The 231,183-nt window shown below is 33.9% G+C and overlaps 2 protein-coding genes across 3 annotated transcripts; one reads left to right on the top strand and one right to left on the bottom strand.

Moving 5' to 3' along the window:
• The first annotated feature begins 397 nt into the window (after positions 1 to 397).
• On the top strand, positions 398 to 57,879 carry pelo (pelota mRNA surveillance and ribosome rescue factor). Of its 2 annotated transcripts, XR_004757323.2 has the most exons (12): positions 398 to 513; positions 10,108 to 10,200; positions 21,925 to 22,075; positions 22,200 to 22,290; positions 23,434 to 23,597; positions 28,819 to 28,879; positions 29,189 to 29,229; positions 33,638 to 33,758; positions 39,970 to 40,162; positions 46,170 to 46,276; positions 56,471 to 56,613; positions 57,148 to 57,879. XR_004757323.2 is itself a non-coding variant. In XM_035353585.2 (11 exons), the coding sequence occupies exons 1-11, from the start codon at positions 473 to 475 to the stop codon at positions 56,557 to 56,559; spliced, it is 1,152 nt and encodes a 383-aa protein (XP_035209476.1). In that variant the 5' UTR covers positions 398 to 472; the 3' UTR covers positions 56,560 to 56,935. The 2 variants fall into 2 exon arrangements, 1 of the variants encoding a protein (XP_035209476.1); XM_035353585.2 differs by lacking the exon at positions 57,148 to 57,879 and having other exon boundaries at positions 56,471 to 56,935.
• Positions 57,880 to 59,437: 1,558 nt separating this feature from the next.
• On the bottom strand, positions 59,438 to 228,689 carry LOC118183967 (monocarboxylate transporter 9-like). Its single transcript, XM_085812616.1, has 5 exons — positions 228,514 to 228,689; positions 142,374 to 142,718; positions 97,300 to 97,443; positions 71,729 to 72,925; positions 59,438 to 59,922 (listed from the first exon to the last, which is right to left on the bottom strand). Exons 2-5 carry the CDS (start codon positions 142,564 to 142,566, stop codon positions 59,774 to 59,776), a joined length of 1,683 nt encoding a protein of 560 aa, XP_085668742.1. The 5' UTR covers positions 142,567 to 142,718; positions 228,514 to 228,689; the 3' UTR covers positions 59,438 to 59,773.
• Between the last annotated feature and the right edge of the window lie 2,494 nt (positions 228,690 to 231,183).

Here is a 231,183-nt window from a genome sequence, read left to right on the forward strand (position 1 = left end):
GGGTTCACTGAACTTTCGCTAGCTCTTTTCATCCGGACTGCTTGTTCTTAGGATTTTTATTTTATTGTTGATATCAAGAATCAAGGAAACATTTTGCCCCTTTTAATTCTATTCCAATTTTTATGAATGATGACTGCCCTCCAAATTGAATTCTGGCTTTTTTTAGACACGAAATTTAAATAAAAAGACCTTCTATGATTTTTTACCTTTTTTGTCTTGCAGAAGGCATTATCTGAAAAGCTTTTATTTTCATAAATTAGCCTTCTAAAATTTTCCCGTATTAGATAAACCCTCTTTAGATGTAATTATTTTATCTCTGATGATGTGAGTTAAAGGCCTAGCCTAACGCACTCCGTAAATTAACTTCCTTTTGATTTTTCGCCTTGCGGGCAGAAAGACTTAGTGGCTGCAAAAGTAAGACATCTGTGTACATTGTCTGTGTGTCTACATCTGCAAATGTAATAAATTCAAAATGAAGTTGTTGCATAAGTATGTAGAAAAAGATGGTAGTGGGTAAGTATTTTTCATAAACTTATTCAAATTAGTAACATAACGACGGTAAAATAAACATTACGCATTCCTGAGCACTTATTTGGATTTTTATAGCCTTTCGAGAGATGTATAAATACCGTGTACTTTACACACACACATACAGTGTCTCACAAAAGTGATGGGACACTTGTGCTTTACGAAAGGAAACTGTAGTAAAATAAATTAAGAAAACATGTAAAAAATTTTGTGGGTGTGTTTCATACTTAAATTTAGTAACAATTATTACATAACATACATCTTCTCAAAATATTGAAATAGTAATTTAATAAAAATACAATTGTTTAGAACGGAGCAAAAAATGGCTCACATAAGTGATGGGACACTTACTTTTCCATGAAATATTTATCCAAAAATTTTACTTCTTAAAATGTTTTAATATTTTGTTGTATTTCCTTTTACTTTTAAAACGTGATTTAATCTTCTTGGGATGGATTCGAGTAATTTTTTTGTGATTTCTAGAGTGATTTTACCCCATTCTTCTTGAAGCAATGATTTTAATTGTTGTTTTGAAGAAATAGTGTGTTTGCGAATTCATGATTCCAATTCTTGCCAAATATTCTCTATGGGATTTAAGTCTGGAGATTGTGGTGGTGTTTTTATTATTTCAGGACAGTTATACAGCAGCCAGAGTCTAATGTTTAAAGCAGTGTGCTTAGGGTCATTGTCCTGGTAGAATTTAAAATCGTTATGAAGGATCAATTTTCGTGCTAAAGATTTCAAATTTTGATTTAAAATGTCAATATACTTGTACTGATCCATTATACTGTCAATAAAAACAAGATTACCAACTCCAGCGGACAACATACACCTTCATACCATAACTCCTCCTCCACCATGTTTTACTGTTGGCACCAAGTTCTGTTTGCAAAATTCTTTCCCGGGTTTTCTCTACACCAAGATTCTACCGTCAGAACCAAATATATTAAATTTATGGCTGATCTTTGGAATATGGTAACTGGTAGTTTGGCGACATTTTGGAGGCGATAAAGGTTACTACCTAGGACTTTGGAAATAATGTGAGCAGTACTCACTTCCGATTACGCATTATTTTGTGTGAAGGAAATGAGAGATCATGAGATATGTCATGTGATATTAATGGACGAATTATAGTTCTTTAATCGGAAAAGCGGGGAAATTTGGAAAAATATCTGTGGCAGTATATTATTTTGTATTAAGCTTCATTGTGTTGTGTGCAGTAGTGTTGATTAATTTTCGGATTGTATGGCACTGTCTAAAGTGAATTCTAGATTTTTAATGCGTTTATGTGATAATTCAAAAGAATTGGTTGAATGGTGCATGAGTGTAGGTTTAATTGCAGATAAGTATGAATAACCAAAATGTGGGAATGAAATGAGATTGTGTGAAAGGAAGGATATTACTGATAAGTTTGAATGGTGGTGCAAGAAATCTGGTGAAAATGGACATTTTGTGAAATGGAGTGTAAGGAAGGGTACGTGGTTTGCTGAAAGTCGTTTGAGCATGGGTGAAATTTTATTGATTTCTTATTATTGGGTGAATAGATTGCCAGTTGACTATTGGATTTCGGATTTAGAATTTAGCAGTAGTACTGCAGCTGATTGGAATTCTTTTTGTAGGGAAGTGTGCATGGAATTTTGCGAAAATGATATGGGTATGCTCTGTGGTATGAATGTAATTGTGGAAATTGATGAGAGTAAGTTTGGGAAGCGGAAGTATCAGAGAGGTAGGAGAGTGGAAGAAAAATGGGTGTTTGGTGGGATTGAAAGGGGTAGTAATAAGTGTTTTTTTAAGGTTGTGCAAGATAGAAGTAAAGATTGTTTATTAAATTTTATTAAAGAATATATTCTACCGGGTACTATAATTATTTCTGATTGCTAGAAATCGTATGAATGTTTGGAAGATGAAGGTTTTAAACATCTTGCTGTGAACCATAAATATTATTTTAAAGATTCGGAAACAGGTGCACATACCAATACAATTTAGCCGGAATAAATATTTTTGTGCCAAGAAACAGTATACTAATGTTGTTTAGCTTTAGTAAATAATTTAAATGGGGCCTTTAATACTTTATTTTCCATTTTTAATAATTAAAATTTCACTTGCATAAATTTCAATAATAGTTATTTAATAAATTAGAAACTGAATTTATGTTGCTGTTCTAGTTTTCAACCCTTCAACTGTGTGACCTTTCACTCATGTCTCTCTTCAGGCTTCACCTTTGCAATCATAGTTATTTACACAATACTGTGTTTAATGAATGAAGAAAAGTGTCTTTCATATTAGTGCATCAATCAAGGGATTAAATTTTGAGTTTGCGTATTTTTAGTAAAATACTTTGGTTAGAGTAGAGATTGCCCCTTGAATACTACTCCTTGTATTATCCTGAATTTGTTGTTTCATTTATCTCCAAGAATGCGTAATGCCTAGCTTGTGCAATTCTCTGATGTGTTTTTAAGTAAAAATAGATGGATGTGTACATGGATAAAATGAAGAGAGTGGGTTAATCTTCGGATTATGGTAACTTGGCGATTTTTTGACAAAAAGTTGGTGACCAACACTGCTACAGCAACCTGCTAGTTTTTTTTTTTTTTTTGGACGCCATTTTGTTTTCATGAAGTAAAGGCATGTTTTTTTTTTAACTCAACATTTTTTTTCAACAATCTGCTAGCCGAATTACGCTTATGCTAGAACTTTTATGGAACAAAAGTACTTAATCATGATGAACATTAGGTGCGAAATTGGGAGAAAGTGCAGAATCGCCCACTGCTTGCCGCGTTTTCAAGAATTGCACATACACGGTATCCATGTACACGTCGACCTATTTTCACTTAAAAAAAATCCCAGATTTGCACAAAAAAATCGGAGTTTGTGCAATTCTCCGATTTTTTTAAGTGAAAATAGGTCGATGTGCACATGGATACCGAGTTTGTGCATTTCTTTGTCTTGTTATTTTGGCTTGGCTCAAGAATCACCGCTATACAAGCCAAAATAACAGGTCAAAGAATTGCACAAAAATTTTATCTATCTATTTTTAAGAAGTATATGTTAAGCTTACTTTCCTTATTAAGAAACATTCTTCACTTATGCAAATAAATCTTTATTTGTGCATCACTTACATATCACTGAGACGATACAACTAAAAATACAAAATTACTATGCGCACTTCATAAATATTACCGTTCAAACCGGCTTCCATCAAAATACTCTCACGTTGCCACTCGGGGAAAATATATTTAAAATAAAATCAATGCGTTGCATTTGCATTCAGGCATCCTGACTGAGTTATGACCTCGGAACATTAAGAACTTATACTGAAAATAATTAAATCTATAATATTAAAATGTGCAGTTCGAAAGCCTTTAACTGTCATATAGATTCACTGTCCTTTTCTATTCTTTTTCCATGTCCTTGTTTTAGGTATATGTGGTGTGTTGTTATCATTATCAGCAACACTAATATCATCACCAGCATCATCGTCCTCCTCTGATTCAGCTTGACCCTGCCATGATTTCAATTGGCTCACATGAGCTGTCATTATAAAGAAACATCTTTTCACCTTCTCTTCTAATTTTGTTACTTTATAGGTATCCCTTCGTTAAACTTCTGTAATTACCAAAGGTCCTCAATATTGTGATTGTGTTTTGGTTGATTTTTGCAGTTGATTTAGGTACTCTTCTCATAACTACTATTTCTCCTCCTTCAAATGTTAAAAAAATGCTTTTCTTCTTGTTATAATTTGCTTTAATTTTCATCTGCATATCTTCAGTTCTCTTTCTAGCTTCATTCTGTAAGAGTACTGGATTCTCCCATTCATTTGCGTCTTCATCTCTAATCATCCTCATAAATCCGTCGTTAAATTTTTGTGAATAACTGTGAAGCATTTCAAAAGGAGTTTTATTTGTAGTCTTATTTATCATATTGTTTAGATTTATTTTTCCTTCCTTAATCTTTTTGTCCCAGTCCCTACGTTTCGGATTTTCTATATTCATTTTAATCATAGCCAAAATTGTTCGATTTGCTCTTTCCACTATTCCATTACCACTTGCATGTTGAGTTGAATTGAGCATATGACTGATTCCATTATTTTCACAGTACTCTCAAAATTCCTTTGCTGTGAAACATGTTTCTCTATCGCTGATAATTTTTTCTGGTAACCCCAAATCATCTACAAAACTCTTCAATGCAACTAACACATACTTGATTGCAGTATGTTTCATAGGATATAAGTGTGTAAATCTTGTAAAATTATCAATTATTACAAATAATTCTGTATTTTGTCTTGAACTTTTTACAAAAGATCCTAAATGATCTATATGTATGATTGCAAAAGGTCTTCTCTTAGGTCTAATTGAATGCAGTACTCCTTGTTTCTTCCCACTAGGCACTTTATTTACTAGGCATTCGAAACACATCAAAATGTGGCACATAACATATCACTTCATTCATTAAACCAGTATGACTTCTTGATTTTGGCTACAGTTCTATCTACTGAAAAATGCCCTAAAAGAATGGGAAATTTTACTACAATACCTTTTCTCATCGACTTAGGTATGACATATAACAATTTCTCCTTTTCCCAATCTTTTACTTTATAAAACAATCGATTATTCTTCAAGGCATAATTTTCAGTTACATATTTCTTTGCATTCATACTATCATTTATCCTTTTCTTTAAAATGTCTATTAATTTCCGTAATTCTGGATTTGAATGCTGAATAATAAGAATCTGTTTATCTATCATTAGTGTTAAACAAACTTCCAAGTTATTCTCAGTTATAGAGTCTAAAATTTCTTCTGGTTGATCAACTGGTGATTAGCTCAAAGCATCTACGTGACTTTTTTTTAACCTCGTCTGTGCCATATTTCAAGACTGTGTTCCTGAATCAGATTACTCTACCTTGAGTTTTCTTCATGTTTAAATAAACTAAAGCTTGGCAGTCCGTAACCATCATAAATCGGATTATAATAAAAAATTGTTGAAGTTGGGTCAAAGTCCAAAGTATAGCCATTGGTTCATTAGTTAAATGGTCTTTTAAAGTACTGAATGCTTCTTGCTAATCCTCATTCCAATGAAATGTTTCATCCTTCCTTTCGTCAGTCTCATTAACGGCTCAGCTTTCTCTGCATATTTTGAAACAAACCTTCTAAAGAAACTTGTAAGACCTAAAAATTGTTTAACTTCATGTTCATTGGTTGGTTTAGAAAAGTTTAATATGACTCGTACTTTTCTTAGTCCAGGTTGCATACCATTCAATTTTATTAGAAATCCCAAATACTCAACTTCATCTTTTCCAAATTCGCATTTTGTTAGTTTCAATGTCAACTTTGCTTCTCTCAATCTATCAAACACTTTTCTAAGTTTTTCCACATTTCTTTCCAAGTTTTAGCCGGAATTAATATGTCGTCCAAACAGCATAATACTTCTAACCCAAGGCTTCTGAAACTTTTTCCAGTCACGACCCCTTTTTATCACTGAGATTTTTTCAGTGCAACCCCAGGACCCCATAATATTTATGAACATTTTGTGGGACCAAGCATTGCACAAATTTGGCACATGCGTGAGTGAAACTGTCACTTTTTTCACTTGTACTGTAATAAACTATTGCATTTTTAGGTCATTAATTTTAAGACACAGAATAATGTAAAAATTTTAAATAAGTAATAGACGAAATGACAGTATCATGTACAAAGCAAGTAAAATGAATGTTTATATTATAAAAAGAATGCGTTGAAATGTTTTCATTTATTTCTTTGCCTGTATTGTCTTATCTTTATCTATTTTCAGATACACATTTGGTAATTGTAAAATTATTGTAATAAGTTGAAGAAATAGCAAAACTGCAAGACTCAGAGTTTAAGAAACTCCGAGCTAACCCGAAGATCATACGTTCAAATTGACCAGTATCATCTGGAGTGATGAAATCTGTTTTCAGTTTTGCTTCTTCAGTTAAAGGAATCTGTAAATATCCATGAGCTAAGTCCAATGTAGTGAAAATTTTACACTCACTAAGACATTCAAGATCATCTACCCTAGGGAGTGTGAATTTATCTCTAATAGTTTGCAAATTCAACTTTCTATAATCTACCAATAATCATACTTCACCTGTCTTGTTATGTATTAGTAAAACTAGACTAGCATACAGAGATCTTGTTTCAGTAACAATTCCATATTTCTTCCATTCATTAATTATGTTCTTTATAGAAGCACACTCCTTGGCATTGGTTTTATACGACTTCATGCAAATAGGCTTACTCCCTTCAGTTTCTTTAATATCCATTTCTGTTAAGTTTGTACACCCAAATTCCTCCATATTTAATGTAAAACAATCTCGATACTCATTTATCAAATCCAAAACTTCCTGTTTTCTCTCTGGCATAATATTGTTATTGATTTTAATTTCTTCTAAAGTAATCAGTCTCTTCAACTTTTTAATTTAATTTATTATCATTATTTCCTTTTGATTTGAATTTTCAATTTTCTGATCTGGATTTGATTCAACTAATTCTGCTACTTCCGCTCTACAGATACACTGATTCTCTTTCAAAATTAATTTTCGATCGCTATAGTTAGTGACTAGTATCACTGTTTCTCCCTGTATTACTTCTAATAATGGCCCCAACTCATCTTCTGATCCACTTATTAAAACATAACCGTTATTTATTTCATCAGTTTTAACTTTCACAAAATAAACTGTATTACTTTCGATTTCAGTTTCCTGGCAAGCTTTCAGTTTAATTCGTAGAGTGTTGATGTAATTTTGCAACTGTGAAAATGGACAAACATTAGAATAGCATATGTGCAAGGTATTACGTATCTTGGCATATGCAATATGTAGTAAATAATTCCATGTTCGACCAACTAATAAGTCGCATGGTTGCTTTTCATCTCCTACAATTAAAACTGTAATGTTCTTTTCTTCCACATTATCAATCTCTTAACAGTTACTTTTCCCAGTGTTCTAGCAGCTGGTTTACTCTGGTTTCCAAAGCCAAACAATTCCTCCACATCAGGTTTTCTAATAAGATTCAGTTTCCTAGCCACAGAATGTTTCAGTAAACACGAACTAGAACCCATATCTATGATATCAGTAATTTGTTGTTCATTATTGATTCGAGCATATTTTAAATATATAGTTGGTGAAACACCTGAATTCTGGTTCATGGATAAATTATTTTTAACATTTGTTAAGTCTTAACTCTTAAACATACACTTTTTAAAAATATGACCTTTTTCATTATATTTCCTGCAAATAATTTCTTTTTTTTAGGTTGAGGACAATCCATTGCTGTATGTCTGTAATCATTACACTTGAAGCATTTCGGCTCGCCCTTTTATTGCAGATACCAGAATTATATTCCCTTTTCCTTTTGTCTATTTTGTAAAATTTATCTCTCAAACTGTATTTATTATCAAAATTGTTTTTAAAATCCACTTTGAAATTACTGTCTGCATAGAATCGTTAACACATCTTGGTCTTGAATACCGATTATAGGATCCCTCATAAAATTTAGAATGAAATTTAGGTTTAGGATTACACCTAAAAGTTTTTTTTTCTACTTGAAGTACTTTCATCCCTGCCTGAATATTTTCATATTCATCTAGTTTTTCAGCCAACTCTTCGGGATTAATGAATTTAGACAAGTCATCAATGAAATTATCTCGTAATAGTAGTGGGGACCCTTTTCTTTAATTGATCCTCAATAATAAGTTGTTTTAAAGAGTCAAAATCTGTTACATTTAATCCAACAAGCCACTTTTCAAAATAATTTTTTAATTCAAACGTGAAGTCCCTCCACGTATTATGCAACATATTAATATGATCAACAAACTTTTGCCAAAACTGTTCAGGGCTTAACTTAAATTTTCTCAATAGCAGTTGTTTAACATGCTTATAGTTGTTAGCTTTTTCTTCTGATTCATGGGTAATTAATTGAGTCATTTCATAAGGCAATAGACCCAACAGCTGAGAAACCCAATTTTGTTCTTCTAACTCAATAGGTCGTACCTTCTCTCAAATAAGACTAAATGAAAACTTATATCACCTGTATTCAAGTGATACTTATGCATTAATTTACTCATATCACAGAAATTACTTTTACTAACATTAGAAGGAACAGAATCATTTACATTACTACTTCTGATTTCCGCTTCTATTTTCAACTTTTCAAGTTCAAATGTTCTTTGATTATCTTTTTCTAAAATCTCTAACTTTTCCCTGTCTAAATGATCATTTATAATTCTATCTAGTATTTGTTTAGTAAATTCTTCGTTATCGTTCTTACTATACAAAATCATATCCCTTAAGCCTACAATTTTAATATCAGAAGAGATATCTACATTATGTTCCAAGGCAAGTTCTTTTAAATCATAGTTCTTGCCCTTTGCCAAATCAGCCATCTTAGACTTCAATTTTCAAATAATAATGCAATAATTTTACTTGGTTCTTTCCGTTTAATACTTAGACATAATATAAACAATTTATAAATGCCACTACCTTTCTACTTTCAGTTTTGGCGAGCTTCCACATTCAATTTAGGCCTAAGGTACATTAAGGCAATACATTGTTAAATCCTTGGTAATAATTCTTGTTAATCCCACTTCTGAATTGTTAGCTTACTTTCCTCATTAAGAAACATTCTTCAGGTATGCAAATAAACCTTTATTCGAACATTAATATATATCACCGAGACGATACAACTAAAAATACAAAATTACTATGAGCACTTCACAGATATTACCGTTCAAATCAACTTCCATCAAAATACTCTCTCGTTGCCACTTGGGGAAAATATATTTAAAATAAAATCAGTGTATTACGTTTACATATATTTTACAGATAATCCTTTCTTATTAGCAGGGACTGTAATAAATACTGGTGATTTTAATTTCTGTGCAGTATATAAATACATTTAAGAAAAAAGCATGATCATTTTTTTTTTTTTTTTTTTTCTATTATACAATGACACAGTGGGCAGCTTACTGATCAAAGTTCCAAGGAAAGCTGTTTTTATCTACTACTTATGGTTGTTCAGGTTCTTTAATTCTCTTCAAATTGCTGCCATAAATCTGTGGCTTAAGGTCATGTTTGTTGTTAGTTATATTCCATTGATGTTTAATCATTTTTGATATTTTAAGAATATGAAGGCTAGACTTGCAGAATAGAATTATTTTATGCAGTAGTTTTAGATGCAAGACATTTTAATATTAGATTAGTGTTAAGTGCAGTGTGCGTATTTAAAGTCATGAGGAAGCTTTTCTTAATATTAATGATCTTGCATTTTCACATAAATGGTGAATATCGTTCAGTCTGTGGTGATATTTTAAATATTCACACTATATTGAGGGAAACCAACGAGAATTACAGCTAGTCTGTAATTAAAAACTATAATGCTGGTTAATTTATCACGAAAGAACGACTTAAAAAATGGTTCTTTCTTTCACCATTTAAAAAAAAATGGTTCTAGCCTCATTTAAATTGAGTTTGATTAATAAGTCATGGGCAATAAAGATATCTTTTTAATTATATCATTTATTTTAATTATATTATTAAGTCTATGTAATTCTTTTTTAATTAGGTCTGTGACCCTTTTGCCAGAAGAGTCAGAAGATATGTGGCATGCATATAATCTCATTGCAGAAGGTGACACGTTAAAAAGTACTACTATTAGGTAAGTAGGTTTTCCAGATATTGTATTATTATAATAAACACTGTGGATAAGAACAATGGCCACATGCATATGTTCATGTGTATGCTAACATCTCTAATATGTTTTGGTAGCACACAGAGGATAAGAAACTCAGGAACTACTCTGATATGCGCCCTCAAGTCGCCAAATTTCTCGCCAAACATTTTTGGCAAGAAACTCCGCGCTGCCATATTACTATCTAAATTTTTTGTCTACATTTCGAACTTTCAGCTTAAAATGTCTCCAAAAACGTGGTTTTCGCACATGAAAAAAACCACATTTTAAACACACAATTTAAGCTAAAAATCCAAAACAAAAACAAAAAATTTAGATAGCAAAATCATAAAGTTTCTAACCAAAAATATTTGACAGGAATCCATGTACACAGCGATATGTTTTAACTTAAAAAAAAACATTCAAGAATGGCACAATCTAGGCAACGAACGAATCTATGAACTACGCACACCTTGCTTTAATAAATTAACATAACAACAGTAAATTTCGAAGACTACCATGTGCACAGCATCCTGTTTAAACTTAAAATAATCTACGAATTGCATAATCTAGACAACAAACGAATCTACGAACTATTCACACCTCTGTTTAATAAATCAACATAACAATAAATTTCAAAGAAAACCATGTACACAGCATTCAGTTTCAACTTTAAAACACATCTACGAATTGCACAGTCTAGATGCTACGCGCACTAATCAACAAAATAAACTAAAATAACATAAAATAAATTTCAAACAATTCAAGAAAACAACAATAACGACAGGAATTCATACTAAAAAAACGATGAACATAACATTCTACAAAATAAGAACAAGAATAATGCACTTACCATGCATTAATGCTTTTTCAAACAGCAGAAATACCAATCTCATACCGCTTTTAACATGCCGCCACGTAATCACTATCGTATTTATATGACAGCCAGACACACTATCCAGAAAATACATACTATGGTTCACAAATAAATAAAATCACAAATCCCTACTTCTATCATGTACAGCCACTAAAAATAATCTCCCAGATCCTCTTTCCACACCTCCAGATACCCACTGCCCCTCAACAGGACGGCCACGATGATATTTCCTTTTGCCGAACTTCAATTCAACAACTTCCACCATTTTATCTTCCCACCCCCTATCTTCTCACACACAGAGCATGGCGCGAACCAATAAGCTCCAGCGAAAGATTTTTCAACGTCAACAGGGTTGCATACAACACGCAATCGCGCCAAAATCCAGCGCAGAACACATATCATTGCATTTGGTGAAATTAGGGCGTATATCAGAGTTTTACCGAAACTCAATAACATACACTGCCTGACATAAAAAATGCAATGTATAGAATGTAATATTAATTGATACGCAGACAAAGCATGCATACGTTAATATATAAATGGTGTTATTTATAGAAAGATAAATTTGTGCAGTGCTGAAATATGCAGGGAATTGTTAAGATGTATGACCACCCGTTGTGGCAATGCAAGCTGCAAACTTGTGAGGTGCAGATTCATTTATCGTTTGGATAGTGTCCTGAGAAATGGAAGCCCATATGCTCTGAACCCTACCTCCAAAGTTTGTCCTCTGATAATAGCTGGGGCAGAGCAGACAAAAAACAAACAATCATGTCCCAGATATGCTCATTGGGGAAAGATTAGAGGCCATTGTAAGTTAGCTGTATTACATCTAGCTACACTAGAAGTAAACTGCAGCATTTTTTTAAGCCCGTATTTTCAAAAAAAACCAGTTCAGAAGATTCATTTCAAAGCATAAAATTTTACTTGAAGATCTAAATGTTTTCAAATCAAACTTGCTATGTACACTTGAAGATAACTAAAGTTTGTAAGCAAAATTATCAAAATGTTAAAAGTGACATGGTCTATAAAATGGTGATTTATAAAATTCTGAATCATCAAATATTTTGTATGAGTTTTCAATCTAATCTATAGAGCTATTACAAAACATCTCGATGAATCCCCTTGGGCTCTATTTTGAGTCCCATTCTGTTCTCTTTATTTCTGGAATTGAAAAATGCATTAACCCTTGCTAGATAGAACTATTTGAAGCTGATGTTGTAATATGGTGCAATAATTCTGATATCAGTGAAAGGTAATCCCAATTGAATAGATCCTTAGTTCAATAAAATGGAATCCCAGTTGAGTAGTTCGGGAGTTCGCAGATTATCAGAAAATTACCTTCAGTACTTCTAAATCTACAAGTTGCTTCTTCTAGCAATAAGCATCTCTGTAACTACTCAGGAGAGTAGTTATAGTGCTTGCATTGTTGTAAATATCCTACTTATCTTAACTTCTTTGGATCCTGAAGTGAATTATGTCAAACATATTAAAAAATTAGCTGATAAAGCAAGAAAAAGACTTAGGATTTAAAAATATATTTCAGGCAGAGATTGGAGTTCAGACACCTCCACTCTTAGAATTTGGTCTCTACTTGGTCTGCCCTGTCCTTGAATACTGTTTTTAAATTCTTCATGTAGCATCTCCTACTAACTTGAAAAAAGTGGAGAGAATGCTCCTCAGTGCTGCAAAAATCAGCAGGGAGCCTTAATGATGTAGTTCTTTACAAGGCAGATGCCCAGCTTCTGACTTTGAGATTTGAAGTCAGTTCATACAAGATAGAACTTGTGTTTTTATCTAAAAACTGGACAAGTAATCAATTTTAAAGGGAGACAGTCCACTTAATTATGTGTGGAAACAGTTTTATTGATTTTAACATTGAGATATCCATATCTTTTAGTTGTACTACCTCTATTAAAAATGTTGAATTCCATGAGGAATTGTTATCTGGTGTTGTCAAGCATAGCCCCATCCAGAATTACCGTATTTGACAGCATATAAGACGCACTTTTTTCTCTAAATTTGGTCTCAAAAAAGTAAGACCTGCGTCTTATACGTGAAGGACAGAGGTTAACCTTCAATACTGAATGCTATTTTTAGCCCGGGTAAAAGTCTAGATACTGTAATGTATTTTGCAGTAATTAAAAAAACAAATAATCTTCTTAGTAGAACATAAATTTTATTTTTAGTTTGCGGAGATAGATAATTTGTATACAATTCTTAAGTGGCAAAATTTTCATACATCTACTAGCTGGTCAAACTTCAAAATTCTAATCTTGAAATAATTTCTTACGTTGTTGAGCAATGATTACATAATACAATTATGGTGTTGCCACTTCAACAATAAGTGTAGTTATTTGATAAATAACAAATTATTACAACACACATAATTTTTTCTACATCTGCCATAATTATTTTGCGCATGCGTGAAATATCTGTCTCCAAAAAGCGCTAAAGCTCGAAGCTGATGTCGAAGTTCGAACAGGTTCGACGGTCACATTACGTCTATGGAGCCTTTTCTTTTTTACATAGACTTTGACTCAGCCGACACACGTGTCGGTATCGGTGCTACTCTGTATAAACGTGTTGGTATCGGTGCTTAAAACTATTTGTTTAAAAAAAATACCCTGAAAAATATGACTGCAGGAAACAAAAGATTAAGCTATACAATTCAGTATAAACTAGGAGTGTTAAACTATGCCAAAGTGCATGGAAACAGAGCGGCAGCAAGGTATTTTGGTCCACCACCTACCGAAAAAATGATACGTACTTAGCGACTGCAGAAAGATCAACTAAAGACTGCTAAAAAACAAAAATATAACCTTCGATGCCCAGCTCCATCTTGGCCTGAACTTGAAAATGCCGTAAAAATGTGGATGATAGATAAGAGGAAATCTGGGATAAGTATTTCAACCAAAATGATAATCAATGAGGCCAAAAGATTTGCAGAAAAACATGGGAATCAGAACTTTTCAGGGTCTGAGGGCTGGTGCTACAGGTTCATGAAAAGGCAAGGCTTATCAATGGGCAGAAAAACAACTATTACACAGAAAATGCCAGCAGGTTATGAAGAAAAAATACTAGCATTTCATAGGTTTGTTATAAATGCACGCAAGAAAACTTCTTTTGAGCTCAGTCAAATAGAAAATATGAATGAAATTCCACTCATATTTGATGTACCATCCAACAAGACTGTGAGTATTAAAGGGTCTAAATCAATAACCATAAAAACCACAGGTCATGAAAAAACCCGATATACGGTAGTTCTAACATCTTGTGCTGATGGCACAAAACTACCACCATTTTTCATATTCAAAAGAAAAACTCATCCGAAAGAAAAACTTCCAACGGGTGTAATTGTTCATGTTCATCCGAAAGGCTGGATGGACGAAGCTGGAATGAAACTGTGGTTACAGAAAGTATGGGCAAGACGACCTGGTGGACTCTTAAGAAAACCTTCTCTTTTGGTTTTGGATCAGTGTAGTGCCCATAGAACTGAAACCATAAAGAATTAAAAACCCAGATAGCTGTCATTTCTGGGGGACTGACTAGCCAATTGCAGCTTTTAGATGTATCGGTGTATAAGCCATTTAAGGAAAAAGTGCAAGAACGATGGAACAAGTGGATAGGAGAGCCACATCACGCCCTCACACCCTCAGGTAGAATGAAGCGGCCCTCTATTTCACGAGTGTGCGAGTAAGTAAAAAGATCTTAGGAGGATGTAAAGGCTGAAGTAATGCTCTTGACGGAACAGAAGACGACGCATTATTCAAAGAAGGTGATACTAGCGATGATGGAAACAGTAGTGATGACAATATTCTTGTTTTCAGACGATGATGATAGTGAAAAGGATTTTTATGGTTTTGAAAGTGATTAAAGTCTAATTTCATGATAGGCAACGTTTTCCTTGAATCTGTGTTTTTTGTTGTTTCTGCTTTATTTTGTATTATGTTTGATTGCTTGTTGTTCATTCATTTATTCATTATTGAAATTTACTTATGTTCAAAATAGTTTGCTGTTTATTAATTTTCCTTAATAAAAATATGTGTGATAATTGCATTCAATTATTGTTTATTTGGCTTTTACGAAACGTGAGAACTAAAAGAAACCACATTTAAGGTATTGTGGTACAGCGCTGTCGCACGGGCTATTGAAACTTTTTTTCCTTGTGTGTGGCCTTCTAAATAAGGGTACGTCTTATATGCCATCAGATACCTACTCAGGCAGTTGGCTTTGGAAGTCATTAATGATATAACTGGCCAAGCATTGGTAATCTATACAGTTGGAAGCAGATTGAATACGGGTAGAGGAGGGAGTGGCATTTTTAGTAGCATGTTCAAGAGTGATGTTAAATAATAATCGGTATTAGAAATGCTGACCACTGTTTATCTTTGATCGGAACTTATTGCTATTACTGGTGCTTGTGACCATGCTCTCAGCTCTACTACATCAGGATCCAGATACTAGAGACAGTATCTGGATCCTGATGGACAATTGGAGCTCCGTTCAGTATTTGAAGAACTGGCTAAAAGATCACGGAGAGTACTGGCCAAAATATTATTTCCAAGTTGGGTAGGCTTTGTCAAAGGAAACATGCGTTTCCCATGGATATCATTACTTTCGGATATGCCTGGAAACAAGACTGCTGATGAACTGGCTAGAGACGTTATGACCTCCCTGATCCCAGTACCACTCTCTTCTACCCTTCGGAATCCTGTACCCTGTTGGTATGCAGCAAAGAGTTCTGGCCTCTTTTTGCAGTGCAAAAGGTCCAGGACTCTTCAGACAGCCTTGGCATGATTTCTTAGCAGACACCTTTCATTGTACAACCTTTCGTGCAGGGAGGAATTATCTTTCGTGCTTGTATTTGTTCTATCCCTGTTCATCTCATGGAATGTATGGGAATTTGTGGCATGGTCATTTGGATTTGGTATTGGCTTTCCCACACTAAGAGGATTAAAACAGCAGCAACAAGATAGCATGAAATTGTGTAAAACTTCATGTATTTGAAATTATGTGTCATATTGTTAAAGATGATATAAAATTGTTGAATCTAATAACAGCTTAAGATACTAGATTGATTTAATTGGCAAAGCTGGCTTTGAGATCAGGCGACATGGGTAAGCTAACCTGAATGCTGATTAATGAAGGGGCAACACTTAATTGTTCTGATGAAAAGTGATGTCATTAAGCATGATAAGGAACGTATTTTTGAACATCCCATTTGGTTCGAAAAAGAAATGGGCCATATGTTTATTAAAAGAGTGCTTGTCCTCACAAAACCCAACATGTGTATGTTTGGTGTGAAATGCAGAATGAATTATATAAATGTTGTGAAGTGAATGCTGAAATTATAATTTTACCAATTCCATGTTAGCTTTAAGCTGTGTATGTTATTTCCTTGTAAAGAATAGTCTAATTTTTTAATTGAATTTTTATTTCCTCATTTAAAAGGTATGTATATGCTTTTAATTTTACTTACGTCTCAGCTTCTAAGTTATTGTTATGTAGTAATTAAATTAATTTAATCTTATTCTAAATTTCGGCTGCCCTCCCAACAGTAATGGTTTGATTAATTGACTAAGCATATTTAGATTAATTACAGCAAAGTAAGGCATAGATCTTCTCATAAGGCTCCCCTGATAAGATTGCCTGTGGCTAAGCATCCTATTGAGTGAATTGCTACAAATATACAATGCCTTCTGCTTATTAGAATGTTCCAAACTTATCTGAGTTTATATATGGCTCAATTAAATAGATTGGTGATTTATATATTGCAAACTGTGACACCAGGTCATTCTCCCATTGACCTTGAAACTGTTGCCAATTAGCATGATTTAGTACCAATTATGAATAAGCATAACATACTCATACCATCTCGCTTTTGCTTAATGTAACTTTGATTTATTCTCAATAAACCATGTTTTGTTTTTATGAATAAGGATGCAAATTAACTGTAATTGTTGTACTTTATTCTTGCATTTTGAAAAAAAGAAGTTTGAGGCCTATACAACCACAAAATTTGGGTTGATTTAAAAAAATTATTAAAATTTGGGATTTGTCTTCTATAGAACAGCAAGCAGTGGATTATTTTCAAAGTTATAGAATCTGACCATCAAAGAAGTGTATACTAATGGACACAATAAGGTTAGCTGGATATTGTCAACATTCTGTGGGAATTTTGTATTCACAGATGAACTTCCATGAAAATGAAACTTCCATGAAATCGAAAGGCCAATCAAAACTGTAGAAATCGAGAAAAAACTTATTACATGGTGTCAAAATTAAATGGGCTGGATACTGATTGTTTATCAAAAAAAGAGGCTTCAGTTCCTTCAGAATTCCACAGGACAGATTGGCTCAACTTTGCCAGGATCTGCTCCAGCTTTTATGGTTTGATCGTAGCCAACTTTCATAATATGTAAATACCATAAATAACTAATAGTTAATTCCAATAATTAAATCTAAAACTAATGCTAAAATTTAATTATTTATGCATTTCTGGAATTCATTTTTTATAAAAAATATTTTTATAATTACATACTTGCTGCAATCTTTTAACTTTTAAAAAACAGTAGTTCTATCCATGTTTGCTTCATGCTACTATTTATCAAGAGTTTGTTAATCATATTCATAATTATATTTACAAAACTCTTGGTACCTTGTCTGATTAGCACGTTTCAATTCAAGAGTTTTCCTTAGAATTTGCAGTGCTTTTCCAGATTCGATTGATACTGGCATGTCATCAGTTTTTTTCCTTGCATGCTCCACTTATCAAAAACATGAAGATTGTTCAACAATTTACCCTTTTCTCACAGGCTAAGTCTTTTTGGTTAGGCATTTTCAACATGTTGCAAGTTAAGCACATAACTAATTAAAAGAGTGCTTCTTCCAATCATTTATTCAGTTTCAAATAAATTTGGAGAATGATAAAATTAAACTCATTTTTAATATGAGAGAATAAACATTCTCTCTTCCCTTAAAATTGAAGTCTTAATTTTCGTGGAACCCTTTCAACAAGAACTCCCTGTGTGTGAACTAAAAGAACTTCCAGTCTTTTTTACGCAAGTAAGGCATTAACTTACTCAATAAAGTGAATCATTTTGTGAACGAATAGCGTATGTCTGTTTCTGTTGCACTTCCAAGAACTCTTGATGAATCAGTTCTGGAATGAATCTTCCTACTCTAGTTGGTAACATTAACTCATTTATAGTGCCTTTGTTTTTGTAAGTTAGGGCAATTCTGCCACTCTGAACTCTAGAGTGAACAAAGAGCCCCCAAAAGAGTGTCTTAACAGGTACAAGGGCCGAGGTATAGACAAAGTTCTAAATTCTTTTAAAATAATTCATGAGGTATTTGTGCTACTTTACTTTTGAGACTGACAATTGATCTTGTAACTGAATTAATAACCATCTGTAGTGTTTATCCTTTACTGGTCAACTCATTTATAATAATATTATTACCCCAAAATGGCAATACCTTATTTCAATATATACGTATAATTTTTTGGTTATTTCTGACTATCCATATCATCTCTTGAAAAGTAGCCAAACTTTGGCAATTAAGTTTTTGCTGAGCTTATATTTTCAAAAAGGGCAATGTGCTAAAACTTGCATAAAACAGAAACCAGTGAACAAATGGAAAATGTTAAGAAACATTAGTAATGGAATATTTACCTCCTTTCTCCCATCCTTCCTGGGGCTGTTCTTCCTATGTACACAGCAATCTGTTTTAATTTTTTTTTTTAAATTTGAGAATTGCATAAATTTAGTATTGCACACATTTTTTCCGTGTGGGCACAGTGATTTGTTTTCTCTTGAAGTGTCAGAGAATTGTACAAATTCATCATCAGTGTACAAAATAATAAAATTAAATAGTTTACAAAGTACACAACATGGGAATTTTTCATTCTATACTGTTATGCAAAATGCCATTTTTCTGAAGAATGCAACACTTTCTTTCTTATCAGCTGACAAACTCCATAGTCCCATTACACTTCCTTACCAGGAAGAAAAAAGTATTCAATACAACAAGGCAATAAAAATAATGACTGGCAGTTGTCTGCTGTATTTGTGTGTATACTTGAGTTGCTACATAAATCCGTTTTGGAGCGTAGCATATTAACTCTTGTTTGTTCTTTGGGGTGATGCAGATGATCAGGAAGTAATCTCTCCTTTTCCCTCCATTTAAGATACAAGTCTTTTCTAAAAAATTTTCTTATTATTCAGGGCAGGACTTGCTGTGTAGTAATTAAGGCTGCACATGCAACAGTACTGTTTGATTAATTAATTAAAGCTTGTTCTCTAAATTATTTTAAGAGCCAACTTGCTGAGTTAATTATATAATAGAATTAAAGTTTTAAATCATGTAAATTACTTAGTTTCTTATATTTTACATCAATAATCCCTTTAATCTTAAAAGCAGATGCGTGGTTCATAAACTTTAGCATCTTCCATTGAAAGAGACAAGTGTGTTAAGTAAGATTTGAGCATTATTCAAAATAAAAAGTACAAAAAGTTAATTTAAAATTTATACTTAATGTACATAAAAATTTCACTCTTCTGGTGAACTGGAAACTTTTAATCTAAGTCAATCTGGTGAATAGTTATGTGAACTTAAAAGTAATTTTTATTGATTGTGGTCTGAATTTCAGAGTCATTTTTCAACACACATTAAACCATTCATTACGAAGACAGTGTAAGTGTGAATGCAAACTCCTCCCACATATACTGAGAAGTACTTTGACAGGAAAGAATTGCTCTAAGCTTAGCATAAAAATAGAAAATACTGAACTTTGCAGGAGAAAAATAGAAAATTTTTGTGTAAATTAGTTACTGATATTGGATTTAAATCTTCTACTCCTTTTGCTGCACTACAAGGAATGTAACAATTTTAACCCTTTAAAAATCGGGTGCTCACTTAAGACAGGAGATTTTTGACTGTTATTTTGCAGCTAAACTAATCTTCACCTCTTTGAAGTGCTCCTCTCAAGTAGTTGCAGCTATGGCTGTTTTTTGTTTAGTTTGCTTGAACTTTACTGATGTTACTCTTGTAGTCAACCATCCTAGCCATCATGCGATCATATGGTTGTCCGCTGTATTTCTGTAACCAACAAGAAACTCCACAGATTTAGAGACTGACAAGTGACTTTTTGGTCAGTAATTGCTGAAAAACTTCTGTGTGCTCTTGCACCCACCCAAACCCCAGCAATCTGCAGTGAATTACCTATAGCTGACCTGTATTCTGCAGAATCATAACTGACCTGGTGAAGTTAAGATTCATTTGAGTTGCAGTCACTTCAGAGAGCATTTTCTATTTCACTAAAACGAAATTGGAAAATCGCAAGCAATTACACGGTGTCCATAAAAGAATGTCCCAGTTTCAATAGTATATTTTAACAGTTTAATTTAAACTATTTACAATGACTCAAATGTTAAATTGAAGGTAAACTAATCTAATTTTTCTTACAAATTTTCAGTATGTGCACTTTTAGTTATACGGCACATAATCCAACCAGTATAGTCTCCAATTCTGCCTACACTTTGTTAACAGGTCCAGAAAGCAAATAGCAAAATGAAAGCAATAGCCTCTTTACTTCTGCATCTCAATTCTGGTGAAACATTAGGTAGTGACAGAATGCAGACACAATCTCTTATAAAACCCCAAAGAGAAAGTTTGCATGGCTTTAAGTCAGGTGAACATGTAGGCCAGCAAAAAAGAGCTCTGTCATGTCTAGCATTATGAATAATCCAGTGGTCAGAGACTTTGACATTTAACCACTCCCTACAGAGAGATTCCAATAGGAAGTGGCTCCATCTTGTTGTCAAATAAAGTTTACAGGTTCACCACCTACTAATTGTGGAAAGAGACGTTCTTGTAACATATTCAGGTAAGTCAACCTTCTAACGGTAGTTTCAACAAAACAAAATGGTCTGTACACTTGAGGTGGAGACACAGTACAGAAAACATTTAATTTTGGGGAATCTCTTTTGGTATTCTTTTGGTTCATGAAGATGTTCTTAGCCATAGATATGAACATTATGAGTATTTATTTACCTTCTCATTCAGGTAAAGGGTTGACTCGTCACTGAACACCACATGATCAAGACAGTCATATTTCCACTCAAACATGCCGCTTGCAAAGTTAAAACATACGCCTTAGTCATCTGACTTTAAAGCATGTGTCAACTGTAATCAGTATGGATGCATGTGTAAATGTTTTTTTAAAACTTTTCAAACTGTCTGCCTTGGCAACTGCTGTTCAAGAATTGATTTTCAAACAGATTTCTTTGGACTGTGAAGGTAAGATGCTTTGACACTGTCCACATCTTGTACAGACACTTTTGGTCATCCCTCGCTTTTCTCATTACAAATATTTGGTCACATCTGGTCTTTCAGACTTGGCTATAGGATCGCTGGATATTTTTACCACATGAAGGAACACAATTAAATTTTAAACAAAACACACATTGAACTAAAATTACAGATTCACTCTAAGCAAATTGCAGAACACAAAGCACTTTACGCTCAGGAGTCGCCATTTTGTGTATGTGTGGCACTGCAAGCAAGAAAACAACGAAACAGTACTCGTGCATATGTGTATCTAAAACTGTTTGAAGTACTCTTTTTGACCTCGAACCAACACTGCAGCATTTACAGTTGATACTACTAAAATTTATAATTGGGACATTCTTTTATGGGTGTACTGCGTTGAATGTGGTTACTGTTTATTACTTCAATAATTTAAAAATAGTATTTAAAAGTATTATTCTAATTGTCCGAGGTGCTGTTTTAATGAATATCCTACTTTAAAATTATGTTTTCTTCCTTTTCTTTAGAAAAGTAACTACAGAATCTGCTACAGGTAGTACAGGCAGTAACAGAGTTCGCACAACCTTGACTATTAAAGTAGAAGATATAGATTTTGATACACAGGCATGCATGCTACGTGTGAAAGGAAGAAATATTCAAGAAAATATGTATGTAAAGGTGTGTATTGTATCACATTAGTTTTGTTTAACTTTTGACTCTTTCATATAACACGCTGGTAACATGTTATTTTCATTCTACTCTGTAAAGTGTCTTCATTTTTTTTTTTTTTTTTTCCTTCCAGATGGGAGCATATCACACATTAGATCTTGAACTTAATAGGAAATTCACTCTTTCAAAAGATTGTTGGGACAGTATAGCTTTAGAAAGAATAGGTAATTTTTCTGCAACAAATTACCATTTCTTTAAAATAATGGTATTCTATTACCATTGTAATAAGTTATTTGAATTATGCAATATTTAATATTTATATTGTAATTTTGTTTGTAATAAGTATTTCTACCATTGCAAAGAATTTGAAATTGTATCTTTATTGTTAAATCTACTGTTTCTAGCTTAGCAATTAGAATTTTTTTTATTTTCCTAATTTAACAATTGAGTAAAGAAAAATTCTTATTTAAGTAGAATGTAGTTTGGTGAAGAGAATGCATTTTCTATATCAGAATTTACTTCATTACTATCATTTATGTTAATAAAGTTAAGAATAGAAAATGTTACAGTATTTTTTAAAATTCCAGTAAAACCGCCATTTACCATAACCTCCATTTAGCGAAGATTTTTGCTAAATTCTGTGGTGTTTAAAGAGAAATCTGACTTTAAAGTTTTGTCCTCAAATAGATCAAACTGAAAGAACTACTGTAAGATAACAAAGTGCAGTTTGGTTGAAATATGTGAACAAGCCTAGTTATGTGAAAAGCAAGACTTAAAAACAATTTTTAATATATGGCCTTACTAACACAAGTTTTTTTTTTAATTATGCATTTTGCTATCAAGTATGAAATTGATAGCAAAATGCATCAATGCAAGTACAAGAATCTTGAGGTACTTCTCATAATGCTTTATGGATTAATTTAAAAATACTGTAGTTGTTGGATCTGAGTCTGTACTTATGTCTCTAGATGTTTAGTTAAGTTTAGACGTATTTGGTTAAAATTTGTAACATAATTTAATTTTAAATGATTCTTTGTTTAAAACGACCTCAATAGTATCAGGATTTAAAATAGTTCGATCTTCTTAAACAAATCTTTTATCCAAAATGTGATTTCTGTGTAATTTATGCCTGTTTGCTAAATCTGCAAAAGGCCATATTTTTGGGGTTTCGAAAACTGTTAATTGAAATCTGTAGGTTTTACCATAAATTAACAGATTCTCTGTCAGGATATTATTATCTTCATTTTCATTTCATTCACTTTGATTTAAATTTTTATTTTGAAATGAATAGAGTTGTTAAATTCTTATGTATAGGTTTCAGCTGCTTTTTGAATGTTTGTCTTATAAGAGTATTCTTTTACATTTAGATATGGCTTGTGATCCTGCACAACATGCTGATCTTGCAGCTATTGTAATGCAAGAAGGTCTTGCTCATGTCTGCCTAGTAACTTCTAGTATGACATTGGTACGTGCCAAAATTGATGTTAATATCCCACGCAAAAGAAAGGGAATGTGTGCACAGCACGAAAAGGTAAGTTTTCATGATATTATTTAAAAATTTTTCTTGTCATTTTAATTGTTGTATAAGAAAGTGTGAAATGAGCTGGCTATTTTTTAACTCTAGTGGGAATGATTTCTCTTATTTCTAGTAACATGAATTTGTATCAAGTTAAATAAAAATGACCTATTTTGATAGATGATTTATCTTTCATGTGTGTCAGAAGTGCATCATGTTCATCACACTGTCTAATATTTTCAGTTCTGTTAATTCTGATGCTGTTATCCTGATAAATGAAAAATATGTTTTTGAATTCTGCGAGCATTGTGGAAGAGCAATATGTATATCTAGCAATATGTATAGAGCATTTGATACATCTTGTAATTTAAAATTTCTGTGTAACTGTACAATTAATCTGTTTTACATAATTTACAGCTATTCATAATACACCAAATGAATAGGAGCCAATTGCATTTCAGCACTCTATGAATATTTTAAAATTGATGCTTCTTTAGACTTGCTGATGTGGCATCTATCATTTTGTTCAGTATATGCAAAATTAAGATTTGTCAGATTATATGACAATGTTCCCTTGATCAGTAAATTGGGCTTTGTCATTTTTAGTCCAGCCTAAGTAATTTTTTGTAAGCTGAACATTGAATTCTGTCTTGCATATTCATTTCAGTGAGTTCTGTGTGCAATATTTGTATAGCAATGAGATGGGAAGTGTAGACATGCATGCTCATTTGAGTTACATGAGTGCATGCACTGCATCCAAATGACCCAGCTCATCTTTTCTGAGGAAAAAATTATAAATGTTCTGAAAAAGTATTGTATATATGAGAGTCATAAATCTTATGATCAAACATAAAAAAGTATGCACATTAAAAATTCTTTCTCCAAATGTTTTTATGAAATAAAATTTCATAAAGGCATAGAAAAACATATTTTCGATTAGCATATGGAAAAAATATAGCATACCTTTTAACTTTGTATTGGTACTACCTTTACACTGTACTGATATTACCTTTATTAGCACTATAGGCACAAGGAAACAATGCAATAACAAATGTTAGTGGTACATTGAACAAAATATTGCTGTGTGTTCCAAACACAAATATTTTTCACATTCAGTGCAGCATGTTTTCATTTTTAAATGCTTTTTGACTGGGCAAACGCTGAATCATTTTTTTCTCTTGTTTCCAATATTTTTTTTCTCTTTTGAATAAAGCAACGTATGTCATTATCATTTTTGTTTTCAGAATCTGTAGTTTCTGAATCTGTCTCATGCAAACTAAAAACTTAGGATCACTTCCATCCCATTTTCTTTTAGTAGAATCTTCTCCATTTGATACATCTTGTAATTTTTGTAACTTCTTTGTGCAGTAAACTATGGGACATGTTTGCCACTTTCTATCCTCTCACAAATCAACTATGTAGCAGCAACATAAATAAGTATGCTGGGTCTAAAAGATCCGATTCAATCAAAAATAAGACTTCAAATCAAAGCCCTGGTGAAAAATTCGAAAACTGTACCAGACCTCAACAACTTTGGTGAAATAAGGGTGCTTTGAGAAAGGTTTGTTCAATTAGGACACAGTGCACGTGCGCATGAGTCAATAGATTAATTAAGTTGTTTCATTTGGAGTTTTATTTACATTTTATATATAGGTAGGACTATGATTCTAACTGTTCCCTAAAATTCTACCTTTATCATAATGCTTTATCTTTTCACCATGCAAAGGCATTTGCATTTCATTTTCCTCTTATTTATATTTTACTAAACATTTTAATCTAAAATGTTACCTATAGAATTTTATAGAACTTTTTGTATTATTATGTAATGCAGAAATTTTTTAATTAAATTCTACTCTCAGACACATATATAACATTAAAAATTTGTATCTAATATTGCCATGTCTTAATTTTTTTTATCACTTTTCGTAACTCATGTTGTCAATGTTAATACAGTGCTATGTCACTAGGGACAAATATATAAGACTCATAATCTAGAGCAGGGATGGGCAAACTACCCGCAGATAGAATTTTAATTTGCCGTTCCAAGGCAAATTAAAAGAAATATATATTTATATATTATATATCCATCTCCTTTTCTACTTTGTTCAAACATTATTTTTTCAATGGACTGATGATCTTTTTACTTTCTCTATTTTTGTTCTACGAAACATAAATCGACGGAAAACGCAAGCACAGACAGCTTTCAATCAGGAAAGTGTTAAACGTGGACGTCCTTTATTAGTTATAGCTGTAGATTGTCGCCAGCAAGCGTTATCTCTTTCTCGGGGAACAGACATATAGGAATCCAATATAGGTGAATTAGAACTTGTATGTGGCAGACCGTGCATTTTAAGCTCCAGCCAGTGGCTTTTTCCTTTGGTGCGAGTTTTAATATTGTTGATTGCGTATGGAAAGATTGTGGACATATCGCATCATTGTGAATAGTGGTGTAATTATTAAAAGTATAGCATAGCTAGTGCTTGTTGGGGTTATTCGTAAAATATTTCAACACCAAAATGGCTACTAAAAAACGTAAAGTTGATTCAGAGTGCCGTGCATTAAACGATAAATGGACCTGGAAATATTTTTTTTTTTTACAATTGTAAAAGATAAACCAGTGTGTTTCATCTGCAGTGAAGCTGTAGCAGTCTTCAAAGAAGCAACTGAAAGAGGACATTGTGTCGTTCTTCCCATGAGAAAAAGTGTTCTGCGGAGTGTGAAATGTGAGAAGATACATAGTAGCTTTCGGACATTCTTTGTCATATGAGCGACTTCAATGTCAAGATGCAATCGAACAGATCAATTTATTGACGATATCCTCGCCCATCTCAAAGCTTTTAAACTAAAACTTAAATCTGTTTGCTGAGCAGCTAGCTAAGAACGACTTGTCTTATTTCCCGAGGTTAAATTCAATACCTTCAGTAAATGAAGAGAAGCGTAAAAATTATGAAGATGGCTTGAAAAAACTGCATTTTTAGCTTGAATTCAAGATTTCAGTGTCATTCAAACAGAATTGGTTATTTTTACCATGCTTTTCAACATAAATTGTGAAGCAGTGAGGTCAGATTTGCGGCTTGAATTAATTGAGTTGCAATCTAACAACAATCATCTCAAACAGTTGTTTCTAAATATGCCAAAGTTAGAGTTTCACTAATCATTATCGAAAGTAAGTTTCCCAAATTTAATATCTCATGCCCAGAAAATCAGTGCTATATTTGCATCATGTGAACAATTATGAGCCTTAGAAAGAATTATTTCAGAAGTAGACTGACAGATGAGCATTTAGCCTCGTTCCTTAGAATCAGTACATTTCACTTCGAACCTCAATATAAGGAACTTTTAAAAATAAAGTTGCAATTTCATTCATCTCATTAACATATTTCAATTCTAATACTAGTATATTATTTAAAAAATTTTAGAAAAATTTATCTTGGTGCGCCAAACTTTCTTTTTTATGATTTTAAGACTGAAAGAGTTTGCCTATCCCTGATCTAGAGAGACTAAATTATAACGCAGAAAAATAAACAAACAAAAATTAAATACTTATAAATTAAAAGTATATTTTTTAATTGAATCTCTAGCAACATAGGATGTTTATCTTATTGGTTTTGAATAATACAGATAAATGTAATCATATTAATTGGTAAAATTATGAAATCAGATCAGTGCAACATAATGCTCCAGTATATAGTGAGCATGAGCTATGTATGCATGATAACTTCAGTTACGTGTACTGTATGTCAGATTTGCAGTTCTTGACTCATTTATGCATCCCTCACTTTGCCCCAAGAAAATAATAAATAAATAAATAAAAGAATAAGTTATGGAAAACTGGAATTTCATCAGATATTGATAAATTGAGCAGAGCATGCCAAATAAAAACACCATTAATAGATCAGTGTTAAAATAATGATTTGAACTTTGATACAAATGCGAGTAGGATTCAAAAGTTTCCAGACTGAGTTTATAACTTAAAAAATATGAATTAAATTGCAGAAACACATCCTCGTTCAAAATAAGACCCCTGTGCAAAAACAGACTTTTGCCAGTACCTGTAAAGTTTATGTAAGCATGTCTGGAATCCACTTTTGGCAATGTCCTTTTAGCCTGCGATGCACGTGTAACTTCATCTGAAGATTTAAATCGACAACACTGCAAGCGTCTTGCCAGTTCAGGAAATAGGAAGAAATCGCAGGGTGCGAGATGAGGTGAGTTAGGATGAGGCAAAATAGTTGTTTTTGTTTCGCAAGAAAGTCGTTGACGAGTGGGAATGGGTGAGCAGGATCGTTGTCATGCAACAGCACCCATGGCTGCTCAGCCCACATTTTTTTATCTCTGCTTCTGGATTGACTCATGCAAATGACGCAAGATTTTGACGTAGAGTTCTTTGTTCACAGTATGTCTTTCAGGGATAAAGTCCAGATGCACACATTTATCAATATCTGACATGTGGTCTCTGATATCCCAACTGATTCTGCTATTTGGCAAATTTTTTGCTGCCTGTTTGCACGTACTTCCTTAAACACCTTTTTGATGTTTTCGTCGGTGCATGAAGTCAGGGGATGGCCACAGCGTTCATCATCTTCGGCACTTTTTTTGCCTTCTCTGAAATGACGATGCAACTAAAAACTTGCATTCTTGGTAATGTTTCACTTTCGCACACATGCTTCAACATTTCGAAAGTCTCCGTAGCACTCTTTTCCAAGTGAACACAAAATTTGATATTGATTCTCTGCTGAACTGATGCCATTTCTTTCTTTGTAGGCAGGTACATTTAGTAATCTTCATCAATTACTAAATGCACCTGCCTACAAGAAATGCTGTCACCACGAGCTTTTAACCATGTGATTTGAGACAAACCACTTTTAAAATGTTCTCGTAGTTGCACTACTGCAAAACTTACTGTCGTAGTTACTGCAAAAAATTTTTATGTTATAGGCTCAGTCCGGGAACTTTTGAATCCTACAGCGTATAATGAATGCTCAGTTAAGTTGGTCATCATTGGAAAATTTTGGGAATTACTAGATCACTTTAAATAGATTTTAATAGCATAATCAAAATGATAGATTAAAATTTTTGTAGATTAAAATTTTTGAACATGTGTTTTATACAGCAGGGAATGTATTTTATTAGAATATTAATATAATGAGTATTATAGTTAAAAAAAGTTTTATTTTGTTTTGTTACTTATTTATTTAAATATGATTTATTTTGATGTGTATTCTAATGTTTCTAGGGCTTGGAAAAGTTTTTTGAAGCAGTGTATCAAGCACTTATAAGACATGTGAATTTTGACAGTGAGCATAAGATTTATTCATAATTTTTACTGTTTTAATTTGCAGTTTACCACATGTATATGTAATGATTTCAAATGTGCTGCAGTCTGTCCACTCTTTCTTTCTTACTGCAAATTTATCTAAAATGTAAAATCTCTTGGAATAGGCATTATTAATGTGCCAACTTGATTGTTGCTGCAACATGTTGCCGAAAATAAAAATGAAGATTTAATCTGCATTCGCCTTCCTGCTCTTGAAATTCTTATGTATATGTATGTTTTACCACATGTATATGCTTAGGTATAATCATGTATGTTTTCTCTATTTCAGTTGTAAAATGTGTTCTAATTGCAAGCCCTGGTTTCGTAAAGGTATGTTTGATATTTTTATGTTAAGTCAGAAATAGATGAGTTGAAAATTAGCGTATGTGTTTTCACTACTGTGATCCATATGCATTTTTATTTTTGTATGTAAACAAACAAAACTTTGATTCTCATAAAATTAAGTATTGCGGAAAATTTATTGGTAAATTTTGTTATACTCATGTACAAATGAATATTTAACAAATATATTCTCTTCTTGTCATTATTACACATAGATTGTGAATTTCTGCATGAATTTTGGAATTTTGTTTGAAATAAATATCTACTTTTGGGTGTATATTCTGCTCTAAAACTGATATTGAATTTAAATAATAAATATATATATATATATATATATATAGGTATTTTATTATATATATACATGATAAAATCAAACTTAGAAGTAATGACTAGCAGAAATTTTGATGGCGTAGAAGTGTTGATCCATATTAAAAAGGAAATTGGAGGCGATTAAATTAATTATTAAATCTTCTCCAGCAAATATGATGTGGACACAAACAAGTTGGCACATTAAATGTGCCTATTCCAAAAAGGTTTATATTTTTGATAACTGTGCAGCAAGAAAGAAGCAGCAGGCAAGACAGTAGTCCAGCTAGACCAAAGTGTGAAAGCAAGTGCGTTATGTTCAGGGTGAAATCTTATTCAGACAGAGTTGTTTTTGGTTTTCAATGCATTATGATTGGATTGTTAATATTGCTGTAAAATTACTATTGGCTGCTTGAGTCTTAGTTCCATTTACATCACCAGAATTATGTAAGTCATATGACATGGATTAATCTAGAAATGACGTAGTGCACAGACAGGTTACTATATTTAGAATTGAGAAGGAGAATTTACATTGATAATTTAATCTTTTACATAGTCTTTATTTCTCTTACATATATTATTTCAGATATTCATATCATCATTTCAAAGTTTGTTTATAATTTGCCTAAAGTAAATAGGAACAGAGGCTTAACATTTGTATACATTTTCCAGTTATGTGAAATGGAAAACATGGCAAAGAAAAAGCTATAAAATATAAAGTTTGTCTTAATAAATCCAAAATTTCAACTTTAGCACCTTCTATAATTGATAATAATACATATATTTGGAATATAATGGTAGTAATAATCAAAACATAAGAGCAATATACCAAAGTAAAATGTCAGATTTCTTTGCTTCTAATATAGAGAGACCTGTATCTGTTTGTCCTCAAAATCAATACAGTTCTTGACTAAATCTATGCCAAACAAAAGGATGTTCCTTTGCTAATTTTATAATGGTAGTAGCAGTGTAGGGATTTGATATTATTAGGGGAAAAAAAAACCTTATTGATGAGGTATTTGAAAGCAGCGTATTTATTTATTGATTTATTTTTACTTTAATTCAAGAGCACAAAAACTATTTCAAAAACAGTTTTGCTGCTATTGTGCAGTTTTGCCGATATCAATTATTTCCATGTGTTTTTACCCCCCTCCAAAAAAAAGGAAAAGAGATAATTTGTTCCTCAGTAAATTTCCTTATCATGCTACCCTTTCATCATAAAGATTATTTTGAAAAAAATTTTGCTGTTGGATGTGCAGTTAATATCAATTATGCCTCTGTGCTTTTACAAAAAAAAAAAAGGTCATTTGTTCTTCAGAAAATTTCCTTATCATTTTACCCTTTCATTCTGTTATGCTTTCACATTGTATGTGCACTTTTTTTATTCCAGATGTGAATTGCACCATCACAGCTCTTGTTTTATGTATAGTTAGATGTTATAAGTACTATTATTATCATAATGTACACTCTACTCTTGATTATCCAGGCTATTGCCAGGAATAGTCCAAACTGTAAATTTTCATACATGTTACATGTGTTCATTTCTTTAAAAAAAAAATCGGTAATTTTACTTTGTTTTTGAGAACTTTTAAACATTGTTGAATTTTCTGCATATTTTTCAAAGTGCTAGTTTAAAATTTTATCTGAATTCCCTTTAATTGATGAAGTTCAATAGATTATCAACAGAAGTCATTGTTGTCTCGAGCCTAATATAATAGTTAGTATCTTCTTTCCCTGTATTTTCAGTACCACTCTTGGCCTTTTTTCTGTTCTTGTGGCATTTGAAATGATATCCATATAACTCAAGCACTGAAAACCTTGGCCTAGTCGAATTTCCATCAAATCAGTTCTTGATGTTTTCATGAGGGACATTTTCGGAGAATTTTACATTTCCAATTTTTGGCATGTAGCTTCAGCTTTTTCATAATTAAATAAAACTTCAATTTCTATATTAGGAAGAATCATTTCTCATACTCGCGCTTGCGTGTAATTTTTTTTTTTTTTTGACACATTCCTGCGCATTGTGTTGAGTATGCTTACGTTGAGATCACCACATATGGATAATCCATATTCAAATAATTAAGAGTATTGTAAGGTGGGAATTCATGATAAATTTACAGGGAATAGTTTATGCCTTTGACAATTCATTTTGTATAATAGATTAATTGGATGCTCATTTTTTTATTATTCATGATATAAAATTGTTGATGAATTTTGTAAATAGAATTATTTAATCTCATGCTTCCATAAAACTGTATGACATATTATTTTTCTTGTTTTAATTCATTAGTTATTTTATTAGTTTTAAATAAAAGCTTATGTTATAAAAACTTTTTTTACCTAATTTAATTTTCATCCTTTTAGTCTCAATGACTAAGTGTCTGTAATCAAAATAATTTTTAATTAAATTTTTCAGTTGAAAAACTGTTTTAAGAATAAAAAATTATTCTTTTACTTCCAACAATTCCATTAAATTAAATGGTCATTAAAATCTTGCAATTTGTCAAAAAATTGGGTATTATGTTAGAACTGTCATATAAACTTAATTTAAAGATTTTTTCTTTTCTCTATCTCATGGTGCAAACATTAAAATTCCAAGAATTTTAGTTTGTCTGTGAAGTGAATATGCATGCAAAAAATCAATTCGGTATTTAAAAATAAATAAATAAATAAATTGAATTTTGGAAAAAAAAATCACTGCACCACGTATAGTGAGTTTATAAACATGCAACTGCTTTTTAAAATTCTAAAAAATCATCTAATTAGTAATTTTATTATTCATATCGTAAAAGATGGGGAAGAGTTTGTTTTACAACATATAACAGTTTCAAATCTTTATAATGAATACATCTTTAGATGGTGGAATTTTTAAGTCCTAATAAAAAGTACAATGTTGTGTACCATAAAATAAAAAAAAAAAAATTAATTTGAAATGCTGAGGAAAATGTGAATAAGGTTATTAAATGGAAAAATTAAAAAGCAACAGAGTAGATTTCGTTGTAAATAATTTTAAATGCTGGTTAGTCGATAAGCTGCATTATTTTTTAGATTGTAAATGCAAAATCTGTGTAGAAGTGATAAGACTCAGGTGATGTAATGTCATCATAACCTTGAAAGTAATAGGTCTCCAAGGCAGTGTGATGGCCGGAAGAACCAACTCCTCTAGCCCCCTTATGGCTTGAGATTGCAATAGACTTTTGAAATAAATTTAGAAAATTGGCCAGTTAGTATGTGGAGGGTGAAGTGCTTTGTTTTACAATTTGTCAAAATTTCAAATCTGATACATTTTCGTATATTGAAATTCTGAAATCATAAATGTCAAATAATTAAAATAAATAAACCCATTTTCGAAAATTCACCAAAATTCAGAAATTAAATTAAAATGTTCATACAAATTTCATTTAAAATGTTTCCCTCACCTCCCTGCTTTTTCGATGGTCGAACAGTTAAATTGATATTTTTATTTTCTGTAAACAAAAATGTGGGCAGAAAATCGTTTAAACACTAAATAAAAAAAAAAAAAAAAAACTAATTTAAAAAAATGTTTTACCACGTAGCATTGTCATTGATAAAGTGTGTATACAAAATTTAAACTGTAGCTTATTAGGAAGGGGGTTAAAAATCAATAACAAAATTCTGACCATAGTGAAACACCGTGAGTGAACTAAAGAAAGGCGTATAATAATGAAAGAGAATCAAGTCTTAAGTGTTAAAGCAGTAATAGAAATGATATTCTGAAAATATCAAAAACTAATTTATAACATTAACGTATAGATGTAATTATATGAAAATGGTTTTGTATTAAATAATTTTTACTTTATGAATATGGTTTAATTATATGGATGCAAGTAGTCCGAATGTAATGTAAAATTAGAAAGGGGGGAATGTTAAAAGTTCAAAAGGACGTAACCTATAATTGCACATTCACTAATGTATACAACTTTTGGTCTGAAAGTGTATGGATTATAGAAATTCTATAGTTTTTGAAAAGTTTTAGTATTGTGTCTTTATATATCTTTATTTAATTACAGATTTACTAAATTTATATATTATTGTTATAATTTTTATACATATATTTGTTTAATTTTAGGATCAGTTTTATGAATATATATTTCAACAAGCATCAAAAACGGATAACAAAACATTATTAGAAAATAAAAGCTCGTTTGTGTTAGTCCATTCCTCTTCAGGCTTCAAACACTCACTAAAAGGTAAGAGGATATTGGGGTATCCTGTCTTTCAACTAACGCAAACCAGTACTTTACCAATTATTAAGTGATGGACTGAGGGCAAGAATGATCATCGTTCTATTGAAAATCGGCTGTTTTAATATTCAAATTTTGCAGATTGCCATACAAACTACAATAAATGTTTAAAATGGAAATGTGGGAACAAAAATGAAAGTTATGTTACTGTCAGTCCATTATCTTGAGAGTTACTCATTTGCAACAAATTGCTGTAATAGATATGGTATTTGTCACAGACTATTTTAGACCTTGCAGTTTGTTATAGCTTTCTGGAGAAGAACGGACTATTTTTAATCACCATTTTAATACATTTAGAATTAGGTTTTATTAATTTTCATGAAGTCTGAAGTCTTCTAAGCATTAGGATATTTCATGTTAATTTTCTATCCTGTTCTTTTCTTTTAAATTGGAAATTTTAATCGGAAAACATTGCAGCAAGTAAAATGGACAAAAATTTTATCTTCTTTCCTAAACACATCCTGCTTGTACTGAAATACCATATTAGATTTTCTCTCTTTAAAAAAAAAAAAAAAAAAAAAAAAAAAAAAAAATCCTTTTTGTACTGTATTTAACTATGATTTCTTATTGGAAATATTAATTTTTCATTTTCTGATTAGCCTTACTTTCTGATATATAATTATGTTATGCCTTTAGAACTGTGTGTGCAATGTATTTAATTTTTCATTAGTACTTCCACATTAATATAAATCCTTTATACTCTCAGGACTGTACATTAGCCCAATGGTACATAGCACTATCTGCATGAAAACCTGCTCTCTTTTCAATGAGAAAACCAAAATGAATGGAATCCAAGGCCTGTCCCTTACCACCATCCACTCAAAAAGACTTTTAGAGCATAGAATATTAAGTGTCCTTCTTTCATAAAGACATTATAATAACAAACACCCAGTGTTCTAACCAAAACTTAATGGCAGTCTCAGCTTCACTAACCATCAGGTTTTCCTGTGTGGTTTTCTCAGTAAAATTTTCAGTTTAATTGCTTCTTGTGGCACTTGCAATGGACTGTTAATTTTTCTTCCAAGAACAGAGTTTTCTTTGCATATCTTTGAAGGGATTTTGATTATTTTTTCCTTTTAATCCATTTTTATTATTTATTCCACACTTTTTAGTCTGTCAAGTGGTTTTAGTTTTAAAAGGTGCAAAAGATAAATTTGATTATTCTTTCCCACAGCCCTTCAAATTATACAAAGTGTGGCAGAATTTAAAATGTTTTTTTAAATAATTTTTAATGACTATACTTTTTATTTCCCTAAGGTCTATATCTTGAATTAGTGATTTAGTTTTTAGTCTAGAGAGCCTGATTGTGTTGCTATAAATTTTGAAATTCCTTATTTATTTATTTATTTAGTTCTAGTATACTGAAAAGAAGACAATCTATAACAAAAAAATGAGCTTATTCTGTCTTTGCAAAATTATTTAAAACTGGTAGTAAGTAGAATTATTACTGAGAGACTGGAGAAAATGTGATGTCTATAAGCAATTTTTACATATATTTACAAATATACTTTATATATTTTGCTTCAGATAAACTAAAGTAGAAATCATCAGAAATATTTGGCTACTGAAAGCTGCAGACAGTTCATTTAGAAGAGGGGATTTATAGTGAATATTTTTATGCTTTTCACAGCTAAAGTTTATTTGAACTTTGATGTTATAATTTTTAAACTAGCACAAAACATAAGCACAGCTTTGATGTAAATTTTATGCAGCCTAGCTGTGCTTTTGTTGTATTTCAACTTCTGCTACTTGTTATTAAGAAACTGAAACTTATTAACTTGTTATTAGGAAACTAAAACTTTGATGTTTTTAATTAAAGTGAGGAGACAACTGAAAGTAAGAGCTTGGTCGTTATTGATTGAAATAAGATCAGGAGCCAAATGAATGTAAAAGCTTTGTTGTTATTTATTGAAATAAGGTCAGTAGCAGTCAACTGTGTTATATGCTGAAAATAAGGTTTTACATTGTGTAGTTGAATTTCAGATGTACAAGTAAAAGGGTATGGTGTCCATTGAAAAGTTAACTTGAAAAAAACCTATTGGATTTCCACTTGGTGACTTCTAATGCTAAAAAGGAACATTAAACGTAGTTGGTCTTGATACTTGTTTATGCATCTTGAATTTTACTCACCATTTGTCTGGCGCAAAATAACCCTCAAGGTTTTGTGCCATTTAAAAAATCAACCAACCTACCAACTAAACGTAGTTGGTAAGAAAGAAAGTGTTTCAAACAAACAAACAAACAAAGTGAAACAAAGTTCCTCAGTGAGCATCATAGCATCAGTGACCTATCTGTATGAAAAGACCATGGTTATTAGTGTAAAGGAAAAAGAAAATGGCACCCATCTTCCTTACATATGTTTTATCTAATAATAGGTAATCATAAAGGTGATTAAAAGTCTTTTCTTATTAAGTTTGTGTATTTAACAACCTTAGGATTCAAAGTAATTGCTTAGGTTTTCTAATTGATTTTTTGCTTAAAATGACAAATACTCGTTAGCTCTTATTATTTTGCTTGTTTAAAATAAAAATGAATGGAAATTCAGTTTTAAAACTTAAACCAAATGTTTCCATCACAGAAGGAAATTTGTACGTAGCGTATTCGGAAACTAAGTACCGTTTCATTCTAGCGCCGTCCCAGCGCTGTGGTAGGCGTCCCGCGCATGCGCACTAGTCTTTCTTGTTCACTGACTTTCAATTGTCACCATTTGGTTGCTCTATGTTGTGTTTTCAGTTTTCTGTGCACATTCAAAATGTTTAAGACAATTAGTTCTCCCACTGACTGTGAGATTCGTGCCGTGATTAAATTTTTGAACGCGAGGAATGTTAAACCGGCCGAAATTTATCATCAAGGGACAGAAGTTTACGGTGAATACGCGATAAATGATGGAATGGTGAGAAAGTGGGTAAGAATGTTTAATGCAGGTCGAACAAATGTCCATGCCGAGGCTAGGACTGGTCGGCCTTCTGTTGTCACCGATGATTTGTCACCGATGAAGCATTTCATGAGAACAGACACTTCACAATGACAACTCTTTCAGAGGCATTTCCACAAATTTCACGTACTGTTTTGTTCGAAATTGTGTCTGACCGCTTGAATTATCGTAAACTATGTTCCCGATGGGTTCCAAAAATGCTCACTGACGTTCACAAAACAAAGCGACTTGGTAGAGCCCTGACATTTCTCACGCGGTACAGTGATGAGGGAGAAGACTTTTTAAACCAAATTGTGGCAGGTGATGAAACTTGGGTGTGTCATTTCACACCAGAATCGAAACAACAATCGATGGAGTCGAGACACACTCATTCTCCGAAAAAACAAAAGTTCAAAGTGACAATGTCATCACAAAAAATCATGTGCACTGTCTTCTGGGATAGGAAAGGCGTTTTGCTTCCTGAATTTCTTCTCAGAGGTGAAACCATTAATACGGCACAATGTTGTGAGACTTTAACAAATCTAAGGCGTGCCATTCAAAACAAACGAAGAGGAATGCTCAGTAAAGGAATTGTGTTGCTCCATGACAATGCTCGGCCCCATACTGCTGGTGTCACTCAATCGTTAATTCGACAGTTTCATTGGGAGCAGTTCGATCACCCGCCGTACAGCCCGGACTTGGTGCCGTCCGACTATCATTTATTCCTGCACATGAAGCGCGAGCTTGGTGGCAAGCGCTTTGGATCTGACGATGACACGAAAAATGCTGTGGAGTCGTGGGTATCGAAACTGGCGGGAAGTTTCTTTGACGATGGTACACAAAAACTGGTCACCCGCTATGACAAGTGTTTGATCATTGGCGGAAACTATGTTGAAAAATAGCTTAAGACATGTATTTTCATGTAAAAATAAAATTGGATTCGAAAAAATTGTTTTTCTATTTTTTTTTTTTTTTTTTTCAAAACGGTACTTAGTTTCCGAATGCGCCTCGTATATACGACAAAGCTTCTTGCTTATGTATCTCCATCTTAGTCATTTTCATTTATTTAAGAATGGAATACATGAACATGCAGCATATCATATGCAATAAACAGACATCATTTTATTTATTGTAAATTCAAGAGGTCACCCCCAGAAAGTTGTGGCTACATTTAAAATTTGCAAATTACAGGCTGAGCAATTAAATTTGCCAATTTTACTATCTGAGCGCAATGGTTGGTTCAATAAAGAAATATCTTTTACTTTTAATATGATTATCTGAAGAATGTGAACCAGAGTTATCAGTTGTAATTTGCACACACTTTTACTAGGTTTCTAAACTGATTTTCTTAGGTGTTTTTCCAGGGATTAGAGCAAAGGTGATATGAAGAGAGAAGATTCGCGAACTATTATTTTTGTGCCATTGTACTTTAGGATCTCATCCTATTTTATTTACATAAAGTACATTACACTTATCAAAAGAAATTTATATATTCTTCTCAGTAGTTAAAATTATTATAAATGTTGATAGTGTTAAAGTTTTTTTTTTTTTTTTTTTTAATTATAGAAAATTTTAGGTACTTTTTAATTGATTATAATTTAGCTATGGAAAACTGTATTAGTGCTTGCATCTTACTTTTGATGGTCATAATACACTTACAGTGAAATTCTCAATTTCTTGTTGTGCTCTACTTGCTTTAATTGAAGAACTTTAAGATATTCATCCTGTGTGTTTCATCAATTTATATATGTTATTATTGTACTCAAAAATTTCAACATGTATTCATATATATCAGAAAATAGAGATCACAAAAATCAGATTTTCTGAAATAAAAGTGGTTTTCTATGCTTATATATTGAAAAATATAATACCAATTCAAATTATCACTCCTTTACAGTTACTTCCATTCAGAGAGGAAAATCAGGATTAGGCAAGAAAACTAACTTCTTCACTACCAATAAAAAAAACCATTTAACCCTTTGAGGGGTGGTATGTAAAACAATTTAAATTGTGGTAAAATTTTGCATGAACTGTAACTTATGAACCCTAAAGACACAAAATTGAACGTTCTCTTTGTGTGATCTTATCACACACACAAAGGGAAGAAGGCTTGACTCCCAAATGACAAAACAGTTGTCAATCACCTCCTTTCATTTTCGTTGGATTCTAGGATTTTGGAAAACAGGAAGCAAAGAGTGTCTTTTGGGGACTAAGATGCCACATTTAACTCCTTCAATTGCGTAAAATTTTGACCCCAGATGGCAATTTCGAAATTGATGAGTCTTTCTCTTGGGAAAGGGTGAAGTGCTGAAATTAAAATCTTAGCTAAATAGAGACGAATGAAACTCGCGCAGAGTAAAAAAGAGAATAAAAAGAACAAATATACTTGTTTTCAGTCCTAGTGCAGGGTCAGTAAACTCTCCATCCCTTCATGAACATAATAATCCTAAACAACTTGTAAATTAATCATAAACAAATTGTTACATCATAAACTATTATAATGTAAAAAAATGCTGTCATCTCTCACAGTAGAGAAGGAGAAGCCTGGTGCTGCCATCTGTTGGCAAGGTACCCTCAGTAGAGGCGCCGGTATATATTATATACCGGTATTAAAAACGTATACATAATCTTCTTTTAATTATCAGTTTTGATTGAAATGCAGTAAATATAAAAGGTTCAGCATGTGTACGTCATACATTTGCAGATTTTGAATTTTTTCTTTCCCTCCAATAGAATTTATCAATCTTCAAACATGATACCTTGGAACGAGGTATGTTAATTTCATAACTGCAAAATATTGAGCATTCATAGGGTGGTGCTGCCATTTAGAACTGAAAGGAAACACTAGAAACTTACGATTATAGCTTTTGGTGTAGAGAAATTATAATTTTTTCTGAAGTTAAAAAATTGACAAACAAATACCGGTGCCCTTCAAAGGGTTAAAGAGCAGTTAATCTTCTCATTCTGTCAAAATGAAATTCATTTTAGAAAAATTTATACAGAAATTCAGAAATTTTTCAAAAAAATTTACACAGTCATTTTCAAATCAATAAATGTGCAAATTTTAACTACTGTCAGTTAAAAAAAAAAAAAAAAAATGTTGACCTATTTTTTTAAAGAGAAATAGTGTTAAGTAGTTAATTCATCCAGTTTTATTTTATTAACTTTTTACTAAGTATTTTTCTTAAACTAATGAGCAGTAAAGGGTAAATAATAACTGAAATTGATTTATTTTCATTCCAGAAGTTTTATCCGATCCTTCAATTGCCAATAAGCTAGCTGACACAAAAGCTTCTAGTGAAGTAAAGTGCCTTGAACAGTTCTACACAATGTTGATGAATGAATCAAGCAAAGCATTTTATGGTTTGAAACATGTTCAGAAAGCTAATGAAGCTCAGGCAGTCGACACATTGCTCATCAGTGATAAGTTATTTCGGTAAATTTGTTTTAATTACCTAATTATGAAAGTGAAAATCATGTTTCTTTGGTATTGAAATTCTCATATTCTCTCAATAGGTGATTTAGTTATTTCATGGATCGATAGTTGGCGCCATTAAAATTGTTTTTACACATTTTTTTCTTCTGCCATTTTATTCAAATTTGTATGATCAGATTTATTATTATTTAATATAATTTTTTTTAAAGTTTTGCAAAATATTTATTTCTTTTGTTGTGTTGTATGCTGCATATAAGAAAACTTTCAATGTATGAATAAAAGGGTGAAATATCTTTTTTAAAATTAGATTAGCTGGTTTAAATGTTTCAGTGAATTAATATAACTACAAGTGATCCCCTAAATGTTGTGGATATATATTATATTAAGCATTTTCCACATATAGTGAAATGAAACAGATAAGAGATAAGGCGAAATACACCCGATTTTGTACTGTATATAATGGGTGGCCATAATTAAACTGACAGTGCTCACGGTGTTCTGTAGTGCTATCTATTTGCGAGAATGACGCCCCATTTTGTAGGAAGATTAAACAAGACGGAGGACGAAGGATTCCGCAAAAAAAAAAAAAAATTAGTTTCAAAAGTCACCGCTAGGGGAATATTTGGCACTGTGTTATAGAAAATAGAGTGTTAACAAATGCAAATCAATACGGAAATTACCTTTTATTTTGCATTCAAATAAGGTTCAGTGTGGCTGCCGTTGTTGTGGACCACATATTGCATTCTGTGCACAGTACTCACAACAGTAGAAAGTAACATGTCTTCAGGAATCTCCCGTACAGTCCGTGATATGTTATCCTTCAACATAGCCAGGTTTTGGACTACTCCTTGATAGACCTTGGACTTAAGGTAACCTCATAGCCAGAAGTTGCATGGGGTAAGATCGGGCAACCGAGGTGGCCATGCAGTTGGAAAGTAGTGGCTAATGACTCTTTCTGTTGTGAATTTCTGTCGTAGCATCTGTTGCACCTATACAGCAACGTGTGGAGGGGCTCCATGTTGCATGAAAATGATTTCCCCCAGGCATTGTCTTTGCTGAAGTGCCGGATTGACAAAGCTGTTCAACATGTGGCGATATTTCTCTCCGGTAACAGAACAGGTTTCCGGTCCTGTCGGGGTAATGTTCTCATAGAAGAATGGACCTACGATAAATTCCGCTGTGAACCCACACCAAACAATTACCTTTGTTGAATGTAAGGGAATTGCTGTGACTGCATGTGGTGATTTGTCATCCCAAATTTGGCAGTTCTGGGTATTCACAGTTCCATTCAAATAAAAGTGTGCCTCGTCTCCCCATGAGATCATCCATCACGGCCAAGCATCATCCGCCTCCATTCTGGCAAGAAAGGTGAGAGCAAAAGTCAATGGCTTATCATGGTCGGGGTACAGTAACTCCTGTACATGGCTGATCTTGTACGGATAGAAGTTGGTAATCTTTCATAAGATTTTCCATACCGTAATGTAAGGCATATCCATATTCTATAAAGCATATCCATAATAAAAGGTAATTTTATTCCGTATTAATTTGCATTTGTTAACACTCTATTTTCTATTACACAGCGCCAAATATTCCCCTAGCGGTGACTTTTGGAACTAATTTTTTTTTCGCGGAATCCTTCGTCCCCCGTCTTGTTTAATCTTCCTACAAAATGTGGCGTCATTCTCGCAAATAGATCGCGCTAGAGAACACTGTGAGCACTGTCAGTTTAATTATGGCCACCCGGTATATTGTTGTTTCAGAACCTACTTACTTACAATTTGTTGTTTGCAGATAATTAAAAAAAAGAGACATAATGAATTTAAGAGAGATAAATTAAACAATGTTTCCATTTAAGATAACATTTATTTCTTCTGTTTGTAATGTAAACATGAAAAAATTCATTTCTATTTGAAAGCAAATTGATAACAAAGATTCGAAGACGGCGTTTTAAAAACTCACAAAATTCAAAGGAAAAATTGCATGTGAAAGAAATAATAAGCATAGCATTGCTTTTATAGACAAAATAGTCTGAAAAAGAGGTGGTGCCATCTAGTATAAAACTGATTAACTAATTAACGAAAATAGGTGGATCGCCAGTTGGGAGAATAGTAGAAATTCTTTTAGAAATGAATGAAGTTTCATGTTTGCCAAAAATTGAGATATATAGTAATAATGATTTTTCAGCAATGATTTTATGAAAGGTCATTAATATTTTTGTAACCTAATTAAAAAGTCTATACAGTACAAAGTCTGTAATCCGGACTCGTCGGGACTTCGGCGATTCCGGATTATAAATCATCAATTTAAATCTTTTAAGATGGCATGCAGAAATTATACAGTTAAAAATATAAAACCGTAATTTATGAAATAAAGAGCAATTATGATCTAAAAGGGTATCAAATTTTACAAAAAAAAGCTTAATATTTATTTTTTTATTTTATTAAACATTTCTTTCAATGCATGCACATTCTTTATGCGCATGCGTAATATATATGCATTCTTTACGCATAAAGTTTGTGGCTTTGAGGTCCAGATTATAGATCATTCTGGATAATAGATATCCAGATTACAGACTTTGTACTGTATATATAATGGTTGGAACTTTGATAATGGCAAGTATTTGTTTGTAACTGAATCAAAAAAAAAAAAAAAAAAAAAAAAAAAGATTCTTCTCAGCAACAGAGTTTAAACTTTAACTGTATTTCTGTTGATGATTCAAAGGTAAAACCTTGGGGTGATTTTAAAAATTGGCACCAACACCAAAATAACTAATTTACTGCTCATCATAAACACCACATTCGCTGATCATCATCACACCAAATCCTGTGTATACTGTATACAGTCAAAAGTCTTTAATCCGGTCTCGTCGGGAGTTTGGCGATTCCGGATTATTGGTTTTTCCGGATTATAGATCATCAATTTAAATCTGGTAAGATGGCATCCAAAAATTATGAAATTAAAAAAATGAAACCGTAATTTATGAAATAAAGAGCAATTATGATCTAAAGAGTATCAAAATTTACCCAAAAAAAAAAATTATTTATTTGTTTAATTTATTAAACATTTCTTTCAATTTGCGCATGCATAAAGCATACATTACGCATAGTCGAAATTAGAAAATTGCAACCAGAAAACTATTTGATGTGTATTCGTGATATTTATAATGACGAGGAATTTGATTTAAATCATATCAAAGACGGAGTACATCGACATGAAATACTACATTTAGTAAGGAATTATAAGCGGAATAAAATAAAAACATCTACCCTGAAGATAAGGATAGTGCTGACAGATCAACTTCCAGTTCATTGCGTGCCGTGTCGTCCCCCCCTGCCAGAGCAGCCTGAAATTGATAAACATATTTCGGAATGACTAGAGAATGAAAGGATATGCCTTTATCCATTTTTTGCAGCAATTCCACTTTTTGTTTGATGGACATCGTAACATGCTTTCGCTTTGCAGATCCTTTGGTAGTTCCAAAATCGGAAATTCTTTTTGACATAATCGAAAGTTGAAGCTTACTTTCATAAAATTGCTCTAACAGTCTGCAAAAACTAATAAGCCGGATCCAATTAGAAGATTAAGAAACAACGCAATCTGCAACATTAACTGAAATAGATCATTTTAGCTTAGCTTATACCGTCCGTTATACATTAAACGTGCATGCGTAAACGTACTATGCGCATGCGTTAATGCATTATGCGTTGACGCATGTGTAGAAAGTTTGTAGCTTTGAGGTCCGGATTATAGATCATTTCGGATTATGGACGTCCGGATTAAAGACTTTTGACTGTACTGGAATTAAACCAATTGAAATGGAGCAGTCTATCACTGGAAATGAAGGCCATTTAGAAGTTGCTTTGTCTAATGAGTCAAATCATAGTCATAATGGCTTAGTTCTAGGAAGTATAATGGAATGGTAAAGCACTTCTGAATCCAACCAAGCAAACAAATCAGCCACATATTCTGCTATATGTACCCAAGAGTTCTTCTGGAAAGTGATGAGAAATTCTAGAGAGTTGTTACTTCTTTTCCAAAGCTAATCATAAGATGTGTTTAAAAAGTGAGTTCATGATCTGCTTTGGAGATGAGGTATGTGTTAGGATAACACCATCACAGCTACACATTAGAATCACCATATATTTCAAACTGCTGACATTCTTGATGAACTTTTGACTTTAGCTGTAATATGCAATGATGCTGTTTTAAATTGTCTTATTCTGTCTGATGATAATGTAAAAAAAGGCCTTTTCTTTTTACTCAAAGTATCAGCATCTAATTATAGGCGTTTTTCATTTCTATGTTTCCAACATCATTGCTATTCCTATTTTATGAATATCATGGCTGCACAACTTTAGTTGCCAGTTTACACAATATTTTATTCTTTTCATCATGACAGATGCATTGAAAGAGAGAAATATGTTTTATGAGGTAAGTTAGATATCAACTAAAGTATGTATAAGTGAAAAATATTACTTTCCCATTGGTGTTTGTGTAATATTTTGTAACGATAGTAGTGTGGGATCTATATGTGTAAAGGCATAGTTGCAGTCATTGCTGAATTTTGATATTTCTTCATTCTTGTTGACAAGCATTTTATTGCTAACACATAGTAGTCTATTAAGTGTCTGTTCTTGAAAAACTAATCAGTATTGTATAGAATTTTTTAAATACATTTGAAGTAGCAGCAGTGAATGAAAAGAATTAATGTGACATGTCCAAGATGAAAGTCATGTTATGATTGATGAGGCACAGAATGATTTGTTTCATTTCTTAATTTTTGAATTTGTTGTTAAAATTTCAGTATTGGCTATCAATAAAAAATTTTGGTTCCCAGATTGAAAACATTATAGTTCCTGTATCATTAGCATTATATAAGAATCATATGACATGGATTAATATTGTAGTAGTGAAGTTTGGAGTGTTTTATTATAAGCAGTTACTATTTTTAGGACAGACGGGGAATCTACCTAAATTAAAAGAGATTTAAAAGGACTTTTGCAAATTTAGATTAGAATTTTGATTTGAATATTTTTTATTTTTATTCTACACATACATATAGGCAGAATGGTTCTAAAATCCCTAGATTTAAAATTGCATAGACATCTTTGCTTGAAAAATTATTGAAAGTTTTTCATTGATGAATTACATGTCAGTAACAGTTGTTATTAGAGTAGCAATGAAAACTTTTTTTTTATATGCATAAAATTACAAGGTAATTTTTTAAGATGTTCACCAGCAGAAGAAATTGTTGCATATTGTTTTTAATTTTACTCTGACTCTGGTATCTACAGTCAGTATTATACAGTGCTCATTCATTATCAGTGAGAAACTAAACAATTTAATCCTTGCCACCAAATTTCAAAAAATAGAAAAAACAGAATTAAGGGCTTTTTATGATTTGTTTTCAATGAAAAAGAAGGAAGGAAGAAAGAAAAATAAAAAAATTGCTAAACAACAACAACAACAAAAAAAAAAAAAAAAAAAGAACTAAGAATTGTGGCTAGATGTAAGAGAAGTCTTCCAACCTGTAATTTTAAATTAATTTAATCCATATTTAATTTTGAAGTTAAAGCTCATTAGCATATATTATTAATGTACTTAAATGTGATGTTTGTTTATTAACATGTGTTTTTAAATATGAGTAAACACATATGCTAAAGCTTCATGTTATAATATTTCGAAGCTCTGGCTAGTAGTTTACTATTTTTACCCTAAGGCCCTTCTTTTCTTCTTTAGAAGAGATATTGATTATAGTCGATTGTCAGCATACATAGCTTTACTGACTGTTTCTGGAGTGTCCTAACCCAGTTACTGGATTGTCAAAGTTTTGTCTCAAACTAAAGTAGTACTGTGTTTAATATTGCCGAATATAAATTTTCTGTATATCTTTGTATCAATTTGACAAGTGCAATCACATTAATTTCACTAGCCTGTGTGTGTTCAATGTTTTCACTAATGTCTGCTTTATTTTTTATTAATTTATTAGTTTTTTTTTTAATCTCAGGTGCAATGATGTTGCTAAACGGAAGATGTATGTGGAATTGGTTGATAGTGTGCGAGATAGTGGTGGTGATGTCAAGATGTTTTCTAGTTTGCATCCATCTGGTGAACGTGAGTAATGCAATTATTTCTATAAAATTTGAATATGAATACTTTCTTATAAATAAAATAATAGTGTAACACAGTTTTTATTTCTAGTTTTTCTAAAATTTATTTTTTTCTAAGCTTAATACTGAATTTAAGGAATATTTATTCATCAGTTGAATAAAAGTTTGCCTTCAATCATGTCGATAGAATTAGTCTGTCAACACTAATAATGTTTTAAAATGTAAATGTAAGCCGAATAACCGTATCATACTTACTTTGAAATTACTTATACCATAGCTGAAATTTCTTTTTTCTTATTTTTATACCATGTTTCATCTAAGTCTGTATATAAAACAGGTAACTGGGTCTGCAGAATAAAAATTTAATACATAACCGTGTAATTTTAAATATATGTTGCTGAATTTTTTTTTTTTTTTTTTTTTTAAATAATTCTGAATGGCATGGGCACTTTGATTTGAATATTAAGTTTGTCTCCAGTCTACTTACTGCTGTAAGATAGTTTTCCATCCTGGAAACAAATATATCTTAGTACTTCATAATTTGATGTATTTGTGTTTAAATTTTAATATTAAAATCATTTTTGGAATAAATCTGTCAATATGTGCAATAAAACTGAGATCAAGGTTTCATAAATTGAAGTTAAAAACTATTAATTGCTTAAAATTTTGTAGATTTCTTAGATTTTTAAGGGAAAAGTGCAGAATCATCTACTGCTTCGTGTATTTCTTTAATTCGCTACCTTCTAAGTCAAAGAATTGCATAAACTTTGTATCCATGTACACATCGACCTGTTTTCACTTAAAATATCAGAGAATTGCACAAACTTGCCATTGCACAGTCCCTTGACTTTGTCCATGTACACATTGATGCATGCCATATAAGTGGGCAATTCTGCATCAACTTGAAACTAACAAGTTAAAGAATTGCGCAAACTCGGTATGCATGTACACACTGACCTATTTTCACTTAAAAAGAAATCAGAGAGTTGCACAAACTTGGCATTGCGCACTCCCTTGACTTTTGTGCATGTACACATGGATGTGCGCATGTAAGTGGCCGATTCTGCACTTTACCCGATTTTAAAATCATATTTTTTTAGATTGTAAAATCTAGAAATGTGTTTCTTAGATAATAAAATCTGGACATGAAATTTTCAGCAGTGTAAGAAAAATGCAAGTCTATTTTGTTATGTGTAATAATGTATAATTTAATAATATTTAATTTATGTATATACACTCACACTAGATGGTTATAAAATAAGTATCACTATTTGATGCTGTCTACCTTGAAGGAATAATCCGTATAAAACCAAAATCCGAACACTTACTTATCGAGAAGGGGGAAGAAAAATGCATTAATAAAAAAATTAGTTGCAACAAATCGTTGACAGATGGCATTACTAGTGCAAATGCTGATGATACATCAGTAAAATTAAAAAACGCTATTTTTACCAGTAATGTGTTATGAGATGCAGCTTAGTTTGTCAGTCATGCTATGGTTTTAAAACTATTCTATGTCAACAGCTGAAATGCTGCAGCTACTTTACGTGACTGTAAGCATGTGAAAAGAATGTGTAAAGAAAAAGGTCCTTAGCTGCTGTGTTCAGTGAGAAGAAAGGTTTAAAAAAAAAAAAAAAAAGGAAGTGGAGGAGGAAACAAATACCTTTTCCCTTATAAGAAATTGGCTGTGCAATTGTGGAATCATCAGGGACTCCAGAAGCTGGTCCTAGTACACGTGGAGTTGCTCGAGTGATGGATAGTCCATATGTTGCTGTTCAAAAAAATCCTGAGAAAGGTAATCCAGTTTTTATTGCTATAAAATTAGTTGTCATCAGTATTGTTAGAAGGTGGCACACGGCACAGATTGGATTTTGCTGTAGTATTTGTAGCACAAATGGATGTGGATGATGCCTTCGCATGAAATATTTTATGGGGAAATGGAGCCGTTTTATTTGAATAGGGACAGTCAGTATGTAGAACTGTAGGAAATGGACTTTGGAGCCACCAAATGTTATTCAAGAAAGACCCCTCCTTTCTCCAAACCTCAAGATGTGCTGTGGCCTTACAGCAGGTTTTATTCTTGGTCCTTTTATTTTTTTTAGAAGTTACAGCCATCAGGATCTGTAACATATTCAGTTAATGCACAGTGTTGCGCATGTTGTTTGGGTACCGCACATGTTGCTAACATTCGTAGTTCCTCAACTGCAGCAACGACAGTGTCTTACTGAAATGGTTTTTATGCAAGATGGAGCCCCTACCCCATATTGGGCGATCAGTACAGAAGTTCTTATTCCAACATTTCATAAACAGAGTAATAAGTCAGTATTTTCATATGGCATGGCTTCCTCTATCCCTTGATCTGATGTAATGTGATTTTTGGCTTTGGGCATACTTAAAATCTGATATGCACCATGGAGGTATTGCAAACCTCTATGACCTTAAAAGATCGCATAACACAACACGTGTAAAACATCGCTTCTGAGTCATTACATTTCGCAGTTGAGAAAGTCGTGAGCTGCCTGAATTGTGTACTCCAGCTCAATAAATAGCCATGTGGAACCTGAACATGTGTAAGCATAATCACGTTATCTGTAACATTTTTCAGTAAATTCTGTATGCCGTCTGATTTTACATTTTCATTCTTTGTTCTTGTATTACAGGTTATACATTCAAAAGTGCCATCTGTCAGCAATTTTTGCAATTATTTGTTTTAATATTTCATTCTTTTTCCCCTTTCTCAATTAATAAGTGTACTGATTTTGGTTTCATTCGGATTATTTCTTCAAGCTTCAGACAGCTCCAAATAGAGATACGTAGGTAAGTTGAAAAATAAGTTTCCCCTGTCGACTGTGGTCAGAGTTGTGTATGAAAGTCAAAAAATAGAATGAGACATTAAAGATATGACATACCTTTATTTTTCCACATAGGTACCAAGTACATTGAGACATTTGTCATATCGCTTGATAAGCTTCAAAAAGCCCTCCAGGAAAAAATCAGGGCTTTGCATATGGAAGAAGCGTTGAACGGCTTGTTTCACTTCAGTATTGCTTCCAAAGCGCCTTTCCCCGAGATTTATCCGCTATGAATGGGCACGTGGAATATCAGGAACAGAAATTCATAACTGCCTCGTGGAAGTCTATGGGCCAGGTGTGATGTCGAAGCAAATGGTGCGGAGATGGTGTCGCACATTCAGTGATGGACGTCAGCAAGTGGAGGACATACCGAGAGCTGGACGGACGCGCACGACCATTACAGATGCAAATGTCAGGAAGGTGGATGACATGATTAGAGCGAATCGGCGTATCACCATCGATGAAGTAGTGGAAGAACTTGGAATCTCACATGAGTGAGCTCAAAACATCATGCACGACGTTCTTCGATACAGAAAAGTGTCAGCACGATGGGTGCCCCGACAATTGACCTCTACTCGCATCTGGTGTTCTGCTGTTGGATGACAATGCCAGACCACATTCGGCGACGGCAACGCAAAACCACATTGCAACTCTTGGTCGGGAGCGCCTACACCATCCGCCATACAGTCCTGATCTCGCACCAAGCAACTTCCATCTGTTTCCCGCTTTGAAGAAAAATCTCAGGGGAAGGCGCTTTGGAAGCAATACTGAAGTGAAACAAGCCGTTCAACACTTCTTCCATATGCAAAGCCCTGATTTTTTCCTGGAGGGCTTTTTGAAGCTTATCAAGCGATATGACAAATGTCTCAATGTACTTGGTACCTATGTGGAAAAATAAAGGTATGTCATATCTTTAATGTCTCATTCTATTTTTTGACTTTCATACACAACTCTGATCACAGTCGACTGGAGAAACTTATTTTTCAACTTACCCTCGTACTTATTTTGTAACTACCTGGTATATTAATGCAATCAGTTTTAAATAACTGTGAATTGCAAGATGGAGGTACAAGATGCAGAAAATTAGTATATTGAAATATTAAATTATAATTTTACTTTCCCTAATAAATGAGGGGAATGCTTTTAGATATGGATTAATGAGTCATGTTATTGAAAGAATAACTGAGGTGATTCTATATCCATGGAATATTTTACAGATAGATGAAGCCCATTTATATCTGCAAGTTGCCATCAGTTATGCAAAATTGCAGAATAGGAATGAATGAGAATCTGTTATTAGTGTAACCATTGTCTATTCGTTCAACAAAGATCATTGTGTGGTGGGGCTTTATGGCAGCATTTATCATTGGTGCATACTTTTTTGAAGAGAAAGGTCCTGTTACATCTTCTACTACTGGCCAACTATCTATATAAACCTCTTTTTTACAACCACATCATTTCATCACTGCAACAACAGCAAGACAGTTGCTGAGCATACATTTCAGAAATGACATCATCATCAGCTGTCATTTTCCTACAGTTTAGCTATCACTTTCACCTGACTTTAAAAGTTTGCTTCTTTTGCCTCTGAAAGTGCCTGAAAATTTTTACATAAAGAAGTTGGGTAACTTAACGCATGTACTACGCATTACATGCACGGCATCACCACCAGTACACTCTGACCTGTTCTATGCTTTCAGACGTGCAGCAGAGTACGTTAACAGCACATTTCTTGCATGAGTTATAGGTGTTGGTTTCATGATTTCCTTTTTGCAATGTTTCGTTGAATTCTTGAAACATGTATTTTTAATAAAATTGTTATTTTGCGCTAGGCACACTGCACACACACGCAAAAAAGGACAGTTCTATATCTCCCATTCTACTGGCCCAATTGACAAAATTCAACTTGAGTTTTTCATGTCTCGAAAGTGCAACTTAGGATATGTATTAGATTTACATGTAGCAGTGTTTTAATATAGGTATGTATTTTGACACAAAATCAGACTTTTTTGAAATGACATGACAATTTTTTTCCATATTTTGATTCCACGACTCAAATTGTGCCAAAATGCGAAATTTTGTAAAAAATGACATAAGTAGTTTTTTTAAAAATTAGTGCTCAAAATTTTAGCTCCTCAGTGTTAATTGAAATTGATATATATTTGTTAATATCTTTTTTATTAAACTTACTTGATTCCTTCTTCCAGAATTTGAAATTTAAGCTTAATTTGAATATAATTCACATATTTTTATGATTTATTTTAAAAATTTATATTTTTAAATATTTCTTATAAATTTTTCAAAAATATTTTGAATTATAACCTATAAAACTTTTAACATTATTCTAAGCATATCAACATTTCCGAGATATACGTGAATTTACATTTTCACACTTTTTGAAATTTGGCATATTTAATATAAGTGATAATAACAAACATGTGGTTCACGCACTTTGTTAAAATTATCTGAAAGAATTAACGATGGACCTTTTTTTCCTCTCGTGCATCAATGTAAAATAAGGAAAGTAAGTAGGTTACTATAAATTAAGAATTCTGCTAAGTGAATTATTCTTGGCACAAACTGAAAAAAAGTATGCCAACGTAAATTTTTAAATTTCTCCATAAATGTGTTACCAAAAATTACAGAATTTAATATCTAGGCATAATTTGAGTCGTAGAATCGAAATATGTGAAAAAATTGATGTTATTTAAAAAAAGTCAGATTTTGTGTCAAAATACCTATGTTAGAACAACGCTATATATAAATTTAATACATATCCTAAGTTGTGCTTTCGAGACATGATAAATGCAATTTGAATTTTGTTAGTTGGCCCAGTAGAATGGCAGATACAGAACAGTCCCCCTCCCCCCTTTTTTTGCAGTGTACATATTATTTATTTTCCTTTGATTAACAGCATTAATCTCTTTGACGAGTGTAGCACCATCCACTGGTTCATATTGGAATTTTTTTTTCCCCTATGCCAAACAATATTCCATTTCCTCACATATATTCAGATCAAAGCTCAGGTTACTGTCATCAGTAATTCTCATTTTACATCATTTTGAAATTGCAGTTTTAATTATAAAAATTTGCATAAAATATGTTTACCATTTCTTGAAAATTCTAGGCTAGGTTTCGTTCCCATTTACCTCTTATAGTAAATTAAGACACAATAACACGCCGAACAAATACCAATTCCGAAGTCAAACAACAAAAATCAGCGTTATATTTTCAAATTTTCACAGGACTAGTTTGGATGGTTTTACCGAACCACCATCCTGAGCTGCAAAAGCACAAATGAAAAGCCTAGACAGAAAATAAGCTAGTAGCCTGAAACCAGAACTAAAACATGATTTCTTCAAAGGGCAAAGGCAAAGATGGATTGGAATAAGGTCATTAACTAGAACAGAAAGATTTTTTTGAATGTGAAATGCCTCTAGAAAATCCAGTTCTCCAATAGAAGATGTTTTTTGAATAATTTTGGCAGCAGAAAAATTGAAAGTGTGATTTTAGTTCTGTTTAGTTTTAGTTCTGGTTTCAGGCCACTAGCTTATTTTCTGTCCAGGCTTTATTATCTTATCTGATCATTATATCCTATCTCGTTCATTTGCACTTTTGCAGCTGAGGATGGTGGTTCGGTAAAACCATCAAAACTAGTCCTGTGAAAATTTGAAAATATAACGCCGATTTTTGTTGTTTGACTTCGGAATTAGTACTCTTATAGTTAATCGATTGTATTTATTTTTTTACAATTCTTGAAAATTTGCTAGAAATTTTTCGTAATAGCCAAAAGGAAAATATTTTGAGTTTTTCTTTGCTAAAACTTCTAGAAAGGCAATTTTAATCTTAAATCCCTTTATAGAAAAATATCCATTGGATTGTATAGAAATTACTTTTTGTTTTTCTATAAGGTAGCTTAGTAGCATATAGGCAGTTTTAACGTTATTTAAACTAGTTCTTTTAGAGCGCATTAGAGAAACTGACATATCAGCATAATAAAAAAATAAATCTTATCAAAATCATAAAATGTTTATGTTAAGAATGGTGGATAAAAGTCAGCATTTTAGTTACATTTAATTTTTGCAAGATTAAGAGTTGCAGATGCATGCAAAAGATTTCTGCTGTGTATGTAATAATGTAAAAGAATATGCATGCCAAAAATGGTTTTCATTTTGCTAATTGTTCAGTTCAAGTTGTATCATAGTATAGCAGACTAAATGGGATTAATGACAGCAAATTAAAAGCATTGATTGAAGCTGATCACATGTTTGTGAGTTTGCTGAGAACTTAAATTCATCCCAAACAACCTTTAATGACCATTTATACAGTTTCTTTAAGTATAAAAGAAATTTATTTAATGCAACACGTAGCATCTGTGATTTGTTTTCAAAACCAAAATGAATTTTATTTAAACCAGGTGGTAACTGGAAATGAAAAAGAAATTATCTAGATCACAGGTTCTCATCCGGTGGTATGCAAACAATCAAAGTATTTTTAACTATTAAATTCAAAAATTAAAACTCCAACATCCTGATTGAGTTTTTTTTCTCTAAACACCTCTAAATTTATGCTATCTGAGCTTTGTTCAAGAGTGCTAGTGATAGTAGTACTTTGTAGTGGTGGCACATGGTACTAAAGGTTTTCAATTTGTTTAGATGGTATGTGTTAATCAAAAGGTTGAGAACCGCTGATCTAGATCAACGTAGTGTAAAAACATAGTGGTGTAAACCTGATGAACTAGCTCAGAAATATCCAAAGCTGTTATTCATTTTTTTAAAATCAGTTTGTAGGAACTGTAAAGGAATTATTTTTCTAGCTTTTACTGAGGAACAAACTGATCATTCCTAATGTATATAACTCTGAACAGTTACCAGAGTTGAAAGATGTTTTTCAACAGTTCAGAATTAGTGAACTGTAAAGATATGTGTCATCATGACAGCATCCAGCTATAACTATACATCGTAAGTCCCTGCTCAGGAATAACTGGAGCTTAGTTGGGATGAATTACCATATGCATCGTGTATAGCCTTGATATTGCAACATTGTGTTATCAGTTGTTTCTTCTTCTGCTGCAAAATTTCTTCTTTAGTAAATCCTTCGAGTAACAATTCCCATTGGAAATTTTTTTTGGCAAGATCTGTTCAGCAGTTATTAATTGGAAGAATAAAATCGCTAATATTAAACAAAGAAAATATTCATATTCTTTGATTATTAATTACTACTCAGAAATCTGTAGTATTATTTTTTAAAAGCATAGCTGATAAAAGAAATACACTTTTATTTCTTAGACTTATTAGATTCTAAAGGAAAATGTATTCAAGCAGGGCATATATAATAATTATGAAGTGTTCTTCCACTGGAAACTAAGAAAATCTGGAAAAGTAAATGCTTTTGTAGTTTGGTTGAATATTAGGTGAAATAATTACAAATAAAATACTAAAATTACTATTTTGTAGTTATCACTTGTTTCTTTAAGAGAATTTTTGTTTTAATTAAATTGTTATGTTTTTCTTTTCTGACACCAGTTGTTACATTATTTTCTTCCTTCATGTGCGTATGGGTTTCGTGAGGATTTAGAGTGAATAATGACAGTACTTCTTGATGAAGTATCAAAACACACTTTATTAGCCAGTATTGTCAGGACAGCTCCAAAACACATTTTTACAGTCATTGATGAACACGCTGACACGATCAGCAACACAGCCTCCAGGTTATCAGGCTATCATGGTGGCAACAGCTTCACGGCAAAGCACTAGAGTACAGCTCCCGAATTTGCTTGGTCATTCTCGGAACTCCACATACTCTTGAGACTCTCTATGCTACAACTCGCGATGCACTTGACAACACACAGAGCACAGCTCCCGACTCTTCGGTTCATTCATTCCCGGAGTTCAACATGCTCTCTTGACAATACACTAACTGTGATACCCTAACTCTTCGATGCACTCGACGACCCACTTGGCACTGGCTGCCCGGCTGTCAACTCGATCGACTCCACACGGACTGACTCGTTAGACGAGACACCAACTTGATACCAACTATCTTGCAGTCCAGACGAGGCACACTCTCGATACTTACTAACTGGCACTCTGACTCGCCCTCTCGATGAAGCACACACTGACTGCGGACCAGCAAGGTTTATACAGCTTTCGGCTTGTGTTCGAGAACATTCTGGGCTAAACCAGTATGAATTCGTTCCAGAAGGTTCTCCATGTCTCCAAATGGGCGATTTCTCACCAAATGTGGCAACTCTAAAACTGCTTTGCGAGGAAGCCATCTGACCGCGCCTGTACATTTCATAACAATATATATATTTCATTTTCACTAATTCAGAAAGATATGCTTTACAACATGTTTCAGACTTCATTTCTGTGTCTCTTAGATTTTTTAATGATGAAGCTGAAAAATGATGTTTTTATATTTACTGTGATTTTTAACACATTGCATGCAGGAAACGTGATTTCCTTTTTCTTTTTTTTCTTTTTTTTCAGTCTATCATTAAAGCACGTCATTTACATGACCCGTGCTTTAATGATAGACTGCAAAAAACTCAGCCTTCTTATTCAGGGCTCCGGTGCACTCCGGCTAGAATTAGAATATATCCCAAAAACTAAGAAGTATCAGAGCCGGGCTCCAGCGCAATTTAAGCTCTGATCTCGGTATCTATTTGAATTGTCTACATTGCTTATAATCCATGATCATTCCAAACATCTACAATAAACTTTCTCATGGCAACTACCTCTTTAAGACAACCACCTTTGAAAATGATTTGTTTCTGAAAATATAAATATGCATTGGTACTGAACATACCTCTTGTATATTATTTGGAGAAGAATCGTTGTATATTCATCTTGTCTTTAAGTAAAACTAAAAATAGCTTAATATTGGTAATACATTAATTTTGACATGAGTGAATATATTTACAGTATTATGTTTTCTTTTCACCAATTCTTGCATGCTTTAAGTCCCTAAATTCTTAAAAGAAAAATAGAAACTATGTTTAATTTTGAAATCAGGATTGAAATATTTTGATTTAAGTAAAAGAGAGGTCTGGTACACTTTGAATGTTGAGTCATGAAATTGTTAGAAGATAACAAATATAGTGGTTATTGAACAAAATAGTCAGCACATCACTGAATAAAGCTATTTTCTTTACAGAAATTTTAAAATGCAATTCAAACAAATCATGGATTTTAAAATGCAATTCAAACAAATCATTTTATATTCTGCATACTACTGGCAGACCTTATTATGAAATAATTAAAAACTAAAGAATTTTAAAATTTCTTTTATGAGATTGCTTTTAGGCGCACATGTATTATATATGTACTGCATTATATTTTTAGAGTTGGATCAGCTGTCCGGAATAGCAGCTATACTTCGCTTTCCAATGGAGGAATTAGAAGATGAAAATGATTCCAGTGATGAAGATTAAGAAAAGGATAGAGAAGAGATGAGAATTGTTAAAGTTTCCTAGAAATGTCTATAAGTATACCTCTTAAAAACAAATTGCTGCATTTATTTATTGAAATTGTACATATTATGCAGTTACAAAATTTTTAAACGGGTGTATATACAAAAAGTGTTTATTTGCTATTAGGTGAAAAAGTAACTAAATTTTGTACTGTTGTCATAACTATCTCAGCAGATGCTATTTATTTATAATTTATTAGCCTGGAATTGTTATGACAGAGAGATGTAAATTTTTTTGGATCTAAATTATTTTGTAAAACTGGAAATTATTACTTTGACCAAAAGCTGCATAATTCAAATTTAATTATTTTAAATAAATGTTTTTGTTAGTTGTTGAATTTTTTAAAATATTAACGAGAAAATGTTTTTTTTTTTTTTTTTTTTGTGATTTTTATATATTAAAATTAGAAACTGTATATATAAAAGGAAATACAGGGTGTTTCATTACTTGTTTGATCTGATAAGTGAATCATTACTGAAATGTTATTTTTTATGGGAAGTTAAATGAAATTGTGGCAGAATGCTAAAAATGTGTACTTTTTTGTTTCAGATGCGGAAGGAAGTCTTTCCATACATGCCAAATAGTTTAGCAAATAAGTAGGTTAAATGAGGCTAGATTTGGTAGCTACACTGCACTTTTCATTCAATACACATTCAAGTATTTTTTTTTTTTTTTTTTTATCTACATCATCTATCTTACTACATCAGCATTCTCTAATAGTTTCTAAGTTAGACATTATGGTCTGCATACTGATTCCAGTTAAGTGCATACCGAGTTGAACAAGTTCATACACATACCAAATGGTTATTTAGAAACACATATGAGCTGTTAGCCCTAATTTAAGGTATCTAAAAGAATTCACATTTATTATCTTGGATCATAGAAATAAATTTTTTACTTAGTATTGAATGAGTTAAAATTAAACGACAGAAAATACTCTTCAAATTCTGGAATAGGAACAATTTTCTTAAAAGTTATTCGAATCACACAATTTTGTATGTTACCATCACTGACTGCTAAGAAGATTTGCATATGTTTGACTCCCATGAGCAGAACAGCTAAAATCAGAAATATTAATATTGGAAATATATTTGCATTTAAAATGGCAGCATGATGGGAAATTTTAGTTTCATTCATTCTCCTATTTCTTACGTATAAGGTTACCGTCGCTGAACAAACATGCTTGTATTCATCTTGCTTATAAGGGGTAAAAAAATCTGATGTGAATGCCACATTGACTTCCTTGTATGGCTTATGAAATTATACAATTATTTTGCTGCATTTCATTTAACCTTATTTCCTCAAATTTTATTGGAGATATATTTCTCATTTAATTAATTCATTTCTCACTTCACAGCAAGGTAAAAATGCATAAAAACTCAAAATATCTTCATTGAAAATTGTAAAATATAGAAATCGATAACATTAAATACAGTTAAGAATGGTATTTGCAATTAAAATTAGAATGTCTCTGCTAAAACAAGCAAATGGGAGGAAGACAAAATTTTTGGTTCACAAAATTTAAAGCTAATTTTTGATCCCACCTGGCAAAAAGACACTGAAGGTGGTACATCATTTGTAAAGAAATAGCGAACATGTTAGGCCTAGTATGATTTAAACTTTTAAAATGTTAAAAAATTCTAGAACTATTGTATACAGGTTAATTAAGGCATAAAAGCCTTGACTAGAACATAATTCAATCACTGTTAAAGGAAAATATACAATATTTACAACATAAAAGAATAAACAAACAGAGCTCACCAAGCCAGGTAAGAGGGTAGTAGATGTTATATCTGTCCCATATGCAAAACTTCAATATTCTGTAGCTAATTGTTTTTTAGTTATATGAAATACATACATACAGACATCAAGAAAAAAAGTCCTTTGTTCTGTCCGTACATACAGATGTTATGCAAAAAAAAAAAAAAAAAAAAAGCATTTAAATGAATTCGAGAATGGTCAAAATGGATATTTTCATTGAAATATGATACCCGAAATTTTTCGTCATTGCAATACTTCCTTTACTTTATACAAAGAAGAATACACATATTAAAAAAAACTAATAACTTTTGCTGTTAAAGGCCATATCTTTAACAGCAAAAGTTATTAGTTTTTTTAATATGTGTATTGATTTTAAAACAAACTTTTATGGGGGTTTTAAGTAAATTGTCTACAAAGTTTTAACTTCTTAAATATGCTTCCCAAAGATGTACAAATTACAAACTTTTCTCGAATAATAGAGAAGTTTACAAACACAATTAGAATACTTTAGATAAAAGAGTTCCATTAATGTAAAATTTTATTTATGTACATCAGGTAGTGAAGAATTCCATCTAGTAAATATTCATTATGTTTTACAAGAAACTAACAGTATCAGCAAAATTTGCAAAGATCAGATTTTTTTTCAAAAGAAATTTTAAGTAGAGTACATGTGATAATTTTGAAGTTAATTTTAAGTATAGTCTTTCTTCGAAAACCAAGTTCCATAAATGGAATTGTTACTGGTGCTTAAGATTATCATACAACCACTAAACATTCATAGTTTTGGGGGGGGGTATTTGATTATGACAAAGAACGTAAGGGCTATCTGCCTTAGAGGGGGCATGCTTTCATGAAGGACTTTCTAAGGAACACTCTCTCATCTACATGTTATACTTGGGGAAAATGTCATGCAGTTAACCTGTTTGCTGAGATTCAAATCCTGGGCCAAACTACCAGTATTCAGAGACTTTACTGCTCTGCCGCTGATAGACTGGTTCTTTTTACTGAGAAATATTCACTTCTTTATAAGGTAGAAAAGTAGAGAAACTTATTTTTGGAAAAAGATGATAAAAATATATAAAACTAAGTATAACTGTTTATTTTGCCTATAAATATATTACAGAAAATGATGTAATATATACAAATTAGTATTTATCCTGAAACATGTACAATCTACATAATACTAATACAATGAACTGAAACAAATATGAAATATTAACAATATGAAATGTTTCATACATTGGAAAGCACTTTTTCATACTTCACATTAAAAATAATCTTGATATCTTAGTTTGCTTTTTGGTACACGCAGCATAAGCACAAGCTCATTGATCTAAATGGTTATTTGTAAGTAATCACATCATCATGCATAGGAAAATAGTTATTAAATAATTTCATATAAATTTACTTTGGCTCAGATTTTTCCATCTTCTGCAGAATTAGGTTTTTTCTTGTTCCGAGTTATCCACGACTCCACAAGCCATATTGCAGCAAATGCCAATGAAATTATTCCAAAGAAATGAAACATCCAATTATATGAACCTATTACATCACGAAACATACCTAAAAAAAATATTCAGTATAACTGTTGAGAAAAATTTTCAGATCTTATCATCAGAGCAAAAAGTACATAAATAGCATTTGAATATTTAAAATGATACCCAAAGTTGCATTTTCTTTTTTAAAAGAATTAACTGAAATATTGTAGTCAAGATAACAAAATTCCTGTATTTAATGCAGAAATTTTTTTTTTAATTTATCAGTGTAACCTATAAGAAAAAATGTCTTCTTTTACAACATTATGTCACAGCATGTTATAAAAACACAACATATGACTTCTTTTGTTACAAAATTACATTAAAAAAAGTGACCATACTTACTGTTTAATGTACACACTTAGAATTTCTTAACACACATTTTCAATTTCAGAGAGTTTTCTTTAGTGGTCTCTAAAGAAATATTCTATGCAAATGAAAAATTTTGCATTAAATTTTCAAGAATGTCTTGAAAATCAATTAGTCAAGTTTTATAGTTGACACTGCTCTTCTGTATCTTCATCTATAATCTACCAAACTAAATAATTAAATTGCTAAATATGCACTTGACACAATCTGTCTGAGTTTCTTAATGCACATCATGCAATAGATAAATTTCAAATTGCTGTTAGCATTGTACTTAAACAATGTACAATGTAGAAAATACAAATCAGTGCACGTAAAGGCAGTACATTTATTTTTAGGAGGCATAAGTACCATTCATATATTGTAGCTAAATGAAAAATGTATAACCATAACATTTTAACTCGGAGGTTCACAAACAGAGGGAAACGTGGTTAGCCGTATATTTAGTTGGTTTAGTATTTAGTTTATGAATATAAAAATCTACTTCTATTCAAGTGTTGGTGTGTACCAACATTTTCTGTGCTCTTTGTTGTTTATTAAACACATTAGAAAATAATCCAAATAAATATGTGTATTTTTCAAGTTTTGGAAAGGAAATGATATGATCTAGCAATGGTGAAAGGGGTGCATGGAGCAAAAATGGTTGAGAACCACTGCATTCTACTCCAAAAGAAAGCTAAATGTTTAGGAGTAATTCTTGACAGCAAATTAACATTAAAGAAATCATACTATATATGTCACTTTTAAACCAGTAAATACATATATGAACATATCTGGAAGGACAAAATTTATGATTCGTGATTTTTTTAAGTCTGGTAAAGATACCAGGCTTAACCCTCTGACTGCTTGATTTGTAGACCAAAATCGCTTCAAAAATTGTGCCCTTTTTTTTTTTCCCCATATTTTAAATCTATATGTATTGGAAAATTGAAAAATGCACTTTCTCTTTCTAGAAAATGTTTTTTTTATATAGATTTTTATCATGAGAAACTAAGTTGCCAGAAAACCAATTTCGGATGTTACCACCAAAAAAAAAAAAAAAAAAAAAAAAAAAATCTTCTTTTAAATAAATTTCAGTCAAATGACAGTTAATTTCTATTTATTGCATAATATAAAAAAGTAAAATGTATAAAATTTAAGAAAATACAAAGCGCAAAACGGGCAAAAAGCGGGATGCGCTCCTCAATAAAGGAAGAAAAACACATGCCTGCGAAAATCGCAGGATGAACAGATTTTTGCTACATTTGAGTTGCCCGTGAAATTCGGCGGAATGAGCAGTCAGAGGGTTAAAGAAATTTTCCGAGTAAGAATTTAACATTTTCAACAAAAATAATGAAAATTTTGAGTAAACCAGACTAAAAAATTATCTTCTTAGTACCAATAATGATTACTTATATCAGATTTTATATAAAAACAGCGTTTTCTGAAGCTCACAGCTCTATTCATATAAAGTGGTTCTCAGATCATGGGGTAAACCAGAAATTGTATTTAATAATAAGAAGGAACTAGGAATGTGCCAGATGGTTGATCACATCATCAGTGAAAGACTAGGACAAAAACTGTGAAATTAAATATTAATTGATGGTTTTAAGTACTTTTCCTTTAACAGGCTACAAATGAACCAAGAATATAATGCAAAGAAATATCACAAAGTGTCCCATTAAAGGAAAACATTAAAATATGATAATAACCTGCAAATTTTATTAAGATCATCATTCCTGTCCTTACTTTGCTTTATTTACTGTGACAGACATAGGCCTCTGCATAGCCTACATCTGAATCGTATGGAAAATTTATGGGAATAATAGTTCAAATGTTATATGCTTAAGATAACCAATTTGTAAAAGATGTAAAAGTTAAATAATTTGTACAAATTATAAGGAAGTTGGTGAATGGTTCCATTGTCTTTATTTGCACATCATATGTACAGCGTGAATCTGAACAAATGGGCAAAAGTTTAGTGGGTGATAGAAGGCAGCTATACGAGCAATATTTGTTGTAGAATCTATGGTCGGAACGTATACGATGAGTCGCTTGGGGTAAGATAAATGGTTTAAAAAGGGTCAGTCTTTGCTCCTAACGGCATTTTATACTGCAGATTGCTGAGAAGATTGCTGGTTATACAAACCACAAAATTTCCAGTCCGATGGATTGGTCGAAGTGATCCCATAGCTTTGCCACCGGATCGGTCGAGTTTGGATTTTTTCTGTGGGGCCGTATGAAAAGCCTAATCTACGAGTGTCCGATTGAAACCAACATGGATCTAGTCACCAGGATCGATGTTGTTGCCAGCAATATTCGGGATATGCCTGGCATCTTTGCAAATGTACATCAATTCCTCTCCTGCAAGTGTGAAGCCTCTTTATAGCTAGTGGAAGATCTCTTGAGCATGTTCTGTTAATAAAATGTTTTCTGAAGTTATCTTCTCATATTCAGATGTTAATTCTTCAAATGTAGCAGTGGAAAACTACCCTTTAACTTCTCGCCGCTTGTGCTTCACCTTACTTTCTATGACGAATATTGCTCATATAGCTGCCTTCTATTCCCTATTTTGCCTAAATTTTGTTAGCCATGCTAAAATTTATGAAATGATGTCTTCTTGATAGTTACCAAAATAGATCAAAAGACAACATAGTGCAATCAAGGATATGAGAAGTTTTGAATAATGCAGAGCAAAATAAGATTGACTTCATTCTCAATTTACACACTTCTGGTTTGCCTTGCCAATGAGGTCTGCAAAGAAACACAACTTCTAAATTCTCATGGGAGATTTGGCCAAATACTTATGATGAAGAGGTAAAGAAGTATTCCAAATTTTTCAGATCTTCCATTTTAGTAACTGTTTTCTGAAGTAGTGAATTTGCTGTGTAGCAGATTTCTCTGGTTAACACTTGAGACCTTTTCTGCTCGGCCAAACCGGCAACTCAAGATGATTTTCTGCAGATTTGGTGAATTTCTTACTGCTAATTTAAAATGATTTCACATTCAGTTTAAAGAACTCTAATGGTTCTTTTATATGTGCAGATATGTAAAGTCCTGCAGCTCTTTTGCCAGATGCAAATGATACTCTTTGCAGTATTTCTTCAGATTCTGTGCACGTTATCCATCTTGAGTTTTCTACATCTTCTGCAGAATCGCAGTCACTTTTGCATTCACTGTCTATTGCCCTGATTTTTTGCCTTCTTATATATTTCATTTAATTGCTGTTTTTACAATTGCTCTCCTCCTCTTAAATGTCAAATAGTCTATGCATAGATGTAAGTTCATTCTTCAGCAACAAAACATCATTCATCTTCACTTCAACCAATTCCTTAATTGTATTCTGTGCTTATTGGGCTTGGTAACTTTGAAAATAATATTCTTATTGTCGTGTCTGTCAAGTCCAAATTAACATTGATGATACATATATAACAATAAATCTAAAAACATACATAAGATTAAAGCCCCCCCTATTTGTGATTTATTTTTCTTAGCATATGCAAGCTGATTTTTAGTGACTGAGCATGCCATTAAATACAAAAATTACTAAGTGATGCAGAGCATGTTCATCATTTTAATGCAAAATGGAATTTTTCTTAAATTTTGTCATATATGTCATAAGCTTATTTAACCCCTTCGCGCCGACTGTCACGTATACGTGCCAGCAACGAACACACTTACCTACCGCCCGATATGCAGGCATGCCAGAGGATTGTTCCATTCTTTACCGACTGTCACGTATTTGTGCCAGTACTTTGGAACGTTTTTCAAACTATAATTTCTGCCACAAGATGGCACTGTATGTCCATATGGTTTCAGATACATGTAAATTAGACCTTCTACTCGAAATGACAGAAGCATGACTCACATACACGTGTTTTTGATTATATAAACAAACGGGAAAAATAAATGTTTCCGAATGTCGTGATTTACGACGTCACTTTAAATCGCACTTTATTCGCACGTTGTAGTTGTTTACTGTAAGTAGAGAAGTTTTATTTGCTCTAAAGCGTTGGGTATTTCGGTTTGCAGTTCAGTTTTTAGAAAATAATTAGATCTTGTTAGACGTGAATTCTTTGTTTTTACCGTTGCAATGTCGAAGCGTCGAAAATGTTTAACAGAGCATGAAATAGCAGAAATGATGCAAAATATTTCAGATATTGATTCTGAAATTCTGATATTCTGATATTGATTCTGAAAGATTAACTGAAAGACATTTTCCAAAACTTTGTTCAGAAGAGACTGATAAGAAAATGAGATGACGATGCTTCGTTTGTTCACATTCCCGGAAAAATCTTCCAAAACGGCAAATGAGTTATTACAAATGCAAGGAATGTAACGTAGGACTGTGTGTAGCTCCCTGTTTTCAAATTTTTCATACGAAAAAAGAATTTTAAGTAATATATTTAGTTTTCAGATGTATAATGTTAAAATTCATAAAATGGTGAGTAATTAAAATAAAATTAGTAAAATATGCACTTAAACAAGAAATAAGGTAATTAAAGTATATAAATAAAAATATCTATAAAGCATAAGCCGTTTAAATACTCTATAGAGCATTATTGAACAATGCGTTGATACTTCGGAAATTTCATGGATTTAGGCTTAGTAGCAAAAAAGTCCCTGGCCCTGGAGAGACGCTCGCGTAAGACACTGCTGGCCTCAGCGATAAGCGCGCGTTTTCGCTACCCGGCTCGAAGGGGTTAAAAGTCAAATTGATTGCAAAGACCGTAATCATTTTTGAAGTTTCCTTGGCTAACTAAAAAATTATCTAACACTCTCTAATCTATAATTAATAATGAAAAAGATATAATTTCCTCTTCTTTACAAATGTGGGCAGGACACATCATGTAATTTTTACTACAAATCCTGGTATATGCATTGCTGTAATGATTATAAGAAATGGTTACTAAAATACAAAAATTACAAATATAATGTTTGACATCTACTAGATGTGCTGGTATTCTGCGCTCACGCTTTACAAGATGAAAACTTTCCGTGATTTGTTATTAATTGTACTAACATAAAATTTGTTTTTATTCTTTTTAGTAATATTTGTGAGTTAAGTATCCTGTATCTGCCTCATCCCATCTTCTTTGCCATTTTTTTAAGATTTTGTTTAGAAATTTCATTCTTGATTGTAAGCTAGCAGAAAAGATAAAATGTGTACATTGGAAAATGATTTTTATATTCCTAGAGCAGCAGCAGAAATATTTATACTGCTTTATGTGATATTTAATATGAAACGAATCTCCAACAGTACCATAACATTGCTGTATGATATTGTTGTAAGATTTTAGCTTAGAAGTTGAGTGATTTGGACTATTTTGAATTATTTCCATATGAAGAACATAAATGGTTAATAAATTACCAAGATCATTCAAAAAAAAAATGTCTTTCCCCTTTGAAAATGAAGTTGCAATATTTCTGATAGTATTTTGAGACTTAAGTGCAGCTCACATTTAGCATTGGCCATGAATTAACAGCTGACAGGATCAAAGAACTTTTGTGTCACCTGCAATAAACTTTGATGAAGTTGGGCTGTTTGAGCAAACAAATTTCACATTTCCCAATTAGCCTAAAATACAGAGGGTAAGAAAAGTATTGACAATTGCCTATAATTGATCATATTAGCTAACAAAGGAAATGCTCGACAATTTTAGTTGGACATAACGAATCCAGGAAGTAATAAACACTCAAATCTAATGAAACTTTCATTTCAATGCGCCTTTTACACAAAATACACTGAAGTGACAAAAGTCATGGGATACCTCCTAATATTTTGTCGGTCATCCTTTTGCCCGGCGAAGTGCAGCAACTCGACGTGGCATGGACTCAACAAGTCGTTGGAAGTCCTCTGCAGGAATATTGAGCCATGCTGCCTCTATAGATGTCCATAATTGTGAAAGTGTTGACAGTGCAGGGTTTTGGGTACGAACTGACCTTTCGATGATGTCCCATAAATGTTCGATGGGATTCATGTCGAGCGATCTAGGTGGCCAGATCATTTGCTGGAATTGTCCAGAATGTTCTTCTAACCAATCGCGAATAATTGTGGCCCGGTGACATGGTGCATTGTCATCCATAAAAATCCCATCGTTGTTTGAGTACGTAAAGTCCATGAATGGCTGTAAGTGATCTCCAAGTAGCTGAAGGTATCCATTTCCAGTCAATGATCAGTTCAGTTGCACCAGAGGACCGAGTCCATACCATGTAAAAACAGCCCAGACCATTATGGAACCACCACCAGCTTGAAAAGTGCCTTGTTGACAACTTGGGTCCATGGCTTCGTGGGGTCTGCACCACACTCGAACCCTACCATCAGCTCTTACCAACTGAAATTGGGACTCATCTGACCAAGCCACGGTTTTTGATTCGTTTAGGGACCAACCGATATGCTCACGAGCCTACGAGAGTCGCTGCAGGCGATGTCATGCTGTCAGTAAAGGCACTCGAGTCGGTCTTCCGCTGGCATAGCCCAAGGAAGACCAATTTCGCCGCACTGTCCTATCGGACACGTCCCTCGTATGTTCCACATTGATTTCTGTGGTTATTTGACGCAGTGTTGCTTGTCTGTCAACATTGACAACTCTACGCAGACGTCATTGGTCTCGGTCGTTAAGTGCAGATGGTCGGCCACTGCGCTGTCCATGGTGGGATGTTATGCCTGAAATTAGATACTCTCGGCACACTCTTGACACTGTGGATCTCGGAATGTTGAATTCCCTAACGATATCTGAAATGGAATGACCCATACGTCTAGCTCCAACTACCATTCTGCGTTCAAAGTTTTAATTCTCGTCGTGCGGCCATAATCACGTCAAAGCCTCTTCACATCAATAACTTGAACACAAATGAAAGCCCTGCCAAAGCACTTCACATTTATACATTTTCTAAGCGATACTACTGCCATCTGTATATTTGCATATTGCTATCCCATGACTTTTGTCACTTCAGTGTATACAATAGAAATTTGCATGACAAAAAGTATTGGCAAAGTTCTAACTGTTATGCAAATTTTATGTTGAGGTGGCGTGTTTAAACTGATAAGAAATCGTATTATTATAAAGACTGCAGTGCTACTTCAAAACTTTTAAAATATTATTTTGCTAATACTGTGGTAAAATGTCTCGAAGCCAAACAAATTGGATGTTAATGTTAAAAACATAATTATTCAACTCAGAAATGAGGGTTTAACATATCATGCTATAGGAATACAACTGAACATAAATTAGAACCGTTGTAGAAAAATTCAACGAGACAGGATCAACAGAGATAAGATTAGAAGTGGATGTCCTGGAATACTTTCTGCAAGGGAAAAATGTGGCAAAGAAGTTAAAAACCCTAAAATAAGTGCACCCCAGTTAGCCAAAGATGTTGCTAATACTTCACATAAAACTTTAATGTACAAGACTATATGAAATGTTTTACATGAAGGAAGTTATTATGAAAGGGCAGCTAAAAAGAAACCTTTCATTTCAGAAATAAACAGGAGAAAAAAATTAGATTTCGCAAAATGTCATATTAATTTATTAGACAAATTTTAGAACACAGTTATTTTCTCCAAAAAATCTAAATTTAACATTTTTGGGAGTGATGGACAACAATATGTTCAGAGAAAGCCAAACATCGAACTGGAAAAACAACATTTAATACCAATTGTGAAATATGTTGGAGTGAGTGTCATAGTTTGGGGCTGTATAGCAACAAATGGAGTTGGTAACCAGTGCTTCAATTTTGATGGTATTATGACAGCATGTACGTATATAGACATCATGTGCTTACAGTGCCCCAAAACTTAGCTTAGGAACATTATTTGTGTTTCAGCAGGACAATTAGCCTTAGCATACAGCAAAACTCACTTGGGAGTGATTACTCTATAATGCTTCTCGCCATTTAAAGATATTGCCCCAACTGCCTGACGTAAATGCAATTGAAAATTTATGACATAAATAGAACCTAGAAGTCAGGAAACGTAAAATTTTGCGTAGAGATGAACTTAAGCATATACTCCTGCAAGAATGGCACAAAATTCCCAATAGTACAACCAAGACTTTTGGTTTTCTCTATGAGAAATAGATTAGAAGCTGTTAGAAATGCATTATTAATGAATATCAAGTATTAAATTTTGTTCCCACATTTTGCTGTATGATATTGCCAGTACTTTTTTCACATGCAAATTTATGGTTTTGTTGTATATTTTGTGTAAAAGGTGTATTAAAATGAAAGTTTCATTAGATTTGTGTGTTTATTACCTCCTGTGTTCATTATGTCCAACTAAAATTGTCAAACTTTTCCTATGTTTAATATGACCAATTATAGGTAATTGCCAATACTTTTTTTTTACCCACTGTATATGAGGCTGGTTGGAAAGTGCTAGATAATTTTCCAATTAGCCAGGTGCATTCAGAATAATAACACTCTTTGTAAAATGTCAGATTTTTTACATTTGCCCTGCGACATATATAAATTCATTGTTATATGTGGTGTGAATGATTTCTTGGGGAAAAATATACAAAATTTGGCTGTATAATACAAGGATACAAGGCTTTCTTATGTGAAAATTGTTTTTTTACCCACTGTATATGAGGCTGGTTGGAAAGTGCTAGATAATTTTCCAATTAGCCAGGTGCTTTCAGAATAATAACACTCTTTGTAAAATGTCAGTATCAGATGTATCATACAATTGACAAATGAAATAAATACAGTACAATGCAGATTATCCAAACCCCTATTATCAGAAAATTTTATTTTCGGGATCAAACCAGAATTTAGAAGAATAAATTAAAGAGAAGATAAATGACTGATACGACAGTGATACAGGCAGACCTATAAAATATTTAGAAATAACTGTGAAGTTAATTAAGACACAATAACACGCCGAATAAATACTAATTCAGAAGTCAAAACAAAAATCAGCATTATATTAACAAAATTTTCACAGGACTAGTTTCGATGGTTTTACCGAACCACCATCTTCAGCTGCAAAACCACAAATGAACAAGATAGGAAATAATGATTAGATAAGATAAGAAAGCCTGGACAAGAATAAGCAAGTGGCGCCATCTGTTGGTGAAACCAGAACTAAAACATAATTTCTTTAAAGGCCGAAGGCAAATTTGGATTGGAATTAGGATCGTTAACTAGAACAGAAAGATTTTTATGAATGTGAAATGCCTCTAGAAAATCCAGTTTTCCAATGGAAGATGTTTTTTGAATAATTTTGGCAGCAGAAAAACTGAAAGTGTGGTTTTCAGACCATGTTGAGCAATAATGTTGAGCAACAGAAGACTTCTGTGTTTCCTTTTTTCTAACATATGCCTCATGTTCCTTGACGCGAAATTTTAAGGCTCTCTTAGTTTGGCCAATGTAAATTAAACCACACTGGCAAGGAATCCTATAAATACCCCAGGAATTCATATCCGGAATGGGGTCCTTGAGTATGGAACTCGGAATTTTATTGATGGGAGAATAAACAACCCGAAAATTAAATTTCTGCAAAATATGTGCAACTTCATAGCTAATTGATGGAAAGAAGGGAATGACAAGAGAATTTTTATAATCTCCTAAAACAAGAGTGTGCCTTTTTGTGTGTTGAGATGAGAATTTTTTAACTGCTTGATTAATAATGTTGGGTGGAAAGCCCCTGTCAATAGCTATTGCTTTTAAATAATTTAGTTCTTCATCAAGGGCTAGTTTGGAGGAGCAAACTTGAAGAGCACGGAAAACATAGGAATAAAATGAAGCTAACTTTTGTTTAGTCGGATGACATGATTTAAAGTGTGGTGGAAGGCAAACCGATGAAGGTTTATGGTAAACCGTAGTACTGAAGTTGGATGTGTTACGTGTGACCAGAATGTCGAGAAACGGAAGAGAATTGCAAGTCTCAAGTTCAAAAGTGAACTGAATAGCAGGATCAATAGAATTCATTGTTGAAAGAACTTTATTTAAATCATCTTTATTACCTTGAAACTGAGTAAAAGTATTCTGGTCACACGTAACACATCCAACTTCAGTACTACGGTTTACCGTAAACCTTCATCAGTTTGCCTTCCACCACAAATCATGTCATCCGACTAAACAAAAGTTAGCTTCATTTTATTCCTATGTTTTCCGTGCTCTTCAAGTTTGCTCCTCCAAACTAGCCCTTGATGAAGAACTAAATTATTTAAAAGCAATAGCTATTGACAGGGGCTTTTCACCCAACATTATTAATCAAGCAGTTAAAAAATTCTCATCTCAACACACAAAAAGGCACACTCTTGTTTTAGGAGATTATAAAAATTCTCTTGTCATTCCCTTCTTTCCATCAATTAGCTATAAAGTTGCACATATTTTGCAGAAATTTAACTTTCGGGTTGTTTATTCTCCCATCAATAAAATTCCGAGTTCCATACTCAAGGACCCCATTCCGGATATGAATTCCTGGGGTATTTATAGGATTCCTTGCCAGTGTGGTTTAATTTACATTGGCCAAACTAAGAGAGCCTTAAAATTTCGCGTCAAGGAACATGAGGCATATGTTAGAAAAAAGGAAACACAGAAGTCTTCTGTTGCTCAACATTATTGCTCAACATGGTCTGAAAACCACACTTTCAGTTTTTCTGCTGCCAAAATTATTCAAAAAACATCTTCCATTGGAGAACTGGATTTTCTAGAGGCATTTCACATTCATAAAAATCTTTCTGTTCTAGTTAACGATCCTAATTCCAATCCAAATTTGCCTTCGGCCTTTAAAGAAATTATATTTTGTTCTGGTTTCACCAACAGATGGCGCCACTTGCTTATTCTTGTCCAGGCTTTCTTATCTTATCTAATCATTATTTCCTATCTTGTTCATTTGCGGTTTTGCAGCTGAAGATGGTGGCTCGGTTAAACCATCGAAACTAGTCCTGTGAAAATTTTGTTAATATAATGCTGATTTTTGTTGTTTGACTTCTGAATTAGTAACTGTGAAGTTGCTAGAGAACATTTCTAATGATATGTCTAAAAAGATTTATAATGTGGCTGTACGAAAAGATATATATTTTTTTTGGGGGGTGTGATATGTTTTTCATTAAAATAAGAAAGAAATGAATGAATAAAATTAATTTAGAATAAACTGTACCTTGATTGATTCAAGGAAGGATACCTTAGTAGTACAAGGAAGACTACTGCATCCACAATGACAGGAACATAGAGTGCTGCAAACAGATACTGAAGATATGTTATGTCCCTGGATGGGCGATAACATAAAGACAAATTGGGGTCATATGTGGCTGGTCCAATCGGTGTGGGCAACTTGCATAAAGTATCAGCACTTTTTGCAAGTTGGTCTTATTTAACAAGACAAAAGGGATGCCTAGTACACTTCTGAAATTTAGTATATACGATGAAAATTGCAACATTTATCGAGATGGTGGACTATGAAACTAGTTAAGTCCCAGCAAGTTTGGACAGTTTGCATTCTACTGCAGTCTGAAATGAGAGTAAAAGTATTTTGAACTTACCTATCATAGCAGGCCTTATGAAGGTTAATAGTCCATTAATGAAGCTGCAGAGACCCAGCACTAAAGTCAGCCTTTTCAAGCCCATGTATTCCGCATGCAGTACAAAAAATAAGCTGATTGTACATCCCACAGCCATTCCGTGAAAAGCAGAAACTACCAATATATGTTGTAAACTATTTAAAACTGGGTACAACTGATTGATGATACCAATCACAATTAAATTTAATATTACCATATTCTTCCTTTTAATATAGTTGCGATCTGTGACCCAGCCTAAACAAGCTCTTCCAACCAGATCTGTAAGAGAAAACATGGAAATAATGTATATTCCTTGAGCTTCAGGAATACCTTTGTCTTTGGCGAAATCTACAATGACCATGAAGAAAGAATGAATTCCTAAAAAGAAGATATTCATGGTAAAAGTTATCAAATGGAACATGGGTTCTTTTAAGATTTCTGTCAACGAATGACGAGCATTGCTTTTCATATCAGAATTTTTTTCGAGATTCTCTGTATCTTTCTTTGGCACCACAAATACCGGATTGCAACTAAGAAGCGGGTCTTTGACTTCAACTTCATTTTTACACGCAATATCACATTTTTCATATTTAGTGGCATTACCAACTGTGTCAATCTTGAGGTTAGAGCCACCAAATAAAACGCTATCATTATTGCTGTAAATAGTGTCCAAATTTAGACTTTCGTCTTGTTTTTCTTCAGCAGCTGATAACTCATTATCAAGCTGTTCGTCGGTAAGACTATCATTATGTTTTGATTCCCCATTAGGAGTTATTTCAGAAATTTTTCTTTCGCCGTCGCTCTTAGCAGAGGAAAAATTATCTAATCTTTCCATCATCTTCGCATCAGCAGCAAGGTCAGCAGAAGTCGATACCCCAGAATCTTTGGCTTCAGATGCATCTTCTAAAAGTGCATTTTTCGTCTGCTTTGGCTTTTTTATCCATGGAGGTTCTCGTAACAAAGAAGAGGCAACTAACATGTTCATAACAACACCACCGAGTAAGAGAAAGCTGCCGTTTAAGCTATAATTTTCTAACATCCATTCCATAACCACTGGGAAAACAAATGAACTGAGTGTTCCACCAGAAAATGCAATACCAATGGCAGTAGCACGATACTTTACAAAATACTGATTGATAATCACAGGCACAAGAGTCACTACAACTCCAAATCCTGAACCTAAAAGAAAAGAAAATCAATTTAAAGCACAGGTAGAAAACGGTTGCAGTAATACCTAGAACTGATTTAATTTTACTTTCGTAGAATGGCTAGTATCATCAGAGATAATATCAATTATGAGCTAGTGCGTACATACATTTTGAACTGCCATTAATGACAGGACACTTTTTGAATGTAGCATTGCTCATACGTCATTAATGCATGTTGTAATCCTTTAAAGTTGTCAAAAGCACTCAGTGGTAAAAATATATTTTACCTGCAGCTATCGAAACAGACGAACGCACATCAGACGAGCTCGTAGCAAGGCCTGGGAAGTTGGTGTGAGACTATACCCCCGTCCTTAAAGATCAACTATCAGGTTCAGTGTTTCTCCTTACTTGCTTCGGGAACATTCAAGAACCTGACTCGGAACAGGGAGCTTACTAAAGCTATGTTCAATAACTGTGGGAAGTAGACAAGATACACAGGAAGGGTATACGAAACCCTTTATTTTTCACTCTTTACAATGATTTACGTACTTCGGAATACAGAGACCAACCACTTGTGGTCTGAACGTAAGAATATAAAAATATTAACTAAACTCTAACTTAACTTTGGAATAATAAACAAGGGCCTACGTGGAAGATTGGCCGTATATTAACAGGAAGCCGTATGTAGTACAGAGAACTGTTAACACTACAATACGTTTAAAATTATTAAGAGGATTAAACCTCTGGCCTGGAAGGCAACCAGCAACCGAGTAAAACTGCTAAGGCAAGCGGCCTGCTGCTACTAACTCCTTCCTCTCTCTTGCTTGGCAAAAAGCCACAACTTAAGTACTTGGCGTTCGCCAGACAAATTTGCATAAATAAGTTAAAGCTTTTAATTCTGGCCGGAAGTAGAAAATAAGAAGTGATAGTAAAGATTTAAAATAAAATAAACGTTAGTAAAACTTAAGATCCCTACACAACTACTGACGCTAAATCGAAAAAATCATTTTTGCCTTGCTGTTATTCGGCCCATATTTTACATATGCCTCTCCAACATGGACAAATGCCAGTGAAAAATAGATCCAGTCTCTGCAGATAACACAGTGTAAGATTCTCAGGATTATCACTGGAGCCCCGTACTACGTACGAAATAAAAATCTTCACGATGACCTCAAAGTTGAGCTCATCTCCGAGTTTCTGCATCGGCTAAACTCAAAATTTTATTACAAGGCCGTCAGAAATACGTCAGCTTGCCTTTCAGACATTTTTGTCTATGAAATAACTCAACGAGGACAGAAATATCAGGCCCTACGCAGCATTTCTTCACGAAAGTCAGAAAATGCAGAGCCATGACATCGGCACCAGACAGCGTTCCGCCTAGCCCGCATACTAGGAGTATGTCACTCAAATTAACTGTATTGAAAAGTATACTCAGGTCTTTACTATTGACGTTTGCGTAGTAGGATTCAAAGGACTATATTCTCGCTCCTGATTGGACTTCAGCTCATCCCACTGCCAGTGAGTCTACAGAGACAACATGTCTCATTTTATTAATCTCGTGTGTTCACATCTTTATGATGAAACAATTATGAAGTACCGTTATGTGTGAGGCCCCTAGTGGGATTCCGTGATAAGCTCTGGTAAGAGCAGGATAAATCCCTGCTGAACGTCAGAATACGCAACTAAAGCTTGAAAGCTGAACGAGGTTGAAATCAGCATCATATCTTTCATCTGTTCCTGACATATCTGGCAAGTTCCAGATGTCATGTGAGCAGTGACTAAAGTGTGAAATGTAAATAGGAAAAGTTATAAAACCCAGACCACCGGGAAGGGTACCATCGATGCTTCCAACGAGTGGCGAAATGAAACCGGCAAGTTTCATTAGAAATCACGGTCACGAATTTTCAATGGTCATCTGGAAATAACTCGTGCCACTCGTCGAGAGGTGTTCGTACCTGTATTTCATGGGTGTATTAAAACTGAATGTCCTGCTGCGAGTATACGCATCTGGAAACCCACACTTGAAATTTGTTTTATTATCGATTTCATATTTTGTAAAACTTTAGCGAATTTTTTATTAACAAACTCAACGATTTGAAAGCGAACAATGGCAACTTTCTACTGGGGGGGGGGAGAAAACATTTTTATCTCCAGCGCTCGGAACTATGTATCGGAAATTCTAAAGATATGGTTATTTTATTTCTAAAGATATACAAATTTTATTTTGCGACATTGCTGTTCAACTGAATTTTATGGTTTAACCCATTAGCCGCTGGTGTTGCGTTGACGCAACGGTCAAAATAAATGCGTATATAAATATAACTACTTAAGATATTTTATACCAGCATATGATTTTGTGTAGGGAATATTATGAAGATTATTTCTGGAAAAAAGATATTTGCCTTCAACAATCATTTTGTTTATAATAATTAATCTCATATTTTAAGCAAAATTTTCGACCGGGTATTTTTGCTGAAAATATTTAACGAAAGAATCGCCGTCTTTAAGAGTGATCTATTTTTAGTTAAGGTCACCGTTTATTAGATCATTACATCAGTCACATATTTATATTTGTGTTGGCAAGGAAGGGAAAACAGGTGTTGCGTTGACGCAACGTCAGCAGGAAACGGGTAGTCAATCTCCTTTTTCACTCATTTCTTTCGATGTTCTGATTCATGTTCTGGTTGTTTAAAAATGCCTAGAATGAGGTATCTTACATTAGAAGAAGCCCTTCAAAAATTTTTTGATGAAGAAACAGATGATGATAATGTTAATAATGACCAGAATGAAACTGACATTGTTGTTGTTCCCCCAGAAATTGCAGAGGCTAGTGACGAAGAAGAAAGGAATGGCGGTGTTTTAAATAAGATAATGATATTTTATCAAATGATACTGCTGAGGAAGTTGAAATTCACGTAAGAAGTAAGTTTCAGCCTTCTAAAAGCAGTTATAGTCATACTAAAAAGTTTAAAAAGCAGAAGACTGAAATTTTGAAGTGGATAAAAAAGGAACTGTTAGTTATGTCTCAGGAAGAACACGAAGGAAGAGATAGAAGAGAAATTATAAAAGAAAAAACACAAGGTAAAACTAGTGCACAGATTTTCGATTTTCTTTTTGGTTTAGACATTTACTCTCTTCTCGGTGAACAGACAAATATATACGCTCAGCCAAAAAAAAAAAAAAAAAAAAAAAAACAGAATTTATTGCATCTGAAGCCTATGAGAATATTTATTGGAATATTATTGCTTACAGGATATCATTCTTTACCTCAAGAAAAAATGTATTGGTCTTTTGATAAGGACATTTCTGTTCCTGTTGTACAAGAATCGATATCACGTTTGCAGTACAGGAATATGAAGCAGAATTTGCATTTGACAGTAGTCAAAATGACTGATAAATTATATGAGATATTATATGAATATATGAGATATTATATGATAAATTATATGAAAAATACTGATAAATTATATGAGGTGAGACCACTTTTAATATCACCACTTTTTGCTACTGGAAATATAAAGTCTCTTTTAGATTTCAGACTCGAGAATGCATTATTCCTTTTGCAAACTCCTATTAAGAGTGTAGAATTAGCCAGCAATAGATCAGCAACAGGAAGACCAAGTAAATTCAGCATTCAAAAACCATTGCATGGAGATGGTAGACATTGTATCGTAAAGTCCGTTGATAACAAAAGACTTTGTTGTAAAGAGTACCATAGCCAGACTATTTATAGACGCGAAGTATGTAATGTAGCTTTCATGATTGTAATCAAGCTTTTCATGCCTGAATCTTTCAAATGAAATAATCTGTATTTGTAAAAGAAATACAATGTATATTTTAATATTAAATTAATTACAAGTAAAGTGATTTGTAGATTTATAAAACGTTATACAGTTAAAAAGTAATCCTGCTCTCCACTCAAAAGAAACATCACACGAGTACAATCCTACTCACTAAACATCCGTAGTCTTATTCCGCTGACGTTGCGCGAACGCAACAACACTCGCTTTTTCCACAGGTAAGAGCATTTTTTTTTTAAATTTTATTTTCAATGTAAATTTATGTTATAAATGCTTAATTTAATATTTGTTATTATTTTCATGAGAAAAGAAACATTCCTTGCAGTTTTGGCGGTTAATGGGTTAAGTCAAAAAAAAATTATATTTAGTAAATAAAGGTAACACACGAAACGTTAAAAAAACGCCCCTTTGGACGTAATTTAAAATTCTGAAACTTTCTGATTTTCCTACTCTCATTTTATTGTTCAAAAATCAAGAGTGGAAAATTATGGGAATAATTTCTAAAAGATGAGGTTTAATTAAGAACATAACAAATGAAAGTAGTCATGCATAAACAAACTACAGGTAACTATCTCAATATTATTTCTTTAAAAGAAATTTACATTCCAGTAAGAATACACGGAAATCTTAAGATTACAATATCTAATAAAACATCTTCATTTCTACTTCCCTGTAACCTGAATCACGCCTATTCTTATTGTTGTCTGTGCTTCTCATTACACCTCAAACCATCCATTAATAATTAGAGAAGGTGAATGCGAAACTGACTCAGCGAAAACACGGATTGAATATTACTTCCTGCTTGTTTCACTGTGATGGGTCGGTTCTTGCAGTAGGCTCGCAAAAAAATCAACAGTTAGAAAGGAAAGGCTCGGCGTGACCTTCCCAAGTAGTTTGCTATTAAAATGCTAGAAGGAAAATGCGCGATTAAATAAGGCATACAGAAGCCATTCAAGTAGTTCATACCCAACTGCATAAACTGATGGAACAGAAACGAAAGGAAAGGTTAGTTCAGTAGTCTCTTTTCAAACTGCCCCTTCAAATATCATCAAATGAAAAGGTCATCTCCATAATAGTAATAGAATTTTCCAGATTGAATTGTTAGCCTCAAAAACAGCGACTGAAGTAGCAATTTTAAAAAATCTCAATGAATTTACAGAAAATCTGACCCCAAAGCAGCTATTTTAGCGATAAAATATCCCTTAATCTCCCTATCCATCAATTTCTGAACATAAAATTTTCTTCTTGCTTTAATCCCAAACTACAAAATTCAAACTTCATGGATCAAAGGAAATTATGGTAACGATCAGGCAGATGAATTAACCAAAGAAGCAGCATTGAACACGTTGAGCCCGGCAGTGAACTTTCCGTGGGACCGGCAACGGAATTTTCGTTTGCATGGCGTCGGTCTGGGGGACCGATAGCATTAAAGTTAAAAAATAAATATAATCTCAATGAAATGTGATCAAATGTAATTTTCATGAAATTTATTGAAACGTTATAAACAAAAATACGGCTTAGCTTTACACATATTACAATACGTAACAACTTTTTTTGGTAACATTTTGTTACCAATCTGGATTAAGCCAATTCTGTTACCAAGATAACCGGCTGAACCGACATGAGCCGGTTACCGGCTGAAAGGAAAGGACAGCAAATTCGGCCCCGGGCTAAACGTGTTAACCCTTTGCGGCACAGTCTGTCCGGTCCGGACACACCTAAAAATTTCCTTCTGTACGCACAGAAAAATTGAATGAAAAAGGATTTATAGTTTACTGTAGGTTACTCTGAACCTTCTTTATTTATAGTCGATGGCAGCTCAACACAAACCAGCCCATATATTTTAGCCATGTTTAGTTTTTTAAGACCCTCATTTTTCAAAGAAATCTTCCATATTCTTTTAGGGTATAAAAGAAATTTCTATGTTATTTTTTGGCTGTATGCTAATCTCCTTATTCTATATTAGTTTTAAATTTTTACCTTGAAATCTTGTCTAAAATCAAACGGCGAATCCTAGGTGTGCCCAGACCGGGCTCATCGATCATCTAGGACAACTGAGAGTCTGTATGCTTTGTTTCTCCGCATCTCATGGATCAGTTCATTGACAACAATGCTCGTTTCAGCACTCTTTTCGAAGCTCTGTTCAATCAGTGTGCCATTTTGGGCACACCCACAGAATTAAAACGATAAGTGCTATCTTCACAAAATTTTACTTGTGTACTCCTCTAGGCCTAATTAGACTGCCTACCTTTTTTTTTTTTTTTTTTTCTTTTTTTATCAAAACTCCAACTTTAAAAGGTAGCGTGCCGGAAAGGGTTAAACAAGATGACATTGAAATCATCCTTCCATGACCTCGTTCAAAATCCAAATACCAACTAAAACAGCCTACTTCAAAATATTGGCAAAATTTGTGATGATTCCCAATGTAAGCCTCGTTTCTCTGTATCCAGATCCTTCGTTAAATTACTATATAAGAGAACATGGACCCTTCCCCATATATTTCTATGCAAGAACTATGGCAAACTCTGAAATCTGTATACGTGTAGAACAGGAAATTCTTGATCGTTACACTTTCTCATGCCCCTTAACTGAGGATAATCACATAAAATCCCCACAAACTGATCTCCCGGCATTCCAGAGGTTTTTAATTAAAGAAACATCAACATCCGGTGTTTCAAAAATTGTGCAACGACTCTCTTCCTGCGGCCTAGATCTTTGTCAAGTATTAAGTTCCTCGGCTGCGTAACTTTAATGAATTTTCACATCCTGTGAATATGTTCAAAAGGTGAACTTTATAAACTGTAAATAACCTACTCCAGCATATCATTTTAAGTACATTTCTTAAACTTATGCTGGTTTCTTTCCAAAATTATTTTGTGTATTCCCAATTTTTGCATTTTCCAAATCCCTGATCTCTCAGATTCTTACTATCTGTGTTTCTTTTGATGTTATTCTCAAATAATTTGACTCATTTGAACAATTCTTTTAATATTAGTGAACAATTCTTTTAATATTAGTGAACAATTCTTTTAATATTAGTGAACAATTCTTTTAATATTAGTGAACAATTCTTTTAATATTAGTGAACAATTCTTTTAATATTAGTGAACAATTCTTTTAATATTAGTGAACAATTCTTTTAATATTAGTGAACAATTCTTTTAATATTAGTAAACAATTCTTTTAATATTAGTGAACAATTCTTTTAATATTAGTAAACAATTCTTTTAATATTAGTAAACAATTCTTTTAATATTAGTGAACAATTCTTTTAATATTAGTGAACAATTCTTTTAATATTAGTGAACAATTCTTTTAATATTTGTGAACAATTCTTTTAATATTTGTGAACAATTCTTTTAATATTTGTGAACAATTCTTTTAATATTAGTGAACAATAATTTTAATATTAGTGAACAATTCTTTTAATATTAGTGAACAATTCTTTTAATATTAGTGTACAATTCTTTTAATATTAGTGAACAATTCTTTTAATATTAGTGAATAATTCTTTTAATATTAGTGAACAATTCTTTTAATATTAGTGAAGTCCTTTTAAACATTGTGTTCACGGTACTTATTATATTTATCTCATTATTTTTATCTGCTACTTATTACGTTTAGCTGTAATTTTTATACTTTGAAAATTTCAAATTGTATTAGAATTATATTGTAATCTCTTTATGTCGTAAATCATTATATTTAATAAAAACTGGGTGCAGGATGTATTGTGGGATTACACGATGTACCATATAGGTAAACTCTAGATCAGGGGTCCCCAACCTTTTTGTCCCTATAACATTCCAGAATACCTGTTGGACGGCGGGCACCATTTACTTTTTCAAGGTGAATTAATAGTTGGATAAAATAGTTAAAAATTAATAATTAATAGTTGGTCACAAAAAAGGAGCGTGGTCTCCACCATCTTGGACTATGTCTTTTCCGGGTTGATCCAACATGGTTCCGTTTGTCACCTGACCAAAGATGGCCGAGAACACGCCCCTTTTCTGTGACGTCACTTCCGCCGGCTGGTTACCGTGGCTTACTACTTACACGCATGCTCATAATACATACACATAAAAAAAAGAGATCAGTCGCATTTCGCTTTGTATTGGTATCTTTGTTTCTATTTAATTAAAAATGAAAACAAAACTTTCCCATAGAATTTTTTTGGACAAATAAAACATTTTTATTGTGATCGCACTACGGCGGGCACACGTTAAGCGATCGGCGGGCGCCATTGTGCTCGCGGGCATACGGCTGGGAACCCCTGCTCCAGATCCTTCGGAAAGCTCTAGCTGCTCAACTCCTCAACCTTGCTTTGTAAATTTTTATCAAGCTTGCAAGTTTTTAAAAAAATTTTCTCACAAGGGTAGCTAGTATGAGAAGGCATTAGCAGCTGGAAAATGGTACATCGCTGTTGTCGTCCGTACTTTTACTGGTTTGTGTTGTCTCCTACAACACAAACCTAATTTCCAACTTAGAGAATCTTTGATGAAAAGAAGATAACTAATATTAATCAGAAAATGATGGACGGACATGTTTGATGCAAGATGAATTATGGGTTCTGCAGGATCAAAATTTTATTCTTTTACTGCATATTAAGGATTTATTTGTGTCAAGTATCCCACGCGAAAAATCTAGATTCTGAACTATCAGTTTGATACTTTATATATTATATTTATATATTTATATATTTTATATATTTATATATTTTCGTTAGGAAGAGCCTTGAGTGTTCGTAAATACGAACCGCCGTTATATCGAGTCACTAATTCTGAGGCCTCCTGTATTTATTTCGAGCTACAGATTGTATTCTTCGCTATTCCTTCATATTGATGACACTGAGGTATAAGTACGTGAATAAAGACATTGTGAATAAGGTTTTATTCCTAGGAAATAAACATTTTATGATTTTACTGCAGCCCAGTTTCGTATTATGAAGTTCCATACGCAGTCGAGTCCAGATTTTCCCTATACAGAGATGTTCTGGTAGTTCGGTCTGGGTTCAAACTCAGGCGAATGGACTGTCAGCGAGGTTGGTTTTGGGGATTTTCTTCACGGGTGACCTGAATATGAGCCAGTTTATCTTAGAAAATCTTCCGCAAAGCCATCTTTCCTCTTAGACACATAACCTTCGTGTGCTTTGCCATATTTGAATAGCTTAACCCTTATTAATAAAATTACAGCATTAAAAAAATCTACTAAGCATTACGAAATGGAAACTAAAATCTGAAAGCCAAGTGAAGATAGAAGATGAAATATATGAGAAACGTGAGTATTAAAACTGGTGAATTAATCTTAGAAAAAATTATTGCAGAATTCAAAGTTTTAATAATTTCATTTCTTGCAAGTCATATATGTTTATTAAACATATAATGGTATGCACTATGATGTGTATATGTTACGGTAAACACCGAAATTGGAGAATGTCGACTTTCACCGGAGAATATCAACATTCACCAAATACGTCTGTGACAGACCGAATATTTCACTACACTCTTGTATATTCGGACCCTCACCGGAGTATGTCGACAATCACAGATATGCTCTGGTGAAAGTCGAAAAGAGAGGTCATAAAGTGCCATAATAGTTTAAGTTGTTGCAATAAATAAAATTTGAATCACATAATTTAGTAAGTTTTTTATTACTGTTATTTTATTTTCTCATTTAGAACGGTTAGGTTAGGTTATTTAATTACGGCAAAGCCTCGAGGGCTATCTGCCTAAGAGGAGGGGTGCCTTCGTGGAGGACTTTCTAAGGGAAACTGGCTCGTATACACGTTACACATGAGGAAAACCACGAAAACACTCATGCAGCCAGCCCGTTCGCGGGATTCGAACCTCGGACCGAACTACCAGTGTTCAGCGACTTTACCGCTTGGCCGCTGGTGGGCCCATTTAGAAACGTACTGTATAATTAAGTAAGTTTTTAACTTCTATTATTTTCCTTTCTCATTTTGAATGTATTGTGTGTTTTAGGTTCTTATTTCAAGTCTCAAGTGCGTTTATTCGCGACTGAATGACGGAGAAGAAAATATAATATTGTTATATGTTCAGCATTCACCATTAGTACATGGTGAATGTCGACATTGACCGGTGTAAGTCAGAAATAAGAGTATTTGGAAAATATTTCGGACATACACCAAGAGACTATGTGAATGTTGACATTGACCGGTGAAAGTCGACATTCTCCAGATTTCGGTGTTTCACCGTAACATATATAAGTAGATACAAAAAAAACTATTTCACTACGTCACAAAAACGAGATTTTTAGAATAGTGCAGCAATTTTTAGAGTGGTAAATTTTAAGAATAGTTTATTAAGTTATTTTTAGAGCACTGTTTAATTATAGTGTTGATCAGTATTCTTCTCCAACAAGCAATAATGCAGTTTTAAAAATGAGTTAAATAAAAATTTTAGCTGAGATTTTTGCTGTTCAGTTGCAAAAACCAATATAATTCCAGGAAAAATTGCAGATAATCAAGTTCATAGCATAAAGAAAAGGTCGCCGTAATTATGAAGATGTCTTCAGTGTATGCTTGAATGACATTTCCACTGAAGAACTATTCGAAAGAACGATGACCTTCAAACCCGTGTTCAAACCGGCTAGGCTTTGAAATACAATGACCACTCGTTATAGCAGCTTATTTTCCCTCGGACTACCTTGAACCCGTTAATTTGAGATCATATAATTTTATTTCTTTTAACAATTCTTGAAGTTTTTTTTTTTTTCTTTCTTTTCCCCGCTTTAGGCTTTATTTTGCAACCTTTAACTCCAGGTGTTTCATTATGATTTTCCAAAATGGACAATCTCCTTTAGTACTGAACATAATTCAAGGTCACTTTTAAGAAGTTTCAGGAGTGTATTTACCTAAGAAAAATAGTTTAAACAGAATTATTTACGCTGTCTGGTAAAATAGCCACTTGCGAGGGCTGCAGTCTTTTTGCAAACTTTCATAAAATTGCTTGAAGCAGTTCTGGAACACTACAGTAATGACTTGGATGAAAGTCTGTGAACCGCTGTTCAAGAAAGAAAATGTTTAAAATGCCTCTTCAAGTAACTCATTATACTATGATGGATGATAATCGTAGTTTCAATCATTATAATCCCCAAACACTGCTTCAGGTGACTGTTCTGTAAGTGCTGTTCCAAAAATCCGACAACGCCTTATGATTATCACATAAAAAATGTTGTATCACTTTTTATTATTTCATACAGGAGGGGGATTATTCCGAAAGCTTCTTGCGATTGCACTGTATTTGTATCTGCGTCTCACGTAGCAAAGCCTCTCGCTGCCCACGAAGGTTCACCTTCCAGCCCTGATGCCGTGAAGGTTGGTTTAGTAGATTATGGTAAAGCACACTAGGGGCATATGACTAAGGGGATGGATACCTTTGTGGAGGGCTTTCTAAGGGAAAGTAGCTCGTATATATATATATATATATATATGTATGTTACACATGGGGAAAACCATAGAAACGGCAATGCACCAGACCATTCTCAGGAATCGAACGCAAGTCGAAACTACCAGTGTTCAGCGATTTTGTTGTTCGGTCGCTGGTGAGCCAATGCCGTGGAGGACGTGTTGAGATTTGAACCGCTACTGAAAGCACGAGATAAGATTTTTGTGCGCGTGGAAATAAACACGGGATAAATAAATTCTGCCGCACTGGGCGGCAGAACGTAGAGAATGCAAAAATTTTAGAATTTAAAGAAGCACGAAGCAACATTATTAAGAGAGAGCGAAATCTTTATAATGTTGCGTTTTTTTCTTCTGCGAAACCAGTTGTTACGTTATCTTCTGCCTTCATGTTCGTACGGGGTTCGTAGATTTGGAGTGAATAACGACGACACTTAATGAAGTATCGAAACACACGTTATGGGCAGGTATTAATCAAGACAGCTCCAAAGTCACCTTTTACAGTCGTCGAAAATCTACTAAAAACACGCTGACACAATCAGCGACACAGCTTTCAGGTTATCAAGCTATCACGGAAAAGACAGCTTCACTGCAAAGCACCATAGTGCAGCTCCCGACTCTGCTCGGTCGTTCTCGGAACTCCAAGTACTCTCGAGACTCTCCACGGTACAACTCGCGATGCACTCGACTAAACACAGAGCACGGCTCTCGACTCTTCGGTTCAGTCCTTCCCGGAGCTCAACACGCTCTCTCGACGATGCACTAACCGCGATAGACTAAGAGACTCCTTCGGTGAACTCGACGACCCACTCGGCACTCGCTGCGCGGCTGCCAATCGATCGACTCCGCAGGGACTGACTCGCTAGACGAGACACCAACTAACTCGTAACTAACTATCTCGCACTCTAGACGAGGCACACATTCTGACTGCGAACGAGCAGGGTTTATATAACTTTCGGCTTGTGTTCGAGAACATTCTGGGCTAAACTGGTAAGAATGCGTTCCAGAATGTTCTCCATCCGTCCGTGGCATATCGCCAATTTTATCGCCAAATGAGCGATTTCTCGCCAAATACGGCAACGCTGCCTTCTTTTACCATTTTATGGCAACCCTAAAAGTGCTTTGCGGGGAAGCTATCTTACCGCGCCTGTACATTTCGTAACAATAATGTAGGAAAGGTACTGGGAAGCAAAATTTCTGGGCAGCAAAATTTTTAGAATTTTGGGAGGCGTTTGACATCAGAATTTCGGACCCACAGAGATTCTACACTGGGCCGCAAAATCACTAGCGCCCGCAGCGGAGAAGCCTTAAGTATAGATGGGAATTTTTTTTATCAGGACTCAGATAAGCCTTGCGCATGCGCGGGGAACAGGCGTAAGTTACTAAACTAACTTAGTAAATTACTAAACTAACTCAGGCTTAACTTCGTCTACGGGCAATAAAAGCACGACACAATTTAGGCGAACACCATGCCTTTAGTCGCCAGTTATGATTTAATTATCCGAAATTGCTACAGTCCAGACCTCGGACTTTGAACCGCAATCTGAAACCATGAAAACATACGAATGAATAATAGTGTTCGGTTGAAATAACTTTACATTTTTGACCGCGAGTACAAAATTCATTAAAGCGTAAAAAAAAAAAAAAAAAAAAAAAAAAAAAAAAAAAAAATCTGAAATGTTTCAAATTTTAAATTACGTCCAAAGGGGCGTTTTTTAACATTTTGTGTGTTACCTTTCTTTATTAAATATCATGTTCCTCGCACTTAAACCATAAGATCCAGTGCAACAGCAATATCGCAAAATAGTTTTAAAACGAGCATATCTTTAGAATTTCCGATACAGAGACTCACGCGCTGGAGATAAAAATGTTTTTTCTGCACAACGTTGCCATTGCTCGCTTTCAAATCCTTGAGTTTGTTAATCAAAAATTCGTCAAAGTTTTAAAAAATAGGAAATCGATCATAAAACAAATTTCAAATTTCAAATTTGGTCTTCCACATGCTCATATTCGTTGGAGGATTACGTTATTGAAAATTCGATGATTCTATGTACCGTTGTTTTATCACAATACAAGAAATATACATACATTTATGCAGATTTTTCATTATTTAATTTCTTCAAATATAATGCAGGACTCTAACATTTTATGGCAACAGTTTGAAAAGTGAACCGACATTTATCCGTCCGACGCAAAATTCCAAAACGAAAGTAATAGTCCTTCGGGACTCAAGTCCCTTTGGACTAAAAAAAAAAAAAAAAAAAAAAAAAAAAAATCGCAGTTTAAATTTCTGCCTATACGATATGAACGTTTCCCGTTTACATTCAGGTAAAAGATGAACGGTTTATTCACAAATCCCACGTTCGAAGGATTAAATAATAAAACGTTACATCATTACGTTATTTCAAGAAATACTTTAAATGAGACCTCCAAAAGAGTGGTTTTGCAGTGGGCATCCAGTTTTCAAAGTAATCAGTCACAAAGGAATTGAAGGCTCTTAAGATTCGCATATATTTTCTGATACATATGGTAAAATTCAGAAAAGTATCTGAAAGTAGAAAATCAGCAATAATTAAAGGAATATTTTGCATTACAAATTAGGAAAAGTAACGGTATAAAAGTAAAATAATAATAATAATAATAATAATGCAATTGCGTTGACTATTAAGCCGAAATGAGACTTACTGTAGAGTCACTTAGAATTTTTCAAGTTAAGTAGAAAGTTATTACTTTACTATTTCAAGTTAAGTAAGTCTGGAAACATGAGGAACCAAAGATGCTCTCGCCGAGATCTGAAATCCGGACTTTTCGATTGCTAATCGAAGTTCTTTCATTTGCACTATGAAGACAAACGGCGATGAAAGAGAAAAACACCAAGTAAAGGCAACTGGGTCGTCCTTTAACTGGGGGACCACTTAACGCAGACGTCAGATTCAAGTGATGACGAATCATTGTCCACCACATTTTAGTTCGACTACGGCTTGATGGATCATGAAGGTGCAAAGGCGTTGTTAATGATCCTGGTTCGCTCAAGAAAAAATAAAAGAAGCACGAACTGTAATATTCTTTTATTTTGTACTCAGTTTTACTAATTTACACAAGGAGAACTGCGTTTATTAGCCCTTACATTCGGAAAACCATCGCAGCTGACCAAAATTTCATGTTCCTGTTACCAGGGAATTTTAAGTCTTTTAGAGGCCCTTCAAAGATTATGGCGCCCCCACTCATTTTCTTCACCAATTTATTCTTCATTTCTTCTCTCACTCGGCCTTGCTTTAGCTGTACCATGCATTCCATGACAGTACCGGCAATGGGAAAATGTCTCCTACCCCCTTTCCTGAATATATCTAAGGATGTTCTTGCGGTGCCCCCTTTCTTTGATGCCCTAAGCATGTGCTTATATTGCTTAATGGTTAATTCGGTCCTGCATTCTACATTCATAATTTTGCTAGCATTCCTTTGCACATCCGGCTCCTTCACTGACTGAACTCTCTTTTGTTCTCAAGGTATTAGCTTGTGTCGTACCTCCAGTGAACAAGCAAAAATATTGTGACGTCACCACTCATGATGTAACATATTACAGGAACTTCCAAAATGGATACATCCAAAATGTAAATAGTTTTTAGTTATAAAGAGGATCAGTTTACGTGGTTTGAATAATAAAAACCTTCTTTTTAGGTACATTTTATTATTTTTCAGTCAGTTAATAAAAGTTAATTTTTATGAAATCTTTACCATTTCGCATTTGAGTAATTATATTTATTGACTGGAGTTTCACCATTGTTCATCCTAACGTGCATAAGCTGGGATACGTGATTCTGTTTTTCCTCGAAATAAATGCCATATGATTACTCCTTTAAAAAATACACTTATTTTCCTTTGCTCCAGACATCCGAATTCCTCAGAGGTAGAAATAATTTCATTTATTTGATGTCATACTCAATACATTATTCGTCTGTTACTATGCGATGAACCAATTTCCCCATAAACAGAAAATGAAGACGACAAAAAACTGAAAGGTTTTAGACTTTAATTATAATCCAAAAGGGTTTTTTTAAGGTTTTTACACGCTCTCGCTGAGGTCGCAGTCTACCCAAACTGCTGTTACACTCTTTCCCACTGTAGGGTTTATATTTATTTTAACTAACATTTATTTTAAGTTTAAACTACCTTTCCTGCAAGCCTTACTTTCCCCTGGAACTGTCAATGCCAGAGTATGTAAATTTTAGTAGAACGCGCAAGGATTCAAATTTATCAGCGGAAGTATTCTGAGTTAAATAGAAAGGAAACGAGTTCGAAGGTGTGCTTTCTTGCTTCACGAGTGTGGAGGTGGCTAGTTAGAAGTTGAAGAACCACGCGTTTCGGCCTGTGTGCTTGCCTCGGCAAATTGTTAATTTTTCAACATAATATTCAGAGTTTGCTGAATTATCAGCGGTATTTTAGAACGCGGTGACGTTAGCTACGTTTAGAGAGCCTCGTAGCTAGTCGCTTGTTATTATCTCTTTTTAGTTTCTTATTTTTATTTTACCGCCGGGTCGGCGTAGTTTGTGAGCGTCAAGAGCACGCATTTGTAATTTCTAAAGTTGAATAAAAAGGGACTTAAACCCTTCTCAAGACTCTGTCTAATTTCCAGTTTTCAGCAGTCACCACTTTGTTGCGTGCAGGTTGGAAGCGCGCAACTTTACACCACTAACGCACTTTTTGTTGTCTTTTTAGCTTATTATTAAAAATCATTTTCTTCGCACCATACACAGTTCAACGGCAAAATTACAAAAAATAAATAAATAAATAAAAGCAGCATAGCAATATACGTTTAGATATTTAGCGTTAACTGTTAGCATACATTTTTCTGTTTTTTAGTCCAAAGGAGCAACTTGTCCAGAAGGACTATGAATTTCGTTTTGGCATTTTGCATCGATTCACGTAAGTGTTGTTTCACTTTTCAAGTTGTTGCCATCCAATATTATATTTCAAGAAATAAAGAAAGACCCAAAATTATATTTAAAGAAATTAAAGAAGAATGTGCATGAATATGTGTATGTTTTTCGCAGTATGATAAAACAACGGTACCTAAAGCCAGAAAAATTTGAATACCATAATCTTCCATACAATATGGGCATGTGGAAGCCTTAATTTGAAATTTGTTTTATCATCGATTTTATATTTTGTAATACTTCAACGAATTTTTGATTAACAAACTCAACGATTTCAAAGCGAGCAATGGCAACACTGTACGGGAAGGAAAAAAAAAACATTTTTATCTCCAGCGCGCAAGACTGTATAGGAAATTCTAAAGTTAGGCTCATTTAAAAATTATTTTGCGATATCGCTGTTGAAGGTTCAGGTGTTTGTCAGGTGCCTGGGCTGGTAGCCGCATCCTGTATGTAACTCGAGTGGATAACCATGGCGTCCCTAACATAATAGGGCAAATTAATATGTGAGAGAAGAAGTCTTGTGAAATATGTTTTAAGTACCTAGAATATGATATTTAATAAATATAGGCACTATGTAAAACGTTAAAAAAAAGGCCCCTTTGGACGTAATTTAAAATCTGAAAAATCTTTCAGATTTTATTTATTTATATTTTTTCCCTGCAGTCTTTTCTCGGTTTATCATATCAATGCTCAGTTTTATTACTAAGATGGCTTCACAATTTTTTTTTTATCTTTTTATTTTTAACATTTTATGCGCTTACTTTACTTATTAAATACCATGTTCTTGGTGCTTAAGCCACAAACAGTTCGATTCAACAACAAAGTATTCTTAAGACTTTTGTACATAAATAGATAATTTTGCTGCAATTATAGGTGAAATTGTTGTATTTTTCTGAGTAATGTAACAGGAAAAAATCTAAAGATTTAAGCTATGCTGAAAAGATGCGAATACGGGGACAAGTCCATTTAACACTGAGTAAATGGGTCGCTAGGTAATTTGGCGAGTTATCGCCAAATTGGCAGCGGTTTTCACAACATATTTTGTCGCCAAATTTGGTGAGAAATCATCAAAAGTCGCCAAACTTTGGCGACATTTTGGTGCGGTTTCTGTATTACCGTAATTGGTAACGTAATTGATCACTTTATTATCTGAAACCGTAATTCGACCCTCATGTTGCTTTTCCATCAATTTCGAGGCGCAGAAAGTACTAGAAAGATCTCGGCGGCCGGGTGAAAACTATATAAGGCATGAGAGAGAGCATCTGCCCTCAGTTGCTTAGTTACTGCAGTTGTTCGGAGTTGTTAGTTCCGCGTAAACTGCGACATATCGAGTTAGCTTGCTTTTTAGAGGCTCTTTGCATTCCGTTGTGTTTAATGTTCTTAGTAGTTTGAAGTGTAACTACTGGTTGTACTGTGTGAACACCCGTACGAGGATTTCTGTTGAAAATTTCAGAACTTTGAAGTGTTTGTTTGGATAAAAATTAATTTTATTAACATATCATCCGACCTGTGTGCATTCAATCTACAACCAACCCGTACGCACGCAACAATATTTAAAAGCAGCTTATCCTCAGAATTTTCGAAAGACAGTCTCACACGCTGGAGATAAAATTTTTTTATTCCGTTCAATGTTACCACTGCTCTCTCTCTGAAATCGTTGAGTTTATAAATCTAAAGTTTTATAAAATATGAAATAGATAATAAAACAAATTAGAAATTCAAAATTCGATCTTCTAGGCGTTCATGTTCGGGTGGAGGACTACGTTATTCAAAATTTGATGGTTCTAGTACCGTTGTTGTTTCACAAGGCCAAAGATCCAGAGGAAAACATGGACAAGTTCTGGAAGGATCATGCCCTCCCTTTCAAGGTTTCTGCCAAGCCTAAACCTACCATCGAATAAACGATGGCTCTAGTCACTGTGAAGACTGATTATTTTCTCAGCAGGCCGAAGCTGTCTAGACACAAGTCTAGCCAGTGATCTGGAAAAACCCCAGGTCTCCTCCCCCGAAGGGTCGGTTCCGAAAATTCCGCCCAGTCGGACCACAGAGTTGATTGCTCAGCGTCGTTAGCCTATGCCATCCAGCTTTATAGCCTAAAGTTGTTCTAAGACAACCAGCTTTATAGCCTAATGACGGCATAGTTACCAGCGGGCGCCACGAGGAGGCCGACGCTAAGCTGTGGGAGACGAGACTGGGTCTCCATCCCACAACACCGGCCCTTCGATCGAACACTGGGTCTCCTGCCTTCGGCCACTGTTTGCGACGATCTCCCCGAGAAACATACATACATGCTTTCATGCAAATTCTTCATTATTTAATTTTTTTTTAAATATAAACGATCAGAGCGATAATATTTGGCGGCAACAATCTGAAAAGTGATACAACGCATTGAAGCGCTTCCACGCAAAATGCCGCTTCGAGACTAAATAATAGTTCGGGATTAATATCTATTTTAGATTGAAACATGCAGGCAACTAGCAAGATATATGCGCACGCATTCGAAGTGGTGAATTTCCAGATATGCATAAAATATAATTTTGAAGCAATATACGTACATGAAGTAGCTATTTATTATAAGAACTTTTCTCCAAATTTAGCCATGCGGTGGTGTGGTTGGTAATAATTTCCTATGCGACAAACATGTAAAAATTTCTAAAGGTTTTTCAGGCCCACCAGCGGCCGAGCGGTAAAGTCGCTAAACACTGGTAGTTCGGTCCGAGGTTCGAATCCCATGAACGGGCTGGCTGCATGGGCGTTTTCGTCGTTTTCCCCATGTATAACTAGTATACGAGCCAGTTTCCTTGTTCTCCACGAAGGCATCCCTCCCCTTAGGTAGATAGCCCTCGAAGCTTTGCCATAATCACAGACACACACTAAAGGTTTTTCGAGAATAAAACCATATTATTCTATAAAGTTTCCCCGTCTTCCACCATGCTAACCCTCTCCTGCCCTCTACCGGAAAAAAAGAAATTTACTTTCTTTGGAAAACCAAACAGACATAACAGCAATTTTTGTAGCCTAGTTTTTCAAGGAGATCTCTACGAAAACACAGCGCTCAACAATATGCATGCGACTATTACCTTTGCTCAAGAGGAAAATATTGTGGTTCAGATTATAAGGAATGTAAAATAATATATTGCATACTCTTATATACAGTTTATAATAACAGTTAGATGCAAATAAAGATTATGTGCAACAGCTTTATGTAAATAAATAACGGCATTGTCCAAATACAGTGAAATAAATGAATTTAACGTTGCATGTGAAAAAATTAATTATGTGGAACTGAAAGAGCAGCATGCATATTAAATTATCAGATAAGAAGAATAGTTGTGTCACAACTCTCTTAAAGTATCACAGGTATCCATATTATTTATGCTTTTGTATACCTATATCAAAAGGAAGTTCAAAATTCTGTGTACAATTAAACATATACCTAATAGTGTATTTGAACTGAATGCTTAAATAAAACTATAGATTGAAATAATAATATAAATTATTCATATTAATGTGCACTATTGTGTAATGTCATATGGAAACAAAGGCTTCCCGTGTTAAGTCTATAAACTCAAGCATCCAAATGTGTACATAACAATGTGAGTAATTATGTGACAAACAGTGCAAAATAATGACACAGTATTAAAAGCATCAGTTGTGAAATTTAAAGCAATAATAATATGTATTCAATAGCATGAACTCTTCCTAATAATTATGAGACAACCAGCAGCCGAGCGGTAAAATCGTTGAGCACTGGTAGTTCGTTCCGGGTTCGAATCCCGACGTACAGGCTGAGCGCATGGATGTTTTCATTATACGTAACGTGTATACGAGTCAGTTTCCCTTAAAAAGTTCTCTACGAAGACATTCCTGCCCTCAGGTAGATAGTCTTCCAGTGCTTTGCCATAATTAAATAAATCAATTCAGATCAAAATAATAATGAAACATTGCATGAGTTGGTATACTTGATAGGTGATAAATCGGGGCTATACCTGCTCTGAGGAGGTAGTGGTGTACTGTATGCTGCAACTCGTTCTCTCCTGAATTTGATATTTCCATTTGCCTTCCCTAAAGGATTTATTTAGCAGTAAACTTTTAATATAGGTTGTTTTTTCCTTCTGCATCTGATAGTTATAATTTATATCTAATAACAGCACTGCTGTTGATTTTCAGACTTTTAACGTAAATTTACCGTCATTTCAGAAACAAATTTATCAAGTCAAATGTTCCTAAAGAGACAAAATACTTGCCTCATTTGTTTCCTGACTCTACTTGTAATAAGCAAAACAAGTAGTTAATAATATACAAACACCTAAGTATTTCACAGGATGTTTGGTTTGGTTTAGCACACACATTAGTTATAAATCCTTTAGGTAAAGCAAATGGAAGGTTTCTCCTGAGGCGAGGGATACTTTCGTGGCTAAGGAAAAATGGCTCGTGTACACGTTACACCTAGGAAAACCATGAAAACGAGCATATAGCCAGCCGGCTCGCTTGGAATTGAATCCAGGTCAGAATTATCAGTGTTCCGTGATTTTACCGCTCGGCCTTTGATGGCCTGATTTTACAGGATGGAATTTGTGGCAGTTCTTTCGCTATTGGTTTCGTATATCTAGACATGCTCTGCTTCGTAGCCGCTTCACACATTTCGTTGCGATTTTAAATTTATCCGTAGTTTCCTTCTGCGCCATTTCTTTTTCAGCTAATTCACACCTTTCTTAATATTTAACTCGACAGTAGATAATATACTTGCTACAGAGGCTGTTCGCACATTTCTTTAGACGATTTTGATAAGCGGTAATAAAAAATCGTTTGCTGCAAAAGAAGTAATTGCAATTGTACTATGTTTTTAAAAGTCAAAATTATCGTCTGTGGCTTGAAAGTTTTGTTTTTATTCAAAATGGCGAATTCAACAAAGCAGTGGTTCGAAAGCTACATTTACGCTCTTTTGGAAGAGAAATAGGCATACTCCGTTATCCAAAAACAATGTGAGAGTCATGGATTTGTGATATCTAAAGCGTCGATAGGTAATATCAACAAGAAAGGAAAAAAAAACGTTCAATTGGAGCCTCAAGTGGGACAAAAATTCCAAACAAGTATCCAAGGAAAAACGGACATCTTCGACTATTGCGAAGGTACGTTGTTTAATGTTAAAAGAAAATCCCCCTAGTCAAAGGACAGTTGCAAAATCATTAAAATGCTCGGTGTCCACTGTAAACAAAATGATAAACGTTGATTTAAATCTTAAGAAAGCGAAAAAACGCAATGTGCATCGTCTTCTTCCGAAGCATATCGCTCAAAGCAGGACACGCTGCAGAATTCTATATGAGAAACAGTTATCCAAAGAAAAATGGGAAACAATTGTCCCAGTAGATGAAGCATGGGTGTATTTAAATGATTGTAACGAAAAAAGAGCCATTTATTATCATAAAAGGGGAGAAAAAAATGTAAGTACATGGTTCAAAGAATCGAAAGAAAGTTTTTCTAAGGGATTCATGATTATTGCTTGTTTTTCTTATAGTGGCATATTTAAAAGTAAAGAGAGTGCAAGAAAATGTCTAGATTTACTCCAAATATATCAGGAACATATTTTATAGCCATTTTGTCTGAATGAAATACCATCGCTTTACCCTCAGTGCCAGTAATCTGTGAGACTCCATCAGGACAAAGCTAGCAGTCACACATCAAAATCCACTGTAAATTTCCTAAAAGAAATGGAACAAAAAACTGGTAAAGCCATAACCCTTCACCGATATCCCTACTAAATCTCCCGAGGTGTCACCTATGGATTATTGTGCTTTCGGACTTTTAAAAACTGCATTATCCAAACGTTGTCCCCAAACCCTAACAGCACTCTGGAAAGCTGTTCGGGAGGAATGGGATAGAGTACCTTTTCTGCCACTTCAAAAGGCATTATTATCCTGGAAATGGCGGTGTCGAAAGATAGTTCAGAATAAGGGATGTCGAATAGAACATTTAAAACACAAGAATTTTATGTAATTCAGTTTTGTGAATACAATATACCTCGTCTAAAAAATGTGTGAACCGCCTCTGTATTTACCTGTAAGGCATCCGCTAACTACCTAATAAGGAACTTAAAACTCTCAGTGATCTTATTTCTGGAGACAGTTTGAAACGTACTGCATTAACTCGCAAAATCTGTCTCTTTTACCATCGTTTTTTAGCATTGTCTCTTGTTTCTAATTACCGCGAAAGCTTAATATCAGTATGGCGAATTAGTATTTTTTAGAATAACTGTCCTTATAATTACGTTGCATTACTACTATAATTTTTACATTAACATGAACGTCTATTTGAGTGTTAAAAATTTGTAAAGCCATTAGGTTATTTTGAAAAATGTGCATTGCCCTCGCCGGGGCTCGAACCCTGGACCTCTCGAATACGCGTCGAGTGTGCTTTTAATTACATCACAAAGGTATGCAAAAAAGGAGGGAAAAATACCTTACAAATCCCACCTTTTAAAGGGCAACTGGGGATTAGAGGACCCACAATCGCCAAACCCTGGCGGTGACGAATTATCGTCCACCATCTTTCCAGTTCGGGCGCCATTTGTGGAGTCATTCGGTTATTTTGAAGCAGGATACATGAAAAATGTGCAATGCTCTCGCCGAGATTAGAGCCCTGGACCTCTGGAATATGCTTCCAATTATACCACGAAGGCATGCGGAAAGGAGAGAGAAAATACATTATATAAATACTCCCCCTTTTAAAGGGCGACTGCAGATTAGGGACCTAATCACTAAATCCTGGTGGTGACGAATTATCTTCTACCACTTTTTTGGGGTGTCATTTGGTTATCTTAAAGCAGGAGACGTGAAAAATGTTCAGCACCCTTGTCGGTACTCGAACCCTAGACCTATCGGTACTATTCTGTTTCGAGGGCCGTAAAAAATGGCCAAATTATCGTTGATGCCAATGCTGCCAAAACGAATTGCGGCAACCGTAATAATTGCGGCAAGAAAGGAAGTATAATAGTAAATAACTATCTAAGATTGATGTTTTAATTTAGATGAAAGTTTAATTTCATATAATACTTATTATTATAATTTATATGAAAATGGCTAAACATGACTGAATGGAAGCATGAGATTCAATAACTATTTCAGATCATTATTATAATTTGTATAAAAATTGCTAAACATAACTGAATGGATGCCTGCATCGCGATTTCGCTAACGACTTAACGCTAAAAGCATAATTTCATCTCGTTGGTTGTTCAAACGTAATTTTCCATAATGAATGATGCCTTTTCTTTGAAAATATTCTCGGTAAAGTGCAGAATTGCTCACTTATTTCTTTGCCGCTTTCTACAAGGGTAAAAACAATTGGAATTGTGTCAATTTTCTTTTACTTTTAAGTGAAAAAAGGTCGATGTGTACATAGATAAAGTCAAGGGTGTGCGCAGTGCCGTTTTTGTGCAATTCTAGGATTTTTTCTTTTAAGTGAAAATAGGTCGATGTGCACATGGATACTGAGTATGTGCAATTCTTAAAAACACGTCAAGCAGTGGGTGATTCTGCACTTTACCGAAAATTCTGTTGCCAACTTTTCGTCATGAGCAATTCCCAAATTGTTAAATCCATAGGATATCAAAAAAGGATTTAAAAATTAAACTAGTATTTTAATGGCATCTTGAGAAATATAGAACTTTATAAACTTACGCAATCTGAAATCAGCGCGTTTGCTAGATTTGGCGCGCTGTCAAATAGACGCGTTTGCTAGATTTGGCGCTTTTGCGCATACATTTTCGCTGCAATTTTCTTACGGCCCTCAAAGCAGAATAGTACCTACCTATCGAATACGCGTCGAGTATGCTTCCAGTTACGCCACGAAGGCATGCGGAAAGAAGGGAAAAGTGCCTTAATGAACTTCCATAATTTTTTAATTATAATTTACATTTTGAACACTCGACATATCACCTATTTCAAAGATTGCCATACTATAAATGTTTTGTTATGTGATACTTGTAAATTTCATTTAAGCATGTCGATAGAAATGTATATGAACATGAATTTCCTTACGGAATGGAAAATTTACATGTGCGCGTTAAACACTAGGGAGAAAATGTGTGTTAGAAATATGCCATTTCAGAGCTAAAAATATTAAAATTATGCGTGAAATTTTATCTTAAAGAAGTTACAGAAAAAAATTAGGCTAGTGTTCTCTAAACCCAGTTAATTTCCTTTCAAGATGGTCTCTGAAATGGGTCACAGATATAAATGGAACTTACCATGTACGAGACCGTAAAAAATATTGATCCACATGACATTCTCAGCAAAGAAGCACCCAGCCACGCCGAAAGTCGCAATGGCTGAACCCAAAAGGCAAGCTTTGCGCTGAGATGTATAATGCGTCAGGACACTTACCAGAGGACCTGCAACAGATAAAGAAATTATGCCGATTTGAGAAGATTACATAATTCAAAATTAACTGCTTTTTTTTAATCCCGGTTGATACATAGATAACATTTTCTCGCAGTATTTTAATGCTTTTGTAGATACTGTGTATTCTTCACCATTCGAAAATCTCTAAAAATTCTGAAACCAGCTAATTGTCAAACTTCATATACATGAGCTACATTCTGATATTTCTCATAATATGTCAAACATTTTATATTAGAATTTAACCAACAGTACTATAATATCTAAATATTTAATCCTTTACTGTAGCCCAACTTCCAAAAAAAGCCTCAAGTTACAAAAATTTCAAAATGGACTGATCTGTGTGGGTGAAGATTAGTAATTAAATTCAAGTGCTGCCAAATAAAATAATAAAGATTAGTAATTAAATTCAAGTGCTGCCAAATAAAATAATAAAGATTAGTAATTAAATTCAAGTGCTGCCAAATAAAATAATAAAAGTTAAGCGTGTATTTAAATTTTTTCAAAATCTATATAAGCGGCTTAGGTGTTTGTCGCCGATAGTTTATTGGCTGCTTGCATACCTGTAAATTGTTTTATTCCCCGTGAAGTGCAGCGCGTGACGAATATTATGAGAAAGCTAAGCCGGAAAAATTAAAAATACAAGAGCATGTGCATTTAGCATTTAATAAATAAATTTAACATCTGTATATAATAGAAATCGTAAATATGCAACCGGCAAAAACCGGCGACGACGAAAAACAAATAAAATGAAATAAATAAATATCTTTATTATATGCGGCTTAAGTGTCTGTTTGTCGCCGATAGTTTATTGGTTTCTTCTGTAACAGTACTAGCCAATGAGTTGAAGTTGCCACGGCACAGGGTTGCCGTTTCAATTGAGATGTAGACAATTTCCTGTAAAACTTGCCTTTGCTGTGACCATCCATAAGTCTCAGGGCCAAACACTTAAGCGTGTTGGCATTTTTTTACCTGAGCCTGCATTTGGACGCGGTCACCTTTATGTTGCCTGTTCAAGAGTTCGTGAAAGATGGCACGTAAAATTAAAAATAATGTATGGTCCTCTGCACGGCGAACTTAAAAATAATGGAAAGAAATGTTGTGTATAAAGGGATCTTTAATATGTGAATTAACATTTTATTATTTAAATCACCTTTATTGATTGTTGAGCTAGCGGTGGCTCTTAAGAAATGTACCGCCAGTAGTTTCCTTCATTGCACTCTACTTTAAACAATTAAGCAAGTAGAAGGGGGAAACCCCGTGGGGCAGTAAGCAAAGGGGCGTCCTCGCAGCCTTTCCTGGGTAATTCAGTTTGAATTAGCAGAAACCTTTGCACAAAATCATTTTAATTACAATTTATAATATCTAGAACAGCGGTTGTTTCGAACGACCGCCGGGTTTTCTAGTGTTATATAATCGTGAGCTCATGTGATGTGTTAAGATTGAATTTCTTAGCAATGCAATCAGCCCACAATCCTAAAAACGTAAAACGAATACCTTTTTTTTTTTTTTTTTTTTTTTTTTTTTTTTTTTTTTGTGAGCAAGTTGTCTTTTAAAATTACAGGGCTATAATACTGTATTTCTAATCGGGACTTTAAAAAGCTTATTTAAATTTTTATATTCTTAAAAATTATTTATTTCATGAGGTTCTTCCTTCAGACTATTACATCATTTCCAAAAACGTACGTCGGTAAAAAAGTTAAAGATCTTAATTATTTCACCTCACATTGTTAGCCCAGAAAGGCTATTAATTTCGTTTTGGCGTCGAAATCGCTGTAAATAGCGCATCACTTTTAAATATTTTTCTTTAAATATAATGCAAGGCCTTAAAATTTGCCGCAAATTTTAAGGCCTTGCATTATATTTTTAAAGAAATTAAATAATGAAGAATCTACATAAATGTATGCATATTTCTTGCACTGTGAAGGAACAACAATACCTTGAGCTATCAAAATTTGATTGACGTAATCGTTTACCCAAATATGGGCATCTGAAAGCCCTAATTTGGAATTTATTTTACTATGTTTCATATTTTGTAAACCTTTAAAGAAATTTTGATTAACAAACGCAACGATTTTAACCCTTTGTGGCACAGTGTGTCCGGTCTGGACACACCTAAAAATTTCCTTCTGTACGCACAGAAAAGTTGAATGAAAAAGGATTTATAAGTTACTATAGGTTACTCTGAACCTTCTTTATTTATAGTAGATGGCAGCTCAACACAAACCAGTCCATATATTTTAGCCATGTTAGTTTCTTAAGACCCGCATTTTTCAAAGAAATCTTCCAGATTATTTTTAGGGAATAAAAGGAATTGTTTGAAAAGAAATTTCTATGTTTTTTTACCGCTGTATGTTAATCTTCTTATTCTATATATTTTTTAAATTTTTACCTTGAAATCTTGCCTAAAATCAAACGGCGAACCCTAGGTGTGCCCAGACCGGGCTCACCGATCATCTAGGACAACTGAGAATCTGTATTCTTTGTTTCTCCGCATTTCATCGGTCAGTTCATTGACAACAATGCTCGTTTCGGCATTCTTTTCGAAGCTCTATTCAATCACTGTGCCCACATTGGGCACATTCACAGAATTAAACGATAAGTGCTATCTTCATAAAATTTTATTTGTGTACTCCTCTAGGCCTAAGTAGACTGCCTACCTTTTTTTTTTTTTTTTTTTAATCAAAACTCCTTTAAAAGGTAGCGTGCCGGAAAAGGTTAAAGCAAGCAATGGGGGGCCTAAACGGGGGGGATTATCTCGAACGCGCGAGACAGTATATCTGAAATTCTAAAGATATACTATTTTAAAATTATTTTGCGATATTGCTGCTGAATTTAATTTTGTGGTTTAAGTACGAAGAACATGATGTTTACTAAATAAAAGTAACACGCATATCGTTAAAAAAAGCCTCTTGTGCGTAATTTAAAAACTGAAAACATTTTTTAAAAAAAAATTTTTAATGCATTAATTCTTAACAGTATGGTTAAGAAGATGAAATTTTATGTTTATGCAAGGCTCTAAAATTTCTGGATTTGATTAGAAAACTACATCGATCTGTAATACATAATATATAAATTATTACCAACCTAATACTTCTGCTAATCATGCGTGAGAATCACTCACTCAGAAGCAGGTATTAGAGAGTAATTAACCACTTGCGCTACGACTAAACCTAACGGTTGCGGTGCCGTGCGCAACAATATAACAAGCGGTAAATTGTCTCATTTACGCCGTTCCGCGTCTGCGAGTGCAATCCAGGTGGTGGTGTATTTAATTATGGCAAAGCACACTAGGGCTATCTGCCTAAGGGGAGGGATGCCTTTCGTGGAGGACTTTCTAAGGGAAACTGGCTCGTATACACGTTACACACGGGGAAAACCACGAAAACGCCCATGCAGCCAGCCCGTTCGCGGGATTCGAACCTCGGACCGAATTACCAGTGTTTAGCGACTTTACCGCTCGGCCGCTGGTGGGCCGAGTGCAGTCCAGAGCTGTTACTCGAGAAATAAACTATCTCGTTGTTAGACGACGTGTGCACCACGTTGCGCGCGGTTTGAGACAAAAGCATCTCGACGTGCCTGGCACGTCTTTTTTGCGCAAGTGGTGAACAGACAGCCTGCGTAAAGTATCGGAAGTTTTGGGCTACCTCTTTTAAAGTCTGTTATACTATATTTATACAATATTTAAGTTTTTTAGGGGATCCCAAGAAAGTGGGGGGCCCTAAGCTATAGCTTGTGTAGTTTATAGATAAATCCTGCTCTGAGAATAAGAATGGTATGATGGTAAGAACGTGTGTTTTTCTGTGAAAGCAATGACACTCGTTAAATGAATCAGATAACAGTGATGACAGAGTGGCTTCAATGGGCTGAGGATTATGAACTTACGGACCTAAAATATCTATCAACAGTCCTTAAACACAAAAAGAATAAATATGCTAGACCTATGGTACCTGTCAAATATGAATGATTTTACAGCCACGTGATACATTTTAGCTTATTCGTTAGTCTCTGCTGCACAAACAACAGCGTCGCTTCCACGTCTTTTCTTTAGCGACCATTATCTCGGCTACCACTGGCTCAGGTGTAACTAGAAAATGTAACAAAAATGTCATCCATATAAGTTACAAAATCGTCTTTTCAAACGAATATCGCTTCTACATAAAGCACCGTCATGAGCGAACCCGTGTTTGACGGTATTGCAGTGAAAGACTAAGTTCTATTTGCATAATTTTGTGTAGTAAGAATGGAGCATTTTTATGTTAATGGGTGGCATATGACTCAACTTAATCTTTGCGTCTCGTATAAGTTGCCAAAGCCTTTAACACGTTGAGCGCCACGCGTATTTCTTAGGGAATCCCGTTCAGGCCACGCGTGCCGCTTAAAAGCGCTGGTATTGTACAGCCAGTGATTTTTATAGCAGTAGAAGATAGTTTACGCTTGGAACGTGATTCCTATAGGCATTCATTCAATACGTTATGCGCTAAATCTGTTTTGTTTTGTTTGGCCACCTAGATAACATTTTATCGAAATAGATTCGTGGCCGGTGTTCCCTTTACAACAAACCAGTTCATTGCAGTTCAAAATTTTCTTTAACCCCCAAGCGTCAAAATGTCAGTTCGAGAGTGTGAAACCGATAGCAGCAGTGAAATTATTCTTGCTAGAAAACTGCCCAGAGAGAATGTATTTTTGTCACCTTCTGACGACGAGGAGGAGCTTGTTGGAGAACGGCATCACCCGAAAATGGCGGCCTAAACGGAGAGTCTAGTGTCAGCCACAAATGGCTGACGTGGCGCTCAACGTGTTAAAGACTTTTAAAGTCATCACCAGAGTATAGCAGTCTGTGATAGTACCTTATCTTCAGATCATCTTTTCACAAATATTTCAGTAGAATAACGTTAGATTAGACAAGACATTCCAAGATCTAGCAATACATCGATAGCTGGCATTTGCCAGTGCTGTCACAGGTAGAATATTCACTTCAATACATTTACGTAATAATTCATCGGTAGGATGAGAGAATTTAATGAACAAGACGCCAAATATGTTTCATGAAATTGCAGCATAGTAAATGGCTGGAAGGAGCACCTCAACCAGCTGGATGGTTAAACACGTTGAGCGCTACGCGTTTTTCATAGGGAATTCCGTTCAGGCCACGCGCGCCGCTTATAAGCTCTGGTATTGTAGGGTCAGTGATTCTTATCGCAGTAGAATAAAGTTGACGTTTGGAACGTGATTCCTATAGGTATTCAATCAACACGTTACGCGCTAAGTCTATTTTGTTTTCTTTAAAATTTGGCCAACTAAATGAAGATTTTATCGAAATGGATTCGTGGCCGGTGTTCCTTTTACAACAAACCAGTTCATTGCAGTTCTTGGACCCGTGCAGACAAAAATTTTCTTTAGCCCTCAGCATCAAAATGTCAGTCTGAGAGTGTGAAAGCGATAGCAGCAGTGAAATGATTCTTGCTAGAAAATATCTCAGAGTGGATGTATTTTTATCATCTTCTGAAGCGGAGGAGGAGATTGTTGGAGAATGGCATGACCCGAGAATGGCGGCCTAAACGAAAAGTCTAGTGTCAGTCACAGATGGCTGACACGGCCTAAACAGAAAGTCTAGTGTCAGCCACAGATGGCTGACGTGGCGCTCAACGTGTTAAGCCGTCCAGACGGTATAGTGGTTAGGGAAGCCTTACTCTAGTACCGAAGGGCCCGGGTTCAAATCCCAAAGCAGGCATGGAAGTAATTGTCTGTCCGTTCATAGGAGGTAGCCAGTGCCGCTATAGGAAAGTGCCCGTCATTGAAAAAAAAAATCTCATGTGTACACCACATGACTTCCTTGTATTGGAATATTAAATTATACGCATTTTTCCTGCATTTCATTTAAACTTATTGGATTGAATTAAATCTACTCTGCCAACAGCGCATAAACCACAATAAAATAAATGCATTCTTTAAAATTCACTCTAGTATTTGTTTACTATACCGACACTCTGCCGCTATATTCACTTAAGAGTATTAATAATTATATAACAGTTAACTTATATAACAATTATATAACGGAAACTAAGTTAACTGTTATATAATACAATAATTATAACAGTTAACTTATATATTTCGTTCATGTAACTAATAAACTAACTCAATAAAACTAATTCAAAATTTGGGGGCCCAGTGCCCATGTTCGGGTGGAGGAATACATTATTTAGAATTTGATAGCTCTAGGTATCGCCGTTTTTTCACAATGCTAGAAACATACATACATTCATGCAGATTTTTCATTATTAAATTTCTTTAAATAAAATTAAGGGGCAGTAATATTCAGTGGCAACAGTGATTCGCCGTTTATAGTGAAACGCCAGAAAATGCCGTTTTGTGGCTAATAGCTGTTCTACGCTACCGCCCCTTTAAGCTAAAAAAATGTTTATGTATACCGTAAAAACTAAACAAACAGTACTATTTCGACTAAAATTAAACTAAAATATGTAATTTTCGCAAAACCAAAATGCGTTAGTTATACATATATGCAATTAACCGTTCACATATTTCTAAATTACATGAATAATTGCTTTAAAATGTTCCAGCTATACTACACACTATTAAATTTTTATTCTAGTTAAATTAATGAAAAAATGTTAAAGATCCAGATAACTGAAATCCGGAGAGAAATTCTAAAAATTTTTCAACAATCCAGTTCTCTTTTGCGTGACTTCAATAAACTTCATGCAGTAAGAACTCATTGGACCCAAATTCTGACAACATTATTATCCACGTTTATGAACCGTCAGTTTAGAATATCCAATGGTAAAAGAACTTTCCAAGAGCAGGGTCACCTTGTGAAAACTCATTATACCGTGAGAAACATCCTCAAATATGAGAGCTAGAAAGAGCTTGGTGATGAAGGGAGAAAATAAATTGAATCATGGTAAAAAAATAAAGCTAATTATTTTAGTTATCCTATTCATATTAAGCTTTCATTTTTTTTCTTTTTATGTCACATAAATAGTTTTTCTCTGAGTCGAAACATTTCGCACTACAAAAATATATTTTCTGTGCTTGCAAGTAACTTTGAATTCATGACGCTGAATTTTGACTCAGATATACGATCATACCAGTTTATCCAATTATAAAATTATGCAGAAACCAATCTTGAACTGACCTTGACTTTCATTACTGAAATGTAGTTAAGAATTTATAAATCTCGTATATTAAGCACAGCTTTCAATCTAAATTCTCTGTAATAAATGACAATTTTAGGTTTATGTGATTACGGCAAAGCCTCGAGGGTTATTTGCCTAAGGGAAGATATGCCTTCGTGGAGGATTTCTAAGGAAACTAGCTCGTATACACATTACACATGAGGAAAAGCACGAAAACGCTCATGCGGCCAGCCCATTCGTGGGATTCGTACCTCGGACAGAATTACCAGTGTTCAGCACTTTTACCGCTCAGCCGCTGATGGCCTAAAATTAACAATTTTAAATTTCTAGACAAGGAATCTATCTGAAGCAAATGTAGGCCAAAGATATATATAAATATGGCCATAGTTTTCTGCTTCTATATTTGAATTCTCTTACTAGTATGAGTATAGTGCAGGGTTTTCCAACGATGTCGTTATTGGCTCCTCTCACGTTCGATGAAATTTTAAAGGGTGTCATTGATGGTCAAGAGGTTTACAGCCAAATATGTACCGGTAATTAATCAGCATAATAAAGATCCATTGATTACAATAAATTAATAAAACTGATTATTGTTTATTGATATAAATAAGCTGTATCATAAAGAAAAAACCATAAAATAAAGGTAAGCAAAAAAATACATTAAAATTATTATTACGTATTTTGTACATAGATAGCTAATTTTAGTGCAATTAATTATATGTCAAATTGCTGTATTTTCCTGTGTCATGTAACGCGAAAAATCTCGAGAGAAACTATGCTAGAAAATTAAGAATACAGTGGCAAATGTACATATTTAACACTGAGTAAATGGGTATCTCGGTAATTTGGCGACAAATCGCCAAAATTTGCAATCTTGGCAACCATCTGGCGACATTTTGGTCCGGTTCTTGTATCATCGTAATAGTAATTGTAATTGAATAAATGTAACTGAACACTCTTTTAGCTGTAACCGTTGCGTAATTCGACCGTCATATTGCTTTCCAATAATTTTGAGAAGCAGAAAGTGCTAGAAATATCTCGGCGGCCGGTTGAATACTGTATATACTATATAAGGTCGGAGAGAGACTCTCTGCTTTCAGTTGTTTAGTTATTGTTATTGCGAGCTGTTAGTTCAGCGTGACCTGAGATATCTGTTAGCTTTTTTCCTTAGATGAGCTTTGCATTGCATTGTGTTTAACGTTCTTAGTAATTTGAAGTGTAACTACTGATTGTACTCTTTGATACTGTAAACCCTTGTATGAGTATTTATCTGGAAAATTCCAGAACTTTGAAGTGTTTCTTTTGAAAAAATTAATTTTATTGTTCTATCATCCAACCTGTGTCCATTCAATCTATTACGATCCCATACGCACGTTATTTATCAATAACATTTTTTAAAATGCTTAAAATTTTATGTAATAAGTGCAGTGTAAAGAAGTAAGATACAAGAGAGCAACATTAAAGAAAGATAATAGAAAACGAAGAATGCAGCAAAGCTACAATGAAACAGGTGGAATATTTTTGAATGAAGCAATTTTAAAGTAATTTTGTGCCAACTTCTAAAAAAAAAATTGCATCAATTCCTCAAGCGCTGCCATGACATAGATTAAAATCAAACGTTGTGCTGTTAGAATCTCTGATAACCATAACTGTAAAAATAAAAATTAGCAATAGCATAAAAAATAGTTAAACATAAATCTAATAAACCACTTTTTTTCACAACGTTTGGTCATTCTTAATATAACTATTATCTTTAAGTTATTTATTCGCCAGTATTCACATTCTGATTAATCCAAAGGGGCTTTGTTCGTGAAGGACTATTGTTTTCGTTTTGCGATTTTGCTTTGGTTCACTATAAATGATCTGCATAAATGTAGGTATATTTATCGCATTGTGATAAAACACCGGTTACATAGAGCCATCGAATTTTGAATGACGTAATCCTCCTACGAATATGGGCATATGAAAGACCAAATTTGAAATTTGGAATTTGTTTCATTATCGATTTTATATTTTGTAGAACTTTAAAGAATTTTTCATTAACAAAAACTCAAGGATTTCAAAGCGAGCAATGGCAACACTCTACAGAGGAAAAAAAAAACTTTTCATCTCCAGCGCACGGAACTGTATATCGAAAATTCTAAAGATATGCTCATTTAAAAATTCTTTTGCGACATTGCTATTGAATTTTATAGTTTAAGTGCAAAGAACATGATATTTAATAAATAAAGGCAACACACAAAACGTTAAAAAGAAACGCCCCTTTGGACGTAATTTAAAATCTGAAACCTTTCAGATTTTTATTATTATTATTATTATTATACTGTATACTATGTATTATAGCGAAAAGTGTGACTGGGTCGATGAAGAAAGCAATTCCATTTTCGATGCAAGAAAAAGGTTGGGAATCCTTGGTCTAGTCCTAATGCAATAAATCCTTCATACACTGAAGATTAGGTGTAAAATTATTTAAACAATAGCTAACGATGCGTCGTCAATTTGAAAAAATGGCATGCATCAAAAGCGTTGAAGCATGCATTTTCAAGAAAACAAATCTCTTCCTAGAAAGGAAAATGACAACAAAAATGTGCCCTTGAACCTTATCTATCATAAAAGGATGAGCTAGAATAACCTGCCGCGTGAGTTTATGCAACTTCCTTGCGGTTTCTCTACTTCCTATTACTTTATATTACACGTCGAATCGTTCGAGACAGCAATAAGTAATGACCTAAATATACTGTCTTCACTGGAAAAATAAAATACAATTTAAAAAATTATTCATACAATAAGCTTTTATTTAATATATGATAATAAATGCACTAAAAGAAAAAAAAAATATATCACGATTTTTTAATGGGAACAATAGATTAAATAATTCTATTTACAAAATTCGTCTACAGTTCGTATACAAATCTGATGTATACACAACATAACTTCCTTGTACGGAATACTTAATTATCCGCATTTTTTGCTGCATTTCATTTAAACTTTCTACATCTAAGTTTTGCCACATAGCCTGAAAGGAGACCGTGCATTCTTGATTCTTGGCACTTTTTAGTCCAAAGGGATTTGAATCCCGAAGGACTATTAGTTTCGTTTTGGCATTTTGCGTCGGACGGATAAATGTCGGTTCACTTTTCAAACTGTTGCCACAAAATGTTAGAGACCTGCATTATATTTGAAGAAATTAAATAATGAAAATCTGCGTAAATGTATGTATATTTCTCACATTGTCATAAAATAACGGTACATAGAGTCATCGAATTTTGAATAACGTAATCCGTAATAACGAATATGAGCATGTGGAAGACCAAATTTGAAATTTGAAATTTGTTTTATGATCGATTTCCTATTTTTAAAACTTTGACGAATTTTTGATTAACAAACTCAAGGATTTCAAAGCGAGCAATGGCAACGTTGTGCAGAAAAAACATTTTTATCTCCAGCGCGTGAGTCTCTGTATCGGAAATTCTAAAGATATGCTCGTTTTAAAACTATTTTGCGATATTGCTGTTGCACTGGATCTTATGGTTTAAGTGCGAGGAACATGATATTTAATAAAGAAAGGTAACACACAAAATGTTAAAAAACGCCCCTTTGGACGTAATTTAAAATCTGAAACATTTCAGATTTTTTTTTTAAATTAAAATTTTTATAGAAAATTTTATTCAAATTAGAATCAGACATTTTAAGAGCTGATCACAGTCTGAACATTTATCATCATCAACATTAAGCCTGAAAATTTATCATTATTTAACAATCGCAACAAAATGCTTGAAATCTACGCGGATAGTTCCGGTGCTTTTATCAATCACCAATGAAAAAAACATCCTGACAATGAAAACAGTATCTTTCAAGCAAAACCATTAACTAATGTCAAAGCTATTGTTGCTAATGCTCACTTGTCTGACCTATAAAGTCAGCAAAAGCTCAACAAAATCACCGTGGCAAGAACCACAAGTTTGAGATTCTTGTGTTTGAAAACCACAAGAACCCCAAAATCAAATGATTTATGTTTAAAATATATTGATTTTAATGAATTAGAATTCTATAAATATGCATGAAATATCTATAACATTATATAAAAAGGCATAAAAGTGTGTACTTTTACGCGTTTGTTTAAAGCGGTCTGCGAGACCGCTCACAGAAATTACATCGAAAAAATTGTCGCAGTAGTTAACGGTTGTACTGATTTTAAAATTCCTATCTCGTCTACGGGGCCCACCAGCGGCCGAGCGGTAAAGTCGCTGAACACTGGTAGTTCGGTCCGAGGTTCGAATCCCGCGAACGGGCTGGCTGCATGGGCGTTTTCGTGGTTTTCCCCATGTGTAACGTGTATACGAGCCAGTTTCCCTTAGAAAGTCCTCCACGAAAGGCATCCCTCCCCTTAGGCAGATAGCCCTAGTGTGCTTTGCCATAATTAAATACACCACCTATCTCGTCTACGAAAAAAAAAAAAAAAAAAAAAAAAAAAAAAACGTTTTTCTTTGAAAAGTGCAAAAATGTAGCTTTCAACCTAAAATTTCTTTACAATATCTATTTTCAACTTCTAAAATTTTGACGATAATTTATCGCTCAGTTTAAAAACTGTTGCCAATTAATTTTTTACGCTTTGGAAATTTCAGATACCTTGCTCAATCAAAGTAATTCAAAACCATGCGAACAACCTTTGTAACCCACTCTTGACACTGAATCGTTTATATCTTTTCCTGACATTTTCTTAAGCAGCAACACATTTAATTTCAATGCTTCTATCTTCTCTTGGAAACTTGATCCTGCCTTTTCCCCTTCATAAAAACTATCCAATAAAATGAAACAAAAGAGTACTGTGCAGTTTTACTTTTCAATGTCTTGCTTTTCAATGTCTTCTTTTAATTAAGAACAATCTTATTTAAGAGCTTGTTATTTAACAGATTTTTTTCACCTCTAATTACTGAAAGCAATAAATAATTTTCTTCTTACCACAAAAAAAGTTTTCTTCTTAAAAGCAATTATTTCAATCGTATAATTAATTCAACCTGCGTATTATCTACAGATTCAAAAGTTCACGTCTTTTGTTGATAAAAATTATAGTTTCCAGGAGACTACATTCTGAGATACGTTTTTCGGAGTAGTCTATCCTGTATGATTTAATCAATTTGATATCAAAGAACTCAAAACCTTACCTCAGAAACTAGGAAATTAATGAAATTTCTGTTATGATTAATTGCTCGTCTTTGCTGTTCTTGAACGTTGGATAATATTTTGGGCTACAGTTGAAAGAATTGCTATTTATTACCATATTTTAATATTACTATTAAAAAAATCTAATGTGGACAAAACATGACTTCCGTATATGGCCTATTTAATTATACAAATTTTTGATGCACTTCGTTTAAATTTATTTCTTCGAATTTCATTAGGGATATATTTCTTATTCAATTAATTCAGTTCTCGCTTCACGGAAAGGCAAAAATACATCAAACTTAAAACATCTTCATTAAAAATTGTAAGATACAGTAAAACACTAAGCATAAAATAAATTAATAATAAGAACTTTTACAATTAAAATTACAGTTTTTACCAAAAGCAAGCAATTCGCCCGACAGCCAAAAAGGCAGATTTTTCTGTGCACAAAATGGAAAGTTTACTTTTGCTCCAACTCGGCAAAATAATACTGAAAGTGTAGAAAGTGACTTAATTCACTGTTCTACTAAAGAGTTTCAAATGTATACAAATGGCATCTCCTCAGTCTTAGTAGCACTTTTAACAACTTTTAAATTGTTGATTATTTTACAACTATTGCATGCAGATTAACTAAAGTCATAGAAACCCTAACTGGAACATTAAGAACAACATAATTCAAACATTTTAAAGCAAAAAATGCACAATTTACCAACATATAAGAATAAAAAAACTGAGCTCACCGAGTCGGGTACCAGAGCGGGTATATATATATGTTTGGTGTGGCCGACTGCAACCAAAAAGGGAGATGCACAACTGCATGTTATAGCAATCCGATGCACAAAATTTCAAAGTTCTGAGGCTACTCGTTTCTGAATTATGCGAGATACGTACATACGTACAAACGTACAGGCATCACGAAAAAACTCTCCTGAATGCATTTTAAAACCCATTTTTTGAAAGAGTCCTTTATTATGTTCATACGTACAAATATCACTCGAAAACATCGCTCAAACCGATTTAAGGGCGGTCGAAATGTATTATTTTTAATCAGGGAAGTTTTTTTTTTATCATCATCTTGTATATCCGCAGTAAGTCGAAGAAGGATTAAGATGTCAATCTGAGGGGTGTACTGAGGGAAGGGGGGCAATTCCTAGCCGCCGAAAAGAGATTCCTTAGAAGAACCTTAAGTTTTTAAGTATAGATATTTATATATAGTAATATAAAAATGACCGAAGCTAAAATGTGGTCTGCTTTAAGATGGTAAAGCTTATTTGAGAGATGGACTTCCAAGAATCAGTCCCTTGTTTATATTTGGCTCTAAAGAGATTTATGCTAGCATCTGTTTTAATTGCTTCTTACGAAAGAAGCTTTTCAAAGATGAAGCTGATTAATAATCCTTCGATCAATAATGAGTCAAGTAAGAGTTGACCGGTTTGGCAATCCTTTCCATAGAAAATGCAATAACTAAAAACATTAATTATGTTGAAGCTAATAAAAACATTTCACTGAATTAATTGAATGAGAAATGTGTCTGTAATGAAATTCGGGGAAATAAATTTAAAGAAAGTGCAGGAAAAAATGCGTATAATTTAATAATCCGTACAAGGAAGTCATGTGGCGTACACATCAGATTTTTTTCCTTTTATGAAAAAGAAAAAAAGCGAAAGTGTGATTAGCGTTAATTTCATTGAATGGATGTAGAAATATATTACTAATTATGATATAGTATAAAAATCATGGCAGTATTTGCAAAATGCTTTAATTGCCTGTGAAAACACATCGGTAGTTAAAAATGGCAGTCTTGCTATCCAAGCATACATTATGAGACTTTTGCATCGGTCTGACCAGAACAAATTTTGTTTGCCGACATTTGGCCAGGCAGGCACAAAAATGATAGTTATCTGATGGATACAAATAATGATAAGATGATAATCATCTACTTTATCTCCGACTTTGCTCCTTTTAGGCCCGTTATACCTTTTAAAATTGAAATTTCCACAAAAAAAATGATAGGCAGTTTAATTAGGCCTAGAAGAGTACACAGGTTAAATTTTGTAAAGATAGCACTTACCGTTTTAATTCTGTGGGTGTGCCCGGAGCGCGTGATGGCAAACTGCACATTGAGTTGATCAACGTTAAAAGAATTTCGCTTACTGCGCATGCCCAAAAGAGAATTTGGCGCAGTTACGACTTTGGCGCAATTTTAATAGAAGATAAATACGGTATATGGTCGATATTGTGTTATCTTGGCCGTAAACAGTTCGAGGTTTTAAAACGTGTCAGGTTGTAAGCTGCTTCATTACTTGGAGTGTAAATGTCGATTGTAAACTACCCAAATTTTCTTTTAAAAATGATTACAGAACAGGAAACATTACAAGATATATTAGCTGATTATGCTTCTGAGGAATAAAAATAATTGAGTATTTACCATACATTCCATTCATATATACTTTAACAAATTAAGGATTAAATCTAGTTTAAATTACCGAATTAAAGGTCAAATTATTGTAAGTAAATGAAATAGACCGTTGCAGTTGTAAACAGTCGATAAGACCTACATGACGAACAGACGTGTGTAGGGTTTCTTATGCTTAGTCTCCAGTATTTTCTCCCACGCCAGAGGTACACTATTGAGCATGCGCAGTAAGCGAAATTCGTTAACATTGATCAACTCAATGTGCGGTTTGCCATTAAGCGCCCGGAGCGGGCTCACTGAATGAATAGAGCTTCGAAAAAGAGTGCTGAAGCGAACATTGCTGAGAAGCGTGTAATAGAGTAAAAGATTTTGCCTACGATTAAAAAACACTAGATTCTGAATACCGTAGCAGATTTAGTATTACCCAGGGTGTGTCACGGGGTAGCTGCCCCCTAAAAAGCTCTTCTTGGTACTATGATGATTACATGCTTATAAGTGAAAAAAAAGTAACTTAGGTATACGATGCTTACATTTTATATTTACACTTTTCGTCTATTTTTCTCATGGAGGCGCTTTTCGAAGAAAGAGACACCACCTTTGGAAAAGCACAACCCAGCATTGCATGTTTTGCACATGTACCAGAATCCGTATCAGATTCACTATCTGAAGGCAATTCTGATAGCACTTTCGGTGCTTCAGAAATGGTCAACCTTCTCCGATCCGTTTGCAAAATAATTAAAAATCAGGAAAAAATTAACTAGTATTATATGTACAATTAGAAAATTTAAACCATAAAATAAAATTAAATAAACGTCTAAACTTCTTTGAATGAAAGCGAACCAGAAAAAGAGAACTCCTCTAGTGAAAAAACAAACAACTGACTGATAAAATTACCCCTAACCTTCAGAAAATCAGGTAGGGTACGAACTGCGCGAAATTTGATCGAAGATCCTCCCCCCCCCTTTCATCTAATAAACGAACTGCGCGACTTTTTCCTGCCTCCTCTTTCTAAGAACTTGAATACCCAAGAAGATTGGTGTAATATTATATGATGTGCTAAATGTGATGATAGAAGTGTGTGCTCTAAAAGAAATATGGAATTAAAGTAACTTACCCCCAAAAGATGACACTTCAAATAACGTGAACTACGAGAAATTTATTATATCCTGACATCGTGAAATTTTAAATTAATACTAATATAAATCAAGAAAACATATCCAGACAGAAGCCAATAAACGGCCAACTACTGCAGCAGTCAGAATCAGTCCTACCATTTTGAGTCCTAACCTTTCGTGCACAAAATCTCAGTTCATCTTCGTTACACAAAGTTACACGATAACAAAATTCATTTTTTATAGTGAAGAACTTTGACTTGAATTACGAGTATTATTCCAGTATATTTTAGTGGAAACACAAGACCAGTTCTAGCATCAAGACGCAACACGTGCACGGAAATTCCTTTCGAGAACGTCTCAAGTCGTTAAACATCATTCATTTACCGCAGAAGTCAGCATCTAGATAAATTTTAGTTGAAACTTCATATCACTTACCATTATTATTATTAGTCCAAAGGGATTTGAATCCCGAAGGACTATTAGTTTCGTTTTGGCATTTTGCGTCGGACTCATAAATGTCGGTTCACTTTTCAAACTGTTGCCATAAAATGTTAGAGTCCTGCATTATATTTGAAGAAATTAAATAATGAAAAATCTGCATAAATGTACGTATATTTCTTGTATTGTGATAAAACAACGGTACATAGAATCATCGAATTTTCAATAACGTAATCCTCCAACGAATATGAGCATGTGGAAGACCAAATTTGAAATTTGTTTTATGATCGATTTCCTATTTTTTAAAACTTTGACGAATTTTTGATTAACAAACTCAAGGATTTCAAAGCCAATGGCAACGTTGTGCAGAAAAAACATTTTTATCTCCAGCGCGTGAGTCTCTGTATCGGAAATTCTAAAGATATGCTCGTTTTAAAACTATTTTGCGATATTGCTGTTGCACTGGATCTTATGGTTTAAGTGCGAGGAACATGATATTTAATACAGAAAGGTAACACACAAAATGTTAAAAAACGCCCCTTTGGACGTAATTTAAAATCTAAAACATCTCAGATTTTTTTTTTTTTTTTTTTTCTTTCTTTTTTTTTTTTTTTGACAAAATGCATTTTCTTAAAACTGTATGGAGATGATCGTCAGAAAGGCACGAAAAAGAACAAATTGCAGACATGCATCATCCGCGGTGAGGACGGACAGAAACCCGCCCTACACTTTCGAAGCATAAGAGCAGCAGAAGAGACTGAAAACCGATTATAGTGGTCAATCTCGCTCTGTCATTGAGCGGTCGCAGTGAACAGACTTGATGTTGAATAAATGTGGAGGCTTGCCTGCACAATTGGGTGCTACAAAAAGTCATTTATCGCCATTAATGGGACATTTTATTGAGACCAAATAAATGGTCTCTATTTTCGTTTACTAATATTGTAAAAAATTGAGTAGCGTGTGCTAAAGTAACAAAACTTCTTTGAACGAAAGCGAACCAGAAAAAGAGAACGCCTCTAGTGAAAAAACAAACAGCTAACTGATAAAATTACTCCTAACCTTCAGAAAATCAGGTAGGGTACGAACTGCGCGAAATTTGATCGAAGATCCTCCCCCCTTTCATCTAATAAACGAACTGGGCGACTTTTTCCTGCCCCCTCTTTCTAAGAACTTGAATTCCCAAGAAGTTTGGGTGCTAAAAAAAGTCATTTATCGCCATTAATGGGGCATTTTATTAAGACCGCAAGCCTCTATTTTCGTTTACCAATAATGTAAAAAATTAAGTATACAAAACAAATATTAAAGTCTAGCGTGTGCTAAAGTAAAAAGGAATTTCTTTTAAACTCATTTTAAAGTTTTATGATTTTGTAAAGAATGATGAGCCAGATCTTTTTTTATTCTCTATAAGAATTAAAAACTTTCCAAGTTGTAGATTTTAGTCGCTATAAAATTGACAGATTAATGGCATGCACAAAACTGATACATAATCAGCCTATCAAATATCGGAATTGTAGCGCACCTTAAAATAAGTTTCTTGTCTACATAAATATTAACAAATATTCTTAGATAGCAGATTGGTTTTAACTTTCAAATTTACCATTTTAGATAAACAGTTAATTCTCTTTATTAAATCTAAAAATTGTATTTCTTAAGTGGTTCTAAATTCACATTAATATTATTGCAATATATTGCCGTATAATGCTTTCCATTTTTAGTCATTGAAAGGTTATTTTAAGGTTATTTAACTTTCTTACAAAGTCCATATTTTAACACTAGAAACGTTTAAATATTTAGTCTGTTACTCTACCTAATATACTTTGGCATACATTTAATTTCTAATACACATTTAATTGATAATTATGAGCGTCTGCAGAATTTTCATAATTAACAAAAAAATTTGAATTCCCTTATATTCATATCTTGGGATTTTGGATTGGATTGGATTGGATTATTGTAATTTGGCACAAAACCTGTCAAGGTTATCTGCGCCAGACAAATGGTAACAATGCAATTAGTCATTTGTAAATACTTCCAGCTTAGGTAAGAAGAGACAGATTACAGTCTATGATAAGAGCTGATATCTTTTAAAAAACAGGTTAAAGCCTATTATAAAAGCCAATATCTTTTAAAAACAGAAACAAATTACGATGATGTGGTTTTCCAATTAAATTTCCTAAGTCCAGTTCTGAACAATTAAAATGTTTTTGGCGAAAATAATTAAAACTAACATCAAGATATGATGGACTGTCATATCTGCATTGCAGTTTGGGCAGCTGGGATTCTCTTCTCCGTTCAGAAGATACTCATGGGTCAGGCGACAATGGCCAATTCTCAGTCGAGTCAAGAGGACATCTTCCTTTCTATTAGCCATACATGGCCAGTATCCAATGGTGGGTTTTACATTTCTCAGCTTGTTATATACTTTGTCATCCCATTGCTTCTGCCATTTGCTGAGGATTTTGCTTTTGACAAACCCTTTGATGTCTGCTAGTGGAATCTGAAGATTGTACATTGTGGTTGCAGTTTTAGCTGCAATATCCCTTGGGATTTTGAATTCCCTTTTTATCCATTCCTTTTTCACATATTGTTGCACTGTATTCAGGTTTTCGTGTATGTAGGATTAAGATGTCATATATGTTGCATTGTATTTACGCCAATTTATATTTAAATGATAATTTTTACAAATTCTTGCATCATAACTATAGTTAAGAGAAGATATTTCTAACGCCTTGGTAAAGCTTAATCTTCACCATGCAGCTTATTTTCTAACCTAGTTTCAGGCTGAATTATTTATAAAATTAATTACTTGAAATTATTTGTTAACAAAGATGGTCACTAAATTACGCTAATAATATTTCTAACTGTTGTAATTTATAATGCACATGTGATTTATAATAGAATTCATTTATAATTTTTTCAGCAGTATTGAAATTAATAGCAGATATTAATAATGTTATGCATTTAGATTACAATGATTTAGATTACCATTGCCTTCTTCTCTGATGCTTTTATGCTGCATTTCTAATATTTCATAATGGCATTCAGCCTAGAAGAGTACACAGGTAAACTCATTCACCAAACATCAAGTCCCTAATTCAGCCCACCTTTATTCTTACGTGTACTGTATCTTCTGTTATTTTCTTTAATATATTGTTCAGCCTAATTTCAAAAGGTCTTCTGATCAAGCGGAAAAAATTACTAAACATCGGTAATTCGACCTGAGTTTCTAATCCCAGAAATTCCCCAGCTCTTTCTTTTTTTTGTACTTATATACTGTGTAAAAATGTATCGTTAAAATTTCAGTTCATTAATCAAAAAATTTTTTAATTTATTCTTTAAAAATATTGCAAAAATTTTCACCTTAGCATATCTTTTTACAAATCTCCTTAATAAGAAAAAAATAAGGAAAGAAATTAACTCGGATTCGATAATTGATAAATCGATCCAAATTATATGTAACGTTTTCCAAAAGCATAGAGTTTATACAGATATCAATAAATTAAGGATTATTTCTCCATCTAATTTTCTTAACATGTTTATTCCAGAATTTTCTTTTCACACTGTAGCGCTTAACTTTATGAGTTTTCTACAATCATTCAATTTATGTAGCTATGGTAACATTGCACACCTTCTAACAAGTAGTTATATTTTTAACCACTGTATTTTAATTTCTGTTGACTATCAGTATATTATTCACTTGTTTCACAAGTGCAAATATTTATTTTGTACGCAAATCGTCGTAAAGTAGCAATAAAACTTCAGTTATGCGGAGCTTCTGATCGATTGCTTGTTTTAGATTGAATGAAATTAAGCTTAATGTTACTGTTAATTACCAATTTAATTGCACGTTTCTAATTAATTATATGTTCAGATATTTCCAAGTATATTACAAAACTTTTGGATTCCAGTTTTTAGTTAAAAAAATCAGCTTTTATTTATTGAGAGGCCTGATTGATTATATTAATTTGCAGTACTGTTTATCTAATTCTTTTCTTCTAGATAAATTTTAGGAAAAACTTCTTAGCATAATAAATTTAAATTTATTTACAATTTATACGTCAGTGTTCCAAACGTATAGTAATGTTATAATATATTTTATGCTAAGCTTTTTTTTAATTTAACTATTAATTTCTACAAACATTTACATAGTTACTTTAATTAACAAAAAATATTTGTAGCACACTTTAACCCACTTCGATACGGAATAATCTTTTGCATGCCGGTGAACTATATTACATTTTCGAGTCTAGTTCAGACATCTTGACTATTATTGATGTAATTTATAAAAAATATAATTGGTATGCTTTATAATTATTTAATTTATGATATTATTATAATACTCTTTCCTCTCATATTGTAATTAATGAAAGATGTTTATAATGCTAATATGTATGTTTTACCAATACCTTTTATTTATTTATTTTGTTAGCTCTCGCATTTAATACTGTTATTCAAGTGCTTGTTAGATATTTTTTACTTATTCTTGTAATTGTGATCTGTAATTCTATTTCTTTATTTTTATTTTCCTCTTAGCTACAATTAGCTTCGAAAAATTAAATTATAATCCTGTAGGCAACGGGAGCAAGAAATTTTGATTCGCGCATTTGGGTTATAGCAGGACCAGGGGGGGGTATTTTCATTCGCGCAGTTGGAGTACACCCGAAAATCACCCCAACAATTTTTTAGCTGATAATAAAAATATACATATGTGATGTACTAGCTTTTGTCCGGAATAAATAGATTGGTGAAGAATCATAGACGTAGTCGCAGCTTAAATTCTCAGACGATAAGTTTAAAAAACAGAATCCATTTATTATTGTTCAGGAGAAATAGCAGTTACAAAGATCAGAACTCCGGTGTAAATAAAAAGAACTACTAATAAATTTTTGTATGAAGTTTACTGCATCGTTACATTAAAGAAAAGCCCCGATATTCTTTTGCGAGTCCTTTTATAGCCTCTGGAAAGGCGGAGCTTCCAAGAAATGACGTCAGCCTCGTCAGCCAATCAGTTCGCTTTAAATATTTCCAGAACATTCTAAAACTGTACGTGTAGAAAAGGCGGGAAAAACAACTTGACTTTAATTCCACGTACTTTCAAATAAGAGAACGTCGCCATTAAAAATGAAAAGAACATACAGTTAGAATTTTAAGTGTATTCTTGACTTTCTTGACTTATGGTAAACTGATATCATGCCATAAATTTCCCTCCGAATTTAAATTTTGCTTCTTAAAATTAATTTTACATTATTTTATATTTTTGTGTTACTTACACATGCATTAAAATGCATAAATAAATTTACAGCAAACTTAATTGATCTCCAAAACCAACGATGTGGATAACTGAAGTTTTGCTGTATATAAAAATTTATGGAATATTCAGAAAAACACAGGTTATGCAACTGAATATAGCTGCGGGGTTTTATTTCATTTTCATGTCAGTTAATTTTATTTGAGAAACGGCCTTCCTTTAAACACTCATTTTCCAACCCAGATTTTCTTGCCAGAAAGAGATTAAAGTTTCGCGAGTTATGCAAAGTAGGGCAGAAAGTTACTATTTTACCTTTTGAAAGGAAAACGCCCGAGACGTCCTTTCATTTAAACGACCTCATCCGCCCGGGACGGCCGAGATTGCAATGTTATTTTCTTCCCTCCCTCTAAAGTATGCAGTAGCAGGTTCAGTTTCCCCAAATGCACTGCATAAGTTTATTGCAGATAACTTGTCCTAAAAAGCTAATGGAAGCTTCTTTGTTAGGAAACAGAAAGGATGTTATTTGGAATCTTTACACCTCTTTAGGCGTTAATGAACGAAATGGGTAATGGACGGGAGCGAGCGTTTCTGTATTTTAAAGGAAGCTTCGGTTTTCTAAGGGATAAGCTGAGCTCTGGTTATTTCAAATAGAGCGTGTTCTGCCTTTCGGCCACGTTTGACTACTCGTTAAAACTTGCAATTTTACGGGTGTGCATATTGATTGCTGGTTAATCTACGTCGGTTTAGCCAATAGCAAACTGCGTGTTAAATAGCTCTGTGCTCTGTCTGATTACTCAATTTAGATTTAGTTTTAAATTTAAGTTATGTTTTTGAGTTACAGCTAAAAGTGTTGGCGTGATACTGTAAACACGAGAAATGCCTTCTATGAACTGTTCTTGAGTGAATAAAAAGGCTTTGTTACCTTTCTTCATGAATTGTTACTGATACAACAGAGCTTAGTAAATAGCAGCGAACTTCACAGAGTAGATTCTAGCTTCAAGTAACTTTTATTGGGCTAGAATCCGATATAGCAATGCCACGAGAACTATCTGCCTAAAGAAAAGTAAAAAAATTGGAAATAAGTCTAACATTTCTCACCCATATTAAATTTTGTTAAAATTTTAAAATTAGGATTTTGAATACGGCAAAGTGCACAAGGGCTATCTGCCAGAGGGCAGACGCATCCGTAGAGGGCGTTTCTAAGGGAACTGGTTCATATTCACATGACACGAAAAGCAATCACGTAGCCAGCTCGTTCGCTTGGCATCGAACCCAAACCAGATCAAACTACCAGTATGCAGAACTTAACCACTCGGCCACTGATAGGGGTCTGTTCTGAAAAAAAAAGATAATCACGAGGACGAACTGATATATAAAATAATAGTTTCTGGGATATCTTAAATAGCCAACACGGAAACAGTTATTACGCACCTTAAGAGACTATTGTACGATTATTATTTAGCGCAATTTTAATGTTAGTGATAATGAAAAGTTTTGGAATAGTAGCACATATTACCTGAATATTACACACAGCCATGAAGCAAGGAAATGCTATTTTTTTTAAACCTTCTACCATTTGTAAAAAATGGAACTATCTGGGGAGCAAAATCAGGAATATTTATATTCTGAAGCAGTATGAAGAAAACAGGAAAAAAGTAAAAGCAACAACAGTTTAGAAACATGTAAAATTTTACAGAGTATTAACATAGTATTCAACATAAAATTTTGCGTATTTCAAAAGCAAATCAAGATACACATTTATGCAATATTTCCATATCGAGTCAAAACAAAAAGGGCCAAAATAATCATGCATAACAAAGTAGGAGCTTCACCGCAAACTACGTTTAAAGGCAGAGAAATTGCTCCAGCGTGGGGAGTGCAATAAAAATGCATTAATTCTAGAGGAATAATTTAAATAACCACCTAACCATTTTTCATAGACAGCGTAGTTATTGAAGCACTTTTAATAACAACTACTAAAAATACTGACGCATTTCTTCAGATGATGCATCTGATGTTCGTAACCATCAAAACTAAGTCGTTCCAACCATAAGGGCCTCAAGAAACCATTTATTTCAGGTTCTATATTAGTCATAAAAAATGTAGGTTAATGACCAAAATAAAACGTAACTGAAACTTAGTGGAAAAATTATTAATAGAAATTTGTAAAAACATTAGTTAACATAAATTACAAGTTGATTATTCACAAAATATTGAAATTAAAACCGAATTTATGGAAGCTGGGAAATGGTGGAAAAATTAAGTTACCTCTTTTCTTTAATGTTGTGTATGGTCATCTCGAACAGATAATAACACCAACATTATGGGCATTCCCCGTTCCGGGAACTTAATCACACTACAGGTCCACCCCCCTTTGGGGCACATCGTAGAGGTTCAACCTCCACTATTACCCCTCCAGATAAGCGGCGCACCACATGGAAATACTTTGATCTCTAGGTATCACTCACTGGTCGTCCAAAGCTACCTGCCAGTCGCATGGGCGAGCCCGTCGCAGAAGGACGTTACCCAGCAAACCGGGTGGGAACACCCCCGGCTACAGATCCAACCGCTCAGAACATGCCCGACTCCGAGGCCGGCCAATAAGTGACCTTTCCCAGGGCCTTCAGAACCACCAAGTTCGTAAATTTTATACCCCCCCCCGTGGCCGAGACTTCCTAGGTACAGATCCTAGCCAGTAGCTTCGCAGAGTTCTCTACGTCGACCCCCTCCCGGAGGATCATCTCGGACAGATATTCTTACCTTGTAGAGACATTAGATATTTTTTTGGAAGCAGGCAAGATGGAAAATATGCAACGCCTTCGCTGGAAATCGATGCGCGGACCTCTGGAATACGCGCCCAGCGTGCAGACTACCACACCACGAAGGCATGCCAAGAAAGCGGGAGAAATTCCTTATAAACTCACATCTTGATTTCATAGACTTTACCAAAGTGTTGATCACGTCTCGTGGAATTGCATGCCACTCTTTTAAAAATGCACTGTTCAGCTCCTGGAGCGTTCGAGGAAGAATTTGGCAGGCTGAAACTCGGCGGCATAAGGCATCCTATACATGCTCAATCAGGTTCAAGTCGGGTGAGTTAAGGTGGCCAATTCATTCGAGTGATATCTTCGCTTTGCGAGTATTCTGACACCACATATGCTTGGTAAGGCTGAAAATGGTTTTTCCATCAGCAAACATTCTGGGCCAACTGCACCTCTAAACAGTCCAACTTGGGGTTCTAGTACGTCGTCCACGTATATCCGAGCGGTTACAGAGCCTCTTTGAAAGATATTCAACTCGGTGCGGCCATTTGTTGCGAACAAGAAACAGGCATCAAGGTCATAGCTCTGCAAATCTACTCACTCACTCACTGTAAATCTACTCACTCACTGCAAATCTACTCACTCACTGCAAAATCTACTCACTCACTGCAAAATCTACTCACTCACTGCTAATCTACTCACTCACTCGATAATCTCCGTTAAATCTCTCAATTATTTATTACCTCATGGGTGATTTTTGCGCTCTCAGACTTTTAAAAAATGGCTTGACCAAACGTCGACCTACAACACATCTTGGACTTTGCAAAGCTGTTCAAGGGGAATGGTATAAAATACCTCTTTCCGATATTACAAAAGGATTTATTGTTTTGAAAATTCCGTTGTAGAAAGATGGTGAAGAATAAGGATTATCACATATAACATTTAAAACACAGAACTTTTAGGTAAAGTATTTCTCTCAGTACAATGAAAATCGTCTAAAAATGTGAAATAACCCAAATGTGTTCATTTGCGGAAAGACTTTTTGTGAAAAACAGTTTTAGAATTGTGCATAGAAGGGGTACGTAAATATAAATGTAGCTTTTTGAATAGCGCTTTCAAAGCAAAAACATTTAGTCAGTGAAAAGTTCATTATCATTATTATATGAACTGATTACAAAATTTCTCGTATCTTTATGTGCTAAATTTGAAGGTATTCGAAAGAAATTACAGATTTAAATCATTTTTCAATGTGTGTTACTGAGCAAAGTTCAGTTAGATTTACGAAAGAGATACAAACGTTTTTCATCTTAGCGATTAATGGTTCCATATATTGAGAAAACTGCAATTCGTTAAATTTATAACTTGGTATCATAAAAATATTACCTAGGAAGATGTCTATTAATTTTGAAGGTAAAAGCTTGGAATAAGAAATAAACGAGGTTGTCCTGTCGAAGCGTAAAGCATAATTTATTGATTAGAAAATTTTCTTTACTGGGAAGCTCCAGAAATACGATTTAGAACATTTAAATATGACCCAGGAGCCTCTCTGTGACTGAGTATTTCTGCCACCCATGACAGACACTTTCCCCGCATTTCCGGCGAAACTTCGAATACGAGATATCTTTCCCTGTCTAAAACTTACCGATAATGCTTTGCATAGCGGACCAAAGTAATGTTTTCCCACTCATTTGCTCTTACATACGCCACATGTTAACTGATGAAGTTGAGCTCCCACTGTATTATAGGTATAACATGTGATGATAGGAACGTTCAGAATTCATGCTATGAAATATGACGTACTGCACAGAAAGCACAGCAGTATACCTGAATACACAGTGTTGTTGTTGCCGATCTCACTTGTCTAAGAATTGTTAGCACATGCCCACAATAATCATCATGGCAAGGAGTCAAATGCGCATATTTAGAGGGCTCCTATGCCGCACAGACACTATACATTTAAAAAAAAAAAAAAAAAAAAAAAAAAAAAAAAAAAAAAAAAAAACCATGCCTTCTTCGGGAAACTCGAGTCAATGATGCCATTAACCCATATCTTGGCTGGGCGGTTGAATACATAGTTCATAAGCCTTATCACCATCATAATCGAATCTGAAGCTTAACGGAATTGAATCTTCTTCCATAAAATTTTCTGGTTTATTTTGAGAAACTCTGAAGACAGAAGTACACAAATTAAGGAACAGTAATTCAAAAAATAAAACCTGTAATTGAAAAGATTAATAAAACCTGAAAAAGCATTTTTTTAATACAGCTCTGATTTTGGAATACAGTAGGAAAAAAAATCTGATGTGTACACCGCATGACTTCCTCGTACGGAATATTAATTTATACGCATTGGATTGAATTAAATCTACTTCGTCGACAGCGCATAAACCACAATAGAATAAATGCACTCTCTAAAATTCACTATATTTGTTTACCATAGCGACACTCTAGCACTAGGCTCACTTAATATTTCGTTCATATTACAACTATGTCTATGTCTTATCACTTAGTAAGAGGGAATCGATCATTAACGGCCTTTACCAATGTATTTTAACACGATTAACAGAAAAAATCGTTTGGAAGAAAATTCTGGAAAACGTTTCACTGACATTGTTTCGCAAGAGTCAGTTGAAGAGTCAAGAGTCAATTTTGGCTGCAGTTACTCGCTGAGACTAACGGATCTGTCTTCGAGTTTATTTTTCTGAAAGACTATGAAATTTTAAGATTACTTATGAGCTCGAACTCCGTGTATTTTCAGAAGTTTCATGTCCCGTTGCATATTCTGTATTTTAGATATGAATTTACAAAAATGTTCTATTTCACGAAGACTTTTGGCATCCTAGAAAGCAATTTCAATAAACGGGGGTTAATTTCACTTTCTTTCTTCAACTACCTTAACTGAAACATCTTTGCTTATAAGGTAAATTTTTAATTTCAGTCCACATGTTTATGTGAGAAATCAAACACGATTAGAGAGTACACGATTATATTGGTGTTTTTCGCAAGATCTATTAATTTCTGTACCATTCTTACATATATTTATCCTTATACAAAATATGAAAAATTATCTATTATAAAACACATTCTAAAAAAAAATCTGATGATGATATTCCGTACAAGGAAGTCTGAACCACATGACTTCCTCGTACGGAATATTAAATTATTGGCATTTTTTTCTTGCATTTCGTTTAAACTTATTGGATTGAATTAAATCTACTTCGCCGACAGCGCATAAACCACAATAGAATAAATGCACTCTTTAAAATTCACTCCACCATAGCGACACTCTGGCGCTAGGTTAACTTAACAGCCTTATATTTCGCTCATATTATAACTCAGAATGCACAAAACTTATATCAGTTTAATAATTATCTAATCGTTGCCACATGTTCTATTCAAATACTATAATAAATCTAAAACGATGTATAAAAGAAATTAAGTTGCTGTTAAATTAAGTTGATGTATAAAAGAAAAAACAGTTTTTCAACGCAAACGATTCAGTATTTCTCATTCAATTAATTCAGTTTACACTTCGCGACAAGGCAAAAATACATAAAAACTCAAAATATCTACATTGAGAATTACGATGTAACTCTTATTTTTTCGAATAAATCCCAGAATGGATTAAGTATGATTTAATTCGCAATAATAAAAGACGGCGTTATGTTTGTTATTTCGAAGCTTACTTTCTCTAAATTACCAACAAATCTACTATTCTGCTGTTTGAAACGTAAACAAGCAATGTCCACCATGAAAAAAATTATTAGGCTTAGCGGCACTTAAACAACTTTTAAATTGTTGATAATTGTAAAAATATTCATACAGATTTACTAAAGGCATAAAACCCTTAACTGGAAGATTCTTATCTTTTTTAAGTACATTTTTGCTTAAAAAGTGATTGAGTAGTGCATGTAAAAGAAGGAAACAAATGTAGTCGTAAAAGAAGCAGAAGTGACGTAAAAGAAGGAAACATACGAGTGGGTGAAAAAGAAGAAACAGGTCATCGAATTTCATCCGTCTCCCCACCCATCTCAAAGTGTCGAATCTGCGGTGAAATTTCTGTGAATTTCACATTAAGCTTTAACCTGCTTTATTTTTGAAAATGAACCACAAAAGAATCAAATGTTTAAGCAATGTTCACTTTCTTAAGTACTACTTCAAGCAATAACTGTTTATTTCCAAAGTAACATAAACATTAATATATCCAAATTTACTACCAGCGAAGGCTTGCGGTGTGAATGGCTTCTTCTAAAAACATATTTACTTTTATATATATATATATAGTTTGGGTGTCAACTTTGAAGTATGCTTAGCTTATGAGATTATGGCAACTATCTGCCTAAGAGGAGGGATGCCTTCCTGGAGAACTTTCTAAGGGTTAGGTTAGGTTATTTTAATTACGGCAAAGCCTCAAGGGCTATCTGCCTAAGGGGAGAGGATGTCTTCGTGAAGGACTTTCTAAAGGAAACTGTCTCGTATACACGTTACACATGGGGAAAACCACGAAAACACCCATGCAGCCAGCCCATTCGAGGGATTCGAACCGCGGACCGAACTACCATTGTTCAGCGACTTTACCGCTCGGCCGCTGGTGGACCCGACTGTCTAAGGGAAACTGCCTCGTATACACGTTAAGCACGGGAAAAAGCACGAAAACGCCCATAAACCCAGCCCGTTCGTGCCATTCGAACATCGGACCGAACTACCAGTGTTCAACGACTTTATTGCTGGGCAGTTGGTGGACACGTTGAAGTATGAAAAACCGGAAGATTTGCGCAGAGACATAATTCTAAAAGGTCCGTTATCAAATTTATCAATATTATCATGTCAAATTTGTCCATATACTGCATTATCCTGTTATGAAATTAATTATAACAGGATTTTAATGCAAATGCTATTAATTTAATGTTTTATCCATTGCTATAAATTTTATTTTAAACTCAATATACAGATAATCGTTTATTTCTCAATATAACAGATAATCGTGTGGATGAACTTTTTCACCATTTACACGTTTGAAGCAAAGTTTAATGCAAATGTTTTCCAATTAAACATTAGTTATGTCTTCATAAAATGATCCACCAATTCTATATCAAATGAATTAAAAGTTAAGACCCCAAAAAATTGTTTTGAAAAATTACGCTTAAAATTATTACTGAGTGTACACAATTTGAGTTTCATTTAAAGTTGAATCTCGTTAAGTTTTAAGAATTTCTTATTAAAATGTTTTTAAATCATTTCCTTTTCTGTCAAAACTCGGTGATCACCAGTTTTTCTAGAAATATATTTGAAAGACATGCGTATGTAAAACATTAGCGAGGTTCTCTTCGCCGGCATTTTAACTATATTTCAGTGGTTATATAAACTCGATAGTTTACAAATACGTAGCGTATTCGGAAACTAAGTACCGTTTCATTCTAGCGCCGTAGCAGCGCTGTGGTAGGCGTCCCGCGCATGCGCACTATTTTTTCTTGTTCACTGACTTTCAATTGTCGCCATTTTGGTTGCTCTATGTTGTGTTTTCAGTTTGCTGTGCACTTTCAAAATGTTTAAGACAGTTAGTTCTCCCGCTGACTGCGAGATTCGTGCCGTGATTAAATTTTTGAACGCGAGGAATGTTAAACCGGCCGAAATTTATCGTCAAGTGACAGAACTTTACGGTGAATACGCGATAAGTGATGGAATGGTGAGAAAGTGGGTAAGAATGTTTAATGCAGGTCCAACACCGAGACTCGGAGTGGTCGGCCTTCTGTTGTCACCGATGATTTGGTAAGGAGTGTAGATGAAGCAATTCATGAGAACAGACTCTTCACAATAACACTTTCAGACGCATTTCCACAAATTTCACGTTCTGTTTTGTACTAAATTGTGTCTAACCGCTTGAATTATCACAAACTGTGTTCCCGATGGGTTCCAAAAATGCTCCGGTCCACCAGCGGCAGAGCGGTAAAGTCGCTGAACACTGGTAGTTCGGTCCGAGGTTCGAATCCCGCGAACGGGCTGGCTGCATGGGCGTTTTCGTGGTTTTCCCCATGTGTAACGTGTATACGAGCCAGTTTCCCTTAGAAAGTACTCCACGAAAGGCATCCCTCCCCTTAGGCAGATAGCCCTAGTGTGCTTTGCCATAATTAAATACACCACACCACACCAAAAATGCTCCCTGATGTTCAGAAAACAAAGCGACTTGGTAGTGCCCTGACATTTCTCACGCGGTACAGTGATGAGGGAGAAAACGTTTTAAACCAAATTGTGACAGGTGATGAAACTTGGGTGTGTCATTTCACACCAGAATCGAAACAACAATCGATGGAGACACATTCATTCTCCGAAAAAACAAAAGTTCAAAGTCACAATGTCATCACAAAAAATCATGTGCACTGTCTTCTGGGATAGAAAAGGCGTTTTTCTTACTGAATTTCTTCCCAGAGGTGAAACCATTAATGCGGCACGATATTGTGAGATTTTAACAAAACTAAGGCGTGCCATTCAAAACAAACGAAGAGGAATGCTCAGTAAAGGAATTGTGTTGCTCTATGACAAAGCTCGGCTCCATACTGCTGGTGTCACTCAATCGTTAATTCGACAGTTTCATTGGGAGCAGTTCGATCACCCGCCGTACAGCCCGGACTTGGCGCCGTCCGACTGTCACTTGTTTCTGCACATGAAGCGCGAGCTTGGTGGCAAGCGCTTTGGATCTGACGATGACACGAAAAATGCTGTGGAGTCGTGGGTATCGAAACTGGCGGGAAGTTTCTTTGACGATGGTACACAAAAACTGGTCACCCGCTATGACAAGTGTTTGATCATTGGCGGAAACTATGTTGAAAAATAGCTTAAGACATGTATTTTCATGTAAAAATAAAATTGGATTCGAAAAAATTGTTTTACTACTTTTTTTTTTTTCAAAACGGTACTTAGTTTCCGAATACGCCTCGTATAAGTATTATGCATGGGATCGTTAGATAAACTGACAAAGTTTGTCATACAACAAATATACTGGTTATTTCAGAACTCTGTGTTAAGTTTTGCTTTAAAATACTTTATTCATTCTGTCATGAATAAAATGCAGATTTCTAGATTCACACAATCCCAAACCCTTTGTGTACGTCTACCAAGTTTCATTGAAGCAGTAAGAGTTTTCATTCGAAGTTTACTATTGAGTTACACCTTCCAGAAAAAAAAGAAAAAAAGACAACTGCTTTATATATCTCCCGTTCTACTAAACCGTTTGTCGAAGTGTAACTTGCGTTTTCCATTTGTCGAAAGCGCGACTTAGTAGATATATTATATTCATATATACAGCATTATATATAACATATTTTGACACAAAATCGGAATTATTTCTAAAATAACATACCAATTTTTTTCCTCTTTCGATTCTACGACTCAAATGATGCCTAGATTTTAAATTCTGTAATTTTTGGCGAGAAATGTACAAAGAAATTAAAAAATTTATCTTGGCGCATTTTTTTTGTTTGAGCCAAGACTAATTTACTTGGCGAACTTCTTAATTTATCGCAATCTATTTTCTTTACCTTTTTTTTCTTCTTTTCATTGCACCCGAGCGGGGAAAAAGGTCATTGTTCATGCTTTCAAATAATTTTAACAGAGTTCATAAGCTCATTTGGCGTTATTATCGCTGATAATGAATATGCCAAACTTCAAAACGCGCCAAAATGTAAATTCACGTAAATCTTAAGTGCGTATTTAGTTATGGCAAAGCACACTAGGTCTATCTGCCTAAGGGGAGGGATGCCTTCGCGGAGGACATTCTAAGGGAAACTGGCTCGTATACACGTTACACATGGGGAAAACCACGAAAACAGCCATGCAGCCAGCCCGTTCGCGGGATTCGAACTTTGGACCGAACTACCAGTGTTCAGCGACTTTACCGCTCCGCCGCTGTTGGGCCCGTAAATCTTAGGAAATTTTGAATAAAAAATTCGGTACTGTTCGGTTTTGAGGGCGGTAAAAAAATTGCAGCGAAAATGTATGAGCAAAACCGCCAAATCTAGCAAACGCGCCCATTTAACAGTGCGCCAAATCTAGCGTACGCGCTGATTTCAGATTGCGTAAGTTTATATAGTTCTATATTTCTTAAGACGCCATTAACATACTAGTTTAAATTTTAAATCCTTTTTTGATTTTAAATCCTTTTTGGTTATCCTATGGATTTAACAATTTGGGAATTGCCCACGACGAAAAGTCAGCAACAGAATTTTGGGTAAAGTGCAGAATCAGCCACTGCTTGACGCGTTTTTAAGAACTGCACATAGTCGCTATCCATGTGCACATCGACCTATTTTCACTTTAAAAAAAAATCATAGAATTGCACAAAAATGGCACTGCGCACACCCTTGACTTTATCTATGTACACATCGACCTATTGTCACTTAAAAAATAAAAGAAAATTGACAAAAATCCAATTGTTTTTACCCTTGTAAAATGTGGCAAACAAATAAGTGAGCTATTCTGCACTTTACCGAGAATATTTTCAAAGAAAAGGCATCATTCATTATAGAAAATTACGTTTGAACAACCAACGAGATGAAATTATGCTTTAGCGATAAGTCGGTAGCGAAACAGCGATGCAGGCATCCATTCAATTAGTTATGTTTAGCAATTTTTATATAAATTATAATAATGATCTGAAATAGTTATTGAATCTTATGCTTCCATTCAGTCATGTTTAGCCTTTTTCATATAAATTATAATAATAAAAAAGTATTATATGAAATTAACCTTTCATCTAAATTAAAACATGAATCTTAGATAGTTATTTACTATTATAATTCCTTTCTTGCCGCAATTATTAAGGTTGCCGCAATTATTTTTGGCAGCATTGGCATCAACAATAGTTTCGCGATTTTTTACGGCCCTCGAAACCGAATAGTACCAAAAATTTCACTTCTTTGCAGATATTCTTTGAAATACATCTATTTTAAGATGATGGTAAAACCTTTAAAAGTCATAACTCAAAAACTGTTTTCGAAAAATTTACAAAAATTATTTAAAAATACAAATTTTAAAAACAAATGATAAAAATGGCCGAATTTTATTTTGAATGAACCTAAATTTTGACATGCGAAAAGAAGAATAAAATAAGTTTAATAAAAAAAAGATATTAATAAATATATACCAAATTCAATTATCATGGAGGAGATAAAATTTTGAGATCTAATTTTCTAAAAACTTCTTATGCGATTTTTACAAAACCTGGTACTTTAGCGGAGTTTGAGTCGTAGAATCGTAAAGTAGAAACAGATTGGTTGCCTATGTTAGAGCCTATGCTAGGAAAATGCCTATGTTAGAGCAATGCTATAGGCAACTCCTTACTAATATTATAAATGCGAATGTGAGTTTGTTTGTTTGTTACGCTTTCGCGCCTTAATTACTTAAACATCATGAAATTTTCAAGAAATATTTTTGATACATTAGAAAAGGTTATGGGCTATAAAATGTCTTCGTACGACTTTAATATAAGACTAAGAGATATTATTTAAAAACTAAATTTTCACTTACTTTGTTGGGTTTTTCTTTATTAAAGGGATTTGGCCACGCACCAATTTATATTTTCACAAATATCTATGGAACGGCGGTTAGTTGAATTTCGAGACACATATCCCCTCATTCCGAAAATTCGTCGGAATCCATCGATACCATTCACATCTTCGTACGACTTTAATCAGCTGAGATATTAATTAAAAACTACTTTTCCCCTACATTTTTTACTTACTTTGTTGGGTTTTTCCCTATTAAAGGGATTTGGCTATGCGCCAATTTATACTTTCACAAATATCTATGGAACGGCAGTTAGTTGAATTTCGAAACACGTATCCGCTGGTTCCAAAAATTCGTCGGAATCCATCGATACCATTCACATCTTCGTACGACTTTAATCAGCTGAGATATTAATTAAAAACTACTTTTCCCCTACATTTTTTACTTACTTTGTTGGTTTTTTCCCTATTAAAGGGATTTGGCTACGCGCCAATTTATACTTTCACAAATATCTATGGAACGGCGGTTAGTTGAATTTTCGGGACACATATTCGCTGATTCCAAAAATTCGTCGGAAACCATCGATACCATTCTCATCTTCGTACGACTTTAATCAGCAGATATATTGATTAAAAACTCTGAAAACGCTAATTTGAATGCGACTCAGTGGCGACATTAGGGATTTTTTCTTGAGTCTTCCCGTGTGGGTCTAATAAATTGGTGTTAAAAATTATATCTTTTGATCTAATTATCCCAATTTCTCGAAATTTAGAAACTTGTGTGGCTCTCTGAATGCTAGGAACAGTGGTGGTTTAACTGTTTTTGTCGCTTAATTATTTCCAGCCTAATCACAGATGAAACAATACTCCGCTTGCTATTGTTAACTCTTTGTTGACAGGCTGCGATTCAAAAGCGACGGAAGGGGGGAGCTGGTATCCGGTCGACCGTTGGGTTGGCGAAAAGGTCAAAGTTCACGGATTTACAAGTGGAAAATCATTTTAAAATTAATAAACTTCTAATTACTTTATCGACTTGAAACTATTATAAACATTTTGATTTTTGCGATATATTTAATGTTTTGTTTCGTGTTTTTTTAAAGATCTATTCATTCGTGTTACATACTTGTTATTATTGCTTGAAAAATTGCATTTACATTTTATACTCTTTACATTTTACTGTGTGCGATAAAAAAATACTGTTTTATCATTTTAAAGCTCGCATTTAATTTTAAAATATTCTTTATTTTGAAATTTTACGCGGAGCGTATTTTTAAAATTCACGCGGAGTTGAAACTTATTTAAGGTGGTGGTGTGGTGTATTTAATTATGGCAAAGCACACTAGGGCTACCTGCCTAAGGGGAGGGATGCCTTTGTGGAGGACTTTCTAAGGGAAACTGGCTCGTATACACGTTACACATGGGGAAAACCACGAAAACGCCCATGCAGCCAGCCCGTTCGCGGGATTCGAACCTCGGACCGAACTACCAGTGTTCAGCGACTTTACCGCTCGGCCGCTGATGGGCTCTGAAACTTATTTAAGGACATCAACGAGAGCGAAGCCGCGGGTAAAGCTAGTCTAATATAATTTTAAGTCGCGTTTTCGAGACATGAAGAACTTAAGTTAAATTTCCACAATCGGCTCAATAAAACGAGAGATATAGAACTGTCCCCCCTTGCCATTTGCCAAGGTGTGCCATTTGCTTTCCATCACCCCCAAACTTCTAATTAAGAAATTCTAAAAATTTTGACTTTTTTTGTATATATTTGTAATAATAAAGTTCCATAGTCAAGAATACACTTAAAATTCTAACTGTATGTTCTTTTCATTTTTAATGGCGACGTTCTCTTATTTGAAAGTACGTGGAATTTAATCCACAGCCCCGTAGTCAAGTTGTTTTTCCCGCCTTTTCCACACGTACAGTTATAGAATGTTCAGGAAATATTCAAAGCGAACTGGATTGGTTGACGAGGCTGACGTCATTTTTTTGAAGCTCCGCCTTTCCAGAAGCTATAAAAGGACTCGCAAAAGAATATCCGGGGGCTTTTCTTAAATGTCACGGTGCAGTAAACTTCATACAAAAAGTTATTAGTATTCTTTTTATTTACTCCGGATATCTGATTTTGTAACTGCTATTTCTCCTGAATAATAATAAATGGATCCTATTTTCTAAACTTATCGTCTGATAATTTAAGCTACGACTGCATTTATATTTTTTCACCAATCTTTTATTCTGGACAAAAGCTGGTACATCACAAACACACACACACACACACACACACACACACACACACATATATATATATATATATATATATATATATACACACAAAAATATGATGAGACAAACAAAAAAGAGACATATATACAGTGGATACAAAAAGTATTTGCACACATACATTTTTGTTCACAATTTATAAGAAAATGCATTAAGAAATACAAAAATTGGCATTTAAAAAATAGAATAAGCTTATTCTTTTAAATTAATTACAAAAAATACAGTAATATTAATACAAAACATTTTTTGCGACAATATTAAAATAGCTTATGTCAAAAAAGTATTTGCACACTCAACTGTAGCAAATTTGCATTTTTATGCTATTATTTGACAGTCATCTCGCAGTAAATAACATACGTAAGACGACTATAAAAGGAGGTGTTGTCCAAACGTTATCAGTTGATTGTCGATTTCAAATTGTAATGGCACCTAAGAAATCTGAATTGCCGATTTCGTTGCGAGAAAAAAATTGTTTCTCTACGTGAAAATGGCCTAAGTTATCGAGAAATAGGTAAAAAAGTGAATGTTTGCTTCTCTACTGTTCGGTATGTTATAAAACGTCATAAAGAAAGAGGATCTACATCAAATAACTTGCGCTCTGGACGCCCAAAGAAACTTTCACTGCGAATGAAGCGAAAAATCATAAGAGATGTAAGGATCTTAAGTTTTACTAACGTTTATTTTATTTTAAATCTTTACTATCACTTCTTATTTTCTACTTCCGGCCAGAATTATAAGCGTTAAGGTTTTTATGCAAAGTTTGTCTGGCGAACGCCAAGTATTTAAGTTGTGGCTTTTTGCCAAGAGAGAGAGAGGAAGCAGTGAGTTCGAAGCAGGCCGCTTACCTTAGTAGTTACGCAGTTGCTTGTTGCCTTCCAGGCCAGAGGTTTTAATCCTCTTGATAAATTTAAACGTATTGTAGTGTTCTCAGTTATCTGTACTACATACGCCTTCCTGTTAATATAAGGCCAATCTTCCACGTTTATTAGTTTAAAGTTAAATTAGAGTTTAGTTTTATTTTTATACTTTTTACGTTAGACCCCAAGTAGCGGGTCAGTGTATTCCGAAGTACGGAAGTTATTGTATATAGAGAAAAATAAAGGGTTTTGTATACCCTTCATGTGTATCCTGTCTACTTACCACAATTAGTGAACATAGCTTTAGTAAGCTCTCTGTTCCGAGTCAGGTCCTTGTATGTTCCCGAAGAAGGTAAGAAGGAACATTGAACCTTATAGAGAAGCATCGAAAAATCCATTTGTTAGTGCAATTACTTTAGCCAATGATGTCGCTTCAACATCTGGAGTTCAAATCTGTGCCCAAAGTGTTCGAAATGTCCTGCACGATGCACATATTTATGGGAGATCTTCAAGGAAGAAATCTCTCATAACTGAACGAAATAGACTGAAGAGACTTGAATTCGCTAAGGAATATATCAATATGCCAATTGATGTTTGGAAAAATGTCATATTCTCCGACGAGAGTAAGTTCAATATCTTTAAATCAGACGGCAGGAAATTAGTTTGGAGAAAACCTTGTACTGCTTTTCATACCAAAAATTCGTTACCTACAGTTAAACATGGAGGAGGGTCTGTTATGATTTGGGGGTGCATGGCTAGCAAAGGAATTGGTAATTTGTGTTTCATTGATGGGAATATGACAGCTCGAACCTATATTGATGTGTTGCGAGATAACTTGCCACAGAGTGCAATAAAATTGGGTATCAGTAATCCGTACTATTTTCAGCAAGACAATGATCGCAAGCACACTGCCGGTATAACACGTATGTGGTTGCTTTATAATGTACCCAGAAAACTTGCCACTCCACCACAATCACCAGACTTAAATCCTTCGGAAAATTTGTGGAATTCTTTGGATTTAAAAATAAGAAAAAGGAAGATTTCAAGCAAATCTGCCCTTACACAAGCCCTTATTGAAGAGTGGTCGAATACTGACCCTACTGTTACAGAAAATTTAATTAAATCAATGCCAGCAAGATTACAAGCAGTAATAGATGCTAAAGGAATGCATACTAAATATTAGTTATTTGAAATTTGCTTACATATTTTATTTCTTTTGTATTCATGCAGGTGTGGAAATACTTTTTTGATACGAGATATTTTAATTTTGTTACAAAAAAGCATTGTTATTTATATTATCGTAATTTTTCTGTTTGTTTTGGATGATTAAACTTATTATGGTTTGGCAATACCAATTATTTTATATCTTAATGCTTCTTTTTATGAATTGCAAACAAAAATGTAGGTGTGCAAATACTTTGTTTACCCACAGTATGTCTCAGCGAATTGTAATCGTGCTCTTCGATTTGCTTTACTTAGAAATGGTTTTCTTCCAGCTATTCGGCCATGTTAGCCAAACGGTTAAAACTGGTGAATGCTTGTAATCTACCCTGGCTCGAATGAAACATAGTGAGCTAGCTGGCGATGTTTTTTCATGGTTTCTCCCATGCCAAAGTGAATACTAGCCAGTTTCCTTTCGAAAGTCTTCTGTGAAACCATCCCGTCAATTAAGCAGATAGCCTTGGTGTGCATTGCCATATTCAAGTAACCTTACTTATTTAGTGATAAAAGTTGCATATTTTTTAAACTGTTTCTTACAGTATCTGCATTAACAAATTTTTTAAATATTCATTGAGCTTCTAAAGTCAGTTTGATCGCACTGGTTTCATAATTACAAATTATAATGCAGTGAAATATCTTGGACACCCCTATTCGTGATTTATTTTTAAACATATTTATTTTAGGATATTTCACAATTAGATTATGAGCATTAGATTTGCTTAAATTCAATAGATCCTCCATTTTTCTGATTTTCCTCGATTCAAACAAAAATTTTAAGTCTTTCCAAGTTAAAAGAAATCTCAGAATTTCTTCGTTCTGTATTAATAAAGAAACCCTTTGACTGCAAACTTCGCCAAGTTTTAAACTTCTTCCAGGCATTTTACTGGAGAAGATGGGCTAAATTGATTGTTACATTTCATCACGCTTGTTACCACAGTGTTACACAATACACAGAAAACAATAAAATACTAATTAGTTTTGAAAAACAATTCCAAAATTTTCATCATTGAATGTTTGAAAGTTTTCGATGACCCAATACATTTAAGATTACCATATCAAAAGCACAAAGAAAATCTAATGTTGGTTTGTTATTTATATATAAGCCAGTTTTCCTTAAAAAGGAGGACCTTTTTAAGGAAAACTGGCTTATATATAAATTACACACTAAGAAGCAAATTCCAGTTACAGGAACAAATTTAATTTCCCTTTAACTTACTTATAATGTTGATTGTATTATATTCTAGATTCAAATCTCTGTTTCTAATTCGATGTCTTTTGCGTGCAATATTGTACAATGAATTCTTAAAAATATATGAAACATTGTTCCTTTATATTTTGTGCCGCTATCTAAATAATCATTTCGAGCTAAATTTCTAAGAATTTTTAGTTATATGTTGGTGTTGGTGTATTTAATTATGACAAAGCACACTAGGGCTATCTGCCTAAGGGGAGGGATGCCTGCCTTCGTGGAGGACTTTTTAAGGGAAACTGGCTCGTATACACGTTACACGTGGAGAAAACCACGAAAACGCCCATGCAGCCAGCCCGTTCGCGGGATTCGAACCTCGGACCGAACTATCAGTGTTCAGCGACTTTACCGCTCGGCCGCTGGTTGGCTTTTAGTTATATGAATGCATCTTTACGCACAAGAACTAAAGAAGGATATATTAATGAAATGTAACGAATCTAATGCATTTTGGGTAAGAAGTGGATTAAAAACTTCAGACCTGAGTGAACAAATACATGAATATTATATTTTCAGAAACTTAAAAAAAGTATCAAAGAAGTAAAAAAATAGTAAGTAAAAGCATCAAAATAAAGTCTTTTCATTTTCAAATATTACGAGTTTTAAATACGAGTTGGTCATAAAAAAAAAAAATTCCCGATAAATGAACCCCTAGTCGCCTATCCGCTGAAACATTCGAATTTTTTTTTTTTTTTTACTCCAAAGGGATTTGAATCCCGAAGGACTATTAGTTTCATTTTGGCATTTTGTGTCGGACTCATAAATGTCGGTTCACTTTTCAAACTGTTGCCACAAAATGTTAGAGTCCTGCATTATATTTGAAGAAATTAAATAATGAAAAATCTGCATAAATGTATGTATATTTCTCGTATTGTGATAAAACAACGGTACATAGAGTCATCGAAGTTTGAATAACGTAATCCTCCAACGAATATGAGCATGTGGAAGACCCAATTTGAAATTTGTTTTATGATCGATTTCCTATTTTTTAAAACTTTGACGAATTTTTGATTAACAAACTCAAGGATTTCAAAGCGAGCAATGGCAACGTTGTGCAGAAAAAACATTTTTATCTCCAGCGCTTGAATCTCTGTATCGGAAATTCTAAAGATATGCTCGTTTTAAAACTATTTTGCGATATTGCTGTTGCACTGGATCTTATGGTTTAAGTGCGAGGAACATGATATTTAATAAAGAAAGGTAACACACAAAATGTTAAAAAACGCCCCTTTGGACGTAATTTAAAATCTGAAACATTTCAGATTTTTTTTTTTTTTTTTTTTAAATGGCGGGAACTAGCCATTGTTATTTGAAGATATGCGCTCGAGATTGTAATGATCTAAAAGAACAGAGCTCTCACGATTATAGTGTAAAAATTTCGAAATTTTCGAATGGCAACACCCACTATTTTTCTGCGCAAATTACGAAAACTAACTATGCAGCCAGCCCTTTTGCATGGACTCAAAACTTTGACTGCAAACTTCGAACCGCAAACTTCGAACAAAAACAAAAAAATATTCAGCTCTTTTTATCCTCTTCCTCACTGGTGACTCGATGCCGTCTCATAATATAGCTGTTGTAATATCTTGTTATAGAATAAATAACTGTATTTATTGCTGAAGTGGCAACGCCATATTTGTATTATGTAACCGTTGCTCAGCAACGTGAGAAATTGTTACAAAATTCTGAAGTTTTTACCAGCTAGGAGTAGTACGAAAGTTTTGCCACTAAAAGAATTTCTTCAAATTATCTATCTCCGTGAACTAGAAATAAGATTTATGTTCTAATAAGAAGATTGCCTGTTTTGTCAATTACTGCAAAATACATTACACTGTCAACATTTATTGCGAATCGCAGGTGATGCCCATGCTTTGGTTGCAAAGCGAAGGCAACATTTATGGTGTATTGGTGTATTTAATTATGGCAAAGCATACTAGGACTATCTGCCTAAGTGGAGGGATGCTTTCGTGGAGGACTTTCTAAGGGAATTGGCTCGTATACACGTTACACATGGGGAAAACCACGAAAACGTCCATGCAGCTAGCCCGTTCGCGGGATTCGAACCTCAGGCTGAACTATCAGTGTTCAGCGACTTTACCGCTCGACCGCTAGTGGGCCTACAACATTCATGAAGATGTGTTAAGAAAACTTACGCTTGTCGTTAGATTGCGCTCAAATAATTTCCTGCATGAAGGTACGTGTTTTATACCACCATAGCGCACATTTATTAAGTGTATCAACAGTGAATATTTTCATAAAAATAATGGTAAAAGTATATTTTAGTGTACCCCTTGGCGAAACTTGGCTATTTTTGGCGTTACATGGATATTGAGTTTGTGCAATTCTTTGACTTATCTTGGCTTGCATAGCGGCGATTTTTGTGCCAAAAATCGCCACTACACAAAGCCAACGTAAGAAGACAAAGAATTACACAAACTCGGTATCCATGTACACATGGATCTATTTTCACTTCAAAAAAATTCAAGAATTGCACAAATATGGCATTACGCACTCCCTCGACACTGCGCACTCGCTTCACTTTGTCCATGTACACATCGATCTATTTTCACTTAAAAAGTCAAAGAAGCACCCAATTCAACAATATAGGCAAACAAAAAATTCATAATCTCAATACACTACATTTTAAACCAAACAATAAAATAACATAAAAAAGGAAAAAACGTTATACATTTAAGCACTACAAAAGGAAATATCCACTTACCCTATTTAGAAGTTCCTTCGTCTTTAGTCTGTGGCACACAAAATTCCTTAACAGCATCCAAAAACTTCCTAAAATTATCTGAACTCGAAATCCGTATATCGGCACGTCTGAACCTTTCTTCCTACAAACCCATTCAAATCCATCTAAACCGTTTTTACGTTCGACTAGATGCATATCCTTCCTACATACAGGACACTTACAATGGCTACTAAGTAAACATTCATTTACACACCAGTCAATTAACGCTCTTTTCCTCTTTCGTTCCAAATCGTACAGAAACTTCAAATTAATCTTACTACATTCCGCCATTCTACCGTCTAAACAATAAAACCAACACAAAAGCGCTTACAAAACCTCGTATGATTCAAAATTTCTCAGAATCATGCACCCGATTACGTCACAATAAAGTTTCTATAACATTCAACGGTACTTTTCCGTTTTGCCGGCGCAAGCGATAAAGTCGCCAATAATGGTACAACCGATGCCAAACGGAATATTCTCGCTGGTAACCTTTTACGCCTCATTTTCAAAACAAGTCGCAGCTTTTTCCTATCAGATTGATTCTTTCTTTCAATACTGGCACATAATTTTATAGAATTTTTATCAGCTAGTTCAGTTTTATGTCTAAGGCCATTTTCGGTAATTAAATCAATTAGGATGCAATCATAGCGCTTACCCGAAGCCGAAACTATAGAAAAGGTAAAGTCAAGGGTTAAATTCATTAATTCAATGAGAATGCATTAGCGAAGTAAAGCACTGCGGTTTTACATAATTTCTGAGTAAGCTATTCGTACGAATTGAAATATTTCTTGCATTTAAACTTGTGTTCCAAATTAAGATTTAACTTGAAATTAATGTAGAATGTAGATAATTACTGAGAGCATTAGATTTTTGTACAGTTGTTTACGTGAGATGAGATCGCTTGGGGTCACGTGATATGAACCGGCGAATCAGGATGTTGAACCATGAAAACATAGTAAATTCTTAAATTAATGTCTTTTTATAATTTTATTGTCTTTATTTATTGGCTTTTTATAAAATTTTAAGCGATATTAAATTGTTTATGCCTTCAAAAAAAGAATTCTTAGAACTAACATTTTTTTAATATTTTTTATGTGTATACTGTATGTTGGCCCCAATAAAGTCTGCTTGGCGAGATTTGCGCCGGCGAAACGGAAAAGTACCCATTCAACTACTCAGGCTACCATAAATGAAACAACAACTTGGCGATAAATGAAACAACAACTTGACGATAATTGAAACAACAACTTGGGCGATAAATAAAACAACAACTTGGCGATAAATGAAACAACGACTTGGCGATAAATGAAACAACAACTTGGCGATAAATGAAACAACTTGGCGATAAATGAAACAATTTGGCGATAAATGAAACAACAACTTGGCGATAAATGAAACAACAACTTCGCCCTAATACAGGGTATACCTTAAAGTCTACTCTAACCAAAATAATTATAAAAATGGGATACTTTAAAAATTATATTGACTAGTTATATTATTAAAAATTAAATAAATATGCACATTTAAAAATATTATTAAAATATACGTATGCTGCATTAGCAACATATTCCTTTAATTTGCATAAAAATTTGTTAAAGACTGTACGTCACGCCGCGGCAGTATCCAGAACTGCCAATTTACCAGGCAGGGTTGATGATAAAAGAGCAGAATTGAAAACGTTGATGATGAAAGAGCGTAACAAAATGTGAATCTAAAAATGGAAAGATGAAGCTTGGTTTAGCTTAGTTTGAGTATGGCAAAGTATGCCAGGGTTATCTGCCTAAGAGATGCTTTCGTGGAGGTTTCTTTAAGGGAGATTGGCTCGTATCTGCTTTACACTGGCGAAGGGAACGCCATTGCAGCTCAAATTCTCCTTCGCCAGGTTTATTTTAGTTTATTTAATTACAACAAAGCACTCGAGGGCTATCTGCCAAAGGGGAGAGATGCCTTCATTGGGGATTTTCTAAAGGAAAATGGCTCGTATACATCTCCTTAGCCGGGATTTTAACTCACGTCTAATTACGAGTGTAAGCAACATAATACGTTTGCAAAAGCGAAAGATGAAATTCTTCGGTAAACTGGGGGGGGAACTTAAAATTATAAAATTAGGAATTTTATACTTTCGGGAGGTTCTTCAAACGCCTTCCAGTTATACGTCCTGCACCCCATATCAGACTGCTGATATTTGCAGAAGAGTATTAAGAACAAGGGTTCGTAATAATATATGCTGCCAAGAGACATTTTCAAAAACAGTTCCACTACGCCAACAAATTTTAGTTAATTGTAAAGTAAAAATACAAAGCATGCATTTATGCAAAAGATATTGAATTTAGATAATTTTTAATTGCTTTATTAATAATACGAATTATATCGCAGTCGGGTTTCGCGATAAAATTCGTAGTTGGTGGCTTCTTATAACAAAGACTGATCATTTTTACAACAATTATTATAACAAAGATTATTTATTATGAATTGCTTGATTATCTTTACAATTCCTATGTTATTTACTTATATTAATTATAATAAACCTCTTGACTTGCGCCAAATTATTGTGTGTTTTTCTAACCCCCAAAGCCAGATAGATACCTTCAAAGAATATGAAATTACTACGAGTTTGAACGTATGTGGCGTAGATAAAACAAAAACGTTCTATGAATTAACTCGTAGCTGGCGCCCAAACACAAACTTCGACCTACGTGATAACTCGTGGTCGGTACCGAAAGCGTTAAAATACAACTATTTCTTAAAGTGAATTTTAAATTATAATGAAGTCTTACCTATAAGCTGGAAGACTGCCGAACAAAGGCTGAACGGCCAGGATGCCTCTTCTCTGGTCACATCAAAGGTCTGAAGCAAAGCTACGTACATCACACCAGCTGAACGGAAGAGTCCAAACAGAGCGAAATGTATGTATGAGCAACATAGGACAATGGCCCAACTGTAACCGCTGTCGGGCCCTTGAACTGCCATGTTCTACACGAGTACCTCCACTAAACTTAGACGCTTGAAATGGGAACCATTGTTCAGTGGCAAGGTAATTTAAGTAACCAATACTAATCAAAGACTTAGATCGATATATCCATCTTCTTTTTCGACATTTTCTTCATAATTCTCCTTTCACCCTAAAAACGTTAAAGAAAATGTTTTAGTACTTTGCTAAAGCAAAAGAAAATTAAAAGAAAATAAATGCAAAAGTTTGAAGTCATAAAGGGAAAAAAAGGATCTTTTATAAGAACAAAAAAATTGCAATGAAAGACATGATTTTAAACAGCGGTGGAAATAAAAAAAAAATTATAAACATTTGCTGGGGACTTAAATTAAAGCCATAAAGTTAGTTAGCAAACAGGAACAATATTTCAAACAGTTTACCAAATTAAATATATTACGCAGCTGGCTGTTCCAAACCAATAAAAAACCGGCTAAATCCCATTACTGAATTTCACCCTTTCCACAATACAAACGTAATAACCTGCAGTTTGCTAACCACAAACACCGACGCCATGTGTGATGACAAAGCAAATTACTCAATACAACTGACATTGTTACTTGCAGATTTTCTAACATTAATATACATGTTGTTGAGAAAGGTGGATACTGGCATTATTTAAATTCTTATTATTATTTACCTTCTCCAAGATTCATAAAATAAGGCTAATAAGCTTTCGAGACTGACCTGCTAGTTTATTTAAGTTGTGTGATTGGAAGGCAAAATTCTAACTTCTTAGTGTAATCCTAGTTTCTTCGTTATAATATATATATAAAGGGTGTTTAGCACAGCGGTTACAAACTTTCAGGAGAGGTAGAGTACATTTAGACAATGGAAAATCAAATAGAATTGCATAGTCGGACATGCTTTCTTAGCGCGGATAGTAACTATACAAAACACAAGAAAGAAAGGTCATGAACAGGTTGAGAAAACAGGATGATGATGGAGCCTCCTAACATTACAGTCTTGGGTACAACTCTAATATACGCCCTAATTTCACCAAATGTGGCGATATGTGTTCTGCGCTGGTTTTTGACACGATTGCGTGTTCTATGGCAACCCTGTTGACGTTGAAAAATCTTTCGCTGGAGCTCGTTGATTCGCCTCTGTGTCTGAGAAGATGGGAGGGAAAGATAGAATGGTAGTTGTTGAATTGAAGTTCGGCAAACGGAAATATGATTGTGGCTATCCTGTTGAGCGGTAGTGAGTATTTGGAAGTGTGGAAAGAGGGTCTGGGAGATTATTTTTAATGGTAGTGCATGATAGAAGTAGGGATTTGTGATTTTATTTATTTGTGAACCATAGTATAAATTTTCTGGATAGTGTGTCTGGCTGTCATGTAAATACGATAGTGATTACGTGGCGGCATGTTTAGGCGGTATGAAATTTATATTTCTGCTATTCGAAAACGCATTAATTCATGGTAAGTGCATTTTATTTTATCCTTGTTCTTATTTTGTAGAATGTTATGTTCATTGGTTCTTTATTATGAATTTCTGTCGTTATTGTTGTTTTTTTAAATTGTTTGGAATTTACTTTAGTTTATTTTGTTCTTTAGTGTCTAGACTGTGCAATTCGTAGATGTTTTTTATAGTTGAAACAGAACGCTGTGTACAGGGTATTATTTGAAATTTATTGTTATGTTATTTTATTAAAGCGAGGATTGCGTAGATCGTAGATTCCTTCCTTGCCTAAATTGTGCAATTCGTAGAATTTTTTTTAACTTTAAATAGGATGCTGTGTACATGGTATTCTTTGAAATTTATTGTTGTTATGTTAATTTATTAAAGCGAGGTGTGCGTAGTTTGTAGATTCGTTCGTTGCCTACATTGAGCCATTCGTAGATGTTTTTTAAGTTAAAACATGTCGCTGTGTACATGGATTCTTGTCAAATATTTTTGGTTAGAAACTTTACGTTTTTGCTATATAAATTTTTTGTTTTTAGATTTTTAGCTAAATTGTATGTTGAAAACGTAGTTTTTGCATGTGCGAAAACCGAGTTTTTGGAGACATTTTAGGCTAAAAGTTCGAAATGTAGACAAAAAATTTAGATAGTAATATGGCAGCGTGAAGTTTCTCGCCAAAAATATTTGGCGCGAAATTTGGCGACTTGAGGGCGTATATCAGAGTAGTTCCCAGCCTTGATGTGCCTGAATGCAACACATCTTCAACATTGGATCGATGGAGATGGACCGACACACCGGACGAAAGACCTCCGTCCCAAGTCCTCATTATGTGGGACCCATTCAGAGTTTGAGGTATCCTACGTCCATGGGACCTCGTTCTCGCGGGCGCAACCCCCGCAGTCCCCGCCCGGATTTTACGAAGCATTGGGGAGTATAGTAACGCTGCAAAAGAATTACGTTGTCACTTGCCGCCGGGCACCACTCCATGGCAAAACCACATTGTAAAAAAGGTGCACTGTCCGCTTTGTCAGTCCCCGCCACGAGAACTGAATGGGGTCAAACCCCCAGGAACTTAGTCGACAAAATGTACTATATAACTCCACCACAGCCGGAGGAAGAGACACGACAGTACCAGTACGGTCCCTCCCAAGCCTGAACCAAGACGAGTACAATACTCGGATTCTAGTCCTGTGAAGTCAAATTATATACCCTCGTGGTTGAGACTGCCTAGGTACAGATTCTAACCAGTGCTTCCCAGGCGTTCGCCTGAGTCAACCCCCGGGGGGACGGAGATGGACCGATGCACTGGCCAGCAAAATCGCCAGGCTTCACTTGCACTGTCAAGATACTGGTGTATGAAACCCCAATTAACACTGCTGAGGAACTTGCTGGAGAAGGCCGGGCGAAAAGGCTCTGGGTTGGTTGACTTCAGGATATTTAAGGACCCTCATATATTTCAGTCGCACTAAAACATTCTCAACTTGTGCCAAATGCAGAAACCATAAAGCGACTGCGCTTCTGAAAGGACCTAATTTTATGTTGGAAGTCATGGAGGTGTCGCCCAGATGGCATAGTGGTTAGAGGAGTCTACTGCGGTACAGAAGAGCCCGGGTTTGAATCCCGGAAAAGAATGTTTGTAAATGAACAGTGTCCTGTACGGCAAAGGGGCACTCCAAATATACAGCGAGCCGAGAGTCCTGTCATGTGGTTTGGTGGAACGGGAGAGAGAGATGGAAGATCCCCTCCGGACCACCATTCCAATGTGCTGGGATGTCCCCTCGAAATTGGGGTGGAAAATAGGAATCCAACCTCTCTTTGGAGTAGGCTCTGGAAACCACTTCATGGCAAAACCACATTGTAAAAAAGGTGCCATGTAATATGGGTACAACAACACAAGTAGTGAAGGCTAATCAATATGGATCTGCTCTGATTCAGATCAGACAGATTAGTAAGAAGAAGACATCATATTTTCCATGCGCTGGAGATGTGAGGTTGCATCACGGTCCGGGGTCGTCATTCCGAACGCTTTCTTCGATTGTTGTCAGATTTTGTTCTAATTTATTGGTTTCTACTGTGCTAAACATAATAAAATACTTTCTAATCCTGTTCGTGTCCTCCTTTTCTTGCGTCTTGTGCCGTCGCTACCACGCCAGGAAAGCGTTTCCGACCATGCACTACTGTATTTCTCATCGTCTGGATGTATTCTATCTCTCCTGAAAGTTTGCGTCCGTTGATCTAAAACGCCCTGTATATATGTCAGATTGAGAATTAGAGCTGGATTGAAATGGAGAAAAATAGTATCATTGTTTAAGTTTATTTACCAATATATAATTAACATAATTTTTTAAGACTTCAAAACACTTCTTTAGGCATTTACCCTGTTTCTGAAAACTTTCAGATTCACCGCAAAACATTAATCCACGTATATGTAAAAATGGATGTGTGTCTGTCTGTACTCGATAGATTCAAAAACCATACATCCAATCGCCGTGAAAATTTGGGAAATTATTAGGAATATCCCTAGGAAGGTTTTTGAAACTTTTTTTAAAATTAGAGTTGGGGTTCTAGGTGCTCCCGAACAAATATCCCAAAAATATCAAAATAATATTTAATTAGTAATATTTGTTAAAAGTGTAACCATGAATAAATTGAAAAACTAAATTTTTACCCATAAAATTTACTCATAGAATTTACTTTTATAAAACAAACTAAACTGTAAAAAATAACATACCCATAATAACAGTTGTAATAAAAATATAAATCACAAGGTCAGTAAAATATTGAATCGTTGTATTTATATTTTTGCAATTATTGTTTGAATATTACAAATTATATTAAAATTTAAAGTATTTTAAATACAAGAGCCAGTGCACCCCGAAGCGATTGTTTCAAATATCGAATCAGATTTTTTATTTTATCTTTTCGATTTTATCCCATCATTTTTGAATACTTTCATTCTTTTAGAAATGTGGTTTTGGCAACAGTTTTTCATTCAGTTGTATATTGGATTTCAATTGTATACTGGACTGCTGAAATTCAGCACCGTTGCCATTTGGAAATATGAGGGCGATAATTCTGTGCATTTTTACTTCCTTGTACGAAGTAAAAAGGAAGTATTGTAATCGCGAAAAGTTTCAGGCAGCATATTTCAACGAAAATATCCATTTTGACCGCTATCGAATAGAATTTAACGATGTTTTTGCGTGATATCTGTACGTAAGGACAGAATAAAATACTCTATTAAAATTAGAATCTAGAAAAATTAATTCTGAAGAGAATTTTTCGTGGCGTCTGTACGAACGTACGTACATACGTACGTATCTCGCATAACTCAAAAACGAGTAGCCTCAGAACGTTGAAATTTTGTATATAGGACTGCAATAACATGTAGATGTGCACCTCGTATTTTGGTTACAATCGGCCGCTCCAAACGTATATAAATATATTTATATATATATCTACTCTGTTACCCGGCTCAGTGATCTCAGTTTCTTTACTCTTATATGTTTGTAAATTGTACATTTTTTGCTTTAAAAATGATTGAATTATGTTGTTCTTATCTTCCGGTTAAGGATTTTATGCCTTTAGTAAATCTGTGTGCAATATTTTTTGAATTATCAGCAATTTTAAAGTTGTTTAATTGCCGCTAAGCCTGTTTTTAATGGCGGCCATTGATGTTTACATTTGAAACAGGAGACTAGTGGATTTGTTGCCAATCTAGAGAAACTTAGCTTCGCAACAACAAAGATAACGCATTCATTTTTTATTGCCAATTAAGTCATGCTTACTTCTTTCTGGAATATTTTCGAGGAAATAAGTGAGATTTACTTCGTAATTTTTAATATAGATATTTTGAGTTTTTATGTATTTTTGCCCTCTCGCGAAGTGAGAACTGAATTAAATGAGAAATACTCAATAGTCTGTGAAAAACAGTTTCTTTTTTGCTTTGTTTGCTTAATTTGTTTTATACATCATTCTAGCTTTATTATAGTATTTGAATAGAACTTGTGGCAACGATTAGATAATTCTATTCCATAAGTAATATAAATTTTGTGAATTATGAGCTATAATATGAACGAAATATATACATTAACTGTTATATATAATTATTGGATTATATAACAGTTAACTTAGTTTCCGTTATATAATTATTATATAAGTTAACTGTTATATAATTTTTAATACTGTTAAGTGAATCTAGCGCCAGAGTGTCGCTATGGTAAAAAAATACTAGAGTGAATTTTAAAGAATGCATTTATTCTATTGTGGTTTATGCGCTGTCGCCGAAGTAGATTTAATTCAATCCAATAAGTTTAAATGAAATGCAAGAAAAAATGCGTATAATTTAATATTCCAAATTAATATTCCAATACAAGGAAGTCGTGTGGTGTACACATCAGATTTTTAAATTTAATGTTTCTCTTGGATACTGGACATTTGTTGAGAGAAGGCAGCGGGAAGTTGTTTAATTTATTTATTAGGATAATTAATATTTATATTAAGGGATAGTGCTTATTTCATTGCAATTTTATTATATGTAATGCATTTTTTTTTAATTTGTGGGGTTTCTTTGTATGAAGTTGTTTTGCAGAGTAAAATTCTGCTCAGTTTTTAGATTTAACGTTTAGAATTCCCTTCAGGTATTTTTCTGGTATATTTAAAAGCCAGACGAATGTTGGTAGCGTAGCTACTAGTTTATTATATTTTCGACTTCTTGTTTACAGTGGATATTTTTGCGAATATAAAAAATCTGCAGGGAACTGAACAGCTAATAATCGGAAGGAGCAATATCTGGTTTCAGACGAAGAATTAAGTATTTCTCCTCATTAAATTTTGGGACGAGCAACTTTTGCAGTGTAAGTTATGCATGAAATTATGTACCATATTTCCTAATATCATCTGATAAGAGGCTTACTTTAAAAACGAATATAAAACTAATTTATGATTAAAGGAAAAAAATCTGATTTAAATTAGTTTGGTTTTAAAAAATGTGATTATTCAAAAACGTTTTATACACCACTAACTGCTACGTCAACAGCCTTCGTCTGGCTTTTAAATGTACCGGAAAAATTCCTAAAGGGAGCACCAAACAGTAAATTTAAAAACTGCCTAGAATTTTACACTACAGAACGTTATAAAAAAAATTCAATAAAAATGTATTACATGTAAAAAAATGCAATGAAATAAGCAATTCCCTTAATTAATTAATTATCGTAACAAATAAATTAACCGAGTTCCCGTTGCCTTCTCTTGACAAACGTCCAGTATTCAGAAGAAGCATTAAATTTAAAAACTGCACAGAATTACCACAGTTTTCCGAGCTGCACTAGTGCTAATACCAGCAACAATGGCTGCGTGCCATTGTTGATGATATAATGAGAGAGAATTACCGATTTGATGCGCTTTATCAAAATATATAAAACAAATATAAAAAATATACTCATTCGAATTTTGAAAAAAAAACAAAAAAACAAAAAAAAATCTGAAATGTTTCAGATTTTAAATTACGTCCAAAGGGACGTTTTTTAACATTTTGTGTGTTACCTTTCTTTATTAAATATCATGTTCCTCGCACTTAAACCATAAGATCCAGTGCAACAGCAATATCGCAAAATAGTTTTAAAACGAGCCTATCTTTAGAATTTCCGATACAGAGACTCACGCGCTGGAGATAAAAATGTTTTTTCTGCACAACGTTGCCATTGCTCGCTTTGAAATCCTTGAGTTTGTTAATCAAAAATTCGTCAAAGTTTTAAAAAATAGGAAATCGATCATAAAACAAATTTCAAATTTCAAATTTGGTCTTCCACATGCTCATATTCGTTGGAGGATTACGTTATTCAAAATTCGATGACTCTATGTACCGTTATTTTATGACAATGTGAGAAATATACATACATTTACGCAGATTTTCATTATTTAATTTCTTCAAATATAATGCAGGACTCTAACATTTTGTGGCAACAGTTTGAAAAGTGAACCGACATTTATGAGTCCGATGCAAAATGCCAAAACGAAACTAATAGTCCTTCGGAATTCAAATCCCTTTGGACTAATAAAAATATATTACATGTAAAAAAATGCAATGAAATAAGCAATATCCCTTAATACAAATATTAATTATCGTAACAAATAAATTAACTGAGTTCCCGTTGCCTTCTCTTGACAAACGTCCAGTATTCAGGAGAAGCATTAAATTTAAAAACTGCACAGAATTACCACCCTCAGTTTCTCGAGCTGCAATAGTGCTAATACCAGCAGATATAATGAGAGAGAATTATCGATTTGATACGCTTTATCAAAATATATAAAATAAATATAAAAAAATACTCATTCGAATTTTGAAAAAAAAATCGCTTCGAGATGCACTGGCTCTTGTCTAGACGCACCCTATGTACCAAATTTCGTATCCACAGGTCTATTAGCTTACACGCAGCACGAACAAAAGACCCCCCCCCCCATACAAACACACACACACAGACTCTTCCTTTTATTAGGCGTAGAGATTATCATGTTAAGTGGAAGGTAACTCAAAAATTCATTATGCAATTAACCCTTTGTTGCATCATGTCCACTCTAGTAGACAAAAGTTTAAATTTGTTTATTCTTCTGTAAATGCCTTAACAGATTCCATTCCTGTGTTTATTCATTTTATTTTATAGAACGTTCAACTGTCGATCATAGATGGCTATATAAAGCTATCACTAAGCAAAGCATTGCTATTTGGAAAATGGCTGGTACTTCTGTTTACAAGTTAGTACAATTTCTCATAAGGATAAGGAACGGGGGACGTGGGCACTATGCCTCTACCATACAGTTAATTAGTATAGCACCACGTCCACCATGATCTAGAGAACCCCTAAGACAACATTAATTCAAATACGTGAGTACATTATTGAAAATGAATGATTGATTACAGACAATTGTGATATACCTTGGCAGTAAAACTGTTGCATTTGTGTAAATAACAAGTTACGATAAAGACAAAGATGTAGTGATAGTCTGTAAAGTGCTAACGATTAGTATTCCAGTTGTTGCCATTAAAAGAGGATACTTCCTGCTGTAATGGTCACTCCAGGGTCATTTATTCTGCTGCACAGAGGTCCGTGCCGAGACTGGCTAGCTTCTCCATAATTTTGATGAGCTGCCGGCAGAGGTGCTTCTGTTTGACCATGAGTTTACAGAATGCCTGTGTGTTTGTAGTGGGAATACGTATGTGCATCCCGTTGGTCAGAGAGCAGGTAGTGACGTAATGCTCCGGAGTACCCAGGTGACCGCAGCTGCACTGGTCTGTGTTAGTCGTGCCGTGCCCTGGCAAAGTACTCCGGGAAGGGTCCATGGCCTGTAACGGACCAGGTGCGGGTTAGAGTAGAGCCTGGCTGGATTAACATACGAAAGATGATAATGAGTACGTCTGCCGGTCTCAGCAATGTCAAACTCAGCCTGTCACTTTGAGAGAGCTTGCAGATAAAGCATTCTTTTTAAGGTAGAGTGTGGCCACGGTAATGCTAGTTCCTCGGCTTCCTTATTTAGGGCAACGTCTTTTGCAAGGAGGTCTGCTGCCTCATTTCCCATATTGGCTGCATGGGCTTTCGTCCATGTCAGGCGGGCTTCCAGATGTTTAAACTGTCGTAAGAGGCTTTGAATTTCCTGGACTATTGAGGAGGAGTGTGCCGGATTTTGCAAGGCTAGCAGAGCTGACATACTATCGGATACTATAACAGCGTAAACATTATATAATATTGCTTACATTTTCTTATACTGCCATTTTTTATTCATAATTAGTCATTTTAGACACTTTATTTTAAATGCCAGTTTGAGAAAATTACAGAGTGAGTAGATAAAGATCTACCGAAAAGAGTGAAGTGAAACTCAAATGGACTGCTTATCAAGCCAAAACACCACCGGAAATGTTTATATTTGGCAAGGAATTTCTAGACCATTTGACATTTGAATCCAATAGGCACAGGTTACAAAGTCGTAGCAAAATGAATTCAATCACAATAGACGAAATGAAGGCATTTTGGGGTATCTTTAGGTATATGTCAGTTGTAGATTTACCATTTAGAAGATGGTAATGATCACTGCAAACAAGGCAGGAAATGATTTCAAATTAAATGACTTTAAATCGTTGGGAAGAGATTTGTATGCATGTACGTACATGCATGCATGCTGTTCACTGTAGTGAACAAACTGTAGCTATTATTTAAAAGGAAAACTTGAATTTTTAAAAAAAATTTTTTATTATTATTACTAAGGTTAAGTAGAAGAAATAAAAACATTTTTGTTTAACTTCTCCAGATTATTTGTATGCAACAAAGGGTTAAATATAGGTGCCTACAAAGTTCTTAAACAACTTTACCCTATTGGGGGTCGACGTAGAGAACTCTGCGAAGTTACTGGCTAGGATCTGTACCTAGGCAGTCTCGGCCACAGGGGTATAAAATTTATGAACTGATTCTGAAGGCTCTGGGAAAGGTCACTTATTGGACGGCCCCGGTGTCTGGCACGTCCTAGCGCGGCGTGGAAATAGTAGCCCGGGGGTTCTTCCCCGGGTACGCTGGGTAATGTCCCGCTGCGACGGGCAGTCCGAGCGACTGGTGGGTAGCAAATGACGACTGGTGCCGTCCGGGTGACTGCCCGGGTGGTGCGCCTCTTTCTCTGAGGGGCCAGTAAGGAGGTTGAACCTCCGACTCTGGTTCTAAGGAGTGGGGGACTTGTAATGCGACCTTAAATGAGTTGCGGGCATGGAGGTACCTTCAGGGTTGCGGGGCAGGGAAGGCCAATACTCGCTAGGAACCCAGTAAGAGATCCTGCTGCAAATGTTTGTGGTGTTATTACACGCATAAGTTTTCCCTAACAATTTGTTTTTATTTAATATGCCCATAATGTGAGGATTTGGGAATCCCAAAGTACTCATATTACAACGCAGTTGAAGCTGGACAGCCCAAAATTAAATTTTTACTATGGAACGCTGCATGAGAACATTTTAGAACCATACTTTCATCTATGAACAAACAATAATAGCCGGAGTATGCATTGATTAATTACATTTGCCCACACTTTGAAAGCTCGTCAACCAGAGGTCATTTTTCATCAGGGGGGCGAGCGCTGCACCGAACACTTGTCACAAAAATTTTGAATTATGCTTGTAAAAATATGATTAGTACCAAAGATATAAACTGCTTCAAGCTGTTAAATTTGTTGAGGAACTTCATGGGAACCCTGCACTTTATTACACCTTTATTTGTTAAGAACATAAATATTGCCGCGTGCGTACGGATTCGTCAGAGATTGAACGCACAAGTCCGATAATAGGTTAATAAAATTTATTTTTGTCAAAAGAAATATTTCAGAACTCTGGAATTTTCCACAGAAATATTCGTAAAAGTGTTTGTTCACAGTATTACACAGTATAATCAGTACCTACACTACAAACTGCGAAGAACTTTCCGGAGAACTGAGTTTCGAAAGAAAATGTTGATGAAGATCTGTCGTTATTCATCACACAAATGGTAAATTTTATTTTTGAAAGAATCGGGGCATGGAAAAAACGACGTATAAAAGACGTATAAATGAGAAACATACATGCTTCGCGGTATTTTGAAGCAAATCCGAATTAAAGAAAACATCAAAAAGAGGAGAGGAAATGACATTCTGACATGAGTGAAATGGATAAAATAGAATAAAAAAAGCGCTATTCTAAATGGTTACGATAATGTTTTGTGTGTGTGTGATTATGGCAAAGACTCGAGGGCTATTTGCCTAAGGGGAGGGATGCCTTCGTGGAGGACTTTCTAAGGGAAACTGGCTCGTATACACGTTACACATGGGGAAAACCACGAAAACGCCCATGCAGCCAGCCCGTTCGCGGGATTCGAACCTCGGACCGAACTACCAGTGTTCAGCGACTTTACCGCTCGGCCGCTGGTGGGCCGATAATGTTTTGTAGTAACACGTAAACTGCCACACCTTTCCGCCTTTTAAAAATGTTTTTTTGTACTGTAATATATTTTAAATGTACTGATACTTTTTTATACCATCATCTTGCTTTTAAAAAAATAATGTTCACGCAGTAGCAGTAATCGTTACAAACAAGTAATGTTTACATAGGAGCATGAAATTAAAATCTTTATTTGCGTTTTAATATTATTCAGTACGAAATATTCTTTTTATGTTCGGAAGAATTCGGAATAAAATCGCGGCAAAAAATCTGCTTAAGGAGAGGACTAATATTTCTTCCTAATATAAAGTGACGCCGTACATGAGTTTTGGTTTCATGAGATTACGGCGAAGCTTGGAGGGCTATCTGCATAAGGGAAGGGATGCCTTCGTAGAGGATACTGTAAGGGAAACTGGCTAGTATACACGTTACACATGGGGAAAAACACGAAAACGCCCATGCAGCCAAGCCCGTTAGCGGGATTCGAACCTTGGACCGAATTACCAGTGTTCAGCGACTTTTACCGCTCGGCCACTGGTGGACTGCTGCTCATGAGGAAAAACACGCATCCAGACAGCCAATCGGTGAATTAGACTAGCAGGCTTCTTCTTAGTACTATGCACTAGATCACCAACTGGTTCTGAGTTACTAAGCAATAAATTATTAAGCAATAAATGTATTGAATTATTAAGCAATAAATGTATTGAATTATTAAGCAATAAATGTAATACTTAATAATTCATATCAGCTGATTGGTGTGTCACTAGAAAGTTGGTTTGGTTTATTTGATTATGGCGAAGCACTCGAGGGTTATCTGCCTAAAGGGAGGAATGCCTTCGTGGAGGACTCTGTAAGGGAACCTGGCTCGCATACAGCTTACACCAAGGGGAAAGCCACAAAAGCGCTCATACAGTCACAGTCCGTTCGCGAGATTCGAGTCTCCGTCCAAACTGACAGTGTTTAGCGACTTTTCCGCTTGGCAGCTGGTAGGCCTGCGTTACCGCCATGGCTTTATGAGTTGGCAGAAATAAGCATTATTTTCAGCTAAGAAAAAACAAATATTTGCACTTTTATTAAAAATTAATACTTCTATATGAAGTCTGAAATTTTCAGAATGCAAGTTTTTTCAAATTTAAAGTACCTATGTATATCTATATTTCCCTCTCTCTCTCTTTCTATATATATATATATATATATATATATATATAATTTATTTCCTAAACAGTATTGATTAATTGATTATATTATCTCCTAAGTTTAATTAAAGTAGAATTATTTTAAAAGTGTGCATCCATACTGGTAAGTTATATTTTGAAAGATGTTTTGAAGTAATTTGAAAGCAAAATGTTAATAATGTTTTATATATATATATATATATGTGTGTGTGTGTGTGTGTCAAAATTCCAAGTAAACAAACAATTATGAGTAATTTAAATAGCCCAATACTTACTTACTCTAGGGGTACCTAGTAATAAATCAATAATTTAATATTAGGAAAGTTTTTATATATATATCATCTCCAAGAAACACAAAGTTAATTAATGAGATGAATTAAATTTGTTTTTGGAACACATTCCAGTCAATATTTTAATAAAAGTTATTTAGTTTTCTATTGAAATAAAAATATTTTAATAAGCTGTATAGAAATAGTATTTTAGACAGGAAAAATTCTAAATATAGAAAGAAAGAGAGATGATGAAAAACAGACAAAAAAATCTGAAAGATTTCCGATTTAAATTACGTCCAAACGGGGCGTTTTTTAACGTTTTGCATATTACCTTTATTTATTAAATATCATGTCCTACGTACTCAAACTATAAAATTCAGTTCAACAGCAATGTCACAAAATAATTTTAAAATGAGAATATCTTTAGAATTTCTGATACAGAATCTCGCGCGCTGGAGATTATATATATTTTTTTCGTACAATGTTGCCATTGCTCGCTTTGAAATCGTTTAGTTTTTTAATCAAAAATTCGTTGAAGCGTTACAAAATATGAAATCGATCATGAAACAAATTTTAAATTCAAATTAAGGCTTCTACATGCCCATATTCTATGAAGATGACATTATTCAAATTTTGATGGCTCTAGGTACCGTTGTTTTATCACAATGCGAGAAACATACATATATTTAAGCAAATTATTCATTATTTAATTTTTTTTAAATATAATACACGGCTGTAATATTCGGTGGCAACAATTTGAAAAGTGATGCAGCCTTTCAAAGTTTTCGACGCAAAATTCCAAAACGAAATTAATAGTCCTTCAGGGCAAATTGCCCCTTTGGACTAAAACGAAATTTTTGTTCATTATTTTGAAGTTATTGTAACTGGCGAGACTAATACATAGGTCAAAATCTGAAAAACACAGAAAACTCAAATATGTTACTGATATTTGGCATGCGTTAGGCGTGGTGTTCATAGCAGCAGAACAGGTGTTCACATGTTGCGATTGCTCTGAGCTGATTTCATTTTTGGGTCAGGTGTATTTCCTTTGAAGAAAGGGTCTACTCAGATTCATTGTTATTGCGGGAAATCCCAACAAAACAAAGAACGCCAGAAGAGTTAGAACTGCTAATTGAAGAGGCGAAACGAAGAATCCCGCCGCAACAAAGAGTCCTTGCATAAGAGTTCTTCTAATTATATATCCGTTTGTGGCAACGATAGGAATTATTTAGTTGAATCAAAATTACTGGGCAAAATCTCAACGACATAATTCAGCAGCCAGTTTATGCAATCGTTTAACACGTGTTCAACTCTGCTATAAAAGCACTCGGAGGGTTTGCTTAATACTAGGTTTACAAACATTACATTTTTGTATACCTATACTTACGGAGACCAGTCAAATTCGAAACCACGTATTCTCTTTAAAAAACAAAACAAACAAACAAAAAAAAAAAAAAAAAAAAATTAACTAAAATCTGAAAGGTTTCAGATTATAAATTACTTCCAAAGGGGCGTTTTTTTGACATTATTTATTAAATATCACGTTCTTTGCACTTAAACCATAAAATTCAGTTCAAGAGCAATGTCGCGAAATAATTTTAAAATGAGGCTTTTTTTTTAAACTTTCTGATACACAGTTCCGCGCGCTAGATATAAAAAGGTTCCCCCCCCCCTGTAGAGTGTTACCCTTGCTCGCTTTTAAAATTTCGAGTTTTTTAATCAAAAATTCGTTAGTTTTACACAATATGAAATCGATAATTGAGCTTCCAGATGCCCATATACGCAATAGGATTACGTCATTCAAATTGGATAGGTCTAGGTACCGTTGTTTTACCACAGTGGGAGAAACATACATAGATTTATGCAGATTTTTCATTATTTAATTTCTTCAAACATAATGCAGGACTCTAATATTTGGTGGCAATAATTTGAAAAGTGATACGGACATTCAGAGTGATTCGACTCAAAATTGCGAAACGAAAACAATAATCCTTCTGGACTAATAAATAAATCTGAAAGCTTTCAGATTTTACATTAAGCCTAAAGGGCGTTTTTTTAACGTCTTGTGTGTCACGCTTATTTAATACATATCATGTTTTCCGCACTTAAACCATAAAATTCAATTCAACAAGAGCATATCTTAAGAATTTCCAATACACAGTCTCGCGCACTGGAGATATCTTCTTTTTTTTCTTTTTCTTTTCCGTACAGTGTTGCCATTGCTCATTTTGAAATCCTTGAGTTTCTTAATCAAAAACTCTTAAATGCTTTACGGGGCCCACCAGTGGCCGAGCGGTAAAGTCGCTGAACACTGGTAGTTTGGTCCGAGGTTCGAATCTCGCGAACGGGTTGGCTGCATGGGGGTTTTCCCCATGTGTAACGTGTATACGAGCCAGTTTCCCTTAGAAAGTCCTCCACAAAGGCATCCCTTCCCTTAGGCAGATAGCCCTAGTGTGCTTTGCCATAATTAAATAAACCAAACCAAACGGAACTCAACGACTTCAGATCTTCCCTTAGTCTAGAGGGCCTACCAGTACCCGAGCGGTAAAATCGCTGAACACTGGTAGTTACAACTTGGCTTCGATTTCAGGCGAACGGGCTGGCTGCATGGACGTTTCGGTGTTTTTTCTTATGTGTAATGTGTATACGAGCTAGTTTTACTTAGAAAGTCCACCACGAAGGTATCCCTCCCTTAGGCAGATAGCCCTACTGTGCTTAGCCTAACAAGCCAAGCGTTATACTAAAGCCTAACGCTTTATGCTTACGCTTTAGGTATGTATGACTGACAGATAATCACACGTGGCATTATGCCTTCTCTTACGAACCGCTCTCATTGACATTGTGTTTTCAAGTTATCAAAGGATATTTTCGTTGAAATATAATTTTTATTAACCTAGAGGGGTAGTAGCCTAGAAGGTCTCAAAACGGCATTTTGTGGCGTTTCACTATAAACGTTTTAACTTGTTCCCACCAAATATTATCGACCTGTATTATATTTAAAGAAATTAAATAATGAAAAATTTGTATAATGTGTGCAGTTTTTTGCATTATGAATAAAAAGTACATAGAGCCATCGAATTTTGAATAACGTAGTCCTCCACCCGAATATGGACACATGGAAGCCCGAATTTTGGATTTCGAATTGTTTTTTGTTGTGCATTTCATATTTTATACAACTAATGAATGTTTGATTAAAAAAATTAATGATTTCAAAGCGAGCAATGCAACACTGTACAAAAAAAAAAATAATAATAATAATAATAATAATAATAATTATCTACAGCGCGCGAGACTATCACAAATTCTAAAGATATACTTTTTAAATTATTTTGTGATATAGCTGTTGAATATAATTTTATGGTTTAAAAGCGAAAAACATGATAAGTAATAAATAAAGGTAACACACGAAACATTAGAAAAACGCCCCTTTGAACATAATATAAAATCTAAAAGCTTTAAATTTTTTTTAATATTTCTTCTTGTCTTTAATGTTCACGCAAGATTGTATACCATAATTGGAAAAATGGCATTTCAAAATTGTTTTAGAATCGTGTGGACCGTCATCAAAATTGTATCAGCCACGTAACAGAATATAACGGAATGTATATTTAAAAATTATTGCATTATTTAGCTCATTCAAAATATTTCAAACAATAAACTCATTTTAATAAAAATTCCCGCTCTGAAAGAGGAAAAGAAAGAATTTCCCAGCAGAATCACAATAAGTTATTTTTAAAAAATAAAAAATTTCAACAAAAATTGTAAATAAGTTAAAAGAAGCCTAACATTTCTCAGCCATATTAAATTGTGGTCGTTAAAATTTTAAATTAGGTTATTTGAATACGAGAAGGAACACAAGGGCTATCCATCCTTTTAGAGGATGGATGCCTTCGTGGAGGACATTCTAAAGGAAACTGATCCATATTCACATTACAAATGGGAAAACACACAGTCATTAAGCACAAATGTGAATTATTATCCTATTTATTTACAATAATTGTTGCGTTTTGACGAAATTTATAATAACTCAATCAATATTTGAGGTTTGCTACCCTTTCAGCATAAATTTAGAAAAGTTAAGACACTTAAGCTACAAAAACCGCAATAATATAAGCATGAAAAAAATAATGGAATGCAAACATTTACTGGCAGTGAAATCTCCATAGAGACAATTTCTTTTCGACCGAGGATGGTTCAACAGACATATGGGATATATTTAAGGAAGCGAAAAATACTATATTAATACTCGGAAAGGTTTAGTTTAGTTTATTTAATAACAACGAAGCACTTGTGCTATCTGCCTAAAAGGAAAGATGCCTTCATGGAAGACTTTCTAAGGGAAACTAGCTCGTATACACGTTACGCATGGGGGAAACCACGAAAATGTCCATGCAGCCAGCCCGTTAGCTGTGTTTCGAATTCCGAACCAAACTACCAGTGTCCTTTAGCCGCCGGTGTGCTGAAATGTATTGCTTAAGACGATTATAAATATTTTACTAATAAAAAAGCGTACCTAAAAATGCAAATTCCAAAATATATTTTTTGCTTGAAATAAAAGACTCTTATCAGACTAAATCGCAATCCGTCGAGCTTTCTTGTAAAGTCTAACACTGAAACTTAATACCGTATATTTCGGCATATAACGAGCAATTTTAATACAAAAAAATAGGACCGAATTTCACGGGTTCGCTTTATACGCTGAATATAAAAACGTTAGCTTAAAAATGAGGAAAAAATTAGATTTTTACATGCACCAAAATGCTGATTATTTAAAAAAAAGGTGCTACTTTGGTGGACGGTTGCACGGATTTTTGGTAATTTACATTGGCGCAATTGTTGGCGCGGCTTTTACAGTCGTCAGCCGTCTTGAAAAATGCTGTTTTTACGTATTTTACGCATATAATAAAGTATTCGAAACTTTAAAAAAAAATAAAATAAATATCGTTAAAAATAATGGATTAATTTTTGGTTGAAAACGTTGTTTTTTAAGATGGCTGGCAAATGTAAATAAATACATTTACTAAGACTATAAAATGCTAAAGTAAGGTTAAATTATTACTTTCATATAATAGAATAAAAACACCGCTATAACAATATTGCTCCAACATTAAATTGGATTAAAATATTACTTAAATTGAATATCGAATTATAAACATCATACAATCGTTTAAAAAAATTAAAATATTCCTTAAATACTTTAAAATAAGTTTTATAGGATTTAATTATTTAACATTAAAACATATGCGGCAATAAATATCTCAGGAATTTTTTAAAACATTGTATTAATTAAGACACAATAACACGCCGAATAAATACTAATTCAGAAGTCAAACAACAAAAATCAGCGTTAATTTACAAAATTTTCACAGGACTAGTTTCGATGGTTTTACCGAACCATCATCTTCAGCTGCAAAACCGCAAATGAACATGATAGGAAATAATGTTTAGATAAGATAAGAAAGCCTGGACAAGAATAAGCAAGTGGCGCCATCTGTTGGCGAAACCAGAACTAAAACATAATTTCTCTAAAAGCCGAAGGCAAATTTGGATTGGAATTAGGATCGTTAACTAGAACAGAAAGATTTTTATGAATGTGATATGCCTCTAGAAAATCCAGTTCTCCAATGGAAGATGTTTTTTGAATAATTTTGGCAGCAGAAAAATTGAAAGTGTGATTTTCGGACCAACAATGTTGAGCAACAGAAGACTTCTGTGTTTCCTTTTTTCTAACATATGCCTCATGTTCTTTGACGCGAAATTTTAAGGCTCTACTAGTTTGGCCAATGTAAATTAAACCGCACTGGCAAGGAATCTTATAAATACCCCAGGAATTCATATCCGGAATGGGGTCCTTGGGTATAGAAGTTGGAATTTTATTGATGGGAGAGTAAACAACCCGAAAGTTAAATTTCTGCAAAATATGTGCAACTTTATAGCTAATTGATGGAAAGAAGGGAATGACAACAGAATTTTTATAATCTCCTAAAATAAGAGTGTTTGAAACTGTTTTGTTTCAAAATTGTTTGAAACTTTAAACTTCCCGGCATGGTTCCGCTACGTAGACGATACTTTTACTCTGTTTGAAGGTAATAAAGATGATTTAAATAGAGTTCTTTCAACAATGAATTCTATTGATCCTGCTATTCAGTTCACTTTTGAACTTGAGACTTGCAATTCTCTTCCGTTTCTCGACATTCTGGTCACACGTAACACATCCAACTTCAGTACTACAGTTTACCGTAAACCTTCATCGGTTTGCCTTCCACCACACTTTAAATCATGTCATCCGACTAAACAAAAGTTAGCTTCATTTTATTCCTATGTTTTCCGTGCTCTTCAAGTTTGCTCCTCCAAACTAGCCCTTGATGAAGAACTAAATTATTTAAAAGCAATAGCTATTGACAGGGGCTTTTCACCCAACATTATTAATCAAGCAGTTAAAAAATTCTCATCTCAACACACTAAAAGCCACACTCTTATTTTAGGAGATTATAAAAATTCTGTTGTCATTCCCTTCTTTCCATCAATTAGCTATAAAGTTGCACATATTTTGCAGAAATTTAACTTTCGGGTTGTTTACTCTCCCATCAATAAAATTCCAACTTCTATACCCAAGGACCCCATTCCGGATATGAATTCCTGGGGTATTTATATGATTCCTTGCCAGTGCGGTTTAATTTACATTGGCCAAACTAGGAGAGCCTTAAAATTTCGCGTCAAAGAACATGAGGCATATGTTAGAAAAAAGGAAACACAGAAGTCTTCTGTTGCTCAACATGGTTGGTCCGAAAATCACACTTTCAATTTTTCTGCTGCTAAAATTATTCAAAAAACATCTTCCATTGGAGAACTGGATTTTCTAGAGGCATATCACATTCATAAAAATCTTTCTGTTCTAGTTAACGATCCTAATTCCAATCCAAATTTGCCTTCGGCTTTTAGAGAAATTATGTTTTAGTTCTGGTTTCGCCAACAGATGGCGCCACTTGCTTATTCTTGTCCAGGCTTTCTTATCTTATCTAAACATTATTTCCTATCTTGTTCATTTGCGGTTTTGCAGCTGAAGATGATGGTTCGGTAAAACCATCGAAACTAGTCCTGTGAAAATTTTGTAAATTAACGCTGATTTTTGTTGTTTGACTTCTGAATTAACATTGTATTAATTTTTTAATAAAAATTGAAGCATACAATTATGAAGTAAAAGGAAATTATGTACTTACGTTTTTTAACCTGTCTTATATTGATAAGTACCACAAAAAAAAAAAAAAACCGGTCCGCTAACGATCTTCATCTGTATGATCCACATCTCTCACAATTCAGTGAAGAAGCAATTAGTCATATTTTCTCCAGAAATTTAAAATAAATTTCCTCTGACGCTAGTAACAATTTATAAATAAATCTTTGATTAAGAAAGCCAGGTTTGCCAAAATAAATGCCTCAAATGGCAATTTTTTTATTCCGATATCAATAATTCTTGGTAATTATCAATAACAACATTTATATTCGAAACGGACACATCCATTCGCTTTGAAATCTGAGGAATTCGAAGAGATGAATAATAAAATTTTAAAATGGCGCGGTAATGCACAAATATTCAGTAACCAATCAGGGAGTTTATTACATCACGCATAGAATTAAAATTATTTAAATAATCATTCATAATAAAATCATATTTAAAAAAATGAAAATTAAATTGTATTTTAATATTTAACAGCCATTAATAATGTTTAAAACATTAGATTAAATTTATAGAATTTAATAAAAACCAATTAATTTTAAAATAAATTGACGTCATTCTTTACATCATTCCAAACATAAAATTCCATAAAATATCATAAGCAATACAATTTTTATTTCAAATAAAAATGCAAAATTAAATTCATTCTTATTATTTTGAAGTCATAAATATTTAAAACACGTAATTTATGCATAATAAAAAGCATTATTTTTTAACTAAAATGACAACAAAGTATCGGTTACCATAAACAACTTGTCTAGCAATGTGTTTACGATAAGTCATGTCGCTCGCCAAAAAAATCGCCAAAATCTGTGCAACCGTCTACCAAAGTAGCAAAAAAAAAAAAAAAAAAAAAAAAAAAAATGACATACCTTACGAAACTAAACATTTTCGGCGCAAATCTCGCCAAGGAGACTTTGTTGGCGACAGCATACACATAAAAAAATTTTAACAAATGTTAGTCCTAAGAATTTTTTGTTTTGAAGCCGTAAACATTTTAATATGGTTTCAAATTTTGTGAAAAGCCAATAAATAAAGACAATAAATTTGTAAAAAGACATTCATTTAAAATCTACTATGCTTTCATCGTTCAACATCCTGATTCGCCGGTTCGTATCACGTGACCCCAAGTGATCTTATCACACGTAAACTACGCTACAAAAATATAATTCTCTCAGTTATTATCTACATTAATTTCAAGTTAAATCTTAAATTAAATCTTATGAAATACAAGTTTAAATGCAAGAATTATTTCAATTCGTACGAATAGCTTACTCAACAATGTAAAACCGCAGGGCTTTACTTCGCTAGTGCATTCTGATTAGATTTGATGAATTTTAAACCTTGATTTTTGCCTTTTCTATATTTTCGCCTTCGAGTGAGGGGTGTGATTGCATCCTAATTAATTACCGCGAATGGTCTTAGAGCATAAAATATAACAAGTAAAAATTCTATATAATTGTATGCCAGTATTGAAAGAAACAATCAATCTGCTAAGAAATGGCTGCAACTTGTTTAGAAAATGAAGCGTAAAAGGTTACCAGCGAAGATATTCCGTTTCGCATCAGTTTTGCCATTATTGGCGACTTTATCCTTTGCGCTGGCAAAACGGAAAAGTACCACATTTTCATTATCGGATAACATGAAGAGCTCGTCATGTTTGTCATCCGCTATATCTTCGTGCGTATCATAGAATTTTATTTTCATCTTCACGATCATTGTTATTTTGATACATTATTTGATTATCATATCCTTTATTATGATTATTATTTTGATTATCCGTTCCATCTTTCCCCCAACACCAAAAACATCACTGCTGCAGTCCGATTTTCATTATCTTTCGCAAAATGAATGGCTTTGCATTTGAAACCAGCACTCTGTTTCTTTTCGCGGAAGCTATATTTACTGCTAAAACGAGCACTAGATAAAACGAATTTCTACTAAAGCAAATGCGATTGACTAAAGCCTCCGATTTTCACATTAAAATCTCGGTTTCAGATTACTAATCTAAAAAATCTGATGTTTACACGACATGACTTCGTTGTACGAATATTAAATTATACGCATTTTTTCTTGCATTTCATTTAAACTTATTGAATTGAGTTAAATCTACTTCGCCGACAGCGCATAAACCGCAATAGAATAAATGCATTCTTTAAAATTCACTCTAGTATTTCTTTACCATAGCGACACTCTGGCACTAGATTCACTTAGTATCATATTTCGTTCATATTATAAACTCATAATGCACAAAATTTATATCATTTAAACTTAAAGAATAGAATTATCACATCGTTGCCACATGTTCTATTCAAATACTATAATAAAGCTAGAACGGTGTATAAAGGAAATTAAGCAAACAAAACAAAAAAGAAACAGTGTTTCACAGACGATTGAGTATTTCTCCTTCAATTAATTCAGTTCACACTTCGCGACAAGGCAAAAAATACATAAAAACTCAAGATATCTGTATTAAAAATTACGAAGTAAATCTTAAATACTTATTTCCTCGAAAAAATTCAAGAAAGGATTAAGCATGATTTAATTGGCAATAATAAATGAAGGCGTTATCTTTGAAATTGCGAAGCTAAGTTTCTCTAGATTGGCAACAAATCCACTAGTCTGCTGTTTCAAATGTAAACAAGCAACGGCCGCCATTAAAAAAAGGCTTAGCGGCACTTAAACAACTTTAAAATTGTTGATAATTCTAAAAATATTGCATACAGATTTACTAAAGGCATAAAAACCTTAACTGGATGATAAAAACAACATAATTCAATCATTTTTAAAGCAAAAAATGTGCAATTTACAAACATATACGAGTAAAGAAACTGAGATCACTGAGCCGGGTAACAGAGTAGATATATATATATTTATATACGTTTGGTGCGGCCGATTGCAACCAAAATACGAGGTGCACATCTACATGTTATAGCAGTCCTATATACAAAATTTCAATGATCTGAGGCTAGTCGTTTTTGAGTTATGAGAGATACGTACAGACGCTATGAAAAATTCATTTTAAAGCAGTTTTATAATTTTTTTGGGGGAAACGATCTTTTATTCTGTCCGTATGTACAGATGTCAGGCAAAAACATCGTTAAATTGCATTCGAAAGAAGTGAAAATGGATATTTTCGTTGAAATATGCTGCCTGAAACTTTTCGCGATTACAATACTTCCTTTTTACTTCGAACAAGGAAAAAAAAAAAAAGCATTAAGTTCTAATTCCACGAATTCATTCAGGTCTGAAGTACCCTACAATAGCATTTTTTGGACATGTGCATTGAATACAATCCACCCTCTTTGCCGGAATATTTACTCCCTCAAACATTTAACAACACACATAATTTTCCCCTTATCGCTTGTAGTGCGGTTTACCATTGTTCAATAGCCTAGGATAAATATTCGAATAAGTGATCTCAAAAGATATGAGTATTGCACATGTACCTTTTAAGTTTTCTTTGTGAAGAATTGGGTGCGCGTTATATGGCGAATGCACCTAAAAATTTTTAAAAAAATGTAGCTTGAAATTATACATGCGCGTTATAGGCTGGAAAATACGGTAATTTAAAATTTAAACTGGAATACTTTCCCGTACAGGAATATGCATTTATTTGTTGAAAATATATTGATGAAAATGGGTACTGAGTAGCTACGGAAACGTGACATGCGAATACAATTCACGAGAATCTTTTAATAATCTAACGGCAATTTTCCTTTCAACCATCTGGCTGTTTATCTAGGGTAATACACTGCACTTCTCTCATGTCATTCTGACACACCTCTGACAACCGGTTTTCCTAGACATCAGAGAAGGGGCAGATGGTTACTGAAGCCATGAAAAGAGTTTTTCACAATAAGTACTCTTCTGCAACTACTCCCTTCAAAAGTATTATGATAAACTTATTCAGAGACAATTTATCTTCCGCCCTTGTACGTGGAAAAAGCTATTAATTTCAGCAAAAAAATCACGACACATATATATATATATATATATTAAATATAGTATATTATTTAATATATATACTATAATTTAAATATATATATATAGTATATTATTTAATACATATATACTAAAATTTAAATATATATATTAAATATAGTACATTATTTAATGTATATGTTACGGTGAAACACCGAAATCTGGAGAATGTTGACTTTCACCGGTGAATGTCAACATTCACATAGTCTCTTGGTGAATGTCCGAAATATTTTTCAAATACTCTTATTTCTGACTTAACCGGTCAATGTTGACATTCACCATGTACTAATGGTGAATGTTGAACATGTAACAATATTATATTTTCTTCTCCGTCATTCAGTCGCGAATCAACGCACTTGAAACTTGAAATAAGAACTTAAGAACATGAGAACCTAAAACACACAATACATTCAAAATGAGAAAGGAAAATAATAGAAGTTAAAAACTTAATTATACAATACGTTCTAAATGAGAAAATAAAATAACAGTTATAAAAAACTTACTAAATTATGTGATTCAAATCTTATTTATTGCAACAATTTAAACTATTATGGCACTTTATGACTTCTCTTTTCGACTTTCACCACAGCCTATCTGTGATTGTCGACATACACCGGTGAGGGTCCGAATATACAAGAATGTAGTGAAATATTCGGTCTTTCACCGACGTATTTGGTGAATGTTGATATTCTCCGGTGAAAGTCGACATTCTCCAATTTCGGTCTTTCACGGTAACATATATATTTAGCATATTATTTAATACATATATACTATAATTTAAATATATATAAATACAGTATATTATTTAATACATATACTAGTATATTTAATATATATATATATATATATATACTATAATTTAAAGCATTTAAAGATAAAATAAATTGGAGTAAAAGCAAGGCAATTACACAAAAATATTAATAATTGCAACCGGGATATGATATGAGGGACACTGCCCGACCCTCCTGGAAGACTTTACGTCGCCCTATGGCCTTTTTGCGGGCTGCACCAGAGAAATGCAACCGCGTATAAGAAGTTTAACACAATATCTAAAGCAGTGATTCGCAACCTTTTTTTGTCGCGGCACACTTTTAACGTATTTCAAAATTTGGCGACACACAAAGAAAAGGATAAGTTTAAAAGTGTTTTACTTACCTAATAATACACCGTGTAAAATAGTTTATGATAATAATTTTGAATGTAAAATAAAATATACTACAAAAACAGCAGTATGTTTATTAAGGGATTAATTACACGTTAATAATGAGAATACTCTTAATGAGAAATTTCAGCTTGATGTTTTTGATAATTTTATTTATGAAATAAACGACAATGCCACTCTCGTATCGTCTTCTATATTTAACACCCTCGATATTTTGTCGTTTTTATGCTGGTTAATATTGAAAATCGGAGTTCACACAAATAAGATGTAGAAAACAGTAATAATATTTTTAAAGCTTAATAAGGCATCGAGTCCCAGCGAAGGCATTGCTCATTTTTCATATCTCCTGCTTCGATAAAATACCTAATTTCACTACAGTGGCGCCCGAACAAAAAGGTGGTGAATGATGATTCTTCATCCCCAGGATTTGGCGATTGGGCCCCTAAGACCCCAATCGCCCTGTAAAAGGGGGAGTATATAAGGCATTTCTCCCGCCTTCTTAGCATGCTTTCGTGGTGTAGTGGTCAGCACGCTCGACGCGAATTCAAGAGGTCCGTGGTTCGAGTCCCAGCGAAACCATTGCTCAGTTTTCGTCTCTCCTGTTTCGAAAAATCCTAATGTCTGTACAAGTAAGTATTCTTGGTCATCGTGGGATAATCGAATTTAATGTTGATCCAATCGATTCCTCCGAATATTTTAAATTAAATCTCGATTATTAGAAAGCGAAGTTAGTTCTTCCTCTTCGTTCAAAGTTAATTTATATACAGAAAAAAATGCAGAAGTCTTCGGCATTAAAATCGGCTTCGACACGACATTTGGCGCGCTTATTAATGTCTTAAAAACCGAATTTCGCAAATTCTCATGTGTGCCGCATACTAGGATTAAACCCATTATAATTTTTACTATATACATTTCTAAAATTTGGCTGCACACTTTAAGAATTTGACGGCACACTTTAAGAATTTGACGGCACACTAAGAATTTGGTGACACATTTTAAGAATTTGGCACACTTTAAGAATTTGGCGGCACACTTTAAAAATTTGGCGGCACAGTGGTTGAGAATCGCTTATCTAAACAAATCAAAATTAAAATAAGAATTCATATAGTACAAATTCGATAAATAAAAATGCAAAAGGGGGGGAAGGGGTATAAAAATTCAGGTAAAGGAAAAGGTGTAAAAATTTTGTTTTTAATTTTTAGACTCATTTTAAGTTTCTTTATGTATTTATATACTATATATATACTGTGTTTTCTCAATCAGAAGAATTGCTTTAAAGTTATAATATTTAATTCAGAAGTCAAACAACAAATGTTGGCTAATATACAATACAACAAATGTTGGCTAATAATAATGTTGGCTTTTCACCCAACATTATTAATCAAGCAGTTAAAAAATTCTCATCTCAACACACTAAAAGCCACACTCTTATTTTAGGAGATTATAAAAATTCTGTTGTCATTCCCTTCTTTCCATCAATTAGCTATAAAGTTGCACATATTTTGCAGAAATTTAACTTTCGGGTTGTTTACTCTCCCATCAATAAAATTCCAACTTCTATACACAAGGACCCCATTCCGGATATGAATTCCTGGGATATTTATAGGATTCCTTGCCAGTGCGGTTTAATTTACATTGGCCAAACTAAGAGAGCCTTAAAATTTCGCGTCAAAGAACATGAGGCATATGTTAGAAAAAAGGAAACACAGAAGTCTTCTGTTGCTCAACATTGTTGGTCCGAAAATCACACTTTCAATTTTTCTGCTGCCAAAATTATTCAAAAAACATCTTCCATTGGAGAACTGGATTTTCTAGAGGCATTTCACATTCATAAAAATCCTTCTGTTCTAGTTAACGATCCTAATTCCAATCCAAATTTGCCTTCGGCTTTTAAAGAAATTATGTTTTAGTTCTGGTTTCGCCAACAGATGGCGCCACTTGCTTATTCTTGTCCAGGCTTTCTTATCTTATCTAAACATTATTTCCTATCTTGTTCATTTGCGGTTTTGCAGCTGAAGATGATGGTTCGGTAAAACCATCGAAACTAGTCCTGTGAAAATTTTGTAAATTAACGCTGATTTTTGTTGTTTGACTTCTGAATTAGTATTTATTCGGCGTGTTATTGTGTCTTAATTATAATATTTAATCAGAGTTTTAGTGCGCATATCGTTTAAAATGTCGCTATTTATAAAATACCGATTTTGTTTAGAATTTTGTTACCGATTTTGGCAACCCCGCCAGATGAGCGGGCTGCGGCCAAAGCACAATTTACATGTTCTTTGAAAAAAATGTATAAAAACATTTCAGTATGAATGAAATCACTTCATTCTCTCCAAGCAGCAACAACCAATTCGCAAATAATTTTTTTGTTGCCAAACCAGGAAACAAAAAGTTTTGAAACATCAGGTTAATATGCATACGTATGACGTCAAGGTTTAAATTCAATGCATTATAAACAACTTCTTCTGAATATCAATAAAAGAACTAACGTGACAATAACATACCGTGTCAGATATTCTAACCTTAAGCAAAAAAGAAAAAAAAAGTTGCCAATTACAGTTATTTATTTAAAATGTTGACATTAAAAATTTTCGTTATACAATGACGTCACATGCAGTCGCGTGATTTCTTCAACGTCAGAGTAGGATCTCATGTAATAATAACATATTTAATATCTCTCTAACATATTTAATATTAGGTAACGCTATTTTTATTTCATATTTTGCAAAACTTAGAAATTTGTTATGTTTCAAATCGTTGCCACTAAATACTATCACCCTGCATTAGAAATTTGTTATGAACAAACTCTACGATTTGAAAGCGAACATTGGCAACATTTTTCGAAATAAAGCAGATTTTTATCTTTAGGTCGCGAGACTGTTGCCACTCGGGTAAATATGCTCGAAAATGAGCGTTTCTAGAGTTTTTAATTAATATCTCGGCTGATTAAAGTAGTTCGAAGCTAAACACGGTCCAAAATGACTGAAATAAAATGTGAAAAAAATTACCATTTTGAATAACGCAGTCCTCTACCCAAACATGGGTTCTGGAAGTCCGAATTTTGATTTTTCAATATGTTTTATTGCATATTTCATATTTTATAAAACTTTAATGAACTTTTAGTCTCTGAAGGACTATTCTTTTCATTTTGCGATTTTGCGTAGGAATTCTATAAACGGCGTATCACTTTTCAAATCCTTGTTGCCACTTAATACTATAACCTTGCATTATATTTGAAGAAATTAAATAATGAAGAATCTGCATAAATATATACATGTTTCTTGCATTGTGATAAAACAACGCTATTTTGAATGACGCTATCCTACTGCGAATATGGGCACCTGAAAGCCCATATTTGAAATTTGGAATTTGTTTTATTATCGATTTCATATTTTGTAAAACTTTAACGAATTTCTGATTAACTAACTCAACTATTTAAAAGCAAATAATGGCAACACCCTACGGGGGGGGAGAGACATTTTATCTCCAGTGCGCGGAGCTGTGTATCGGAAATTCTAAAGATAAGCTCATTTTAAAACTATTTTCCGGCATTTTGCGTCATATTTTGCTGTTAAAATGAATTTTATCGTTTAAGCGCGAAGAACATGATATTTAATAAATAAAGGTAACAAACAAAACGTTAAACAAAAAGGCCCTTTGGACGTAATTTAAAATCTGAAACCTTTCAGATTTTTTACTTCCTTGTACGAAGTAAAAAGGAAGTATTGTAATTGCGAAAAGTTTCAGGCAGCATATTTTAACGAAAATATCCCATTTTGACCGCTATTGAATGCAATTTAACGATGTTTTGTTTTTGCGTGATATCTGTACGTAAGAACGGAATAAAATACTCTTTTCCTTCAAAAAAATTATAAAACTGCTATAAAATTAATTCTGAAGAGAATTTTTCGTGGCGTCTGTACGTACGTATCTCGCATAACTCCAAAACGAGTAGCCTCAGAACTTTGAAATTTTGTATATAGGACTGCTATAACATGTAGATGTGCACCTCGTATTTTGGTAGCAATCGGCCGCACCAAACGTATAGAAATATATTTATATATATATATCCACTCTGTTACCCGGCTCAGTGATCTCAGTTGCTTTACTCTTATATGTTTGTAAATTGCACATTTTTTTGCTTTAAAAAATGATTGAATTATGTTGTTCTTATCTTTCGGTTAAGGGTTTTATGCCTTTAGTAAATCTGTATGCAATATTTTTAGAATTATCAACAATTTTAAAATTGTTTAAGTTCCGCTAAGCCTAATAATGTTTTTGATGGCGGCCATTGCTCTTCTTTACATTTGAAACAGCAGGATAGCGGATTTGTTGCCAATTTAGAGAAACGTAGCTTCGCAACAACAAAGATAACGCCTTCTTTTATTATTGCGAATTAAATCATGCTTGATCCATTCTGGAATTTATTCGAGGAAATAAGTGTTTAAGATTTACTTCTTAATTTTTAATACAGATATTTTGAGTTTTTATGTATTTTTCCCTTCTCGCGAAGTGAAAACTGAATTAATTGAATGAGAAATACTCAATCGTCTGAAAACTGTTTCTTTTTTTGTTTTGTTTGCTTAATTTCTTTTATACATCATTCTAGCTTTGTAATAGTATTTGAATAGAACATGTGGCAACGATGAGATAATTCTATTCTTTAAATGATATAAATTTTGTGCATTCTGAGTTATAATATGAACGAAATATAATACTGTTAAGTAAACCTAGCGCCAGAGTGTCGCTATGGTAAACAAAGTGAATTTTAAAGAATGCATTTATTCTATTGTGGTTTATGCGTTGTCGGCGAAGTAGATTTAATTCAATCTAATAAGCTTAAATGAAATGCATATTGAAAAAATGCGTATAATTTAATATTCCGTACAAGGAAGCCATGTGATGTACAGATCAGATATTTTTGTAATAAACTCGAGAGTTTGAAAGCGAGCAGTGGCAACAGTGTACAGAATAAAACATTTTCATCTCCAGGGCGCTAGGCTGTCTATCGAAAATTCTAAAAATATGCTGTTCTGCTGTTGAATTGGATTTCATGTGGCGTACGTGCGAAGATCGCGATAATAAAGTTAACACATAAAACGTTAATAATAAAAAGACCAAAAATATTTTTTCTAGCTATCTTATTACTAAGAAAACAAAACACTGATATGATGAACTGAGAGAAGAATGGAAAAAGTATAAAAATGTATACCAACACTTAACACAGCATCGGGAATTCTAAATTTTGTGATTTTGCTGTTGAATTGTGTATGGCGTAAGTGTGAAGAAAATGATGCTTAATAATAAAGCTAAAAAACCAAACAAATGGGTTAGCATAAGTGAGTGCAACAACGAACTAAGTAGACTGCGAGCTTAGCGACAGAGTAAAAAACTTTAACAAAAACCCTTTTGGACGACGATTAAAAATCTGAAACCTTTCAGATGAAAAACAAATCTCAGTAGCATATATGATTAAATTTATAAAGATAACAGATTAGGATATATGCTCAAGAGATGAGAATGGTTTATTTTCAGTCTAATTACTTAGAATTCAGATTCAGCTATTCATGTTATGGTGGTGTGATGGTGTATTTAATTATGGCAAAGCACACTAGGGCTATCTGCCTAAGGGAAGGGATGCCTTCGTGGAGGACTTTCTAAGGGAAACTGACTCGTATACACGTTACACATGGAGAAAACCACGAAAACGCCCATGCAGCCAGCCCGTTCATGTTATGATTTATATTTAGGTTTTAATTTCGTCTTAAAAATTTAACTCTGAATTTAATTCTGAAGTTCTAGTTTCTGACATTTGACTTTGAACTAATCTTAAGTTTGAATCTCTCATTAAAAAGCAATGTTAAACTAAATGGAAATGTCTTAGACCTTTGCATAATGAAAAAAAAAATCTGGTGTGTGTACCATATGACTTCCTTGTACGGAATATTAAATTAAACCCATTTTTTCTTGCATTCATTTAAACTTATTGGATTGAATTAAATCTACTTCGTCGATAGCGCATAAACCACAATAGAATAAATGCATTCTTTAAAATTCACTGTATTTGTTTACCATTGCGACACTATGGCACTAGGTTCACTTAACAGCGTTACATTTCATTCAAATACTGTAATAAATCTAAAGAGATGTATAAAAGAAATTAAGCAAAGAACAGGAACAAAAAAAAAAAAAAAAAAAAAAAGTTTTTCACAGACGATTCAGTATTTCTCCAGCAATTAATTATTTCATTCAATTAATTCAGTTCTCACTTCGCGAGAAGGCAAAAATATATTCAAACTCAAGATATCTGCATTGAAAATTAGGAAGTAAATTTTAAACACTTAATTCCTCGAATAAATTCCAGAATGGATTAAGCATGATTTAATTCGCAATAATAAAAGAAGGCGTTATCTTTGTTATTGCGAAGCTTAGTTTCTCTAGATTGGCAACAAATCTACACATTCTGCTGTTTGAAACGTAAACAAGCAATGTCCGCCATGAAAAAAATTATTAGGCTTAGCGGAACTTAAACAACTTTTAAATTGTTGATAATTCTAAAAACATTGCATGCAGATTCACTAAAGGCATAAAAACCTTAACCGGAAGATAAGAAAAACATAATTCAATCCTTTTTAAAGCCGAAAATGCACAATTTACAAACATATAAGAGTAAAGAAACTGAGATCAATGAGTAACGGAGTGGATATATATATACATATATTTATATACCTATGGTGCGGCGGATTGCAACCAAAATACGTGGTGCACACCTACATGTTATAGCAGTCCTATGTACAAAATGTCAACGTTCTGAGGCTACTCGTTTTTGGGTTATGCGAGATATATACGTACGTACGTACGCACAGATGCCACGAAAAATTCTCTTTAGAAATCATTTTAAATTAGTTTCACAATTTTTTGGGGGAAAAAGAGTCCTTTATCCTGTCCTTACGTACAAATGTCATGCATAAACATAGTTAAACTGCATTCTATAGCGGTGAAAATGGATATTTGGGTTGAAATATGATGCCTGAAACTTTTCGCGATTACAATACTTCCTTTTTACTTCGTACAATAAAGTAAAAATACATTAATCATTACATAAATACATTAAAATGACCGCCTAGACAATATAATAGTTAGGGAAGCCTACTGCGATGCCGAAAGTCACGGGTTCGGATCCCGGAAAAGGCGTCAATGTTTGTAAATGTATAATGTCTGTGCGGCAAGGGAGCACGCTAAATATGCGGTGAGCCAAAAGTCTTCGAGAAGTTAGTGGTAGTGGAAGACGGATGGGAGTCCCTCGGACCTGTCCTCACATCTGGGGTACACTTCTTCACAACTGGGGACGGAAATAAGCGAAATCGTATTACCCGTAATGGTGCTCATGGCTTTGCCAACGACAAATCTTTGCAGTCTTGCTTTCCTTGCCAGGATGAATTTGGTGGGCTTGCTCTGATGTCACTGTCAGGAGAGAAATGTATTATAAAGGCCACACACAGCATATTATAGACGGGAATAAAACCATTCTCCATTTAATCTTCATAGCTGCATCTCGCAATTTCGTCTAATATTTATTTAAGGTGAGCATCACTGAATGTTGCATTCATAAATTGAGATTGTAAAGAAATTACATTTCATTCAGTAAAGAATGACGCTCTAAATAATTATTTTTTTCTCATAGATTTTGAAGCGGCAAATTACATTCACCGCCGATCACAGAAATACAAACATTTTGCATGTACACTGAGGGGAAAAAAAAAATAAAAAAATTAAATTTAAAAAAAATGTCTGAAAGGTTTTACGTCCAAATTACGTTTTAACGTCTTGTGTGTTACATTTATTTATTAAATATCATGTTCTACGTACTTAAAATATCAAATTCAGTTCAACAGCAATATCGAAGTTACTTTTAAAATGAGCATATCTTTAGAATTTCCGATACACAGATTCGCGCGCTGAATTTTTTTTTTTTTGGGGGGGGGGAACAGTGTTGCCATGATAGCTTTGAAATCGTTGAGTTTTTACATAAAAAATTTGCTGAAGTGTTACAAAATATGAAACCAATAATAAAACTTCAAATTCAAATTAGGGCTTCCACATTCCCATATTCTATGGAAGATGACGTTATTCAAATTTCGATGGCTGTAGGTACCGTTGTCCTATCACAATGCGTGAAACATACATACATACATTTATGCAGATTCTTCATTATATAATTTCTTTAATTATAAGACAGGGCGATAATATATCGTGGCAACGATTTGAAAAATGATACAGCCTTTTGCACTTTTCGGCGCAAAATGCCAAAACGAAATTAATAGTCCTTCAGGGTAAATTGCCCCTTTGGACTAAAAAAATTTGGACAGCTGTGTTTTCCCGTTCTACAGACGAAATTCAAATGTCCCGAAAGCGCGAGTTAGGATATATATTAGGTTTATATATAGCACTGCTCTAATATAGGTATTTTCGCACAAAAGCGGACATTTTATGAAATGACGTGCCAATTTTTTTCCATATTTCGATTCTACCGCTCAAATTATGCCTAAATATTAAATTTGGTGCGAAATTTATGGAGAAATTAAAAAATTTATCTTGGTATATTTTTTTTTAGTTGGCAAACTTCTTAATTTATAGCAACCTATTTTCCTTTCATTGTAAACGAGCGGGAAAAAAAATCATCGTTTATTATTTCAAATAATTTTAACAAAGTGTGTGTAAACCACATTTGGAGTTATCGCTTATAATAAATACGCCAAATTTCAAAACGCGCCATTATGTATATTCAGGTATATACTAAGAAATTTTGAATAAAAAACTATAATTTTTTGCAGGTATACTTAGAAATAAATCTATGTTAAAGATGATGGTAAAATTTTTATAGGCTATAATTATTCAAATTTTTTTAAAAAAATTTATAAAATTATATAAAAATACAAATTTTAAAAACAAAAATATAAATTTTAAAAACAAATAAAAATATAAATTTTAAAAACAAAAATACAAATTTTAAAAACAAATAAAAATACAAATTTTAAAAGCAAATAAAAAAATGGGTGAATTTTGTTTGGAATGAACCTGAATTTCGAATTCTGGAAAAAGGAATCAAATTTAATAAAAAAAAGAGATATTAATAAATATATATCAAATTCAATTAAGATCGAGAAGCTAAAAATTTAAGAGCTAATGTTTTAAAACTATTAGTGCGATTTTTACAAAACTTGGCACTTTGGCATAATTTGAATCGTAGTACCGAAATATGAAAAAAAGATTGGCATTTCACTTCAGAAAAAGTCCCATTTTGTATCGAAATACCTATGTTAGAATGATGCTATATATAAATCTAATACATATCCTAAGTCGCGCTTTCGAGACACGAAAAACGCTGTTGAATTTCTTCAATCATTTCAGTAGAACCGTAGATATAGAACTGTCCTTATTTTTTCCTCAGTATACATACCATTTTTCTGTTCAAGTTAATTAGTCACAAGTTTTCTTTTTCTTTTTTTTTAGTCCAAAGGGATTTGAATCCCGAAGGACTATTAGTTTCGTTTTGGCATTTTGCGTCGGACGGATAAATGTCGGTTCACTTTTCAAACTGTTGCCATAAAATGTTAGAGTCCTGCATTATATTTGAAGAAATTAAATAATGAAAATCTGCGTAAATGTATGCATATTTCTCACATTGTCATAAAATAACGGTACATAGAATCATCGAATTTTGAATAACGTAATCCTCCAACGAATATGAGCATGTGGAAGACCAAATTTGAAATTTGAAATTTGTTTTATGATCGATTTCCTATTTTTTAAAACTTTGACGAATTTTTGATTAACAAACTCAAGGATTTGAAAGCGAGCAATGGCAACGTTGTGCAGAAAAAACATTTTTATCTCCAGCGCGTGAGTCTCTGTATCGGAAATTCTAAAGATATGCTCGTTTTAAAACTATTTTGCGATATTGCTGTTGCACTGGATCTTATGGTTTAAGTGCGAGGAACATGATATTTAATAAAGAAAGGTAACACACAAAATGTTAAAAAACGCCCCTTTGGACGTAATTTAAAATCTGAAACATTTCAGATTTTTTTTTTTTTTTTTTTTACGGTGTATTTTCAGAAAGCTGAGAGTGGAGTTGTAATATAAGAATCAATATAAGGAAAAACTTAGAACGGAAAATAGTCATGAAGAAAAATTTTCAATCGTACTTAAAGGTCAAAATCAACCATAACGAACAAATAATGGCTTCCTGGTAAGTGTTGTGATTAACAAGGACTGCAAAAGGGGGGGGCAGAGGAAAAGTACGTAACTTTCTGCGTAACTCATACATATACTAGAATAAATAATATTCTTCCCTTTCTCAAGAAAATAAAATTAGAGAATTATTAAGACTGTTGCTGACGGTAATATCATTCACTATTCTTTACCAGGAAGTAAAGAATTAAAAATACTGTTGAAGAATATTTAATTATTTCCCGCATAATGAGGTTTCTTAAATTTTGAAAGAAAAATCATTTTTAGTCCTAAGAGGCGTTAGACCCAAGGGGCTATAAGTCTCAAAACGGCATTTCTTCATGTGCTGTGAAGCCAGTTTTCCCTAGACAGCCTTACACGAAAGCATCTCTCTCCTTACATATATATCCTTCGTATGCTTTGTCATATTCAAATAACCTCACCTTATCCACTCATCAGTGACTAGCTTTATAAAACTTAAGATTTGTTTTCTGCTTTATAACAATTGTTTCCTTCGGTATTCAAATAAACTTTCGTTGGCAATTGTTTGCTACTAAAAAATTACTGCGATAGTATTTTAAATTAATAAAAGTAGAGGGGAATTTTTTAATGTTTCTGTACATTGCACGTCATTTGCGTTTTCAGCTTCCATAAATTAAAAAAATTCATTTCGTCAGTATTAATTGCAATCAAAGTATAATTTAAAAAGAGCCTTTTGCTAGTTACAGAAGTATTAAAGATTATGGTAGTCGCATGTTTATAAATTCCACTGTATATGGTATATACTCTACAATGTCGTTAAATTAAAATACACTCTTTTTAGCCCGCCCAGAAGGGTTCTTAAATCCGTTTTGGCATTTATGCATTGATTCAGTCACATTTCAAATTGTTGCCACCAAATATTAAAGCCCTGCATTACACTTAAAGAAATTAAATGATGAAGTATCATCTACATGAATGTATGTTTCTCGTACTGAGAAAAACAACTGTACCTAGATACATGAAATTTTGAATAACGTAGTCCTGCACTCGAATATGGGCATCTGGAAGCCGGAATTTCTTTTATTATCTATATCATATTTTGTAAAACTTTAACGAACTTTTTAATAACAAACTCAACGATTTCAGAGCGTTCCATTAACATCAACGTCGCATACATCTTCAAGCACGGATATTTTATGCCCGAAGTTTATTTACACTACGTACTGGTATTATGTTGCTAGCGTAGCAACGCAAAGACGTTACAATGTCTAACGGTATTTTGCGTCGAATGACTTTGACTATCTGAATCACTTTTCAAATGCCGTTTTGAATCCCTCGTGGAAAAAAAAAAAAAAAAAAAAATCTGATGTGTACACCACATGACTTCCTTGTACGGAATATTAAATTATACGCATTTTTTCTTGCATTTCATTTAACTTATTAGATTGAATTAAACCAACTTTCGCCGACAGCGCATAAACCACAATAAAATAAATGCATTCTTTAAAATTCACTTTGTTTACCATAGCGGTACTCTGGCGCTAGGTTATATTTCGTTCATATTATAACTCAGAATGCACAAAATTTATATCATTTAAAGAACTATCTAATCGTTGCCACATGTTCTATTCAAATACTATAAAAAAGCTAGAACGATGTATAAAAGAAATTAAGCAAACAAAACGAAAAAGAAACAGTTTTTCGCAGACGATTCAGTATTTCTCATTCAATTAATTCAGTTTTCACTTCGCGTCAAGACAAAAATACATAAAAACTCAAAATATCTGTATTAAAATTTACGAAGTAAATCTTAAATACTTATTTCCTCGAAAACATTCCAGAAAGGATTAAGCATAATTTAATTCGCAATAATAAATGAAGGCGTTATTTTTGTGTTCCGAAGCTTAGTCTCTCTAGATTTGGAAAAAATCTACAATTCTGCTGTTTCAAATGTAAACAAATATGTCCGCCATGTTATTTAAAACTTAACCGCACTTAAACAGCCTTTAAATTGTTGATAATTGTACAAATATTGCTTCCAGAATTACGAAAGGCGTAAAAACTTTAACCGGAAGATAAAAACAACATAATTCAATCATTTTTAAAGCAAAAAATGTACAATTTACAAACATATAAGAGTAAAGAAACTGAGATCACTGAGCCGGGTAACAGAGTGGATATATTTATAAATACTCGTATATTTATTTACGTTTGGCGCGGCCGATTGAAACCAAAATACGAGGTGCACGTCTACATGTTATAGTAGTCTTATATACAAAATTTCAACGTTCTGAGGCTACTCGTTTTTGAGTTATGCAAGGTACGTACGTACATACGTTCGTACAGACGCCATGAAAAATTCCTTTCAGAATTAATTTTAAAGCAGTTTTATAATTTTTTTGAAGGAAAAGAGTATTTATTCTGTCCTTACGTACAGATATGACGCAAAAACATCGTTAAACTGCATTCGATAGCGGTCAAAATGGATATTTTCCTTGAAATATGCTGCCTGAAACTTTTCGCGATTACAATACTTCCTTTTTACTTCGTACAAGTAAAAAACATCCCCTTTGGGCGTAATTAAAAATCTGAAAGCTTTCGGATTTTTTTAAACTATTAAATTCATTTGCACATATTTTAGTAAGTGATCCTTTTAATAATTAGGCAACACTTAATTAAATGACAGCACATATTTTGGAGTAATTTCCTACAATAAATTTTATGTCTACCAGTCAAAACCCTCTTCAGAATAGCTTTATAATAAAAATGCTACGTTTCTATCTCTCCCTTTCTTTCTCTTCATTTATGCTCAACCGTACAGGAAAAGTTACAAAAAGAGCAGAATCATTCCACAATTCGGCAGATGTACAGTTCCCTTAAATATTTCTGTCAAGGAGTAAATATTTATTTTCGCCAAACATCTTCTGTTAAAGTACTTTATTTTTCAGAGGAATTTTTTTACCTTTTTTAAATCATGTTTTTCCTCTTGTGTAAGTTTTTAAGATAACTTAATATAAAGAAAACAAAAAAAATCTGAAAGCTTTCAGATTTTGCACATTACGCCCAAACGGACTTTTTTTTAACATTTTCTGTGTTACCTTTATTTATTAAATACTAGCAGCTTCGCTGCCAGCCTTCGTCTGGCTTTTAAATGTACCGAAAAAATGGCTAAATGGAACACCAAACGTTAAATTTTAAAACTGCGTAGAATTTTACACTGCAGAACAACTTCATAAAAAAAGTTATCACGTGTAACAAAATTATAATGAAATAAGCAATATCCCTTAATACAAATATTAATTATCCTAATAAATAAATTAACCAACTTCCCTTTGCAAAATCTTAAGGACACAAATGGTATAAAGGGGATTAAGAACTTCGTTTCCTAAAAAATTCACTCAAAACTTTTCAATATCTCAAAAACAGTGAAATGAGCAATAAATAATATAAAAGAATACAAAAAACAAAAAATTCTGAAAAGCAAAATATAATTAATGATATTTTATCTTATATTTTCAAGAGAAAAAAATTACAATGAAATAAGCTATATCCCTTAATACATATATTAATTATCCTAGTAAAAAATTAGCCGTTGAAGAAAAAAAAATCAGCAAAACTTTTCAGTATCTTACAAATAGTGAAATAAGCAAAAAATAACATGAAAGAAACTGAAAACCAAAAATTCCGTGCAGAATTTTACTCTGCAGAACAACTTTATCAAAAAATAAATAAATAAAATAAATAAATGTATTATATATAAAAAAAATGACAATAAAATATGCCAATCTCTTAAAAACAGTGACATAAGAAATACGATGAAAAATTGTTGCCAAACCCATATTTCTAAAAGAATGAAACTCTTCAAAATAATGCGATTTCATCAAAAATCTTATCAACAACAATAAGAAAGGAAAATTGTTGCCAAAATCATATTTTTAAAGATGTGAGAAGTGTACTCAGAAGATTCATTTAAAAAATTTTTTAAAAATACAAAATATCATTTTTTCAAAATTCTTTTTGCAAAAGCAGTCGCAAGGATGAAAGTTTAAAGTGTCCAAAAATCAAAGAAAAATAAACAGTACATTTTTTTTAAATAAATGTTTTTAGAAAAAATCCCGTTGAAAAGGTGTTAAACTTCCTTTGTTAAATAAATTCGTATTGAATCGATTTATTGAAACACGAAATTTATTTTAAGTTCGCAAAATAGCTAAGTGCCTACGTTTCTTGACGATGTGAAAATGGAGTGTGTAGAGTAAAATCTCGCTTTCCTATAGCCCATTATGTCTCAAAATGACGCGATTTCGTCACAAAACATAAAATAAAAAACATTCTAATTCGAATTTCGAAAAAATCGCTTCAAGGTGCACTGGCTGTTGTCTAGATGCATTTATGTACCAAATTTCGTAGCCGTGGGTCTATTAGCTTACGCGCAACGTGAACGAAAGACACACACAGACAGACTCTTTGTTTTATTATATGTAGAGATCATGTTCTTCGCACTTAAAACATAAAATTCAATTCAATAACAATATCGCAAAATAATTTTAAACAGAGCATTTCTTTAGAAATTCCGATACACAGTCTCGTGCACTGGAGATAAAAAATTTTCTTTCGTACAGTGTTGCCATTGCTCGCTTTGTAGTCGTTGAGTTTCTTAATCAAAAGCTCATAAATGCTTTACAAAATGTGAAATAGATAATAAAACAAGTTCTAAATTCTGGCTTCCAGATGACCATATTCGGGTGGAGACGTACGTTAATCAAAATTGGATGGCTCTAGGTACCGTTGTTTTATCACAATGCAAGAAACATACATACATTTATGCAGATTCTTCATTATTTAATTTCTGTAAACATAAAGCAGGGCGATAATATTTGGTGGTAACAATTTGAAAAGTGAAACGGACATTTAAAGTTTTCGAAGTAAAATGCCAAAAGAAAATTAATAGCCCTTCTGGGTTTAGCTTTGGGTTAAAATGATAACTAAATTGATCACTAAAAGTAATTTTCTCACTAGTTCAAATCAGAGAAAGTAATTGCAGATATTTCTATTTATTTGCCTTTTTACTTATAATTTAAAAACCCAACTTTTCAAGCAATCTGGCCTAGAGCGTAAGATAAACTTTTCATCAAATATGATTATATCGAAATTAGGCAAGATTCAACATTAGGTCACCTTTATAAAATATGTAATGTGGTGGCCACCACACTACTTCCTTCTACGGCCTATTAAATTATACACATTTTTTGCTGAACTTCATTTAAACTTATTTCTTCGAATTTCATTACAGATACATTTCTCATTCAATAATTTATTTCTCATTTCGTGGCAAGGCAAAAGTACACAAAAACTCAAAAGCCTGTTCATTAAAAACTAAACTACCGAAAAACGTAAAACACCAAATACAGTTAAAAACAGTTAAAACAATTTTTATAATTAAAATTAGAGAGCCAAAATAGGCATTTCGTCCAACGGGCCAGAAGACCGAATTTTCGGTGCACATAATTCAAAGTTAGCTTTTCGTCCCGCTGGGCGTAAAGACACTTAAAATAGTGCACCAACTGAACCATTCTACTAACAGGGTTGCCACTCAAACAGGAGAATGAAATTCCCTGACTTTTCCAGGTTTTCCAGGTGCGTTTCAAGAAAATTCCAGTCTATCCGCGTAATGTACGTTGGCTACGCTAAGAGGTAAATTATGGTATTACTTGTATTGTGCAGCAAATTCACTTAATTATTCAATAAATCCCAGAGGACATTTATTCTTAATTATTCTTGGTATACTTAGTTTGATAATTTTGTTTACTTTTCCACTAAAGAAACTTAATAAAATTTAAGATATATACATTGGATAACAAATGTATGTTTTATTTAATTATTACTCATGATCATCACCAGTTCAACACGAGGCTAATCCGGTCCTTATAAATCACAACGCAATGCTAAATAGTTAGGTTAGATTTTAGGTAAATTTAATTTGTGTGAGGTATGTTCTTAAAAAGCACCTTAACACTTGAAAACACAAATATAATTATAATAGTTGTTGTTTTCTCCACTGAAGATTGAGATTAGAATCTTCCCAATCTGGAATAAAATAAGGCTGTTTTTGCAGACATTCTACAGCTAAACGAAAGAAAGAAATCTATTTTAATAAATTGAGGTATTTTATATTTAGTTCGCAGCAAACATAAGAAAAAAATATGTGCATTAAATTTCGTGATGGTATGTCATCATACTGCTAGAATTAATTTCAAGATTATGCCAGAGAAAATTTCCTGAAATTTAGAAATATTATTTACTAATAATTAATAAATTTAGAGGGAAGAAGCATCATTAAATTATACGAATAACATAAAAATAAAGATAATTACTTAAAAATTGAATTAGAACAATCAACGATATTTTAGCGAATATAGTTATATTACATGGTTAGCCTAGATGACAGATTACTAATTTTTATTTTACTGCAAAACGGCAAGGTATTTATTAAAAAGAAAAGTTTAAAAAGATTTTGCGGTAAAATTCTAGTATACGGTAAGGCTTTGGCACGATTTTGAAAATTGTCGCCAAGACCAAAATGACCCGTTTACTGCGCATCATCATGTCGCCAAATCCATACATGGAGATTATTTTAACCAAAAAACGTCTATGCAAAGAATCTCTAATTCTTTGGTCTATGTAGAGAAGAAAATTTTCCATACAAGTAAAATGCTATTACGCCACTAGAATGCGGAGGGAAAATTTGCCAAGGGATTTGGCGACGGAACCTGGCGGCCAGAATTTGCCTCTCCGCGATGTGTACTGGAAATTGAGAAACGTGTTAAGAAAGAAACGTTCTTTAACCAAAAGAAAGCTACGAAAATCCGTTTTTAAATTATTGCGAAAAATCCAAGAAGAAACGTTTTATCAAAGGACGTTTCTTCTTGGATTTTTCGCAATAATTTTAAAAACGGATTTTCGTAGTTCCCCCCCCCCTGAAAATTACTAACCTATGAATTAATTTACTTGCGCCAAAAAATATTTTCTTTTAATTTAGAGTTTAACTACTTGCGGTAAGACTAAACTTCACGGTTGCGGTGCCGTGCGCTACAATATACGAGTAGCAAGTGGTAAAGTGTCTCATTTACGCCGCTCCGCATCTGCGATTGCAATCCAGAGCTGTAACTCGAGAAATAAAGAATCTCGTTGTTAGGCGACGTGTGCACCATGTTATTTTCATTTTTGCGATAAATGCTTATCGACGTGGTGTTCACGTCGCTCGCAGTTTGAAACAAAAACATCTCGACGTGCGTGGCACGTCTTTTTAGCGCAAGTGATTAAAGAAATTTTAAAGGATATTCATTTAATGAACTCTTGATAACGTGACCTTCGAACTTCGACACCGGTTTCCAGCTTTGGCGGCAGATATATCACGCATGCACAGCTGTTTCCCTCTATGATGGAACGGAGCCACGTCTGTTGCAGAGAGGTTTTCCTTCTTTACAATACATATTCTTTGATTCTAACCTCCATGGTACCGTATACTAAGATTAAACCCATTTTGTTTTATACGAGAACAGGTACTTTCTTTAGTTCATGCACTGCACATGCGATTCTCGAGAATACTGGAAACCAAACCATTGCGGGAAACTTGCTTTGCCTTTCTAAAAGGAAATCAAATTGGAGCTGCGAAAATTAGCTCTATGCCAGCAGACACTCACGTGATAGGCAATTCGCCAAAAAAGTTATCTCTTCCGACGTCAGCGCAAAAATCGCTTTTTTTGGCGGGATCATTGTATGAACTTCCCTGACTTTTCCAGATTTTGACAAAAATACTTAAATTCCCTGACTTTTCCCTGAATTTTTTGGTCAATTTTCGAATTACCTGACTTTTCCAGGTTCTCCCGGTTTTCCAGGTAGCGTGGCAACCCTGTACTAACCGTTTCAAATGTAAACGTGGCCTCGTTAGGTCTAGTGCCACTTTTAAATTATTGATAATTCTACAACTATTGCATGCAGATTAACTAAAAGCATAAAATCCTTCCCCAGAACTTAAGAATAACATTCTTCAATCACTTTTAAAGCAAAAAAATGCACGATTTACAAGCATGTAAGAATAAAAAAAACTGAGCTCACCCGAACCGGGTAACAGAGTGTATATTTATTTTGTGCGGCTACTCGTGTTTGAGTTATGCGAGATACGTACGTACAGACGTCACGAAAATACAATTCTCTCCCGAAATCATTTTAAACCTACACTGGTGAAATAAATTAAAAGAATTTGCATATTTTATCGAATTGCATGAAAAACACCTGAACTGAAAGAAAAAAAAAAAAAAAAAAAACCACTGCTTCTAGATAAAAATGCAAATTTTATACGGCAAATACGTAAGCGTACACGTGTGTAGACGGAGCTAGCAGAAAAACAGACTTTATAAGCGCGTGGAGAGTAAGACGAATTGCATTCGATAGCACACCTCGGCTAATTTCTTAGTGTTGTCTTGCAGCATTAGGTTAAATTCACATCGGAACAATAAAAATGAGTAACCACCAACGTTTAGATGATGGAATGAGGTGGAGAATTGTCAGGAGGCTAGAGGCAGGCCAGTCGCAAATCCAGATATGCAGAGAGTTTAATTTAACGCCCAGCGTCGTGTTTAGCTTACGGAAACAGTTCCAGGATACTGGATCCATCCAGAGGAAGCCTGGACAAGGTCGTCCAAGAGCCACGACGGCCAGAGAAGATAACTATTTGTCCATTTTAGCGAGGCGTAGCAGAGGGGCTACAGCTTCTCAGCTTTCTCCTGACCTGTATGCAGCCACAGGAACCAGTGTAACAAGGGTGACTGTTTCCAAAAGACTGAATGAGAGAGGGTTGTTTGCCAGAAGACCGGCTAATGGCGTCCTGCTATCGTCTACGGACAGGAGAGTCCGATTAGCATGGTGCAGGCAGCATAGTGATTGGAGTACTGAGCAATGGGCGACCATTCTGTTCACCGACGAGTCCCGTTTTAGCCTAAATACCGATTCTCGCCGTACTTTCATATGGAATGAGCCAGGGACCTGCTACCTACCTTCCAATGTCCGCGAAATCAACAGTTACGGCGGTGGCGGTGTAATGGTTTGGGCAGGCATCATGTTGGATGGCCGGACACCTCTCCACGTCTTTGACAGAGGCTCTGTGACTGGTGTGAGGTATAGGGATGAGGTTTTGGAGCCCTGTGTTCCCTTTTTCCGGGGTGCAGTGGGCTCCGAGTTCATCTTACAGGACGATAACGTGAGGCCGCAACAGCTCTTCTGGTCGACGAATTTCTCGAGAGTGAGAATATTCGACGAATGAATTGGCCAGCCAGGTCTCCAAACCTCAACCCTATAGAGCATGTCTGGAACGCTCTGGGGAGGGCAATTGCAACTCGCAACCCCCCTCCGAGAACCATCCAGGAACTGAAAACAGCGTTGCTGAATGAGAGGGAAAAATTGCCTTATTTCCAGTATAACATCTCGTTGCAAGTCCTGTATGGCTGTAAGAGGGGACCGTACTCTCTATTCACCCATTTCTTTTGTGTCTTCTCCAACCGCTGTTTCAGACCTTCAGACACATATGAGTGTTACACATGAACATGTGTGTCTATTATAACTGTTGAATGTTTATTTTGTTTGTATTACGTCAACATATGGTCACACCAAATTTTATTAAAATCTGTCCAGTAGTTCTGGAGATTGTAGATCAAATATGCAAATTCTCTTGATTTATTTCACCAGAGCATTTTACAGTACGGTACTGCAAAAACTGTCCTTTATTCTGCCCATAGGTACAGGTGTCACGCAAAAAAAAATTAATTCAAATGAATTCGTGGTCAAAATGGCTATTTTCGTTGAAATATGTTGGCCGAAATTCTTCCATTACCTCGAACAAGTAAGTAAAGAGCTATATGCATTCCGAGGAAATATAGCTAAGAACTCTTCTCTCCTAAGGGAATATATAATGTGACAATTTATTGGGATGTTGGGAAAGAAATATTTTTTTTTTTTTTTTCGTAGGGAAAAGAATTGCCCAGAACTAAAAATGAGAAACACTTTACAAATCATTAGCCTTGAAATGTCAGCTGTCAAAATACTCTATAATAGCATTATAGTTTAGATTGAAGTTGGTTAGTTAAAAATGCAACTAGTCTCGATGAGAATAACATTACGAAATTATTTTCCGAAGAACTCAGTACAAAAAAATTTTATCATATCTTTGAATTTATCAGAACCATCATATCTTTGAAGCTTCCCACATTCGTTAAAATCAATCAGCTGGATAAGATTAGGACTCTAATTATCCTAATCTTACTGTTTTCAAAATGTTCAAAAGAGTCATCTCAGTACTTCTATTCCGTTTAAAAAATTGTTCTATGATATTGCATCTTTTTTATTATTTTTCTTCTATGGTATTTATGGCGAATTCGGGAAGAATGCTTTTGCTCTTGAAGAAGAGATACCTGCACTGGATTCCCTCAAAATGTATAGAGCTTTTCCACAAAATCAGTGCGAAAGTATATAGTTTACAGTTTAGTAATTACGGAATATAATTAATTTGCACATTATCAGTTATATGCTTTATATTCCTCTCTTTAGGAAGAACGATAATATCAACACTTTTGTCCGTTTACTGATTCTGACGCAATACAGTGATGTTTCATCATGCGAGTTGTGGGTCCACCAACATCCGAGCGAGTGATTCGCTGAACACTAGTAGTTCAGTCCGGGGTTTTAGTCCCGGCGAACGGACTGGCTGCATGGGCGTATTCGTGTTTTCCCATGTATAACGTGTATTTTAAGCAGTTCCCCTTAAAAAATCCTTCACGAAGGCACCTCTTTCCTTAGGGAGATAGCCCTCAAGTGCTTTGCCATAATTAAGCAAACCAAGCCATCATGTGGGTTATGAATTTATGTCAATGTGCATATCCACACTTGTAATTCTACTTGTTTATATTACGGCGAAACCGGGATTCGAAAATAAAAGCTGTGCATTACGATGTGAGGTTTATTTAATTTGTTTAACCAGTTGATTTATGTTTAGAATCTTTACTGTCACTTCTCTTTCCGTTTTTCCAGCATGGTGCAAATTATTTCGCGTGTATTTAAGTGAGGGTTTGAGATTGTTAAGTTGGAGCGTGTTCTTGCGCTTGAAGACCACGTTACTAGTTTTGCTATTCTAAATAAGGTGTTTGGTGTATTTAATTATGGCAAAGCACACTAGGGCTATCTGCCTAAGAGGGCTATCTGCCTTCGTGGGGGACTTTCTAAGGGAAACTGGCTCGTATACACGTTACACATGGGGAAAACCACGAAAACGCCCATGCAACCAGCCCGTTCGCGGGATTCGAACCTCAGGCCGAACTACCAGTGTTCAGCGACTTTACCGCTCGGCCGCTGGTGGGCCTCTATTCTAGATAAGAGTTCTTGTCTACTACTTTTTGACGATGGTTAAATTAACCCTGTGCATTCTCGGCTTTTTTCGCTTGTACGAATCTGCAACTCGAAACGATTTTCCATTTTACGGTGAATTTATTACAGCTAATTCAAGGAGAGCTAATTTAAGTTATTTCACACACAATTGGAAGAAATTTATAATGGCTCTTTTATGTCTGAAGATACTTGCGATCTTCGGTTACCTCGCGGGATGCAAACGATATTCTTTGCGGTATTTCCTCAGTTTCTGTGCACGTTAACCAGACTGAAGTTTCTCCCTATTCTGCTGAATCACTCTCGCTTTCATTTTCACTATTCTATTACATCGAATTTTCGCGTTATTACACTTTTTACTTCATCCCTATCTTCATCACTGCTTTCCTTCTTCCTATCGTCAAGTAGTCTATGCATATATGTAATTTTATTCTTCAACAAGAAAAAATAGAATCAGTTTTCACTTAAGTGATTTCTTCGTCATATTCCATGCTTACTAAACTCCGTAATTTTGAAAATAATAGTTCTATTACCACGAATGTCGAGTTCGAATTAACACCGAAGACGCATATAACAATAAATCTAAAATAAACCTATTTAAGATTAAAGATTCGCAGTTATTTTATACGCATGTATTGTTGAATATAGATACGAAGCGATATTGCCCAAACCAAACCTACACTAGTGTGTAAAACTTAAGCAACAGGTATTCTTTTTGGCATAACTCCATGAGAGATCAACTGAGAGACATAAAATTCAGAAATGAGAGACAGCATTTTTTATTTAAACGATGACGAAAGCATAGCTGCAGAAAAATGAATACAATGGATGCAGTATGGAATCAAACAAAAACGGGCTTGATTGAAGTCATAGTATCGTTTACACATGATTGTCTCTACAAGAGGAAGAACAACAAGCAGATGATACTTAGTATGGGATATGCCCTCGTCTTACTGCAATGGTTACTTAGCACCGTCTCTTCATACTCAGCACCAGATTGTCTAACAGATCTTGAGGTAAGAGTGTCTATTCCCCAGTCAGCAACTGTTTCAGTTTTTGGGTGTTCCCCGGAGGATGTAATCGTTCCGTAAGGCATCTCCCCAAGGCATCCCACACATGTTCCATGGGATTTAAATCACGTGAGTACGCTGGCCAATCCATTCGAGTGATATTTTCCTTTTTCAGTAGCTCCTGAACAGCAGGAGTCCGGTGTGGCCATGCATTGTCATCCATAAAAACGAAGCACCTGGGAACAGACGCACATAGGGAAGGATCACCTCCTGGCAATAGCGATCTCCGGTTATAGAACCTCTGTCGAAAAGGTAGAGCTCTGTCCTACCGTTCAGCATAATGCCTTCCCAGACGAAAACTCCAGGACCACCGTAACGGTCTCTCCGTGATGTTACTGGGATGAAACCGTGTCCCGACCTCTCTCCAAATCAAATGGCGTTGAGAATCGTTTATGGCACTGAAACGACTCTCGTCCGTAAGGAGGACAGGTGACAGCAGGACAGGGCACCCGGACGGCTTTCTATGACTACTCGGGTGTTACCCTGGCCCTGCAACCATCTACAGAATAACCCCAAGGGGCCACATGGGAGCCTCGCGCCTTGCACCCAGACCCAATGCCGGATTCCTCCGATCTGCAGGTCTGCCCACCAGAAAAGGAAATCTCAGGGGGTGCGCTCCCATCCAATCATCCGGACCTAAGCGTATATTTAAAATTTCATCCGCAAAGTCATACAGGGCCATACTGGAGCATGATTGCCCCAGCGTCACGTTGCCAGATACTTGCAACATAATTCATTAGCACTACATAATGCTTAGTGACATACGAGGGTTGGAACTTTAATAGTGGCAACACAGCTGAAAAAACGCTACGCAACAAAACCAAAGAATATCGCGTATACCACACGTAAACTACATACCTACCTTAACTCTCAGCAGAAAGACTCGTCCTGCCTACGTCACGCGCATGCAGAGTGACACGAAGAACGAATCCTTGTATTAGCTCGCGGTCTAAAGTAAGTGTTGTCAGGATGTTTTCAAAACAAGAACAACGATGTTGGATAAAAATTGAATGTGCCAGAGGTCGTACAGCACGACAGTGTCATCAAGGGCTTCAAGAGGCTTGGGGGAATCTGCATTGCCTTACAGAACCGTAGCAAGATGGGTGAAAACATTCAATGAAGGACGCCAAAACGTGGCAGACATGCTGCAGCCAGGTCGTCCGAGTGCCAGCGATGCAGACGTGCAAGCTGTTGCCATACTAATGGACAGTGATCGCTGCCAAACGATTCGTCAGCTGGCCGTACAAACAGGATTAGCGCATACGACTGTGCTGCACATTCTGAAGGAACGCCTGTCCATGAGAAAAATTGCTTCACGATGGGCTCCACATTAAATGACGGAAATGCAGAAATGGCTACGATACGATGCTGCCCGAACCCACCTGGAGCGCTATGAGCGCGAAGGAGATGCTTTTTTACGCCGTATCATTACGCTGGATGAGACTTGGGCGCGATCGTACCAGCCAGAATTGAAACGCCGATCAAACGAATGGCGTCATCACGGGTCACCACGACGTTCGAAATTTCGTCAGAACCCCAGCAATGTGAAAGTTATGGTGATTCTCGTGTACGACTGTGATGGTGTCATCCTAATGCATACCGTTCCCCCACAGCAGACCGTCACTGCGCAGTATTACTGCTCATTTTTGGAGCACAATCTCCGACCAGGTTTGAGAAAAAAACGGCGACACTTTCTGCAGAACGCTCCTCTCATTTTGCATGACAATGCTCGGCCGCATGCAGCGCAAGCTGTGACTGATTTGTTCAAGCGATGGGGCTGGGAAGTGCTTTACCATCCACCATACTCTCCAGATCTAAGCCCTTGTGACTATGACTTAATTCCTAAGATGAAAAAACCACTTCGTGGCACTCGCTTCCAAACTGTTCCTGAGATTCTTGCGGCAATAGACCGGTCCATTCAAACTATCAACAAAACAGGCGCTGCTACAGGTATTCTGCGACTTCCACATCGTTACATACATACATGCAACATTATTCTTGAGAAATACAGAATACATGATACTTTAGTACTTTGAATACTTGTTTATGCCCCTGTGATACATTTAGGGCAGGAGTGCATAAAACGTAGGCCATTTTTTTTTTTTTTTTTTTTTTTTTTTTGCATGCCACTTAATGCATACGAATACGTATGTTGAACTACAAACTAACATACAACTATGAATCCAAGAACTACTTAATACTACATATATAAAACTGCATACATACATACATACATACAAGCGACATTATATTTGAGAAATACAGTAATACAATAATACATAAGCAATACAAAATGCATACTACGTAATGCATACGAATAAATGATGCGTTAGAGCTACTTGCTTTTTACGACATTATATCCAACGTAATGAGGACATGAGTCTATTGATGAGAAATCCCGTTTCTGTGCTCCTTGCACCAATCTAACGATAGCGCTGATGGCCAATTTTTCAAAGGGATGCAGCGTTCAGGGCGGCAGGCGAATAGGCAACCTTTGTGAAAGTATCTGGACACAGTAAATCACGACACTTGTCGCCCGTTGCTGTACAGAGTTGCTGAGGGGTGGCGCTTGCTGACTGGTTTCGGGCTCTTTTCGTCTGCAAGACGATATATCGGTTATCTATTACAGTTGTTTTCCTGAGGCGACCACCACCAACTTTTCTAACAGAATGCTTTGAAACCTATGCTTAACCTATGCTTTGAACGGCTTTCCAAGCGCGCTGAACGACACTTTTGTTGATTCCGAACTCTTCAGCTACACTGGTCACGCCCTTCCTCCCGAAGCAGGTCGTTTCGATGCCGACGGTTCGACGCCGTACGTTTCGACGCAGGGGCAGTTCGACGCCATATTTTTTTCGTATTTTTATTTATTTTTAGAATAAATATGAATATAAATAAGTAATATGACTAATATAAGTAATATAAATAAGTAATATGACTGATTTTTATTTATTGAATTAGCGATTGTTTGCATGCATATTTGAAATAAATATATGTGTGTATATGTGTGAAAGTGTTCTAGATTTTTGCTTGTGTCCCAGATTAGTGAGAAGCTTCCTCGCCAACGTCAAGGCCCCAGGACATGAAGGAGGGTTTTTTTTTTTTTTTTTTAATTTATTTATTTCACAAAACAGCATCAAAAAGGCAAAATAAACATATGGTTACAAAGTAGTTGTATTATATTGCAGACAAATATAATTACAGATAAATAAGATTACACATAAATAAGATTAGAGATAAATAAGATTACATCGCAGAACTGTTATTATAATAATCCATTGCAAAATCATGCGCCACACCTTTCAGGTGTTCCATTATTTATCGATTTTCAAAATCTTCAACTATTACTTTAATTCTCATATCAGCTCGCAGATACCTATTCCGCTTGTGCGGCGGTTCATCTCCACGTACAAATTGTTCATAACATTGATCAATTGATTTTTGAACACGCCTGAGACCATCTATGAATTCCCATAATGTGGGGTGTGAAATACCAAATGATGATGACACCAAATTTATTTGAATGATGATGCAAACTTATTCTAAAAATAAATAAAAATACGAAAAGTATGGCGTCAGACAAAAGCAAAAAAAGTATGGTGTCGAACTGGCCCCGCGTCGAAACGACCTCGTGTCGAATTGACCAAGTGTCGAAACGCTGGCGTCGAACTGACCTGTACCGCTTCCTCCAGCATTCAGATAATTTTTTCTAGCCATATTTCACGAAGGAACTCGCTTGAACTTGCAGCAAATGTCTTTAATTTCGTCTCCTTCCCTTCCTCTTATGGTAGTCTTGAGTTGAGCACGCAGACCGCACGACCTTTTGCGTTAGCTCACGTCGCCTGCGACGTTTTGTTCCTGACATTCGCTTACACGTGACTTTTCTACTGAATTGCGTGTTCCTCGTACTGATCCTAAGAACCTCTTTTCTGCAACTTCATGGCCTATCTGATTAAAATTACATTGTTGCACACCAGTGTAAATAAATATCGTTACGGCTCGAATTATCGCATCAAACCGAGTGGGGATTGAGAGTATCCTCTCCAGTGCAAAGGGTTCCAGTGAGTTCTGAGTCAACTTCACGATTAAATTGCTCTGTGTAGCCTTTGGCTATTAGATATTTAAATTTAACTTTACATTTGAATTTTTACTTTGAGTTTCTCTTCATAACTGCTGGCGGATTTGTAAGCACCAACTATGCCTTCTGTTCATCCAGTTCAGTTTAAAATAAACGGTATTTTACACCCTTGTTAAGTCTCTATTATATTTAGACATAACGATAATTAGCTTTACGTCTACCAAAGGTTTGATAGCAGTTTACAGGAGTGCAAGAGGTTAAACCTTATAACGAGATTATTTTGATTTGAAGCCGAAAATTACATCAATAAAACACACATGTAAAAAAAAAACCTTTAAGTATCACGGGGTGCACTGCAACGTGGGAAAGAAGAATATTTAAACTACCAAAATATTTTTGGTCATAAGTTCCAAAATATAAATAGTAGTTCTGCGATACTCTTCTGTTATCGGGACCGGATTCATAAATGTATGCATGTATGCTTTTATATGTGTGCGTATATACACACACATGCGTGCGTACATACATACATATATACATGCATACATGAACACATCCATACACACATACACGCATACATACCTACATTTCTGAATCCGGTCTCAATAATAGAAGAGTGCCGGTTTTGCTAATAACGAATTTTTGACCAAAATTGCAAGAAAGAAATTGAATGTTATCTTTCTCAATGATGTCATTCCTATACAATGACTTTTTTTTTTTTTTTTTTTTTTTTTCCGTAAAATTCTGTTAATGTTCCTAATACTGTTTCTGTATTAAATACCTCACTATTTATTTTTAATTAATTTAAGAATATTGTTACAGCTGAAACGCTATCTTACGTTTAAGTGCATTTAACTAGTACCTTTCAGTAAAATGTTTTTTTTATTATGTATTTTATTTTAAATCTCTTAATCCGAAAAAAAGAAGAAAATACAATAAAAAATATGAAAGCTTTCAGATTTTAAATTACGTCCAAAGGTGCGTTTTTTTAAGATTTTGTGTGTTATCTTTCTTTATTAAATGTCATGTTCTTCGCACTTAAACCATAAAATCAAATTCAACAGCAATATCGTAAAATAATTTTAAAATGAGCATATCTTTAGAATTTCCGATACACAATTACACACGATATACAAAATTTTCGCGCGCTGGAGATAAAAAGGTCTTTTCCCCCATAGAGTGTTGCCATTGCTCGCTTTTAAATCGTTGAGTTTGTTAATCAAAAATTCCTCAAAGTTTTACAAAATATAAAATAGATAATAAAACAAATTTCAAATTTGGATTTTCAAACTTAGATATTCGCAGTAGGATTACGTCATTCAAAATTGGATGGCTCTAGACATCGTTCTTTTATCACAATACGAGAAACATATACATTTATGCAGATTCCTCATTATTAAATTTCTTTAAATATAATACAGGGCGATAATATTTAGTGGCAACGATTTGAAAGTGAATCGGACATTTATAGTGAACCACGCAAAATGCTAAAATGAAAATAATAGTCTCTCAGGGCAAATTGCCCCTTTGGACTAAAAAGAAAATAACAGCCTATAAACAAAAGAAATTTTTCTTTTTAACCAACCTATAGCATGAAATTATATGACGATCACTTTCTATCAAGATCTTCCAATCTATCCGAGAGTTTAAGACTGCATCCAACTGACAGTAAGATTCACTTAGTGTGATTAAGTTTACTCACAGCTATTTTGATAACATTAACCGACCTATAAAACGATGAAAAAAATATGCTTCGAAACAGCAGTGGAATTTAATGACATATAACTAGAAACGTGTAAATAGCTATTTTTACAACATATTAAGAAAATTCTTTTTCTTGTCTTTATTCTGTATTTTATTTGTTGTTTCGTTGTCTTCTAACGTGTCATAAGAAATAAAAAGAATTAGGAAAATGCTGAAGTGTGTTTGTGAACTATAGTGTATTTTATTTCACAGCGAGTTTAATTCAAAAGTTCATTAATGAGCTGTTCATAAAATTTCCGGAAATTATTTGATCGATACTGTAGCCCTAATCTTAACACTCGGAGACCCTCCCATCACTAGAAGAGAACATGACAGTATAAAATTTCACTAGAAGAAAACATGACAGTATAAAATTTCACTAGAAGAGAACATGACAGTATAAAATTTCACTAGAAGAGAACATGACAGTATAAAATTTCACTAGAAGAGAAATGACAGTATAAAATTTCCGCTTGTGCGGCGGTTCATCTCCACGTACAAATTGTTCATAACATTGATCAATTGATTTTTGAACACGCCTGAGACCATCTATGAATTCCCATAATGTGGGGTGTGAAATACCAAATGATGATGACACCAAATTTATTTGAATGATGATGCAAACTTATTCTAAAAATAAATAAAAATACGAAAAGTATGGCGTCAGACAAAAGCAAAAAAAGTATGGTGTCGAACTGGCCCCGCGTCGAAACGACCTCGTGTCGAATTGACCAAGTGTCGAAACGCTGGCGTCGAACTGACCTGTACCGCTTCCTCCAGCATTCAGATGATTTTTTCTAGCCATATTTCACGAAGGAACTCGCTTGAACTTGCAGCAAATGTCTTTAATTTCGTCTCCTTCCCTTCCTCTTATGGTAGTCTTGAGTTGAGCACGCAGACCGCACGACCTTTTGCGTTAGCTCACGTCGCCTGCGACGTTTTGTTCCTGACATTCGCTTACACGTGACCTTTCTACTGAATTGCGTGTTCCTCGTACTGATCGTAAGAACCTCTTTTCTGCAACTTCATGGCCTATCTGATTAAAATTACATTGTTGCACACCAGTGTAAATAAATATCGTTACGGCTCGAATTATCGCATCAAACCGCGTGGGGATTGAGAGTCTCCTCTCCAGTGCAAAGGGTTCCAGTGAGTTCTGAGTCAACTTCACGATTAAATTGCTCTGTGTAGCCTTTGGCTATTAGATATTTAAATTTAACTTCACATTTGAATTTCTACTTTGAGTTTCTCGTCATCACAGCTGGTGGATTTGTAAGCACCAACTATGCCTTCTGTTCATCCATTTCAGTTTAAAATAAACGGTATTTTACACCCTTGTTAAGTCTCTATTATATTTAGACATAACGATAATTAGCTTTACGTCTACCAAAGGTTTGATAGCAGTTTACAGGAGTGCAAGAGGTTAAACCTTATAACGAGATTATTTTGATTTGAAGCCGAAAATTACATCAATAAAACACACATGTAAAAAAAAAAAACCTTTAAGTATCACGGGGTGCACTGCAACGTGGGAAAGATGAATATTAAAACTACCAAAATATTTTTGGTCATAAGTTCCAAAATATAAATAGTAGTTCTGCGATACTCTTCTGTTATCGGGACCGGATTCATAAATGTATGCATGTATGCTTTTATATGTGTGCGTATATACACACACATGCGTGCGTACATACATACATATATACATGCATACATGAACACATCCATACACACATACACGCATACATACCTACATTTCTGAATCCGGTCTCAATAATAGAAGAGTGCCGGTTTTGCTAATAACGAATTTTTAACCAAAATTGCAAGAAAGAAATTGAATGTTATCTTTCTCAATGACGTCATTCCTATACAATCACTTTTTGTTTTGTTCCGTAAAATTCTGTTAATGTTCCTAATACTGTTTCTGTATTAAATACCTCACTATTTATTTTAACTTTTCAAATTTCAAACTTAGATATTCGCAGTAGGATTACGTCATTCAAAATTGGATGGCTCTAGACATCGTTCTTTTATCACAATACGAGAAACATATACATTTATGCAGATTCCTCATTATTAAATTTCTTTAAATATAATACAGGCCGATAATATTTAGTGGCAACGATTTGAAAGTGAATCGGACATTTATAGTGAACCACGCAAAATGCTAAAATGAAAATAATAGTCTCTCAGGGCAAATTGCCCCTTTGGACTAAAAAGAAAATAACAGCCTATAAACAAAAGAAATTTTTCTTTTTAACCAACCTATAGCATGAAATTATATGACGATCACTTTCTATCAAGATCTTCCAATCTATCCGAGAGTTTAAGAGTGCATCCAACTGACAGTAAGATTCACTTAGTGTGATTAAGTTTACTCACAGCTATTTTGATAACATTAACCGAACTATAAAACGATGAAAAAAATATGCTTCGAAACAGCAGTGGAATTTAATGACATATAACTAGAAACGTGTAAATAGCTATTTTTACAACATATTAAGAAAATTCTTTTTCTTGTTTTTATTCTGTATTTTATTTGTTGTTTCGTTGTCTTGTAACGTGTCATAAGAAATAAAAAGAATTAGGAAAATGCTGAAGTGTGTTTGTGAACTATAGTGTATTTTATTTCACAGCGAGTTTAATTCAAAAGTTCATTAATGAGCTGTTCATAAAATTTCCGGAAATTATTTGATCGATACTGTAAGCCCTAATCTTAACACTCGGAGATCCTCCCATCACTAGAAGAGAACATGACAGTATAAAATTTCACTAGAAGAAAACATGACAGTATAAAATTTCACTAGAAGAGAACATGACAGTATAAAATTTCACTAGAAGAGAACATGACAGTATAAAATTTCACTAGAAGAGAACATGACAGTATAAAATTTCCGCTTGTGCGGCGGTTCATCTCCACGTACAAATTGTTCATAACATTGATCAATTGATTTTTGAACACGCCTGAGACCATCTATGAATTCCCATAATGTGGGGTGTGAAATACCAAATGATGATGACACCAAATTTATTTGAATGATGATGCAAACTTATTCTAAAAATAAATAAAAATACGAAAAGTATGGCGTCAGACAAAAGCAAAAAAAGTATGGTGTCGAACTGGCCCCGCGTCGAAACGACCTCGTGTCGAATTGACCAAGTGTCGAAACGCTGGCGTCGAACTGACCTGTACCGCTTCCTCCAGCATTCAGATGATTTTTTCTAGCCATATTTCACGAAGGAACTCGCTTGAACTTGCAGCAAATGTCTTTAATTTCGTCTCCTTCCCTTCCTCTTATGGTAGTCTTGAGTTGAGCACGCAGACCGCACGACCTTTTGCGTTAGCTCACGTCGCCTGCGACGTTTTGTTCCTGACATTCGCTTACACGTGACCTTTCTACTGAATTGCGTGTTCCTCGTACTGATCGTAAGAACCTCTTTTCTGCAACTTCATGGCCTATCTGATTAAAATTACATTGTTGCACACCAGTGTAAATAAATATCGTTACGGCTCGAATTATCGCATCAAACCGCGTGGGGATTGAGAGTCTCCTCTCCAGTGCAAAGGGTTCCAGTGAGTTCTGAGTCAACTTCACGATTAAATTGCTCTGTGTAGCCTTTGGCTATTAGATATTTAAATTTAACTTCACATTTGAATTTCTACTTTGAGTTTCTCGTCATCACAGCTGGTGGATTTGTAAGCACCAACTATGCCTTCTGTTCATCCATTTCAGTTTAAAATAAACGGTATTTTACACCCTTGTTAAGTCTCTATTATATTTAGACATAACGATAATTAGCTTTACGTCTACCAAAGGTTTGATAGCAGTTTACAGGAGTGCAAGAGGTTAAACCTTATAACGAGATTATTTTGATTTGAAGCCGAAAATTACATCAATAAAACACACATGTAAAAAAAAAAAACCTTTAAGTATCACGGGGTGCACTGCAACGTGGGAAAGATGAATATTAAAACTACCAAAATATTTTTGGTCATAAGTTCCAAAATATAAATAGTAGTTCTGCGATACTCTTCTGTTATCGGGACCGGATTCATAAATGTATGCATGTATGCTTTTATATGTGTGCGTATATACACACACATGCGTGCGTACATACATACATATATACATGCATACATGAACACATCCATACACACATACACGCATACATACCTACATTTCTGAATCCGGTCTCAATAATAGAAGAGTGCCGGTTTTGCTAATAACGAATTTTTAACCAAAATTGCAAGAAAGAAATTGAATGTTATCTTTCTCAATGACGTCATTCCTATACAATCACTTTTTGTTTTGTTCCGTAAAATTCTGTTAATGTTCCTAATACTGTTTCTGTATTAAATACCTCACTATTTATTTTAACTTTTCAAATTTCAAACTTAGATATTCGCAGTAGGATTACGTCATTCAAAATTGGATGGCTCTAGACATCGTTCTTTTATCAGAATACGAGAAACATATACATTTATGCAGATTCCTCATTATTAAATTTCTTTAAATATAATACAGGGCGATAATATTTAGTGGCAACGATTTGAAAGTGAATCGGACATTTATAGTGAACCACGCAAAATGCTAAAATGAAAATAATAGTCTCTCAGGGCAAATTGCCCCTTTGGACTAAAAAGAAAATAACAGCCTATAAACAAAAGAAATTTTTCTTTTTAACCAACCTATAGCATGAAATTATATGACGATCACTTTCTATCAAGATCTTCCAATCTATCCGAGAGTTTAAGAGTGCATCCAACTGACAGTAAGATTCACTTAGTGTGATTAAATTTACTCAGAGCTATTTTGATAACATTAACCGAACTATAAAACGATGAAAAAAATATGCTTCGAAACAGCAGTGGAATTTAATTACATATAACTGGAAACGTGTAAATAGCTATTTTTACAGCATATTAAGAAAATTCTTTTTATTGTCTTTATTCTGTATTTTATTTGTTGTTTCGTTGTCTTGTAACGTGCCATAAGAAATAAAAAGAATTAGGAAAATGCTGAAGTGTGTTTGTGAACTAAAGTGTATTTTATTTCACAGCGAGTTTAATTCAAAAGTTCATTAATGAGCTGTTCATAAAGTTTCCGGAAATTATTTGATCGATACTGTAGCCCTAAACTTAACACTCGGAGACCCTCCCATCACTAGAAGAGAACATGACAGTATAAAATTTCACTAGAAGAGAACATGACAGTATAAAATTTCACTAGAAGAGAACATGACAGTATAAAATTTCACTAGAAGAGAACATGACAGTATAAAATTTCACTAGAAGAGAACATGACAGTATAAACTTTCACTAGAAGAGAACATGACAGTATAAACTTTCACTAGAAGAGAACATGACAGTATAAACTTTCACTAGAAGAGAACATGACAGTATAAACTTTCACTAGAAGAGAACATGACAGTATAAAATTTCACTAGAAGAGAACATGACAGTATAAAATTTCACTAGAAGAGAACATGACAGTATAAACTTTCACTAGAAGAGAACATGACAGTATAAAATTTCACTAGAAGAGAATATGACAGTATAAAATTTCATTAGAAGAGAACAATGACAGTATAAAATTTCACTAGAAGAGAACATGACAGTATAAAATTTCACTAGAAAAGAATATGACAGTATAAAACTTATCAAAAACGCAAGCTCAGTTTGGCGTAGAATGTTTCCCGGGAATTTGCTCTTCCTTCTTTTTCGGAAAAAGAAAAAAATGTGTGCAGAATTTCTTCTTTTCTCGTGAAGAAGAACGATCTATGTGTGATCGCCCTCGAAATCGAAAGAGTCATTATTCAAAAATCTACGCTAAAGAATTGGATAAAATTCAAACCGACCTGTTTGGCGACTTAATCCTTTACTTGGCGATGTATCTGTCACTTGGCAATTTTTGTAATCTGTTTTCACCTTTTTTGGAGACTTTATTTCAGTTTTAAACAAAATTATTCGATAAAACTTTCATCATATTAAGCGAACTGTTACTCACAAAAAACAAAACAACAACAACAAAAAAAAAATCTTAAAGGCTTCAGATTTTAAATTAGGTACTTACGTATTATCGCAATCAGGTTGGCGCGATTTGTAAGTTTGAGTAAAAAAGTATAAATAGAAGGAAAATGTACATTTATTAATTACAGATAATTTTTAATACAGTTTTTTGTATTATTTTGTTTAAAAATATAAAATAGCAATTAAACCCTTCCGGTTTCGAATTTGAATAAGTTGCAGAATTATGTTTTCGGCGGAAATCTTTTGGCTATTGCTTTTAGCACTGATTGAAAACCGTCTTCGCCATTAACAGCTTGAGCTTGGCGCCATATAAATTCGATAAGGTATGAGTCAAGATGATGACGGGCTGTTCCTCTCCGTTTTTTGTTGCGCCATTTGGCTGAGCCCCACATGCGCTCTACATGTTGTGTGTGAACGCCCGTGTTGGGATCCACAAAGTTATATTTGTGATCAACAGTTCCATGCAGAAATCCAGCATTTTCGAACTCACTTGCATTGTATCCTTTCCAGCAATCCGAATAAATGATGCTTCCTTCCTTGATATTTTCGAAATTTTTTTCCATGAGGGTAACGGCGCTTCTGTTAGGTACAGTAACCAAAAAAGTCTCTTTCTTTTCTCGGCAAATTCCGCCGAAAACCCACTGCTGTGGTAGTACACGCCCAGTGTTATTTTTTCTTTTTACAAATAAACTTTCGTCTATTTTCACAATAAGTCGTTCGCCGCCTATTTGCTTTCTTTCTTTTTCATCCATTTCAAGGGCACATATCTCCCGCATGTAATTATTCCAATCTATAACAGTTTTGTCAGCAATTCCGATCTCTTCTGCACAAAATTTAATTGAGGTTAACTCTTTACACCAACAATAAATGAAGCGCACCGCTGTCACAAATGAAATTCGGCTACCCTCAAACCAATTTCCGATTCTCATACCCAAATGTTGATTGCACTCTTCGACGTTACATTTCCAGAAGATTTGCTTTCCAAAATACAGTTTTATTTGATAAGAATTTTTACAAGTATGTTCGTTCGGTATAATTCCATATCCCTGGAACAATTCAACAGCATCCTTTTCACTCGCAGGCAGATCCCAAATACCCATAGTTAAAGTATTTCAGGGCATTGAATCTAACCAGTAAGAAAAATAATTTCTTTACGAAAAACTACGTATAACACGTAGGGTTGCCGTAAGTAGGGTCGCCAAATTTGGCGATTTATGCGAATTTTGGCCTGGTTGCGATAATACGTAAGTACCTTAAATTACATCCAAAGGGGCGTTTTTTTAACATTTTGCGTGTTACCTTTATTTATTAAATATCATGTTCTTTGCAGTTAAACCATAAAATTCAGTTCAATAGCAATGTCGCAAAATAATTTTAAAATGAGCATACCTTTAGAATTTGCGATACGCAGTTCCGCGCTGAATTAAAAAGGTCCCCCCCCCCCCCCCTCCGTAGAGTGTTGCCATTGCTCGCTTTTAAATCTTCGAGATTGTTACTCAAAAATTCGTTAAGTTTTACAAAATATGAAATCGATAATAAAACAAATTTCAAATTTGGTCTTCCACATGCCCATATTCGTAGGAGGATTACATCATTCAAAATTAATGCCCATAGGCCCATTTTAGTAGGAGGATTACGTCATTCAAAATTCTATGCACCGTTGTTTTATCACAACGCGAGAAATATACATACATTTATGAAGGTTTTTCATTATTTAATTTCTTCAAATATAATTCAGGACGCTAATATTTGGTGGCAATAGTTTGAAAAGTGATTCGCCGTTTACAGTGATTCAACGCAAAATCGCAAAACGAAAACAATAGTCCTTCAGAGACAAAGTCTATTTTATATAACAAACGAGCGGAACTTCACTATTCGACAACAACATTTGAATGATAACATTAACCACAATCACATAAAGAAATGCTTACTTGTAAACTTGGAATTGATTTGATAATCCGGTATCATCATCACTTAAAATAATAGGACTTCTAGCAATGATGATTAAATCTTAGATTTGAAAATCCGTTATTGCTAACAGCCGTACTTTAGCTAAAAATCTGACTGCTTTTTCTAAAACTGCTAATTTTTATTCATTTACAAATTTCGAAAAGATTTCATCTAGGAAATCATTTTTCGATCTATCCAAATGTACGCACATCAGAATTATTCGAACTTTTTGTTCACTCAACAAGAACTTGGAAGTAAAATGCAGAGTGCATTAATTAGAATATCGAGTATTTCTTTGTTATAGCGGCCCCAACCATATTTCGTGATTTTAGGTTTTTGCTAAGATTTCAACTATAATTTCGAGAAGGCCGTGAAGCGCAAATGAAAAATTAACAACGCAATATATAATACAGAGTCTGTTCACACATTTTTTAGACGAGGTATATTGCATTCACAAAACTAAATTACATAAAATTCTTGTGTTTTAAATGTTTTATTTGACATCCCTTATTCTGAACTATCTTTGGACACCGCAATTTCCATGATAATGATGCCTTTTGAGGTGGCAGAAGAGATATTCTATTCCATTCCTCCCGAACAGCTTTCCAGAGTCCTGTTAGGGTATGGGGACAACGTTTGGATAATGCAGTTTTTAAAAGACCGAAAGCACAATAATCCATAGGTGACACCTCGGGAGATTTAGTAGGGATATCGGTGAAGGGTTATGGCTTTACCAGTTTTTTGTTCCATTTCTTTTAGGAAATTTACAGTGGATTTTGATGTGTGACTGCTAGCTTTGTCCTGATGGAGTCTCACAGATTACTGGCACTGAGGGTAAAGCGATGGTATTTCATTCAGACAAAATGGCTATAAAATATGTTCCTGATATATTTGGAGTAAATCTAGACATTTTCTTGCACTCTCTTTATTTTTAACTTGCCATTATAAGAAAAACCAGCAACAATCATGAATCCCTTAGAAAAACTTTCTTTCGATTCTTTGAATCCTGTACTTAAATTTTTTTCTCCTCTTTTATGATAATAAATGGCTCTTTTTTTGTTACAGTCATTTAAATACACCCTTGCTTCAACTATTGTGACAATTGTTTTCCATTTTTCTTTGGATAAGTGTTTCCCATATAGAATTCTGCAGCGTGTCCTGCGTTGAGCGATATGCTTTGGAAGAAGACGACGCACATTGCGTTTTTTCGCTTTCTTAAGATTTAAATCAACGTTTATCATTTTGTTTACGGTGGACACCGAGGTCCACGTTAATGATTTTGCAACTGTTCTTTGACTAGGGGGATTTTCTTTTAACATTAAACAGCGTACCTTTGCAATAGTCGAACATGTCCGTTTTTTCCTTGGATACTTGTTTGGAATTTTTGTCCCACTTGAGGCTCCAATTGGACGTTTTTTTCCTTTCTTGTTGAGGATATTACCTATCGACGCTTTAGATATCACAAAACCATGACTCTCACATCGTTTTTGGATAACGGAGTATGCATATTTCTCTTCGGAAAGAGCGTAAATGTAGCCTTCGAACCACTGCTTTGTTAAATTCGCCATTTTGAATAGAAACAAAACTTTCAAGCCACAGACGATAATTTTAACTTTTAAAAACATAGTACAATTGCAATTACTTCTTTTGCAGCAAACAAACCACTTGCCAAAATCGCCTAAAAACTGTGCGAACAGCCTCTGTACTAACAATAATACTCACAATGACGTTTCCAAAGAATATTTGGAACTTTTCCGTTTTTGCCGGCGCAAACGATAAAGTCGCCAATAATGGTAAACTGATGCCAAACGAATGTCTTCGCTGGTAACCTTTTACGCTTCATTTTCTAAACAAGTTGCAGCCATTTCTTTCTTTTCGGATTGATTCTTTCAATACTGACATACAATTACATAAAATTTTTACCTAGATAGTTAAATTTTATGCCCTTAAAACCATTCGCGGTAATTAAGTCAATCAGGATGCAATCACACCGCTCACCCGAAGGCGAAAATGTAGAAAAGGCAAAAGCAAGGGTTAAATTCATCAATTCTAAAGAGAATACACTAGCGAAGTAAAGCACTGCGGTTTTACATAATTTCTGAGTAAGGTATTCCTACGAATTGAAATAATTCTTGCATTTAAACTAGTATCCCAAATTAAGATTTAACTTGAAATTAATGTAGATAATTACTGAGAGAATTAGTTTTTTTTCTAGCGTAGTTTACTTGAGACGAGATCACTTGGCGTCACGTGATACGAACCGGCGAATCAGGATGCTGGACGATGAAAGCATACTAAATTTTAAATTAATGTCTTTTTACGAATTTATTGCCTTTATTTACTGGCTTTTTAAAAAATTTTAAACTATATTAAAATGTTTACGCCTTCAAAATAAAAATTCTTGGACCTAACATTTGTTAACCTTTTTTATGTGTATACTGTATGCTGTCGCCAAGAAAGTCTGCTTGGCGAGATTGGCGCCGGCGAAACGGAAACGTACCGAATATTTTTAAGAATCCTTATTATTACTTCATCTCCGTTTGACTGTTCCACTCAACTGTAGCACTTGCACATATATCGAGCTGTTTGTTATACCATTTCTTGGACGTCAACGCCTCTGCGCAAGAATACATAAATCGAAGAGCAGTGACGAACTGTATTCTGTAACCGCCGAGCCAATTTCTAAAGAGGCCCTTTTTTTCTTTGCAGTTTTTTACATTGCACCTTCAAAATAAACTTGCACCGTTAATATAAAGTTTCATGTTGTGGCCATTTCCGCATAAAGAATGTCTTTCTTGAAAAAATGATATAGCATTCACTTCATTACTTCGCAAATTAAAAGATTGTTAATGTAATATTAACCAAAAAAAAAAAGCAAATATATTTTTAAATCAACAATGCGAGTTCGAAACGTCATTACGCGTAGACAGCAGAAATGCAACATGGTGTTAATATACGATTACTTGGTGAGGTATAAGAACACTCAGCCAGATTTTGGCGAGATATCTCCGTTAATTGGCGATTGAATCACGGGAGGCTACTTATAAACAAAGAAGAACCTAATATTGTACTAGGATAGCAAAAGCAAATATGTTCAATTTCAAAAGAATCGGTTCAACATAATGAGGTAAAAAATTTCAAATTTTGATCCAAATAAAACATTCAAACTGCGAACTAAGTTAAATTAAATCGCATGAAAACTCAACATAAAAACAAAATTCAAAATGCATTTTTCACCACCCAAAAAGCCGCATATTTAGTCATCGTGGCCTTTTTTTAAACTAAAGGGACAATTTGCCTAGAAGGGCTATTAATTTCGTTTCGGCATTTTGCGTTGGTTCATTATAAACGGCGTTTAACTTTTCAAATTGTTGCCACCAGATATTAGAGCCATGCATTCATTACATTTGAAGAAATTAAATAATGAAGAACCTGCATAAATGCATGCATGCTTCTCGCACTGTGAAGAAAACGACGTTACCTGGATCCGTCAAATTTTGAATAACGTAGTCCTTCATTCGAATATGGGCATTCAATTTTGGGATTAGTTTTATTATCTGTTCCATGTTTCGAAAACTTTAGCGAACTTGATTAACATACTCAACTATTTCATAGCCAGAAATGGCAACACTGCAACGAAATAAAAAATTATCTCCAACGCGCGAGACTGTGTATCGGAAACTATGAAGATATGCTCATTTTAAAATTATTTTGCGGTATTGCTGTTGAATTGAAACTTAAAAACGGCGCTTTTGGAGTAATATAAAATCTGAAAGCTTTCAGGTTTTTTTTTTTAGTCCAAAGGGATTTGAATCCCGAAGGACTATTAGTTTCGTTTTGGCATTTTGCGTCGGACGGATAAATGTCGGTTCACTTTTCAAACTGTTGCCATAAAATGTTAGAGTCCTGCATTATATTTGAAGAAATTAAATAATGAAAATCTGCGTAAATGTATGTATATTTCTCGTATTGTGATAAAACAACGGTACATAGAGTCATCGAATTTTGAATAACGTAATCCTCCAACGAATATGAGCATGTGAAAGACCCAATTTGAAATTTGAAATTTGTTTTATGATCGATTTCCTATTTTTTAAAACTTTGACGAATTTTTGATTAACAAACTCAAGGATTTGAAAGCGAGCAATGGCAACGTTGTGCAGAAAAAACATTTTTATCTCCAGCGCGTGAGTCTCTGTATCGGAAATTCTAAAGATATGCTCGTTTTAAAACTATTTTGCGATATTGCTGTTGCACTGGATCTTATGGTTTAAGTGCGAGGAACATGATATTTAATAAAGAAAGGTAACACACAAAATGTTAAAAAACGCCCCTTTGGACGTAATTTAAAATCTGAAACATTTCAGATTTTTTTTTTTTTTTATTTATTTATTTATTTTTTTTATTTTTTTTATTTATTTATTTTTTTTTTTTTTTTTTTTTTTTTTTTTTTTTGTGAAGTATGGAATCTGAGAAGAAAGTGTTGTCCTTGGTAAAGAATTTTGCTGCTTCATTTCAGAATATCTCTTTATAACATTGGTCGTTGAGCAATAAATACTGTTAGCAATGTATGTTTATTTGATCAGTCAGCAGTAATGGAAATCTAAGCAATTGCTTTTCTTTCAACTAAATACACAAAATGGAACACATACGAATATGGGTATCGGTAGCTGAAAGAAACATAAGTGTGCGAAAATCGAAACATGCATTTCAAGGTCGACTTTACATAACAGCGAATCACATCCACACACTCTCGAGAGAACACAGCATAACTGGATTCTAATATTTTCATTACACTATTGTTGAATGTAAAAAGTTTTGAATTCGGAAAAGTTATGCAATATTTCATTAGCAAGATAAAATATCTTTAAATGTAAAAGAGCACAAAACTAACTAATTCGAAGAGAAACATACTAATGTAAAATTTAAAATTGGGGAAGAAGAGAAAAATCTTGAGATTGGCGAAGATTTTGAGGACTGGTTCCGTTTCCTTGATTATGCGAAATACTCGAAGGCTATCTGCCTAAGGTAAGGGATGCTTTCATGGAGGACTTTCTAAGAGAAATTGTATAATATACACTTTACATATCGGGAAAACTACGAAAACGCCCATGCAGCCAACCCGCTTGTCGGATTCGCGACTCGGACCGAACTACCAGTATTCGACTACTTTACCGCTCGACCGCTGGTGCGCAAAGGTTTTGACGTCGAAGATATATGCAAGTCCCTCTTTTTCAGAAGCACGTATTTTGTTTCTGTAGAAGATAAACTTGTATCTGCCTATCGACGAAATCGATAGCTTTATTCAAAATCTACGCCAATCTAAGGTTTATATTATGATTAATTTTAAACACAAAAGACATTTTGATGGAAATTTTTAAAATGATAGCATGCCATTTTTAAAATAAGTTTCAAATCAAAATTAAATTTAATGCATCAAAATACCAAACGAGTTCTCAGATACTAACGAATAAACGTAACTAACACAATCTAATACACTAACTAAATTTTAAACTGCGATACTAACTAATAAGCATTAAAAAAAAAAAGACATTTCCAGAACTAGTTTTCAAAAAGTCATTTTGGTAACCCTAACATACAGTTTCCTAGCATACATTCTTTGTCTACAATGAAAAAAAAAATACAAATATGGAATATGTCTGAAGGACTTTTAATAGCGTCAGTTAGTGAACAGTAATAAATGCATTATTTTTGTTAGAGAAAAAATATACAGCACTTTAATATTACATCACAGAAGACGAGATGTTCAGTAATTTGAATGAATGAGATTTTGTTTATTTAGTTAAGGCAAAGCACACGAGGGCTATCTTAGGTGAAGAATGCCTTCGTGGAGGTTTTCTAAGGGAACTGGCTCGTATACACGTTACCCATGCAACCAGCCCGTTCGCCGGGATTCGAACACCGACCCTAACTACCAGTGCTCAGCGACTTTACTGCTCGGCTACTGGTGGGCCCGAAAGAATGAATACTTATAATTACAAGATATGGTACTATTCCGTTTTGAGGACCGTAAAAAATTGTAGCGAAAATGTATGCGTAAAAGCGCCAAATATAGCAAACGCGCCCATTTAACAGCGCGCCAAATCTAGCGTACGCGCTTATTTCAGATTGCGTGAGTTTATATAGTTCTATATTTCTTAAGACGCCATTGAAATAATAGATTAATTTTTAAATCTTTTTTTGATTTTAAATTCTTTTTTGATATCCTATGGATTTAACAGTTTGGGAGTTGCCCATGACGAAAAGTGTGCAATAGAATTTTGGTTAAAGTGCAGAATCACCTACTGTTTGACGCGTTTTCAAGAATTGCACATACTCGGTATCCATGTACACATCGACCTATTTACACTTCAAAAAAAAAAAAAAAAATCCAGAATTGCACAAAAATGGCACTGCGCACACCCTTGACTTTCTCTATGTACACATCGACCTATTTTCACTTAAAAAGTAAAAGAAAATTGACAAAAGTCCAATTGTTTTTATCCTTGTAAAAAGCGCAAACAAATAAGTGGGCGATTCTGCACTTAACCGAGAATTTTTTCAAAGAAAAGGCATCATTCATTATAAAAAATTATGTTCGAACAACCAACAAGATGAAAGTATGCTTTAGCGATAACTTGCTAGCGAAATAGCGATGCAGGCATCCATTCAATTATGTTTAGCAATTTTTATACAAATTCTAATAATCTGAAATAGTTATTTACTCTTTTTCTTCCATTCAGTCAGTCATGTTTAGCCTTTTTTATAATAATTATAATAATAAATAAGTATTATATGAAATTAACCTTTCATCTAAATTAAAACATTAATCTTATTTATTATTATACTTCCTTTCTTGCGTTAGGGTTGCCGCAATTATTTTTCGCAGCACTGGCATCAACAAATAGTTTGGCGATTTTTTATGGCCCTCAAAACCGAATAGTACCCAAAAGGTTTATTACATATATTGTACACTTATTTTAATTACGTATTTATCTCGAAAATTCATCAACAAATCTATTTATTATTCATCAACTAATCACCTATTTGTTATTCATCAATCTATCACCTGTTTATCATCTCTTATTTATTTTTCATCAATCAATCACCTATTTATTATCTCCTATTTATTATTCATCAACAGACTTAGTTGTTCTTTCGCTCTGATGAAAATTTTGTGGTGATTTCTTTTAAAAACAGATTCAAAACAATTGTTCCTTTTAGCGATTTTGTGTCAAAATACTTCATTTCTGCGAAATTATTACAAGAAATAGATTAAAAACAAACCAATGAATTGTAACAAGGTCATAGTTAATCCCCTTGAATATACTGATATCAAATACCAGCTAGATATTATTAATGACTTGGGAAAGAAAATAGTTATAATTAAACACCACAAAATGCCGTTTTGAGACCTATAGCGCTTATGAGCTACAACCCCTTTGAGCTAAAAAGAACAGCAATCTAAACAGTTTTCTTTTAAAGTTTAATATGGTTTATCAGTATAGGAATGCCAAAACATTTTGTACGATACTACAGCATTTTATAGCAACATTTTACAGGATGCATCTTAATTAACATGGCAGCGTTATATAACTGCTTTATATCTGAGAAGTGAAAAATATATAACGTAATTCTACGAAAATAGTTAACATTTTTAATTTGGTATATCACGAATTAAATTAATTTTTATTTAAATCAATCCGATTCAAAAGTTAAAAAAAAATAATAATATTTATAACTGCATCTATCGCTTTTAAATAGTTTATTTTGTTAGGCGGTAACACAGATTCTATATTCGAAAGATCTTACATTTTGCCGGTTGGCAAAAGACTATTGAAAAGCATTTACAGTGGACCATTTACCAAGGCAAAATCCTGTTTCTATACTAATAGCTCGGTACTATTCGGTTTCGAGAGCCGTAAAAAAAATTGCAGCGAAAATGTATGCGCAAAAGCGCCAAATCTAGCAAACGCGCCAAATCTAGCGTACGTGTTGATTTCAGGTTGCGTAAGTTTATATAGTTCTATATTTCTGAGATGCCATTGAATTACTAGTTTAATTTTTAAATCCTTTTTTGATTTTAAATCCTTTTTTGAAATCTTATGGATTTAACAATTTGGGAATTGATAATGACGAAAAGTCGGCAATAGAATTTTGGGTAAAGTGCAGAATCAGCCACTGCTTGACGCGTTTTTAAGAATTGCACATACTCGGTATCCATGTGCACATCGACCTATTTTCACTTTAAAAAAAAAATAACAGAATTGCACAAAAATGGCACTGCGCACACCCTTGACTTTATCTATGTACACATCGACCTATTTTCACTTTAAAAGTAAAAGAAAATTGACAAAAATCCAATTGTTTTAACCCTTGTAAAAAGCGGCAAACAAATAAGTGAGCGATTCTGTACTTTATCGAGAATATTTTCAAAGAAAAAGCATCATTCATTATAGAAAATTACGTCTGAACAACCAACGAGATGAAATTATGCTTTCGCGATAAGTCGGTAGCGAAATAGCGATGCAGGCATCCATTCAGTTATGTTTAGCAATTTTTATATAAATTATAATAATGATCTGAAATAGTTATTGACTCTTATGCTTCCATTCAGTCATGTTTAGCCTTTTTCATATAAATTATAATAATAAAAATGAATTATATGAAATTAACCTTTTATCTAAATTAAAACATCAATCTTAGATAGTTATTTACTATTATACTTCCTTTCTTGCTGCGATTATTAGGGTTGCCACAATTATTTTTGGCAGCATTGGCATCAACAACATTTTGGCGATTTTTTACGGCCATCGAAACCGAATAGTATCAATAGCTCTTTCGGGCTAACACTTTACTGCGTCTAAGTAAATGAATAAGATATTTAGATAACTAGAGTGCTAATGGACAATCAGTCTGATAACATAACATTTACCCATACTCTAAACGGGAGATAGCATAATTGTAGGAATTGCATACTAAAACAGGACACGGTAAATTCACGCAAAGTTTCTGATACCAAGGAAAACCCCGTTGTTGCTGAAACCACTCTGCGGTGAATACGCCTCCGACCGCAAAAAGGTTCGAAGATAGTAGCTGAGAATTATATTGCCACATACAAAGCCAAGAAATATATGAACTAAAGCTGCGATTCTCAATGTAGAAGAAGCCTTTCTTCACGTTCATGAACTATGGTATTTAGAGATGCGCAATAAAGAATAAGCGGAAATCGATCAAGTTAATAATGGCGGAAAATGCACTACAGGCGAAAATAATTATCTATTAAATCCAGAAGTTCCGGGTCCAAAAAAACTATACTTTTTCTCTTAATGGTCCGGAACGGCGTTTTTATCTTGGCAGCATCTTGTTTAAGCATCTTCAAAACAGTGCATAATTGTATCATAACATAACTCGCCTTGCTGCTCCTGATTTGCCAGGAATAATGTAATATCATGCAAGATTGGGCTTAACACAATTTCGTGCCTACTTTCTGTGTTGTATTTTATATGTGTTGGGTTCGTGCTCAGTGATGATTACAAGATGTACACAAACATCGTTCTACATTACTCATCTACTATTCTACAGTTATGGTTAAAGATAATAATAGATACAGTTACAGTTACATATATAACATCTCCCTTTTTTATAAAAAATAATAATAGTAGTAAAATTAAACATATTCTTTTAAATAATAAGGTTTCTTAACAGTCCTACCAGATCGAGTGACGTAGTTATGTCCATTTGAAAAATTTGACGATACTATACCTCTTTCACTATTTGGTGACACAACACTTCTGTTAGATTTTGAAGGACTTACAGGCACATCTAAATTTGTAGTGCTCCTACTATTTTCATGTATCTCGGGTTCATCTATAACTTCATTCTCATAGTTGTTTTGTATTGCAAACTCTTCCTGATTAGTTCCTTTAAGAAGGTCTCTTCTGTTCCTTTCTACAATTCTTCCATCTGTTCTTATAATCCTATATGAACGTGGTCTTTCTGCTTCTTCTATAATTTTCCCTCTTTCATTTAGTTTTTTCCCTTTCTCTTTTATGTAAACATGATCTCCTGTTTTCAGTGGTTTTAATGGTCTTGCATTCCTATCATAATAACTTTTTTGTAAGGTTTGTCTCTTCAGTAAATGTTGTTTATGGTCTTCATATCGTTTAGCTTGGACAAAATTCTCTTTTATAGGCATCAATCCATTTATTTTTCTTCCAAACATCAATTCTGAAGGTGACTTAATTTCATCTGAAATAGGAGAGTTACGATATTCCAGTAAAACTAAATATGGATCCTTGTTGTCAACTACAGCTTTTTCTAACATTCGCTTGACAGTTTGAATATGTCTTTCAACCATTCCATTAGACTGCGGGTATTTTGGACTTGACGTTCTGGTTTCAAAATTCCATCTTCTTGCAAAATCTTTATATTTCCTGCAATTATATTGTGGACCATTATCCGAATATACTATTTTCGGAATACCATGTCTTGCGAAAATTGATTTCAATTGCTTTATCACTGCTACACTTGACAAATCTTCCAAATGTCCAATTTCAACATATTTGCTAAAATAATCTATAACTATTAGATAATCCCTTCCTTGAAAGTAAAAGAGGTCTGTTCCCAATACTTCCCATGGACCATTAGGTATTTCTTTAGATATCATTGGTTCTTTAGTATTAGCTTTTTGTAAACTTAAACATGTTTGACAATTCAGTACCAAATCTTCAATTTCTTTGGACATTCTTGGCCAATATAATATTTCTCTTGCTTTGATCTTGCATTTTACTACTCCTAAATGACCATAATGAATTCTGCTTAACATATCTTTTCGTAAACTTCTTGGTACAACAACACAGGAATTTTTAAATATTAATCCATTTGCTTCTGATAGTTCTTCTCTGAAGTTAAAATATGGTTTTGCCAGTTCTGGAACCATACATTTTTCATCTGGCCATCTAGTTTTAATTAATTTTCTTAAAACTTGTAATTCTTCATCTTTTTCTGTTTCCAGTTGAAAAACTTCCATTTTACCATTAGACATTGGTATACATTCTACAACTAATCCAACATGAGCTTCTATTTCTCCTTCAAAGAAATCAGATCCTTTATCAGTGAATGATCTTGATAATGCATCCGCTATAAAAAGTTCTTTTCCTGGTTTATATTTTACCTCAAACTGATATGGCTGTAATCTTATACACATTCTTTGTAGTCTTACAGGGCATTTATTTAATGGATTTTTAAAAATTGATTCCAGTGGTTTATGATCACTTTCCACAGTAATATTTTTTCCAAATATATACTGGTGAAATTTCTCACACGCAAATACAATAGCTAAAGTTTCCTTTTCAATTTGAGCATAATTCTTCTGTGTATCTGTTAATGCCTTAGATGCATATGCCACTGGTAAATTATTCTGCAGTAAGACTGCTCCTAGTCCTTCTTGAGATGCATCTACAGATAAAACTACTGGCATGTTTATATCATAATACTGTAAAACTGGTTTATTTACCAAGACATCTTTTAGTCTTCTAAATGCTTTTTCATGTGTTGCATTCCAGTTCCAGATAACTTGTTTTTTCAACAAATCTCTTAAGCATGATGTCAATTCTGATACATTAGGTATAAATCTAGAAACATATGTAATCATTCCTAGGAAAGTTTCTAATTCTTTCACATTTTTTTGGTGGTTTTATATCTAGAATAGCCTTAATTTTGTCTTCATCTGGTTTTAAACCATCTTTAGAAAATATATGTCCCATATATTTCACTTCATTCAGCCCAAATTTACATTTATTTAAATTAAATTTAACATTCTTTTCTCTGGCTCTGTCCAACAACTTCTTTAATCTTGAATCATGTTCTTTTTTTATCTTTACCCCAAACTAATAAGTCATCTATATATATTTGAACTCCTTCTAAATCACTAAAAATTTCAGAAAAATTTCTGTGGAAAACTTCTGGTGATGAACTCAGTCCATATGGCAAACTCAAAAAAACAATATCTACCAAACGGAGTGTTAAATGTAGTAAATTCACAACTTGAATCTGACAGTTTAATTTGCCAAAATGCTTTGTTTGCATCTAAAATACTAAAGACCTTTGCATTTGTCATTTGAGATGAAATTTCTTCAAAGGTTGGTATGTGATAATGTTCTCTCAGTATATTTTGGTTAAGGTGCTGAGGATCTAAACACACTCTTAAATTTCCATCCTTTTTCCTTACTGCCACTAATGAATTCACGAATTCTATTGGTTGGTTAACTTTCTTTATAATACCATCTATTTCCATTCTTGCTAATTCCTTTTTTAATGGATTTAATAAGCTAAGTGGAATTTTCCTACAGGGTTCTATTTTACCAACAGCTCCTGGTTTTAATTTAATATGATATGTATATCCAGTTAAATTCCCAGTTCCTTTAAACAAATCTTGATATCCTTTTAAAAATTCTGGTAACTTTTCATTGGAATCAGGATTTACTGTACAAATCCTTTGTATTAGGTTTAATTTTTGCAATGTAGGTAAACCTAAAATAGCTGGAACAGTTTTATCACATGCTACAACTTGAAATTCTACTTCATCCTTGTCCCCTTTCAATGTTTCACATAATAATTTACATTTTCCAACTACATCAATTGTAGTACCATTGTAATTATTTAAAGTGACTTTTGATTCAGTCAAACATTTCTCTCTTAAATTTAATTGTTTAAATTTAGGCAATGGTAGCACATTACACTGAGCTCCAGTATCCAACTTCACAAATAAATATTTAGATATGTTTACTTTTAGTTTTTCAAACCATTCGGTTTTATTTTTAGAAAATGGATTTATATCTTCTACTGACCCTAAAATATATTCATTACCATTATTATGTAACTCATGCTCTAAATTATTCTGTACAACATTAACATTTTTAAAAGTGCACATTTTAGAAAAGTGATTTTTCTTTTTACAGTACAAGCAAATCTTATTATAAGCAGGACAGTTGTATAACTTATGAAAAGTTCCACATTTTCTACATGGTTTTGGATTATTGTACTTATTTCCTTGATAGTTTGAAGAAGATTTAGTACTTTGTTGCTTGTGTTTTACATGATAGTCTTTCTTACAAGGCTGACTTTTTTCCTCTAAAGGTCGAAATTTATTACGTTTGATAGCTTCTATTTTATTTTCTTCAGTTAAAGTTTTCAGCCGAAGTTCTGCTAATTCAGAAGCTTTACACATTTTAATACATTTCTCAAATGTTAACTGATCTTCCCTTAATAATCTATCTTTGAGATTTTTATTTAGAATTCCACTTACTATTCTATCCCTTATTAAACTATCTTTTAATTCTGCAAATCCACAGTTGCTACTTAATTTCTTTAAATCGGTTAAGAAATCATCAAACGATTCACCTACATGTTGTGTTCGACAGAAAAATATATGTCTATCAACACTTTCGTTTGCTTTCCGGTATGCAAAAATTTTCGAAAGCTTCAATTACTTTGTCAACATCCTTCTTATCGTCTTCACTTAAATTAAAAGTATTAAATTTTTCAAGTGCTTCTTCACCAATAATATGCAATAAAATAGCTACTTTAATTTCAGGTGATTTAGTAATACCACCAGACGCTAACATATAAATTTGGAATTTTTTTTTTCCATTTCTTCCAATTTTCGCTTAAATTTCCTTCGAAACTTAGATTAGTTGGTGGCTTTAATCCATCCATATTTAATTTGGGACTTTAAATAGTTTATATATACGTATTTTTAGCCACTTCCAATAAAAATAAACAACTCACTTACCAGCGATATAAGTTTCGATTTCACAGTAAACAACTTCCCATGATGTTTTTGTTTAGAACATCTTTACCGAGGCTGCATAGTTCTTCAAAAAAGATTTTCTTTTTTAATCAACGACGGTCTGCGCCATGTGTTGTATTTTATGTGTGTTGGGTACGTGCTCAGTGATGATTACAAGATGTACACAAACATCGTTCTACATTACTCATCTACTATTCTACAGTTATGGTTAAAGATAATAATAGATACAGTTACAGTTACATATATAACACTTTCAATCACCTGGCACACAATTTTCATTTGAAACTTAAGGATCTCAAACAATAACATCGTTCCTGTTTGTAATTACGATCGCAATTCTTGTAACTACAGTGGGTAAAAAAAGTATTTGCACACCTAACATTTTTGTTTGCAATTCATAAAAAGAAGCATTGAGAAATAAAAAATTGTATTGCCAAATCAGAATAAGTTTAATCATCCAAAACAAACAGAAAAATTACAATAATATAAATAACAATGCTTTTTTGTAAAAAAATTAAAATATCTCTTATCAAAAACGTATTTGCACACCTGTATGAATACAAAAGAAATAAAATATATAAGAAAATTTCAAATAACTAATATTTAGTATGCATTCCTTTAGCATCTATTACTGCTTGTAATCTTGCTGGCATTGATTTAATTAAATTTTCTGTAACAGTAGGGTCAGTATTCAACCATTCCTCAATAAGGGCTTGTTTAAGGGCAGATTTGCTTGAAATTTCCCTTTTTCTTATTTTTAAATCCAAAGAATTCCACAAATTTTCCAAAGGATTTAAGTCTGGTGATTGTGGTGGAGTGGCAATTTTTCTGGGTACATTATAAAGCAACCACATTCGTGTTATACCGGCAGTGTGCTTGGGATCGTTGTCTTGCTGAAAATAATACGAATTACTGATACCCAATTTTATTGCACTTAGTGGCAAGTTATCTCGCAACACATCAATATAGGTTCGAGCTGTCATATTCCCATCAATGAAACACAAGTTACCAATTCCTTTGCTAGCCATGCACCTCCAAATCGTAACAGAACCTCCTCCATGTTTAACTGTAGGTAACACATTTTTGGTATGAAAGGTAGTACAAGGTTTTCTCCAAACTAATTTCCTGCCGTCTGATTTAAAGATATTGAACTTACTCTCGTCGGAGAATATGACATTTTTCCAAACATCAATTGGCATATTGATATATTCCTTAGCGAATTCAAGTCTCTTCAGTCTATTTCGTTCAGTTATGAGAGATTTCTTCCTTGGAGATCTCCCATAAATATGTGCATCGTGCAGGACATTTCGAACACTTTGGGCACAGATTTGAACTCCAGATGTTGAAGCGACATCATTGGCTAAAGTAATTGCACTAACAAATGAATTTTTCGATGCTTCTCTTATGAATTTTCGCTTTATTCGCAGTGAAAGTTTCTTTGGGCGTCCAGAGCGCAAGTTATTTGATGTAGATCCTCTTTCTTTATGACGTTTTATAATATACCGAACAGTAGAGAAGCAAACATTTACTTTTTTACCTATTTCTCGATAATTTAGGCCATTTTCACGTAGAGAAACAATTTTTTCTCGCAACGAAATCGGCAGTTCAGATTTCTTAGGTGCCATTACAATTTGAAATCGACAACACCTCCTTTTATAGTCGTCTTACGTATGTTATTTACTGCGGGATGACTGTCAAATAATAGCATAAAAATGCAAATTTGCTAAAGTTGAGTTGAGTGTGCAAATACTTTTTTGACATAAGCTATTTTAATATTGTTGCAAAAAATGTTTTTTATTAATATTATTGTATTTTTTGTAATTAATTTAAATGAATAAGCTTATTCTATTTTTTAAATGCCAAATTTTGTATTTCTTAATGCATTTTCTTATAAATTGTGAACACAAATGTATGTGTGCAAATACTTTTTGTACCCACTGTATGTGAAGCGGCCAGTGGCTATCTTAAAGCAATAATTTGTAAATAACTTATTATGTTTTCTGAACCATGCAAATTTTGTACCATTCCTCATCGCTTCTGTATTAATGTATAGTGAATGTTGTCTAAATTTGTTCCACTCACTCGTGTTTATGTGCTTTGGTAAGAAACTCTTACCTGATTGCCCAAGAACCCATTTAGCAATAAGCACATGTCTTCAGCTCATCGACATCTGTTAAATTTTACGCGAACGACGATGTCCTTATATTTCCTGCAATTTTGAAGTAACTTACCATCAACACCTTTTCGAACCTTACAATATTTGCTAATAATCAATAAGTTTCGCTGGAGATTGGAAGGCTTGTCCGAGCCTTCTGGTGCTACCACCATTTCTACCTGCAAGACGAAAGTAATACGACTAAAAACCTGATGTAGAAATTTTCTGCGAGTATATATTGTGTAAGAAAGCATTAGCCAACCGTAGTAGAACTATTTTCTACTTTTGTTGGCTTAACAAACAAAATATACCAACAACATCTGTACAACCTAAGCCAAGAAGAATTGCTTCTTCATAGCTTAGGGAAACGTATTAAATACGACTTCGCTCTAGTCTTTCTGTTCAGCTGAATACAGGAAAGCTCACTTCTTTCACGTGAGGAATACATGACTAAGGCGGCGGTTTTCGATCGGAAGGGGAATTCCTTCACGAAGGGATTATTTCATAGCTTCAAGGGTGGAATGAGGACAGCCTTTTTATTTAACTTTCAGTTTATGAATATAAAAAGACTAGTTTTACTCAAGTTTTGGTATTTATTAACATTTTCTATACTTTTTATCGATTAATTTATAAAAAATATTAAATTAATATATTATAAGCAGCTGTACCTAGAGACATCAAATTTTGGAAAAGAAAAAAATCTAAGCTTTCACATTTTATATTACGTCCAAAAGGCTCTTTTTGGTTAATCTTTGGATTATGGTAACTTAGCGATTTTTTGGCGAAAATTTGGCGACCAACTCTGCTACAGCAACCTGCTAGTTTTTGTTTGGATGCCATTTTGTTTTCACAAAGTAAAGGCTTTTTTTTTTTTTTTTTTTTTTTTTTTTTAACTCAACATTTTTTTCCAACAATCTGCCAAGCGAATTACGCTAATGCTAGAACTTTTATGGAACAATAGTTCTTAATCATGACAAAGATTAGGTGCGAAATTGGGAGAAAATGCAGAGTCGCAAACTGCTTGCCGCGTTTTTAAGAATTGCATACACACGGTATCCATGTACACGTCGACCTATTTTCACTTAAAAAAAAATCTCAGAATTGCACAAAAATGGCACTGCGTACACTCTTGACTTTATCCATGTACACTGCTAAAGTCCTAGCTAGTATTTTTTATCCCCTTACCAAAAGGTCGCCAAACTACCTGTTACCATATTCCAAAGATTAGCCTTACTTTTATTTATTAAATATCATTTTTTTCACACTTAAACCACATAAAATTCAATTCAACAGCAAGATCAAAAAACATTTCAAAACAGCATATCTGTGGTACTATTCCGTTTCGAGGACCGTAAAAAATTTGCAGCGAAAATGTATGCGCAGAAGCACCAAATCTAGCAAACGCGCCCATTTAACAGCGCGCCAAATCTAGCCTACGCACTGATTTCAGATTGCGTAAGTATATACAGTTCTATATTTCTTAAGACGCCATTGAAATACTAGTTTAATTTTGTTAATCCTTTTTTGATTTTAAATCTTTTTTTTTTTAATATATATATATATCCTATGTATTTAAAAATTTGCGAATTGCCCATGACGGAAAGTCTGCATTAGAATTTTGGGTAAAGTGCAGAATCACCCACAGCTTGACACGTTTTTAAGAATTGCACATACTGGGTTCCATGTACCATGCACATTCCATCGACCATTTTTCACTTTAAAAAAAATCCCAGAATTGCACAAAAATGGCACTGCGCACACCCTTGACTTTCTCTATGTACACATCGACCTATTTTCACTTAAAAAGTAAAAGAAAATTGACAAAAATCCAATTGTTTTTATCCTTGTAAAAAGCGGCAAACAAATAAGTGGACGATTCTGCACTTTACCGATAATTTTTTCAAAGAAAAGGCATCATTCATTATAAAAAATTATGTTCGAACAACCAACGAGATGAAAGTATGCTTTAGCGATAACTTGCTAGCGAAATAGCGATGCAGGCATCCATTCAATTATGTTTAGCAATTTTTATACAAATTCTAATAATCTGAAATAGTTATTTTTTCTTATGCTTCCATTCAGTCAGTCATGTTTAACCTTTTTTTATATAAATTATAATAATAAATAAGTATTATATGAAATTAACCTTTCATCTAAATTAAAACATTAATCTTATTTATTATTATACTTCCTTTCTTGCGTTAGGGTTGCCGCAATTATTTTTCGCAGCACTGGCATCAACAAATAGTTTGGCGATTGTTTACGGCCCTCAAAACCGAATAGTATCGCATATCTTTAGATTTTCCGATAAACAGCCTCTCTCGATGGAGTTTTTTTTTTTTTTTTTTAACGTACAGTGTTGACATTGCTTGCTTTGAAAGCTAAGCAAAAATCGGTACTTACGTATTAACGCAACCAGGCCAAAATTCGCATAAATTGCCAAATTTGGCGACCCTACGTGTTATACGTAGTTTTGTAAAAAGAGCATGTCGAGATTCACAAAATTTTCCTGCATTTTCGTGCAAATTTTTGTAATTTTTTAGCAATTAAACCCTTCCGGTTTCGAATTTGAATAAGTTGGAGAATTATTTTTTCGGCGGAAATCATTTCGCTATTGCTTTTAGCAGTGATTGAAAACCGTATTCGACTTAACCATGTACACGTCGACTTATTTTTACTTAAAAAAACATCCCAGAATAGCACAAAAGTGGCATTGCGCACACTCTTGACTTTATCCATGTACACTGCTATTTTCTCATAAATTACAAAAATTTGCACGAAAATGCAGGAAAATTTTGTGAATCTCCACATGCTCTTTTTACAAAACTACGTATAACACGTAGGGTTACCGTAAGTAGGGTCTAAAGCCGTAAGTAGGGTTCAACTTATTCAAATTCGAAACCGGAAGGGTTTAATTGCTATTTTATATTTTAAAACAAAATAATATAAAAAACTGTATTAAAAATTATCTGTAATTAATAAATGTACATTTTCTTTCTATTCATACTTTTTTACTCAAACTTACAAATCGCGCCAACCTGGTTGCGATAATACGTAAGTACCCAAAAATCTCTTGGAGTTTTATAAAATTTGAAATAGATAATAAAACAAATTCGAAATAAAAATTTGGGTTTCCGAGTGCCCATGCTCGGTTGGAGGATTACATTATTCAAAACTGGATGGATCAGAGTACCGTTGTTCTTTCACAATGCGAGAAACATTCATGAAGATTTTTCACTATTCAGTTTCTTTAAATATAATATATGGCGATAATATTTATGTATAGTACATGTACTTCTCGAGTTTTCGAAACGAGAGGAATGGTCCTCTAGCAATGGTGGAGAACATGCATGGTCAAAATAGGTTAAGAAACACTGGCCTAAAGGAGGGGACATTGTACGAGTAAGAGTAACTGATATGTGTTTCCTTACAGATGGCGGAAAAAAATGAAGAAACTCATGCAAGATAGCCAAGATTCGAACCAAGTCGAACTACTTGTGTTTAGCAGTCTTATCCATGAACTTTTTGCGCATTATTCGTTGTTATGTTATAGGACAGAAATAAGCACATGAATAATACCGCTTGCAAAGATTCAAAGCAAACAGATACGTTATTAAAAAATCGGTTTAATCCTAGTACCCAGTGCACATGGGATTTGGCTACTTTTGGCGACTTTATGATGAGGAGTAAAAACCGGACATTGCGATGAGTAGTTAACGGGTCATTCAAAGAAAATATATAGTTAAACATAGTATATACTATGTATATATACTACTATGTATATAGTATATATGCTATGCATATACACACACAGTAGTATATAGTGTATAGCATATATATATAGACGTTCTTTGGATCATTTTTGGTGTTGGCGATAATTTTCAAAGTCGCGCCAAGGCTGCACCGTATACTAGGATTTTACCAAAAAATCTGATGTGTACATCACATGACATCCTTGTACGGAATATTAAAATATACGCATTTTTTCTTACATTTTATTTAAACTTATTAGATTGAATTAAACCTACTTCGAAACCACTCGCCGAAAGCGCGTAAACCACAATACAATAAATGCATTCTTTAAAATTCACTTGTTTACCATAGCGACACTCTGGCGCTAGGTTTACTTAACAGTATTATATTTCATTCATATTATAACTCAGAATGCACAAAATGTATATCATTTAAAGAATTATCTAATCGTTGCCACATGTTCTATTCAAATACTATAATAAAGCTAGAACTATGTATAAAAGGAATTAAGCAAACAAAACATAAACAGTTTTTCACAGACGATTGAGTATTTCTCATTTAATTAATTCAGTTCTCACTTCGCGAGAAAGCAAAAATACATAAAAACTCAAAATATCTATATTAAAAATTACGAAGTAAATCTCAAACGCTTATTTCCTCGAAAAAATTCCAGAATAAAGCATGATTTAATTGGCAATAATAAATGAATGCGTTATCTTTGTTGTTGCGAAGCTAAGTTTCTCTAGATTGGCAACAAATCCACTAGTCTCCTGTTTCAAATGTAAACATCAATGGCCGCCATTAAAAACAGGCTTAGCGGCAATTAAACAACTTTAAAATTGCTGATAAATCTAAAATTATTGCACACAGATTTACTAAAGGCATAAAATCCTTAACCGGAAGATAAAAACAACATAATTCAATCATTTTTAAAGCAAAAAATGTACAATTTACAAACATATAAGAGTAAAGAAACTGAGATCACTGACCCGGGTAACAGAGTGGATATATATATAAATATATTTAGATACGTTTGGTGCGGCCGATTGCAACCAAACTACGAGGTGCACATCTACATGTTATAGCAGTCCTATATACAAAATTTAACGTTCTGAGGCTACTCGTTTTTGAGTTATGCGAGATACGTACGTACGTACATACGTTCGTACAGACGTCACGAAAAATTCTCTTCAGAATTAATTTTAAAGCAGTTTTATAATTTTTTTGAAGGAAAAGAGTTTTATTCTGTCCTTACGTACAGATATGACGCAAAAACATCGTTAAATTGCATTCGATAGCGGTCAAAATGAATATTTTCTTTGAAATATGCTGCCTGAAACTCTTCGAGATTACAATACTTCCTTTTTACTTCGTACAAGGAAGTAAAAAAGTCTTTAAAATAAAAAAAATATGAATGATAAAAAGGTAGCTAGACTGGAGATTACGGTCCAGTCACCAAGTGAAGCGAAATTGCGCCAAATCTGGTAACTTCTTGGCTTAAATACGAATTAAAGCTTTACGATCATTTATTGCTCATTTAGTGCTTATTACAACTTCTTAAATTTTGTGATAAAACGCTTTACTCCATTTTGCTACTGTCTTAAAAATGGTATATGATATTATGAAAACTTTTAATATTGTTGATCCTATAAAATACATAGTTATTAACTTTCAAATACTGTGGTTAAAGTGCAGAATCTCCCGCTTATTTGTTTGGCGCTTTTTACAAGAGTAAAAACAATAGGATTTTTGTCTATTTTCTTTGACTTTTTAAGTGAAAATAAGTCGATGTGTACATGAATAAAGTCAAGGGAGTGCACATTGCCATTTTTGTGCAATTTTAGAATTTTTTTCAAGTGAAAATAGGTCGATGTGCACATGGATACCGAGTATGTGCAATTCTTAAAACGCGCCAAGGTGTGGGTGATTTTGCACTTCCCCCTTTTTCCTCGTTTTACTTGAAGTCCTGTTTTAGATATTTTTGCATGTTTACATGGTCTATTTTTTTGCATGTTTACAGAATTAATTCAAATTTGCAACCATCTTATATTTCGCTATGATGAGTTAGCGATTTTCTAAAACTCGCGAAAACAACCGATTTGGCGACTTGGCAATTTTTTAAAAATGCGCCAAACTGGACCGTATTATCCAGTTTTACCAAAACGTATATACGACAACGCTAATTTTAAGAATCTTTTAAAAGCGTGTTCTCTAAAATTTAAATGGAATTTTATTTATAAGTGACTCTGACTCGTTCCATTTATTTAAAACTATTCTTTTCTATACAGTTTCTTATAAATTTAAATGCCAAGATTAAAAATGCGCTACCAAACAACTTTTTTTAACCATACATGTGCTTAAATTTCAAAGGTAATTTTTTCAGCTAAATAATCTTTTTAAAATTTGCATTTAAAAAAAATACCAGTAGTTAATACTGTGCCAAAATTTCACTATTTTGAGGTTTAAGATAACGGTATCTTAATATGTTATATTTAAACTGAAAATTTTATTACTCTTGAGAAAAATAAATTTGACAAATAATAAAAATATTTTATAGCAAAGCAGAAAAATACATATACACATATATATAGAGAGAAATATAGATAGGTGCTACTTCTGAGTGGCAATTCTTTCGTCTATTTGCCATGCTTCGAGCTCGGTCAAACTACCAGGGTTCAGTTATCGTAACCACTCGACTACTCATAGATTAGCTACCCCTTCTACAAACAATAACACAAATGAAAATGCCCTTTCGAAATTCGAATTTTAATTTTTATCTTAATAGATTTTTTTTTTTTAAAATTCCTGAATTTAATTTTTTCTCTGAATTTTAGAATTTCTTAAAATACATTAGACATCAATAAGGATTGCAGAATGTAGAGTAAATTTCCGTAAAAATAAAATACATTATTTATAATATAAAAAAAAATTATTACAGTCAGGTACAATACCCTTTCTAATAAAAAGTAAAAGAAAATTCCATGCCGACAATTATGCATCCTGTAATAGAAAAATTCATAACTACAGGCATTGGTTAATACAGTGAGAGTCTAAAGACGCCAGTTCCTTAAGTTTCTGTATTGTCTTCAATTCGAAAATTGCACTATTTTCAGGATTCTGTTTATTGTATCCCAATTATTATTAGCTGATATTAATATCCGGTAATGTGTTTGGGAAATCCTCTAAAAAATACAATTCCATTAAGCATCCACAGGTTTCAGATCATTTACCACACCAGTTACAAAGTTCTCAAATATCAGTTAAAAGTTGAGTAGCACTTGTTGAAAGGAACACAAACGGGAATCGTACGATATTTGAATCTTCAGAAAACAATTATTTGAAAGGAATGCTAGCTGAAGTTGAAAAACCAAAGCACAATTTTTTATCAATCATTATTTTACCATTTTGCATTCAGTGATTGATTTCAAAATTATTTTCAGAAGAAAATAACGTAATAAACTGAACTTTCGAATTCATGCATCGTTCGTGAATCTTCCAGAAAGCCAAACATTTAAGGCAACATTTTTAACCACGCTGTACGAATTCTCAATATATTCATAGAAACAAAGTTCTACATTTTTAATTAAAACTAGCATTTTTCTTATTATAATGATGGCATCAGTTCCATTATAATATTTTTTTATATTATAGCCAGTAATGTAAGATAATTTATCCTTATCATTTACAAAAATAAAAATAATATTGTTAACATAACATTATATTCAGATAAAAACATATATTTTTAATTTCTAAATCTCTTTAGAATTTTAACCGATGTAATTCTTGTACTGGGTTTAGAATTCTTCTTCTTAAAATAAATAATTCTTTGTAGTAACAAAAGAATTTACAATAATTGTCTATCTCTCTCGCAGACGAAAAAATACTCTCGTTGACAGCTAAATTTTGAGTTTTGCGTGCATTTCAACTTAACTAAGCGAATTAAAATTCGATTTAATATTAGTTTCTCAATCTAATCAAATTTGGGTTACGAAAATTTTAAAAGGAAGACTAAATATTGTAAGAAGAGCTTTGAAACCACGAAATGCGTTATATATTAAGTAACTTATAAACAAAACAATGCATTTTAACATGCAATAAGATGCAATAATGTGAACAACAGCATTATACAACGCTTCAGCCTCAGCCATTGAAATCGCTATTGTATCAGAGGAAGAAAATTCTTCGGCTTAGAGCTATCAAGGCTTCAAAAGGTGGTATTGGGAGTATTTACAACATTTCTCTAAGTAAAAATTAAATATAAATTAATTCAGAATCAATTATACGAAGCATTCTGTCAATAAACAAGTGTATTTTAGAAATTTCCAATTTTATCGTTTGATGAAATGAATATTCAGTAATTCTATTATAATGAAATATTTCTTATAATATTTTAAATAAAAGGTAACGTATACATTATGATAAGTATTTTATAATAAAGTAAACAATGCATAGTTTCTCTGTAATTTAAATATAATTTATTTTGGAATGTTATTTCTAACTGACAACTCACTTACCTCTAAAAATAAGTCGTATATTCCACCTAAATGAAGATTTCAGTTTCAGAAGCACAAGTTTAAAGCTAATTCAGCTGAAAAATTCGAAGAGACACCACCGCATTAATACGGCATTCGAAATGCACTGCAGATCCAAATACTAAACCGGCATCTGTCTTTCTCGTGGAAACGAAAGCGGCACATGACGTCACGTTGCCAGGGCAACCATATGCTTTGTTCCTGCCTGGGCTGCCGGCAAATCGTTTGCTTGAAACAGCCTTTCAAATTCTCATCTTTGAAGAAAGCATATGTGGAAAAAAAAAAAAAAAAAAAAAAAGGACGATCTGTAAACATTTGAATTCATTTTAGTGCACCCATTTCTGTTTATAACCAGTTCTTACACACACCTTGCTCTTTCTTCCTCTTATACTTTCTTTTTTTCTTTTTCTTCTCTCCTTTTTTTTTTTTTTTTTTTTTTGATAGGAGGAAACAGGGAGGGAAGAAGCTTTCTTTTCACAAGATTTGTTATTGATCTAACTTGCTTCACAAAGCGATATCTTAAAAAATATCCATTTGAATTTAATTTATAAGTTCTGCACAAATGACTTTGTTCAAATATTTTTCACATAAGTATACTTTTAATTTCCTTTCGTTTATCTGTAAAAACAATGATACGAAAAAACGTAATACTAGTTTACAACTTTTTGAAATTTTTAATGTCAAAAAGTTTATCAGTGTATCAGTGTCTGAGTGGTAAGACTTCGGAATGCAGGTAGTTTTACCCCAGAGTTAATTTGTTGACGAATAATTTAGCAACATAAATTCTTTTGTGATTTTTCCCAAGCTCAGTGTAAACATGCCAGCATACTCTTAAAAATTATATCTAAAGATTACTTATTTTAAATCTTACTTCCCCCAAATCAGATAACTTTATGAATCTAGTTATAAACTATTTACCTACTTAAAATACTTTTAAAAGGAACATTTTCAGTAAAAATCAATTTTAAAAGCTTAAAATTAAACAAAAATATTGGGTTGGTCGATCCTTTCTGGCGTATTTAGCACAGAAGGGGCATTAATTTCGTTTTGGCATTTTGCGTCGATTCACTTTTCAAACTGTTGTCATTAAGTATTACAGCACTGTAATGAAATTAAATAATGAAGAGTCCACATAAATGTGTGTATATTTCTCGCATTGTGATAAAAAAGCTGTACTTAAAGCCATCAAATTTTGAATAACGTAATCCTCCAGCGACTATGACCACTTTGAAACCCTCATTTGTAATTTGGAATTTGCTTTATTAGTTTCATATTTTTAAAACTTTAACGAATTTTTGATTAACAAACTATAAACGATTTCATAGGGAGCAATGGAAAAACTATACCGGGATAAAAAAAAATTTAAAAAAAGGAACTTTTTTTATCTTGAGATCGCGAGACTGTGTGTCGGAAATTCTAAAGCCATGCTTATTTACACTCATGTCCATAAATTAAGGATAATTCGGAGTCACGCGAAAATCGAACTCTAAAATAAATATATCACCTGTAAAATCACTACACACATCTTCAAGAATCATATGCAAATTTCAGGAAGTAACCAGATGACATCGATGGTACGTCACAATGACGAGAGTGTAAGAGAGTGATATATAAGGAATACAGGCAAAGAAGTAAAATTGTTCGCAGGCGCTTTATAAGCATTTCAGTGCAATAACCGAATAGTTATGACACAAAGGACGCATTTAGATTATTTTTTACGTGGTAGAATTATCGGCCGTCTGAAATGTGGACGTACTGAACTGGAAGTATCAGACGAACTTGGAATTGCCCAGAGTGTCATCTCCAGGCTTTGGCAACGATTCCAAGATGATGGTAATGTGAGTAGACGTTACAGCATATGTCGACTCAGAGTTACAGCGCCGAATGAGGACCGGTATTTGGCAGTTACTGCAAAAAGGAACAGGCGGAGCACAGCCTCAGACCTGTCTCGTCAGCTCTCTTCAGCCACTGGTACGACAATTTCAAGGCAGACCGTGTATAGACGCTTAAGGCAGATTGGTCTATATGCTCGTAGACCTGTCAGATGCGTTCCACTTACTGCAAATCACAGCCGCCTGCGGTTAGCCTGGAGTAGAGAGCATGCATTGTGGACACCGCAACAGTGGGCTTGTGTGATGTTTTCCGACGAGTCCAGGTTTAGCTTGCAGTCTGATTCTCGCCGGACTTTTATATTGAGAGCTCCAGGGAACCGTTACCACCAAGAAAACATCAATGAGCGACACCGTTACGGTGGTGCAGGAGTGCTCGTCTGGGGTGTAATTATTCTGGGTTCCAGAACTGACCTGCATGTTCAAATTGGAACCATGACAAGCCAAATCTATCGGGACGTCATTCTGGAACAACATGTACGTTTGTTTCGGGGCGCCGTGGGCGCACAATTTGTGTTTATGGATGAAAACGGCCGTCCTCACCGTGCAAACATCGTAAGCGAATGCCTTCAATCGGAGGATATCACCCGTATGGACTGGCCAGCATTCTCACCGGACTTGAATCCAGTAGAGCACGTGTGGGTCACGCTTGGCCGACCAGTTGCAGCCCGTCAAGCTCCTCCTACATGTCTACCGGAACTTCGGAGAGCATTACGTTTTGAGTGGTGTAATATCCCCCAAGATCAGATCGATAATTTGATAC

Source organism: Stegodyphus dumicola, chromosome 3 (genome assembly GCF_044657685.1).
Source record: "Stegodyphus dumicola isolate Sdum_Otavi_A_Nest chromosome 3, ASM4465768v1".
Taxonomy (NCBI): Eukaryota; Metazoa; Arthropoda; class Arachnida; order Araneae; family Eresidae; genus Stegodyphus; species Stegodyphus dumicola.

Coding starts and splice junctions, on each gene's coding strand:
- LOC118183967 (XM_085812616.1), bottom strand. CDS start 142,566: ATGGCAGTTCAAGGGCCCGACAGCGGTTACAGTTGGGCCATTGTCCTA. Junction 97,444..142,373: donor GGCAGTCTTCCAGCTTATAG/GTAAGACTTCAT, acceptor TATCTGTTGCAG/GTCCTCTGGTAAGTGTCCTG. Junction 59,923..71,728: donor CATAAGGCCTGCTATGATAG/GTAAGTTCAAAA, acceptor TATTTTTTTTAG/GTATGTTTCGTGATGTAATA.
- pelo (XM_035353585.2), top strand. CDS start 473: ATGAAGTTGTTGCATAAGTATGTAGAAAAAGATGGTAGTGG. Junction 22,291..23,433: donor TATAGCTTTAGAAAGAATAG/GTAATTTTTCTG, acceptor TTTTACATTTAG/ATATGGCTTGTGATCCTGCA. Junction 28,880..29,188: donor AAGACATGTGAATTTTGACA/GTGAGCATAAGA, acceptor TCTCTATTTCAG/TTGTAAAATGTGTTCTAATT.